This window comes from Leucoraja erinacea, chromosome 2, assembly GCF_028641065.1.
Source record: "Leucoraja erinacea ecotype New England chromosome 2, Leri_hhj_1, whole genome shotgun sequence".
Lineage (NCBI taxonomy): Eukaryota > Metazoa > Chordata > Chondrichthyes > Rajiformes > Rajidae > Leucoraja > Leucoraja erinaceus.
In genome coordinates, this window is record NC_073378.1 from 87,441,046 (window position 1) to 87,729,403 (window position 288,358).

General features: G+C 43.1%; 3 protein-coding genes and 1 long non-coding RNA gene across 5 annotated transcripts; 2 read left to right on the forward strand and 2 right to left on the reverse strand.

Moving 5' to 3' along the window:
* Positions 1 to 4,651: 4,651 nt before the first annotated feature.
* Positions 4,652 to 80,311, reverse strand: LOC129712134 (zinc finger CW-type PWWP domain protein 2-like). The gene is made up of 8 exons (XM_055660352.1): positions 79,894 to 80,311; positions 74,758 to 75,078; positions 58,184 to 58,346; positions 56,362 to 56,476; positions 38,420 to 38,496; positions 36,950 to 37,011; positions 26,726 to 26,799; positions 4,652 to 5,148 (listed from the first exon to the last, which is right to left on the reverse strand). Exons 2-8 carry the CDS (start codon positions 75,039 to 75,041, stop codon positions 4,991 to 4,993), a joined length of 933 nt encoding a protein of 310 aa, XP_055516327.1. The 5' UTR covers positions 75,042 to 75,078; positions 79,894 to 80,311; the 3' UTR covers positions 4,652 to 4,990.
* Positions 80,312 to 81,007: 696 nt separating this feature from the next.
* On the forward strand, positions 81,008 to 140,295 carry azi2 (5-azacytidine induced 2). The gene is made up of 8 exons (XM_055660373.1): positions 81,008 to 81,165; positions 87,854 to 88,153; positions 97,305 to 97,430; positions 97,908 to 98,007; positions 102,323 to 102,471; positions 113,540 to 113,601; positions 131,530 to 131,654; positions 137,583 to 140,295. Exons 2-8 carry the CDS (start codon positions 87,926 to 87,928, stop codon positions 137,984 to 137,986), a joined length of 1,194 nt encoding a protein of 397 aa, XP_055516348.1. The 5' UTR covers positions 81,008 to 81,165; positions 87,854 to 87,925; the 3' UTR covers positions 137,987 to 140,295.
* A 41,552-nt stretch (positions 140,296 to 181,847) lies between these two features.
* cmc1 (C-x(9)-C motif containing 1) lies at positions 181,848 to 241,233 on the reverse strand. Of its 2 annotated transcripts, none has more exons than XM_055660396.1 (4): positions 241,084 to 241,217; positions 219,514 to 219,603; positions 194,609 to 194,699; positions 181,848 to 182,420 (listed from the first exon to the last, which is right to left on the reverse strand). In XM_055660396.1, the coding sequence occupies exons 1-4, from the start codon at positions 241,100 to 241,102 to the stop codon at positions 182,300 to 182,302; spliced, it is 321 nt and encodes a 106-aa protein (XP_055516371.1). In that variant the 5' UTR covers positions 241,103 to 241,217; the 3' UTR covers positions 181,848 to 182,299. The 2 variants fall into 2 exon arrangements, with proteins under 2 accessions (XP_055516371.1, XP_055516362.1); XM_055660387.1 differs by lacking the exon at positions 181,848 to 182,420 and adding an exon at positions 193,454 to 193,711 and having other exon boundaries at positions 241,084 to 241,233.
* Positions 241,234 to 241,347: 114 nt separating this feature from the next.
* Positions 241,348 to 261,870, forward strand: LOC129712164 (uncharacterized). The gene is made up of 3 exons (XR_008725998.1): positions 241,348 to 241,531; positions 255,736 to 255,805; positions 261,078 to 261,870. It is a non-coding gene; the product is annotated as an uncharacterized LOC129712164 (long non-coding RNA).
* The last annotated feature ends 26,488 nt before the right edge of the window (positions 261,871 to 288,358 follow it).

The window sequence follows — 288,358 nt, forward strand, 5'->3', positions numbered from 1 at the left end:
GAGGGAGTTTTCTGATCTATAGCGACTCCTGACTGAAGCAACCGGTCACATCTGGAAAATCCGAGTTTAACCCCCCCCCCCCCCCCACCCCCCTCTCATCTCTATGGACGTCTATTTCGCTCCGTAAGGGCACCCCCCCCCCCACCCCCCCCAAACCCCCCCACAAACCCCCCCCCCCCGTAAAGATGACAACCTCTCTCCTAGAAACGTCTATGGAATATTCAGATTGTACTTACAACACATTTGTAGACTCGTCGTGTCCGAGGAGTCCATTTTGGAAACTAACAAGCCAAGTCCGCGCCCTTATTCCAACCTTCTGTATGCGACATATCTCCAATCCCAGTGAAAAAATTTAAAAAAAACTTAAAACACTTTGTAGAAAAAAAAAAAAAAAAAAAAAAAAAAAAAAAAGAAACTAAAAAAAAAACCGTCCGCGCTTAAAAAAAAAAATTAAAAAAAAAGATCTCCAAAAAAAATCACAATACTAGCTGTCACTAACCCTGCCCAGAAAGGGTAAAACTGCTAACTAAATTCATTACCTCGATTCCCACACTTAGTCGAGCCACACGTTGTAAACATCTGAATGGAAAAACTGCAGGAAAAAATCAGTTGGATTCTACGCAGGTTAAACCTGGCTGTCCTTTCCGCTTTATTAAAATAAACGAATACATGAGCATTAAAAAAACATCCATTAGTCTAAACACGATATCAAGGTTCCGAAAATGCTTCCAGGCAGACGAAGGTTGAATGGGACCGGATTTAATGGCTTCTACCCGGGGAGGGTGGTGGTTGATTAGGCCCTGGCGGCTCGGCAGCGCTTGCAGAGTCGGGCAGGGTGGCAGGACTCCGTCGGGGGCTGGATGCCCAGAGGTGTTGGTCCAGGGGGGGAGATGCCTCTTGCCCCGAGCCAGTGTGCCGCGGGCCGCTAATGGCGCGGGGGGCTTGCATGGGCCAACCACGCAGAATAACAGCCGACAGCTGCTGGCAAATCAGGGTCATCGGCGGGTGTGCTCAATCTAGGGTCTGTCGTAACTGCTTCGACGGGACAAAATTAACGTTGAGCACATGCAGATCAGGATTGTTCATATGGATGCTGTACACAGGAGGACAAAGGCGCCCGCGACAGGGCATCAGCAACATGCATTTCCGTGCCCTTCTTGTACACTATGTCAAATTCAAAGCGTTGCAGCTGTAACATCATCCGCTGCAAACGGGCCGGGGCAGCATGAATGGGCTTATTAAGTATAGTAACCAGCGGCTGGTGGTCCGTTTCAACTGTGAACCGCACACCGTAAAGAAAATCTCTAAACTTCGAACAGGCAAACACCACAGCCAGGAGCTGCTTCTCGATTTGAGCATACACCTGAGCCGTGTCAGTCATTATGCGAGCAGAAAACGAGACAGGCAGCAGAGAATCACCCTCGCAGAGCTGCATGCAGGCAGCACCGAGGCCAAAACGGGAAGCATCACAGGTCACGACAATCGGCAACTTGAGGTCAAAGAATCGCAGTACAGGAGTGTCAATCAGCTGCTTTTTTAAAGCGTCAAAAGACAGTTGGTGTTGTGGGCTCCAAGACCAGGCAACTTCCTTCTTGGTCAGAAGGCGCAGCGGCGCACTTAGCTCACTGAGGCGCGGGATAAACTTGCCCAAATAATTCACCATCCCGAGAAACCTTTGCAGACCTGCAACATCAACAGGTGCAGGAAACTCTGAAATAGCAGTGGTCTTGGCAGGGTCGGGCTTCAGACCCCGAGAGGTGAAAATGTGTCCGACGTAGGAGACCTCAGACAGCCGGAACCGGCACTTGGAGGGATTCAGCTTGAGGTTTATCTGACGAGCACGGTCGAGTACCCGGCGGAGATTACGGTCATGCTCCTCGACATCCCGGCCGTACACAAGGATGTCATCTACAATGATGGCACATGGGAGCCCGGCAAACAACTGCTCCATGGAGCGCTGGAAGACCTCGCTGGCGGAGCTGATCCCGAAAGGCATTCTGAGGAACTTGTACCTCCCAAAAGGCGTGGCGAAAGTGGTGAGGTCGGACGACTTGCTGTGCAGAGGAATCTGCCAGAAGGAGCTTCTGGCGTCAAGAACAGAAAACACGGTGGCTTGGCCCACCTGGGCAGCTACATCCTCGACAGTCCGCATAGGGTAGTGTGGTCTCTTGATGGCAGTATTCAGATCCTTCGGGTTGATGCAGACTCGAATCTCATTCTTGCCCCTCTTCATGGTTGCGACCATGGTGGACACCCAGCTGGTGGGCTCGCTGACAGCTTCCAGGACCCCCAGGTTCACCATCTTGTCGAGCATAGCTTTAACCTTGTCCTTCATTGCAAATGAGACCCTATGAGACGGACGGCACACTGGGGTGACAGATGAGTCAATGGCAATTTTGTATACGAGAGGCAGCTTCCCCAACTTGTCATCGAAAAGATCAGGGTATTCAGACACGGGGTCTAACTGCACCCTCACCTCATGAACAGTACTGTCAAACGCAACCAGGCCCAGATCCTGGCAGGCCTGATTACTTAGCAGAGGCACACAATCACAGTCCAAAACAAAAAACGATAAATCACGAGATGTCTTCTGCAGCTTGCAGTGGAAAGTTACCCTCCCCACAGGAGTCAGCTCCTCCCCACCATAAGCTCTCAGCACCGATCGATCAGCAGACAGTTGCTCATTATTCCTTATCTTGTGGAAGAGCTTTGTTGAGATAACAGAAACTTTCGCTCCAGTGTCCAATTTCGCCGTGAAGGTCTTGTTATTGACAGTGACTAGCACCGATGGATCGGGGAGGCGAGTCTGGTTGTGCAGCAGAGAGTAAACACTAGCACACCCCATCGAAATGCTGGAGTCAGACTCGAGGGCGGAATCCTCCTCAGACTGAGAATCAAGGACATTGTCGATCCTTTGGAGATTATTGAGCACCTGGCGAGGTGGCCGAGCCACGTTCCCACGGGAACGGCACATGGACGAGAAATGGTTAAGCTTTCTGCAGTAGTTACAGGCTTTTCCGATAGCTGGACAAGCAGCCTGTGGCAAGTGACCATATCCACAATTAGAGCACTTTCTGGCACCCTGGGGGCGGGGGGCAAACTGGGGGCGAAACTGAGGTCTGGAATTACCGGGTGCCCTTCGTGGCACGGACACAGTGGCCACAGCGACGGTGCTGTTCCCAGAGCCTCTCTCTCCACTGCCCGGACCACCGACCTCAGCTAGCCTGCAGGCATGCACAGCTTCATTTAACGTGAGATCAGGTTTCCGCATTAAATCAGTTCGCAGCTTTTTGATCAAGCATTCCATAACTAGTATGTCCCGCGTGAGCTCGTCACGTAACTCACCAAAACGACATCGCTGCGACAGGTGGCGGAGGTCTGCAATGAAACACTCCACAGGCTCCCCAGGCTGCTGCCTGCGGGAGAACAAACGTGTTCGCTCCAAGATACGATTTGAAGGCAGGTCACAGATTTCAGTAAATTTACTCAGTAGACAGGCAGGGTCGTCAGGAGATTCTGCTGGCTCGACAACCTGGCCAGCCGCGTCCAGGACTGCTGGACGGTAGTCAAAGTGCCGAGCCCTCCTCATGGCATCCGGACCAGCGAGATTCAGCAGCAAAGATGCTCTGAGAGCAGGAGAGTCATTGTGGTGTGCAATGTTCACATAATGATTGTAGTCCATTACAAACGTCTCCCATCGCTCCGCGATGTCAGCATCGAAAACTAACGGGGAAGGCTTGCGACACGACGAAGCCATCCTTGCACACACTTACACGACAAAAGAATTTAAAAAAACCCGATAAACAGAGGCGCAGATTTACACTGGCTGACACCATGTAAAGGAAGCTAGACGTTGTCCATAGTCCTTTAGCTAGATCTTTATTTAAACACCAATAACACACGTTCCAGTACTAACCACATCTGGTCTACACACGTACTGGAACCTAACAGGGAGGGAACATGCAGAGACTACAGTTATACTATAGAATGTGGGAGGGACAATATGCTAATGAGGTAGTTACATATATGGTTGCATGCATAACCATCTACAGTTAACTTTTTAATATTGTTGCAGATAATGAAACACCAGATGAAACATATGTGCAAAGGCGGGGAAAACCATTGAAAATCAGAGTGTGGCACACAAAGAGAATCAAGGAAGAAAATAAATTGGTTCAATCATGGTCAAAATATTTTAACACAAATTTTTGTTATGTTCTGTCACATTGGTTTGTTAAATTACACAGCTTGGCTTTACACATTATAATTTGCAATTCTTTGTAGGTTAATTGGCTTGGTATAAATGTAAAAATTGTCCCTACTATAGGATAGCGTTAGTGTGCAGGGATCGCTGGTCGATCTGAATTCTTCAGACCTATTATAGTTGGGTGGAGAAAACTGGATGAGAGAGATGAGGATGGAACAAAGTCAGGTAAGTGATAGGTAGATACAAGCGAGGGGGGGTTTTGATCGGTAGATGGGTGGACAAAGACCATTGATGAGAAGAAGACAAAAGGCAATTAAATAGGTAGAGAAGATGTGGAAAATGTGAAGCCAGAGGAAAACAAATAGCTTGAAGGGGATAGGGGACTGGGGAAGGGGATAGAAAGCAGAATTGTTGGGGAAGTGGAAGCACATCCAGTTGGCACAGAAAAGAGAAGGGAAAAAGGGCAATGTGGATTAGTTACTTAATATGGCCGAATATGAGATGCTGTTCCTGCAGTTTGGGTGTGGCCTCACTGTCAATGGTGGAGGCTCAGGATAGAAAGGTCAGTATGGGAATGGGATAGGGAGTAAAAATAATTAGCAACCATTTGAAACATTAACAATCTTTATGATTTATTTAAGGAATACCAATTATAAATTGCAAATACCCACCAGGAACTAATCTCAGAGGTTTAAATTTATTTAACCAATAATAAAATAACATAACCGGTTGAGAATTATTCTATTTATCCCCAGTAATCAAAGCCAAGTATCAGTCCTATGTTTAATATCTCATTGTTATCCCTACCTTGTTTTTCTGACCATATTTATTGCTATTCACTTGTTTTTCTGACATAACTGAACTAGCAAGTTTCTCCATTTTGTTAATTTGCTGCAGCATTTTTTCCAAATCCTGCAATAAATCTTCTGCTTGCAAAACATCTGCAAAAATATTTGTTGATTTAATCGCAAATGATAATAGTGTATCTATATGTTTGTAATTATTAAAACTTGATATTTACATTTAATTTTGAACTATCATATTTGATTAAGGTGCACATATGGAGATGAAGCATGAGTATTAATAAAAATGTGAATACTTAACATTGTTAACTGTATTACATTTTTAAGATATTTCTATAAATAATTGCATTTCATTGTAAAAACATACCTTTTACTGGCCCATCACCTCTGCATCAGGAGATGATGGGCCTGTAAAAGGTCCTGTATTTCCGGACACATACTAGATATTTATGGAACTTCCTATGGGTGTATTTAAGGAACTATATATATAGAAAGCTCACATTTGACACAATCCTGGTAATCACCAAAGACAGAATAAACCATATGTCTCAGAAGCCTTGTCGTAATATGTCCTAAGATTTATTTAATCTGTCCAAAATGTGTAATCATTTCTATACATTTCTCACCTTTCCTTAAAATGATATAAAAGGAAGAAGTTTCAGAAAAAAAAAGATAGCAAGTCACGATAAAGGCAGAAAATAATGTTTTTGTTACAGAGCACCTCCGCGTTCTGGTTTATTACTAACAAAATAGAATTAAGGCTCTTCAAGCACTGCAGAAAGAGTTGCACGAGTTGATAAAGCACATCACCAGTATGTCTCATGTTCTCACACTCACACAATCATACATAGTATCTTGAAAGATATTTGTGTTTCCAAACTGACAACCATTATTTTCTATTTACAGTGCATTCAGAAAGTATTCAGACCCCTTCACCTTTTCCACATTTTGTTACATGCCTTATTTTTAAAATGGATTAAATTCATTTTATAATCATCAATCTACACACAATACCCCATAATAACAAAGCGAAAACACGTGTATAGACATTTTTGAAAATTAATTTAATTTTAGAAAAATTAAAAATAAATAACTGAAATATCACATTTACATAAGTATTCAGACCCTTTAGTACTTTGTTGAGGCACCTTTGGCAGCGATTGCTGCCACGTCTTCTTGGGTATGACGCTACAAGCTTGGCTTGTATTTGGGTAATTTCTCCCATTCTTCTCTGCAGATCCTCTCAAGCTCTCTCAGGTTGGATGGGGAGCGTCGATACACAGCTATGTTCTGGTCCCTCCAGAGATCATCGATCGGGTTCAAGGACATTCACAGATTTGTCACAAAGCCACTCCTGTGTTGTATGGGCTGTGTCCATAGGGTCATTGTCCTGTTGGGAGGTGAACCTCCGTCCCAGTCTGAGGTCCAGAACGCTCTGAAGCAGGTTTTCATCAAGGATCTCGCTGTACTTTGCTCCGTTCATCTTTCCCTCGATCCTGACTAGTCTCCCAGTTCCTGCTGCTGAAAAACATCCCCACTGCATGATACTGCCACCACCATGCTTCACCAGGTATTGGCCAGGTGATGAGTGGTGCCTGGTTTCCTCCAGATGTGATGCTTGGCATTCAGGCCAAAGAGATCAATCTTGGTTTCATCAAACCAGAGCACCAGAAAAACAACCCTTTTGGCAAACACCAAGTGGGCTGTCATGTGCCTTTCACTGAGGACTGGCTTCCGTCCGGCCACTCTACCATAAAGGCCTGATTAGTGGAGTGCCGCAGATATAGTTCTCCTTCTGGAGGGTTCTCCCATCTCCGTAGAGGAATTCTGGAGCTCTGTCAGAGTGACCATCGGGTTCTTGGTCACTTCCCTGACCAAGGCCATTCTCCCCCGATTGCTCAGTTTGGCCAGGTGGCCAGCTCTATGAAGAGTCCTGGTGGTTCCAAAGTTCTTCCATTTAAGAATGACGGAGGCCACTGTGCTCTTCGGGACCTGCAATGCTGCAGAAATTGTTTTATACCCTTCCCCAGATCAGTGTCTCGACACAATCCTGTCTCGGAGGTCAACGGACAATTCCTTCATCTTCATGGCTTGGTTTTTGCTCTGACATGCATTGTCAACTGTGGGACCTTATATAGACAGGTGTGTGCCTTTCCAAATCATGTCCAATCAAATTAATTCACTACTGGTGGTCTCCAATCAAGTTGTAGAAATATCTCAAAGATAATAAATGGAAACAGGATGAACCTAAGCTCAATTTTGAGTATCATAGCAAAGGGTCTGAATACTTATGGAAATGTGATATTTCAGTTATTACTTTTTAATTACTTTGCAAACATTTCTAAACTCCTGTTTTTGCTTCTTCATTCTGGGGTATTGTGTGTAGATTGATGATAAAAAATGAATGTATTTCCATTTTAAAATAAGGCTGTAACATAACAAAATGTGGAAAAAGTGAAGGGGTCTGAATAATTTCTGAATGCACTGTATAATAGCAGTTTGTCAGGAAAAGACAATGGGTCGGAATAAGTAATCTCAGTGCATCATCTTTTATTTGCTATCAATGTTTGCGAGTACTGAGGGTTCAGGCGATATATTCAGGAATGTCATTGCATAATTTTTTGGGAGATGAACAAGTTCTGTTGGCAAAGAGGAGTGGTGCTAAACGGATGCATCTACTGTACTCCTCTTGTCATAATTGACCCTTCCAACTTTAAGCATGCATCAACATGATGACTCTATAAAATGGTACTGTGCTCCAATTATTATTCACTGTGAAAGGAAATTAGAAATCCTAACAAATTGAAATATTTTAGAGTTATACAGCATGAGAATAGGCCTTTCAGTCCTACTTATCATCCATGCTAACCAAGATGCCAAACTGAGTTTGTCTTATTTTCCTGCATTTGTCCCAGATGCCTCTGAACCTTTCTCTATATGGTAACCCCTGAGCTTCCTATGCTACAGGCGGAAAAAAGCCCCAGTCTTCCGGGTCTCTCTTTGTAACTCAAGCCCTCCAATCCCAGTGACATCTTTGTGAAGCTTTTCTATACCCTTTCCAACTCAATTACATCCCATTCTACTAGGTGACCAGAATTGCACACAATATCAATCAGTGATGCGGTGAATGTGAACTGTACTGTGTAATGGTCGACTATTCAGCCAATCCATATACTAATTTGGAAGCAGACAGAAGCAGCCAATTTTAACAAGAATGATGTTGATTGCAAGCGGCTGTCCTATCCCTATTTCACTGATTAACTGAAAATGAGTTGTGACGACATGGCCCTTCAGGTGAGTTCACTTTACTGTGTGTGCCAGTGCACGCATTGCTGATCTGGCGTCATAACCAATGTCACACTGGTGGAGAACGCGGACATGAGTGCACTGTCTCCTCACACAATGGAAGGACTGATACAGCATTTATTTGAGACCGGCATCAAACAACAGCGAGTTGCCCGGGAACTATAGGAGGCAACCCAAGAGTTGACCCATAGGTTTGCCCTGGTAACAGCTTCATGCCAGTGAAGGCACACAGCCCAGGGATGCATAGAGAAGCATGCCCACAGCTCTGGGCTTCTCACTAAATAGTCTGAGCAGAATGACTTAGAAGCATTTTTTAAAAACATATTTGGGCTAACTGCTGGGAGAGATGGGAGCATCAGAGTTGGGTGCATATCCTGGCTCCATATCCTAGCTTTGACGCCCAGCCGTCTTATTCTTCACTGTGCCAGGCAGTGGTTGCAGGCTACAAAATTATCAAGAAGGAGGTCGTGCCCCACCTTGGCCACTCCCCTGTGGTTGCAGCACAGCAATTCCATGTCCGGACGTATCACCCCAATAAACCTCCCCGAGCTGAACTTGCCCAACTAAGGAGGCTTGCCACATGCTGGCTCCAGCCCCACCGGCATACCTCGGAGGAAGTTGTGGATCGTGTAGCAATGGAACATTATCCAAGGAGACTGCCAGCTGAGGACCAGCGTGCAGTGGCACAGCTACCCACCCCCGCCCACCCAAACTTATGAGGAAATTATTGACTGTGCCGTACATGCCCAGGCCATTGCTCAGGGTCCCCGCATGGGCAAAATCCACACTCAACACTGAGGGACGTGGGGCCCTGACTGTCCCAGCCAGCAGATAGGAAGGAATAGCATAAGCACCCCTCATGACCAGTATTCGAGGACAAACTCATGTTGATGGACCCAGGGTTCCCCTTGACCCTTTCCAAACCATTACATAGAAACATAGCAATAGGTGCAGGAGGAGGCCATTCGGCCCTTCAAGCGAACCACCATTCATTGCAATCGAGGCTGATCATCCCCAATCAATAACCCGTGCCAGCATTCTCCCCGTAACTCCACTAGCCCCTAGAGCTCTATCTAACTCTCTCTTAAAAGCATCCAATGATTTGGCCTCCACTGCGCTCTGTGGCAGGGAATTCCACAAATTCACAACTCTCTGGGTGAAAACGTTCTTTCTCACCTCAGTCTTAAATGGCCTCCCCTTTATTCTAAGACTGTGGCCCCTGATTCTGGATTCGCCCAACATTGCTTGTCCAGTCCTTTTATAATTTTATATGTTTCAATAACATTCATTCTGACAGGCTGCACTATCCAAGGGGGCCAGAAAAAAGGACAGCCACCCCGAACATATACCCACTATATTAACAGCCAGCTTTATTAGACTCAGGCAGCTACATTACTCTGGTCCGCCCAGAACTGTTACACACAAGCTAGCAAATATCTGAGACTCTACCACTGGCACGTTGATATACACAAGTTCCAGCTACCCAGAAATATATTGCCATGAAGCAGCACAGACTGTCACTCACAGTAGAGGTGGTTAAAGGACTCCTGGCTCCACTCCTCATTGAACATGACTGTGCAGGGTTTGAAGATCTATTCGCCACCCACCAGAAGGTCCAAATTCCACATTCCCGGAGAAGATTCAAGGAACCCCAGGAGCCTTGTTCGCACCCAGTACACCTGGCTGAAGATGAACTGCAGGCCATGAGCAGAATGAAGGGAAGAGAATGTTGGTTAAGCAGATTTGTGAGCTTGAAGCAGAGTTGGAGAATGAATGGAATCAGCATGCACAGGCAGTCACCACAAGGGAGAAGTTGGAGATGGAACTCAAAGGCCTGGAAGCAAATAAAAGTTGTGACGAGGCAATTAAACAACTCCGTAGACTTCAGGCACATTTGAGATAGAAGATGTTCGTGTTTCCAGAGATTAGATTTTAACTCAGTCAAAGGAGAATGAAAAGAAGCTGAAGAATCATGAGGCAGAAATCTTGCAGCTTTATAAGGAATAGGCTGCTTCTGAGAAAAAAAACATAGCTGTGCAGAACAGAAACGTGACAGGTTGGCAGACAAAATTACAAATAGTACACCTGTAAAGTCCGCTCCCTTGGAAGTGAACTGTTATGTAGGGGCTCGTATTGTTCAGTTGGAGAAAGGGCTTAATCAAGAACAGAGCAGCATGGAGCTGCTCAGTGATGGATTCTGAAGGACCACAGTGCAGGTTGAAACTCTGAAGTCGGAGCTTGCTAGTGAGTACAGTGCTGGACAGAAGAGTGAAAATGCACAGGAACATCTGAAGTGCAATTTAAGAATGCAGAACCTCTCCCACCCTTTGGTTGGACATGTTAGAAATCCCGGGATCATCACTAAAGTGGGGAGCAGGTTGAGATGTAACGACACGTCCTCTTTAAGGTCTGCTCCGATGGCGGCCACAAGTAATCAAACCAAAGCCAGGTTCGATAAATGGTCCGTGGACCAATTAATCTGATTCAAGCCCTTATAAACCCAGGAGTCCAACAAGAGGGGAAGAGAGAGGAAGCTGTTGGGATGATTCTAAATGTGCTTGTTTGTTATTGGAAATAAACCCCATTGGGTGTGTTCATTGCTAATCTGGCATCATGACTGATGCCACAGTGCTTACAAACAGTTTCTGTAATTGGTTCTGTGCTGAACTGGAATCTGCAGAGCCAGTTCTCCTTCAGCAGATCAAAATTTGAACAGACAACATATTGTTGGGGATGAAGAATCCGGTATGGGTACATGAAGACTAACGTGGCAGGTATTCTTTCATTTTCAGGTATCACAACAAATGATCAACCTTCAATAAAATAATTTCATATATTCATAAACCATACAATAGTACAGCACTATGCAGTCTCTGCTGATCATGATGCAATTCTAAATCAATCCCATCTGCTGTCCCTTTGGTCTGCGATGTTCATGTGTCTGCCTAAATGCCAATTAAATAATACTATTGTATCTGCTTGTACCAACTCCATGGTACCAGTGTAAAAAAAAACTTGTATTGTAAATCTCCTTTTAACTTTCCCCTTCACCATAAAACTATGCCCTCTTTACTTTTGGCATTTCCAACCTGGGAAAAAGACTCTTACTACAACCGTATCTGTTATTCTCACGATTGTCTATACTTCTATCAATTCCATTAAGTAATTTATTGGAAGCAACTTTTTCTTACCTGTTCTGTCTACAGGTAGGAATAAAAGAGTTTCACGGAACATTTTTACCACGTACTTCAAAAACAGTCCCATTAATTATAAATCAATTTGCAAAACTCTACAACCTTTGTGTTACCATCTGAGCTTCTATGAAACATTGTAAGTGCTTTTTCTATCATTTTATATTTAATTGAGCATTCCTGTGAGTTTAAATATTCTAAATGGTTTAATTGAAAATGTGCTTTATTATTCTGGATGTAAGACAGTATTTTACATCCATATAACATTAAAATATAAACAAATTCAACATAGATGTTTAAAATACTTTTTTTAAGACATAAATTACAAATTCAGATGTCTGGCAATATCAAAGACATAACTAGGTCTTTTCTGCTGGATAAGATACAACTAAGTACTTTCCCGGAACTGCAGGATAGGTCCCTACATCTCCTTACTCACCTACATCCAGGGACCCCAGTAGCCTTTCCAGGTGAGTCAGAGATTCACATGTATCTTTTAGTGTAGTTTTGTTTGGAGATACAGCATGGAAACAGGCAGGCATTCACGCTAGGCTAACAGCCAACCCCACCCGACCTGCAGTGCCCTCGCTTCTCCTCTCTAATGTCCGCTCCCTGGACAACAAACTCGACGAACTGCATCTTCTCAGGACAACATACAAGGATATACGAGACTGCTGTGTGTTTGTTTTCACGGAATCATGGCTCCACGGCAATATCCCGGACACGGCAATACAGCTGGAGGGAATGACATCATTCCGTGCGGACAGAGAGGCAGCTAGCTCTGGTAAGAGCCGAGGTGGAGGCCTGTGCTTGTACATAAACAAGGACTGGTGTGTGAACGCTACGATAGCCGGGAAACACTGCTCTCCGCTGATAGAATTCCTCATCGTGAAATGTCGGCCTTTCTATCTGCCGAGGGAATTCTCCGTTGTTTTTGTTGTGGCTGTATATGTTGCACCAAGTGCAAATGTAAATTCTAAGGCCAACGAAGCACTGGGAGCCCTGCATGACGCCGTCAGTGAGTTCCAGACCAAACATCCTGATAGCTTCATTGTGGTGGCCGGGGATTTTAATCACACCAGCCTTAAGACTGTGCTCCCAAAATTCAAGCAATATGTGGATTTTGAGACCAGGGGAGAGAACATCTTGGACTTGGTTTACACCAACACCCCAGAGGCTTACAAGGCAGCCCCACGCCCTCACCTGGGCCACTCGGACCACATTTCAGTGTTTTTAACACCAGCCTACAGACCTCTGCAAAAACAAGTCAGAGCGGAGAGAAAACACACCAGGGTCTGGCCAGAGGGAGCAGCCTCAGCACTGCAGGATTGCTTCCTGCACACTGATTGGGATGTGTTCAGGACAGCAGCATCCTATGATGACCTCATCAACATCGAGGAATACGCAGAGACTGTAACCAGCTACATTGCCAAGTGCACTGAGGATGTCACCATCATGAAAACTTTCACTGCACGTGGAAACGAAAAGCCATGGATGACAGCAGAGGTGCGCTCGCTGCTGAGGGCTCGTGATGCAGCCTACCGAGCCGGTAACACAGCCGCTCTCCGATCCACCAGGACTGCACTGGAAAAAGGAATCAGGGCAGCGAAACGTGCCTTCGCGGGGAAAATCCAGGGACACCTCTGCGACACAGGAGACACCAGGAGGATGTGGAAGGGAATCGAAACACTGACGGGGTACAAGGCAAGGCAGCAGGTAACCGACACGGACACTTCTCTCCCAGATAAACTGAACAACTTCTTTGCACGTTTTGATGCAGCAAACACCACACCCAAGAGGAGAGCCAGCCCCTGCCTACAAACCGACCAGCCAGTCCTGACCATAGACACAATGGACACACGGAGAATCCTGTCTAAGGTCAACCCGTGGAAAGCAGTCGGACCCGACAACATCCCAGGACGTGTGCTCAAGGAATGTGCTGAGGAGTTAGCAGATGTGCTAACAGACATCTTTAACATCTCCCTTAGTCAGGCCATTGTCCCCACATGCCTCAAAACTTCCACGATAATCCCCATAGCGAAGAAACCAGTGGTTGCCTGCCTAAATGACTACCGCCCTGTCGCCCTGACCCCAATAATAATGAAGTGTTTTGAACGCCTGGTGAAACCCCACATTACTGCCAGCCTCCCCTCATCGTTAGACCCCCTACAGTTTGCCTATCGCCCCAACCGCTCTACAGAGGATGCCATCTCTACCACGCTGCACACAGTAATCGCGCATCTGGAAAACAAGAACACATACGCCAGAATCCTGTACATTGACTTCAGCTCAGCGTTTAATACCATCATCCCACAGAGACTTGTGGAGAAACTAACCCTGCTGGGCCTCAACACCACCCTGTGTCACTGGATCTTGGACTTTCTGACAGAGAGACCGCAGTCAGTCCGTGTTGGCAAGAACACTTCAGGCTCGATCACGCTGAGCACCGGCTCCCCTCAAGGCTGTGTGCTCAGCCCGCTGTTGTTCACACTGCTCACACATGACTGTGCTGCCAGATTCAGGGAAAATAAAATCATAAAATTCGCGGACGACACTACAGTGGTGGGACTCATCAGTAGAGATGACGAAACAATGTACAGGGAGGAAGTAGAACAACTGGTGGACTGGTGTGGCAAAAATAACCTAGAATTGAATGTCGACAAAACTAAGGAGATGGTTGTCGACTTCAGGAGGGCGCAGCCAAAGCATACACCCCTCAACATCAGTGGCACTGCAGTGGAGAGAGTGGAGAGCATAAAGTTCCTCGTTGTGCAAATTACAGACAGCCTCACCTGGTCCAGGAACACCACTGGGACCGTCAAACGGGCCCATCAGCGACTGCACTTCCTGAGGAAACTAAAACAGGCCTCACTCCCCACCAACATCCTCAGGACTTTCTACAGGGGCACGGTGGAGTCTGTACTCACGTACTGCATAAATACGTGGTACTGCACCTGCAACTGCTCGGACAGGAAGGCTCTGCAGAGGGTAGTGAGGGGAGCAGAGAGGATCATTGGCGTCTCCCTACCCTCGGGACAAGAACTGTTCCAGAGCCGCTGTCTGAAGAAAGCACAGAGAATTGCCAAGGACAAACTGCACCCCCTCCACACACACCTGGATTTCCTGCCATCAGGCAAGAGATATCGAAGCATCAAAGCCCGGACTACGAGGCTGCTAAACAGCTTCCTACCACAGGCTGTGAGGCTGCTAAACAGTCACTCTGCACCCACAGTCACTTGACATGACTTTGCGGCTGGCACGGACACTTTAATACTGGCACTGGCCACTCAAATCAGCGGCCCCGGACATTTTTTATGATTGGTTTATTGTATTTTAACATTGTGTTTTTTTTACCTGCTTTTAACTATTTATACTGTTCCATCAGGGACTGGATTGTTTTTTAGTGTTATTATGTGTGAAGTGTTTTATATTTCATGTGCGATGCTCCGCTATTCACTGAGAAACGTCTTTTCATTTTGCACTGTAACAACTGTTGCTTGCAAGATGACAATAAAGGTTGATTGATTGATTGATTGATAAAGGATGAGGTTAGGAGTGCTTAGAGGTTCACAATAAAATAGATTGAAGTCAGCATGGCTTTGTGAAGGGGAGGTCTTGCTTGTCAGATTTTCTTGAATTTTTGAAGAGTAAAGTAGTGGGACAGACAAAGGAGAGTTAGTAGATGTTGTTTACTTAGAATTTCAGAAAGCCTTTGATAAGGTGACACACGTTGGGCTGCTTAGAAAGATGAGAGTCCATGGTATCAAAGGGCAGACGCTAGCATGGATAGCAGGTTGGCTGGACAGCAAAAGACAAAGAGTGGCAATAAAGGGGGCTTTATCTAGTTCACTGCCAGTGACTAGTGGAGTTTTGCAAGGGTTGATGCTGGGACCACTACACTTCACGTTATATATTAACGATTTGGACGAGTGGATTGAAGGCTTTATGGGAAAGCTTGCTGATGAAACAAAAATATGTGGAGGGGCAGGTAGTGTTGAGAAAGCAGAGACTCTGCAGCAGGACAGTGGGCAGAGATGTGGCAGATGGAATATAGTGTAGCAAAGTGTGGAGACATGCATCTTGGTAAAGGCGTAGACTATTTTCTGAATGGGGTGAAAATCCAGAAATCATAGGTGCAAAGGAACTGGCGAGTGCTGGTGCAGGGCTCATCTCGGTGGGGGACGAGCCAGCATAGTCAAGAGTCAAGAGTCAAGAGTCAATTTAATTGTCAGGGACGAAGGGACGAATATACAGGGACGAAGTACAGCGACTGTCAGAGTGGTGTTCAGTAAATAACCCGACACTGAACACAACCAAGACAAAGGAGCTAATACTGGACTTCAGGAGGAAACGGGACGCGGACCCGGCCCCGCTCTGCATCAATGGGGCATGTGTGGAAACGGTGCAGACTTTCAAATTCCTAGGAGCCCTCATATCCGAGGACCTCTCCTGGTCGGCCAACACCACTGCAACTGTCAAGAGAGCACAACAGAGACTCCACTTCCTGAGACTGCTCAGGAGGCACAACACCAAGAAGAAGCTGCTGGTGACCTTCTACCGGGCGACCACTGAGAGTCTACTGACATATTGCATGTCAGTGTGGTATGCTGGCTGCTCAGCTGCAGATAAGAAAGCGCTCCAGAGAGTGATAAAAACAGCAGAGACAATCACCGGCTGCCCACTGCCATCTCTGGAAGATATTGCCACCTCACGCTACCTCAGCAGAGCCACTAAAATCATCAAAGACTCCACACACCCCAGTCACCACCTTTTTGAACTGTTGCCCTCTGGCAGGCATTACAGGTCAGCCAAAACACGCACCTCCAGACTCAGCGACAGTTTCTTCCCCAAAGCAATCTTCACACTCAACATGAAAAAACACTGAGTATTATTCATGCTGCACTCATCCATGCTGCTACCCACCATGTACAGTACTGATTACTTACTTATTTTAATACCTAGTTTTTAACATTGTTTTTAAATTGTGTCCTGTGTTTTTATGTTTGTATATTATGCACCAATGGAGTGGCAACAACAATGTTGTTGTATGCAGTGCTTACAATGACAAATAAAGGTATTTCATTTCATTTCATCAGGATTTCCAAATTGTTAATCTGCAAGTCAAATCGGTAGCAAAGAAAGCAAACTCAATGCTAGCATTTATTTCAAGAGGGTTTGTATACAAAATTAGGGATGTAATGTTACGGCTCTATAAAGCGCTGGTAAGGCCGCATTTGGAATATTGTGTGCAGTTTTAGACATCATATCTGAGAAAGGATGTGCTGGCTCTTTAGAGAGTCCAGAGGAGGTTTACAAGAATGATCTCAGGAATTAGTAAGTTAACCTATGAAGAGCATTTGTCGGCACTGGGCCTGTACTCTCTGGAGTTTAGAAGAATGAGGGAGATTTAATTGAAACATAAAAAATAGTGAAAGGCTTGGATAGAGTGGATGTGGAGAGGATGTTTCCACTAGTGGGAGAGTCTAGGACTAGAGGTCAAAGCCTCAGAATTAAAGGACGTTCTTTTAGGAAGGAGATGAGGAGAATTTTCCCAGTCAGGGAGTGGTGAATCTGTGGAATTCTTTGCCACAGAAGGCTGTGGAGGCCGTCTGTGGATATTTTTCAGGCAGAGATAGATAGATTCTTGATTAGTACAGGTGTCAGAGGTTATGGGGAGAAGGCAGGAGAATGGGGTTAGGACGGATAGATAGTTGGGCTGGAGTTGGCGCTTCTTCACACAAAGCGTTGCAGCAACTTAGCTGCGTCTCCACCCCGGCTGCAAGCCCGGCCCGACACCTCTGGCCGCCCCCGGACAGGGACGGAACATCTGGGAGGGAACAAGGACGGCCCGGCAGCAACACAATAGATCCGGGCCTGACACCGACCATGGACGAGCACGATCTTGCTCACTCACCAAAGCATAAAGCATTAAAAAAGACAAATTAATCAGCTTTTTATAAAGGAACATTAAATACAACTATTTCATAGTTTGAAAGCAATATTTTCTTACCGAGAAGAATCAATGTTGGAAAAAACTGAAGAAATGAAGGTCCACTGCACTGCTTTCCAGGGCTGTTTATGCATAGTGACCTTTGACCTGGGCATGCGCAGGCGGAATACCGAACTCGTTTATTCATTTGAATAATTTGAATAATGATACCAAAGTTATAAATTTGCTGGGGAAACAAAGATAAGTCAGAAAGTAGACAGTAAGGAGGCTACAATGGGGCCTGATATCAAATAATGATGAGACGTAGTATAGGAAGGAGATTGAGAACCTCATAACTTGGTGCCAAGACAACAACCTTTCCCTAAATGTCAGCAGGGCAAATGAGATTGTGATCAACTTCAGGAAATGAAGCACTACACATACCCTGGTATACATTGATGGCACCAAAGTAGAGATGGTTTAAAGCTTCAAGTTCTTAGGAGTAAATATCAGCAGCAACTTGTCCTGGACCAGCCATATCGAAGCAAAGATCAATAAAGCACACTAACGCATCTACTTCCATAGAACACTTGGGAAGTTCAACATGTCCCCAACAACACTCATGAAATTCTACAGGAGCACCATAGTATTTTATCGGGATACATATGGTTATGGAAACAGCTCCATCCAAGATTGCATGATTGTAGAGATTTGGACGTGGCCCAGACCATAACACAAACCATCCCTTGCATTGACTTCACCTCCATGTCATGCTGCCACCGCAAGCCCACCAGCATAATCAAGAATGAGTCGCACCGTGGTCACGCCCTCTTCTCCCCTCTGCCATCAGGCAAGATGTATCGATGTATGAAAATACATACCAGCAGATTCAAGGACAGTTTCTTCCCAGCTGTTATCAGGCAATTGAACCAGACAACTTTAGAGAGGACAAAGTGGTTACTTTTTTCTGTTTATATCGAAGTCTCATGATGAGACTGCGTGAAGAACCCGCCCTCCCGCATGCGCGTCAATACGTCGTCGCATGGCATGGGACTCGGAGGCATTCAAAAATGCTCCGGCAGGTAAGCTGTTTTTGTTTTCAGGAATGGCCCACTGGCTCTGAAAATAGATGCAGCAGACTCGGAGAGGCTGACAGGCGCGACCTGTACAGCTACCGCCGTTGAGGCTCCGGAAGGGAGCAGGCGGTTGGCCTTGGAGTAACTTCCACCAAGGCTCCGAAGGAGCAGCCTGTCGCACCCGCTCGGAGTAGCTGGCAGGCGCGACCTGCACAGTAAGCTCCACCAAGGCTCCGAAGGAGCAGCCTGTCTCACTGGGATCGGAGACGCTGGCAGACGCGACCTGCACAGCAACCTCCGTTTAAAGCTCCGAAAGGGAGCAGTTTGGCAAGCGTGGGGCCGAAGATGTGAACAGGCACAGCGTGCAAAAGGAACCACCCTGAAGCTCTGATAAGGAGATCGACCCGGGCTCGGAGACGCTGGCAGGTAAGGTCCGCTTACTAACCTCTGTGAAAGCTTTGAAATGGAGCAGCCTGGCGACCTGGGCTCAGAAACACTGGCAGCATAGTCTGTATAGTACCTTTCACTGGCTCTGAAAAAGAGCACGTTGGCGACCCGGGCTCAGAGGCGCTGGCCGGTTGGGCTACACAGCAACCTCTGAAAGTTCCGAAATGGAGCAGCTTGTTGGAACCAGGCTCAGAGATGCTGGCAGGGTGGCCTGCACAGCAACCTCTGTGAAAGCTTCCAGAAGGAGCAGCTTGTCTACCCTGGTTCAGGGTAGACCAACTTGAAACGGTCTGTCCAAATGGATCATATTGGCCAGGGAAGCACTGCCTCAACATCTATGATTGAGGTTATCAGGCTGCCCACAAGAGTGAGGAAGGTGCATTTCAGTGATCAGAGGCAGTAAAATTCAGATATTTGAGGAAATCTCATGTTCATTGATGTTCGTTCGAGGCAGAGAGTTTGAGGATTCCCTCAACACATGCTAAATTCATTCATCTCGGCTAAAAAGAGTTTCCAGCACGCTGGAACATCATTTGCCATCCTCTCAGGCATAGGTAAACCAGTAAAGGCCAAACTGGCATGTAGCATTTTTACCTGACTTGCAGGTTCGTGTAGTAAAAAGTAAATAAATCTATATTACTGAAAGTAAGATCTTGACCACTTCCTGTTTTTCTGTTTCATGATTTTTGAAAAAACGCTGCCACTTACGGCTGTGATTTTTGACCATCTTACTAAGAGTCCCCCTCCACTGCGCAGGACAAGGGGATTTTTCCCATCGATGAAACATAAAAGAGTTGTGCCTCAGTCAGTCTCTCCAAGATGGGGAAAGTGAGAGGATCATGTCTCTCAGTTTGAGCTGTGAATAACACTGAAAACATGTCTACTAAACTGTGAGTATGGTTTTACTGACCTTGAGTGCCCTTAATGTGGTTTGAAAATGAAAATGTGGTTGGTTTGAATTAAAAAGCACTGCAAATGGTCGGTTTGGGGTTTTGGGTTGAAGTAAAAAGCACTGCAAATGGTCGGTACGGGGTTTTGGGTTGAAGTAAAAAGCACTGCAAATGGTTGGTTTAGGGTTTTGGGTTGAAGTAAAAAGCACTGCAAATGGTTGCTTTGGGGTTTTGGGTTAAAGTAAAAAGCACTGCAAATGGTTGGTTTAGGGTTTTGGGTTGAAGTAAAAAGCACTGCAAATGGTTGGTTTGAGGTTTTGGGTTGAAGTAAAAAGAATGCAAATGGTTGGTTTGAGGTTTCGGGTTGAAGTAAAAAGCACTGCAAATGGTTGGTTTGGGTTGAAACCGCAGAGCTCCAGAGGGGAATGAGGAGGGGGTGGGAGTTGGGGATGGAAAGAGGCCAACTGGAAAGAACAACGGGAGAAGCAGGCGGGATCGATTGAGCGTTGAGCGGACAAGGCCACCACTGATAGCAAGAAACAGCAGCCGGTTAGAGGGGAGAAAGTCCCATGGTAAGTCCCACGGTATTTGAGAAATATAAAAGTGGATAAGTCTCCAGGTCCGGACAGGATATTCCCTAGGACATTGAGGGAAGTTAGTGTATAAATAGCAGGGGCTATGACAGAAATATTTCAAATGTCATTAGAAATGGGAATAGTACCGGAGGATTGGCGTACTGCGCATGTTGTTCCATTGTTTAAAAAGGGGTCTAAGAGTAAACCTAGCAATTATAGACCTGTTAGTTTGACGTCAGTGGTGGGCAAATTAATGGAAAGGATACTTAGAGATAATATATATAAGCATCTGGATAAACAGGGTCTCATTAGGAACAGTCAACGTGGATTTGTGCCTGGAAGGTCATGTTTGACTAATCTTCTTGAATTTTTTGAAGAGGTTACTCGGGAAATTGATGAGGGTAAAGCAGTGGATGTTGTATATATGGACTTCAGTAAGGCCTTTGACAAGGTTCCTCATGGAAGGTTGGTTAAGAAGGTTCAATGGTTGGGTATTAATGGTGGAGTAGCAAGATGGATTCAACAGTGGCTGAATGGGAGATGCCAGAGAGTAATGGTGGATGGTTGTTTGTCAGGTTAGAGGCCAGTGACTAGTGGGGTGCCACAGGGATCTGTGTTGGGTCCACTGTTGTTTGTCATGTTGTGGATAATGAAGTAGATTTTGAAAGTCTACAGAGAGATTTATGCCAGTTGGAAGAGTGGGCTGAAAGATAGCAGATGGAGTTTAATGCTGATAAGTGTGAGGTGCTACATCTTGGCAGGAAAATCAAAATAGGACGTACATGGTAAATGGTAGTGAATTGAAGAATGCAGGTGAACAAGGGGATCTGGGAATAACTGTGCACAGTTCCCTGAAAGTGGAATCTCATGTAGTTAGGGTGGTAAAGAAAGCTTTTGGTGTGCTGGCCTTTATAAATCAGAGCATTGAGTATAGAAGTTGGGATGTAATGTTAAAATTGTACAAGGCATTGGTGAGGCCAATTCTGGAGTATGGTGTACAATTTTGGTTGCCTAATTATAGGAAGGATGTCAACAAAATATAGAGAGAGTACAGAGGAGATTTACTAGAATGTTGCCTGGGTTTCAGCAACTAAGTTACAGAGAAAGGTTGAACAAGTTAAGGCTTTATTCTTTGGAGCGCAGAAGGTTAAGGGGGGACTTGATAGAGGTCTTTAAAATGATGCGAGGGATAGACAGAGTTGACGTGGATAAGCTTTTCCCACTGAGAGTAGGGAAGATTCAAACAAGGGGACATGACTTGAGAATTAAGGGACAGAAGTTTAGGGGTAACGTGAGGGGGGACTTCTTTACTCAGAGAGTCGTGGCTGTGTGGAATGAGCTTCCGGTGAAGGTGGTGGAGGCAGGTTAGTTTTTATCATTTAAAAATAAATTGGATAGTTATATGGACGGGAAAGGAATGGAGGGTTATGGTCTGAGCACAGGTATATGGGACTAGGGGAGAATACGTGTTCAGCACGGACTAGAAGGGTCGAGATGGCCTGTTTCTGTGCTGTAATTGTTATATGGTTATATAAGAGAGCGCTACAACGCGAGGGGCTACAACGTGAGCTACAACAACAGCCGTGTCACCAGACCATGCAGTGGGTGCACCATGAAAGTCGAGAGTGGGTTCGGAAGTCAGGGCTCTAAAAGGCCGGGAGTGGGTCAGCAGGTCATTGCATTTACATTCAGTTTACATTTTATATTTGTTTTATTTACGTTTCTGGCACTCCATGGTGCATTAGAGAATGCCAGGCGTTTTTTTAGCAGGCCAGGGGTTTGATTGTTGTTTCATTATCATGTCACCTCTGTTGGTCCAGATACACAGATAATCCAGAAATACTCTGGAACCGAGGGTGCCGGCAAATTTGTTCAACCTGTACTGTTATTAAATGTCCCATAAGATAATTATGGGATTTTCAAAACAACAGTCAGGTTTCCCTGCATTGCATTGCATACCATTGCATTGATCCATTGATCCAAGATTTCATATATTAGCCTCACAGTTCCAACATCTGCAGCTAATCCCGAGAAGGACATATACACATAACAATGAACCCTCTTCCAGCTAACAATGCTGTTACTCCAAGAATGAAAACTGCAAAGATAGAAAATAGGAGAGTCAGAAGAACAATGCCTACCAGAGGCCTTTATTTTAAAAGATGGTCAAGGATATCATCCAAGACTACAGCAGATTTCCTGCCAGATGTCAAGGTCTGGAAATTTGCCTGATTTTGCACTAATTAACATTAAGCCTATGTTCAACAGCACAGCACTATTTTTGAGGAGAGGATTTCTAGACCGAGATCTACTGAAAGACCAAGAGTCAGGTAATAAAAAATCTCATAGAGCATGGTCAAACTATTTAATTCCAATACAAAGGTTTATTGGTCCTATTGTTCAGTCTTAGAAACATAGATGTTCATGGCTGATCATCTAAAATCAGTTCCTACCTTTCCCCCATATTGCTTGATTCCTTTAGCCTTAAGCTAAATCGAACTCTCTTGAAAACATCCAGTGAATTGGGCTCCAATGCCTTCTGTGGCACAGAATTCCAGATTCACAACTCTCTGGGTGAAGAAGTCTTTCCTCATCTCAGTCCTAAATGGCATACACCTTATTCTTAAACTGCGTGTGATCCCTGGTTCTGGAATCCCCCAACATCAGCAACATTTTTCCTGCACCTAACCTGTCCAATCCTTTAAGTATTTTATATGTTTCTATAAGATCCCCTCATTCTTTTAAATTCCCGTGAATACAAGTCCAGTCGACCCATTTTCTTTCATCATATGTCAGTCCCACCATCCCGGGATTTAACTTGGTTAACCTACACTGCACTCCCTCAATAGTACTAATGCTCTTCCTCAAATTAGGAGACCAAATTGCACACAATACTCCAGGTGCGGTCTCACCAGGGCCCTGTACAATTACAGTAGGACCTCCTTAGCTTTCTTTACTGCCTACTGTACCTGTATGCTTACTTTCAGTGACTGATGTACAAGCAAACCCAGGTCTCGCTGCACCTCCCCTTTTCCTAATCTGACAACATTCAGATAATAATCTGCCTTCCTGTTCTTGCCACCCAAGTGGATAACTTCATATTTATCTACATTATATTGCATCTGCTATGCATGTGCCCATTCATCCAAACTTTCCAAGTCACCCTGCTGCCTCATAGCATTCTCATTACAGCTGACACTGTCACCCAGCTTTGTGTCATCCGCAAACTTGGAGATGTCACATTTAATTCCCTCATCTAAATCGTTAATATATATTGTAAATAACTGGGGTCCCAGCACCGAGCCTTGTGGCACCCCACTAGTCGCTGCCTGGCATTCTGAAAAGGACCCATTAATTCCTATTCTGTTTATTGTCTGCCAACCAGTTCTCTATCCGTCAATCTCCCACCCCCAACACCATGCACTCTAATTTTCCACACTAATCTCTTGTGTGGGACCTTTTTTGTCTTGTTTTGGTTAAGTTTTAGTTTGTTGGGTTGTGTTAGAGGGGGGTGAAACATGTTCTCTGTCTCTTCCTTCGGGGGAATGCGACTTTTTCGTGTCGTATCCCCCTTCTCTGCCTCCATCTGCGCTGAGGCCTAATGGCGGAGCTGGCGGCCTCCAACCTGTGACCGACCCCGAGGCTCCGGAGGCAGAGCCAGCCCGGCTTGCTGGTGCGGCGTTCTGGCTTTCGGCAGCGGCCTGGAGCTGATGCAGTGGGGCTCGGAGCTGAGACTGCGAGACCCGGAGCTGGGGCGGCTGGCCTGGAGCTGGGGCGGCTGCCCGGAGCTGGGGCGGCGGCCCGGAGCGGAGAATGCGGGACCCAGAGCTGGGGCAGCGGGACCCGGAGTGGAGACTGCGGGGCCCGGAGCTGGGGCGGCGGCCCGGAGCGGTGGTGGCGGCCCAGAGCTTGGGGCGGCGGCCTGGAGCTGGGGCGGCGGCCCGGAGCGGAGACTGTGGGCCCCGGCGCTGGGACAACGGCCCGGAGCGGAGACTGTGGGACCCGGAGCTGGGGCGGCGGCCCAGAGCGGAGACTGTGGGACCCGGAGCTGGGGCGGCAGCCTGGAGCTGGGGCGGCGGCCTGGAGCGGAGACTGCGAGACCTGGAGCTGGGGCGGCAGCCCGGAGCAGGGGCGGCGGCCCGGAGCTGTGGCGGCGGCCTGGAGCTGGGGCGGCGGCCCGGAGCGGAGACTGCGGGACCCGGAGCTGGGGCGGCAGCCTGGAGCTGGGGCGGCGGCCTGGAGCGGAGACTGCGAGACCTGGAGCTGGGGCGGCAGCCCGGAGCTGATGCTGTGGTGGGCCGTCTCGGAGCGGAGATGGTGTTCCGGCTTTCGGCGGCAGCGACATCACCACGGAGGTCCGCTGGACTGGAAAGCGGCATCTTCGGCCTGGATCGATCGCCTCAGCGCAGAGGGAGAACAAGGAGGGAAGAGACGGAGACCAAGACTTTGCCTCCATCCAAGTGAGGATGTGCTTGGTGAACTCACTGTGGTGGATGTTTAATTTGTGTTTATTGTATGTTTTGTTATTATTGATTCTGTATATGACTGCAGGCAACATAATTTTGTTCAGACCGTAAGGTCTGAATGACAATAAAGGATCTATCTATCTATCTATCTATCTATCTATCTATCTATCTATCTATCTATCTACAAAGGCTTTTTGAAAGTCGAGATACACCACATCCACTGGCTCTCCCTTATCCATTCTACTTATTACATCCTCAAAAAATTCCAGAAGATTAACCAAGCATGATTTCCCCTTCACAAATCCATGTTGACTTTGACCAATCCTGTCACTACTTTCCAAAGGCACTACTAAAACATCTTTAACAATCGATTCAAGCATTTTCCCCACTACCGATGTTAGGCTAACTGGTTTGTAAGTCCCTGTTTTCTCTCTCCCTCCTTTCTTAAAAAGTGGGGTTACATTGGCTACCCTCTAGTCCACAGGAACTAATCCATAGTTGAAAGATCATTGGAAAAATGATCACCAATGCATCCACGATTTCTTGTGCCACCTCTTTGAGTACTCTGGGATGCAGACGATCAGGCCTGGGTATTTATCTGCCTTCAGTCCCAACAGTTTACCCAACACCATTTCCTGACTAATGTGGATTCACTTCAGTTCCTCCCTCCCACTAGATCTTTGGTCCCCTGGTACTTCTGGTTGATTGTTTGTGTCTTCCTTAGTGAAGACAAAACCAAAGTAATTGTTTAACTGATCTGCCATTTCCTTGTTTTCCATTATAAATTCACCTGTCTAATAATTGTAAAGGACCTATATTTCGCTTCACTAATCTTTTCCTTTTTACACATACAAAGTAGCTTTTAGAGTTAGTTTTTATATTCCCCACAAGCTTTCTTTCATGCTCTTTATTCCCCCTCTTAATTAACCCCTTTGTCCTCCTCTGTTGAGTTCTAAATTTCTCCCAGTCCTGCGGTTTGCTGTTTCCTCTAACCAATTTATATGCATTCTCCTTGGATTTAACACTATCCATGATTTCCCTCATCAGCCATGGTTGAGCCGTCTTCCCAGTTTTATTTTTTCGCCATACGCCAACAATTTTTGGAGTTCATCCACATGGTCTTTAAATCTTTGCCATTGAATCTCCACTGCAACAGTCCCAATCCCATCTCATACCTTCAAAGTCTCCTTTCTTTAAGTTCAGGACTCTAGTCTCTGAATTAACCGTGTCACTTTCCATCCCAATGCAGAATTCTACCATATTATGGTCACTATTGCCAAACGGGCTTTGCATAACAAGATCGCTAACTAATTCTTCCTCATTACACAATACCTAGTGTAGGATGGCCTGTCATCTAGCTGGTTCTTCTACATATTGGTTTAAAAAAACATCCTGTATACATTCCAGGAAATCCCCCTCCTCAGCGCTCCTACCAATTTGGTTAGCCCAACCTATATGTAGATTAAACTCACCCATGTATGTCTTGTATGGGTTAAACATATAAGCCACTTGATTTGCTTTCAGGCATGAAAACCAGGAGCAAAACAGTTGTTCGATCAAACTTGCTCACTCTGCACTGCTTGCTTAACAGACTTGTTGCTTTTCCCGTGCTATTTAATTTATGTGATTCTCATCACCCTACCCTCATTTTTTAGAATATGGTTCATCATATTTTGAGAAGGATTTCTATGTTTCTCTGATTCCTCTTTAATAATATTTAGTCATTCATAGACATGTCTCTCAAAGAGAGGCTGACAGATGGAAGACCCAATAATAACCACAGTAAATTTCACAAACTTTTCTGTCATTTGCTACTACTCAAAAACAATACATACCCTTTGTTTTACTTGCCAATGTGTCATTTTGATGAATTATTGGTGAAGAATCCTGTGTGGCTTTTTGAAGTTTCCTAAACATACAAATAACATCGTATCTATGCAATATATACTTTGAATATCATAAAGTATAAACCTAAAATGTGATATTCAAAATCTGATCCAAACTTTTATTTTAAAGCAGATAACAAGCCTCTTCAGAAAATATTTCAAAGTCAACAATCGTTTTTGATCAATAATGCAAACACTGGAATATTTTAAATGTTTCTAACTTTGGATTTTAACTTTAAAATTGCCGTCTTGTAACATGTTATGTCAGAGATGGCACAATAAATTCCAAGTTACCTAATCTAGATATCATTAAAATGAGACGCAGCCTTTAAAAAAGTACTGTTATGTGCCTGTCCCACTTAAGCGATTTTTCAGGCGACTGTCGTCGACTGTCAAATCGGCGGCAGTCGCCTTAAAAACCGGCGACTGGAACGGCGGCTGTCAGAGTGGAACACACGCACATACATTGCTTCCTTCACCAGCGCGTTATGCAGGTGGGGGACTGGGCCAGCGTGCGGAGCGCTGTCTGAGTGAAATTCACACGGAGCAAAGCCAAATACAAACCCACACTACGTTGAACAGGAAGGTTGGCGCTGTAATTAAGACGTTGAAAGCACTGTGCACGGAAGGGGTCACAGAAGTCCTTTAAAAGAGGAGGGAAAGGGGGGAGAAGGGGAGAGAAGGGGTAAGAAGTGGGAGAAGGAGTGGAGAAAACTTTTAAGAAGCCAGAGATGCACGGCTGTGAAGCTCGGCGGATATTAACATTACCGGTCGGTTATCCTTGGTTCTGAAAACTACTGCTTATATATTTTTCTCCTACGAGTCAATGAAATTCACCGGTCAGTACCGGCTACAACCTACGAGAACCTTCAACCTCCTGGCAACCCACTAGGACCTCCTGACGACCCAACTATGGCAGGTAAATTCTCGCTAATCTCCATGGCGGCTTCATTCTGGTCGCCGCTAATTTTTCAACATGTTGAAAGATTTGCGGCGAACATAATGAAGTCGTGACAAGTTCCCAGAATGCGGGCACTCTTCATGACCACGAAGGCGACTACTTGGCAACCACCCGTGAGCATGTGACGACCATGTGGCGACCGCAGAGTCTCCTGCAGTCGCTTAAAAAGTTGCCTAAGTGGGACAGGCCCATTAGGTAGGATTCCAAATATTTAATTTTGTTCCCAACTCTGATGCACACAATTGGTTGTTAAAAGAAAACCATTAAATACCGGGTTGTTATCACATCCACGTTACCAATAACTCTTGAAATCGCAAGTGATGTCGTAATACACTAGGGGTGGATTAAAACGAGTCTGCAAGATGTGTTGTATTTACTTCCAGGATTCCCAAATGTTAATTGAACTAGTCCCATCAAGAGATTAAAAATCCAGCCTCAGAAGGCTGTTAAAGCGTTCAGGCATGAAGAAAATTAACTCTATAGATAGTCACACAGATTCAGTAATACTGGAAACACCTGCTTAAGAAACTTTTTTTTTCCACCCCTTTCCTCCAGCTACCCACATCAGTACATATTCAAATTTGTTTATCCAACTTATCCCAGAACCCTCACTCAGTCTTTGACCTGAAACATTAACTGTCTCTCCACAGCCTGATTCATTTAATATTCCCAACACCTTGATTTATTTCACTACTCGATACTCAAGTGATAGATTATTCTGTTTTATTAGCTGGGATTCCATTTGGACTGCTGTTATAAATGTTTTGCTGATTATGAAATAAATCACTTTTTGTATTTGGACTTTTCTTGTAATGGATTTAACGCTGACACTCAACTGAAGAATGGTCTCGATCTGAAACATCACTGATCCATGTTCTCCAAAGATGCTGCCTGACCTGCTGAGTTAATTCTATAGATAGTCGTAATACACTAGGGGTGTATTCAGCACTTCAGGTTACTTCAGAACTTTGTGTCCTTTTGTGTATTAACCAGCATCTGAAGTTTTTTATTTCTACTGAAATAATAGTTCGGCATCTTCGACAATTAAACAGGGAAGGTGCAATGATGACATACGCATGCCAATTTCAAGGCACATAGCATGGATTATAACCAATAAACTTTGGAACTTTTTACACAGCAAAGGAAAGAAAAGATGGCTAAAGAAAAAGTGCTAGAGTCTCTTGAGATGATAGTATCCTGAAATGCTAGGATATTACTATTCTGTCAGCATATGTGTGGACAGGAAATGGCTTCCAAGGAACTGTACCTGTTTCATGAGCCTTCCCTTTGTATATAACTGTCAATGGGTTAAGAACAAGCTAATCAATATATCTGGGAGATAATGGGGGGAAGAGATTGAGGTTGGATCGATTACATACAGGTTATAATGAAAAACTGGAAACCGGCACAGGTCAATAGATTTATAGTCATGGCAACAGCCCTTCAGTCCAACTTCTCCATGCCAATTAATTCTCTATTTAACCTAGTCCTGTTTGCCAAATTTGACCCATATCCCTCTAAACCTATCTTATCCATGACCTGTTCAAATGTCACTGAAATGTTGTTACATGTGAGATTCTGTTTGCTACAAATGTTAGAAAGTGTTTGTTTTCTTTGTTGAAGTATTTAAACACTGTAGTACTATCAATCCAGAAGATAGATTTCCCCAGCTCAAGCTGCAGTTCTTTTTGCTGCATTATGACAATTTTAACAGCTAAGACTGCAGCTGTAAGTTCCATTTTGGGAATCGTCATTTGCTTCAATGGTGCCAATCTGTTTTTTTCCATTAAGAATGCAACATGTACTTTGTTATTATCTTTTTCCAGTCTTCAATATGAAACAGTAAGTAAGTAAGTAAGTAAGTAAGTAAGTAAGTAAGTAAGTAAGTAAGTAAGTAAGTAAGTAAGTAAGTAAGTAAGTAAGTAAGTAAGTTAGTTAGTTAATTAATTGGACAAGTATTCACATAGAAGGAAATACAAGGCTTATGTACCGTAGCCACTTTCACTTGCATCTGAAAAGTGATGCAGCTGTGCATATCTGATTTGACCAAAGTTTGTAGGCATCATGCATCGGTCCACAACGAATTCCGAGATCTTGTTGAGTTCCGCTAAGCATTCTGTCCGTCGTTGAGAGAACGTTTACGTTATACTCTCAGCCTATCCAAGTTTTTCCTTACAGAGAATCTGCAAAATCAACTTGGCTGGCAGTGTAAATGCTGCAAGAAATCCTAAAGGGTCGTAAACTGAACCAATCACCGATAGAATACCCCTTCTTGTACGTGGTTGCTTTTGAATCGAGATTCTGAACGTAAACACATCTATTTCAACACATCAGTGCAGTCCCAGTGCTCTTTCCATTGGTAGATTGTCTTTATCCAAATCCCTGGTCTCCTTGGCTCTGTGTTCTTGTGGAATGGATGTCAATACAGCACAACTGTTGCTGATCCACTTTGATAGCATGAATCCTCCCTTATTGCAGAGGGAAGTCAGATGTTTTACCATTTGAATTGCATCCTGTTCCGAAGACATGGATTTTAAACAATTATCCATATAAAAGTTGTTCTTTACTGTGTTTGACACTTCTTCTGAAAAGTGAGCTTTATTGTCCTCGGCGGTCTTCCTTAATGCAAAGTTGGCACAACTTGGTGATGACACTGCTCCAAAGAGATGTCCCTTCATCCGGTATTCAACAAGATTTTATTGTACAACACCATCAGGCCACCAAAGGAATCGCAAATAGTCAATATGCTTTTCTGATACTTTGACTTGATGAAACTTTGCTTTAATATTAGCCATCAAAGCAACTGGTTCTTGTCTGAATTTAATGAGAACTCCAATGAGTTGGTAAGTTCCAGACCCTGTAGGAGTTGACAGTTAAGTGATGTTCCTTTGAAGATGCTTCCAGTCAATGACCACCCTCAAAATTCAACAACAAAAAAAAATCCTGAAATAGAATCCCAAATTTCCTGGAATTTGATGGTATTTCCTAAAATTTTCAGAAATGCTTCCTGCGTGCTATTTGTTGCTCTTTTTTTTTCGCGGGCACACGTTAACAACACAAAGAAGAACAAGGCAAAACAGATCTATGTAACTACACCATAGCTGCTTGTTTCTGTTACTCACTTGTACAGTGTTATGCAATGCATATATGTGCAAATATATGATGTAGCCTAGTCTGCATGGTATGCATATTGTGTGTTCAGTGCAGTGTGTGCCTGGAATACAGTGTCACAAATAATTCAATACAACAATCAATTAATCAAATTATTTATTTTTCACATGCACCAATCAAGGTACAGTGAAATGTAAGTTACCATACAGCCTCTAATTAGCCTCAAACTATACTGGGTTGTGACGGCTCCTTCCCTCTCCCCTTTCCCTCTCCCCCTTTCCCTCTTGCCCTTTCCCTCTCCCCCTTTCCCTCTCCCCTTCCTCCTTACCCCTCCCTCCACCCTCCCTCTCCCTCCACATCTCTCCCTCCCCCATCTCTCTCTCCCTCCCTCCCTGCGCTGGAGGTCCCGTGGCGGGTGGGGGGGGGAGGGATGGGGCTCAGCTGGAGCGGCGCCTGGTGTTGGGTCACAGCCGCTGCCAGGACTGAGTTCAGAATCCGTCGTTCACGCTCCCGCCCGGTGACGGGAGAATGGTCTCCCTGGACCACCCGCCGGCAGCAGACCCACTCCCTGGGCGCCTGGCTGACTGGTAGCGAGGTTCCGATCCCATGGATGGAGGCGATGGACCGGGCGGGCAGACCCTGGGTCCCGGACAAGCGGACACTCATTTTTTTCCCCAAATCATCCCGCGGGCTGGATTGCACCCCTTTGTGGGTAGTTAGACACCTCTGATAAAATACAAGCAGACTCCCCCTCCCACTATATTCCACCACTCACCCTGCCCAGGCACGCGGCGTTGAGGCAATGTATGTAGTGCAAATGGTCCCGCCCGGGCCCACTGCACACGCGCGGGGAGACGGCATCATTTTGCATCCCTCCACTTTTCTCTAAGCCTATAGGGCAGTTTTAGAATGATAATCTTCATATTACTAACAACATTCATTTCTTCCATGTTGTTGAGATTTCTCATCGAGCTACAACAACCTCTAAGAAATATCAAAAATTTCATATCTTCTGGCTCGATAACTAACCAAGCAAAGGCCTTCTTCATGTATGCATTAGCAATTTTAGCTAATGTTATTTCAGCAATTCTCTCGCCATTTGATAGCCCTCATCTGCAGGCAAATGCTGACAACTTTCAACAAGCTGCCGTGAATATCTGCTTGTGTATTGCTCCAGAAATCGTAAGCGATCTCTTTCATTAATAGTTTTCATTTCCACTCCTTCGTCAAACGCTATTATGAAAGTTTCATATTGCAAAGGATCACAGTCATACTTATTTCCATTGGAGGTAAGGTGGAAGAAAGGTTCTGCTGAGCTAGGAGCTTACTGATTTTAGTTTGATTCCTCACCAATTCATAGAATTCATGTTGAAATCCCTGGTTGGATACAGATGTATGGTGAACAGGCCTGTGCCAATCTTGGCTCATTTGATCCTGTACATTAGATCTCTGAGAAGAGTGCCGAGTTGCTGGCTCATAAGATGTTTGCTTCGGTCTGGCACCCTGTTGCTGGAATGAAATTTTGCCGACCCTCCATCCACTCAGTGCTAGCTCTGAGTCACGAGACCAGACTGGCTCTGGCCGTGGATTCAATTTAGCTGCTGCTTCCAGCTTAGATGCTTCCTTTTCTATTAAGGATCATTTCTTCTAAGATGCCTTCAAACCGCATCTTATACCATGACTTTCCAGTACCTCTTTCTGGCTCTTGACAACTGCCAATTTTGTGGCTAGTTCCAGCTTTTTTTTCTCTCTACTCAATTGCCTTCTTCGTTCCTCAAGTGCCTCAGCCTCTCTCCTCATCTGTTCCACATGTGCCTCAGCCTCTCCCCTCATTTGTTCTTCTAGTGCCTCAACCTCATGCTTCATTTCCAATGCGGCAGCTTGTAGTGCAGCCATAACTGCCTCAGCTTCCATATGGGCAGAGACCCTTGTGGTTGAACTGGCTACAGAACCAGATTTATATCTTGCGTGTTGCGACATTTGAAATAATATCTTGGGGTCTAATTTCTTCTTCCATTTCAGCACCTTGTTGCATAGCTTTTCCCTCTGTAGAGCGTAATGTTCGTGCCATGATTTCTGACAACCACTTCTCCGCCTCTTCCATGAAACCAAGGAAAAAAAAATTGCTCTCTTTCGATACCACTGTATTTGCCATTCACGTATTAAGTGTTTTTCTCCAACCTCACGGCAGAGGTCAAGTAATTGTTCCAGGTTGGCTTGTACTTTCCTTGCATTCTCTTCTGATCCCATTAGTTCCCTCTGGTATCCAATTGACTTGCTAACTTGCTTCCACAGCTTGTCTCTGCCCTTCCAGCATTTTTCCAGGTAACCTGCTTGTCCTTTTTCAGCTTGGTAATTCTCCTTTCTTATCTTCTCGCTTCTGGCTCCACATCTCCCTCCTGTGGCGATTCTACTTCATACTTACTTGCTAGCTGATCCATAATGATGAATTATACCCTTATCGCAATGTACCTTCAAGATCGTTTTTCAAACATGCTTGATTGTTGAAAAACAAAACAGGTTTTTCTTGAAAACACATCATTGATTCCAAGGTTACGGTCTTCTTAGCCACTATCTATGGTAAACAATCTTCGGCTGATCACACCTTGTAGAAGTTCATAACATCATTATTTCCATGGTCATATAGTCAGCGCTAATAGCTATCTTCACGTTTACCATAAACTATCTTCTCATGGCTGTTTTTCAATACTTCTTCTAGCGTATGGCGTGCACAGCCTAAAGTTGTAGGACAACTTGGTCTATTTGATCTTATTTGATTGTGCACGCCAGGTTGATTGCATTCGTCGAAACAGGGTGGACCACATGAAGGTTGCAATCTCCCACCGCTTTTCAATCCTGCATTCAGTACTATATCTGCAGGCTATCACTGCAGACTTTAGCTTTAAAAATTCTGTCTTTAAAGTTGACTTTCAAATATGCCCAACCCGTCTTACTCACGGTCCCAGGAATGAAGTCTTCAATCTTTGTTCTTCTGATGACCCAGGTTATACCCGGGTCAATTTGCTTACAACCAGCAGATTCTTTCCAAAATTCAAGCTCTAATCTCACCCGTAGAGATTCAGCTTTCTTCTTTCGTTCACTCCATTCGTAGAGCCACAGTTTTTTACTTCACTCATAAGAACAGTTTTTACTTCTTTAATGGCAATTTCTATACCTTCTCAGTCCAACTTCGATAGCCATTACTTCTCGGGAATGTGATGTAGCTGTAGTTTACGTACCCACCGTACTCTTATGATAGCAAAAACGAATCTTCCATACGTTGCTTGTTGATTAATTGGTCTTTATTGAAGTAATATATAACAAAGAAATAACTCATAACTTTCTGTTCTCAATAGCTGTTCCATTTGTGGCATATAAATCATATAAGAGTGTCTTCTTATGAGTGTGGCATCTCGTGTCTCGTGTGATCATGAGATTGTGGTAAAAACTGTTAAGGGCCTGTCCCACTAGGGGATTTTTTCGGCGACTGCCGACATCATTGGCTGACGTATCAGGTCACTGAAAAATGCGCGGCATGATGACATATGACGTGGCAGTTATGCGGCGTGATGATGTATGACCCGTGGTGTTTGTTCAAGTATTGCAACATTTTTTTTGTCGCTACTGGATTTTGAAATGTTCAAAATCTTTTGGGGACACTGATATGACGCTGGCAAAATCGTCAAGTGGGACAGGCCCTTTAGCCTTCACATCCCTCGGATCAAACTAAAAGTAAAATCTATGAGTCTGCGCTAGTCTCCTCCAAGGTAGACACACCCCTCTATGTATGAAATCCCACCTACAAAAGTACAGATAGATAAAAACTAAAAATATTAGACATGGCTATAATATGCTGACTTAAGCTTAATGGATCCTACACTCCACATAAGGCCTTAACAAAGTCTTGTACGATGACAACATAACATCCCAGCTTCTATACTTGATGTCCAGCATGCCAAAAGCCTTCTTTGCCACCCTGTCCACCTGTGACGCCACTTTCAGGAAACAATGTACGTGTATACCTCGGTCGCTCTATTCGGCAACACTCTCCAGGACCCTACTGTTCATTTGAATGTTCTAACCTGCTTTGAGGTTCCGAAATTCAACACATTGCACTTATCTAAATTAAATTTTAATTTGCCATTCATGGAGATATTTTGAAGGCTGAGAGGGAAAAGTAAAGGTCAGAGGGAAATGTTGGATGTAATGTATCTAGACTTTCAGAAAGCCTTTGTTAAGGTCCCGCACGGGAGACTGGTGACTAAAATTAGAGCACATGGTATTGGGGGTAGGGTGTTGACATGGATAGAAAATTGGTTGGCAGACCGGAAGCAAAGAGTAGGAGTGAACGGGTCATTTTCAGAATGGCAGGCAGTGGCGAGTGGAGTGCCGCAAGGCCCGGTGTTGGGGCCGCAACTGTTTACCATATATATTAATGATTTGGAAGAGGGAATTAGGAGCAACACTAGCAAGTTTGCTGGATGAAACAAAGCTGGGTGGCAGTGTGAACAGTGAAGAGAATGTTAGGAGGTTGCAGTGTGACCTGGACAGGTTGAGTGAGTGGCAGATGCGTGGCAGATGCAGTATAATATAGATAAATGTGAGGTTATCCACTTTGGCGGCAAAAACAAGGGGGCAGATTATTATCTCAATGGGGTTAGGTTAGGTAAGGGGAATGTGCAGCGAGACCTGGGCGTCCTTGTACACCAGTCACTGAAAGTTAGCTTACAGGTACAGCAGGCAGTGAAGAAAGCTAATGGCCTTCATAATAAGAGGATCAGTATAGGAGTAAAGAGGTTCTTCTGCAGTTGTATAGGGCTCTGGTGAGACCACATCTGGAGTATTGCGTACAGTTTTGGTCTCCTAATTTGAGGAAGGACATCCTTGTGATTGAGGCAGTACAGCGTAGGTTCACGAGATTGATCCCCGGGATGGCGGGACTGTCATATGAGGAAAGATTGAAAAGACTAGGCTTGTATTCACTGGAGTTTAGAAGGATGAGGGGGATCTTATAGAAACATAAAATTATAAAAAGACTGGACAAGCTAGATGCAGGAAAAATGTTCCCAATGTTTGGTGAGTCCAGAACCAGGGGCCACAATCTTAGAATAAAGGAGAAATCATTTAAGACTGAGGTGAGAAAAAAAAAATTTCACCCAGAGAGTTGTGAATTTATTGAATTCCCTGCCACAGAGGGGAGTAGAGGCCAAATCACTGGATGGATTTAAGAGAGAGTTAGATAGAGCTCTAGGGGCTAGTGGAGTCAAGGGATATGGGGGGAAGGCAGGCACGGGTTATTGATAGGGAGCGATCTGCCATGATCACAATAAATGGTGGCGCTGGCTTGAAGGGCCGAATGGCCTCCTCCTGCACCTATTTTCTATGTTTCTATGTCTATGTTTCTATGTTGGGAGAACTGTGAAGGTCAGGTAAAACTGTAGGGAAGATGGGGATTTGCCAGTTGATCGTGGACGTGGAGGAGTATGTTTATTGAACCTGGTGTTCACACACCTGATGAACTTGTTTGCAAGTGGCTCTTTTCACCTCTTACTTGATATAATTCACTTTTTTTAATTTTAATAACGTGTTTCTCATGTACTACGTAAATTGAATGGCATGAGGTGAAAAGAAAATTCTGAGATCCAAGCTCTTTTTAGTGCCTCCTAATTTACTCTTTCCTCGTTAGCAATGTCATTGCCAGATAAACATTCCATCTATCTCACCTCCACTTTGAACAGTGGGAATAGATCTCTCTCCTCCTACATTGCCCTTGGAACAGGGCCTCAAAAAAAGAATAATGGATCTCAAAATCTATCTTGCGTGTATTGCAGCTGTTCATCGTATCATAAATATTCTCTCTGATTGGTAGCCACAGGAAATATTTCCCTTAAGTGGAGCTGGATGTCTTAGAAAGACACAAATACTGCCCAATGTCCTCATCCATGCGGCCCAAACAAACATAGCATGTACCCAGGAAGTACAGGCATGTGTGGCATGTTTACTCTCATTTCTCACTTATTTTGAATGCAAACACATTTTCGAAGTGATTAGCTTTATTATTATGTAATTAAATTAATCTAATGTTATGTACTTTTCCTTACCTCTTACATTTTCCTGATGTAGACTGTCTTATCCATTTATTAGACTGCTGGTGGTCCCTCATCTACATTTTTTCACAATAATAGAAACATTAATTAATGTTTTCAATTTTTAGAGATTATTGACCTTGAAATTCATGTTCATAAGTTTTCCAAACAGAATTGAATTAGTTAATTCGCCCCCTCAAATCTACTCTACCATTCAATCATGGCTGATCTATCTTTCCCTCTCAACCCCAATCTCCTGCTTTCTCCCCATATCATCTGACACCCTTACTAATCAAGAATCTTTCAATCTCCGCCTTAAAAATATCCATTGACATGGCCTCCACAGCTGTCTGTAGCAATGAATTCCACAGATTCACCACCCTCTGACAAAATAAATTCTTCCTCATGGCCTTTCTAAGGGTACGTTCTTATATTCTGAGGCTATGGTCTCTGGCCCTGGACTCTCCAGATTTGCTCTATCCAGGCCTTTCGCTATTCGGTATGTTTCAATGAGATATCCCCTCATCCTTCTAAACTCCAGCGAGTACAAGCCCCAGTGCCTTCAAACGCTCATTATGTGTAAAGCCAATCATTCCTGAGATCATTCTCATAAACCTCCTCTGGACCCTCTCCTACGCCAGTAATTCCTTCCTCAGTTCTGCTCACAATTCTCCAACTGCAGTCTGACCAATGCCTATAAAGCCTCAGCATTACATCCCTTTTTTTCTAATTCTAGCCCTCTCTAAATAAATGTTAGCATTGCTTTTTCCTCCCTTACTAACAATTTGATTTGTTGGGAAATCTGCACCAGCATCCCCATGTCCCTTTGCACCTCCGATTTCTGAATTCTCTCCCCATTTAGAAAGTAGGCTATGCTTTTATTCCTACTACCAAATGCATGACTCCACACTTTGCTACACTGTATGTCATCTGCCACTCTCAACCCACTCTCCTAACCTGTCCAAGTCCCTCTACAGAATCCCCAAACTTCAAATAAAAATAAAGGTAGACACAAAATGCTGGAGTCACTCAGCGGGACAGACAGCATCTATCAAATAAAACTGATACATTGAGCCCCAATGACATAACCAACAAATATTTAAAAACAACATTAATAAGCATTAATCACATGCATAGTAATCGCAAAAACAACATTAACATTAATTAAATAGCAATCAATTGACAGCCCTGCTCAAAAACCCATCTAGGCAATGCTGTACCAAAATCACTTTCTAACCAGCATCACTTTCAGTGCAAATTTTCACAGAAAGCTTACGGATAAGTTCCAGAGATTATAAATAACCAGGACTGGCAATTTACCATTGCCCATAAAATATAACCCATTATTTAAATTGCAGTCAATTTAATGTTTCCCAAAAATTGAATGTGATATATATGTTTCACAACAATACTGATAATTTAAACTGTTAATTGTGAAGTTTTAACCGATTTCTAGCAAGAAGTTCCAAGTCACGTAGAACTCACCAAATTCTCTTTTGTCCTTGCCATTGATCTGTCTTGCATAAAATTTCTGCTCTTTCTGTTGTATGATCTATTCAATGCTAGAAAAAAAACACTGCATCAGACAAATGGTTAATCCAATATAGATGAATAAATGTTTGCTGCTCCAGATGTGACAGGATAGGCTGGTCAAATATAATTTATATTACTAAAAGTCTGAACTTGACCACTTCCTGTGTTCTGTATATTGATTTTACAAAAAAACGCTGCCACATACGGCTGTGATTTTTGGCCATCTTAATCAGAGTCCCCCTCCGCTGCGCAGGATGAGGATTTTTCCCATCGATTAAAAATAAAAGAGTTATTACAGTTTTAAAAATGTTGAGATTTTCTCTCCTGAAGGCCACGCCCCTTCCGGAGGGACTATGTAACCCAGAAGTGTTAAATGCCTCCTCAGTCAGTCTCTGCAAGATGGGGGAGCGAGAGGGTCACGTCTCTCAGTCTGAGCTGTGAATAACACTGAACACATGTTTACTAAGGTGTGAGTGGTTTTACTGATCTGTCAGTGCCTTTAATGTGGTTTGAAAATATAGTTTGCTAAAGCTGTTGTCTTTGGTTTGGAAATGCTGAAACTGTGTTGCCTTTGGTTTGGAAATGCTAAAGTTGTGTTGCCTTTGGTTTGGAAATGCTAAAGCTGTGTTGATTTTGGTTTGGAAATGCTAAAGCTGTGCTGCCTTTGGTTTGGAAATTGCCTTGCCTAATTAAAGTTGCCTTGCCTAATTAAAGTTGCCTTTCCTAATTAAAGTTGCCTTTCCTAATTAAAGTTGCCTTTCCTAATTAAAGTTGCCTTGCCTTCTATATAATTAAAAGTCTAATCTTGACCACTTCCTGTTTGCACTTTATATTGATTATAGAATAAACGCTACCACGTATGGCTGTGATTTTTGGCCATCTTACTCAGAGTCCCCCTCCGCTCATCAGGTGCCAAGGATTTTTCCCATCGATGAAAAATAAAAGAGTTATGTGTTTTAAAAATGTTGAGATTCTCTCTCCTGTCAATCACGCCATGAAGACCACACCCCTTCTGGTGGGAGGGGGAAATGACTATAAAACCCAGAAGTGTGGGCGTGGCTCTGTCTCTGCAGGATGGAGGAGGGAGAGGTCACGACTCACTGTCTTTAGTGGCCTTGCACCCTGCTTGAAATGGTATGAAACTGCACTTGAATTTGGTGGCTTTGCACCCTGCTTGAAATGGAATTTCAAGGAATAGTCGTGAGTCAACTGCCAGCCCACCATCCGTGAGTGAGTGAGCTGCCAGCACAACAGGCTTGAGTGACTGAGCTGCCAGCCCAAGAATCCATTTGGCCCACAATGTCCATACTAGCCCTCTGGGAACCAGTCCCTTCAGCCCACAACACCCATACTAGTGCTCCAGAAAGCCCCCCCACCCCCACCCACACTGGCCACCAATATTGGAATTGGTGGAGGTGGAATATTGCGTTGGGGGACCAGCCCTCCCGTGTGATGCTGGGATCCAACGGGTCCCACTTAATCTAGTACCTAATACAGTTTCCCACTTAATGATTGAAATCCTCATTGCAACTCTAACACGGATCCTTGCAATGATTTTCCCTGTGGCGAATAACAAGATGACCCTTTTGTAATTACTACAAGTGAACTAACTCTTTCTTGAGAATAATCATGGTTTTTTAGCATGCTCTCCTTTTCTCCAATGAAGGAGATAATGTTACAAAGATCGAGATGTGGTCTGCACATCAGAATCTTCCTACGTTGGAGTAGTAGCAAGAATTTATTTGCGCTGGTAAAATTGAATCCAGGACATCAAGACTGTGGTTGTAGAGTACTTCAAAGTTCTCTAGCAATCTCTCTGTACTTGATACTTTCCATACGCATCCACTTGTATCCTGGTAAGGTACATTATTGGGCCATAGATGGTCTAAGCAGCACTGAAGAACATAAGTGACGCAATGAAATACCACTGACATGGCCTCTTCAGCAATCATAGACCCCAAAGAACTAGAGTGGGAGCAAGTCAGGCATGAGTCCAAGGAACCGTCTCAGAAGAGATAGATGACATAGAGCCAGATGCCAGCAATTCCCTTCTTTTCTGGCCAGAAGGTGGCCAGAGGAATCACTTGCCAACATGGTGAGTCTATGACAATTTAATTTTTGTCACTTCACAGCATTGCTGGAGCTGCAACCTCTTGGCTTTGACATCAGCAAGGAACTTCCAATGGCAGTAATCCAGCTCCCTGAGATCTTACAGCACACCTGGATAAACAGGTGGTCGAAAACCTCTAGCTGAGTAACAAACTGGATAGGAAAATACTGGCTCACACTTGGTTTCAGAAAACTGAGAATATACACTGAACATCTCAGAGAAAGTACAAATTGCAAAATAGCATACTTAATATTTTCAAGCTGTCAATATAGATTGTTATTAATTTATTCATCTGGGTCTAGTTATGAACATCATTGGCAAGTCAAGCATTTATTTCATACTGTGTAAATGCCATTGAGAAGGTGTGGTGAGCTGCTTTCTCGAACTACTTCAGTCGCTCATCCCACATTGCCATTTTGTCCTTTGCAACAGAGATTGCTAGATTGGGAGACACTGATGAAGTCACCTATTTCTTCGTTCCATTGATGCTGCCTCACCCACTGAGTTTCTCCAGCATTTTTATCTACCTTTGTTTTTTCCAGCATCTGCAGTTTCTTCTTAAACCAATTGTTTTAGCAAGTAACTGCAGAGTATATTGCAAATTATACACACTGTAGCCATCGTGCACTGATGGTGAAGGAAGAAAATGTTTAGAGTAATTGATTGGATGCCTATCAAGTGGTTTTCTTTGTCCTGGAGAGTGATAATTGAACCCTCTGAACTGCTGTTAGAGCTGCATTCATTTAGGCAATGGTACTGGTTTAGTTTATTATTGTCATGTGTTCAATGAAAATATTTGTTTTGCATGCTATCCAATCAATCAGATAATACTGGACATAAATACAATTAAGCCAAACTCAAGTACAGTAGGTAGATCAAAAGGACAGATACAGAGTGCAGAATATAGAAGTATAGTTCCAGAAATAAGTCCAATGTCTGTAATGAGGTAGTGGAGTAGTGTACTGTAGCCTAGTTTATGGAAGGATCATTTAGAAGACTAACAACAGAGGAAAGAAGCTGTTTCCTGGTCTGGTGATGCATGCTTTCAAGCTTCTGTATTTTCTGCTGAACAATAGCAGGGAGAAGAAGGAATGACTGGATTAATAAAGGTCTTTGAATATGTTGGCTGCTTTCCCGGGCGAACATTAAGATTAGAATCAATAAGGTGGAGTCTTGTCTGTGTGAGGGACAGGGTCACATCTACAATTCTCTGCAATCTCTTGCAGTCTTATGCCGAGCTGTTCCTGAAAAAAGATGTGATACAAACCAACAATATGCGTTCAATGCTGCATCTGTAGAAGTTTGTAGGAGTCAGTGGAGACATGCTGAATTTCCTGTCTCCTGAGGAAGTAGTGATGTTGGAGTGCTTTTTTGGCTGTCACGTCAATGCGGCTGGTCCACAACAAGTCGTTGGTAATATTTACAACATGGAACTTTAAGCACTCAACCATTTCAGAAACTCACTCAAAAGCACTGACAATGAAAACACACTGACATAGTTCCAATTCATGTTGGTGTGCAATTTGGAAATGATCTTGCAGTGGTGATGTTTACAAGCTCTTGCTGTGTTTGTCCTTTGCAACAGAGATTGCTACATTGGGAGACACTGATGAAGTCACCTATTTCTTCGCTCCATTGATGCTGCCTCACCCACTGAGTTTCTCCAGCATTTTTATCTACCTTTGTTTTTTCCAGCATCTGCAGTTTCTTCTTAAACAAATTGTTTTAGCAAGTAACTGCAGAGTATATTGCAAATTATACACACTGTAGCCATCGTGCACTGATGGTGAAGGAAGAAAATGTTTAGAGTAATTGATTGGATGCCTATCAAGTGGTTTTCTTTGTCCTGGAGAGTGATAATTGAACCCTCTGAAGTGCTGTTAGAGCTGCATTCATTTAGGCAATGGTAGAACACTGAACATGCCTAACTTGGTTCATGCAAAGGTGGAAAGGTTGTTGGGTGTCAAGGGATGAGTCAGTCAGAGCAAGACACCAAGTCTCTAATGTGATCCTGCCACCATATTACTTTTGTGATTGGCCCAGTTGAGTTTCTGATCTACTGTGACCTCCATGAAGTAGATAGTAATGTACTTGGTTATGGTATTACAATTGAATATAAAATAACATTCTCTTTTAGCTTGGCACGTTTGTACAATGTATGTTACTTATTGTCATAGAATCATAAAGCCGGGAAACAGGCCTTCATCGCAACTCGTTCCATGCTGACCAAGATGTTTATTGAAGCTACTCCTATTGCTTCCATTGGCACCATTTCCCTTTAAACCTGTTTTAAACCATGTATCGTCCAAATAACTTTTAAACATTGCACCTCTACTACTTCCTCGAGCATCTTGTTCCATATACCAACCACGCTTGGTGCAAAAATGTTGCTCCTCACATCCCTTTTAGATATTTCCCTCGTGCTGTGTTTGCCAGTTTTAATTCCTTTTCCCTGGAAATGGATTGGCCTTCTATGTTATCGATGCCCCTCTCGATTTTATATACCTTACTAGACTAAGTGGGACCCATTGGGTCCCAGCATCACACAGGAGGGCTGGTCATCCAACGCAATATGCCACCTCTCCACCAATTCTAATATTGGTGGCCAGTGGGGTGGGGGGGGGCTTTCTGGAGCGCTAGTATGGGTGTTATGGGCTGAAGGGACTGTTTTCCAGAGGGCTAGTATGAAAATTGTGCGCAAAATGGATTCTTGGGCTGGCGTCTCAGTCAATCAAGCCTGTTGTGCTGGCAACTCACTCACTCATGGCTGGTGGGCTGGTAGTTCACTCACGGCTAATCCTTGAAATTCTATTTCAAGCAGGCCAACAAATTCAAGTGCAGTTTCATACCATTTGAAGTAGGGTGCAAAGCCACTAAAGACAGCGAGTCATGACCTCTCCCTCCTCCATTTTGCAGAGACTGAGCCACACCCCCCCACCGGAAAAGGTGTGGCTTTCATGGAGTGATTGACAGGAAATAGATTCTCAACATTTTTTTTAAAACTAATAACACTTTTATTTTTCATTGATGGGAAGAATTCTCTGCACCTGCTCAGCGGAGGGGGGCCGAGTAAGATGGCCAAAAATCACAGCCGTAAGTGGTTGCGTTTTATCTAAAATCAATATACAGTGCAAACAGGAAGTAAGTGCATTTACAGTAGTGCCTTTTAACTGCAAGCCAATGCACCCAAGCCACCATTTGCAGTAAGTAGTGCCTTTCAACTTCATGCCACCATTTGCAGTAAGTGGTGTCTTTCAACTTCAAGCCACACCCAAGCCATCATTAGCAGGAAGTAGTGCTTTTCAACTTCAAAGCTCCCAAGCCACCTTGCAGTAAGTAGTGCCTTTCAACTTCAAAGCTCCCAAGCCACCATTTGCAGTAAGTAGTGCCTTTCAACTTCATGCCACCATTTGCAGTAAGTAGTGTCTTTCAACTTCAAGCCACAATTTGCAGTAATAGTGCCTTTTCTACTTCAAGCCAAAGCTCCCAAGCCTCCATTTGCAGTAAGTAGTGCCTTTCAACTTCAAGCCAAAGCAACCAAGCCACCATTTGCAGTAATAGTGACTTTCAACTTCAAGCCAAAGCAACCAAGGCACCATTTGCAGTAATAGTGCCTTTCAACTTCAAACCAAAGCTCCCAAGCCTCCATTTGCAGTAAGTAGTGCTTTCAACTTCAAGCCAAAGCAACCAATCCACCATTTGCAGTTGGTGCCTTTCAACCTCAAGCCACACCCAAGCCACCATTTGCAGTAATAATGCCTTTCAACTTCAAGCCAAAGCTCCCAAGCTACCATATGCAATAAGTAGTGCCTTTCAACTTAATGCCACCATTTGAAGTTAGTGCCTTTCAACTTCAAAGCTCCCAAGCCACCATTTGCAGTAAGTAATGCCTTTCAACTTCAAGCCATTGCATCGAAGCCACCATTTGCAGTAAGTAGTACATTTCAACCTCATGCCACCATTAGCAGTAAATAGTGCCTTTCAACTTCACGCCAATGCACCAAAGCCACCATTTGCAGTAAGCAGTGCCTGTCAACCTCAAGCCACCATTTTCAGTAAGTAGTGCCTTTCAACATTAAGCCAAAGCACCCAAGCAATCATTTTGAATTAAGTAGTGTCTTTCAACTTCAAGCCACAATTTGCAGTAATAGTGCCTTTTCTACTTCAAGCCATAGTACTTCAAGCCAAGCAATAGACATATTTTTTGCAAGCTTAGAACCAATAGAGCCATTTTTTTGTAAGCTTTAGAACCAGTAGAGACACTTTTTGCAAACTTTAGAACCAATAGAGACACTTTTTGCAAGCTTTAGAACCAGTAGACATATTTTTGCCAGCTTTAGAACCAATAGACTCTGCACAATGGCAGTCAGTGGGGTTCAGTACACACTAACTATCTCCCCCGCACTCACGCTAATTGCCCCCCTTGATATTACATTAATATTATTAATTTGCTCCTTTTACCCCATAACCACACTATCTACTGATGCATACCTCCCAACTTGCAGTCACATCTAGAGAGGGGGGGGGGGGGGGGTGGAGAGTGAGTGAGGGCAGAGAGAGAAGGGGCAGAGACAGAGAGAGAGAGAGGGAGAGAAGCACAGAGAGGGAGGGGAGAGGGAGGGGGAGAGGAGGAGAAGATGAAGGGTGGGTGACGGGGGAAAGGTGTGGGAGGAGGGGAGGAGAGAGGGTGAGAGTGAGGGGGTGCTGAGAGGGGGGGAGAGGTGGGGAGCAGGGAGGGGAAGGGGTGGAGAGAAGAGGGTAGGGGATGTGGAGGGGAGGGGATTTAGGGGAGGGAGGGAGGGTGGGGGATAGGATGGAGGGGAGGAGGGGATAGGGGGGAGGGGGGAGGATAGAGGGGGAGGAGAGAGGGGGAGGGTGGGAGAGAGGGGGGAGGGAGAGAGGGGGAGGGTGGGAGAGAGGGGGGGGGGGAAGGTGGAGAGCAGGAAGGGAGAGGGAAGGGGGGTGGGAGGGAGAGAGGGTAGGCGGGTGGGGAGGGGGTTTAGGGGGGGGGAGGGGGGAGGGGGGTATGGAGGGGGGAGGGGGGGGGAGGAGGAGGGAGAGGGGATGGAGGGGGAGAGGAGAGGGGGGGGGGGGGAGAGGGGGGGAGGGGGGGGGGGGGGGGAGAAGGGGGGTGGGGGGGGGAGAGGGGGGGAGAGGGGGGGGGGGGGGGGGGGGGGGAGGGAGAGAGGGGGGGAGAGAGGGTGTGCTGAGAGGGGGGTGATGTGAGGGGAGGGGAGAGGGGGGGGGATGGGGGGAGGATGGAGGGGAGAGGGAGGGGGGGAGATGAGAGGCGGGGGGGAGAGGAGAGGAGACGGGGGAGGGGGAGAGAGAGGAGGGGGGGGAGAGAGGGGGGGAGAAGGGGGGGGGGGGGGGGAGAAGAGAGGGGGGGGGGAGAGGAGAGGGGGGGGGAGGAGAGGAGAGGAGAGGAGAGGGGGGGGAGAGGAGAGAAGGGGAGAGAGCCTTTTTACTTCAACTCAAAACCCCCCAAAAACAACCATTTGCAGGCAGTGCTTTTTTATTTCAAATTAACCATAACCATATTTTCATTTTCAAACCACATTAAGGGTACTTACTCACAAGTGTGAAGAAATTTGTTCAGTGTCATTCAGAGCTCAGAGTGACAGAGACTAATTGACAGAGCTCCATCTTGATGAGGGACTGATTGAGGCACACCACTTACTGGTTTTATAGTCCACCCCCTCCCTCCAGCAGGGGCACCAGAGAGAATGGGGAATTTTGTAAATACATTAATATCTCCATCATTTTTCATCGACGGGAAAAACCCTCGGCAGACATGCGGCGGAGGGGGACTCTGAGCAAGGTGGCTAAAAATTACGGCCGTAGGTAGCGGCGTTCTCTCGGAAATCGCAGCACAGAAGGCCAAAAGCGGTCAAGAACAGAGATTTAGTAATATAGATATATTGGTATAATAATATATAGTTTAAATGGACTGCAACACGGAAATAGGCTGCCCATCGTGTAATACGGACATTGGCCACTAGATGACGCTTATTTTCCCATCTCATTTTCTAATTAGTTTAATTAATTGATGTGCAACGTTTGGCAATGACGAGTTATGAGTTCCTTCTCAATTATATGTCATCTAAATCTGTGGAAAATGTCATGTAGTTTTGTGACTTGGGTCACGAAAACCTATTTCTAGACACATTTTTGATGCTTGGCCCACAGCCTATATGTACCTACACCCTCACATCTCCCTGTTCCACATCACTCTCCATGGCTCTGTCATTTACTGTGTAAATCCTGCTCTAATTTAACCTACCAACTCGCAATTGTCCAGGTTAAATTCCATCTCCTATTTCTTGCACCGCTTTCCTGGTGTATCTAGATCCTGCTGTAATCCTTGTTGACCTAGTTCACTGTCCACTACACCACCAATTTTGGAATCATCCATGAACCAACTAATTATGTGAACAACATTGTCATCCAAATTCACCATATAGATGACTAACAACAGAGTACAGGTTACATACAACAGGTCAATGTCCTTCAAACTGAACAACAACCCTCCACTATCAATAAGTATATTTTGTATTCACTTCGCTGTCCTACCCTGGACCCGATGAGATCTAGCCATCCCTCTAGCCTGTCATGCAGGATCTTATCAAAGGGCTTGCTAAAGTCCATGCCCTCGTCAATCTTCTTCATCACCTCATCAATAAACTATCAAATTTGTGAGTCACAGTTTCCCACGCCCAAAGCCAAGCTGACTATCCCAAGTTAGAGGCCCGGGGAACCGTTGGTGCGAGGAGGGGTTGCCTGGAGCTGTGAGTATAAAAAGCGCGGGGCTTGCTTCTGCAGAGGCCTGGGGAGCCGTTGGTGCGAGGAGGAGTTACCCAAATCTGCAACGTTCCATCTCACTTCCAGAGAAGGAGTCTGGTGGAAGCCTCTGATTGGTGGAAGAGGACTAGAGGAAGCTGCTGATTGGCTTGTATCCCGGGTAAGGCTTTATTGTATTCGAATAAGGGGGAGAATGAGGGCCAGGACAGTTTACTGTTCTGGATGTCAGATGTGGGAGGTCATGGAGTCTGAGTGCTCTCCAGACGTCCACATCTGCGCCAGGTGCGTCGAGATGGGGCTCCTAAGGGACCGTGTTAGGAACCTGGAGCAGCAACTCGATGACCTCTGTCTGCTCAGGGAGAGCGAGGAGGTCATAGAAAGGAGTTACAGGGAGGTGGTCACTCCAAGACCACGGGAGACAGAAAACTGAGTCACAGTTAGGAAGGGAAATGGGCAGAGGCCGGGCCTGGTGAGTACCCCGGTGGCTGTACATCTTGAAAATAAGTACTCATGTTTGAGTAAGGGTGGGGGAGACAGCCTACCTGGGGGTAGTGACAGCGGCCGGGCCTCTGGCACAAAGACCGGTCCTGTTGCTCAGAAGGGTAAGGAAAAGAAGAGGAGAGCAATTGTAATAGGGGACTCTATAGTCAGGGGGTCGGATAGGCGATTCTGTGGACGTAGACAGGAGACCCGGATGGTAGTTTGCCTCCCTGGTGCCAGGGTCAGGGATGTGTCCGAACGTGTCCAAGAAATCCTGAAATGGGAGGGAGAGGAGCCTGAGGTTGTGGTACATATAGGTACCAACGACATAGGTAAAAAAAGAGAAGAGGTCCTGAAAGAAGAACTTAGGGAGTTAGGTAGAGAGTTAAGGAGAAGGACTGCAAAGGTAACAATCTCAGGATTACTGCCTGTGCCACATGACAGTGAGAGTAGGAATGGAGCGAGGTGGAGGACAAATGAGTGGATGAGGGACTGGTGCAGTGGGTATGGATTCAAGTTTCTGGATCATTGGGACCTCTTTTGGGGAAGGAGCGACTTGTACAGAAAGGACGGGTTGCACTTGAACTCGAGGGGGACCAATATCCTGATGGGGAGATTTGCAAAGGCTACTGGGGAGACTTTAAACTAGTATGGTTGGGGGAAGGGACTCGAATTGGGAAAGCTAGCAGTCAGTGTGTAAGGCAGGAGGCAGAGAATGGTAGCACTCTGACCCAAAATGTAGGGGAGAGAGAAGAAAAAGAAAATAAACAGAGAATAAGAGATGGTGGGTTTCTTAAATGTGTATATTTTAATGCTAGGAGCATTGTAAGAAAGGTGGATGAACTTAGAGCCTGGATTGACACCTGGAAGTATGATGTTGTGGCGATCAGTGAAACATGGTTGCAGGAGGGCTGTGATTGGAAACTAAATATTCCAGGATTTCGTTGCTTCAGGTGTGATAGAATTGGAGGGGCAAGAGGTGGAGGTGTTGCATTGCTTATCAGGGAAGATATTACAGAATTGCTTTGGCAGGATAGATTAGAGGGCTCGTCTAGGGAGGCTATTTGGGTGGAACTGAGAAATGGGAAAGTGGTAGCAACACATATAGGGGTGTATTATAGACCGCCAAATGGGGAGCGAAAATTGGAAGAGCAAATATGTAAGGAGATTGCAGATATTAGTAGTAAGCACAAGGTAGTGGTTGTGGGAGATTTCAATTTTCCACACATAGACTGGGAAACACATTTTGTAAATGGGCTGGATGGGTTGGAGTTTGTAAAATGTGTGCAGGATAGTTTTTTGCAGCAATACATAGAAGTACCTACCAGAGAAGAGGCGGTGCTGGACCTCCTGTTACGAAATGAGACGGCTCAGGTGGCAGAGGTATGCGTTGGGGAACAGTTCGGGTCCAGTGATCACAATACCATTAGTTTCAATATAATTATGGAGAGGGTCAGAACTGGACCTAGGGTTGAGATTTTTGATCGGAGAAAGGCTAACTTTGAGGAGATGCGAAAGCATTTAAAAGGAGTAAAGTGGGACAGTTTGTTTTATGGGAAAGATGTGGAAGAGAAATGGGGGACATTTAAAGGTGAAATTTTAAGAGTACAGAATCTTTATGTCCCTGTTCGGTTGAAAGGAAATAGTAAAAATTGGAAAGAGCCATGGTTTTCATGGGAAATTGGACACTTGGTTCGGAAAAAGAGAGAGATCTACAATAATTATAGGCAACATGGAGTAAGTGAGGTGCTTGAGGAATGGAAAGAATGTAAAAAGAATCTTAAGAAAGAAATTAGAAAAGCTAAAAGAAGATATGAGGTTGCTTTGGCAAGTAAGGTGAAAGTAAATCCATAGGGTTTCTACAGCTATATTAATAGCAAAAGGATAACGAGGGATAAAGTTGGCCCATTAGAGAATCAGAGTGCACAGCTATCTGCAGAGCCAAAAGAGATGGGGGAGATATTGAACAATTTCTTTTCTTCGGTATTCACCAAGGAGAAGGATATTGAATTATGTGAGGTAAGGGAAACAAGTAGAGTAGCTATGGAAACTATGAGGATCAAAGAAGAGGAAGTACTGACACGTTTGAGAAATATAAAAGTTGATAAGTCTCCAGGTCCAGACAGGATATTCACTAGGACATTGAGGGAAGTTAGTGTAGAAATAGCAGGGGCTATGACAGAAATATTTCAAATGTCATTAGAAACGGGAATAGTGCCGGAGGATTGGCGTACTGTGCATGTTGTTCCATTGTTTAAAAAGGGTAAACCTAGCAATTATAGACCTGTTAATTTGACGTCAGTGGTGGGCAAATTAATGGAAAGGATACTTAGAGATAATATATATAAGCATCTGGATAAACAGGGTCTGATTAGGAACAGTCAACATGGATTTGTGCCTGGAAGGTCACGTTTGACTAATCTTCTTGAATTTTTTGAAGCGGTTACTCGGGAAATTGATGAGGGTAAAGCAGTGGATGTTGTATATATGGACTTCAGTAAGGCCTTTGACAAGGTTCCTCACGGAAGGTTGGTTAAGAAGGTTCAATGGTTGGGTATTAATGGTGAAGTAGCAAGATGGATTCAACAGTGGCTGAATGGGAGATGCCAGAGAGTAATGGTGGATGGTTGTTTGTCAGGTTGGAGGCCAGTGACTAGTGGGGTGCCACAGGGATTTGTGTTGGGTCCACTGTTGTTTGTCATGTACATCAATGATCTGGATGATGGTGTGGTAAATTGGATTAGTAAGTATGCAGATGATATTAAGATAGGTGGGGTTGTGGATAATGAAGTAGATTTTCAAAGTCTACAGAGAGATTTATGCCAGTTGGAAGAGTGGGCTGAAAGATGGCAGATGGAGTTTAATGCTGATAAGTGTGAGGTGCTACATCTTGGCAGGACAAATCAAAATAGGACGTACATGGTAAATGGTAGTGAATTGAAGAATGCAGGTGAACAGAGGGATGTGGGAATAACTGTGCACAGTTCCCTGAAAGTGGAATCTCATGTAGATAGGGTGGTAAAGAAAGCTTTTGGTGTGCTGGCCTTTATAAATCAGAGCATTGAGTATAGAAGTTGGGATGTAATGTTAAAATTGTACAAGGCATTGGTGAGGCCAATTCTGGAGTATGGTGTACAATTTTGGTCGCCTAATTATAGGAAGGATGTCAACAAAATAGAGAGAGTACAGAGGAGATTTACTAGAATGTTGCCTGGATTTTAGCAACTAAGTTACAGAGAAAGGTTGAACAAGTTAGGGCTTTATTCTTTAGAGCGCAGAGGTTAAGGGATGACTTGATAGAGGTCTTTAAAATGATGAGAGGGATAGACAGAGTTGACGTGGATAAGCTTTTCCCACTGAGAGTAGGGAAGATTCAAACAAGGGGACATGACTTGAGAATTAAGGGACAGAAGTTTAGGGGTAACATGAGGGGGAATTTCTTTACTCAGAGAGTGGTGGCTGTGTGGGATGAGCTTCCAGTGAAGGTGGTGGAGGCAGGGTTCATTTTTATCATTTAAAAATAAATTGGATAGTTATATGGACGGGAAAGGAATGGAGGGTTATGGTCTGAACGTAGGTGTATGGGACTAGGGGAGAATACGTGTTCTGCACAGACTAGAAGGGTCGAGATGCCTGTTACCGTGCTGTAATTGTTATATGGTTATGCTTAGCCTTTCTAGGCTGGTAGATCCTGTCCCGCAGAATCCTCTCCAGGAGCCTTTTCGCCATTGATGTTAGACAAACTAGCTTGTCGTTCCCTAGCCTGTCTTTGCAGCTCTTTTTTAATTAAAGGCACATGAGCTATCAATCAATCTTCTGGTTCTTGACCTGTGGATAAAGATGATGCAAATTTCTCCACCAGAGGTCCCTGCAATTGTTACCCTCACTTCCAACAATCTGCAAGGATACACTCAATCAGACCCCGGGAAATTATCTTACATACCTCAATGTAAATATCTTACATATGCCTCAACATACTTGGAACCTTTCAGCCCACCTCTGAGCATTGTCTGAGCACTTACTCCATGCACATGTGGACTATTGCATTTGCTGAGCTGTAATAGGAATTGAATGCTATACAATCAGTAGTGAATATTTCCACTTTATTGACTGAGTTATGACTAATCAGGTAATGGATTTCCTCCTGCCATTGGTCAAATACTGATTGATGTCAAGAGTAATCACTTTCGCACGTTGATCCATATTTGAACCAAATCTGTAACTAGGCTTAGAGCTAAGTGGTTCTGGCAAAACCAAAACTAGCATTGGTGAGCAGATTATTGTTTAGTTTTGCTTGATAGCTTTATGAATGGCACCTTCTGTCACTTTGTTGATTATTGAGACAAGTATAAATTAGCTGGATTAGATTTGTCTTGCTTTTTGTGACAAACATAGATAACTTTAAATGATATGTGGTTCTCATTGAAACATACAATTCTTAAGGGGATGATAAGTCCCCAGGATGTCTGGAACTGAGGTTCTCAGTCACAGTCTCAAGAACAAAGATTAAACGTTTTTTTATGCACAGGATAGTGAATCGTTAGAATTCTCTCAGTGAAAAGGCTCAGTCTCTGAGTATATTCAAGAAAGAAATTGTTAGATATGATGCAGAAAATTATACTGAAATCAAAGATCAGGCATAATATTGAATGATGGAAGAGACATAAATGAGCTACAATTGCTTCTCTCTTATTTCATAAGATTTTAACATACATACTTGAATTAGTTGGATATATGATTTATTTAATTATTGGATTTTACATTGCTATTCAAAGCTATGAGCTAATCAGTACTATTGATAACTCCCCCTGTAATATACTGGCAGGTTTATCCCCATGGCTAACTGTTACTGGTTTTCCAATAAATCTGAAACATTTATATCACATTCATCAATAATCAATATTACTGTCAACAGTTTCTTTGTGAAATGGCAGACTGAGTGTTGACAGTTGTGACTTATTGAGGTTAATCTTTCAGTTTTCATTTTCCTTTATGAAAAAAAATGAGTGCACTGATTATCATGATATACATATCTGCAAGTTACTCTTCACTGTTATATAAAGGTTTTGCATTTACTAATTGCAATTTCAAGATAAACAATTGCTGTTCCTTAAAAATAATTGAATGTATTTAGCATGCTTAGAGTCAACTAATCACTAAACAAACGGAAATGGTCTATTGAGACAAAATTCACAAGATAAAATAGGTATCTTGCACTTTGAAATGTTTCTATACTATCCTGTTTGCAAACTTGTTCATTGGAGTCAGAGAAGATTGCAGATGCTGGAATCTGGAGCAAAAAGCAACCAACAGGGGAAGCTCAGATTCTGATACAGTGTCACTACTTGAATCATTGATCATCCATTTGCTCCACAGATGCTGCTTGACCTGCTGAATTCCTCAGACAATTTGATTTTTGCACTATGTTCAAAGGTATTGATGATGGATTCCACATAGTTTTGTTTACATATAGTTTACATAATATGTGGGAAATATTTATCTACTTTTAACAAATATTTAAGAGATTGATAGTCAAATGGGTGTACTGGGGTTTAGAAGCATTTCCCACTGATGTTATTTAGGAAGCCTATTTTTTTTTCAAATATGTAATCCATAATCCTCAGCAGAGCACTATTCTGGGAAAGTAAGACAAAAATCACTATACAACCAATCGAAACAGCAAACTTTAGTAGCCTCATTAATCCACTTTCTAAGTTGTCATTTTATCTAGAACATTGCAGTCACATTATGTGTTTGAATCTACTTTCATTTCCAAGGACAATCAGTTTGGAAGAGTTTACTGAAAATCTTCAAAAGGATATGTGAATTTTATCTATTAAATATTACCTATTGGAGTACTGAATGCTTCTTCATGGAGATTAACTGAAGCCAGTCATTTTAAGGAAGAAGTGGGTAAATGTATGACAAGAATGATGAGAAAGGGCTAACTATTTTTGTTATTTTCTAATTATTTTAGCAAACCTTTTTCATCATGGCCAACATGAGTGATTTGCTTGTCGATGGTACTAATCTCAATTATTTTTTCTTCTGCTTTTAGTTTATTTTTATTTAAATACATTTCAAAATATATATTTTTTGAATAAAGGAAACATGACGGTACAGCTTAAAAACACTTCAAAATGTAACCAGTTTTTTGTGCAGTGTCCGTTTCCATTTATTCCTAAAGATTTCAAAGGTGCTTTGTTCATGCAAGTTATAGATCAGCTGAAAGAACAGCTGGAAAAGGATGAGATACTGTCGACAAGATGGAGTAGGTCACGATAGAGAACATATAGGCTTATATAAAGTCTAAGAATATCATAATCAATGCCTTTCTGGTTACATGATATATCAATGTTTCATATTTCAATATTTCGAGGAATAATACAGAAGGTGCAGGATCAGTTCATTCCTAGGAGGAAGAAAGATTCCAACGGGAGTAAGGGGCGACCGTGGATGACAAGGGACGTCAGGGACAGTATAAAAATAAAAGAGAAGAGGTACAACGTAGCAAAGATGAGCGGGAGGTAAGAGGAATGGGTAATATGTAAAGAGCAACAGAAGATAAGTAAAAAGACAATACCGAGAGAAAAGATAAGGTACGAAGGTAAGCTAGCGAAGAATATAAAGGAGGATAGTAAAAGCTTCTTTAGGTATGTGAAGAGGAAAAAATTAGTTAAGACCAAAGTTGGACCCTTGAACACCGAAAAAGGTGAATTTATCATGGGGAACAAGGACATGGCAGATGAGTTGAACAGGTACTTTGGATCTGTCTTCACTAAGGGGGACACAAACAATCTTCCTGATATAGTAGTGGATCTGGGGTGACGGAAATCCACATTAGGCAGGAAATGGTTTTGGGTAAACTGATGGGACTGAAGGCTGATAAATCCCCAGGGTCTGATGGTCTGCATCCCAGGATACTAAGGAAGTGACTCTAGAAATCGTGGATGCATTGGTGATAATTTTCCAATGTTCTATAGACTCAGGATCAGTTCCTGTGGATTGGAGTGTAGCTAATGTTATTCCACTTTTTAAGAAAGGCGGGAGAGAGAAAACAAGATATTATAGACCAGTTAGCCTGACATCGATTGTGGGGAAGATTTATAAAGGATGAAATAGCCGCACATTTAGATAGCAGTAACAGGATCGATCCGAGTCAGCATTGATTTGCGAAGGGGAAATCATGCTTGACTAATCTTCTGGAATTTTTTGAGGATGTAACTTGGAAAATGGACATGGGAGAGCCAGTGGATGTTGTGTCCCTGGACTTTCAGAAAGCATTTGATAAGGTCCCACATAGGAGATTAGTGGCCAAAATTATGGCACATGGTATTGGGGGTAGAGTGCTGACATGGATAGAAAATTAGTTGGCAGACAGGAAACAAAGAGTAGGGATTAACAGGCCCCTTTCAGAATGGCAGGCAGTGACTAGTGGTGTACCGCAAGGCTCATACTGGGACCGCAGCTATTTCGAATATACATCAATGATTAGGATGAAGGGATTAAAAGTAACTTTAGCAAATTTGCAGATAACACAAAGCTGGGTGGCGGTGTGAACTGTGAGGAGGATGCTATGAGAATGCAGGGTGACTTGGACAGGTTGGGGATGTGGGCAGATACATGGCAAATGAAGTTTAATGTGGATAAATGTGAGGTTATCCACTTTGGTATAAAAAACGGGAAGGCAGATTACTATCTAAATGGCGTCAAATTAGGAAAAGTGGAAGTACAATGCGATCTGCGGATCCTTTTTCATCAGTCTATGAAAGTAAGCATGCAGGTACAGCAGGCAGTGAAGAAAGCGAATGGCATGTTGGCCTTTATAACAAGATGAGTCGAGTATAGGAGCAAAGAGGTCCTTCTGCATTTGATCAGATCCCTAGTGGGACCACACCTGAAGTATTGTGTGCAGTTTTGGTCCCCTGATTTGAGGAAGGACATTCTTGCTATTGAGGGAGTGCAGCATAGGTTTACAAGGTTACTTCCCGGGCTGGTGGGACTGTCATATGCTGAGAGAATGGAGCAGCTGGGCTTGTACACTCTGCAGTTTAGAAGGATGAGAGGGGATCTTATATACGATTGTTAAGGGTTTGGACACGCTAGAGGCAGGAAACTTGTTCCCGATGTTGGGGGAGTCCAGAACCAGGGGCCACAGTTTAAGAATAAGGGGTAAGCCATTTAGTACGGAGACGAGGAACACAGAGAGTTGGGAGTCTGTGGGATTCTCTGCCTCAGAGGGCGGAGGAGGCCGGTTCTCTGGATACTTTCAAGAGAGAGCTAGATATGGCTCTTAAAGATAGCATAGTCAGGGAATATGGGGAGAAGGCAGGAACGGGGTACTGATTGAGGATGATCAGCCATGATCACATTGAATGGCGGTGCTGGCTTGAAGGGTCGAATGGCCTACTCCTGCACCTATTGTCTATCAGACAATGTTAAATAATTAATCCTGAAACAGGTCCCTAATTTTAACCATTAATGAAAATGAAATATCTTGTACCTTCCTTGTTGAGCTTGCACATTTTGAGTCTTTCTTCAGAAGTAAACTCTTTCAACATTTTTGCTTCTTCTACTGCACTTTTATACCACTGTCTGCTTCTTTTATAGTCAATTGCCTATAGATATAGATTTATTACAACAATAGTAACTTATTACAATAATAGATTATTGATATTTTTTTAATGATGAAGACACACATGCAAGACATGGATTCAGGAAACTACTCCCTTAGCAATTCCTTCATTCACTTATCCCTTCCCATCCAAACTACCCACCCCAGGTATTTTCCCCAGTAACCACAGGAGATGTAACACCTGTTGCTATACCCCCTCCCTCACCAACATCCAAAGACCCAAGTAATCCTTCCAGGTGAGACAGAGGTTCACGTGGACCTCCTCTAACCTCATCTACCGCATCCAGTTTTTTCCCGATGGGGCCTCCTATATATCGGTGAGGCCAAGTTTAGACTCGCCCTACCAGATCTCCCAGTTGCTAACCATTTTAACCCTTTCCCATCTCATAATTGCCTTTCAGTCCTGGGCCTCCTCCATAGCAAGAGTGAGGCCACACACAAACTGGAGGAATAGCGCCTCATAGTTTAGAACCCAATGAAATAAACACTGAAGGTCCCAATTTTAGGTAAACGCTAACAACCCCAACCCCCCATTTCTTTACCCTCTCCCTCTCCTGTGCCCCACCTAGACTCGCATATATTACTCCCCTCCCCTCCACCTACATTCCTTCCTCTGGCTGCCCAATTTTCAATTCTTCAATCCTTTCGTCTCGTGCATTTTTCTTCATTTGCCTATCAAGAAAAAAAAACTTTGCGTGGTTTCACCTATTCCCTGCTACACTTTGGCCTGCTCCTCATCTCGTCCAGATTCAAACCCCCCCCCTTACATTCAGTCTGAAAGGTCTAGACCCAAAACTTCACTTATTCATATTCTCCATGGATGCTGCTTGTGTTATTACAGCACTTGGTGTCTAGTTTTTTTTAATTACTTTTAAATGAGCTAACATTGTGGCAGGAGCATTTATCTGTTCTGTGTGGGATTGGTCATTTTGTTTAGCCTTTAACAGTACTGAACTGCTTTGGAAATTATTCTCTGCATCTTTCCTTTCAAATTTGCTCTCAGAATATTAACAATGCTTCACCAAGAGTGACTTTGGTTGGCAATGAGTGTATATGGATATTCCTAAGCACTAATGATGTTCAGGCTTTCTTTAGTTTCTTCTTTCTGATCTGATATTTTCATTTTCATATAAATGAACATGAAAGCGTTTGTTTATCCTGCGGGCATTGTTATTCACCATATATTGTTAAAGTTTTAACATTACACTTATGTTTCTAATTAATGTTTACTGAACTGCTTGCACATTTGCCTCAAATCTGTGTACAAAATAGCAAATTGGTAACTAAAAATAGTACCTTGACATTAAAGTATGCATTTTAACATGATTACAACAAATTCTAATAATCATTGCTTAAACTTTCTATATATTTGAGATGCATTCCCTTAAATCTGTAATGATTTTTAGCATGAAATAAAGCAACAGAAAATAATGGAAATACTCAGCTAATGTTCAACAGATGCTGCCTGACATTCCCAGCATTTCTAGAATTTTTTGTTTTATTTCAACTTTCCAACTTCCATTCTATACAATCTGAAGGAACTTACTTCAAAGTTTTAATTAGTGTAAATCCTGGATATTAAAATTAACACAACAGTACAACTGATATTTATATTTGGTAAGACAAATGTTCAAACAAACTAAGTATTTTGGGCTTCCACAATGTTAATTTATTTCAAAAATTAGCATACCAATTTGCCTCTTGTGTAATAAGGCTCAATGTATCCCATCAAAATCCATGACCTGGTATGTGGCTTTCCCAAGAATTCCGTATGATATTGTTCCACAAAGCCATCTTTGTCATAAATTACATACTCTCCAGTAAAACAATCTGGACAGAGGATGGAAGGCCAACTAAAGAAGTAAAATCAATTATTTAACATTATCAAATTACTCAAGTTCCATTACATGCTAATGTGGTATATAGAATAAAATGCCTGAAGACCAAAAACATTTGCTGAATATTTTCATTAATGGATCAATGGTCATAGGCATAGGCATCAGCATGGAAATATAAGCATGGAAATAACCCGAAACCTTATAGGCACAAATTGTTGTTACTCGTAAGAATTCCAACATAACTCATTGATTAATGATAATTGCAATACAAATGTTTACCTTATTTAATAAATATTTTATTTTTTTACATATAGTTAAACCACGTACCACTGTACTACTCCTCTTCCTTTACATAATGAAATTTGTTCCTCCATGTATAAATAGCCTACCATCTGAAAAGGAGAAATTACCACCGTCCCACCACATCCCCTGATTCCGTATGTACATCACTTTTTAATGGGATTTTCTTCTCTGCAAAAGTGAATTGTTTTAAAGAGATAGTTAGATTTAGCTCTTAGGTCTAAGGGAATCAAGTGATATGGGGAGAGAGCCGGAACGGGGTCCTGATTTTGGATGATCAGCCATGATCATATTGAATGGCGGTGCTCGCTTGAAGGGCCGAATGGCCCACTCCTGCACCTATTTTCTATGTTTCTATGTATCTCCATTTTTAAACACAGATCAGTTCTTTCAAAGAAAACTAATTATAAGTTGATCAAGTAGAGTTTCGGAGCCACTGTGCCACCTTTTAATGTTAGCCCCTCTCCCCTTAAACTTATGCCCTGTCATATTAGATGTTTCCATACTGGGAAAAAAGGTTCTGATTGTCTATCCTATCTATGCATCACATTATTTTCTACACTTTGATCAAGTCTCCCCTTGACCTCCAGCAATCCAGAAAAAATAGTCTGTCTAACCAATCTGTCTGGCGCTAATACCTCCTAAACTAGGCATCATTCTGGTAAACCTGCAACCAGAACTATTTGCAATACTTCTATGTGGCCAAACAAAAGACCTAGAAAGTTGCATTATGACCTCTGATCAATGAAGGCAAGCACACCATATGCTTTCTATACTTTACTACTCTATCTACTTGTGTTGCGACATCAAGGAGTTATGGCCCTGGATCCGATTACCTCTCCGTATATCAATGCTGTTCAGGTCTCCCATTAATTGTATATTTTCTCCCTACATTCAACCTCACAATCTGACACTTACTCTGTTAATATTGGCTAAATTAAAGACACCATAAAATGGAGGATTCCTGCACTTGTCAGAATTGCTTAACCCTTGTCAGCTGAACATTACAGGCTTTGATTGGCGCCAGCCAGTCTAGGCTCAGACTAATATGCAGGATGGTAAGGGGTCCAGGTGTTCTCCCTGTTTCTCTTAAATTGATAACATGTACAGCGGTTTTGCTAACTAACCTTAAATGCATAATTTCTATTGGATCGCTGCAAAAGCATCGTAAATAGTATACATCATGTTGCAAGACGGTCATCCTGTTAATTGATGATTGGTCGAATTGTTGAGTCTTGGAGAAATTGTTTGAATCTCAGGGCACATGTTTCAATGTTTGTTCTTGTTAGCTTCCATCGAGAGCTTTCTTTCTTATATAACGTATAAGCTGCTGTATTATTAGGATAGGGAAATGTCTGTTATGTATGGGATTATGGGGTTAATCGATATCTGTTATTGGATTATTAAGAGACCATCCCTATATGGTTCGGCCCCTCGAGGTCCCGGGACATATAAAAGTTCACTACCACGAGGTCCAGCGTCAATCTTCTGGGAGAGCGCTTCGGATTGCGTGACTTTCTGGAGTGTCTCTGTTCGAGCGAGGCCTCGAGGGCTTGATCAGGCAGATACGAGGATCAAACCCACGGTGGGATAGGTATAGTAGTTGAACTGTAATTGCGCTTTTGTTAAAAGTTGTTTGTGCTTGATTCACTGTTTTTACTGAAACTGGGGGGAAGCTTAGAAATGGGCAAATTACATTAGGGGCTCATCCAAGATCTCAAAAGACCCCCAAACACAAGTTTGCGATCAAGGGTGTTGAGCTGTTTCGATCGTGAGTGCAGAAATTGGGCCCATGGTGTGGTTTTCGCATTGATTTTCGGCACTTTGTTACTCTGAGTGGATCGATCAATCGCAGGCTTGGGAAAGGGTCTAATCGAGTTCATTGGAACAGAGTCTAGCAAGGACGGAGGGGTGATTAACACTCCTTTGGGTTAGGAGCCCATAAAACCAGGGTGGGGTTAGAGGCTCTGCTGGGGTTGGGTTAGATTTCCTTTCCTGGGTTAGAGGCCCAAAAATGTGGTCATAGTTGGGAGACTGCAGCTGATTTAACGAGAGCCAAAAGCGCTTCATTGGGTGAGGAGTGGCCCAGGGTTAGACTTGGTATCCAATTGGTGGGGTATTAAAACACAGGTCTGGCCTTCGATCTGATCTTTGCCGGGAGCGCGAATTGAAAAGGTGCACTCTGAAAATTGGCATCGATAACTCACAGCGCAAAGCGGCTAGGCGCTGAATCCTCAGTGCCCAGCAGAAGGGAGTGTCTGTGTGAAGGTATCTGAGTCTCTCCCTGAAGTGACGGATGAAGAACCTTGTAGAAGTATTGGGCTTGGACGGACAGAGTATAGATTGGCCGGAATACTCCAGTCCGTTCAAGAATTCAACTGGCCAATTTTAGTTTGATTCGAGAACCCGCGTAGTAGAGCGATACACACTAAAATTAGGAATTCGAGTTTGAGTGTATATTTGCAAATACTGAATTTCATATTGAGGTTCTGCCAGTAAAGTGGAATTCAAATTCCTGTATATAGAACTTCGAAGTTGGTGCATGTCCGTGATTGATTCCGAATAGCGGCTGATCAACAGTGAAGAGTAACCGTCTGGTCGATTGTTGACTAGTACCTGATAGGGAAGAGTACCTGAGAGACGGGAACCCGTTTACTTGATGAAAATTATCCGAATAGTGAAGGATACTTCTAATTCTGTCAAACTTAGAAAAGGTGGGATAGAGGTCCCCCTATGGAAGTACAGTCTTAGCAGAGGGATAGTAACATTCAGGAGGAAAATAGTCAATTAAGGAGTAGTACCCCTCAGCAAAGAGTAAACTAGGAAGGGGGAAATCTTCAGTATCAGAGGGAGAGGTTCACTGCATGATAACAGCATGACGTGGTATCGAGATTGAGTGTTCGTGAACTGTGCGCTAGTGCTTTAAATCATTTTGTACATTGTAAAAATCTAGCTTTTTGTATTCGGATCCGGATTTTGTAAATATTCTGTTAAGATTTAGATCGTGTCAAGTCCGCGGACCGTCATTTGTGTTGCTGCTTGTGCGAGTGTTTACGAATTTAGAAACTTGAAGTAAGAGTGTGTTTGAGTTAAATATTTGTAATTATTGTAGAGCATGGTGTTGTAAGAAGCTGAATCGGGGTGGTTTGATCAGGGGTTGTACTCTTTCGATCACTGCGATCATCCTGCTGATCGATCGCGCCACAAGGGGGATTTCTTGGAGTGCGTGATTTGTAATGTGAATGTTTTTGATTTATGCAGGAGTGTGGTTAGGTATACTTAAGTGGACTAATCAGAAATAAGTTTACTTTTTTCAATTTGGTCACATGTCTAGAGTTCATTTGCATGTGTTCAGATTAAGATCGGGGTTAGGAGACAGCTTCGAGAACGTGTGTGAGTGTGATTGGTTGTTCATAGAGAAACATAGAAATTAGGTGCAGGAGTAGGCCATTCGAGCCTTGCTGCACCGCCGCCATTCATATGATCATGGCTGATCATCCAACTCAGTATCCCGTACCTGCAGCCTACCATACCCTCTGATACCCCGACAAGAAAAGGGCCACATCTAACTCCCAGGAGAAATATAGCCAATTGGCCTCGACTACCCTCCTGCGGCAGACACAGTTCCAGAGATTCACAAACTCTACTAGTGTAGACAACAAAGTTTCTAAAAATCGCGGCTTGTTTTTAAAAACTGTTCCCCCTTATCCTTATGTTGCTGTGACCCCTTGTCCAGGACTTCCCCAACATCGAGAACAATCTTCCTGCATCTAGCCTGTCCAACCCCTTAAGAATTTTGTAAGTTTCTATAAGATCACCTCTCAATCTTCTAAATTCTAGAGAATATAGACCAAGTCTATCCAGTCTTTCTTCATAAGACAGTCCTGACATCCCAGGAATCAGTCTGGTGAGCCGTCTCTGCACTCCCTGTATGGCAATAATGTCCTTCCTCAGATTTGGGACCAAAATGTACGCAATACTCCAGGGTGTGGGTCAAGGTCTCAAACAAGACCTACTGTACCAGGTGCTGTAGAACCTCCCTGCTACTATACTAAAATCCTTTTGCTATGAAAGCAACATACCATTCGCTTTCTTCGGCTGCCTGATTGCACCTGCATGCCTACTTTCAATGACTGGTGTACCATGACACCCAGTCTCGCTGCATCTCCCCCTTTTCCTAGTCGGCCACCATTTAGATAATAGTCTGCTTTCCTGGTTTTCGGCCACCAAAATGGATAACCTCACATTTATCCACATTATACTGCATCTGCCAAACATTTGCCCACTCACCCAGCCTATCCAAGTCACCTTGCAGTCTCCTAGCATCCTCCTCACAGCTAACACTGCCCCCCAGCTTAGTGTCATCCAAATTGTTACTCAGATAAGGACTATTTTGGTAAACTTGGAGATATTGCCTTCAATTCCCTCATCCAGATCATTAATATATATTGTAAATAGCTGGGGTCCCAGCACTGAGCCCTTGCGGTACCCCACTAGTCACTGCCTGCCATTGTGAAAAGGACCCGTTTACTCCTACTCTTTTGCTTTCTGTTTGCCAGCCAGTTCTCTATCCACATCAATACTGAACCCCCAATGCCGTGTACTTTAAGTTTATATACTAATCTCTTATGTGGGACCTTGTCGAAAGCCTTCTGGAAGTCCAGATACACCACATCCACTGGTTCTCCCCTATCCACGCTACTAGTTACATCCTCGAAAAATTCTATAAGATTCGTCAGACAGGATTTACCTTTCGTAAATCCATGCTGACTTTGTCCAATGATATCACCACTTTCCAAATGTGCTGCTATCCCATCTTTAATAACTGACTCTAGCAGTTTCCCCACTACCAATGTTAGACTAACTGGTCTGTAATTCCCCATTTTCTCTCTCCCTCCCTTCTTAAAAAGTGGGGTTGCGTTTGCTCCCCGCCAATCTTCAGGAACTACTCCAGAATCTAAAGAGTTTTGAAAGATTATTACTAATGCATCCACTATTTCTGGAGCTACTTCCTTAAGTACTCTGGGATGCAGCCTATCTGGCCCTGGGGATTTATCGGCCTTTAATCCATTCAATTTACCCAACACCACTTCCCGGCTAACCTGGATTTCACTCAATTCCTCCAACTCCTTTGACCCGCGGTCCCCTGCTATTTCCGGCAAATTATTTATGTCTTCCTTAGTGAAGACAGAACCAAAGTAGTTATTCAATTGATCCGCCATATCCTTGTTCCCCACGATCAACTCACCTGTTTCTAACTGCAAGGGACCTACATTTGTTTTAACTAATCTCTTTCTTTTCACATATCTATAAAAACTTTTGCAGTCAGTTTTTATGTTCCCTGCCAGTTTTCTTTCATAATCTATTTTTCCTTTCCTAATTAAGCCTTTGTCCTCCTCTGCTGGTCTTTGAATTTCTCCCAGTCCTCCGGTACGCTGCTTTTTTTTCTGGCTAATTTGTACGCATCATCCTTCGCCTTGATGCTATCCCTGATTTCCCTTGTTATCCATGGATGTCTGTACCTTCCCTGGATTTTTCTTTTGCCTTTTCCTAAGTTGACTTTGGAAAATGTAATTTCGAATTCGAATTGCTAAAGAGAAATTGTTAAGAGGTGGGGTAGAATTGCTTCCTAGAATGACGGGAATGAGAAACTATGCAAATAAATATATGACCGCTGACTCGCAAAGTCCTCTGCAAGAAATATGCAGTGAATTTCCACAAAAAGGAATTAATTGAATTCTAAATTATTCTGAGGAACAGAAAGCAAATAGAGCGGAGGAAAGAATGGCAAGTTGAAAGGAAGCAACTCTAAAACGGGGGATAGTATTAGAAGATACTGAAGCATTTGAACCTAAGGTAGCCTAAGGGAAGAGCCTGACAGTATTAAAGATAAAGGGAGAAGAAAATCTTTTACAGAAAGACTATCATCCATAAGTCTTAAGCGCACTGGTTACGAGGGGGATGACGATGATTATTTAGAAGACTGGGAGAGTGTTCAAACTATAAATTCAGGTCCACCACCTTATTGGACCCACACCATCCTGGAAGGCACACTCATCTCCTGCTACCTTCAGGTAGAAGGTACAGGAGCCTGATGCACAAATGCAACAACCCGGTTCAGGAATAGCTAAGGAGGGGAAAACTCACCAGGCTATTGGGCTCAGACAAAACTTTTACCATTGAGGCTATATTTATTGCAGGAATATTTATATCATGGTATATGTGGTCTATTTTGTAGTAAATGCCTACTATTTTCTGTGTGCTTAAGCAAAGCAAGAATTTAATTGTCCTATACAGGGACACATGACAATAAACTCACTTGAACTTGAACTTGAACATTCACCTTACAATCCCAATACCTCAAATGCACATCGCAGAGTTCGTAATAGGAGTAGACAATCAAACGAGCAGTTAAGGAAGGAAGGAAATCCTTTAGAAAGTACCGCGAACCCCCCTGGTGAAGGGGAAGATACATCTGGGTGTGAGACCATAATTGAAGAGGCCGAGGTAGATCCTGAAGCTAAACAAACAACCCTTAGACAGTCCCCTGTAAGGGAAATGCTTAATCCTTCTTTTGATCCAGCCAATACAGTGAATGGAAATAATTCCCGTACAATTAAAGTCTATTACCCATGGAAGCGTAACGAGACGATGGCTATTTTATCCTTCGCTTTGATGCTATCCCTGATTTCCCTTGTTATCCACGGATGTACTACCTTCCCTGATTTATTCTTTTGCCAAACTGGGATGAACAATTTTTGTAGTTCATCCATGCAGTCTTTAAATGTCTTCCATTGCATATCCACCGTCAACCCTTTTAGAACTAATTGCCAGTCAATCTTGGCCAGTTCACGTCTCATACCCTCAAAGTTACCTTTCTTTAAGTTCAGAACCATTGTTTCTGAATTAACAATGTCACTCTCCATCCTAATGAAGAACTCAACCATATTATGGTCACTCTTGCCCAAGGGGGCACGTACAACAAGATTGCTAACTAACCCTTCCTCATTACTCAATACTCAGTCTAAAATAGCCTGCTCTCTCGTTGGTTCCTCTACATGTTGATTTAGATAACTATCCCGCATACATTCCAAGAAATCCTCTTCCTCAGCACCCCTGCCAATTTGATTCACCGAATCTATATGTAGATTGAAGTCACCCATTATAACTGTTTTGACTTTGTCGCACGGATTTCTAATTTTCTGTTTGATACCATCTCCAACTTCACTACTACTGTTAGGTGGCCTGTACACAACACCCACCAGCGTTTTCTGCCCCTTAGTGTTTCGCAGCTCTACCCATACCGCTCTACACATCCTCCAAACTAATGTCCTTCCTTTCCATTGCATTAATTTCCTCTCTAATCAGTAACGCTACCCCACCTCATTTTCCTTTCTCTCTATCCCTCCTGAATATTGAGTATCCCTGGATGTTCAGCTCCCAGCCTTGGTCACCCTGGAGCCATGTCTCCGTGATCCCAACTATATCATAGTCATTAATAGCTATCTGCACATTCAACTCATCCACCTTATTACGAATGATCCTTGCATTGAGACACAAAGCCTTCAGGATTCAAGATTCAATTTAATTGTCATTTGGACCCCTTGAGGTCCAAACGAAATGCCGTTTCTGCAGCCATACATTACAAACAAATAGACCCAGAGACTCACAACATAATTTACATACAACATCCATCACAAATCGCTGTGATGGAAGGTAAAAAAAAACTTATCGATTCTCCACTGCACTCTCTCTCCCCCCCCCCCCCCCCCCCCCCCCCCCCGATTGTCAAGTCAAAAGTCAAAGCCCCTGGCTGGCGATGGCGATTGTCCCGCGTCCATTTCATTCCTGAAAAGCGGTCTCCCTCCAGGGACCCGCGGGCTCCCGGTGCCGCCGTCCGCCAGACCCGCAGTTGCAGCCTCCGAATCGCCGGAGGTCGGGCCGCAGCAGCAGCAGCGCTCCACCACCGCTCCACCCGCTCTGGACTCGGCAAGCTCCGCGACGGTGAGGTGAGTCGTCGGCACCAGAGACCCCGGTCTTCTCCTGTTGGAGGCCGCTCCTCGTTGCAGCCCCAACGACAGCGGAGACCCGACAAGAAAAGGTTGGGTCTCCCGTGCAGGGAGAGATTTAAAAGTTACCCCACTGCACCCCCACCCCCCCACACACACACCCCAACAAAAAATAACAAAAACTACATAGAAACATAGACAAAAAATTATAAAAACGCGGCTTGTTTTTACAACACTCTTACCCCTTATACAATTATGTTGAAAAGTGGCCCTTTTTGATTTTTGCCTGGGTTTTGTCTGCCTGCCACTTTCACTTTTCACCTTGCTACCTATTACTTCTACCCTCATTTTACACCCCTCAGTCTCTACGCTCAACAAATCAATTCTGTTGTAGAACCAGTTCATGTCCTAGTGCCAAATACTGCCCATATCCTAGCCCAAATACCAGGTGAAGCCAAAGTCTTTTCGCTAGTCTACTTCCAACATGCATTCATTTCTCTTCCTCTTCATGAAGACAGCCAACAATTGTTTGCCTTCACCTATAAGGGGCAACAATATACCTGGACCAGGTTGCCTCAAGGATTTGTCAACTCACCTACTTTATTTTCCAGGTGTCTGCAGGATCAGCTGAGTACTTTAAAGTTTAAAATTAATTCAACATTAGTGCAGTATGTTGATGACTTATTGGCGGCTAGTAATGATAAATCCAGTAATCGGGAAGACACTGCATAATTACTAAATCATCTAGCCTATCTAGGATATGTGGTTTCCCCATCAAAAGTACTGGTAGCTCAGGAGAAAGTAAAATTTCTAGGGATTATAATTTCGGCCACCGAAAGAAGTCTTGAGAAGAGCAGACTCGAACCTTTCTGCGAATTTCCAGTCTCAAAAGAAGCCAAACAATTCTGCCGTACTTTGACAAAAGGAAGCAACTGACAGAAAGGAGTTGTAAATGAGGAAAACGTGTTTTTCTTTCAGCTCTCTGGGATGGAATTTCTTACTTCTCTGGTATAAATATTTTCAAATTGTACTCAGAGAAGGACTTATTTTGTTCACCATTGTGTACAGCATATCTTAAATACCCTAAAACAAGCAATAGCTTAATTTTGACAAAATTGTCAGTTGCTTCCTTTTGTCAAAGTAGGGCAGAAATGAGGCAATGGCTGGGCATGGTTAATTATTGCAGACCCTGGATTCCAAATATAGCTTTAGAAACAAAGGAGCTAACACCCTATACCAGCAAGGAGGGTAAATTCAAAATCACAAAGGAGGCACAGGAAGCATTTAAGAACTTGAAAAGATATTTGATGCGAGCCCCGTCATAGGGAAGCCCATTATACGATCGTCCTTTCCAGCTGTATTGTACAATTCTATCCAATTGTGCCACTTTGGTATCAACGTAAAAGCATGGTGATAGACATAGACCAGTTGTATTTTATTCCTCCAAATTAGATCCAGTAGCTAGGGGACATCCTCTTTTATTTTATTACAGAATGCATTTCATTGTCTCTGTACTGTACACTGACAATGACAATTAAAATTGAATCTGAATCTGAATCTTTGCACTCTAATCTTAAATGCTATCTACAATAGTTTACAATCGGCTACTAATTTGACACTCCAGCAGGAAATTGTAGTGTACAGTTGACATTCGGTATCGGCATTGTTGGGGCAGCTCCAAACCCAGCATTTGACAATGGCCCACCAAAATAAGTATGAGATCTATCTGTTGAACAATCTGAAATTGCAGTTTAAACACTGTACATTAATTAACCCAGCCTCTTTTCTTATTCACCCCCAGAAGAGCGAGCAGAAGCAGGACACAACTGTTTATTTGTTATGGAGGAGGAAACATCAGTGAGAGAGGACTTGAGGGATGTACCCATGGAAGACCCTGACATCACATTATATGTGGGTGGCAGTGCATCCATTGGACTGCGGGGAGAGAGGTTGTCTGGGTATGCAATTATTAATCAAAAGACGGAGATTGTAGAAGCAGCTGCTTTTGAATTGCCCTATCAGCATGACAAGCTGAATTAATCACTTTAATTAGGGCTTGTACTATTGGGGAAGATCTAAAAGTAAACATTTACACTGATTCTTGGTATTCATTTGTGGTGGTGCATGATTTTGGACAATTATGGAAAAATAGGGGATTTCTAACCTGCAGAAACCCAAATATCACACTAACAATTGGTGACAATTTATTGAAGACCTTAATGCTACCCAGACAAATTTCTGTAATAAAATGTAGTGCCCTTACTAAAGGACAGACCCCAGTAGACATTGGAAATTGTAATGCCGATTTAGTTGCTAAAGGAGTATCATGGGAAAGTAAGGTGGTGGTTCCCTAGAATGACGAGGCAGACTAAAAGTGTAACTAACAAGTTCCCCTTGGAGAAACTGATGCCGACCATCCAAGATATTGTTCGATTACAAGAAGAGGCTACTGAAGGAGATAAGGAGAGATGGAGACAACTGGGATGTGTACTGGATTGTATGACTGGGCTATGGGCCACTCCAGCAGGGCAAACTTGCATGATAGACTCGTTGGCCGTATGGGATATCGAGTGTATGCACTATGCAACCCATTGTGGTGCAAAAGCAATAGGGGACACTCTTTAGCTACTTGGTGGCATCCAAAATTACAATATTTTGCTCAAAAGGTAAGCAGTAATTGACTGGTGTGCCAGCAATACAATCCAGGGAAAGGAATAGGATGTGAAGGAGGGAATACAATCTTTTGCGCAAAAGGTAAGCAGCAATTGACTGGTCTGCCAGCAATACAATCCAGGGTAAGGAATAGGGTGTGAAGGAGGGAAAACACCATTGCCTATGGGTCCTTTTGAGGCATTGCAGATGGACTATATTGAATTAGAAAGATGCCACAAATACAAATACGTTCTTGTCATAGTTGATGTTTTCAGCCAGTGGATCGAGGCACACCCAACCCTTGACAATAAAGCGGCTACTGTTGTCAAGGTGCTAATGAGAGAAATTGTCCCTATATTCAGCATTCCCCTTCGACTTAGCTCAGATAACAGTCCACACTTTATTGGACAAATAAATAAAGAATTTCGTGAACAGCTGGGGAACAAGCAGCAATTACACTGTGCTTATCGACCACAGGCTGCCGGACTAGTAGAAAGGGCAAACCAGACCCTAAAAACCAAATTAGTCAATTTAAAGGCAGAAACTGGACTTGGATGGATTAAATTTCTCCCAGTACCCCTATTTCACATGAGAGTCACGCCTGCAGGAAAATCTAGATTAAGCCCAGCTGAAATTATTTACGGAAGACCCCTGAAAACCCCTTGGAACCAGAATGCAATGAAAAGATTTAATTTCCACCATATGACTGCAGAGATGACCGACTATATCTTAGCCTTGACAAGAGCCTTATGGGATTTACATTGTAGAGTGAGAGCAGCCTATGAGGATATGCTTTCATTAGTAACTCCCATTAAAGTAAAACCTGGAGACTATGTCTTAGTGAAGAATTTGTGTAAGGAAAGGATCGAACGTTCGTTGGGAAGGACCATACCAAGTTCTTTTAATGACTCCGACCGTAGTAAAGGTAGCAATGTTACAAAATTTTGAGATTTAAAAAATCAAGTCTGCAATTTATCCCATCAGATAAAGCATAACAATAAGTTTAATTTGACACCTAATTCACTTTCATATCTCAAGTAATAAAAAAGTTATGGCCATTTTCATACTCGGAAATTAGCATCTTGTACCCTATTGATTTTCTATGGACATAACAAAAAAGCTGTGATCATGGACAGTCAAAACCTTCTTAAAAATTAAGAGAACTGAATTAAATTTTCAGTTATCATAGATTGAACCATTCTGAAACAAATATAAAATAATCTTACTTGGATGACCTGAAATTAAAGCATATAATTAGTTAGTTACCCAATTGTAGCTAATTTCAAACTTCAATTACTAGATCTAAACATCTATCCATTTCTTAATAAATGATTAACATTTTTAAATAGCCTAAGTGTCCAAATAATATTCACAAATAATTCACAATAAAACATGATTTTAAATCTCAATTTATAGGTCAAATGGAAGGAATTTAGTGTTCAATTGCTGTAAATTAAAGTCTATTTTAAATCGGCTTTCTAGTGGGTTCCTGTGGAACGCGCTGGTTTAGAACGTTCACATTGCACTGGATTTGTGCCCTCAAATGCTCAGAAAAATACTGCGGGATATAAAGAGCCCAAAATGAGCTACTCACTATAGACAACTTTATATACAGGGTTCTTAAGAAGCCCCTTTTAATGTAAAAATAAGGTACATACCTTTAATTGTTTGCTTTATAAAACCCTGGGGCTGCGAGAGGTCGCGGGTTTAGAGAGTGATTTTTAAAACTGCTATAACTATTATACAAGGCCATAAAAACTAATAATACCTTTTGCGACGGGGTCTTTCAGCGATTTTCCGTTAATGATTTACTAGGCTGAACATTTTCGATTGCAACAGCTAGTAAAAATTGCGTTTTAAACCCGCCCCCTCCAAACAGCGCCAAAATCGCGCACACGGCCTGGGGGCAGATTCTCATCGATGATTCAGGTAGGTTTTGTAACATACCTAGTAAAGGTAGAAGGAAGAAATGCCTGGGTGCATTTTCATCATTATAAAAGTATTAGTGGAGTTATCAGTAGTTAACTTGTTTTCTCCAAGGTTTTCTTAGGAATTCTAATCAAGGACCAGTGGACTACCAAGATTGATGGATGGGAATTCACCCCCACGAAAACTCGGTCCCAGTACTGAGCCTTGGGTTAAGACTCATCAGAAGGAAATCATGGAGCTACACCCACGAAAACACGGGAAGCTCGAAGAAATTCTGAGAAGCTACATCAACATCTTCTTGTTAGAACATTGTTAAAGTATAGCAGTCATCATTGTATTCTGGAGTTGTCATTTACTATGAGGGTTATCTTCGACATCCAAACTGTCCAAACCTGGTCTTTGGTGGAATTTGCCATTGCCTTTGTCCCCCCCCCCCCCCCCCCCAATTGTCCCCCCCCCCCCCCCCCCCCCCCCGCGTTCCAGAGTCGCTGCCAGGCATTTAAGCACTTGATTATGTCTCCAGGTGTACCGTCCTTGGGAGAGGCTTACTTTACACCCAGTGAGGGTGTGCCTCAGTGTGGCTGGTGTTGAACACAGGGGGCATGATGGATCTTCACCCAGCCATTGGTTGAGATTTTTTGGGCTAGGAAGGACGTCATAGGTTGCCCGAATGAGGAAACTTATCCTGCTCGCCTCCATCTCCCACATGTCCTTCCAGCTGATCATTCTCTTTTCCACACTCTCCTATCTCATCCACTGGCCCTGTTTAGCTTGCGACACAGCCTTGGCATACGTACTCAACTCCTCCTGTCGGCGGACTTCGGCCGCAACCAACTTCCGGTGCTCCAGTGATGATGCCTTGTTCCAGCAAGGTCGCTTTCCGCCAAGCCCCAAGCCACTTCTTCCATGTTGGATTTTCCCTACAATGTCGCCTTGGTGGAGAGCAGATTTTGCCTGCGGTGTCGCATTCTTAGCCATCCATTTCTTTCCTGTTGCCAGGGTTGGAGCTCGGATGACAGTGTCCCTTGATTCTGCCAGGGTCATCTCTAGTCTGACTTTAGTGCACTTGAACTCCTCTGTGAGACTAGAGAGGGGCAGCTGGAGTACCCCCTGACCATACAGGCCTACGCTGCTCAGGCACCGAGGAACACCTAACCACTTTCTCACGAAAGAGCTGATTGTTCTTTCTATCTTCTCGACTCTTGTGAGGGTGATGTCACACATGGTTAGTGGCCACATAAGGCAAGGTAGTAACCCAAACTGCAGGCACCAGATTTTCAGCTTTCCAGGCAGCATGGATCGGTCGATGTTCGCCAGACCTTTGATGACTTCTTGTCTAAACTCGTTAGCCCGATCAGTGTCCTTCAGTTTAGAGTTATACCATCTTCCAAGACTTTTGATTGGCTTCTCTGACACAGTTGGAATAGGTTCTTGATCAATGAAGAACTTTTGATCTGTGAGTTTGCCTTTGATTATGGAAATGCTTCTTGATTTGAATGACTTGAATTTCATTCTGACCCTAGTGATGTTCTCTTGAAGCTTCCCTAAAAGGCGCCTGGTGCAAGGTGCTGTTGGTGTTATGATTGTCATGTCATCCATGTAGACCCTGATGGGTGGTGGACGGACTCCAGACTTCAGCCACTCGTCACCTACGCCACCTTATGATGATTTTCATAGCCATTGTAAAAATCAATGGGGAGATGGTACACCCCGCCATAATGCCAATCTCCATGCAGTGCCATGTGGTCGTGAAGTCAGGCATGGTGAAACAGCTGCAGAGATCTTGCGATAGTCTCTGGTATCCTGAAGAAATCAAAGGATGCCCAGAGGAAACTGAGGAACAGTTCTGAACACGTTGGCAAGGTCAAGGAAAATGACATACAGATCTCTCTTTTCTTTTCTTGCAGTCTGGATTTGGTGCAAAATCATGCTTGTAAGTTCGAGACATCCAGAGAACCCTGGGATGCCTGCTTTTTGGACTGTTGTATCCACAAGGTTATTTCTCTCTAAATAGCTGGTCATCCTCTGAGCTATGATGCTGAAGAAAATCTTACCCTCTACATTGAGGAGACTGATAGGGTGGAATTGACTGATATCTATGGATTCCTTCTCTTTCGGAATCAGGATTCCTTGTGCCCTGCGCCATGTTTTGGGTTTGACTCTCTTCTCCCAAGCCACTCTCGTTAGCCTCCACAGGAAGCAAAGAACATCAGGAGCACCCTTGTAGAGTCGATACGGAACCCCGTTTGGCCCTGAGGCTGAAGATGCTCTTGCCTGCTTTACTGTCTGTTCCACCTCCCTCCACTTTGGAGGACTAATGTCCATCTTAAGCTCTGGTTGTTCAATTGGTGGAATGTCCGATGGAATAGCTGTCTTCTGGTGTCTGAAAACGTACTAGCCAACACATTTATGTTTACGTACAAGTCATTTATAGAGATCACAAACAACAGAGGTTCCAGCACAAATCCTTGCCAAACTCCACTGGTCACCTACCTCCAGCCAAATATTGTCCTTCCACAACAATCATCTACCTTCTTCAGCAAAACAATTATGAATCTATATGATTAAATTAGTTAATCCCATGCATCTTAATCTTTTGGCTCAGCCTACCAAGGGGGACTATCAAATCCCTTACTAATGTTGTATACAATATTCCACATGTAGTCTCATCAATGCCCTTTATAACTGAGGATAACCTTGCCAGTTTTGTCTTTAATTTCCCTGGAAATTACTTGTACCTTTATACCACCCATTGGTCAATCATGCACTGAGGAACTCAAATCCCTCTGCGCCTCAGAACTCTGTAGTCTCCACCATTGAAGCAATATGTTCGTTTTTTATAACAAATCTAGAATTTAACTGATTTTGCATGTTATATTCCATTTACAAAATCTTTGTCCACTTACTTAACCACTTATATCACTTTAGAGCTTCCTTATGCCCTATGCACAAGTTACTTCCCTACAAAGGTACACAGAAATGCTGGAGAAACTCAGCGGGTGTAGCAGCATCTATGGAGTGAAGAAGATAGGCAACATTTCAGGCCGAAACCCCAAGAAGGGTTTTGGCCTGAAATGTTGCCTATCTTCTTCGCTGCATAGATGCTGCTGCACCCGCAGAGTTTCTCCAGCATTTTTGTGTACCTTCGATTTTCCAGCATCTGCAGTTCCTTCGTAAATAAATTATTTCCCTACAATCATTTTGTCAGCAACAAATTTAGCAACGAGATTCAGTGTCTTCATATAAGTCAATTGTGTAACATAGCTAAGGCCTCAGCACAAATCGCTCCATCGCAGCTTGCCAGCCAGAAAAAGTTAATGTTTTAAGATTGCTCTTTAATAACTGTTAATATTTCCTTAATTACATATGTTAAGCTAACTGGCCTGTAGGGAACAGATGATCGAGAATTTGGGGGCTGAAGGACCTGTTTCAGTGCTGTAAGACTCTATCGCTTTTTTTCCTCCCGTAAAGTACAGTATCATTTTGAATAAATTACAGTTTGAAAAATTCCTCCTTACTCTAAGGGTAAGCCTCACCTCGGCCATCCAGACATCTTGGCTAAAACTAGAGTTCCCACAGGAAGTTGTGAGTAGACAAGTTTCAATCCACATTGGTGGAATACAGATTCCTCAGGGTAACTCTCTTCAGGCACAGAACAGCAGTTAAACCACGTATCATTGTTCATGTGACAGTACCAGGGTTTACTTGAATCCACAGATGCAGCATCCTCAATTGTCAAAAGCCTCCATTTCAAGCAATCTTCATTTTCACATTGAATCCACATCGTGTCTGCATAAAATCCATTATCAATGAGTTCCATTTTGTTTTGCAGTTTATTGTTCAGGGCCCTGAAAAACCTTAAAATCAAAAATGAAGAGGACAATAGTAAATATAAATTACTAATCCATTTAGAGTTGAATTTAGATAGAAAAAAAAGAAAGTAGGTATTTATTTTAAATATATTTTTGTCAAAATCACTTTCTAGAGCATAGTAACTTGTCCATGTCCATTGACCCGTCAGAAAGGTAAAAATGTGGATCAAAGCTTGAGGAAAAGATAGATACAAATTTATTACATCAAAATGAAATGATGAAGACATTTATAATAGAACATAAAGGAGGTATTATTGAGGGTGCAAGGGACTGCGAATGTGGAATCTGATGCAAAGAAAACTGCAGTCTCAATTTAACAGATCAAGCAGCATTGTCGTGACAAACAGTAGTTGATCTTTCAGGTTGAGAACCTGCATCAGAATTGAGAGTGTAGTAGGGAAATAGCCAATGCAAAAAAGTTGAGGGACAGAGAGGTGTGACAGATGTGTAGGTGGAATCAGGGAAGGAGATGATGGGCAAATGAAGTGAAGTGAGGAAGGGGGACAATAGAAATTACAGGATCCCCTTGCAGAGATATTTGTAATATTTGTATTTAATTAGACAAATTAGATTTTTAGACAATTAGACAAGATAGATTTTACAGAGCATCATAAAGGAGGAAGGAAAGTATAGAACCGGAAGGATTTACATAGTTATCCAGAGTTTGCGGCTTTAAGACCTTAAGTCACAGTAGAATAATTCAAAGATTGTAAGGATTTGAAATTAAGAATGAGAATATTAACATGCAAATGTTGCTTACTGGAATCCAATAAGGCCAGCAAATTTTGGATTGAATTAGGACAGCCATTGCAGTTTTGGATCATAGAGTGTACAGTAAAGAAGGTCAGTCAAGAGAGCATTGGAAAAGTGGAAAACCGGGAGATAATAAAGTTGTGTATGAGGATTTCATGAACAGAAGAACTTGGGTGAAACCTGGTAACCCAATTGAAGTGAAGTAGATGGTGTAATGGGAAAAGGTGCAGTTTAAAATAATTATACCTGGATTAGGGGATATTAGCTGCAGGGAAAGGTTGGACAGACGTGGATTGTTTTCTCTGGAATGCCGGAGTTTGCAGGGGGACCCGACAGAAGCATATCAAGGAAAAGTGGAGGTCACAATAGTCTGTAACATCCTCTCTCATTGCATCCCCTCTGTGATTCCTCCTGCTCTCCGGCTCTACGCACTATTCGTATCCCCTCATTATCACCGTTTACACAGCGGACAATGGACTATTGTGGGCTCCACCTTTCCTTGATCATCAGTGCTGACTTTGGTGTGTTTTTTTCATAATTTTTTTTTCATTTGCTCTTTGTACCATTTCATACTTTTTAGTTTCCCTCTGCCCTGACTCCAGTCTAAAAGGTCTTGACCCAAAACGTCATCTAGCCCGTTTTTCCAGAGATGCTGCCTGACCAGCTAAGTTACTCCAGCATCGTGTGTCTATCTTGAGCATCATTAAGTGTTGCTTGAAATTATCTTCCAACATTTTATGAATAATTGGGAATATTGATGAGGTAACACTGCCTGGATTATTTTTGTCCTGATTTTGTGTATATCGGTCAATATGTTTGCACTGTTTGGTAGTTGCTGGTGTTGTAACCGTATGGGAACAGATTGGCTAAAGGTCCAATTGTTAACAGCAAATCCTCAGCAGTTGGAGGCAGGTCAAGATGACATATAAGTTATATTTTCTCATCTCATCTAAATATAGTCACGAGTCCTGATCGTTGGTTCAAGTCTACAGTATTAGTGGTGCCTGTCACGTTTGTAGCATACTGCAGTTAATAAGCGAGTTCGGTATTCTGACTGTGCATGCCCAGGCAAAGGCCACTCAGCATAAACATTGCTGGAAGCAGTGGAGCTGTGTACTTATAGACCTTCATTTCATCTGTTTTTTCCAGCTTTGATTCTTCTTGGTAAGAAAATACTGCTTTCAAACTATTAATTAGTTGTATTTATTGTTCCTTTGTTAAAAGCTAAGATTATTTTGTTGTATTTATTGCTTTATGCTTTGGTGAGTGAGCAAGATCGCGCTCGTCCATGGTCGGGGTCGGGCCCGGTTCTCTAGCGTTGCGGGCGCTGTTGAGTTGCTGCTGGGCCGTCCCCGTCCCCTTCCAGATGTCCCGTCCCCATCCGGGGGCAACTGGAGATGGCCGGAGATGTCAGGCCAGGCTTGCAGCAGGTGCGGGGAGGAGGCGCTGTCTCCGGCTCCTGGGCGGCCGTTCCCCGGCTGGCCAAGGACCTCCTGCTGCGCCTCTCTTCTTGTCCAGTGGCTGTCAGTTGGCCCGCTCTGTGCTGGCGGGAGCTGGAGTTGGCTCTTGGACTAGAGTTGGCGCTTCTTCTCCGCGCTGGCTGTGGGCCAGGGGCCACTGAGGTCGTCGGTCCGTGGTCGCCCTGGTCGTCTCCGGCCAGGGACCTTCAGCTGCGCCTCTCTCCTTGTCCAGTGGCTGTCGGTTGGCCCTCTCGGTACTGGCAGGGGCTGGAGATTGGGCTGGAGTTGGTGCTTCTTCCCTGCGCTGGCTGTGGGCCTGTGTGGGCTTTCGCTTGGCCCGGCGGGACAGGCATAGTTGAGCTGGCGTTGGCACTTCTCTGCGATGGCGGTGGGCCTGGGGCCGCTGGTGTTCCATCATTCCGGGGCTTTCAGTTGGCCCGGCAGGACAGGCGTGGTTGAGCTGGGGTTGGCGCTTCTTCTCCGGCTGGCTGTGGGCCTGGGGCCGATGGTGTCCTGTCGTTCCGGGGCTGTCAGTTGGCCTGGTGGCACAGGCATAGTTGAGTTGGGGCTAGTGCTTCTACTACGTGCTGGCTGCGGTCCTGAGGCTGCTGGGGTCGCTGGTCCGTGGTCGCCCCGGATGTCTCCGGCCACCCCCCAGGCGGGGATGGGCCACTCGGGGGGGGTCCAGTGTCCAGCATTTGCGGTGCCGTGGACCCGGGTTCTACCCTGGCTGCAGAGGCGCTGGTCTGTGTGTGCGCTCTCCCCTGTCTCCCACTCGCATTTGCCCCCTCTCTCTCGCTGTGAAACCCCACTCTCCTGCTACCTGTTCCTTTGTAATGAGAGTTTTACACATAAATTATGAATAAAGATAAGAATTTATACACAGTTTCTTCAGCCAGCGCTTCGTTCGCTTTTTCTTTATGGTGAATGGTCTTTGCCAAAATCCCATGATTCCTTGCGTTTTTCAGAATACCGAACTCGCTTCTTACAGCTCAGAGACACTGGCTCAGTGGCATCCCAAAGTAAAAAACTGAGATCTGACGCAAGCTTAGAAAGCACCTCAACAGGTGCCAAGTGCTCTGATGATTCTCCCATCTTACATTGAAAAGGTGCCAAAGTGCACTAAAATGAGACTGACTCACAATGTGAGAACATCGACTCTGGCCATAGCAGAAAATTTCATTTGCCTGTATATAGGTATGTTACACAACTTACCTTCAGCGGCGCTGCAGTTCTGTCGCTGCACGTGTGCGCGACTTTGGCGCCTTTGAGAGGGGGGCGGGTTTAAAATGCGATTTTTCTGCAGCCTATTCAAATCGATCTCTGTCCGGCTGTTTAGTTGCTAAGAAAAATCGCTTCCACTGCCGTTTTATTAAGTTTATTAAAATTAGCGCTGGATCATTTAATTGTTGGAGTAAAATTAAAATCATCTTCAAATGGCGTCAATGCCGACAACGGGACGGATCTCACGTAGGGGACAAAGCAAGGTATGCCGTTTATATTTTCATATAAACTTGCTTCTAAGGATGCCTTTAATCAAAATTTCAAGTTGCGAAAATGTCATTGTAAATATACGAACCAGCAGTATTTTTCCTGCCGATATGGGGTTTAAATTCACTGCCACCGCAACGTTCCAAACCAGTGCATTCCACAAAATCCCATTTGCAAGATGATTTAAATGCCCATTAATTTACAGGAATTAAACACTAAATTCCTTTGGCCTATAATTTGATGACAATGAGATTTAAAAATCATGTTATATTGTGAATTCTTGTGTGAATGTTATTTGGATACTTAGGCTTTTTAAAAATGTTAACCCTTTCTTAAGAGATGGATAGATGTTTAGATCTAGTAATTGAATTTTGTAATTAGCTACAATTGGGTAACTAACTAATTATATGCTTTAATTTCAGGTCATCCAAGTAAGATTGTTTCATATTTGTTTCAGAATGCTTCAATCTATAATAACTGAAAATGTCATTCTGTTCTCTTAATTTTTAAGAAAGTTTTGGGCTTTTGACTGTCCTTGATCACAGCTTTGGTGTTAAGTCAATGGAAAAGCAATTTTGCAAGATGCTAATTTCCGAATATGAAAATGGCCATAACTTTTTTAATACTGAAGATATGAAAGTGAATTAGGTGTCAAATTAAACCTCTTTTTATGCTTTATCTGATGGGGTAAATTTCAGACTTGATTTTTAAAATCTCAAAATTTTCTAACATTGCTACTGTAGATGTTTCATTGCACCTGCCTGCACCTCACCCTACTCGTGTATTTGATAAGTCGCACTAGCTTCTCATTTTCACCCTACAGCTTACAATGGCCTGTTTCCTTTATCGTCGTTACATTTTTGCATATCTTTCAATCATTATTCTTTATCTCCACATATCGCCGTCTATATCTCTCGTATCCCTTATCCCTAACCAGTCTGAAGAAGGGTCTCGACCCGAAATGTCACCCATTCCTTCTCTCCAGAGATGGTGCCTGTCCCGCTGAGTTACTCCAGCTTTTTGTGTCTATGTGATAATAAACGCGTTGAACGGTGGGCATTCCCTCTACTTGCGGAGCTCGTGTAGGAAGCTTTACCGAAATTCCCGCACGAACTATCAAAAGCCAGTCCGTGTGCAGATCACCACCAACTTTCTCCTGCCGCTTCCTGCCTTCGCCAGCGCCGGGCTGGTTGAGACTCCCGCACCTGGGAAGCTGGGAACTGCTCTCCCTCCCCGAGTGAGCCCGGCACCCGCGCGGCCCCGAGCTTGGCCGTTGGTGTGTCCGTTGCACGAGCTGCAGGGGCCATCCCGCCAGAAGCGCAGCGCGAGAGTCCTCGCGCCTCATCCTTGCACCGCAGCCGCAGCTGAACCCGAGCTACAAAACTATGTTTCAAGCTGATTCTTTCCAAAGATTGATTCTTTCTGCCAATCCATGAAATGAAGTGGGACTTGCGGGTGGAAACTGCGCCGGTAAAGTATTCTAACCTGGACCTCGTCAATAACAATACCGTAACCGGAAGAGGATTGAAGAATTTACTGTTTAGAATTTATCATTTCAAGAGTTCAAGAGAGTTCAAGAGTCAATTTAATTGTCATTATTCTTTATCTCCACATTTATTGCACCTGCAGCAGTGATGAATCCTATCGCATAACCTATGAGTTAGAAAATAAATAGGTTTCTTGCTCATGATTAATGGCACACCTTAACAATCAGCACTTCAGGTTTCTTACAACTGAATATTACAAAAAAACAACGAAATTTCTAATTGTTAACATCCTTCACAATGTAATAGTGGTATAATTTAGACCAATATGATGGTTGAAGAACAACTGGTCTCTTAAAAATAGCGGAGTCAGGGGATGGGGAGAAGGCAGGAACGGGGTACAGATTGGGGATGATTGGGGTTGAATGGCCTCCTCCTGCACCTATTGTCTATTGTGTATTGTCTATAAACCAAAAATAGACACAGAATGCTGGAGTAACTCAGCGGGTCAGGTAACATCTCTGGAGAGAAGAAATGGGTGACGTTTCGGGTCGAGACCCTTCTTCAGACGTGTCACCTATTCCTTCTGTCCAGAGATGCTGCATGACCCGCTGAGATACTGCAGCATTTTCTCTCCCCTCCCCCTCTCTCCGTCACGGGAACGAAGCGCGGCCCCAAACTCCGCGTCACTCGCCAGCGTCATGACGTCACTGTTCCAGCGTGGCGGCGGTCGGCAAATGGTCACGTGGTGCGAGCTGGGAGGTGAAAGGGGAACGCGGGGCTGATTCGCAAATGGAGGACAGTGGGCTGTACCCAGTGTCGGCATTGGAAAGCAAGCGCTGAGAACCGGGCTGCCGGCGGCGGAAAGTAATCGAATTTAACCGGTAAGTGAGAGTGACATCGGCGAAACCTGGGCCAGAGATCTGAGGAAGGGTCACCCATTCCTTCTCTCCAGAGATGTTGCCTGTCCCGCTGTCCAGCATTTTGTGTCTGTCTTCTGCGCCCCATCAACACTCTGGACCCAATGGGTGTCTTGCAGCCTGTGCCTGGCTCTTGGGCACCAGAACGTATACGTGGGGTTGATCAGAGGTTTGTTCATTTGCAAATTGTACATGTCAACTTTGTCAACAACTCGGGCGGCCTGGGTGATAAAAAAATCAGATTGTTCATGAAATCGTAGATTAGAAAATAGATTGGTTTCGGATGGCGTCATTCAATCAACTCATCGTATCATTGCTTTGGAAGAGTTGACTTGTGCATCCCTGCATTGTGTCAGTAACTCATATCTTCCTTGTTTTTAATTAATTATCGAACTTCCGTTTCGAATTACGGAGGGAAACAGTTTGGCCCACCCATTCATGCTGACCAAACCAGTCTAATTTGCCAGTATTTGGGCCATATCCCTCTGGACCTTTCCTATCCACGTACCTGTCCAAGAGGATCGAACCTGCGGTGGTTAGGTACAGTAGTGGGAACTGTAATTGTGTTTTGTCAAAATAAAGTTTAGATGCGCAAGTGCTTGACTCAGTGATTTTTGACTGAAACTAGACTGGGGGAAGCTTAGAACAAGCAATTTACAAAAGTATCCAGAGAACTGGCCTCCACCGCCCTCTGAGGCAGTGAATTCTATCGACTCACAACTCTCTGTGTGGAAAAACTTTCCTCATCTCTGTTCTGGAATGGCTTACCCTTATTCTTAAACTGTGGCCCCTGGTTTTGGACTCCCCCAACATCGGGAACATGTTTCCTGTCTCTAGTGTGTCCAAACCCTTAATAATCTTATATGTTTCAATAAGATTCCCTCTCATCCTTCTAGACTCCAAGAGTATACAAGCCCAACCATTCCATTTTCTCTCAGCATATGACAGTCCCGCCATCCCGGGAATTTACCTTGTAAACATACGCTGCACTCCCTCAATAGCAAGAATATCCTTCCTCAAATTAGGGGACCAAAACTGCACACAATACTCCAGGTGTGTTCTCACTAAGGCCCTATACAACTGCAGAAGGACCTCATTGCTCCTATACTCAACTCCTCTCGTTATGAGGACCAACATTTGCTTTCTTCACTGCCTGCTGAACCTGCATGCTTACTTTCATTGACTGATGAACAAGGACCCCCAGATCCCGGTGTACTTCCCCTTTTCCCAACTTGTCACCATTTAGATAGTAATCTGCCTTCCTGTGTTTGCTACCAAAGTGGATAACCTCACATTTATCCACATTAAATTGCATCTGCCCACTCACCCAACCTGTCCAAGTCACCCTGCATTCTCATAGCATCCTATGCTACCTGCGCTACCTGCCCCCTCCACCTGTCTTCGTATCATCCACAAACCTGGGCACAATGTCATCCTGGGGGTAAGTCCACCTTGTCCAGGTGACTTATCCACCTTCAGACCTTTCAGCTTCCCAAATGCCTTCTCCTTAGTAATAGTGAGAGTCCCCTGACTCTCTGGAATTTCTGGCGTTTTACACTGCCTCCACTTTGATAGACTAACACAAAAACATGACAGTTCATGAGCCATTTCTTTGTTCCCCATTCCCTATTACTAATGTTGCAGTGTCATTTTCCAGCGGTTTAATGTCCACTCTTGCCTCTCTTTTATTCACTGTATATCTGAAAAAAAATTTGGTGTCTTCTTTATTTTTGGCTTGCCTACCTTCATATTTAATCTTTTCTCCCATTATTGCATTTTGAGTTGCCTTTGTTTTTTAAAAGCTTCCCAACACTCTGGCTTTTCACTAATCTTTGCTAGGTTATATGCCTTCTTGTTTGCTTTTATGCTGTCTTTGTCTTCCTTTGGAAGTCACGGTTATCTCATTCCCCCCTTAGTAAGTTTATTTCTCTTTGTCATAGTCATACAGCATGGAAACAAGCTCTTCGGCCCAACTTGCCCACACAGACCAACATGCCCCATCTACACTTGTCTCACTTGCCTGTGCGTGGCTCATATTCCTTCAAACCTATCCTCTCCATGTACCTGTTCAAATATATTTTAAATATGCTTGTACCTGTGACAACTACCTCCTCTGGCAGCTTGTTCTGTATACCCATCACCCTTTTGTGTAAAATAGTTGTCCCACAGGTTCCTATTAAATCTTTCTTGCCTCTCATTAAACCTGTGTCCTCTGGTTCTTGACCCCCCCCTATCTATTTATACACCTTTATAAGATCATCATCTTCCTGTGCTCCAAGGAATTAAGTCCTAGCCTGCTCAACCTCTCCCTATAGCTCAAGCCCTTAAGTCTTAGCAACACCCCCGTAAATCTTCTATGGATCCTTTCCTATAACAGGGTAACCAAAACTGAACGCAATACTATAAATGTAGCCTCACCTATGTCATATACAGCTGTAAAATTACCTCCCGACTTCTATACTCAATACTCTGACTGATGACGGCCAATGTGCCGAAAGCCTTATGGACCGCCTCTTTCTACCTGACATCACTTTCAATGAACTATGTACCTGCACTCCCAGATCCCTCTGGTCGACAACACTCCCCAGAGCCCTGTCGCTCACAGGTGTAGGACCTAGCCTGGTTAGACTTCCCAGAATGGAACACCTCACTCTTTGTTGTATTAAACTCCATCAACAATATTTCACCCGACCTGCCCAACCGATCAAGATCCTGTTGCAATTTTTGCCAACCATCTACACTATCTACAATAACACCCACTGTAATGTCATGGAGGATCTATTTATACACCTATTTATACACCTCAAGGAGGAGGAGCCATCCTGGGGAACGGCTGCTAACCAGCAGCTGTCCGTTCAATTCACTTTTTTTTATTAGTTTTTAGTGAATTGTGTCCTATGTTTGTTGGAGAATTTGACTTTTTTATGTGGGGGGGAAGGGGGAAACTATTTTCTAGGTCCCTACCTGGTCGATGAGGCAGCCTTTTCCCCAGGCTGCACCGTCGACCCGTCCTTGCGGCCTACCAGCGGGAGTGGAGCGGCATTTTCCAGGCAGGAACCGCCCAGCACCTTCAGCTTCGGTGGCGGCACAGTGCTGGAGCGCTATCGCGGAGCGGGCGATGCCTTGCCTGGGTCGTCGCGCCGTATGCTGAGACCGTGATCAACACCGTCGAGCTGCGGGGCTGTGGAGCGGCCAGCCGTGGGCGGCGACGCCGATTTTAACATCGGGAGCCTCGGAGCACCAACCGACGTGGCCCTGTCGCCCTTGGAATGCCACGGACTCCGGTAGGGAATCGGCCGTTCGAGCCGTCCCAGCCGCTGTGAGGACTCTCCCGACGCCGGATCAACACCACCCGGCGAGAACGGCCAGGAACATCGGGCCTCCATAGAGGCAACTGTGGAGGCCTCAATAGGCCTGACTATCGGAGAACTGGGGATGGGGACTGGACACTGTGCCAATGGTTACCACTGTGGGGGGATGGGTTTTTTTGTGTGTAAATTATTATTTTATTCTGTGTCCAAGATGGCTGCCGGAAGGGAGAGTGTACGCTGGTGCGCTTTAGCTGCCGCTGGTCTCTTCATATTGTGTTTTTGACTTTTTGTCTTTGGATTGAATTCTGTCTTTAATTTGCGTACTGGTGATGTCTTTACTATTTATTTCATTCCGCTTACATGTTTTTACTCTATTTGCTAAATTTTGTAAGGTGTCCTTGAGACTCTTGAAAGGCGCCCATAAATAAAATTTATTATTATTATTATTATGGGATGAAAAGATCCTGTGTCTTTAAATTACTCCCAGAAACTCCTGCCGCTGCTGCTCCATTGTCAATTCTGCTAGGGTCCCCTTCCAATTAAACTTTAGCCAACTACTCGTGCTTGTGTAGTTACTTTTACTCAACGTTAATACCGGAAAATGGAAAACTGTTGTCAAGGTGTGTAGCCTGACTTTGACCCTGAAGAACTGCAATAAATAGACACACCCTAAAGTTAATTGCGATGGAAATTCGTATAGTTTGCGTATCTGCTTTCAGATCGGAAGAAATTAACATAATCTTCTTTCTATGTTGATAGTTTAATTACTTGAGGTATTTTTTTTTCTGAGAGTTGAAGGGGGGGGAGGGGGAAGGGGAGGGGAAGGGGGGAAGGGGGGGGAAGAAGTGTAGTCCAGATATGCATGGGAGTCAGTGGGTTTATAGTAGATGTCGGTCAGTAGTCTGTTACCTGCGATGGAGATAGTGTGGTCTAGAAACGGTAGAGAGATGTCTGAAATGGTCCAGGTGAATTTGAGTGCCGGATGGAAGTTAGTGGTGAAAGTCGGAGGTAGAATTGTACGTGGCAGTAAATCTGGATTTCATAAGAAAACTAAAGCGGAGTTAGACCTCTTAACACTTCAACCATACCCACCATTCAATATGATCATGATTCATTTGATGCGGGTTGCATTTCCACTTTGCCAGTTCACTGTTGCCCTCAGCTCAGAGTAGAGAGAAATAGGGTATGTAGAGAGAAAATTGCGTATGTAGGCAGCAAGAATCAAGTGTATGTTCATGGGCCTAATAATGCCTGCATGTTCCTTTAATGCTATTATGCTTTAGCAGAAACTTGATGTGCTTTTGGCATGTGGTACAGTCAAATTCAGTAACAAGTTGATTGTGCTTGTGAAAATGAAAGAAAACAGAAAGGCGATTAAGGTCAACAACATGGATGAATAGTGTCAAAGAAGTCCATGCTGCATCACTGCAGGAACTTAACCATGTAGTTGATGACAAGTTGTCCATCAGTTCATTACAAGTTGACACCAATCTCATGGCACTTGAGCTAAATGTGAAGGGGAAGAACGCATGAACATTGGATTGGAAAAATTCAGTCTGTATCAAGGGCTGACTAGATGTGTTGAATGGAATGAACTGCAGATGCTGATTTACACTGAAGATAGGGCAGACTTTTCAGGTGAGTCAGAGGACCCTGACAATCTTTTCAGCTGTGGCAAAGGTTCACTTGCACCACCTCCAACCTCATCTACTGTATCTGCTGTTCCAGGTGTAGACTCCTAAATATCGGTGAGACCAAGCCCAGGCTTGGTGATCGTTTCGCTGAACACCTCTGCTCAGTCTGCCTAAACCTACCTGATCTCTCGGTTGCAAAATACTTTAACTCCCCCTCCCATTCCCACATTGACCTTTCTGTCCTGGGCTTCCTCCATTGACAGAGTGAGGCCAAGGCAAATTCACCTCATATTTCGCTTGGGCAGTTTACACCCCAGCGATATGAATATTGACTTCTCTAACTTCAAGTAATACCCTTGCTTTCCATCCCTCCCCCTTTCCGGATCTCTGACCAGCCTGATTGACCCCAATTACATTTTAACAGTTTGCTTTGTTGTCATATTCTCCTAGCTAACAATGATCTATTCTACATTTTCCTTGATCTCTATCCCCTCTCGTGTCTTGTTCTCACACCTTACACTTCCTTATCTCTGTGTCTCCCTCTCCCCTGACTGTCAGTCTGAAAATGGGTCTCGACCTGAAACGTCACCCATTCCTTCTATCCAGAGATGCTGCCTGGCCCGGTGAGTTACTCCAGCATTTTGTGTCTAACTAAGTACTGACTAGACTACTGTGCTTATGTTTCCAATTTTCTTTGCTACATCCTAAATGGTGGAGCTACTCAAAGCTCCATACTAGTTTAAACATATAGAATAGGTAGTAAAATGTATAATTGAATGTGGATTTGTGTTAAGAATAACAACTCTGTGCACCAGAGCAAATATTTTGCATCAAATTATAAAGGAGATGAAAATGATCTAAATGCTTACCTTTTTAACTGTGTACTAGTCGAAGTGGGACCCATTCATTGGGAGGCCTGGTTCCCCCAACACAACCCATTCCGCAACGCAATATTCCACCACTCACACAACCTGTTCCCCCAAATCAATGTTCCACTACTCAGGGGAGTGGGGGGGGGGGGGGGGGGGGGGGGGGGGGGGTGGGTGGTGGGATGAAGGGGAGTGGGGATGGGAGGGGGGCGGTCGCATCAGACGCAGGTCCCACTCTGCTCACCCAACACCTTCAGCTTTCCGCCTCACGGATCAACATCAGCAGATCCCGGTCCCACTACAGATTCACTCAGGGGCTTCCAGTTCAACTCAGCAGCTTCCGGCTCGTCATGCTGGTCGCCGCAGAAGCAGCCCGCTTGCTGCTCACTCTCTGCAAGCTGCTCACTCTTTGCAAGCTGCACACTCTCCACAAGCTGATCAACACACTCCGCCCCTTCAGCTTTTTATTTCTTCGCCTCCGTTATTGACAGCAGTTGCCGGAGGGGCGTTTTTTTTACGATTTTTAGTCCTTCATAACTTTTGTACTATTTCACAAATAGATCTGAACAAAACGTATTTGACGTAGCAGAGGCGAGTGAGTAACGTGGCGAAAAATCGTAGCGCTATGGGGGATTGTTTTTGTGCAAATTTAAAAACAACGCAAAGCGGAAGAGGACAAGATGAGAATTTCAGTATTAGTATAAATAGATGTGACTGAGAATTGGGGTTTATTTTGGTTACTTTTGATCACCTTTAAATAATATTTATTAACATACAAAGCTGTTTTTATTGTGTGGACGTACCATCTTCAACAAATTTGTTTTGTTTTGATTGACAGTGAGCCTGTACTGGTCAGCGGAAGAGAGCTGTGGCTTCTGTCATCATTGGTGAGCTGTGTGAAGACGTGAGCATGGACGCAGCATATGCAGAAGATGATATTTCTATTTTGAATCATGAAGAAGCAAGCCCTGAAGCAACAGCTTTCAGGTTTAGTCCTGTTGCAGGTTCTTCAGGTGATGAATCTGTCGGTTCCCACTTTGCACTTGTCACAGCCTACGAAGATATCAAAAAACGATTGAAGCAAACGGAGAGTGAAAATTCTTTGTTGAAGAAAAAAGCTCGGATTCTGGAGGAAAGGGTAAATTATTTTGTGTTGAATTGTAGAATTTATTAGTTTTGAAATTAGCAAAATATTAATATGCAATGATATTGACAATTTGCCTCTTTGTTCCAACCTTGTCTCCTAGCTCTGTCTCCCAGCCACCTTTCTTTTCCTCTCATAGAAACATAGAAATTAGGTACAGGAGTAGTAGCAAATGGCAGAATAGTTTGTGAAATTTACCGTGGTTATTATTGGGTCTTTCATCTGTCAGCCTCTCTTTGAGAGACATGTCTATGAACGACTAAATATTATTAAAGAGGAATCATAGAAACATAAAAAATAGGTGCAGGAGTAGGCCCTTCGAGCCTGCACCGCCATTCAATATGATCATGGCTGATCATCCAACTCAGTATCCCGTACCTGCCTTCTCTCCATACCCCCTGATCCCTTTAGCCACAAGGGCTACATCTAACTCTTAAATATAGCTAATGAACTGGCCTCAACTACCTTCTGTGGCAGAGAATTCCAGAGATTCACCACTCTCTGTGAAAAATGTTTTTCTCATCTCGGTTCCCCCTTATCCTTAACTTAAATCCTTAAGATTTCCACCTTATCCTTAAACTGTGACCCCCTTGTTCTGGATCGTTCAACCACTTGATCTCCCCTGAAAAAACTTGCAGTCCCTCACCTTAACCTCTACTCTTGTTTCTCCATCCCCATCTGGAACTTTGCTGTCTCTGACCTCCACCTTCTTTCAAACCCCACTGTCTCCACCTCTATTTAGGATCTTTAGGCAAAATATAGCTTAATAATACCTTGAAACTACAGGTAGAAAATTAATTCCCTATTATTCTTTATAAAATAAAGAAGCATTTTAGGGTCGAGTCAATTCTCTGATGTAGAGATTGAGAAATGTCCAATTTCACGCTTGTCTAGAAGAGAAATGAATACTTGGAGACACAATAAATGCAGTAAATGTTTTTGCATCTGATTTTTCCGAGGACATTGTGGGAAACTGGAGAGGAAAATTCGGGAGCCCTTGGTTGAAATTTATGAGTCGTCCTTAAATACAGGATAGGTGCCAGAAGACTGGAGGGTGGCAAATGTTGTGCCTCTTTTCAAGAAGGGCTGCAGGGAAAATGCTGGGAACTATAGGCCGGTGAGCTTAACATCTGTAGTTGGTAAGTTACTAGAGAGTATTCTGAGGGATGGGTTATACAGGCATTTGGATGAGCAAAGGCTGATTAGGGATAGTCAACATAGTTTTGTACGTGGGAGGTCATGTCTCCCCCAAATCTGATTTTTTTTTTAAGACTGGCCAAAAAGGTCGATGAGGGCAGAGCTGTAGATGTTGTATACATGGATTTCAGTAAGGCATTCGACAAGGTTCTACATGGTCTGCTGCTCTGAAAGGTTAGATCGCGTGGGATCCAAGGAGAGATAGCTGAATGGATAGCAAATTGGCTCCATGGAAGGATGCAGAGGCTGATGGTGGAAGTTTAAAGGCCTGTGACTAGTGGTGTGCCTCAGGGTTCAGTGCTGGGCCTGTACTGTTTGTCATCTACATCAACGATTTGGATGAGAACATATAGGGCAAGATTAGCAAGTTTGCTGATGATACAAAAGTGGATGGTTTTGCAGATAGCGAAGGTGGTTGTGAAAGATTGCAGCACGATCTGGATGGATTGGCCAGGTGGGCTGAGGAATGGTTGATGGAATTTAATACAGAGATGTGTGAGGTGTTGCATTTTAGAACGTCTAACAAGGGCAGGACCTACACAGTAAATGGTAGACCTCTGGGTAGATTTGTCAAGCAGAGGGATCTAGGAGTACAGGTGCATTGTTCCTTGAAGGTCAAGTAGCAGGTAGATAAAGTGGTCAAAATGGCTTTGGCACATTGGCCTTCATTAGTCAGAGTATTGAGTATAGACGTTGGGAGGTTATGTTACAGTTGTATAAGAGGTTGGTGAGACCGCATTTAAAATATTGTGTTCAATTCTGGGCACCATGTTACAGGAAAGATATTGTCATGGTTGAAAGGGTTCAGAGAAGATTTACAAGGATGTTGCCAGGACTGGAGGGTCTGAGCTATCGGGAGAAGTTGAGGAAGCTGGGTCTCCTTGGAGCGCAGGAGGATGAGGGGTGATCTTATAGAGGTATGAAATCCTAAGAGGATGGGACTAGTGTATCTGAGACATGTTGGCCAGTGTGGGCAAGTTGGGCCGAAGGGCCTGTTTCCACACTGTATCACTCTATGTATTGTGAGTACTGCTGGCGAGATCGTTATTTATCATCCACTCATAATTACCCAAACTAAAACGTTTGAGCAAAAAACAAGGCTGGAGGATCTCTGTCGGGCAGCATCTATCGAGGGAAATAGATAGACAATGTTTTGGGACAGGATTCTTCTTCAAGACTGGATTGAAGGCAAGATAGGTGGTAGAAAGAGGTAAGGGAAAGAACTGGCAACGATAGGTGGATGAGGGGTTGATTGGCAGATGAGTCAGGTAGTGGAGGGAAGGCTGGAGATTGTTGCAAATACTGGAGTGATATGTGGGGAAGAGAAAGGGTTGCAGATAATAGAATCTGATAAGAAAGAAAGGTGAGGAGTGAAATGCAGAACCAGAGGGAACGATAGTAGATAGTTTGAAACGGGGGAGACGAAAGAGGGACACCAACAGTCTTGGAGTGGGTGATTACCAAAAGGATAAGGAGAAAGTAACTGAGATAGAGGGGTGTGAGGAAGAGTAGAAAGAAAGGTATGTGTGTGTGAGGACCTAGTTAGATCAGTAGAAGTGAGAGTGGATGGGGGGGGGAGAATTGGTTACCTGGAGTTGGAGAATTTAATGTTCATTCAGTTGTAGGCTACCCAATCAAAATATGATTTTCTATTCTTAAAGTTTGCACCTGCAGGGGAGCAGAACGGAGACAGACAGGTCAGTATGGGAATGAGAAAGTGGGAAATCCATCTAGTCATGGCAGACACAGTGCAAGTGTTTCGCACTATGGCATGCTTGGTATTGCCGATGTCGAGGTGGCCACATTGAGAACAGCACATGCAATAGACAAGGTTGGAGGAAGTGCATGAGGGTGAGAACAAGGTTTGCCAGGCAGAAGATAGTTAGACTCAGTGGGTCAGAAAGCATCTCTGGAAAAAAAAAAAGAATAGGTGACGTTTAAGGTCAAGACCCTTCATCAGACTGTTGAAGGGTCTCAACCCGAAATATCACCTATTCCTTTTTTCCAGAGATGCTGCCTTGCCCACTGAGTTACTCCAGCATTTTGTGTTTATCTTCGATGTAAACCAGCATCTGCAGTTCCCTCTTGCATAAAAGATAATCTTAGTCGAGGCAAACTGGTTAAATCTTTATTCTTGGAAGAAATTGAAGTCCTTGATGTCTTCCTGTTTGGGAATTGAAGTGTAAAGCAACTGGATGTCCATGGTGAAGAAAAGGTGGAGGCGGCCAAAGTCTTGTGAGAGTGTGTGAGGTGTTTTGGATTTAGGTGGGAATGGACTAGTCAAAGGAAGGACAAGATAGAGTTGAGGTACTTGAATACGTAGGAAAGAAACCCTTCTTCAAACCAAGATGCTGGTTTGAAGAAGGGTTTCGACCCAAAACATCACCCATTCCTACTCTCCAGAGATGCTACCATTGAGTTACTCCAGCATTTTGTGTCTATCTTTGAGGTACTTGAAGATGTGTTCAGTGGAACAAGAGCAGCAGAAATGATTGGCCTACCATGACAGCCCTATTGATGGATCTTGGGTAAGAGGCAAAAACATGCCTTGCGGAGCAGGAGTTCTCTCAGGTTGGAAGCCGTGGAGAGGTGATTGCCAGAACTGATGAGAACTGTGATGGTTAGGGAGACGGTGGCCTGGTATTTGTTGGTGGGATCAGGATCAAGGGGTAGGTACAAGGTGGTGCCCCGAGAGCTGTCGCCTAGCCTCAACAAGATAGAGGTCAGTACACCAGACTATAATAGTGCTGCCCTTGTCATCGAGTCTTAGAGACATGCAGGACAGACACTTCGGCCCAATTTGCCCCAGTGGACCAAGTTGCCACATCTATGCTAATCGCACTGCAATGACCCATATTCCTCTCAACCTTTCCTATCCTTATACTTGTCCAAATGTCTTTCAAATGTTGTGATTGTATCTGTCTCGAGTACCTCCTTTGGCAGCTTGTTCCATTATTCCAGCACCTTCCGTGTGGATATAGTTATTCCTCGGGTTCCTATTAAATATTTCCCTCCACCTTAAACCTATGTCCTCTGGTTCTTGATTCCCCAACTCTGGATAAAACTGGATTTACCATACCTATTTCCCTCATAATTTTATACTGTTCAATAAGATAACCCCTCAGCTTCTTGTTCTCCAAGGAACAAAGTTCTAGCTTGCCTAACCTCTCCCTATACCCTAGGCCCTCAGTTTCTGGCAACATCCTTGTAAATTTTCTCAGCATTCCAGTTTGCAAATAATTGGAAAATTGGTTGTGTAGAACAGCAAATAGATTTGTCTAAAGCAACAGCATATTATAGACTCAGCGGATGAGGCAGCATCTATAGAGCGAAGGAATAGGTGACGTTTTTGGGTTGAGACCCTTCTTTCAGACTGATGTGGGGGGGGGGGGGGGGGGGGGAAAGAAAGGATGAGGCAGAGACAGTGGCCTGGCCCAAAGCCTACTGTCTCCGCCAGTGATGGAAATCGCTATCAAAATATGGAGGGGATGGGGGACGCAATTTATTGGCGGCCGCGTGCGCATGCGCACATTCACACACACGCGAGGCTTCGAAGGCTTCTGTTGTGGGCCCTGTGAATGGTAATTACAGTTCAATCTCATGCTAAATGCAGCTCAACCCTGCCTGTCTCGCCGGGTTAACCTACAGCCCTGCCTGGACTGATGGAATACCAGCCCAGAGCTGTGGAGCTAGCACTGCTTCTCCGCACTGGCTGTAAGCCTGGGCTAAATTTTCCTTAATTCCAGGCAGGGCTGTAGGTTAACCCGGCAGGAGAGACAAAGTTGAGCTGGGTGTAGTGCTGCTTCTCTGTGCTGGCTGTGGGCACCACGCCCGTCTGACTCCCGACGTCTCTGGCCACCCCCAGGCGTGGGGGGCACTCGGGTGGGGACGGGGATGGTCCAGTGGCAGTTCGACAGCGATGGCAGCGCCGGAGAGCCGGCCGGGATCAATCCTGGCTGCGGATGAGGCGCTAGTCTGTGTCCAGGGCTGCCATTGTGACCCTATGACCTGGACACATCTCCATCCTGCAATCACCGCAGTCTATCCTCAGTCCCACCCCCCTACTTCCGCCTCTGACCAACACCTCCCCCCTCCGATCATCGTGCTGAATCATCATGTCCCGCCCCCATTGCCTGCTGACCAACGTCTCTCCAATCGGTGCCCTCGATCATCAGTCCCACCCCCACTGTCTTGCGGAAAGAGGAGATTTCACCGAGTTTTAAAATCCGGATTACAAAAGATAGGGGGATCGTCCCCCACCTCTCAAAACAGACGGGGGGGTGGGCATGTGTCCCCTGCCTCCCTCGCTCTCCTCCCCTCCCCCCCCCCCCCCCCCCCCCCCCCCCGGGTTTTCCACCACCGGCCTTCGCCGCTTCCTTTCTTCTTTCCGCCCTCCACCCCCCTATTCCTTTGCTCCATTGATGCTGCCTCACCCGCTGAGTTTCTCCAGCATTTTTGTCTACCTTTGATTTTTTTCCAGCATCTGCAGTTCTTTCTTAAACAATACAGCATATTATAGATAGCTGGGAATTTTGGCAGAGCAATCACAAATTAAATTTAATCCTGGCAAGTGTGAGGTGATGCATTTTCAGAGTGCAAACAATGGTAGGATGTACACAGTGAATGATAGGTCTCAAGGGAGTAATAAAAGCAAGGAACTTGGTGTATACTCATCCCTGAATGTGGCGGCACCATTAGATATTGCGGCGATTAAGGTATATGGGTGCTTGCTTTCATTAGCCAGAGTATAATCTATTTTATATTACTAAATCTCTGTTCTTGACCGCTTTTTGCCGTCTGTGCTGCAATTTGTGAGAGAACGCCGCCACCTACGGCCATCATTTTTGGTCACCTTGCTCGGAGCCCCCCTCCGCCGCATGTGTACCGAGGATTTTTCCCGTGGATGAAAAATGACAGAGATATTCATGTTTTTACAAAATTGCCCATTCTCTCTGCTGCCCCCGCTGGCGGCAGCGGGGAGGGACTATAAAACCAGGAAGTGGTGTGCCTCACTTGCTCTTCAAGATGGAGGAAGGCAGAGGGTCACGTTTCTCTGAGCTGTGAATAACACTAAACACATGTCTGCTCAAAATTGAGTGCCCTTAGTGGTTCTAAAATGCTTGCAAAAAGTGTCTATTGGTTCTAAAATGTTTGCAAAAAGTGTATATCTTCTATATTACTAAATCTCTGTTCTTGACCGCTTTTGGCCGTCTGTGCTGCGATTTCCGAGAGAACGCCGCCACCTACGGCTGTCATTTTTGGCCACCTTGCTCAGAGCCCCCCTCCGCCGTATGTGTGCCGAGGATTTTTCCCGTCGGTGAAAAATGACAGAGATCCAGCATCATACGGGAGGGCTGGCCCCTAACGCAATATTCCACCTCTCCACCAATTCCAATATTGCTGGCCAGTGGGGGGGGGGTTTCTGGAGCGCTAGTATGTGTGTTGTGGGTCAAAGGGACTGGCTTCCAGACATTGTGGGCTGAATGGATTCTTGGGCTGGCAGCTCAGTCACTCTGGCCGGGCAGCTCAGTCACTCGGGCTGTTGTGCACTGAAGGAACTGGTTTCCAGAGGGCTAGTATGGACATTGTGGACTGAATGGATTTTTGGACTTGCAGTTCACTAAGTCATGGGTGGTGGGCTGGCACTTCAGTCACTTACAGCTGGTGGGCTGGCATTTCACTTACTCATGGCTGGTGGGCTGACAGCCCAGTCACTCACAGCTGGTGGTGGCAGTTCACTCAGTCACCCCTCTTCCCGTCTCCCCCCCACTCTGCTCCATGCCATTCCCCTCCCCCACACGCATTCAGTCCATCTCCCCCCATGCACTCTTAGTGGCTCTCCACACACACACACACACATTCACACAGACACACACACAAAGATACTCAGACACTTAAGCAGACACACACTCAGACACACACACACAGAGACACTCATACACAGAGACAGTCAAACACTCACATACACATACACTCACATGTACACACACTCATACATAGACTCATCCACATGCACAGACACTCACACACTCATCGGCAGGCACTCACACATACGCACGCACAGACAGACGATGCGCACACACACTTTAGAAGCAAGAGATACTATCTGCAAGCATTTTAGAACCAATAGACATTTTTTGCAGGCTTTAGAACCAATAGACATTTTTTGCATGCTTTAGAACCAATAGACATTTTTTTTGCAAGCTTTAGAACCAATAGACATTTTTTTGCATGCTTTAGAACCAATAGACATTTTTTGCAAGCTTTAGAACCAATAGACATTTTTTGCAAGCTTTAGAACCAATAGACACTTTTTTTTGCAAGCTTTAGAACCAATAGACATTTTTTGCAAGCTTTAGAACCAATAGACATTTTTTGCAAGCTTTAGAACCAATAGACATTTTTGCAAGATTTAGAACCAATAGACATTTTTTTGCAAGCTTTAGAACCAATAGACATTTTTTTGCAAGCTTTAGAACCAATAGACATTTTTTTGCAAGCTTTAGAACCAATAGACATTTTTTGCAAGCATTAGAACCAATAGACATTTTTTTGCAAGCTTTAGAACCAATAGACATTTTTTGCAAGCTTTAGAACCAATAGACATTTTTGCAAGCTTTAGAACCAATAGACATTTTTTTGCAAGCTTTAGAACCAATAGACATTTTTTGCAAGCTTTAGAACCAATAGACATTGTTGCAAGTATTTTAGAACCAATAGAGGCATTTTTTCCTAGGTTTAGAACCAATGACATTTTTGCAAACATTTTAGAGCCAACAGACACTTTTTGCAAGCATTTTAGAACCACTAAGGGCACTCTCATTTGAGTAGACATGTGTTCAGTGTTATTCACAGCTCAGAGAAACGGGACCCTCTGCCTTCCTCCATCTTGAAGAGTGAGTGAGGCACACCACTTACTGGTTTTATAGTCCCTCCCCCATGCCGCCATCGGGGGCAGCAGAAAGAATGGGAAATTTTGTAAAAACATTAATATCTCTGTCATTTTTCATCGACGGGAAAAATCCTCGGCACACATGCGGCGGAGGGGGGCTCTGAGCAAGGTGGCCAAAAATGACAGCCATATGTGGCGGCGTTCTCTCAGAAATCGCAGCAAGAGATGGCCAAAAGCGGTCAAGAACAGAGATTTAGTAATATAGATATACACTTTTTGCAAACATTTTAGAACCAATAGACACTTTTTGCAAGCATTTTAGAACCACTAAGGGCACTCACATTTGAGTAGACATGTGTTCAGTGTTATTCACAGCTCAGAGAAACGTGACCCTCTGCCTTCCTCCATCTTGAAGAGTGAGTGAGGCACACCACTTCCTGGTTTTATAGTCCCTCCCCGCTGCCGCCAGCGGGGGCATCAGAGAGAATGGGCAATTTTGTAAAAACATTAATATCTGTCATTTTTCATCGATGGGAAAAATCCTCGGCACATGCAGCGGAGGGGGGTTCTGAGCAAGGTGGCCAAAAATGACAGCCGTAGGTGGCGGCGTTCTCTCAGAAATCGCAGCACAGACGGCCAAAAGCGGTCAAGAACAGAGATTTAGTAATATAAGAAGATAGATAGATATGGGAGCTAGATAGGGTAGATGGTTAAAATCCTTTTCCCCAAGCCGGGGCAAAGCATAAAGGTGAGAAGGGGGAGGTTTAGAGGGAATCTGGGGTGGGGGAGGAAGATCCCCTCACAACATTTAAAAAGCACCAGGACAAGAACTTGAATTGCCATGGCAAGGAATACTCTGGAAGCACTGCAGCTAAATTGAACCAATGTAGGTGTACTTTGTTTGAAAGATGCAACCAGCACTTTTTCAGTTTAGCACTTTGTTTTGTTATGGTAATTTAAGACCTAATTTCTGACTTGTCGGAATATGAACAGATGATGGATGATTTATGTGAACTGCTGCTTAAAAAAAAAACTTTTTTTGTTCCATGCATCCAGCTTCTTAATGCATCTATGGACAAAGAGAAAGGTTTTTTCGGACAGGAGGAGGTGAATAAAGCTTACCAGGTTTATCGGGAAGTCTGCATTGAAAGAGACAAGATGAGACAGAAACTGGAAAGAATGGTAGTATCCAATAATGTGTCTTGGTATTGTGTTCCAGTTACAATAAGTAGAAAGGCGTGTTTAAATGAAATATCAAGAGAATGTTTTGTGGTGTATGATTAATTTAATGTAAATTTTAAATTTGATTTAAATGTACAAATACAGCTGGTAATTTTGAATTTATTGTTGTGTTCGTGACCTTTTATCATGTCCTATGAGTTGTCAGGAAAATGGTAACTTGGGGTATTTGCAGGCTCTCCTATGATGACAAATGGAGGGAGATTTTTATGAAATTGTGTTGATATTTTTTATGTTCTCTTCTGATTCTATTGTATCCTGTTTGTGATAAGTTTATTTTCCCAACTAGCCATGCGATCATCAAACATTGACTGTACATTTTGTGTTTTTTTTTTTTTAGTGTGATATACAATTTAATGAAGTGAAAATCTTGCAGATGTACTTATTTTCAATGTAAAAAAATAAATTTGTTTTATAAAGGTCAAGGATCAGATGGATTCTGTCCGAATTCTGAATGAAACGCTACAGGCTAAAGAAGTAGAAATTCTTCAGCTACGAAGTGAAGTTGAAACCAATCAAGGTGAATTTTTCTAGGATATAACATTTAAAAACATCATTGCGTTTGTTGCAAAAAATGCAGTCTAACCAGTCTAGGAGAATATGATTATAAAGTAGCAATGAATATTTTACATTTTGTTTACCCTAACTGTCATTAATGTCTCAGATTCAATCTTTGAGTTATGGCTTGTATTATTTGACCTTGGCTCAGTAATTGTGAAGGCTCATGTCATACAACATGAAAATAAGCCCCTCAACCCAACTTGCCCATGTGCTCACCAAGATGCCCCATCTACACTAGTCCTGCCTGCATTTGGCCCATATCCCTCTAAACCTTTCCTATCAATTAACCTGTCCAAATAAATGAATGTTGTTATAGTATCTGCCTCAGCTACCTCCTCTGGCAGCTTGTTCCATGTACCCACCAATCTGTGTGTGAAAAGGTTTCCCCTTGGGTCTCTATTAAGACCTTTCCCCTCTCACCTATCCCCTGGGTCTTCATTCCCCAATTCTGGGTTAAAGACTGGATTTTACCTGTTCCCCTTATAAATTTACACACATTCTCCTCATGATCTTATACATTGTATTGTATTTTAATGACCACACAGCCAGGCTGGTGGAATTTGTTATCAGTACAGCTCGGTACAGGTTCCAACATTTCATCAACATTAAACATATAACATAGATATACATACAGACAGACACATTACATAATACATAAGGGCCATGCTTATTCTTATTCCTCACCGTACAGAATTTAACATGTTAATTGCAGTGGGAATGAAACTGTTTTTGAAGCGGTTTGTTTTGGAGGCAATTGTCCTGTAATGCCTCCCAGGACAAGGGCAGTAGCTGAAAGGCATAGTGTGCAGGATGAGTAGGATCAGAGATGATCTTGCGGGCTCTGTATAGTGTCCGTTTGTGATAAAGTGATTCAAGGGATGGTAGGGGTAAGCCAATAATTTTTGATGCTCTGTTGATGATGCGCTGTAATTTCTTCCGGGAGAGTGAGTCGAGACTGCCGAACCAGACTGTGATGGATGAAGTGAGGATGCTTTCGATGATGGCTGTATAGAAGCGGAGCATGAGATGAGACCTTACTCTGAACTTCCTGAGCTGTTGGAGATGGAAAAGTCTTTGCTGGGCTTTTCCATAGATGTGGTCTGCGTTTGTCCTCCATTTGAGGTTGTTGCTGATGTGGGTTCCAAGGAGTTTGAATGTGTCAGTGATGCAGATGGGTTCACCTTTAATGAGCACAGGAGTTTTGGGGGATGGCTGGCGTCTTGGGTCGATGATGAATTCTTTTGTTTTTGATGAATTGAGTAAGAGATCATGGTCTGTGCACCAGGTCACTGCTTGGTTGACCTGTGCACAGTATTCAGTTTCTTGGTTGTTGGTGATGAATCCTATGATGGTTGAGTCGTCCGCGTACTTGTATAGGTTGACGGAGCTGTGGTGGGATGTGAGCTGGTTTGTGTAAAGGGAGAATAGCCAGGGTGAGAGAACACAGCCTTGGGGTGTGCCTGTACTGAGGAACAGAGGGGAGGATGTGTTATTGTTGATCCTCACCCTCTGTTGCCTGTTCCAGAGAAAGCTGTGAATCCAGTGACAGATGCATGGGTCAATGTTCATGTCCAGTAATTTATTGAACAGTTTGGCCGGGTTTATTGTATTGAATGCAGAGCTGAAATCCATGAACAGGATGCGGGCATATGTGTTTGCGGACTCCAGGTGGTTCAGAATGTGATGAGTTGCTAAGTTGACGGTGTCCTCAACTGACCTGTTGGCTCTGTATGCAAATTGGTATGGGTCCATGAGTGGGGTGGTGACAGTTTTCAGGTGATTGAGTATGATGCGCTCAAATGATTTCATGACTGCCGATGTCAAGGCAATGGGTCTGTAGTCATTGAGGCAGGAGATGATCTTGGTCTTGGGAACCGGGATGATAATGGATTCTTTGAAGCAATTGGGTACTGAGCTTTGACAGAGGGAGGTGTTGAAGATGTTGGTAAAAACCCCAGCCAGTTCCGCAGCACAGTGGTGGAGAACGGAGGGGCTGATGTTATCTGGGCCGGTGGCTTTATTCCTCTTAAGTCCCCTGAAGATGCTCCTCACCTCCTCCTCGTAGATGGTGAAAGGGGGGGGGGAAGGGAGGGAGTCAGGGGGAGATGGTGGTGGAGCCAGTGCCAGCTCAAACCTCCCATAGAAAGAGTTGAGTGTATGAGGAAGCTGATTGTCACTGTTAGGTGTGGGGGTGGGTTTCTTTTTGTAGTTCGTCATGTTTTGGAGTTTTTTCCAGATGAAACGTATGTCACTAGTAGTGATTTGTTCTTCTAGTTTAGTGGCATAGTTAGATTTGGCTCTTCTTATAGCAGATCTCAGTTTGTATTTGGCAGCCATATATTGTTCTTTGTTTCTAATTGGAATTGCAGAGTTGGGGAATAAAAATAACAAACCAAGCGTCTTTCACTCGGTGAGATAACTCGTTTACAAAGTATAGATATGATGCCTTCATAATTGAACTGTTCTACCATCAATGTGGTGTCTAGAGCTTGAATTTCAAGTTATTGAAGAGTTATCTGTGCATTTGGAAATCTCACTAGAAAGCAAAAACAGCTGTGTGGTGTAAAATTTGAGCAAGTTTGGGCCCCATATCCAAGGAAGGATGTGCTGACTGGAACGTGTCCAGAGGAGGTTTACAAGAATGATTCCAGGAATGAGTGGGTTAGCATATGATGAGCGTTTGACAGCACTGGGCCTCTACTCGCTGGAGTTTAGAAGATTGAGGGGGGATCTCATTGAAACTTACAGAATAATGAAAGGCATGAATAGAGTAGATGTGGAAAGGATGTTTCCACTGGTGGTAGTGTCTAGGACCAGAGGTCGTGGGCTCAGAATTAAAGGGCGCTCATTTGGAAAGGAGGTGAGGGGGAACTTCTTTAGTCAGAGTGTAGTTAATCTGTGAAACTCTTTGTGACAGAGGGCTGTGGAGGCCAAGTCAGTTGATATTTTTAAGGCAGAGATAGACAAATTCTTGATTAGGACGGGTGTCAGGGGTTATGCGGAGAAGGCAGGAAAATGGGATTAGGATCCCCTAGATCAGCCATGATTGAAGGCATGACTCGATGGGCCGAATGGGACTCCTATAACGTGAACATGAAAAAATAAAATTCACAATTAAAATTCAAAACTTATAGACCTCACTAAAACTTAGCGGCAACCCCAGCTCAACTCCCACCGGGCCAACCGACAGCCTCGGACCAACGACACCAGCAGCCCCAGGCCCACAGTTAGTGTGGAAAAGAAACGACAACCACAGCTCAACTCCCTCCAGACCAAACGACAGGCCCGGACCGATGACGCTAGCGGACCCAGACCCACAACTAGTGCGAAGAAGAAGTGGCACCCCCAGCTCAACTGCCGCCGGGCCAACCGAATGGCCTGGACCCCACCACCCTCGCGAGGCCCCACCGTCGCGATGCCTCACCACAGCCGGGAGGCCTCACTGCTGCGGTCTTGATGTCTCCTTCACCGCCGCTGTCTCGATGCCTCCTTGATGGCCACGTAAAACCCCAGCCGGGGCCATCGCGGATAGAAGCCCGGGTCGGAAAAAGCGGAACGTTAATTTAAATGCGGCCCTCCCCTCACGTCACTTGAAGCTCGTGGAATATTCTGTGTGTGAAACGGGCACCGAGTGACCCGAGCCATCGTGGCCACCCACCTCATTGTGACGTCATCAGTCGAAGCCTAAAAGTCAGTTTTGTCATTTTTTAAACTTTAATCAACAATAAGTCGTGAAAGATCGAATCTTGTGAAGCTGATCACTGCTTAGAGGGGGAAATGCGAGTCAGAATATGTAAACATTTTATCGTTACTGCGTAGCGATTTGGCGAAAATATAAAGATATATATACACACACACACACAATGAGAGTTTTAAAGTCATAGAGATATGAGTTGCATATTTCCTTCGCTCCATAGATTCTGCTGCACCCGCTGAGTTTCTCCAGCTTTTTTGTGTACCTTTGATTTTCCAGTATCTGCAGTTCCTTCTTGAACATAGAGATATGAGTGTTATTCTAGCTTCCCTCCAACCTGACACAAGAGATCACTATTGATTTTTTTGCAATAATACATATTTAAATTGGTAAAGGAGATAATGAATGGGTTTTTTTTTATACTGTGATTAATATATGCTTTTAATCAAACTTAATCATGTGCACAGAAGTTAATTTTTTTTAAACAAAATAAAAAATTTATTAAGAGGCAATACCTACATCTTTGATAAATGCTTTGTTGAAAAGTCATTGTTTTTAGATATTCTTCTTTACTTTGTAGTGATGGATCATCTGAACAGAACCTATAATTCCTGGGATTTAGAAAAATCAAGTAATGAACTGAAAGTGCAAACCTTAAAACAAGAACTGGAGATTCTTAACCAAGAATGTAATTTCCTTAGAGAAGAGCTACAAAATTATAAACTGAAGGTAAATTGAAGGTCTTATTTGTTTTTTTAAGTTTCATTCTTGGATAGTTTTTGAGAAACGCAATTTGAAATGGTATGGTACCAAACAGTTTACTGTAGAGAGAAAATCTTTAATTTGATGACGTTTGTTCCACTATGTATGACAGTATAGAAAATCATCAATGATTCTGGCAATTGTACAGTATATGACAGGAGAAACATTAAGATGTGTATTTTCTTCAGAACAGTGGAAAAGGGGGATGTTTTGCAATCTTAAGGAGGACAGAGCAAGTACATTTACCAAAATATGTAACATGATTATATTGAATAAAGGAAATAAGGATAAAGCAGATCAGAAAAATTTAATTACTCAACATGGAAACAGCTTCACCATTCTCTGTAAAAAAATATGGAGAAGTTGAGGGGATGCAAGAGTATACTTAAGAAGGAAGTCAGGAGGATAAAAGGGGACGTGGATAGTTATGGTGGATAAGATTAGGGAGAATCTAAGTAAAGTTTGAGTATATTATGGGGGAAAAGAATAACTAGGGAGAGAATAGGGTCTTTCAAAGACCAACGTCGATATCCATGTTTGCAGCCGCAGGAGATGGGCAAGGTTTTTCCTCTGGTTGTACTTTGGAGAAAGATATAAAGTTGAGGGATCTTGGAATGACATCTGTAGTAGGTGAGATAATGGATGGGTTCTGCAGGGATTCTGAGGGATAAGATTACATGCATTTGGAAAGACGGGTTGTTTAGGTATAGGCTCCACAATTTATAATCCCACTTTGCTTAGTTTTGTTGCAGATATTACATTTGATTCTATTATCCAAATCATTGAGTAACTGGATCCAACATTGATACCTGTGGTATCCCACTCATACTGCCTATCACCAGCAAATAAACACATATTGCAATTCTCTATTTTCTTGATGTTCACTTTTTTTTTTGTTTTTGTTCATGCTAATGCATTTCCGCCAAAACCAACTCTTTAATTTTTGCACAATAACCTTTTTGGAAAGAGTTTCTTAAAATCCAAGTATATTACATCAACTGGTACTTCTTTAGATGTTATTGGGACAATTTGATGCAGCTATTCCGATGGCATTATGACGAGAATTGTGGGAGAGTAGACATCTGGCTAAGAAGAGAGAGCGTACAAGTGTACCATTGTTGCCATTTGTTTCTGCCATATCAGTTCTCAAGATAATTCCTTCTGAACCTCCTCCTTCCAGAATGGGGGGGGGGGGGGGGGGGTCCATTCGGCCATAGTTGATGCAGTTCCTCCATTCATCGCGTGTCTGCTCTTTTGTTTATGCCCTCCTCTCTATAGATATTGCTTAACCCGCTTGAGTAATTTGTCAAAAAAAAGGCCCCTTCTTGGCTTTCATGACTATCAATAGGTAAGTAATATTTGCACCAATTAAGATCTAGTGCAATTTTCTGGTAAGTTCGTATCATTCTGATATGAACTTAGGTTTCTGCACCCACATTGAACTCCCAGGTGTATCCAAACTTGCTCATGTATGCTCAATTGTATGCAAGTAAATCCTCAATTTCCTAAATTGAACCTGGGGCACAGAAATTACCAAGATTGCTGTCAATATTATAGTATTAACATGTCAGAAATCGTTGGACATTTTGTGATCTTTGCTGTGCAGGGTCCAGTCTTAATTGATTTCAAGATTTTTTTGTTTTATACTTCAGATTTTTGGACGAATGCAAGATGTTATTATATATCTTTCCACTAGATGGTGATCTAATCCTTTGTGAAATAATAGCGCACAAATTCTTTAAGTATCTTAAACTGTTGATCACTTCTTGAGATCCTTTTTGTGATGGTTTTCATTGCCAACAATAAATTTAAAATTCATCTTCTAAATATTTGAATACCAGTGATCAAAAACCACATGTCAGTTCCTCACAAGCAAGGAGCTAAAAACACCAAGCAGATCAGGCAGTATTTGTGGAGAGAGAAACGGTTAATATACCTGATCAGTTTCGGTGGCATTTTTTTAATCCTCTAGGATTAACTAGATTTTTCACACATTATCTCTGAAAAGCTAGGATTTTCTGGAGTAATTTGTGCTTTATTGGATTTGTTCTTGCACAATCTCACCATCTGGAGTGTGAATTAAAAAATAGTCAAAAATAATTTAAAATATCACTGACCCTCTAATTTGCAGTAAAATATTTGAAGTGGTTAGTTTGTGTAAATTGATGCAACTCTGGATCAGGATTAGTACAAATTATGCTCTTCGTTACGTAATGATTGAATTTTGTCATCACTTGAGCTTTGAAAACGATGCAGTATTTAACAAAAAAAGGGTTTATTGGAGGTTTTAAATCTTCCTTAAAACTCTCTCCAACTTTTATGGGCTGATTTCCTCTTAAATTCTTCATGCTCTGGTGATGAGAAAGGATTATGTTGCATGTCACTAAACAATTAACAAATACTATCACAGTAACTGTTAACATTTGAAGACAATGTGGCTGCCCAGATTGCCGCAACATGATGCACCAGCTTATTGTAATAAGCGAGTTCAGTATTCTGAAAAAAGCAAGGAATCATAGGATTTGTCAATGGTTATTTGCGATAAAGAAAAAAACGAACAAATTACTGGCTGCATAAACTGTGTATAAATTCTTATCTATATTCATAATTTATGTGTAAAAATATATTTAATCTGAGGAACGGGTGTGCCAGGTAGCAGGAGAGCGGGGTGTAACAGTGTGAGAGAGGGAGCAGATGCGAGTGGGAGACAGGAGAGACTGGACCGGTGGAGAGACATTCTCGGCAGCTGCGCTGCTGCATCCACACAGACCCGTGCCTCGTCTGCAGCCAGGATCGAACCCGGGGTGCTGCTGGACTGTCCGTCTCCACCCACCCCGAGTGTCCCATCCCCACAAGGGGGGCTGCAGGAGAGGTCGGGGGCAACCCCGGACCGACGAGACTCCATGCTAACGCGGAGAAGAAGCGTCAACCCCAGCTCAACCCCGCGGGGCCAACTGACAGCCCCGGACCGACTGTACATCGTCCCAGAGCATTGGCGGCCCCAGGCCCACAGCCAGTGCGGAGAAGAAGTGCAACTCCAGCCCAACCCCAGAGGAACCCTCTCTCTGATGGACCGGTAGCCACACCCCCCGCCCCACACAGCGGCCGCCGACTAATCCTCCTGGCGCCGGCGAAAGCCGAGAACCAGCCATCAACGGGGACACACACACAACGCTGCAGCAATCCGGCGGGACAGGCAGCATCCCCGGATTCAAGAATAAGGGGTAAGCCATTTAGATTGGAGATGAGGAAACACTTTTTCACACGGTGTTATGAAACTGTGGAATTCTCTGCCCCAGAGGGCGGTGGAGGCCGCTTCTCTAGAAACCTTCAAGAGAGCTGGATAGGGCTCTTGAAGATTGCGGAGTCAGGAGATATGGGGAGAAGGCAGGAACGGAGTACTGTTTGTGGATGATCACATTGAATGGCGGTGCTGGCTTGAAGGGGTGTATGGCCTACTCCTGCACCTATTGTCTATTGTCTGTGGAATGGGTGACATTTCAGTTTGAGGCCCTTCTCCAGAGATGTTGCCTGACCCGCCGATGCACCCTGTGTGCATCCCTGCCGATGACCGATGCTCGGCTCCGACCGGCACTGAGGGGGCCAACCGAGAGCCACTGGACAAGGTGAGAGGCCCAGCTGGCGGTCCCTCCGGTAGCCAGAGCCAAGCCGGAGCCAGCGCATGCCCTCCGCGCCGGCTGCAAGCCTGGGGCAGCCACCACCCGGGGCTGCTGGCCAACCCGAGCTAGAGCCAACACCTCCCCCCCTCCCCGCGTCGGCTGCAAGCCTGGGGCTGCCTGCGCCGGCGCCCCGCTAGCCCAGGGCCGCCCCCGAACAGGGACGGGGATGGCCCAGCAGCAACTCAACAACGCCCGCAGCGTCTGAGACCCGACCCCGACCAAGGATGAAACGTAGGCCTACACACGCAGCAGCATAGCTGCCGAGAATGTTTATCACGGGTGACCTATGACCTGGGCATGCGCAGTCGGAATACCGAACTCGCTTATTGAACAGGGGTTTGAGAAGTATAGGAATTACTGTGTAATTTGTTTTGCAGTATAGTTAACCATGAAAGGACTGCCTTAATATCAAGGAAAAGTAATTGAATTTTTAAGAGTACATATTAAGAGTTAAAACATTTCCGGTCGGAAAAGAATCATTGCAGGATTTTGCAATAGTTAATAAATCAGAATTGAAACTAGTGTGAGCAGCTGAGTCGCTTGGTAGCATTAGTAACAGTGGTCAGGCTCAAGATCATTATCTAGAATGACGCGAGTAGTACAAAAGCCAAAGTCCATGCCAACTGGTTATGCTTTATTACAATAGTTCATTTACTGTGAGATGGCAACAATCTTGGATTACAAACTGTTTCTCCCTTGTCGATCTCAATGTAAATACTTGTTTCCATTGTACAGTTTTTTTCCTTGCTTTCAGTTGGGTTTTGGATGTGCCTGCAGTACTCCTATGTGGCTGAAATCTCATTCCTATTTGACATTGACATTTTTATTTTCTTTAAAACCTGCCCTGATAATTATATTGCCCTGCCTTGCAGGATGGGAATTTGTGAGCTTCAGATGCCCCCCCTCATGCTCCCATATGATCATTCTGTTTGGCCATTTCTCTCTCGATCAGAATCACTGTTGATGCATTTTTCTGTTTAAAAGTAAAAAGCTGTTCAAAAGCCTATTCCTGTGATCATTGGTTTGCAATTGGACTTCGGCCTTTAAATGTCTGTAGAACTGTTTATCCATTGAAGCATTGTGGAGTTTCCAATCTGGGATACTTTGCCAATGTACACCAACCACTACACAGAGCCGGAGACCAGGCTTTGCTGCATTGACATTAATGCTCAAATGTGTGGGTGTGTTTCTCAAGTTGTGTGAGCTTACATGGGTGGGAAAGAGAGCACAGATCCCCTTGCCAATCACTGACTGCTCACCTCCCTCGTGCTCAGTGCTCTCTGAATATCTCCTCTGTTGGGAAGATCGTGTCGTTCATATTCCCGATACCAGGCACTCGAAACAGCCCTGTCGCAGCAACGGATTACCAGTTGGACAGAAGAAAAGTTTCAGACTGCCTTTAAAATATGCAACAACCCTACCAGGTCTGGATAGTCCATGGCCCCTGATCACTAAAATTGGAGAGGGAGCATTCAGAATGTCCCTGGAAAAGACTCAAGAAATCTCATGTAAATAGCAAAAGGAGCACATCACTTCTCAAACTACCCTTTCTAAACACTTTCTAGTCCAACTGTGACAAAAGCTGGAGGTCTTACATTATCCAAGAGCAAACAACTGGAATGGAAGACTTCGCTAGAAAGGTTATACTGAAATGTCAGTGGCTGAAAGGAAAATGAAATGCAGAAACTGGCAAATAAGAAAAGTATAAAATAGGCTGAAGATTAAGCAAATTGTGAATTTACCATAAGCATCTCCTATTGTAAACGTTGCATTCTATTTAAATATTACACTTACATTAGATTACAACAGATAATTGAATACTATGTTAGATGCAGTTATTTATTTTTATAGTCTTAGCTTGGATTCCCTCAAGTAATTTAGTTTGGAATCATCTATAATTTTAATTTTATGATTACCAAATGTGAGCTTTAAAGGTAGATGATATAAAACCACACATTTGTGAAAGGTGAAATTCAAGTGGGAGATGTATATTAATAATTATGTACTTTGTTTGATAAATGATTGTGTAGGTGTAAATACTTGTGGGCTGCAATGTAGATGAAGTGTGCTTGATTAGATAAATATATTTTTTATTACATTGTCTGGGAGGGGTATAACTTTTTGAGGAACCAGTTTTTAGAATCTTGCTAATGAATTTATACTTTATCATTTCTATCTTTATCAAATGTGTTCATGATATTGTGCATAAATCAGTAATTGCACACTTTTTATAATCCCTATTTCTCCAAAGTCATATAAATTGAACTTTTTTAGGTTACAGCACACATAACTAAGTGGTGATTAGTTTAGAGATTACTTACTTGATTTTTAGGAAACGGCGGAGAGTGAGAGAATTTTTTTTTTAATCATAGTTCTATAATTTATACTGGAGGACGTTGTAAATTTGTATTCATGACCTTGGGATCCCGTCCCTCAAACTCATTGTCTTTGATATTTTAAAAAATTGGTCACAGATCTAATATCCTCTAGAAATCCTCCCTTTAACACCTCTAGCTTCATAGTCCCTCAACCCCGCGCAACTCACTTCCACCTCTTCCTAAAGATCTATGAACAAGATCACCTAGCAAAATCTACTTATTTCAGCCTGCTCTTGTCTCACTATCTTTATTTCTTCCTACATCATCCTTTCACCCCTTCTATGATCCTTTCCCACTTAAAAACATCACCTGCATGCCACTTTGACAGTTTCTAATTCCCTTGACCCAACTAGGCATTTTTTACCATCGACATATAGTCTGTCCACTCTTCTATCTTCAACCAGCGTGGTGCGGAGGTCCTCAGTTTGTTCTGTGAACAAACAATTAACTGGTCCCCTTCCACTTGGCTGGACTTCTCCTCACATTAAACAGCCTCTCTTTCAATCTCTTACTTTCTGCAGAGCAATGCCGTAGCAATGGGTATTTGCATGGGCCCCAACATTTCATGGCTAGGAGAATGGCTTTTTCAGGCATTGTTATAATGAGGCCCAATGCAAGTTTGAGACACCCCATTCATCCTCTGGTTGGGCATATCTCAGTCTTTTGAATTCTATCAAATTCTATAACTTAATTTTCTCTGTATCAGAAATGGCAGGTTCTGTGTTGGATCCTCCATTCCTAACATTGGCTGTGTCTCGCTCCCCATTAGCAGATTGATATGTGGGCCTTTCTTTCAGCTCTGCATTTAATTTGCCACACCAATTCAGAGATGTTCCATTTGCCCTTTGCATCTCTCCACACCCAAAACAAATTAAAAATAGCTTTAGTTTAGAGATACAACGCTGAAATGGGCCCATCAGCCCACCGAGTCTGTACTAGCCTGCACACTAACACTATCCTACGTACTAGGGACAATTTACATTTATACCAAGTCAATTAACCTACAAACCTGTACGTTTTTGGAGTGTGGGACGAAACCAAAGATCTCAGAAACATAGAAATTAGGTGCAGGAGTAGGCCATTCGGCCCTTCGAGCCTGCACCGCCATTCAATATGATAATGGCTGAAAACCCACGCGGTCACGGGAAGAACGTACAAACAGTCAGCACCCGTAGTCAGGATCGAACCTGTGTCTCTGGCATTGTAAGGCAGCAACTATACTGCTGCGCCACAGCGCAGAAACTTGTTTTCTCTCTTCCCCTGATGAAGGACCTTTCAGTTCAAATGTCCCATAAGATCAATCAGAAGCAGAACCGGACATTTCAGGCAAAACATTGTAACCCTTCATTCCCACTTTCACTTTAATATCACTTTCGCAAGATCATTCTTTTCACACAATATGACAGTATTTATCCTAACATTTAGTTATCAGATGCAACCTTACAATGGAGTGGTGTTTATCATTTGCTATATGATAGCTGCAAGAAGATTAGAATGAAAGCAATTAGGAAGGGAAATGTCATGTTGCAATTATTATAAATGTTTGAGGTGTTGAAACTGCAGACATTTTGTAGGTGCAAATAGTTGTGACTAAATTAGATTAATTCCTGGAATGAGGGATTATCATATGAATAATTATTAGCGCATTTGATCTGTATTCCTGGAATTTAGAAGAATGAAAAGTGTTCCCACTGAGACTAGTATTCCAAGAGGGATCAAGTTTTCTTCCTCTCAAGAGAAATTCATGATTTGGGCGAATAATATTTGTGTAAATATTTGGCTATGAAGGATATGGATGAGGATACTTTATCCCATTTGATCGAATAGTACAGTAAGCATTTAATTTTATATCCATTAATATGCACTGGACATCTGGAATACTGTTTTAGACAATGTATTTTGCAGCTATTTTCACAGCAGATGCACAAGTGATCAGCATCGCAGATGCCTTAAGAGAGGTTTATAGTATGTACAAATCTATTACAGACAAATATTAAGCATGGAATCAATCATTGTGGCCATATATGTCTTGTAACTTGCTTACATGCACTTGATGCTTGCTTGCTTGTGGGTGAATACAATGTTTGATCAATGGCAATTTCAGAATATCAATGAGAGTTGGAAATAACTGGCATGAAGGAAACCAGCTGTGTATGTATTGTTACCTGATCAGGAGGCTTAATTTGTCAACTCTGCAATGCGGGTCATCACAGGGACGCTCAAGTCAAGTCGTCACTTTTATTTTAATTTAAAAAACAACTCTCGTTGACCAAAGTGCTTTACATTGGTGGAGGTACTAACGTTATACACCAGTGGTTCATAGATTAAATACATACATAAATACATATAGCCCTCCCTCAGAGGACGTCAAGAAGGGCTTGAGAGTAAAGATGAGTTTTAAGTATCTACTTAAAAGAGTCGATGGAGGGGGCAGTTGTGATGGTAAGAAGGATGCTGTTCCACAGTCTAGGAGTTGAAACCGCAGAGGCGCGGTCGCCCCTGAGCTTATGCCGAGACCGCGGGATGTTGAGTAACCCCAAGTCGGCCGATCTGAGGGACCTGGAGGTGGTGTGGTGGGTAAGCAGACTTTTGATGTAGGTGGGGGCAAGCCCGTTAAGGGCTTTGTAAACATAAAGAAGGAGCTTGAAATTTATTCGGAACCACACAGGGAGCCAGTGGAGAGAGGCCAGAATTGGGGTGATGTGGTCCTTTTTCGGGTGCCCGTCAGGAGTCTCGCTGCGGCGTTTTGGATCAGCTGCAGGCGGGACAAGGGAGATCGGCTGATGCCCGTGTAAAGGGAGTTGAAGTAATCGAGGTGGGAGGAGATAAATGTGTGGATGATCTTTTTGAGGTTGTCAAACTGGAGGAATTGTTTTATTTTAGCTATCGTCCGAAGCTGGAAGAAGCTAGCTTTTACCACGGCATTGACTTGTTTGTCAAATTTCAATGCTGAGTCAAATATCACGCCAAGGTTTTTGACATGAGGTTTGAGTAATGGGGTAAGGCTTCCCAGGCTGCCTGCTATCGTTTTGATTGAGTCTGAGGGGCCGAGAAGGATGACCTCAGACTTACTCTCGTTTAGTTGGAGGAAGTTCTGGGCCATCCAACACTTTATATCCTCGAGGCAGTGGATAAGGTTAAGTAGATTTGATCGGTTTTTGGGCTTCAGGGGGAGATAGAGTTGTGTATCGTCTGCATAGCAATGGAAGGAAATGCCGTGCCTTTGAATGACTTGGCCTAAGGGGAGCATATACAGGGAGAAGAGAATGGGGCCAAGGATGGAACCTTGTGGAACCCCACAGCAGAGGCTAGCTGGGGAGGAGAGAGATTTGCCTATGTTAGTAGAGAAACTCCCACCTTTGAGGTAGAAGATGAACCAGCTCAGGGCAGTGCCATCAATACCAACCCCGTATCAGAGACGGTCAATTAGGATGGTGTGGTCGACCGTATCAAATGCTGCGCTGAGGTCGAGAAGGAGCAGGATTGCACAGTCGCCGAAGTCAATGGTGAGAAGTAGGTGAGCTTAAGTCAACACCTTTGCAGTGGCTCCTTGTCCTCTCTCATATCGCCCCTCTCCCAGCATATGCAGAAGGGAGAGGGTTGAAAGATTGGTGCACCATCAAGGCTAACCCTGACCTTCCCATCCATGCTGACTTGATCAATCTGCCCAATATACACCTGAAGACCTACAAAACCTTCTGGTCTTCCGTTAAATCCCTGGAAGACTTTGACTCTAAGACTGAGTGGCGCAGAGCCTGGAAAGATTCCAACACCAACAACGGAGAGGTCATCACAGATCCCACAGTGAAACCACCGGGTTTTGACCTCCATCGCAAGCAATGGCTAACCCTGAACAGAATCTGCACCCTCCATGCAAGAACAACCCATCGCCTGCATAAGTGGGGGATGACAGACAGCCCTGCTTGCAACTGCGTACGACCAGACCAACCCACACATCGTGAATGACTGCCCACTGATGCTTTTCCATGGGGGCATCAAAGCCATCCACCCAGTAACTGATGCTGTCCTGGCCTGGATGTCTACTCTTGATCTACAACTTAGGCTGTGCACGCCATATGCAAGAAGGAGGCCTAATGGCTTTCTCGATCAGGACCTTTTGTGTGCTGATAGTGGGATAGAGTATTTAAGCCCCTGTCCCACTTTCACAACCTAATTGGCGACCTCTGCCGAGTTTGCCCTTGACTCGTACTTGCAGCTTGACCGCCATGAGGTCGTAGGAGGTCTTCGTAACTCTACCTCATGCTCGTGAGTGATCTCCGCGTACTCGTGGCCTCAAGTAGGTCGCGCCATTTTTTCCAGCCTGATAAAAAATGTCCACGGGTAAAAAAAAAAGGTCGGCGTGGAAAAAATTTATACTTTTTGCTCGTAGGTAGGTCGTAGGTAATTCGTAGTAGGTCGAGATGGTAGTCGTAGGTAGTTGTAGATCGGTAACTGGCCCGAGAAAAAAAATGCAATTTTATCATGTGATCATTTTCCACTCGTAGCTAGTTGTAGTTGGTCTTGGGTGTGGAAGACTGAGGTCGAGGGGGGGTCGTAGGAGGTCGTAGACATAGTCGTAGGAGGTCTTTTCATTCGGCGAGTCAACACGACCTTGACATTTTTTTCCAACTCGTCTAGGTTCTTCTAAACTCGTGGATTAGGTCGTCCAAGTGGGACAGGCCCTTTATATGGCCTGTATTTCTCTTTAAACTACTGAAGTACAGCATTCAGTCATTTGGTGCAAGTGTTTGAACCAGTACTCCAGAAGTAATCAAAAAAATGTGTTTGTGAGAAGGGTATTTCAAGTCATTGCACAACAAATGATATGTTCAAAAGATTAAATAAAGATATTAAATGATAGGATCACATGCCTTTTGTTATCCTGGGTGTTTGTCCAAGGAGTAAAATGTGTATTTACTTTATTTTAGTTGTGACCTTGTAAAATAGCACAGTGAATCCTTGTGTTTTTAATTGCAGGTCTCCAGACTAGAATCATGCATGCCCAAAAGAGAGATCCTGAAAGATGAAGAAACAGAGAGGTATGCTCAAGCACTGGTTAGTGTGCGTGCGTGGGTCCTTGTGCGCGCTCACTGACAAAAACAGTAATGTACCCAATGAAGAATTTCCTTATGTAGAACCAAATTTTGTCCCTTTTAATAGTTCGCACCAAGATTGTCAACCCCACACTGTGACTGTTAACATGATTACAAGCTCTGTCCCCAACCATGGAAAAATAATTTCCCATCCACACTGACTAGCATCGGTAGAACCAGCAAGCAAGTCAGGCATACATTTACATCTATTTTGCTGGAAGTGTGTGGGAATGTGCAAGAGACATGTATTAGAGGGGAACATATAATAGTATCCAGCAGAGTCCATAACACCTCCCACTGTTGAGGACAAATTGTAACCATTGAGATTCAGGTTTATTTAGATGACTGCTCCTAGTCCGAGGATTGTAAGAAATGCTAATTGTTGTTTAAAAAAAAATAATGGTGAAGATTGGGTTTTATGGAAGGTGATAATATGCTCTCATCGGTGTGATATTCAGTCTTACTGATTAATTTTATCAGTTTCAGTAGTAGTGTTGTTGGGACATCAAGTAGTGCTTCAAATAACACATCCATTTAATTTGCTTTCACATTCTCTGTGAGATTATATCTAATTTGTGTTTTGTATTCTATTTTAGATGGGAGTAATCTTGTTAAAAGTAAAGTTGCAGTATTGATGCATGCCATGTGTGGTTCAGTAGCACAGAAATGTAGGCTTCCCCTCAGTATTTTCATGAGTAAATTCACTCCTTGAGGTAAAGAGCTCTAACATTGGATTAGACTATTTCAGATGCCCAACTTTAGTGGTGCGCATTTGAGAGTTGGATATAGCATGCAGCTAAAGACACGATCCATCATGACGAATGTCTTCTCTGCTGTTTGGCATTTTTACATCTCCCACTCCAGTCTTTTCTAGCAGTTAGTATTTGGTGAGGAGTTTTTTTCATCACTTCTCGGCTAATATGTCATTGGTATTTCATCACAACTTTTTACCTCGTATTGATATTGATATTGACTACTCCCCGATTTAGCACCTCTACAATTTTTTTAACTTTCCTCCCTCAAGTCCATTAGTCATGCCTTTCATTCATTTTGCTTCTAACGGTTTGGTTAACTGAGAGCTGTTGATGTTACAGTTGCTCTAAATTAATTAATAAAATGTTTTTTATTCATTGATAGATAAGAACATCTGATTTGGCATGTTGTCTATCATTTTGTGATGCATAATCTGTTATAGTATACGCTTGAGGACAGAAAGATTTACCCAAATGATCTGCTAATGAGATGCATCAATTATGTGCGGAAGAAATTGAGATGATTGATTGATACTTTATTACCACATGTGACATGTCACAGTGAAATTCTTTATTTTGCCTACCATACACAAAGTAACCAAAGAGCCACCAAGTTTAGGACGCCAACAAAGTTACAAAAGTATTCAGGATAGTCCCCAACGGTCCCTCTGTTCTTGGTGGTTCCCCCCAGGCCGGGTCCCACTTTGTCCTCAACTGACCTCTGGCACCCATCCAACCTCCGGCACTCATGGCCCATCCTCGAATGCCCGCTGTCAGGTCCTCTCTTGAGCGGCTCCGCTGCGGTCGCCGGAAGCTTCCTACGGCCCACCTCGCTCCTCGACGGTTGCTCGCGGGTCCCTCCTCGCTCTTGCGGCGCAGGTCCCATCTACATCCACGGCGTGTGAGCCAGGCCTACCGGGCGGGTCCGACATCCGCGGCGGGTGAGCCGGGCCTATTAGAAGGCTTGACCCTGTTCGCCGAGAACACTCCTGGCCATGCTGCTCACCAGGAACATGAACAAAGATACTTTAAGGGAAGATTTAATATAGTACTCAAAATAATTAGGGATTTGCTTAAAATAATCTGTTATTGGAGGTGGAAGGGTGGACAGTAAGAAAATCTGAATTTCAGCTAATTGACCAAAGAACCAGAGACGAAATAGAAATTATTTTCTATGCACTGTTGTGCCTACTCCTAATTACTATTAAAAGACATGGAAATAAATCAGCAATGGCTGGGTATTTAAAGTGATTAATACACAGTATACCACAAATATACATAAGAAAAGTGGTTCAGCCATGGCTAACCAGATAAATTAAAGATAATATGAGATCAAAGGAAAACTTAATAGGCCTTGCTTTCCCTCTCTCCATCTCCTCCCCCTTCCCAATTCTCCCACCTTACTGTCTCCTTCTTACTACAATCTATCTCTGTCCCGCCCACTCCCCTGACATCAGTCTAATGAAGGGTCTCGACCCGAAACATCACCCATTCTTTCGCTCCAGAGATGCTGCATGTCCCACTGAGTTACTCCAGCATTTTGTGTCTTTCTTCAAAATTTGTTAAAATATTGCTGAATTGATGAAATTCAAATTAGACTATGGGAGAAATCTGGTAAATTACATAAAGCTGATCTAGAAGTATGACTGTATGGCAAATCAAATTCCTCGTATGTAAAACATACTTGGCTAAAAAAATATGATTATGATTATTATTATTTTATTAGAAATGTAAAGAAAATCTTAATTAAAATTAATATGGGTTCCTGATAGAATGACGTAGTGCAAGCTATATTAGGAAGTAAGGATCTGACAAATATTTTGTGCCCATCTTAACTGAAAATCTCCCAGAAAGAGTAGCCAACAATGGGTGTAAAATAAAGAGCTGAAAGAAAACATTAATAACAAATATACAATGCCCTCCATAATGTTTGGGACAAAGACCCATCATTTATTTATTTGCCTCTTTACAATTAGAGATTTGTCATATAAAAAAATCACATGTGGTTGAAGTGCACGTTGTTAGATTTTATTAAAGGCCATTTTGATACATTTTGGTTTCACCATGTAGAAATTACAGCTGTGTTTATACATAGTCCCCCCATTTCAGGGTACCATAATGTCTGGGACACATAGCTTCAAGGGTGCTCAGGTGTGTTTAATTGCCTCGTTAATGTAGGTATAAAAGAGCTCTCAGCACCTCGTCTTTCCTCCGGTCTTTCCATCACCTTTGGAAACGTTTATTGCTGTTTATCAACATGAAGACCAAACTTTTGCCAATGAAAGTCAAAGAAGCCATTGTGAGACTGAGAAACAAGAATAAAACTGCTGGAGACATCAGACACATCTCAGGCTTACCAAAATCGACTGTTTGGAACATCATTAAAAAGAAAGAGAGCACTGGTGAGCTTACTAATAGCAAAGAGACTGGCAGGTCAAGGAAGACCTCCACAGCTGATGACAGAAGAATGATCTCTATAATAAAGAAAAATCCCCAAACACCTGTCCGACAGATCAGAAACACTCTTCTGGAGTCAGGTGTGGATTTGTCAATGACCACTGTCCGCAAAAGACTTCATGAACAGAAATGCAGATGCTACACTGCACGATGCAAACTACTGGTTAGCTGCAAAAATAGGATGGCCAGGTTACAGTTTGCCAAGAAGTACTTAAAAGAGCAACCACAGTTCTGGAAAAAACCTCTTGTTGTCAGATGAGACAAAGATTAACATATCAGGGTGATGGCAAGAGCAAAGTATGGAGGAGAGAAGGAACTGCCCAAGATCCAAAGTTGGTTCCAGAGTTTTTTTGGATTATCCGTTTGGCCGGACAAACATGGGTCATGGCCTCCGAGAGGAGTCCCGACGGTACCGGTACAGTCCACCAAGGCCCCTCGGGGGCCGAGATACCGTCCCATAAAGTCGGCCTCTGAAGTCGGCTATGGGAATGGATCCGCCTGCTCTAGCCGGGCCTGCGTTCCAGTGCCTCGGTCGGAGGAGGCAAATTCAACTCGCCGATCGGCTGCGGAAATCAGCAATGGTAAAGGATCTGCCGGTTTTGGCCGAGCGGAGATTCAGAGCCCCAGCCATGGGGCAAATTAGACCCACCAATTTACTGGAGGGCAGCTATGAGAATGGATCTGCAGACTCCGGCTGGGCCGAGGTTCTAGGGCCTTTGCCACAGGGGACAGATTTGACCCGCTGATAGGTGTGGAAGTCCCAATGAGGTTGAGATTGTCCGTCTTACCCGGCCTAGGCACCACATTTTCGGGGGGAATTTCAAGTGTGCTCTTGTTATTTTGTCTGGATTAAAGGAGGTGCCAGACCATAAGTTGCCGGAAAATCGGTGGTGGACCTGTACATGCTGAGCGGGTGTTGGGATTCATGGTGGTCTACTGGATGTTGTGGCACCATTACTTTGAAGGCATAGTCTTTTGCACTAGCTCAGTAGGAGCATCAAGCTGAGCACAAGGTGACAACTAGTGCAATTCCTATCTAGCTGGGTACTCCATGACTAATTTATTCAAACCACTGCCCCTAAATTCTCCATTAATCAACGGTCCCAACTGACAGTCAAAAAAAAAAAATCAGGTGGCTGAAAATCTGAAATAGTAAATAAGTACTGGGAATATTCATTGGTTTAGGACTCTCCACTCTGTGGCGAGAGAAAGGGAGTTTATGCTTAAGGTCAATAAACCTTCGTCAAAATCCACATTTATTTTTACCTATTACATAATTTGTAAATATTACATAATTTGTTTATTTTAGTTCTGTATTAAGTATTCCAGAAGCAAATAGCTAGTGTGGCTGCTGATGTTCTGTGGAGGAGACTGCAGATGATCATGATGAATGCCCATGGAAGCTCTGTGCTCGATGGCCAAGCTTTGGGTTGCTTTGGCTTGATCTGATTAATGGTCCTCTGGACTGTCTGGATAAAATGCAATGGCCGAGAGATAGTTTGAGAAAATGCTGGAGCAGCATTGAAGGAAACCTAATCAATTGCTGTCAGTTAGGATGATTGCCGCGACACTCCAAGCCCGTTAGAACAGCAGACTCGTGATCAACGTAGTCTGAAGTTGTGCAGGTGCACTCTGGGCATAGACATTGCGCATGCCCAATAGAAACTTGACTTGTTCCTGTTGCACTCAGACATTTGATGACATTTCCATCTGCTGAAATGGGAGCTGAGATATCACCCCCAGCTACTATCTACTTGGGTAGCCTTATAATGTTGGCCAGTAATCTTAATTTGGAATGAATATGCTCAGTTTTAAAAGGCATTTTGAAGGTGTAAATGATTCCTTGATCCTGTATTTTGCAAGAGGATTTCCCTCCACAAATGCTGCCTGACCCACTGAGTTCCTCCAATTTTTTTTTTCTACTCGAGACAATCTGGCAAGCCTGCCAATGTGCCAAAAAGTCAAGAGTGTTTTATTGTCAAAAATGTCCCACAATGGAACAATGAAATTCAAACTCGCAGCCTTGTTTGGAAATTGTAGCATTCAGTAGTGTGATTGGTGTCCTGAACCTGGACGTTACAATTTTCAGGCTTCTCTACCTTCTTCCCAATGGCAGGAGTGAAATGCGTGTGGCCAAGGTGGTGTTGCATTAACAATCTATCATTGTTAATGCCAATAGCGAATAACCCTTTATTTAAACCATCTCTTATAGATAAGACATATAACCAATGGGAAAGTCTCGGAATTAGAAGGATCGGGGATATGTACGAAATGGGAAACCTACTATCATTCCAACAATTACAATTAAAATTTAAATTGAAAAACAACCAATATTTTAAATATCTTCAGATTTGCGATTTCATGAAAAAATATACACAAGGATATCAAAAAAATAACCTCTGAAGTATTGGAAGAAGCAATGAATATTGAAGCTGACTAACAAAAATTAATATCATATTTATATAATAGTATTCTAAATATAGACCCACCATCGACAGAGGTACTTAGAGAAGAGTGGGAACGGGAACTAATGATAAAAATCACGAAGGTTACATGGGAAAAATACTTGATATATATTCACAAATGTTCAATTAATGTAAGACATAATCTAATTAAATCTAATTTAAAATTGTACATAGATTATATTATTCAAAAACAAGATTGAACAAATGTTATCCAAATATATCCGCCACTTGTGATAAATGTCCAGCCCAAAATGCAACTATAACACACTCCTTAGTTTCCTGCATAAACTTTATAGATTTTGGAATGATATTTTTGAAATATTTACAAAATTATTCAAGACAAGAATGGAACCTAATACTGAAATGATTATATTTGGCGTAATGGAAGATGGGAATAAATTGAACACATCTCAAAATCTATTCTTTAACTATGGTTTAATAATAGCAAAGAAATTAATACTTAAATTTTGGAAGGGTACCTCAATACCAACGCTTAAAATGTGGATTGCAAGTATGTTGGACACCGCTCATCTTGAGGAAATGCGATTCCTCCTAATGGATAAATCAGACCAATTCATAACCAGTTGGTCTCCATTCGTCGTTTTTTTGGAATCATATGGTGCAACACAATTGTAAAAAATAACTGTTTCAGGACTGGACGAAGGTTGGTCAAGATTATAAATAATGATCTCCTTTTTTTTTTATTTTATTTTTTCTATTTTCTCTTTCTCAACTTTCTTCATTTGCTCGTTTTCTTTCTTCACACACTATATATTTCACATCTTTCTATCCTTTACTATCTAACTTATTTTTCTTATTCTAATCTTTTTTTCAATGTAACAAAAAAAAAGTTGTACATAAAATAACCATATAAATCATATAACAATTACAGCACGGAAACAGGCCATCTCGGCCCTACAAGTCCGTGCCGAACAAAATGTATTATGAAAATATATATTAGGCACTTTGGTGCCATATGATTGTACATACTTCTAATAAAATAAAACATTTTTTTTTTAAAAAGAAGAAAAAAAAAGGTGGTGTTGCTGGCTGATGATGCTGGCTGCCTTTTTGACACAGTGACTCCTATAGATCATGCGCCAAGTATTCATTGCATGTATAGATCTGCTTTCTATCATCTGCATCATCTTGGTCATATCGGTCACTGGAGCAGAACTCGTGAGCAACCTTATTCTCTGGGAAACAGACAGTAAGTAGTGCTGCTCCTGTCCTGGCTGCAACTTATTTGTGGCTCACCACTACAGATCTCACCGTTAAGTTGACCTTTAAATTACATATGTTACCTGTATCTGACCTGGTGGGGTGTTAAATTAAATGACTGACCGCGTTGCTTCATCATTACTTTTCTTGCTCTTCTGTTGTTTGACTGGGTTGGAGATCCTTGCTATCTAAAAGAGTAAACCACAAAAATGGTGTAAGAAGGAAGTGGTGGAGGGGGAATTAAGAGGGTATTAAGAGGTGTTTGCTTGCACCATCTGCATCTTGTAGGTTGGGAGTTTGCGGTTGAGGGGGAGGTGGGATGTGAGAAGAAGGATTAGGCATAAAGCTATTGTTTTGTCCCTGTTTTCTAGCCAATAGATCAGTGGTGGCTGCTCTATTACTGGGAGCAATATCTCCTCCATATAAACAAAATATGTAGCCATGTCTATCCCTCACTGATTCTACCTCTGATTATGTTCCACATCGACCTCTGAGAAAGAGGTGTGTGTCGGTGATATTGTGCAACCTGTGTGGGAGAATGTGTCTGCCCTGAGAGTTTGTGCAATGTGGGTGTGAGGCTTGCAAAACTGTTAAGTGTGGGTGCGGGCGAATCCAAAAGTGCTGGTTGATAAAGATTATTGGTAGGTGATTGATGGGAATGTGGTGAATTAATCAATTAGTGGGATATGGCATTTGAGGATGGATTCGCATATTTTTATAATGTGCTGAAGTCATTAAATTTCTTGTCGAACTGAAGCCAGATGCCAAGGATTAAAATCACAATTGTGTCTGTAACATAGCAAAGATGAGAGGGAAGCCAGAGGATTGTGTTGTGTTCTATAACACAGCAAAGATGAGCGGGAAGCCAGAGGATTGGGAAACCTTTAAAGAGCAACAAAGGCAATACGGGGAGAAAAGATGAGGTATGGAGGTAAGCTAGCCAAGAATATCAAGGAGGATAGTAAAATGTTGGTATGTGAAGAGGAAAAAATTAGTTAAGACAAATGTGGGTCCCTTGAAGACAAAAACAGGTGAATTTATTATGGGGAACAAGGAAATGGGGGACGAGTTGAACAGGAACTTTGGATCTGTCTTCACTAAGGAAGACACAAACAATCTCCCAGATATACTCGTGGCCAGAGGACCTAGGGTGACGGAGGAACCTAAGGAAATTCACGTTAGGCAGGAAATGGTATTGGGTAGACTGATGCGACTGAAGGCTGATAAATCTCCAGTGCCTGATGGCCTGCATCCCAGTGTACTTAAGGAAGTGGCTGTAGAAATCATGGACGCATTGCTGATCATTTTCCAATGTTCTATAGATTCAGGATCAGTTCCTGTGGATTGGGTAGCTAATGTTATCCCACTTTTTAAGAAAGGAGGGAGAGAGAAAACAGGGAATTATAGACCAGTTAGCCTGACATCTGTGGTTGGGAAGATGCTGGAGATAATTATAAAAGATGAAATAGCGGCACACTTGGATAGCAGTAACAGAATCTGTCTGAGTCAGCATTGATTTACGAAGGGAAAGTCATGCTTGACTAATGTGTGGTGTGGCGGCACCTATCGGCAGCAGCTCGACTACAGTCCGTCCGTCTTTTTAAAAAGTAGGAAAAGGGGGACGGTCTTGTGGCAGTTCGGCGGCGCTTGCGGTGCCAGGGATCCCGGTTTCATCCTGGCTGCGGATGAGTCGCGGGTCTGTGTGCATGCAGCTGCTGAGAATGTCTCTCCACCGATCCAGTCTACGTCTCCCATTCGCATCTTCCTCTTGGCTACCTGGCACCCCCATTCCTCAGATTAAATATATTTTTACACATATCGCTTTTTCTTTATAGCGAGTGACCTTTAACAAATCCTATGATTCCTTGCGTTTTTCGGAATACCAAACTCGCTTATTGGGGGTAGGGTACTGACATGGATAGAAAATTGGTTGGCAGACAGGAAACAGAGTTGGGATTAACGGGTTTCTTTCAGAAGGGCAGGCAGTGACTAGCGGGGTACCGCAAGGCTCGGTGCTTTTTACAATCTACAATCGCAGCTATTTACAATCTACATTAATGATTTAGATGATGGGATTAAAAGTAACATTAGCAAATTTGCAGATGACACAAAGCTGGGTGGCAGTGTGAACTGTGAGGAGGATGCTATGAGGATGCAGGATAACTTCGACAGGTTGGGTGAGTGGGCAGGTGCAATTTAATGTTGATAAATGTGAGGTTATCCACTTTGGTGGCAAGAACAGGAAGGCAGATTATTATCTGAATGGTGTCAAGTTAGGAAGAGGGGAAGTACAACGAGATCTGGGTGTCCTTGTTCATCAGTCACTGAAAGTAAGCATACAGGTACAGCAGGCAGTGAAGAAAGTGAATGGCATGTTGGCCTTCATAACAAGAGGAGTTGAGTAAAGGAGCAAAGAGTTCTGTAGTTGTAAATAGCCCTAGTGAGACCACACCTGGAGTATTTTGTGCAGTTTTGGTTTCCAAATTTGAGGAAGGACATTCTTGCTATTGAGGGAGTGAAGCGTCAGTTCACGAGGTTAATTCCCGGGATGGTGGGACTGTCATATGTTGAAAGAATGGAGCGACTGGGCTTGTATACATTGGAATTTAGAAGGATGAGAGGGTATCTTATTGAAACATATAAGTTTATTAAGGGATTGGACACGTTAGAGGCAGGAAACATGTTCCTGATGTTGGAGTCCAAAACCAGCGGCCACAGTTTAAGAATAATGGGCCTGTCCCACATATGCAACTTTTCTGGCGACTGCCGGCACCCGTCATAGGTCGTGGAAAGTCGGCGAAAAATTTCAACACGTTGAAAATTCAGCGGTGACCAGAAAGACACTACGACACTTTGGGCGACTGAGGAGACTACTCACGACCATACAGGCAACACCCTGGCATCATGTCGCAGGGTGAAGCCTGTATGATCATGAGTAGTCGCCCAAAGAGTCGTACCTTGTTCTGCTCGCCGGTGGATTTTCAACATGTTGAAATTTTTCGGCGACCTGCAACAGCCTATAACGGGTGCCGGAAAGTCGCATGTGGGGTTGGCCATTTAGAATGGAGATGAGAAACTTTTTCACCCAGAGAGTTGTGAATCTGTGGAATTCTCTGCCACAGAAGGCAGTGGAGGCCAATTCTCTGGATGCTTTCAAGAGGGAGTTAGATAGAACTCTTGAAGATATAGGGAGAAGGCGGGAACGGGGTACTGATTGTGGATGATCAGCCATGATAGTGAATGGCGGTGCTGGCTCGAAGGGCTGAATGGTCTACTCCTGCACCTATTGTCTATTGTTTTGCTGTTTTTGCAGATTTCATCCAGAGATGTTCTTAGGTCCGTATAGGTAGACCACATCTCTGGTCCTCTCCACCTCTTATGCCATAGTTTTCAATGCATTATTGCACAACATTGGCGACTGTTTGCTTCCATGTTGTACTACCTCAGAAGTAATCAGTTTAGTTTACTTTTTGATTAAATTCTCATCACATTTTCTTTTAGCAACAATGCACTCCCCTTTGAAGCTTAGGGTGACAAAATAGTCCAGGCAAGATTTTCTGGTTCTAGTTACTCATTGCATTGACTCTCTGAAGAGCACATTGCCAATTAATACTTCTCTATATTGGGACAAATTGCAGCAATTTTGCAAACCAGCATAAGTTTTGCATTGTGCTTCCATCAAAAGCAATGAGCACGGGTTAATGGTGTATCTAGCTTATTGATTGAGTACAGGCACTGTAACAATTATTTATAATGATTATTGGCAATTTGAAAGAAGAAAGATCAAAAAGTTAAAATGCAGACATGGGCTGTTAAGTAGAAGTGTCACCCATGACATGAATGTACCAGGTGATGACCATCTGCAACATGAGGGAATTTAACTATCTACCCTTAACATTTGAGGTTCTCTTGACCATCCATATTCTGGCCAGAAACTCAATTGGACCAATCACATGAATAGCATTACTACAACAGTATGTCAGAAATTGGGTAGAGTCAAAGAGTGAAACAGTGTGGAAACAGGTCCTTCGTCCCAACTTCCCAACCAGCCAACCATGTCCCAGCTACACTAGTCCCACCTGCCTGCGCTTGGTCCATATCCCTCCAAACCTGCTCTATCCATGTACCTGTCTAACTGTTTCTTAAACATTGGGATATTTCCAGCATCAACTACCTCTTCTGGCAGCTTGTTCCATACACCCACCACCCTTTATGTGGACAAAGTTACATAGAAAATAGGTGCAGGAGTAGGCCAATCGGCCCTTCGAGCCTGCACCGCCATTCAATATGATCATGGCTGATCATCCAACTCGGTATCCTGTACCCGCCTTCTCTCCATACCCCCTGATCCCTTTAGCCACAAGGGCCACATCTAACTCCCTCTTAAATATAGCCAATGAACTGGCCTCAACTACCTTCTGTGGGAGAGAATTCCAGAGATTCACCACTCTCTGTGTGAAAAAGTTTTCCTCAACTCGGTCCTAAAAGATTTCCCCTTTATCCTTAAACTGTGACCCCTTGTTCTGGACTTCCCCAACATCGGGAACAATCTTCCTGCATCCAGCCTGTCCAACCCCTTAAGAATTTTGTAAGTTTCTATAAGATCCCCCCTCAATCTTCTAAATTCCAGCGAGTACAAACCGAGTCTATCCAGTCTTTCTTCATATGAAAGTCCTGACATCCCAGGAATCAGTCTGGTGAACCTTCTCTGTACTCCCTCTATGGCAAGAATGTATTTCCTCAGATTAAGAGACCAAAACTGTACGCAATACTCCAGGTGTGGTTTCACCAAGACCCTGTACATCTGCAGTAGAACCTCCCTGCTCCTATACTCAAATTATTTTGCGATGAATGCTAACATACCATTCGCCTTCTTCACTGCCTGCTGCACCTGCATGCCTACTTTTAATGACTGGTGTACAATGACATCCAGGTCTCGTTGCATCTCCCCCTTTCCTAATCGGCCACCATTCAGATAATAATCTACTTTAGATACCCCTTAGATTCCTATTAAATTCTCCAACTCCAAATTATCTGTGGCGAGAGGCTCATCTCGCGGTATTCTATAGCCTTTCCACACTATCAAAGGCACAAGTCAAGAACTCTCCACGTGCCTAGATGAATGCAGATCCAATCTGTAGCTTGAAATCATCTGAGACTAAATGTCCTACTTGATTGTTATTTCATCAACCAATTTAACTATTCATTCCCACCACAACCTGCACACAGTGGCTGCATGGTGTACCATCTACAAAATGTGTTGTAGTTACTTTCCCGTTTACTCCAGAAGCACTTCACACATGCTTGATGTCTACCACTAGGTAGGATAAGGGCAGCAGGTGAAGAGGAACACTCTACGATCTGTAAGTTTCACGTCCTCTTGACTTGGAAATACCTTGCTGGTCTTTTATTGTTACTGAGTGCAAATTCTGAAATCGCCCCCCCCCCCCCCCCCAACAATACTGGATGTACCTTCACCAGATTAACGCAATAGTTCAAGAACCTTGCTTCAGACCACCTTCCCAAGGAGGATTGGATGGTTGGTAAGTCCTTGTCAGGCACACACATCTTGAAAACAAAATGGAATTAATCATTGCTTTTACATTTTGAAGATGCACTTCTTACATTCTGGAAAGTCTTATCATTAATACTCTGTCAGTGACGTTCAGACCTCATTTTTATATATGTACTAGACCAAGTGGGATCCGTTGGGTCCCTGTCTGATGGGAGGCCTGGTCCCCCAATGCAACCCGTTCCCCTATGTAATATTCCCCACTCGCCCATAGCCCCCCATGAGAGGCCTGGTCCCCCAATGCAACCTGTTCCCCAACATAAGATTCCACCACTCCCCTGCCTCCCCCAGCACTGGACTTTAAAAAAAAAAAAATTACAATTGCACTTCCCCTGCCTCCCCCAGCTCTTCCAATGTTACAAATACCTATGAGAGAGAGAACAAGTGTTACCAAACTTCTGAATTCACTGGGGTGGAACCCTCTCCAAGACAGACGTAAAGCTCACCATTTGACCTGTCTTTACAAAATGTTAAATGGTCAGCTCGACATAGATTACCAAACCTACACCAAACCCAAACCTTTTAGGAGCAGGAGGCATTTGATCCAATTTGAGATACCAGCTACCAAGATAGATGTGTACAGCAATTAATTCTTTCCCCGCACAATTAAAGCATGGAATAGTCTTCACCCTACCATAGTTATCCAACCAGACGTAACTAAATTTAAGGTAGCTCTTTTTCTCTAAGAACCATTTTTTGCTTGAGTTCTCCCTCCGCCATCTCCAGTTTAAATTCCATTTGGAATATTTTGGAGGACCAAGAACCAAGAAGAATTCCAATTCCACTTCCCCTGGCCCCTCTCCTCCTGTGTTGCCAGGAACACAAATAAGTGTTCTATGATGGCAACATTGTTGCAAATGTTGGGTGGAGGACTGTGAGATTCCATTCAGGTGAAAACTTGGTGGAAGCTCAGAGTGTTCCTGGATTGCAACTTCCAAGTTTGTTGGAAGCTGGGGCAGCAAGGATTTAACAGTGAAAATCTTTTTAAAGTTGGCTTTTTTAAACCTTAAATATCAATAACGTGAAATACAACATAAAATCTGAAGGAAACTTGACAAGGGCGACGAGGGAAAAAGCTAAGTAACGTTGTGCAAACATTTTAGCGCTACCGTGTACCGTTTTGGCGTAGATACGATCTCACACACGCGCACACACAAACAAGACTTTTAATAGTATACTAGACCAACTGGAGCCCTGTCACACAGGAGGCCTGGTACCCCAACGCAATATTCCACCACTAACCCGTAGCCCGCATGGGAGGCATGGTCCCCCAACTCGACCCATTCCCAATGTAAGATTCCACCACTCCGCTGCCTCGCCCAGCACTGGACTTTCAAAGAAATTTCAATTGCACTTTCCCTGCCTGCTGCAGCACTTCCAATTGCAACACCAATTGACCCTCCCCCTAGATAGATGTAGATACATTTAATATTATTAAATATGGTAGCTGTGTAATGTTTACATTATTGGTCTGGTATCTCTGAAATCCGAGTTCAAGTCCTGATTTCAAGTTGACATCATTGGAATTGAATTGCACTCAATAACCTATAATTTTTTTTGAATAAGCAAATCTTTGTAAAACAATAACTTGGTCATTAATATCCAAGTTTCAAAAAATAGGATGGATTTCTGATTGGATTCTGGTAAACTTATTTGCAGCAATAATTGTTGATTAATAACATTAACTGTCAAATAAAAATTGACTGCCAATTCTGAATTTGTGTGAAAAAAACATCATTAGTGATATATGCTCCCTCTTCTGAAGAGGACTTTAAAATGAAACCCTTGTGCGCTCTCATTCGGCTGTGAAAGATCCCATTGCACTATTTTGATGGAGCTGGGCAATTAATGGTGATGTTTTATTGAATGCCATTTAATATTAAAACAGATTACCCATTCATTATCATATTGCTATTCTTAGGAATGAGCAGCGTTCAAATTGGATGCTATATATTTTTTACAGTAATGAATATACTTCTGAAGTATTCTATTTTCTATTTTGTTTTGCACTGTGGGATTTTTGAAATGCAATTAGGTGAATTAACTTTTTTTTAATCATAGGTAATTATAGGTGTTACCTCTAGAAGGAGCTCAAACATTGAAAATATCTAATTTTATTACTTTTCCATTTAGTGTAATATTATTTGTAAAGATTTAAAGAGTAAAGATAGATCAAATTGTGTCAGCATATTGCATTCAGTACACCTTTGGTAAAGCTATTTGCCTCTTGCAGCTTTTTAGACTTTTATAGAGCAGTGTCTAATATTTGCAGTGCGGATATCTCCTTTCAATCAAACAAATTTACTTCAACTTCTAGCTGTGCCGTTTGAATTCCAAGAGTTAAATGTTTGATAATTTTGAGTTCATCAGCCTTGTTTTATTTTTTAGCAGCATTGCTCAGCGTATGTAAACAATAGAATTTGCATCATCAGCATTGTCTTGTATCCTACATTGTCATTAAAAACGTTTGCATGCTTCTCTTCAGTTACTGTTTCTACCATTATATTTCTCATTTAAATATCTTGGAGAAGTTGAAACATTTTAATTGACCCTCATTTTAGATTTGTAATTTCTCTTCCATTGATATTTTTTTAGTTTAAAAAATGTAATAATATGTCCATTTCATCAAATTATTTCCTATTTTTATAAATATTTAACTATAATCCTTTAACTGGGTTATGAATAGAATTGTACTTGTAATCCCAAGTCTGCATGTTGCTGAACTGAGCTGTGGTCGACTGGAGGCATGCATGCAAAGGTTTTGTGTCGCAGTTGAAAATTGGAAAACTACAGCATTAGCAGTGCAATTCGCAATTCGCCAAATGGCTTCTGTGCTATAATTTCCATGATATTTGTATATCACATTGATTAACAGAGGCTGGAAATACTCTGCTATGTTCTTTAATTGATGATAGTTTTGAATAAGTTACAAAAAGGAAAGTGTTTTCAGCTTTGACCTTCCAACTATGATCACAATTAATATATCACGTTAAGAAGATGCATTTTTGCTGTCACATGATTGAAAGTGTGTGTGTGTGTACACGTCACTATGATCTGTAGACTATAGGCAGGAATGTTCTTCCAATTACTCTGCGGAATAGTGGTGGTACCAGACCAATTAGCCTACAAACCTGTACGTCTGGAGTAGTAGGAGGAAACCCACGATTCTGGAGAAACCCCGTGCAGGTCACAGGGAGAATGTACAAACTCCGTCCAGACAAGCACCCGTAATCGGGATTGAACCCGCGTCTCTGGTGCTGTAAGGCAGCAACTCTACCCCTCTCCCACCATGCCACCATGCTATTGTTTTTTGAAAATTTCCAGACCCTCCTACATGACTTGCTGTCAAAGGGAAGATCTAAGAATTAGTTTGGAGTTTCTTGCACTCTTAACAATTCTAAAGGTTAGAACAGTGCAGAACAGTGCATCTTGCATAATGCACCCACTGTACTACCGCTTTGGCAGCTTTGAAATAACCTTGGTAAACCGTATCAGCAGTAAGAGGCAGTCAATTTTCTGACTTTTAATGTTATCTCATTTGTGAAAACCTTATTTGTAAACCTGGCAAAAGGAAAACTGCTCTTAAAACAAGACACAAAAAGTCAGCCACTTGCCATTTATTTACCTATACACACTTTGTGGAAGTGGGAACACAGCAATCCAGGCACCAACTGTGGAAAAAGAAATAGAGTTGACATTTCAGATTTTTTTTTGCCTGATTATTGAGGAGTTCACAAAATAATTTGGATCGGATCACAACTCTGGTTTGTTTCCAAGAGTATGACAGAGGCTTTTGGACAAACTCTTTAACTTTATTTACCGTTCCATGGATGAAGCCTGCTTCACTCAGAATTGCGAGCATTTTCAATTTTTATTTCCGATTTCTGGATCTTTTTAAAATAATATTTACTATAGTTTCTGTAGTTGCAGTAGTGAATCTTGAATCGCCTGTTAGTTTCTTGCTGGTTCTACTGAGGCATGGAATAATGGAGTGGTTTACAACATTATGGCACATTAGAGAAAAAATTGTGATTTAAGGAGCTAATTTGTCTTGAGTGCCATGATCAATTCATGCAACAGGCTATCCCCATCTTACGAAACGGTTCCGTTGCAGGGAACTATTCGTAACCTTTTTTTTCATAAATTGGAAATTAATTAAAAGAAACTATGGGAGAGGATCACAACAAATAGCTGTGACCGTGAGTGAACCAGTGCAGGAAGCAAGTCTGGTCGGCTTGACCTAGCCCCCAGATGCTATGGATGTCCATAGATTGGACTTTCCTAATCCAGGGAGGATCTAGATTTAAGGTATTGGAAAAATGCAAAAGGACCCCCAATGTAATTTAGGAATTTTTTGAGTCTGCATAGTTATATGATGATAAACAATGAGAGGTTAGTGACTATTGGTCATATTATATCTTTCTAATATGTTTTAGTTGTGAGAAAGGGAGGAAGCAAATTCAATATGCTTGCAGGTAGAAAATAGCTTTGGTTCTTTGATAGTGAACTAAAAATGGATTTTCTAAATATGGATGGAACTTTGTTGATGTAGCAATGCTAGTTTGTAGAACTTGATCACCTCTTTCCAGTAAACTGGGTGCAGACTGAAGAAGAAACTGAAATGCAATGTTTAGATTTGTTCTTAAATTTGTAGACAGATTTTAGTTGGCTGAGTGATTTTTATTATGTAATTAGCATTTCTGTTGTGGTTCTTGTGATTCTGGTCTTTTACTCCCTAAGGATCTACAGTTTCTATTCTTCAATTTCTATTTACTTTCCCTTCAAAGTATATGAGTATGTGCTGAGACCAGCGACTCGTTCTCTGTAGTAAATGTGTAATGTAGGAATTAAACTTGTAAAACAGGCACAATATAAATGTAGAATTATCCACAACATTAAAAACTGGGTTCCAAACTAATCTCAATATTGTATCTAATTACTGCTATGATTTGATTCAGTAACTGACTACATTTAATTTTCTATCTGTACTTTACATATTTATTCATGTTTAAAATTGATTCCAAGGTAACAGAAAATGAATGGTCACTGCAAATCATTGCTAAATATTGTGTTTTCTTGCCTTGGGCAAAGAAAACTAGTTGCAGAAATTAAATATGTATCCACTGTTTCTCTATTGTTGAGTGTATTATGATGTAAACATTTGAGCCGTGAAGAGCATATCTGAAAATTATTTTATTTTATAAGAATAAAAAAATAGACTATACTTTTGACAACCAATAATCTCCTCAAAAATTATTCTAGTTCGGGTATTTCTCAAAAAAATCATGAAGTACTGTTCCTGAGACTTTTTTCCAAATGTTTATCATGACAACAATTTCATTTTATAGCTATGATGTATTGTTTTGTAGTTTAGTTTTAACAATATTTTTTTTTTTTTACATTTTAGAGAAGTTGGTCTGCAAAAGCCATACCAGGATCTGAAGAGAGAAATGTCTAATTTACATTTGGTGACAAAAACGCAAACTGAGCTTCTGCAAAAACTGTTAGCCACACACAGCTCAACAAAGAATGGTAAGTAGTGTGTGTGGAGGGGAAATGGTCTACCTTTAACCACTGACTTCATCCATGCCAATAAAAGAGCTGCTATCAAATACTACCACATCAACATCTCATAAGCTGTTAAGTCTGAATATATAAATTACTGTCTGTCCTTCATATAGATTAGGTCTGGCTTTCTTTTGCTGATAAGCTTCACACATAAAGGTGTTGCTCATGCACAACAAAATGTTTTCTACTTTGTTTTGTTCCCCTTTTGCCTTATTCTCCAAAGCTACAAACTACTCGTGTCAAACAAAGCTGATGTGCAACCTAAACCATTTTGTAGCATCTTTGATGTTCAATCTTTCAATTTACAGGAAAATAAAATATACCCACAAATTGAAAGTCGTTGCAAAACTAATTGCTTTTATGTTTAAAAATTATCCTAAAGAAAGCCCGAAATTGCTCTACATTGGAGCTAAATCATAATTTTAATTTTATTCCAGCAATTTTACTAACATAGGTTTCTTGCCACAGCAGAATTGGTCATATGAGCATTAATGCATTTTATCTATAGTCATGAAATAGGTGAGAACCATTGTGCTTTTATTTAAATTAGTTAATTTTTTAGAAAATACATTTTCCTGGATTAATTTGTCAATTTTTTACAATTTACTTCAAAATTATATTGTCTTCACAAAGGAACAATTCATTTAATTAAAATGTTTATTGTTATACTTTTTCTTGCATGAGAGAAATAATTAAAAATGTAAAATATTTGAACAATATTACTTAAGATATCAAGATAGATTCAATATTTATGATGTATTTGTTCAAGGCTCTGCTTTTTAGTTTTGTGTTATCTTGGAACAAATGTATGGAAATTCAGTCTTGCAAGATTTCTTTATTCTATTAGGTTATGGCTGTTAATATCTCATTCCAGCTTGCTTGCATGTGCTTCATATTCCTAGATGCTCTTGACAAGCGAGGAACTTGATTTCAAAATGTTTAATTTGCTGAACATCCATAGCCTTGTACAAAAGAGAATTCCAGATTTCCTCTGCAGTTTTTGTGCAAAATGTGCTGCTTTCATTCCAAAATGAACAGGTTCTAATTTTAAGGAAATATTGCCTTGTTTTTAGTTTAATTTATTTTTGTTTAGAGACACAGTGTGGAAACTGGCTTAATAGCCCACCGAGTGTGCCAAACCTGCAGTCACCCACACACTAGTTCTATCCTACACAATAGGAACAATTTACAGAAGCCTATGAACCTGCACTTCTTTGGAATGTGGGATCAACCAGAAAATCCAGAGAAACCACACATGGTCACAGGGAGAACGTACAAATCCGGAACACGCACAGTTAGGGTTGAGCCCAGGTCTCTGGTGCTGTAAGGCAGCAACTCTACTACTGTGCCACCCACTAGAGAAACCAATTTCTCTGTATTATATTCAATTGAATCCTGAAATCATTTAAAGATCGCTTCTCCAGTTCCTGCTGCACTCTAATCCTTAATAGAGATTGGGCTATCTCTTCAGCACCTCCCAAGCAAGACAGCTACATGTAGAAAAGCAGCAAATAAATGTTTGCAATTAAGTTATCCGTATTGTTCTCTGTATATAAATATATTACTATTCCTACACATTGATTGGTCAGAATAATGGAAGTCCCTTTTGCATCATGTAAACTGTAGTGGTTTACCATCATCTTTATAGACAATAGGTGCAGGAGTAGGCCATTCGGCCCTTCGTCCAGCACCGCCATTCGTGATCATGGCTGATCATCCTTAATCAGTACCCCGTTCCTGCCTTCTCCCCATATCCCCTGACTCTGCTATTTTTAAGAGCCCTATCTAGCTCTCTCTTGAAAACATCCAGAGAACCTGCCTCCACTGCCCTATGAGGCAGAGAATTCCACACTCACCACTCTCTGTGAGAAAAAGTGTTTCCTCGTCTCCCTTCTAAATGGCTTACTCTTTATTCTTAAACTGTGGCCCCTGGTTCTGGACTCCCCCAACATCGGGAACACGTTTCCTGCCTCTAGCGTGTCCAAACCCTTAACAATCTTATATGTTTCAATGAGATTCCCTCTCATCCTTCTAAACTCCAGAGTGCACAAGCCCAGCTGCTCCATTCTCTCTTACATTAGAGATGGTCAATAAATGCTGTCCTTGGAATCGCGACCTACAACTGAAAGGAAAACAAGCCATGCTTATATATTTACTACCAGTTTATTAACCTTATAAACTTTAATCTAATTCTGATGAATCTGTGTAGAATGATCATTCTTGATCAAATGCAAAATGTTCTAGTGGAAAACAACAAATCGCACTGCTTACAACGGACATGTTGCTCTATTGCGATTTGCTCATTATGAGAAGGTGAAACTACTACTTATTTTAACATCATCATTCTTGTATGTGGAGGAGGCAGAGGCCCTAAATGCAGTGTGAATGTTTTGGAAATGGGAAGGATGCAAACAACAAGGTTAAATAGGTTAAATAGCATCTCCTCTTGATTGGCCAGTGCATTGATGCCAATACAGAGGTCTACATTCACAGCCTATCCTTAATAGTGCTTCTCATAAAGTTACTCCCACTATAATGTTGGGAAAGAAGTTCAAGTATATACAAATATTAGAGGTCAGGATGGTGTATGATTTTTGAGGTGGACCTACAGCTCTCGTCCTTTGTAAAAGTGAGGTCAGGATTAGAAGATGCTGTCAATGTAGCCATTGATTAACAGGAGGCTTTGAGAGGCTAGTTATGCAACTCATTAAGTCCATTCTACCAAACAATTTAACCGCTGCAGTTCACCTTGCGCCACAACAGTTCTATGGGTGATGCCTAGCTCTACACTCTCCCCTTGGATAGCTGGATAAGAAAGACACCTACGTCAGACTCCTATTCATAGACTACAGCTCTGCCTTTAACACCATTATCCCATCCAAGCTCATTAATATATTCGCGGGACTGGGAGTCCGTGCTCTTCTCTCCAACTGGATTCTCGACTTCCTGAACAACAGATCTGAATTAGTGAGGATAGCGGGCAAATCGAGACCCTCATGACCTGGTGTCAAGACAGCATCCTTTCTCTCAATGTCAGCAAGACAAAGAGCTGGTGATCAACTTCAGAAAGCGAATCGGTGCACATTTACCCCGGTTTGCATTGACTGTGCTGAAATAGAGATCGGAGCACTTTTTCCCGGTAAGTTTTCGCAGGCAGCTCCGAGATTAGCTGTGAAAGACTTATTACTCTACTACAGGCTGGAATTAGTGACAATGTTTAATTGACAGTGTTATAGTTTAGGCCCTCAATTTCATGAATGAATGAATGAATGGATGAGTAAGTGAGTGAGTGAGTGAATGAATGAATGAAATGATTTAATGATTGATTGAATGAATGAATGGATGAATGATTGAAGGAATGAATGGATGAATGATTGAATGAATTAATGGATGAATGATTGAATGAATTAATTAATTAAATTATTTATTTATTTATTCACATTATAAAATGGTGCAATTAAATTAATTAAAGTCCATACAGATAGATTTTCATCAATTCAGACTTTAGTCTTACCTTTTAGTTAGAGTTGATTCATGGGGGCCTTCTTTGTGTTCCAGCACATCAGCAGGGACTTTGAAGGCTTTCTTGCACTTTAATCCACCGCAGCACTTTCTTCAGCCTTTTTAATGCTTTTCCCACTAAATACAATTAACCTGCTGCAAATTTCCACGACATTTATTCCACAGAACAACACATTGGAATCTCCAGTAAAACAGGCATCTGTGAAGCCCCCTCAGCCATTTTGTGTGCTAGCCTGAAACAAAGCGCGTGATTGGCCAACTGGCAGACAACTCAATGTTAAACATGCTTTGATTGGACTAAAAAATTCCCGACATTTTTCCGTTTTTTCTCTAATTTAATACAAAAATGTGCAAGTCTTCTTCATATCGAGTTTCAGGGGTGATTTATATTAAAAAAATTACACAATATGTGAAAATTTCATGTAGTTTGGTGACTTGGGTCACAAAACTGCAGAATAAAGCTCCTCGGCCCACAGCCTAATTGTTAAGCTGGAAAGGATGCAGAGAAGATTTACAAGGATGTTACCAGGACTCCAGGCCTGAGCTACAGTGAGAGGTTGAGCAGGCTAGGACTTTATTTCTTGGAGCGCATGAGGATGAGGGGTGATTTTAAAGAAGTGTACAAGGTCAAAAGTGGAATAGTTAAGGTAAACGCATACTTACCCAGAGTACGGGGATCAAGAACCAGAGGACACAGGTTTAAGGTCAGGACGGTAAGATTTAATATGAGCCCGAGGGATAACTTTTTTAACACAAAGGGTGGTAGGTATATGGAATGAGTTACTGGAGGAGGTAGTTGAGGCAGGTACTATCACAACAGGTACATGGATAGGATAGGTTTAGAGGATATGCTATCGAATTCGACAGGGATGCTATCGAGTTCGGCAGTGAAACCACACCAACACGTGCAGTGGGGTGAACACACGTGATAAGTTTTATTTACAGTGACAAAGTTCAGGACTGCAGGAGAGTGCTATCCCCCATCATCATGGCACATGATCTCACTGCAAATTTTATTTGCATTTCATTGATTCAGTTTCAGCTTTGCTGCTTTTTGAAAGTGAGAGGAGATGGACTTAAAATTCCAGTCCCTCAAGGCACCCTGCTCTTTTGGATCATCTTCTTCACTGCACAACACGAGTCCCTTTTGACCTGGACTGGTGGTAAAGATGTAAAGATCCTCTTGGCACCTTGTGGCTCCATGATAAAGGATGCAAAATCCTAGGCGAAGATGTGATCCAGAGCTGCTTTGTACAACTTACGATGAATAAGTGCCATGAATTTTAAAGTGCTTGTTAGAGCAGTGTGCTGTTTGTCTTTCACATACTGCTTCATTCAATGGAAGGTTTTATCCTGTTTTTACAGTCCCCTATCCTAGGATTGTGAAACCCCATTATTTCAGTTAGAATTAAACCATTAAAAAGGGAACACTAAATATTCATCAGGTCAGGGAGGGTCTATGGACAGAGAAGCAGATTTAATATTTTGGCTGGATAACCTTTCAGCAAAACCCATCAAACCTTTCATCAGGCACCTTGTCTATTGCTACTGCATATACGACTCATTCTGAGCAATATAACCATTACCTTTATTCTGTTAATCCTGACTTCCATCTATAGGCCTGGTTAACAAAAATAAATCTTCTTGCTTGGTAGTTTGGACATCTGTACTTTTCATTTTGTTTTGGTAAAATATCATTATTGCCTATCCATTGCACCATCTGCTTCCACCTCTATAATAAGACCCCTGCCTCCGTGTAAGGCTTTGTACTTAAGCTTTTAACATTCTAAAAATTCTACTGGTCAGTTCTCCAGCTTCTATCCAACATAAGTTTCGGTTTATCTAAAAATCTACGATCCTTTCCCAAATAACTTTCTTTTTGCCCTCTAGCACCTCTCAATGTCACTGTTTTTTAAATCCTATAACCCTCTGAGAACCTTGCTTTCATAGTCACACAGCACGGAAACTGGCTTTTTAGCCCAACTCATCTATGCTGATGAAGATGAGCACAGCAAGGGTCAGCAAGGGCCCTTTTTTGATTTAGGTTTTTTCACCATCAAACTCTCAAAAAAAGTCTTGCCAATATTTAACTTGTTTTAATATTTTTGTCAGTTATGTATGGAATTTGATTTAAAGGGACCTTACTCTATCCCATTAAACAAAGTTTATTTCAATTATACATTGTATATGTCTGATATGTATATGTCTGATATTTAAAAATGTTTTCTTTCATACAGCTGCAAGCAGAACATTTGCTTATCTCTTCTGTCAAATTGAAAATTTCTAAAGGCTTGTGGGTGGGAATGAAATCAAAATTGACTGATTAAAATTGCTTTGTAATTCATGTTTTTCTGTTTTCTACCTACTCAGTTCAAAACCTAGATGACCTGTCACTTGACTGTGGAAAACTGGAGCTGAATTCTTCGGGGGCAATGTATCAGGCACGGCATCCGTCATCAAAGGAGGCCGATGAGAAAAATTCAAAATTTGCCACAACTCACAATTTTCATCAGGATACAGCACCTTTTTGTGACCAAGAAGAGTTCCATGTACCATGGGCAAACTCAAGGCCCACTCCCGTTGGCAGTGCTGCATTGGAAGAAAAGGTTTCTTGTAGAAAGGGCTCAATTGATGATAACTCGTGGGTTTTTCCTAACCCACCATTGGGCAATCCTAGTAATGCAGCATTCTGGAAAACTGGAAATACACCTGGCTCTTCTGCTATGAAAATACCTGTTGTGAATATTCGTGATCCATTTTTGTTCCGAAGCTGAGCTATATAATTTGTGAATAATAGGAAATTCTATTTGTAAAGTATTTTTAAAATGCTGATTTAAAATAAGTGGATTAGTTGGTGATAGCATTTGCTGATGCTTTTTAAATTTTATTTCTGAATTCAGAAAGTAAACAATTTGACAGTAGCTGATAATCTTATAGAATGCACCAAGCTTCAGAAATACTATAGTGAATTTTCTTTCTTCAACTAATAATCCATCTGTATATCGAACAAAAATGGTATGGAAATAAGTGTTTATATTCTGAACCTTAGTTAAGGCACATCTGTGAGTATGGGAAATGCTGCTGAAATTCTCCAACGGCTTTAATAAAGTTCAAAGGAAAATGTATATTATGTGATAAATTCAAATCTGCAGATCTTATTTGCTAAATGTTTGATAGTATGTAAATGAAACATGCATACTCTTTAGAAGTAGACTTTATTCCATGAAGAAATGCATTTTACTTGACATTTTTGCACTAATTTCACTACTGGTTATTTTTGAATTCTTCTTAAAGTGCCTCCATATTTTTTGTAAATACTATTTTTAGAATAAGAAGCTCCTAACCTCTGTGCCAATCTCACCAAAAACATTACAAATAGTTGCTTTGGAAATAAAATTAAACATTTAGTTTTTTGTGGAGGTTGTATATTAGTCTATTTTTGTTTTGTGCATAACCATTTAAAAACTGTTGTGTAATCTGTTAGCTTGGCCAGAACAATTCCTTCTCTCTGAATGAGATCCCTTGAGAAGATAATGATATATTCCCATGGCATTTCTTTGGATTCTGAGACACTGAAGAGTCCCAATGTTGGAGTGGAAGTGCGTGGGTGGGGGGGTAATAATGTATAGGTGGGTGGATTGGGAGATGGTACATTTCTTCCATGATCTACGCCTGGCTTCTTTGTGCTATTAATACATCAATGTAGTGTAACAGTACCTCCAAGTTTTCTTCTCCATCTAAATGTTCATGGATTCTCAAGACTCACTTGGAATTTTGCAATTTTTCTCAATACATTTCGAGAATATCCTTGAATCTTTTCATCTGTCACCTTGTAATTTCCTCCTGTAGTTTTATGTTGTTTGATCTGCAGAGCCTGATGAAAGGCATAAATTGAATTGCTTCACAACCATCTTAAAACTGCAATTTGTCTTTGTTTCCTGCTGATTTTCTTTGTGTACAAGAAAGCCCCAAAATAAGTTGATTGATGGGTTTTTTTGTTTCGTTTTACCTGTTAGTTCTTTGTTTAGTGGAGTGGGAATGAAAGAGCATTGTAGTATTAGTTGATTATGATACCTCAAACTTTCTCTGAATTAACTAGCCTGTCTAAGCTACCAGACAAATCAAAGTGAGGATAAATACCCATTTGGAAAAGGGATAATTAGCCATGAATTTGTCTGCAGTTGCATGTAGTATCTCATCGAAGAGAAAACATTGCAGATGCCAACCTGAATCTAATTGAATTCCATGGAAGGTTAACAAGGTAGACCAATTGAAATACAATTAACTAAAATTAAAGCATATATAGATCGTTCTGTTTCTGTAGTTGTGAAAATCCCTATTTAAGGAAACAGAGCAATGGACTTGCAATCAAATTGTAGACATCTCTGACCAGGCTGAATTTCCACATACCAATAATTAAAGTATGATTGTAAACTATCAATGAAAAGTGTTCTAAGTTTAATATTAAAATGCTCTTTGTTGAGAATTTGTACGGTAACTTGGCATATTTTGCTGAAACTATTTTTCCTTATTTAAGTTGTTGTATTGCTATAATTTGCAGTGCAAAGCATCAACTTGCTATTATTAAATAATAATTATTTCCATTTTCAATCATCAGTAGAATATAAAATGAAACTGAAATAAAATTAAATTTCAATTATGATCCAAATTATTTATTTACCTGTCCGATGCAATGATCCCCTTCAGATCACTTGTAGAACATAACCTGGCACTTGTGTTTCATTATGAGACACAGTTGTATATGTATTGTTATATATTGGTTAAATAAATGACTAAATATTTTTAAAGCCATGATGTTATTTACTGGGGAGGGATTACTATTATTTTGCTTCCTTATATATCTTGTGTAGGTGACATTGGTGTTACCTGTAAATATAGTTATCTGTTTAAATCTTTCCTTGTTGAGCCATTATTTTATTTTTAAATGAATTTGACAATGTAGAAAAGAGGAATTGGCTGTATTTACTAGTACCAGCAAAGTTTCAATGTTTGTTCTTTTGGTTTCTTGCCGTTTATTTATGCTTCTTAAAACTGTTGATAATAAAACACCCCAGATTCCCCAGCCAGTTGTGAGATCATTATTCATGCATTCCACCTTTCATTTTTTTCCATATAATTACAATCATATATGTTTTTGGAGAGAGAAAAAGAAATCCAAGTGTACACCATTCATAATAGTTTTTATTTTGGTTCAAGTCAATTTTGTATGGGAGTTGCATTGAATTGGATCGTAAACCATGCAATGTAGATGTTCAGCTGCTATTTCAGGCATGATGACTGGAGCCTTTTGCAAATTAGAAACAAAAACCATATATTTCATTATGAATGAATACGTTTATTGGCCAAGTAGAAACATAGACATAGAAAGTAGGTGCGAGAGCAGACCACCAGGTCCATCGAGCCCGCACCGCCATTCGCTCATGGCTGAACACTAAACAGACACACTTACCCACAAACAGTAGACACAAGACACAGAACACAAGACACTACCCTCCCCTTTATACCGCTATCACCCCTCTCCACCCCAAGAACCTCGTGATCTCCTGGGGGAGGCAAAAAACCGGATAAAAACCCAGGTCCAATTCGGGAAAAAAATCCGGGAAATTCCTCTCCGACCCCAATCTAGGCGATCGACACTTGTCCAGGAGATCACTCAGGTCTTACTATACTAACCATACCTAGGTCCATATCCCTGCCCTCTCCCGTAGCCCCTTATCCCCTTGGCAGCTAAAAAACCATCTATTTTAGTCTTAAATATATTTAAAGTTTCTGCTTCCACTGCTCCCTGGGGCAGTGAATTCCATAAATTAACCACCCTCTGGGTGAAGAAGTTCTTCCTCATCTCAGTTTTAAAAGAGCCCCCCCCTTATTCTGCAACTATGTCCCCTAGTTCTTGTTTCCCCGATCATTGGGAACATCCTCGGGGCATCCACCCGATCAAGGCCCCTCACGATCTTATACGTTTCAATGAGATCGCCTCTCATTCTTCTAAACTCCAAAGAGTAGAGTTCCAGCCTACTTAACCTTTCCTCATATGTCAATCCCCTCATTGCAGGAATTAATCTTGTAAACCTTCGCTGCACTGCCTCCAGGGCTAGTACATCCTTTCTTAAGTATGGACCTCAGAACTGTACACAGTATTCCAAATGTGGTCTCACTAATACTGTGTACAGCTGCAGCAAGACCTCCGTGTTTTTATACTCAATCCCCCTAGCAATAAAGGCCAAAACTCCATTGGCCTTCCTGATTGCTTGCTGCACCTGCATACTAACTTTCAGTGATTCATGTACTCACATACAAGGAATTTGCCTTGATGCTCTGCCTGCAAGTGCCAACATGACATACAGTGACAGTTAGGAACATCATGTGAATTATTGATAAAACATGTGAATTAAATAAAATACCAGAGCAAAAGGAGGCTGCACATTTTTTGTTATTGAGTAGAGCTACTACTCGTGGGGAAAAAAACGTTTTATGTCGGTGTGGCAGCTTTGGCAGTCTGGAGTAACCTTCCAGAGGGAAGTGATTCAAAGAGTTTGTGGCCAGGGTGAGAGGGGTCAGAGATATAGACTAGATTGGTTTATGCATGTGAACCAATCATAATAGAATAGCATCACTAACCCCACCTTACTGTATGATTCATACTAACGCCCACTTCCTACACTAGTCAGTCTTGGAAGTGGTCATGAACTAACAGCTAACGACCTGCTGTACCGTTATAATATGGGTACTGATTGAAGATGATCTTGAACTTCAGATTGTGGAAATTACTTATTTACATGGTGTCAGAAGTGGGATGCGAACCCACGCCTCCAGTTGGAGACTTTGTTCCCACAAAACAATTGCGCCGTCTAGCCGAACACGCAGCCGCTGACGCCACCCTCCAGCTCCTCTCATCCATAATCAAGAGAGGCTGGCCAGACAAACAAACCAGCACACACCGGAGGTGCAGCCGTTTTTCTTAGTCCGTGATGAACTGGTAAAACAGGACGGTGTCATAGTTAAGGGCCACAAAGTCGTGAGCCCTTCATCATTACGTGACGAACACTATAAAGAGGCACACAGCAGGCACCGATGCCAAGCTGGCCCACGCACAAAATATGTTTTATTGGCCCGGCATAACCAAGTACATACGGGACAAGACGGCCTCTTGCCCCATCTGCAACAGCCTGGCGCCGCACCAACAGAGACAGCCCCTGCTGCAACAACCTCCACCAGCACTGCCCTGGACGTCGCTGGCGGCAGACATTTTCGAGTGGCACGGTAAACATTATCTAGTCCTAGTTGACTCCTATTCTAACTGGTTCGAGCTTGACTTTACTGCCTTCTATCACATCAGAGATGGTCATTCAAAAGCTACAGAAACACTTCTCCACATTCGGCTCCCCTATCTGCTTGCAGACCGACAACGGAAGACAATTTACCAGTCACGCCTTCAAACACTTTGCCAACCGATGGAATTTCCACCACGTCACGAGCAGCCCCGAATACCCACAAAGTAACGGGCTCGCTGAACGAGCCGTCAGAAGCGCTAAACAGTTAAAGGAACACGCCCACCTAGCCAAGTCAGATGTGTGCCTCGACCTCTTAAACCTCAGGAACATTGCTAGAGACGGGATCCTGGGCTCGCCAGCCCAGTGACTGAAGTCCAGGATGACAAGACCTCCGATAACGATCGCCCAGCAGAAGCTGGTGCCACAGATGCTGAAGCCAGCTACGACCCAGAAGCGCATTCAGGAGAAACACGGCATACAGAAACAATCTCATGACAAGTCCAGCAGATCACTTACGCCACTACTTCCGGGCCAATTCGTTTGTTTGCAAAGTACTGTGGGACATTCCCGTCTAGGTTGCGTTGTCGGCCCATCTGAAGAACCCCGATCCTACCTTGTTGACATCGATGGCGCCTTGTACCGGTGGAGCTGCCAACACTTGCTGGCTGTGAAGGAGCCACGTCCACCACCAGCTGATCCTTTTGCTCCACCTCTACTGTTCCAGCCGTCTGCTGCCGTGGCCACCACCAGTTCCAGCATGTCCCTTACCCCACCACCACCGGCAGCTATGACTAACAACAAAACTATCTCTCCCGCATGCTCCCCCTGTCGGTCACCACGGGTGTCCCCTGCTGCTTTCTCACTTCCGGGTTCTCCGCCTCCTAATTGTTCTGGCAAAGGGGGAGAGGGCTTGTTCCGTACGCGTTCGGGCCGTGTTAGTAGACCGCCTGACAGATATGGCGAGTATGCTTGAATTCTTGCGGCATGTGTGATTCTATATTCATTCTTTAGGGGAAAGGATGTAGATTGGTTTATGCAAGTGAACCAATCATAGTAGTATAGCATCACTAATACCACCTTACTGTATGATTCAGTACACTAGTCAGTCTTGGAAGTGGTCATGATGAACTAACAACTAACGACCTGCTGTACCGTTATAATATGGGTACTGATTAAAGATGATCTTGAACTTCAGATTGTGAAAATTACTTATTTACATAGACAATAGGTGCAGGAGTAGGCCATTCGGCCTTTCAAGCCAGCACCGCCATTCAATGTGATCATGTCTGATCATTCCCAATCAGTACCCCGTTCCTGCCTTTTTCCCCATATCCCCTGACTCCGCTCTCTTTAAGAGCCCTATCCAGCTCTCTCTTGAAAGCATTCAGAGAACCTGCCTCCACCGTCCTCTGAGGCAGAGAATTCCAGACACTCACAACTCTCTGTGAGAAAAAGTGTTTCATCGTCTCTGTTCTAAATGGCTTGCCCCTTATTCGTAAACTGTGGCCCCTGGTTCTGGACTCCCCCAACATCGGGAACATGTTTCCTGCCTCAAGCGTGTCCAAACCCTTAACAATCTTATATGTTTCAATAAGTTCACCTCTCATCCTTCTAAACTCCAGAGTGTACAAGCCCAGCTGCTTCATTCTCTCAGCATATGACAGTCCCGCTATCCCAGGAATTAACCTTGTAAACCTACGCTGCACTCCCTCAATAGCAAAAATGTCCTTCCTCAAATTAGGGGACCAAAACTGCACACAATACTCCAGGTGTGGTCTCACTCGGGCTCTGTACAACTGCAGAAGGACCTCTTTGCTCTTATACTCGACTCCTCTTGTTATAAAGGCCAACATGCCATTCGCTTTCTTCACTGCCTGCTGTACCTGCCTGCTAATCTGTCAGAGACTGATGAACAAGGACCCCCAGATCCCGCTGTACTTCCCCTTTTCCCAACCTGATGCCATTTAGATAGTAATCTTCCTTCCTGTTATTGCTACCAAAGTGGATAACCTCACATTTAACCATATAACCATATAACAATTACAGCACGGAAACAGGCCATCTGGGCCCTACAAGTCCGTGCCGAACAATTATTTTCCCTTAGTCCCACCTGCCTGCACTCATACCATAACCCTCCATTCCCTTCTCATCCATATGCCTATCCAATTTATTTTCAAATGGTACCAACGAACCTGCCTCCACCACTTCCACTGGAAGCTCATTCCACACTGCTACCACTCTCTGAGTAAAGAAGTTCCCCCTCATGTTACCCCTAAACTTCTGTCCCATAATTCTGAAGTCATGTCCTCTTGTTTGAATCTTCCCTATTCTCAAAGGGAAAAGCTTGTCCACGTCAACTCTGTCTATCCCTCTCATTATTTTAAAGACCTCTATCAAGTCCCCCCTTAACCTTCAGCGTTCCAGAGAATAAAGACCTAACTTATTCAACCTTTCTCTGTAACTTAGTTGTTGAAACCCAGGCAACATTCTAGTAAATCTCCTCTGTACTCTCTCTATTTTGTTGGCATCCTTCCTATAATTGGGCGACCAAAATTGTACACCATACTCCAGATTTGGTCTCACCAATGCCTTGTACAATTTTAACATTACATCCCAGCTTCTATACTCAATGCTCTGATTTATAAAGGCTAGCATACCAAAAGCTTTCTTTACCACCCTATCTATATGAGATTCCACCTTCAAGGAACTATGCACGGTTATTCCCAGATCCCTCTGTTCAACTGCATTCTTCAATTCCCTACCATTTACCATGTACGTCCTATTTTGATTTGTCCTGCCAAGGTGTAGCACCTCACATTTATCAGCATTCTTCCAAATGGCCTAAATCACTCTGTAGACTTTGGAAATCCTCTTCATTATCCACAACACCCCCTATCTTGGTATCATCTGCATACTTACTAATCCAATTTACCACACCTTCATCCAGATCATTGATGTACATGACAAACAACAAAGGACCCAACACAGATCCCTGAGGCACCCCACTAGCCACCTGCCTCCAACCCGACAAACAGCCATCCACCATTACCCTCTGGCATCTCCCATTCAGCCACTGTTGAATCCATCTTGCTACTCCTGCATTTATACCCAACAGTTGAACCTTCTTAACCAACCTTCCATGAGGAACCTTGTCAAAGGCCTTACCAAAGTCCATATAGACAACATCCACTGCTTTACCCTCGTCAATTTCCCTAGTAACCTCTTCAAAAGTTTAGTCAAACACGACCTTCCAGGCACAAATCCATGTTGACTGTTCCTAATCAGACCCTGTATATCCAGATGCTTATATATATTATCTCTAAGTATCTTTTCCATTAATTTGCCCACCACTGAAGTCAAACTAACAGGTCTATAATTGCTAGGTTTACTCTTAGAACTCTTTTTAAACAATGGAACAACATGCGCAGTACGCCAATCCTCGGGGACTATTCCCGTTTCTAATGACATTTGAAATATTTCTGTCATAGCCCCTGCTATTTCTACACTAACTTCCCTCAATGTCCTAGGGAATATCCTGTCAGGGCCTGGAGACTTATCCACTTTTATATTTTTCAAAAGTGTCAGTACTTCTTTTACTTTGAAACTCATAGTATCCATAGCTACTCTATTAGTTTCCCTTACCTCACATAATTCAATATCCTTCTCCTTGGTGAATACCGAAGAAAAGAAATTGTTCTATATCTCCCCCATCTCTTTTGGCTCTGCAGATAGCTGTCCACTCTGTCTCTCCAATGGACCAATTTTATCCCTCGTTATCCTTTTGCTATTAATATCGCTGTAGAAACCCTTTGGATTTACTTTCACCATACTTGCCAAAGCAACCTCATATCTTCTTTTAGCTTTTCTAATTTCTTTCTAAAGATTATTTTTACATTCCTTATACTCCTCAAGCACTTCATTTACTTCATGCTGCCTATAATTATTGTATATCTCCCTCTTTTTCCGAACAAGATGTCCAATTTCCCTTGAAAACCAGCGTTCTTTCCAATTTTTACTGTTTCCTTTCAACCGAACAGGAACATAAAGATTCTGTACTCTTAAAATTTCCCCTTTAAATGTCCTCCATTTCTCGTCTACATCCTTCCCATAAAACAAAATGTCCCAGTTCACTCCTTTTAAATCATTTCGCATCTCATCAAAGTTAGCCTTTCTCCAATCAAAAATCTCAACCCTAGGTCCAGTTCTGACCCTCTCCATAATTATATTGAAACTAATGGTATTGTGATCACTGGACCCGAAGTGCTCCAAAACGCATACCTCCGCCACCTGTCCCGTCTCATTTCCTAACAGAAGGTCCAGCACTGCCCCTCCTCCAGTAGGCACCTCTATGTATTGCTGCAAAAAACTATCCTGCACACATTTTACAAACTCCAAACCATCCAGCCCAATTACAGACATTAAACGTCATCTGCCATGCATCTGCCCACTCCCCCAACCTGTCCAAGTCACCCTGCATCCTCATAGCATCCCTCTTACAGTTCACACTGCCACCCAGCTTGCGTCTGCAAATTTGCTAATGTTACTTTGAATCCCTTCATCCAAATCATTGATATATATTGTAAATAGCTGCGGTCCCAGCACCGAACCTTGCGATACCCCACTAATCACTGCCTGCCATTCTGAAAGGTACCCGTTAATGCCCACTCTTTGTTTCCTGTCTGCCAACCAATTTTCTTTCCATGTCAGCACTCCACCCCCAATACCATGTGCCCTAATTTTGCCCAGTAATCTCCTATGTGGGACCTTATCAAATGCTTTCTGAAATTCCAGGAACACTACATCCACTGGCTCTCCCTTGTTCATTTTCCTAGTTACATCTTCAAAAAATTCCAGAAGATTAGTCAAGCATGATTTCCCCTTCGTAAATCCATGTTGATTCGGACCGATCCTGTTACTGCTAACCAAATGTGCGGCTATTTCATCTTTTATAATTGACTCCAGCATCTTCCCCACCACCGATGTCAGGCTAACTAGTCTATAATTCCCTGTTTTCTCTCTCCTGCCTTTCTTAAAAAGATCTTACCCGCTTGCTTCCTGGCCCTTGCAGTGTACAGTTTGTCAATAGAGGGAAGGTTACACCTTCTCAGCTGATCGAATCTTTTTCCAGCCTTGACCATGATGTTGTTCAATACTCACCTTCCCTGGGTTATGAGCACAAATTATGTAGATCCGTAAATGTACTAACAAGCATATGGAAGGTCAAAGGGTTAGATTTCCCGGCTATTACAGGGTTGCAAGCATCTTCTGCCTTGTGGGAACTTGGTTCACAGCAATATTTGAATGGATGAATTAAGTGCCCTGGTTTGACTGCACATTGCACTTGTTTGATCAATGGGTTTTATTTAAATATTAGACTAAGTGGGACCCGTTGGGTCCCATGTTCACATGGGAGGGCTGGTCACTCAATGCAATATTCCACCTCTCCACCAATTCCAACATTGGTGGCCAGTGGTGTGGGAGGGGGGGCTTTCTGGAGCGCCAGTATGGGTGTTGTGGGCCGAAGGGATGGTTTCCAGAGGGCTAGTATTGACATTTTGGGCCAAATGGATTTTTGGGCTGGCAGCTCAGTCACTCAGGCCTGGTGGGCTGGCAGCTCAGTCACTCAGGCCTGGTGGGCTGGCAGCTCAGTCACTCAGGCCTGGTGGGCTGGCAGCTCAGTCACTCAGGTCTGGTGGGCTGGCAGCTCAGTCACTCAGGCCTGGTGGTGGGCTGGCAGCTCAGTCACTCAGGCCTGGTGGGCTGGCAGCTCAGTCACTCAGGCCTGGTGGGCTGGCAGCTCAGTCACTCAGGCCTGGTGGGCTGGCAGCTCAGTCGCTCAGGCCTGGTGGGCTGGCAGCTCAGTCGCTCAGGCCTGGTGGGCTGGCAGCTCAGTCACTCAGGTCTGGTGAGCTGGCAGCTCAGTCGCTCAGGCCTGGTGGGCTGGCAGCTCAGTCACTCAGGTCTGGTGGGCTGGCAGCTCAGAAACTGCCAGAAATTCTGCCCAAAACAGGTGAGAGACAGAGAGAGAGAAGGGGGAGAGGGTGGAGAATTTTAGACATATTTCATCTTTTTCTGCAGAACACAGCAATGAAGAAGAAAAGTCTATCTTGGCATGGATTTCACAGGGAGCCAATGAAGGTAGGGAGAAAAATACTGGGGTGAAGTTTAATACTTGCAGGGGGAATACTTGCTGATGGGCCAAAGGGGCTCCTGGGTTAGTACATGCCTGATAGGCCGAAGGGGCTCTTTAAAAAAACAAATCTGAGTGAAATCTCAGTGAAAGGCATTTTTTCTGGACTTTTCCAAGCCTGGCACGGGCTGTTTGGGCCAAAATGCTCCTGGGCTAATAGGGGCATTTGGGGCAAAAGGGACTGGTTTCTCGGCTAATAGGGGCCTTGTGGGCCGAAATTAGTGGTTTCAGCCAGGCCAAACAACTCCATTTCCATTTCCATTTCAATTTCAATGTGAAGTACAGGGCAGGCCTAACAACTCATTTCATTTCCATTTCATTTCCATTGCAGTTTCAAGCACAGGGCAGGCCAAACAGCTCATTGCATTTCCATTTCATTTCCATTTCCATTACAGTTTCGAGCACATGGCAGGCCAAACAGCTCATTGCATTTTCATTTCATTTGCATTTCCATCGCAGTTTCAAGCACAGGGCAGGCCAAACAGCTCATTGCATTTTTATTTCCATTTCCATTGCAGTTTCAAGCACAGGGCAGGCCAAACAGCCCATTGCAGTTTCAAGCACAGGGCAGGCAAAACAGCTCATTGCATTTTCATTTCATTTCATTTCCATTTCCATTGCAGTTTCAAGCACAGGGCAGGCCAAACAGCTCATTGCATTTTCTTTTCATTTCATTTCCATTTCCATTTCCATTGCTGTTTCAAGCACATGGCAGGCCAAACAACTCATTTCATTTTCATTAAGGGCTAACAAATCATTTATTGCAAGTACATTGTAGACTCACAGTTCAGTTGATTCACAGCTTAGAATCACAATTGTGGCCTCTCCCTCGCGATCTTCCAGAGTGACTGATTCACGTCCAGGCCTCCGTGATTTTATAGTCTTGCCACCCCAGAAGGGGCGTTACCTTCATCATGGTGATTGACAGGCTAGATGACCAATCAGCTGATCTCAAGATTTTTTAAACGCATAACTTTTTTATTTTTCATCGATCGGAAAAATCCTCAGGGCTGCCTCAGCGGAGGAGGACTGTGAGTACAATGGCCAAAAATCATAGCGATATAGGCTAGCGTTTTTTTCTAAAATCAATATAGAGTGCAGACAGGAAATGGTCAAGATGAGACTTTTTGTTATATAGATGGTGACTAAATGGCATTTCTGAGTTTCAAACTGCGTGGGTTGCAAGCAGTTCTCAGGACTGGAACTCTGTTGTAACCTGGGAGGGGTCCAAACTGGGCTGTAGTTTCTAGTGAGATTTAATGACCAAGATTTTCTAACTGCTTGACAAAAGTCAAGCTCTTCGTGCATTTTGTTGTCTCTGTACTGTACACTGACAATGACAATAAATTGAATCATTTCATTTCATTTCATTTTTATTTCATTTCAAAAGTCACTTTCATCAATACTATTGTACATAAACTGTGTATAAATATTTATTGGTAAACACACTTCAAATGAAGTTTGAGCTGCAAAGAGGAAGTTTATTTATTCCAAAGTTAGCATGGGATTTATTGTCTGAGGTCAACCATAATGTCAGGGTCAAGCTGAGTGAAGACCAAAGACTTCCATAGAAGCAGGGGATAGCGATAGATTCAGGCCTGGGGTGAGATCAAGTGTGGGGTCTCAGTATCACGCTGTTTTTAAATCATGGTTTCCTTAGGACTGTTCAATAAAGGTTGGTTCTGAGACAATGGGGTCTGTATAATGGCTTAATTCAAAAGGAGCATTACACAGGTAATAATGGAATTGTATGTAGTGTCCAGATCACACATGTGTTTTACACTTTCCACCACCACCACATATACTTGACCTCAATTAGACAGAACCACCCCCAGCATCTGGGAAGGATCCCAAGGATTAACCATGACATCAGCATTAGTTAAAAGGAAAAGCTTATTTAGCCCAGTGCTGGCAGGTCTGCACTTAGTGTGTTCCATCACCTCTATTACTTTTGGATCCCAGCTTGCTAGTCCATTGAAATCTTGGAAACCTCAGAGTTTGCCCAAGATCCTGTTTCCATTTACAAATATTCCTCCCATCATTAACGCATAATTCATTCCATACCATGACTGCAGGCCCAAACCATTTTCCTTTCCCACTGCTTCTGGATCCTCTGGTTTCTTCAGCTAACTGTGCAATGAGTTAGTCTGCAAAGAAAGAAAGAAAGGCCTATGATTGTTATAACTTATGTAAAACCAATGCTATTACATTGCACTTGGGTGTCATGTATTGTAACATTTGGATCTTGTGACCTGGAACGGTTTTGAGGTCCTTACATTTTTATTGTAAGTTTGTGGAAATACGCGACTATAGCAAACTTGGTGTGTATTTGGAGAGAAACCACACTCGCACAGTGCCTGCAGTGTAACAGCCGTTTCCAGCAACACCTGCTGGGGAAACCATCTAGTTCTAAACATACTGCATTGGTTCTGAAAGGGTAAGCACTAAAATATACAAATATTATCAGCCAACATCAGTGACACTGAATACTCACTCAAATAGGAAGTTATTGTATTAGTGCATATTTATACAGTTAATAGCTGATCTGCTAGATGAGGAGCAGAAAGTATTTTAAATGAGTCAAATGAATTAGCAGTTGTGCAAGCATTCTGCTAATTTCTTGCTGCAATTCAGTAGAAATTAAGGAAACCAGGAAAATTAAGGATTAAAATTCATGAATATCCTAATCAAGATAACTAGAAGAAAAAAGCTGGAGTAACTCAGTGGATCCGACAGCATCTCTTGGGAAAAGGAATAGGTGACGTTTTGCGCCGAGACCCTTCTTCAGACTAGGACTAGAAGGAAACTTTGGGAACTCTGGATCATGTCCTGAGTTATGTTGAGGGAAAGAAGTAATATTCTACAGCATTCACCTTTGAAGATTTTATTCCCATTTCATCCATTCCTGCCTTTGTGGGGATGAGTATATCAAACATTCTGTAAGGAATTAGCCACATATGAGTTTTGCTGATCGTCCAAATTCAATGCCACTGAAACAAGTTAGTAGAACAATTGTTGTTATCTTGTTTTCACCACGAGGATCTATCATGTTGATGAAACAGCTGTTCCAACGTACTGCTATGGTTTAATTATTTTATTTGAAATAAAGTGATTCCTTAAAAGTATTTTAGACCAGAGTTAAGGGCATGTCCCACTTTCACGACCTAATTCACGATCTTTTTTACTCGTGGACATTTTTCATCAGGCTAGAAAAACGCCCCGACCTACTTGATGCCACGAGTACCTACGACTAGCATCACGACCTACCTACGATTTCCTACGACCTCGTGACGACCATGCTGCGAGTATGAGTCAAGGGCAAACTCGGCAGAGATCGTGAATTAGGTCATGAAAGTGGGACAGGCCCTTAAGAGGGATATTACTTGCGTTTATCCAGTCACCAGGTGTAGTTGTTGTCATGTCATCAAGTACTTGTTTTATGGTCCTTGCCATTGAATACAGAAGTAAATATAACATTCAACAAAGTCAAATTTTATTCCATTCTATTGGTGTGAACAAGTACAAGTCATGAAGTTGTTTCAATATAATGTTGCATGGTTGTCTGAAATGCATTTCTTTGACTTTATGTTATTGGTATGTTCTGTGATATACTAACAATAAATAATAATCTCAAATGGAATTTTGCTCCTCATTGAACACATTTTTGACAGGCTTTGTGATAGGTTCCAGGGCACAACACAAAATAACTCACACCATTTAGAGTCACAGAGACATCCAGTGTGGAAATAGGCCCTTTGGCCCAACTTGCCCACACCGACCAACAGGCCTCATTAACACGAGTCCTACCTGCATGGCCTATCTTATCCATGTGCCTGACCAAATATCTTAGTTGTGATGGTACATGCTTCAACTACCTCCTCTGGCAACTTGTTCCACACACCCATCACCCTTTGTGTAAAAAAGTTGTCCCTCATGTTATAGACAATAGACAATAGGTGCAGGAGTAGGCCATTCGGTCCTTCAAGCCAGCACCGCCATTCAATGTGATCATGGCTGATCATCCCCAATCAGTACCCCATTCCTGCCTTCGCCCAATATCCCCTGACTCCGCTATCTTTAAGAGCCCTTTTTAGCTCTTTCTTGTAAGTATCCAGAGAACCGGCCTCCAATGCCCTCTGAGGCAGAGAATTCCACAGACTCACAACTCTCTGTGTGAAAAAGTGTTTCCTCGTCTTCGTTCTAAATGGCTTACCCCTTATTTTTAAGCTGTGGCCCCTGGTTCCTATTAAATCTTCCTGTTCTCACTTACACCAATGTCTTTAGGTTTTCGATTACCCTACTCAGGGTAAATGTAGTATTTTACCCAATCTAATCCCCTCATAATTTTCTACACCTCTATAAGATGACCCGTCATCCTCCTGTACTCCAAGGAATAAAGTCCTAGCCTGCTAAACTGAAAAAGTTACTTTTGTAGTCAAACAGGTTCGCTTCTTAATAAACAGACAACCCACACACGTTTTGGTAGACCAGTTCAAAACGTTACTTTAGATAGAAGTGGTAAGGTACTCCAGTCAAGTGAGCAATACAGACACTTCACTGTCCTCAGTCCACTTCCTCGAACAGCAGAATTACATTGTATTATATAGTGTTTTTTTGTCACCTTAGCACATTCCACAAACATTAGTCATGGTCAGCGGTACAGGAAATAATGGTTTCTACAGAATGCATCACATCAAAGGCATTTTGTCATATGGTACAATATATCTTACATATTAAAGGCATTGGCCATTTGTCAATACCCCTTAGATCAATCTAGTTTTCTCTCTCGTCACTTCCCCCCTCACAGACATCAGACATTTGGTGCAAGTTACATATCAAAGACATCAGCCATTTGTTAATATCCCTTAGTGAGATCAATCTAGCTTCTTCTCTGCTTCCTCTCTCGTCACTTGGTAGAAAAATGTTATAGTTATTCATTATCTCAATACACAGCAACCTGAGGCAAACCTAAACTTGCCTTTCTGTACTAATCTGCTGGAGAAAAGACTAATTTGAGACCACGTCTGGAGTATTGGTCTCCTAATTTGAGGAAGGACATCCTTGTGATTGAGGCAGTGCAGCGTAGGTTCACGAGATTGATCCCTGGGATGGCAGGACTGTCATATGAGGAAAGATTGAAAAGACTAGGCTTGTATTCAACGTTAGAGTTTAGAAAGATGAGGGGGATCTTATAGAAACATATAAAATTATAAAAGGACTGGACAAGCTAGATGCAGGAAACATTTTCCCAATGTTGGGCGAGTCCAGAACCAGGGGCCACAATCTTAGAATAAAGGGAAAGCCATTTAAGACTGAGGTGAGAAGAAACTTTTTTAACCTGAGAGTTGTGAATTTGTGGAATTCCCTGCCACAGAGGGCAGTGGAGGCCAAATCACTGGATGGATTTAAGCCTAATCCAGCCTTAAGAGAGAGTTAGATAGAGCTCTTGGGGCTAATGGAGTCAAGGGATATGGGGAGAAGGCAGGCACGGGTTATTGATTGGGGACGATCAGCCATGATCACAATGAATGGCCCCCTCCTGCACCTATTTTCTATGTTTCTAAGAATGGGAGAAATTACCCAAATACAGGTGTGCCAATCTTGTAGCATCATACCCAAGAATTCTTGAGACTAATCCCTGCCAAAGGTACCTCAACAAAGTACTGAGTAAAGGGTCTGAATACAATGTAAATGTGATATTTCAGTTATTTCTTTATATTACTTTGCAAACATTTCTAAACACCTGTTTTCGCCTTTTTTATTATGGGGTATTGCGTGTAAATTGATGATAATAAAAAAAGAATTTAATCCATTTTAGAATAAGGGTGTAACGTAACAAAATGTTGAAAAAGTGAAGGGGTCTGAATACTCTCTGAATGCACTTGTATGGTGTTGTAGCCAGTAATTCATATGATTGGTCCTGTTAAGTTTCTGGTTCAGGATGTTTTTATGATGGAGGGGGACTAGGGTGGGAGAGTTGTGGTGGGGGGGGGGGGGGGGGGTGGGCAGTAGTGGTGTGGGGAGGGGGGGTGGGGGGAGGGGGGGGGGGGGGGTGGGGGGGGGGGGTGTGGTGTAGCGGGGGGGGGGGTGGGGAGGGGGTGGGGGGGGGGGGGGGTGTGTGGTGGGAGGAGAGGTGGTGTGTGGCAGGGTGAGTGAGGGTGGGGGGGTTGTGGGGGGAGGGGTGCGTATGGGAGGGAGAGGGTGCGTGTGTGTGGGAGGGAGGAGGGGTGCGTATGGGAGGGGGGAGGAGGATGTGTGTGGGAAGGGGGTGGGAGAGAGGGGTGTGGGGGAGGTGTGTGGGGGAGGGGTGTGTGTGGTGGAGGGGTGGTGGGGGGGGAGGGGAGGGGAGTATAGGGGAGGGGAATGTGTAGCGGGGGGGGTGTATGTGGGAGGGTGTGAGTGTGTGGGCACGGTGTGGGGGGGAGGAAGAAGTGGGGAGGGGGGTATGGGGGAGGGGGGTGTGTGGGTGGGGGGGGGGTGCAGAGGGGATTGTATGAGGGAGGGGGATGTGTGTCGGCAGTGTGTGTGTGGGGGAAAGGGAGGTGGGGGTCAGCAAGCATTGTGGAGCCGGAGAGGGGGGGTTGTGGACGGGGGGTTTGTGGACGGGGGGTTTGGGGAGGGATGTGTGGGCTGGGGGTGGGTGTGTGTGGGGGGGGGGGGGGGGGGGGGTTGTGGGGGCAAGAGCGGTATCACGGGGGAGGGAGGCAGGAGCCAGCGAGGGGGACCAGAGGGGAAGAGGTTGGAGCTGACGGTGCGATGGGAATTCACAGCGGGCGTTGGCCGCTGGACGTTCTCCTCCGCCGGGATCAGATTCCCCGCTTACCATTTGGTGACATCTCCTGCGCCGCGCCGGGATTCCGTCCCTCCAAAAATGTTGTCTGGTTGGAAACCTCCGCCGGCCATCCTCAGCTCCAGTAAAGACGCTATAGCGCAGGAAGGGGCGGAGCGCCCCACGGAGTGACAGGAGAAAAGACCAATCAACGCGGCGCTGAACAGCAGGAGAGCAGATCGATCTGCGCACGCACGATTTTTATACCTCGCTAACTTTTACATTAGACCACCGATCGGAACGAAACTTGGTGCAATCGCAGCACAGGAGAACGGTGAGTCAGCTGGTGAAAAATGGTAGCGCTATCGCGTACAGTTGTTGCACAAATAGAATGACCGCGCAAGCCGGATGATAACAAGATCAGAGCTTTAGATATGTATAGATGAAGACAAAACTGAAAAGAGATTCTCAAGAGATTCAGTAGCTTTTACCAAAAACTGAAATGGCCATTGATAGTAAGTTGTTCAGTACAAAAGCATGTTAAACACACAATGGGTGGTACTTCAGCTTCTAAGTTGCTGGAAAGTGAACAAGAAACACTCTGATAGGAAAGTAAATTAAAAGTCTTAGGTGCATTAATCATGAAAATTATAGACATTAATGAATAGGATCAAGTGACTCTACTATTGAGCACCAGACCACTACTAATAATGGGGCTGAAATGAAAAGACATCCAGGCTAATTTGGAGAGGAAAGTAAGAGTGACCTACCTGACAGACAAGTTTCAGAAAGGCTCAGGATAGCTACTCATTGGAGTTATTCAATGAGCCTTGCTTTAAAAGAGACAGGCACTTTGAAATACACAGCAAAAGGTTAATGATTAAACTCCAGAAGTGGACAATTAAAAGGGACGTGAACAAAGGAAAAAATAACAAAATCTGGTTTGTTGCTGCAAATGGTGTTCAAGTTCTGCATTATACCAGAATGAGACTGTACTGAGCACTGTTTTGAGAGACCTATCAATGGGAACTATGATAAGCAGCACAGGGAAAAGCTACTGGAAAATGCAGGAATCAAAAAAGGATGTGATAAACTAATGTGATCCATAAGACCCGAGGAAATAGATGAAAGGAGAAAGGGAGAGGGATTTAGTAGCAGAATGCCAGAAATCCGAGACGATATAAGATCTAACTGACAGTTTTCTACAAAGCCTGGGTAGTTCATGTTCGTGAATATATGCTTCAAATATCACTGAAGGCCATTGATTCACTAAAATAATCTTGGACCAAAGTAGGTTAAAATAAAGCCTGGCATTCAGACACAAGGAACTTCAGAAAAGGACACAATGTTCTGGAGTAACAGCAGATCAGGCAGTATCTCTGGAGAACATGGATAGGTGACATTTTGGTTCATCGCCCTGTAGACTCTGGAATTAGGAGTTGTGATGAGAGTCCAATAGGAGTCGGGTGGAGATTGTGGAGGATTCAGAGGCCAGTGACAAAAAGCTTATGTTTTAATGAATGGTTTAGATCTCAGGGCTGCCAACTCTCACGCTTTGAGCATGAGAATCACGCATTTGGACAAATTCTCACGCTCTCACACTGATCACATATTTCTCAAGCTCTGTCGTGAGAAATTCTGTGATCAACAAAAATTTCAAAACTGATATAAACTGCATGGGCCATGGGTGTTGGAGACCCGGGGCTGAAGCAGCGGCTGGCAAGTGTTTGCCGGGCTGGCGAGACTCTCGCTGCAGCTCCGACCATGGAGCAGCCTCAGTGCAAGAGTCCCGGGCCGTCGGAGGCGTCGGCGTCGGAAGCGTTGTGCTGCTGCCGGGAGAGTCTCTGTGCCGAAGGGGTAGAGACTCTCAAAAGGAGGGGGAGAGAGAGAGAGGGAAGGAGACAGAGAGACGGGGGGGGGGGGGGGGGGTCAGAAAGGGGAGAGTGAGGTGAGAGGGAGAGAGAGAGGGGGAGAGACAGAGGGTGTGAGAATGGGGAGAGAGTGAGGTGAGAGGAGAGGAGGGTAAAGGAGAGGGGAGAGAGGTAGGGGTGAGAGAGGGAGAGAGGGGGAGAGAGAGAGAGGGGAGAGAGGTGAGAGGGAAGTGGAGAGGGGGAGAGGGGGGAGAGGAGAGAGAAAGGGGAGGGGGGGGGGGAGGGGAGGGGAGAGAGGGGGAAGAGGGAGAGAGGGGGGAAAGAGAACCAGGTGAAAGAGAGGGGGGCAAAGAGAAAAAGGAAATAGAGACAGAGGAGAAATAGAGAGGGGGGAGAGAGAGAGCAAGGGGGAGAGTGAGGGGGGAGGGAGAAATGGGGTGGATGAGGGGGGAGAGATAGCGGGGAGGAGGGGGGGAGGGAGGAGAGTGGGAGAGAGAGGGGGTGGAGAGAGGAGAGGAGAGAGAGAGAGGGGACATACGGAGGTGAGAGAGAGAGGGGAGAGAGAGTAGTATAGAGGGCGCGAGAGAGAGGGGAGAGTGTGTGAGGAGAGAGAGAGAGAGGGGGGAGAGAGGAGGAGGGAGGAGAAGAGAGAGAGGGAAGAGAGGGTAAGAGAGGGGGGGAAGGAGGAGGGGGGGAGGGGGGGAAGTGAGGTGGCAGGGGGGAGAGGGAGGAGGGAGGGAGGGAGAGGGAGAGAGGGGCAGAGAGGAGGCAAACAGAGAAGGGGAGAGAGAGAGGGGGGAGAGCGAGAGAGAGAGGGGGAGAGGGGAGGAGAGAGAGAGAGGGGAGAGAGGAGGAGGGAGAGAGAGAGACAGAGGGAGAGAGAGAGAGAGAGAGAGGAGAGGGAGAGAGAGGGAGAGGGAGAGAGGAGAGGGAGAGAGAGGGGGAGGGGGAAGAGAGAGAGGAGAGGAGTGGGGGGGGAGAGAGAGGAGAGAGGAGAGAGAGAGGAAGAGAGATTGGGGAAAGAGACGGAGGAGAGAGAGGTGGGAGAGAGAGAGAGGGGAGAGAAACAGAGAGAGGGAGAGAGAGGGGAGGGAGAGAGGGGAGAGAGAGAGAGGGGGAGGGAGAGAGAGAGGGGGGGAGAGAGGGGGATAGAGAGGCAGGGCTGCCAACTCTCATGCATTGAGCGTGAGAATCACGCATTTTGCCAAATTCTCACGCTGATCACAAATTTCTCACCCTCTGTCATGAGAAATTCTGTGATCAATGAAAATTTCAAAACTCATTTCAACACTCATTGCATGGGCCATGGGTGTTGGAAGCAGAAGCAGCTGCGGGGACAGATGCGAAAGGGGAGCCGGGGCTGGAGAGTGTTTGCCGGGCTGGCGAGTCGCTCACTGCAGCTCCGGCCATGGAGCAGCCTCAGTGCAAGAGTCCCGGCCTGTCGGAGGCGTCGGAAGCGTTGCGCCGCTGCCGTGAGAGTCTCTGTGCCAAATTTGCCCAGGTGACCGGCATGGATCAGGCTGTGGCTCTGTGCATCCTGGAGGACAACCCGTAGCTGCCGGGTGTAACTACCAAGCACTGGGTAGAAACGGTAGAAGGTAGTGGATTTCAAATGGGAGTGTTTGGATAAAGCATCCTGCTTGCCTGCCAGATTTTCACTTACTGTAACGGCAGGAAAAATGTTCCCGATGTTGGGGGAGTTCAGAACCAGGGGTCATAGTTTAAGAATAAAGGGTAGGCCAGTTAGGGCTTTCTTCACAAACTTTCATCATACAGAGAGTTGTGAATCTGTGGAATTCTCTGCCACAGAAGACAGTGCAGGCCAATTCGCTGGATGTTTTCAAGAGAGAGTTACATTTAGTTCTTGGGGCTAACAAAATCAAGGGATATAGGGGAAAAAACCAGGAAAGAGGTACTGATTTTAGATGAACAGCCATGACCATATTGAATGGCAGTGCTGGCTCGAAGGGCCAAATGGCCTATTCCAGCACCTATTTTCTATGTTTCTATGCCTGAGTATATGGCAATAAAACTCAATCCTATCCATGTATCAATCTAACTGTTTCTTAAATGTGACTCTGGCAGCTTGTTCCATACACCCACGACCCTGTGTGTGGAAAATGTTACCCCTTAAAAAGCTATCTCTTAAAAATACTTCATACAAGAAACATTAAAATTATACTTCTACAATGCACTAAAACATGATTTCAAAAAGTCCGTACCCTGGGAGGGAAGACACCCCCCTTCCACACACTCTCCCCATTCGGTTGCTCCACTCCCTCGCAGGGTACCCTCAAGGCCAGTGATCAGTGATCGCTCAGTTCCCCCCACTGTCAAAAATGCTCCACGGACCCTGGTTCAGACAGAGAACACTGCCAAATGTGAGCGGGGAACTGAGTCCAGTTGTCCGTGATGAATGGATCCCAATGCTCAGCGCTTCATGTTTTGGAGTTGGCTAATGTTATTGATTTGTAATTAGCCTGATTTGTAATTAGTTGACAAAACCTTAATTTATTAATTCAGAATATCCAGGGGGATGGGATAAGTGTAATATGAAAATGACATGCAAGGTATCAGGCTGTCTGTCACAACATACAATACCGATAACCCATTATTTCCTTCAGTTAAATATTGGGAAGGTAGCACTATTGTCATTTGCCACTCAACTATTATGTTTGTTTACCGCACTGACTATTTCTACCCCAAATTCCGTTGACAGGTTGAATAGAAATGTCCCCAATCTCATTGTTTTATTAATTCAACATGTAGATGAACATCCTCAATGAGTGTAATCAGATGGAAACTGATTCAGATGTGATGTTTAAGAGCTTGTTTAAAGAAGGGGCATATTTTAAAGGAGTGACAGAGATACCTACAGGGGAATGTGTGAGGAGGTTATTATTTGTCTTTAGTTTTAGCTTGAACCAGGACATCTGAAGATTCAAAGTTTAATATAGTAATTGTGCTGATACTGACTCCAAACAACCATGTAATGAATATCATCCATTCCGGAGTTTTTATTTTTCTGATGCCATTTAAACTTCACTTGGATTTCAATCACTTCAATGTAAAAGTAATTGGGAAATGGGAGCATTGGAGCAAAAAATTGCACTTGATACATATTAACTGTAATATAATAATGTATGCATGTTGATAGGTGCAATCGAAACAAAGATCTTTTTTATCATTGTTGTGTTATGAATACCACAGAAAATATTATGTACTCTCAAGATCACATTAATTAGAATATTATTGCTTAAATATATAGTTATTGGAATTTGCATTTCAGAAAAGTCCCAGCTGAGAGGAAGACAGCAAAATACTGAAAATATTGGGGGTGAAAATGACTTCAGGACAGTTTGTTAGGAAAATGAAAGAAATGGTAACATAATACTTATAGAGGTGAGTGAGTATAATTCTATGGATGAGAAATTGTGTTCAACCAATTGATGACTTCTTTGACAAAGTAACTAGCATGTTAGATAACAAGGAAGCCATTGGGTGTAGCAAATTTTGTTATACATAATTTGGTCTGTGAAGTGCCCCATAAAAGATCACCACATTAGATAAGCACCTGAGGACTTGAACGTAATGGGTTAAGTCCAGGGGGTCAGATATGGGGCTTTATGTTTGGGCAGATATATTGTCAGTGCAGAGGGGCTAGGAGCAAGACCAAGTGGGCATCCAGAGTCAAGGTCTGGAATAGTACTAGGTGTGCAGTCAAAGCTGGGACAATGGGAGTGTTCAGCACTGGGAACCTAAGCAGGTAAGCAGCTATGATCAGGTTAGAATATGGGCCCAGGTGAAAGGCTGGACTCAGGGTGAGGAATGAGAGAAGGTATGCAACTGGAATCAGGGTCAGGAGTAGTACCAGGTGTGCAGTGAGACCCAGGTTAGTCAACATGGGCCAAGTGTTTGATTATAATCTGATTTCCATACATGAATACACTAAGATCATTCATGTGCTGCACGTGTTGATCAGAGCCTGGACTCTACTGTAGAATGTAATTTAGTCTAACCTTATTCATAGTTAATCCAATTTAAAGCATAAATATTGCATTCAAGTGTAAGTTAAAAGATTCGCTACAGTATGCACCATATTGCACAATTTCAAGCTGGAAAATGCAAAAGTTCCGTACCAATGGGAGGACGGACACCCTCCTCTCACACCCTCTCCCCGGTCACTACGCTCCCTCGGGCTTGGTCTCTCGCAATTTCTCACTCCCAACTCTCACCCAATGTTGGCGCCCCTGAGATCGCGACCCTATGGGGTGGGCGGCGCGACTCACGTCGCAGCAGCCTCTGCAGTCCGTCTGTCATTTTTTAATTTTTTTGTCTCGTTTGAATGTAGTTTAAAGTGTTTTTTTTTCAACTGGGTATGTGTGTGGGGGCGGGGAAACTTAAAAAATCTTTCCCCTGCACGGAGAACCCGACCTTTTCTCTGTCGGGTCTCCGTTGTCGTTGGGGCCTAGCACCGTGGAGCGGCCTCCAACTTACCATCATGGAGCTGGCTGAGTTCAGAGCGGGAGGAACTGCTGGCGAGCTGCTGCAGCCCGACCCCAGAGATTCAGAGGCTCCAACCGCAGGTCTGGTGGACAGTAACCGTGGGTCTCCGGGAGCCCGTAGGTCTCTGCTGGGATACCGCCCGAGTTGCGGGGTTGAAAAGTAGCTGGAGCGGGGCCTTACATCATCGCCCGGCGCGGCTTTAACGGCCGTGGGACTTGCTAGCGCCAGCTGGGGGCTCCAACACCAAGACCTGGAGCGCGGCCTTGCATCACCCGGCACGGTTTTAATGGCCGCGGAACACTTACCATCGCCCGCCGGGAGCCTTGACTCTGACATCGGGAGGAGAATGAGGAGTGCAGGGGAGAGATAAGACTTTGCCTTCCATCACAGTGAGGAGGAGATTCACTGTGATGGATGTTTGTGTAAATTGTATTGTGTCTTGGTTCTTTTTCTTGTGTGTATGACTGCAGAAACCAAATTTTGTTTGAACCTCAATGAGGTTGAAATGACAACAAATAAATTGTATCGTTGTATCATCTGGAACCCTGTCACATTCTACTTGGTGAGAACTGCGAGAAATATGGGGGCCATTTTTCACTCTCCTGATGAAATCTCTTAAACTATTTTGCCCAAGCTACACCTTTCTTTCACCATTCTCTGGTGTGCACAAACAGAGAGTGTGCTGCTGAGCACATTTATCCTCAAAACATGCTCATGGCCAAAAAAGTTACAATGTGCTAATTTATTTTATAAAACTGATTTTCATATTTATAGGTTTATGTGTTCTCTTATATTTGCTTAACACATAATAATTAATTAGATACTGATCTGATCTGCAGATCAGCATTTAGTAAAACTCTGGTACTGATTATTTAAATTATATTCGTTGCCAATATTGGTCTTAGATAAAGGAAAGGAGACATAGGAGGTATCAACAAGTAAATATTTAGTGATTGTGATTACAAAATCTGTCAGGGTGTTTACTTGAAATACTTTCAACTTTAAAGATTTAAAGCATGTAACCATGTTTCTGCTAATTTTTAGCCAACACCAAATATTGTTGTTCATCGTTTGGTTCCTGTTGTGAGGCAAATGAAACTTTACACTACCCGTAATTTACTTAACTTTATTTAAGCTTTAAGCAACTTATTTCTTTAATACATAAACTCAGAAACGTCTGGAAACATGGTTGATTCCGCAGGCCTTTCCCGCCCGAAATACTTTGCACATGCGCACACTCTAGAAGAGCCCCGCACATGCACACATGCGCACACTTCAGTTCCTGAGTAAGATCATGAAGTTTTGTCTAGAGTTGTGATGTAACGGAGGAGGCTGATTGGACCAATCTGGCCTCCAAAGCTCCTTTCACACGTGAAAGGTGTAGGATTGCAATAGCATCTGCGTTCTCTTTTTTTGTGATTTTTTTTTTCTCTTTGCATTCCCCATACCTCGTGTGAACATGCGCCACTTTTTATGTGGGCACAGGACAAACCTGTGCTTGTGTTCCCAATAGTTTGTGTCAAAGTTGAACCTCTTCAGAGATGTTCTGAGAGATCTGTAAATCCTGTTTTACGTCCCCTGTGTGCTTGTTTGCTCTCAGTCAGGTCTCCATGAAGTAGCAGCTTTGACATCCTGTCATCAGACATTCTTTTGATATGTTCTTCTGCCTTGTGATCTACAATTCCTACAACAATGTTTAAATGCTGGGAATTTTATTTGGAACAGAATCTGTGTGTCTAGAATCCTGTCTTTTCACTTAATGTGAAGTTTTTCCCCCACAAACATGTCACATGGAAGCAGTTAAGCTGCCTTGCAATGTTCTACATTGTCCATGTCTCGAGAGTAAGTGGGTATAACAACAGTGTGACACACCTTCAACTTGGTCTTTAGGCTGATTCCACTTTGTTCCCACCAGTCTTCCAAAAGCAGAGCTGGCTTTTGCTTTGCTGGTCTGAGAAAATGTTGCCAAGGTATGAGAACTTCTCCACGACTGAAATCCACTGACCATTCACGAGGATGTTTGGTTCTGTGTACCAAACGGCACAGTGATTACTATATATCACAATATGGATGTAATTGTGTATTGGCTGTTTGATTGATGTCAGTATATTTACTAGCAGCAAAAACAAGCCAAACTGGAAATATCACAGAAGTGACCTCACACACGTCGGGAAATGAATTCTATGGAATTCCTTAGCAAATGCAAAGCAGAGCTTATTGTTGGTCTCAGTTCAACTGGTAAACTATTAGAATGCACAAATAGTGTTCTAAATTAGCCAATGAGATCTTTCATAACCACAGTTTCTTATCTATTGTTCTTTTTCTAATGAGGATATGTGATAAGCCTAGTTTTAGAATGTTATAGATCAGATGATTAAATAAAATATGTTAATCGCCATATTGGGCTAACTTCTGCATGGTATTCACGTGCTGAACATTTAGTCATTGGAATTTAGGTAGCTTGTGGCTTCCATCACATACAGATTGTTATTCATCTCAGTACAGTATATCAACATCCTACACCAAAACGGGTAATTTCATCTAATGAAACGTCTCAAGGTACTTTACAAGCAAATGAATGAGAAGGGGGAAAATCAGGGGAATTGTCTAATTTCTAGTCCTTCAAGAATTTTCAATTCTTAAAACTTCAACTGATTATTTTGATTAAAGAATGTATTGGTGTGAAACAAAAACCCACCCACGGAGCAAAAAAACATATAATCTGACAATCTAACTCATTTTGAAACTACATGTATTATTCATCAATCTTTATATTCAATGTATGGGTTCTGAAATATGAAGTGTTAATTTATGGCATTTCTGAAAAATTGAAGGAATGAGTAAGTGTATTTTCCATACAAACAACAATGACAAAGAAGCTGCATGAATAATAAATGTTTCCATTTTAAATCAACATTTCTTTACTCTGATAACGAACAAAACGACATACATTTAGAATGGAGATGAAAAGGAATTTCTTTAGCCAGAGGGTGGTGAACGTGTGGAATTCATTGCCACATTGTCGAGGTCATCATTGGGTATTTTTAAAACAGACATTGATAGGTTCTTGATTAGTAAGAGGAACAAAGGTAATGGGGAGAAGGTAGAAGACTGGGGTTGAGAGGGAAAAATAAACCATCATGATCGAATGTCGGAACAGACTCGATGGGTCAAATGGCTTAATTCTGCTCCTGTGTCTACGGTCAGATTGTATTATTGGTATTAACCTGAGCCACCAATTAAATTCCAGGTAGGTGAAGTCTTGGATGATATCAGCCAAAACAGAAAGAACATATAAGGAGTAAGAGAGAAGCAACAGCAGACATTGCACTGCTGGAAAATGACACTGGAAGTGATAATGAGGAATAAAGAAATGGCAGAAGAATCGAATACGTTTTTGTGTCGGTTTTCATAGCGGACGACATCAGCAACGTGTCTGAAATTCAAGAGAGTCAGGGGGCAGAAGTTAATAGAGTTGCTATTACTAAGGAGAAGGTGCTTGGGAAGCTGAAAGGTTTGTAGGTGGATAAGTCACCTAGACCAGAACCCAGGGTTCTGAAAGAAGTGGATTTAGTGATTGTGGAGGCATTAGTGGTGATTTTCAAGAATGATTGAAGATTACTCATTGAGGACCAGGTCCTGTGCTTCTATACTGAGTTGACTGCTTTGATTTGTATGGGATCCTATTTTCTCCCTGGTTACCCTTTTTACTTTAATGTATTTATAAAATCTCAGGGATTTATCCTTAATGCCAGAATTATCTCCTATCCCCTTTTCGCCATCCTGATTTCCTTCTTTAGCTTGCTGCTTAGTTGCCTCCAGGGATACACTTGATCCCACCTGCCTATACCTGCTCCATGCCTCATTTTACTCTTTTTCCCCAGTCATCCAAGCTTCCTTACGCTCATCTGCCTTGCCCTTCACACGAACAGGAACATGTATGTCCTGGACTCTTAGAGAGACATAAAAAGTTGGAGTAACTCAATGGGTCAATCAACCTGAGCGAGTCCCTGTCTTATAACTTCAAATTTGGCCTTGCCCCAATTAAAATTTTAACTCGTGGGCCTGCACCTAATCCATAACTATCTTAAACCTAATAGAACAATACTCGCTGGTACATCCACGAACACTTCATCCACTTGCCCCTTCCAATTTCTCAAGACTTGAGAAAGGGCAGGTGGATGGGAACCAATGCAAGGAGACAGAGAGCCACAATAGGAGGACAGAAGCAAAAGGTAGAAGGGAGAAAAGAAAAAAAACAAACCTGAAAGCTTTGTGCCTGAATGCGAGGAGCATTTGTAATAAGGTGGATGAATTGAATGCGCAGTTAGTAGTTAAGGGAAGATAGAGACAAAAAGCTGGAGTAACTCAGCGGGAAAGACAACATCACTGGAGAGAAGGAATGGGTGACATTTCGCGTCAAGACTCTTCTTCAGTAGTTAAGGGATATGATATAGTTGGAATTACGGAGACATGGCTCCAGGGTGACCAAGGCTGGAAGCTGAACATGCAGGGGTATCCAATGTTCAGGACGGATAGACAGAAAGGAAGAGGATGTGGGGGGGCATTGTTGGTTAAAGAGGAGATTAATGCAATAGTAAGGAGAGACATTAGCTTGGATGCTGTAGAATCGGTATGGGTAGAACTGCGAAATAGCCAAGGGCAGAAAACACTTGTTGGATTTGTATACAGACCACCACAGCAGTAGGGAGGTTGGGGATAGCATCAAGCAGGAAATTAGGGATGTGTGTAGGAAAGGTATTTAATGGGTGACTTAACCTACATATAGATTGGGCCAACCAAATTGGTAACAGCACTGAGGAGGATTTCCTGGAATGTATACAGGATGGTTTTTTAAGCCTATATGTAGATGATCTGACGGGCAGGCAGGCCATCCTAGACTGGGTATTGTGTAATGAGGGAGGATTAGTTAGCGAACTTGTTGTGCAAGGCCATTTGGGCAAAGTGACAATAATATGGTGGAATTCTGCATTAGGATGGAGAGTGACACATTTAATTCAGAGACTAGGGTCCTGAACTTAAAGAAAAGAGACTTTGAAGGTTTGAGATGGGAATTGGCTCGGATAGATTGGCAAATTATACTTAAAGGGTTGACGGTGGAGATGCAATGGCAAGGATTGAAAGATCACATGGATGAACTCCAAAAATTGTTCATCCCTGTCTGGCAAAAAAATAAACGGGAAGGTGGCTCAATCGTGGCTAAGGAGGGAAGTCAAGGATAGTGATAAATCCAAGGAAGAGGCATATACATTGGCCAGAGGAGGCAGCAAACTGGAGGACTGGGAAATTTAGTATTCAACAGAGGAGGACAAAGGGGTTAATTCAGGGGGGGGGGGGGGGGGGGGGGGGGGGGGGGGGGGGGGGGGGGGGGGGGGGGGGGGGGGGGGGGAAGAAGAACTTGAAAGAAAGCCTGAGGGGAATGTAAAAACTGACAGATTCTGGCTTCTTTAGATATATAAAAAGGAAAAGATTAGTGGACAAATGTAGGTTCCTTACAATCAGAGACAGGTGAATCTATAATGGGAAACAGGGAAATGGCAGAATAGTTAAATAAGTACTTTGGTTCTGTCTTCACTAAGGAAGACACAAACAATCTCCCAGAAATACTAAGGGGCTGAGGATCTAGTGGGAGGGAGTAACAGAAGGAAATCCACATTAGTCAGGAAATGATATGAGGTAAACTATTGGGACTGAAGGCAGATAAATCCCCTGGGCCTGATGGTCTGCATCCCAGAGTACTCAAGGAGGTGGCCCTAGAAATTGTGCATACATTGGTGTTTAAGAAGGAACTGCAGATGCTGGAAAAATTGAAAGTAGACAAAAAATGCTGGAGAAACTCAGCGGGTGAGGCAGCATCTATGGAGAAAAGGAGTATGCGGCATTTCGGATCGAGACCCTTCTTCAGACTGATGTCGGGGGGGCGGGAAAAAGAAAGGAGGAGGCGGAGACAGTAGGCTATGTGTGAGAGCTGGGAAGGGGGAGGGGAACTATTGTATTCACTGGAATTTAGAAGGATGAGATGGGATCTTATAGAAACATATAAAATTCTTAAGGCCATTTAGGACTGACATGAGGAAAAAAGCATTTCACCCAGAGTTGTGAATCTGTGGAATTCTCTGCCACAGAAGGCAGTGAGGCCAATTCACTGGATGTTTTCAAGAGAGAGTTAGATTCAGCTCTTAGGTCTAAAGGAATCAAGGGATGTTGGGAATAAGCAGGAATTAGGTAGATTTTAGATGATCAGCCATGATCATATTGAATGGTGGTGCTCGCTCGAAGGGCCTACTCCTGCACCTATTTTTCTGTTTCTAGTTGCCCACTCCTGTGTGGGGCCCAGTCCTTCACATAGTGTCTGTGGTTGGCATGGGATTGCAGAATTAAATTTCAAATTATTTGTACTGAGGTATTACTTTTACCCAAAATGTTAACTGATTTTAAATCTGTCCATTTGACTTGATTGTCTATGTGTGGAAAATACTGTACTGCTTTTCTTTCAACTGACCAATTCTGACTGCACAATGTCATTCATCTTCATCGTCCAAAGTAAAGTTAACAACTCTGCAGAAAACAGCAAAATTAAAAGCATTATTTTGACTGAATTGTAACTGAAATGAAATTAATCCATATTAGGCCAAATACATGGTGTTGGTCTCTTGGTCAAGCCTGTCCAATAAGTATTTTAATGTGGTGGGTGAAGCAGTTCAACACCAAGACAGATTACTGTTTTCAAGGTAATAATCTGACAGATAAAATAGTTTGGAAGAAAAAATGACACATGCTACAAATCTGTAATTAAAGCAGAAAATGGTGGAAATACTCAGGTCAGGCAGAACCTGCAGAAAGAGAGGCAGATATATATTGTTTCAGATCTGAGGCCGCTCATCAGAACAAAGATAGCTTACTTGTTTTTCATCCTTGCAATTGAATGCAGTGAAAATTAGGCACTCCTAAATCAGACAGTTAACATGCTCGACTGCATTGTTACACACAGTGGAGAGGAAAGTCTTTCCCAAAATTTTGCATGAAGCAGTCTTCCATTAATAATATTGCTCATCACATTTTCAGACGGCTCAGAGATTTGCATAAAATGAATTACTGAAGTGCAGTGACTCAGTATGCAAAAGTAAGCAAACTGAATTGAATCATTTTCTGCCAAGATCTAATTAAAACATATAGAATTCTGCATGTTTATATTCTGTAAGTAAAATAGTGGGCATTTCTAAAACATTTATCGTGTCATTGCTTACCCCTTGTACATTTTGCAGAAAGCTGCTGCATGTTAAAAGGTTGTTTTGCAGATCTGATTTTTTACAGTTTTAATGTGCAATTTGCCAGGACAGCGCAAGCCATACTGTTGCTTTCTCACACTTAGTATGCAGTGGCATAGCTGTACATATTAAAGTTAGAAGCCTAACTTGAGAAAACAAAATTAAGCAGCTTGCATGTCAATTAATCATCAAATTGTCAGTATTAATGACCAGAGCAAATGCAAAATAATTCACTATTTTTAGAATATTTGTGCGACTGAGTCAACCTGGAGCTTAAATTATTAAAAATAAAATTTGCATTAAAAAAAACATCAAATTTCACCTGTGATTACTTTTGGAAATGTTATCACGAGTGTTAGTGTGAAAGCTTAGATTTCACACGGAGGTGTTACTTAAGTGTAAATTTATCACTCAGAACAGACTGAACACTCCATGCATCTGCCATAGATTGCAAGATTAATGTTGGGTTTCTATGTCACCCCCAAGCACTTTCACATAAGTAGACAAATGCAGATGAGTGACTTGCACCTACTGGACATGTAGGGTTTAGTTTGAGGCAAGTTCACTTGATTAAACTTTGTTTTGAATACCATGACTTTAGCAATAAAATGAATTGTCTTGTAATTTGACCAGCTCCAACACACACACTGTTCAACACTGGATGTTCGGAAACCTTTGCCATGCTCAACCCCTTCTACGTTCTCATAAAGGAGAAAGTTCTGCAACAAGGGGTGCGGGCCAGGAGAATCAGGCAGTGCAGAATCAGGTACAAGACTCCCAATTTGCACATAGGTCATGATGGTTGGAGCACTTTTCCATCGCTGTCTGTGCCCGCCAAGAATGCCCTTGGGTACCTCTGACAGCTTCTTTATGAAGGTTAAAGATGTTTCACATCTCCAGTGGCTTTGTGACAGGCAAAATGCCAAATGTTTTAGCTCCAACGGTATTACGTTCTTCAGGGTGCTGCAGCATCTGTGTAATATTATCCAGTGAGTTGCCAACTGTGCACCTATTCGCTTACCAGAATATTATTGTGCATCTGATTTGCTCAACAGGGCTTTGTCATATCACACTACCACTGTCAAAGGAGATCACAACAAATAAGTGCTCACTTCATGAAAGATTTCCATTATTTCAGTAACAAAGCACAAAATACTGGAGTGTGCCATGCATTAAATTGTGGTAGAGTCATAGAATGATATAGTACGGAAATAAGTCCTTCAGCCCACGTCCATGCTGACCAAGATGCCCCATTTACACTAGTCTCATTTGCCCGCATTTGGCCCATATCCCTCTAAACCTTTTCTATGTATGTACCTGTCAAAGTGACTTTTAAATGTTGTTATTGTGCCTGCCTTAACTACCTCGTCTGGCAGCTCATTCCGTGTACCTCCTCTAACCTCATCTAGTGGACCCTGTGTTCCCGATGTAGGCTCCTGTACATCGGCAAGACCAGATGTAGACTCGGCGGCCACAGTATGCTTGGTCCATCTAGGCCTATAGGTTTGCCAGAGTGTGGCCACATGCAAATTGGAGGAACAGCACCTGATATTTTGCTTGGGTAGCTTACAACCCAACTACGGATGTCGAACCGGATGGCATCACCCTGCTGCAGACTACTGCTGCATCAAACGCAAGAAGAAGAAGAAAGGATAGATTTTAAGGAATATTTTAAAGGAGCAAAGGGAGATAGAACATCAGCAAAGTTTAGTGAAGTTTAGTGAAGAAGTACCGTAGTCTATGCCTTGGTGACTGAAAGCTCTGCTATCCATGATGAACAGACTGGAACAAATTACCAGACCGGGGAGGAGGAGATGTTTCACAGGACTGTTCAAAGATTTGTTCATTTTTCTGATCAGAGTGTTGCTGGCAGGCCCAGTGTTTATTGCCAATCGCTCAAGTGATGCTGCCTTCATCTGTTTCAACCCTTATGGCGACAGGATTTCCACAATGCTGTTGGGTCGGGAGTTCCAGGATTAAGACCCAGCAATGATGAAGGACTGGTAATTTATATCCATTTCAGGATGGTGTGCAACTAGCAGTCAAGAGTGGTGATTTGTCATATGCACTGTCAAGAGAACAGTGACATTTTTACTTGCTGCAGATTTACAACCCCATGAAGGCACTAATACACAAATAAATATATCATGCCATACAATTAATAATCAGTAATACCAAGTAACCAGATCATAATAGTACAAAACCAATGTCTGTGGTGCAAACAAAAAACAAAGTCCATAGTAGATCATAGTTGCTGAGGTAGAGTTGTGGTTCATGTTGGGTTGGGTTGGGTACCACCTTGGGCACGCACTCATTTTGCTCCTGCCTTTGAGAAGATGTAGGAGCCTCAACGAAACGAAACGTCCAGGTGCAGGAAATGCTTCTTCCCTACGGCCATCAGCCTATTAAACACTACAACCTCCAAATAAGCTCTGAACTACCAGACATTGGGGCATATATACATATATATATATATATATATATATATATACACACACACATATATATTATACAACTATACATATGCACACATATTATGTATGTATATTATACACATATATTACACATATATTAAATTTATATACACTGAACTTTGGCCGCCACACCGGGGCTTACTCACCATGCAGCAGCACCGGACCTGTCGAACCTCGCCGCCCCACCGACCATCCGCCCACCGGGACCTCTCACACTTCGCCCGTTGACGCGGACTCCCACCATCGATTTTACCGACCATCGCCACTCCACCGCCCTCCAGCAGCCCGCAGCCATCGCCTTACCTGCAGCCTGGACTCAGCACTGGGCCTGAAGCTTCCACGCTGCAGATTCCCACTCCCCTGGATTTGTCGCGCCGGGTCCTAATGCTAGTCCCCCTAACCCTGGTAACATCAGTGGCTGTTCCACTGGGTCTTCCCCATCCCCCTCAAACCATGTGACCCCAACTCTTCCCCACCCACACTACAGTCTTCATGCCTCAACTTCTCTACTCCCCTGTCTCACACTAACCTCTCCCCCCCTGAACGTACAGCCATCGACTCACTCCGCAACAACCCAGACTGGGTTATCAAACCCGCCGACAAGGGAGGTACCATGGTAGTCTGGCGTGCTGATCTCTACAAAGCTGAGGCCACGCGCCAACTCTTGGACACCTCCTCTTACTTACCCCAGGACCATGACCCCACTGACAAGCACCAGGCCACTATCTCTAGGACCATCACTGACTTCATCAACTCCGGCTCCCTGCACTCCTAAGCCTCCAACCTCATCGTTCCCCACCCCCTGGTTAAATCCCTCCCGACCTATATTCAAGACAACTCAGACACTCTCCGTCATCTCCAGGCATTCCATTCTCTAGGCCCCCATCCCCTCATCTTCACCATGGACGTCCAGTCACTCTACACCTCCATCGCCCACCAAGAGGGTCTCAAAGCCCTCTGGTTCTTCCTCGACCGGAGAACCATCTAATCCACGTCTACAGATACTCTCCTCCGCCAAGCGGAGCTGGTCCTTACCCTTAATACTTTTCGTTTGACTCCTCCCATTTCCTACAAATACAAGGCTTAGCTATGGGCACAAGCATGGGCCCTAGCTATGCCTGCCTCTTTGTAGGGTACGTTGAACAATCCTTGTCCGAAACGTACCAGGGCCCCATCCCCGACCATTACCTCCGCTACATTGACGATTGCATTGGCGCTACCTCCTGCGCCCACACACAACTCACTGACTTCATCAACTTCACCACTAACTTCCACCCGGCACTCAAATACACCTGGACCATTTCCGACACTTCCCTACCATTTCTCGACCTCATTATCTCCATCGCAGGTGACAGACTTCTGACCGACATCCACTATAAACCCACTGACTCCCATGGCTATCTAGACTACACTTCTTCGCACCCTGCTTCCTGTAAGGACTCCATCCCCTACTCCCAATTCCTCCTTCTACACCGCATCTGCTCCCAGGATGAGGTGTTCCACACCAGGGCATCAGAAATGTCCTCATTCTTCAGGTTCCCCTCCCCTACTATAGATGAGGCCCTCACCAGGGTCTCTTCAATACCCCATAACACTGCTCTCTCTCCCCAACCCCCCACTTGGAACAAGGGCAGAGTCCCCCTAGTCCTCACCTTCCACCCCACTAGCCGTCACATACAACAAATAGTCCACCATCATTTTCTCCACCTCCAACATGACCCCACAACTCGCCACATCTTCCCATCTCCCCCGCTGTCTGCTTTCTGCAAAGACCGCTCCCTCCGTAACTCCCTGGTCAATTCTTCCCTTCCCACCCAATCCACCCCCTCCCTGGGCACTTTCCCTTGCAACCGCAGGAGATGCTACACTTGTGCTTTACCTCCCCCCTCGACTCCATTCAAGGACCCAAGCAGTCATTCCAGGTGCGACAGAGGTTTACCTGCATCTCTTCCAACCTCATCTATTGCATCCGCTGCTCTAGATGTCAGCTGATCTACATCGGCGAGACCAAGCGTAGGCTTGGCAATCGTTTCACCGAACACCTCCGCTCGGTCCGCATTAACCAACCTGATCTCCCTGTGGCTCAGCACTTCAACTCTCCCTCCCATTCCAAATCCGACCTTTCTGTCCTGGGCCTCCACCATGGCCAGAGTGAGCACCACCGGAAATTGGAGGAGCAGCACCTCATATTCCGCTTGGGCAGTCTGCACCACAGCGGCTTGAAAATTGACTTCACCAATTTCCGATAGCCCTTGCTGTCTCCTCCCCTTCTCAGCTCTCCCTCAGCCCTCTGGCTCCTCCTCTTCCTTTCTTCTTCCAGCCCCCCTCCCCGCCCGCATCAGTCTGAAGAAGGGTTTTGGGCTGAAACGTTGCCTATTTCCTTCGCTGCATAGATGCTGCCGCACCCACTGAGTTTCTCCAGCACTTCCGTCTACCTTTGATTTTCCAGCATCTGCAGTTCCTTCTTGAAGTACTATGTTTACATATTCTGTTGTGCTGCTGCAAGTAAGAATTTCATTTGTTCTGTCTGTGACATATGACAATAAAATACGCTTGACTCTTAACTCTCAAGCCTGGTTGTTGGGAAGAAGTTGTTCTTGAACCTGAAGGTCACGGTTCTCAAGTTCCCGTGAGATGAGAGTGAGACTAGGGTGGTGTGGGACTCTGATGATATTAGCTGTCTTTTAGAGCAGCACCTCCTGTAGGCCCCTTCAATGGTGGGGGGTTAGCACTCATGATGGGCTGGGCTACGTTTACCACTTTCTGCAGCCTCCTTTGTTCCCCGATGTTTGAATTACCAGACTACGCTGTGATGCAATCAGTGAGTATACTCTCTGCTGTACATCTTGTGATAGTGCCCTCTCCCTCGGATGCCACTCTGATCCCTATCACTGACAGGCCAGGTGAGGCCAATCCCCAGTATCACAGCAAGTCCAATTAGCTGATACTGGTTTGACCACCTCATCCTTGTCAGTCTAATCCCTACAAAACCTAGACATTCTAGCTGGAGGGGTGGGGGGGGGGGGAGGTGAATCAGAAGAGACGAAGAAGGCAGAAAGAAGAAAGAGACAAAGAAGGAAGAAGAAAGAGAGAGAGCAAGGGAGAAAATGTAGGGCGCCTCCGTGTTAGCTGAGTTCCCCTATTGCAGGTTTAAAGAAGACTGAACTGCTTAGAAGAAACTATCGACATCTGGTACCTCTGTTGAGGCTAAAACTGAGTGGCCGGGGCAAGTCTGAGATGCTAGTGTCTCTTCCTGCCCACAGACAAGGGACTTCTTCCACACAGAGACAAAGACAGAGCTACCAGGATAACCCAGAGACTGCCAGTGCTGCCCAAAGGTGAGCTGACAGAATAAACCTGAGATCGGCAGCATAAACCCGAGTCAACCAGCGCCTCTCGAGACCTGAGATCACCACGCCTCCTATTTAGAAGACCAGGTCTGAGCTGCTGGGATAAGCTGAGATGGCCAGTGTCATTGCACATGCACTCTGATGGTGAGGGTCAACGGCCCTATGTGATCCTGGACTTTCTTCCCACTGTAAATAAAATAAATCATGTAAGTTCACCCCACTGCAAGTATCGGTGTGGTCCCTACCGAACCCGGCGTCATTCCCGATGCCACAACCTGTAGAGGTTTGATAGAGTATTCATCGACAGGTATCAGGGGTTATGGGGAGAAGGCAGGAGAATGGGGTTAGGAGGGAGAGATAGATCAATCATGATTGAATGGTAGAGTAGACTTGATTGGCTGAATGGCCTAATTATGACCTTAAGACGTACTGAACATCCTCAATTTTCTTTTGAGGTAGAGGTATTGGTGAGCTTCCTCTGTGATTGCATCAATGTGCTGGGCCCAGGACAGATCTTCAGATATATCAACACCTAGGAATTTGAAACTGTTAGCTCTCTCTACCACAGTCCTGTCAATGAAGACTGGTTCAAGGATCCCTGGCATTCCCTTCCTGAAGTTAATAATCAGCTCCTTGGTCTTGCTAACTTTGAGAACAAGGTGGTTGTTCTGGCACCATTCAATCAGATTGTAAATCTCCCTCCTGTACACTGACTCATTATTACTCACCAAAGGTGATATCACCCGTGAATTTAAAGGTAGCATTGGAGCCGTGTCTTTCTACAGTTTTGGGATAGAGGGGGTAGAGCATGCAGCTTTGAGGCAGGGGCCTTGGAGCGTTTTTGAAAGCGGGGGGCTGAGCGATCACTGATCACTGGCCTTGGGGGTGCCCGGCGAGGAAGTGGAGTGACCGAGTCGGGACATTTACAAATTTGACGTATTAAAATCATAATAATACCGGCCAACCCCCCACCTCAAAAAGTGGGGGGGGATATATCCCCCCATCTCCCCCAACCCCCCCCCCCCCCCCCCCCCCCTCCCCGGATCGATGTCAGTGCCTTCCACGGTACACAAAATTTGACAAAATTTTTTTTTAATGTGTTATAATTTCAAGTGCTATTGTTTTTGGGAAAAGGGACAATAAATAATCATAACATTTCTGATTTTGCAAAGTCATACAAATTATGTATTGCTCGGGGAAAAAAATCAGAGTATTTTGAATATGCTTTCTCCTTTTGACGTATATTGCATTTTGATTTGAATTTAGAATCATCAAACCATGACATTAATAAAGGCGGTATATGCTTGTGGAAACGTCACTTTTTTAAAAAGTAAGACTTTCGAGAAATCTAAAATGCATTAGAGTTGGGCCGAAGGGCCTGTTTTCACACTGTATCACTCTATGACTACATTATACCTCCACCATGCATGAATGCTTCAAAATAAAGTGGTTGAATTTTATTGCCATATACTCAAGCATAGAAACATAGAAAATAGGTGCAGGAATAGGCCATTCGGCCCTTCGAGCCAGCACTGCCATTCAATATGATCATGGCTGTTCATCTAAAATCAGTATCCCTTTCCTGTTTTTTCCCCTTTCCCTTGATTTCGCTAGCCCCGAAAGCTAAATGTAACTCTCTCTTGAAAACATCCAGTCAATTGGCCTCCACTGCCTTCTGTGGGAAAGAATTCCACAGATTTACAACTCTCTGGGTGAAGAAAATTTGTCCTCATCTCAGTCCTAAATGGCCTACCACTTATTCTTAAACTGTGATCCCTGGTTCTGGACTCCCCCAACATCGGGTACATTTTTCCTGCAGTTACAGTAAGTGAAAATCTAGCAGGCAGGCAGGATGCTTTCTCCAACCACCCCCATTTGAAGGCCACTATCTTCCACTGCTTCTACCCATTGCTTGGTACATACTTCCAGCAGCCACTGGTTGTCCTCCAGGATGCACCGAGCTGCAGCCTGGTCCATGCCGGTCACCAGGGCAAATTCGGCGCAGAGACTCTCACGGCAACGGCGCAACGCTGCCGACGTCTCCGACAGCCTGGGACTCTTGCACTGAGGCTGCTCCATGGCCGGCGCTGCAGCGAGCAACTTGCCAGCCCCAGCAAACACTCGCCAGCCCCGGCCGCTGCTTCTGCTTCCATCCCTCCCTCCACCCCGGCTCTCCAACACCCACGACCAGGTTGGTCAAAGCACAGCAGCGCCTCGTCCAAAGCTGGACACATTGAAACATGTCTAGCCAAAAATGTGTGGGGGGGGGGGGGGGGGGGGGAGGCTGCAGCCCCCCCCCCCCCCCCAGTTCCGTGACCCATGTGAGGTGCAGATGATTATTGAGGAGGTGCTAAATCATACAGATTGGGATCTGCTGTTGATGATGTTGATGACCCATGCGGCGAGCAGTGAGCCCATTTTTTGGGGTTTGATAATAAGTTTAAAGAGGATGATGGTGTTGAAAGCCAAGTTGTAGTTGATGAACACCAGCCTGACGTTTTCATTTTATCCAAACAGGTTCACTGCAGAGAGTAGATTGCTCCCTCTATTGATCTGTTGTGGTGAAAAGCGAATTGTAGAGGGTTCAGGTTCTTTCAAAGGCAGGAGTTAATATGCGTTGTAATCAACTTCTCAAAGCACTTTATTACCACAGATGATAGTGCCACCACATGGTAGCCATTGAGGCATATCACCTTGGTCTTCTTGGACACAGGTATAATGGATATCTTTAAAGCAGGTGGGAACCTTGGGCCTTCGTACTGAGGGGGTTGAAGTTGTCTGCAAAAAACTCCTGCCAGTTGGTAAGTATAGGTTTAAGAATGCGACCAGGTATGCCATCACGGACGCACACTTTTCGGAAGTGGTGATAGTCCCCATGTACCTCACACCCTTGCCTTCTTGGTGGGAAGAGATTGATAGACAATAGGTGCAGGAGTAGGCCATTTGGCCTTTCGAGCCAGCACCACCATTCAATGTGATCATGGCTGATCATCCCCAATCAGCACCCCGTTCCTGCCTTCTCCCCATATCCCCTGACTCCGCTATTTTTAAGAGCCCTACCTATCTCTCTCTTGAAAGCATCCAGATACCCGCCTCCACCGCCCTCTGAGGCAGAGAATTCCAGACTCACCACTCTCTGTGAGAAAAAGTGTTCGCTCGTCTCCGTTCTAAATGACTTACTCCTTATTCTTAAACTGTGGCCCCTGGTTCTGGATGGTTTAGGATAAATAAAATAATTTGGAGCAACTCACCGCAACAGACAGCATTTCTGGAGAGAAGGAATGAGTGACATTTTGGGTTGAGACCCTTCTTCAGATTGAAGGGTCTCATCACGAAACATCATCCATTCTTTCTCTCCAGAGATGCTGCGTGTCCCGCGGAGTTACTCCAGCTTTGTGTGTCTATCTTCGGTTTAAACCAGCATCTACAGTTCCTTCCTACATTTGATGGTTTAGCATGCAGTTGCTGGGGGGAAAATGGTGCCTATTGAATGTAGGACACTCTGCAGCCACTGTGTTTCAATTGTTGTGGGAATAAATGTTTAGTGTGGTAAATGGGTCTGAAGAAGGGTTTCGGCCCGAAACGTTGCCTATTTCCTTCGCTCCATAGATGCTGCTGCACCCGCTTAGTTTCTCCAGCATTTTTGTGTACCTTCGATTTTCCAGCATCTGCAGTTCCTTCTTACACTATTCAAGAAGGCTGCTTTCTCATGGATGGTACTGAACTCAAATGGAGAGTATTCCATCATGATCCTGACTTGTCAATGAAGGAAAGGCTTTGAGCCATCAGTGCGCGACTCACTCACCACAACAAGCCTAACTGTGGGGTTGCTCTTTGTTGCTACTATATTCATGTGGCTTCTCCTCTTGAATTTCTGGCTAATAATTATTGTGTGTTGATTGTGGGGGCTTTGGTGATGGCCTATTTGATGACACGTAGGCTTTTTATTGTGGGAGAGAGCCATTGTAGCATGAATATTATCTAGGCCTTGTAGGGCAAACAGCGTCACTAGCTCAGAAGTTGTGAATGTATTTTTAATACTGTCCCATCAATGCCACATTCAATTTCAGACTTTATGATGGAAGGTGGCCATTTAATTCAGCATGGGATTTAGTACCACCAGATGGCAAAATATGTGCACGCTGAGTCATTTATTTTGAGAAGACTAGAATATAAAACTGCAAATATAATGCTGAAGCTTTATAAGGCTCTGGTCCGGCCACATTTGGAATATTGTAAGCAGTTTTGGGCCCCATATCCGAGGAAGGATGTGCTGGCATTGGAGAACATCCTGACGAGATTTACGAGAATGATCCCAAGGATGATTGGGTTAACATAAGAGGAGCATTTGACAGCTCTGGTCCTGTACTCACTGGAGTTTAGTAGGATTTGAGGGAATCCCATTGCAACTTACCGAATAATGAAAGGCCTGTATAAAGTGGATGAAGAGAGGATATTTCGAGAAGTGGGTGAGAATAGGATCAGAGGTTACAACCTCCGAATAAAATGATAGAATGGAGACAGAGTTGACGTGGAAAAGCTTTTCCCACTGAGAGTAGGGAAGATTCAAACAAGGGGGCATGACATGAGAATTAAGGGACTGAAGTTTAGGGGTAACATGAGGGGGAACTTCTTTACTCAGAGAGTGGTAGCTGTGTGGAATGAGCTTCCAGTGAAGGTGGTGGAGGCAGGTTCATTTTTATCATTTAAAAATAAATTTGATAGTTATATGGATGGGAAGGGAATGGAGGGTTATGGTCTGAGCGCAGGTATATGGGACTAGGGGAGATTATGTGTTCGGCACGGACTAGAAAGGTCGAGATGGCCTGTTTCCGTGCTGTAATTGTTATATGGTTATATGGAGATGAGGAGGAATTTTTTTAGCTAAAGGATGGTGAATCTGTGGAATTCATTGTCACAGCCAACAGTGGAGGTCAAGTCATTGGGTATTTTAGTGATGGTGGCAAAGGTTATAATCAGTTGTCTGGTCCTACAATCTATGCTGTATACAGTGCTCTTGGCTGTTTCTTGTGGAGTGAATTGAACTAGTTGAAGACTGGCTTTTGTGATGTAGGGATCTCGGGAGGAAAGTGAAATGGATCAACCCATTTAGCATTTTGGCTGGATATAGACGTAAATGCTTCAGCCTCATTTGTAGCACACACCTGCTGGGCCCTGCTATCATTGAGGATGAAAATGTTTATAGAATCTTCTGGAGATTGTGAAGTACATGGGCAGAATGGAAAGAAATGTTGTAAATGAGTAGAAGCACCTGTCATTTTGAAATGCTTTTGATGCATGAAATTATGTTGATAAATGATGTATTAGAACTACTTATTGTACCTGGCAGACACCTGGTCCTGTGCACCCAGGAAAACCAACGACAGGCATGCAGCCGAGAAGGACACATTTGATGTTATGATGATTGACCAGTTACCCCATCGGGGTTGGGTAAGTTGATTGCCCACGCGGCTGAATATAACCTGCCAGCAGTTGATGGAGTGTTGCTGAGAACATACTCCCTCCGAGAGCAGCTCATTAAAAACAGATATCCCATTTCTGACACCATATATGAATGTGTAATAACACAATCCGTACATAAGTATACGTTGTTTATTATAGTAAACACACAGAACTCAAATACATAGGTGTTGTAAGCTCAAGCTCAACAACAAATCTAACTAGAGACTGGGCTAACAGACTATGAGACACTCAACCAGATGACTGTATGAGTACTCAGCGGTATGCAGTATAACATGACATGGATCAGGTCAACTAATACTGACTGATCTACACTTATGCACCATGGTTCATGACAGCTTATGTGCAGATGGCATGACTGGAGATCAGAATAATGAAAGGAGTTTGCGTTATCTTTCTGATGGTGCTCATATAGTTGGGATCTAACCAAGCATGATATCAATATGGACACAAATAAAACTAAACCTGTTGTAAACTGAGGAAAGAAAATGCTGTGAAAGCAAAAAAGGAGCAACCAGCAACAAAACGAGTAAGGTGCACTGGGTGTGATCCTTCAATCAATTCAGAGTTGGCTACTTTACATCCTACCAAATGGTTTATTTCACCCTCTTAGATGCTACATTTACAGCAGTATTGAATCTTTTGTAAAAACTGAGTAGCTCTAATATACAGGGTAAGAACAGGATGTTCTGGAGATATGGTAGTTAAATGATTAATATGGTTAACTTGCTGGACTGATTTAAAAATCTGGAGGTTTGAGTTCAGTCCGGCAATATATATGGAATTTTAATTCAGTTAACTAAATAATATGGAATTTAAAATTAACTGCTGGAGTATTCCAGGAGCCCATTTAGTTCACAAATGAATGCACAGTGGCGCACCTGGTACAGTTGCTGCCTCACAGTGCCAAAGACCTGGGTTTGATCCTCACCTTGGGTGCTGTCTATGTGAAGTTTGCATGTTCGCCCTTGACTATGTGGGTTTCCACCAGGTGCCCCGGTTTCCTCTCAGGTCCCAATGGCGTAAAGGTTTGTAGATGTCTACCTTCGATTTAAACCAGCATCTGCAGTTCTTTCCTACACATAAGGTTTGTAGGTTAATTGGCCTCTGAAAATTACTCCCAGCATGTAGGAAGAGAATGCAAAAGTAGGATAACATAGAACTAGTGTGAATGGATGATCGATAATCAGTGTGGACATGGTAGGCCGAAGAGCCTGTTTCCCTACTGCATCTCCAAACTAAACTAAAATCAGTTGCCCTCTACTCTCTGTTCATTGAGCCACCATTGCAAAATTGCAACACATCTTTTTGGACACAGAGAAGCGTAATGTCATCACGTCTGTGCATCAGGAGCACACAGAAGACCTAAAGTTAGACTGAAATCAAAATCAAACCATTCTGGAAAAACTCACAAGCAAAAGCCAGTTTATTCATAAACTTTCCTCTATACTCATAATTGCCTCAAGTAACAATTTACAATGCAAATAGAACCAATAACATTTATCAGATACATCAAAAACCAGAATTTAAAAATCACTAATAACTGGTTAAATTAAGTAAGCTAATATCTCTGCAGAATATTGGATCATCGAAGGATTAATATGTTTGGATTTCCAGAATTACACTCTTATTTCTGTTATCCGGGGACGGATGCAAATATCATAGAGAATGTGAAAGATTTCCATAATGCATGCAATAAAATCTGAAAAGTCCCATATCACGATTTAGAAAAGTGGGCATTTCAAACATGATAAACGACGAATCAATGCAGCACACAATTTGTGGATCTCATGAATGTTTTCCCTCTGTCTGTTCTTGAGTTCGTGCCATGGCATCAGAAGTGGCATGGGTTTAAGACTCATCTACATGCTACTCGGCACTTTCTGTTGTCTTTTCTTAGAAGGAATGCCAGTTCTTCGAAATTCTTCTCTTTCTTTCAAATATTCTTGCTTGCATTCTTCATATAAAGTTGAATCTCTATAACTTATGATTAAAAGGATAAGAAAAAACATTTTAGTGTAAAGTTGATTTATAGTAAAATGCAATTGGGAAAAAAATATTTGGTGCACTTTTCTATGCAAAAGAATTAACTTTATTTTATAAGTAAAGGGATAAAGATGTGTGGCAACATTTGCATGCTGATTCCGGAAGAGGATTCGCTATTATCCACTACAATCATTATTCCAATTGGAAATCTATCAGGATTTCCAACAATATTCTCTTTAATCTTCTTTCAAGTCTGGTGATCTCGCGACTTTGCTGCACGAAAGATACCATTAAATTGGAAAAGATGTAGTGAAGATTAACGAAAATATTGCCATGACATGAGGGCCTAAGCTATAGGGAGCAATTGGGCAGGCAAGGACTTCATTAGTTGGTGTGTGGAGGAAGCATGACAAAAAAGACAAGTGTTCCCCAACCAGAAACTATGGAAGAAAGAGGGCCACTGCAAAGTGAAGTTCAAAGCTACAATGTTCGTCAAATGATCCTGAGCGGTACAATAAATCTACTTATAACCTTCACATAACCATGAATGATGTCAAGGGAAAAATTCAATCCAAGCTAGAGTCCCAAGATAACCTCAGACACCGATGAATGATGGCAATGCTTGACTGCTGTAACAAGCTACAAAATGAAGGCAGGCAGTATCGATGCCAACAACAGATACCTCCCTGATGAGCTCAATGCCATCTTTACTTGCTTTGAACAGAATGTTGGTCTGCCCAATGGCCATGGGTGCATCTGTATCCATGGTCATGGTAGCAAATACAAAAATGGCGACCTTGAAAGTGAAAGCAACTGGCAGTGAGGATAGGTAACAATACATCCTCCATAACTCTCAGCACTGCACCCTGCACAGATACATTCTCAGGACCTACCATACTCCCATACCTACCATACTCCCTGTTCACTCATGACTATGTGGTGAAATTCTGCTCTAACTCCATTTATAAGTTTGCAGATAACACCACTGTGGTGGGCTGGAATTCAAATAATGATGAGACAAAGTACAGCAGCTGGTTATTGACTTCCGGACGCATGGTGGAATAAATGCCCTAATCAGCATCAATGTTGCCAAAGTAGAAATGGGCAAGAGCTTCAGTTTCATAGGTAAATATCACCAACAATTTGTCCTGGACCATTCACATTGAAACTATAGCCAAAAATGCACCAATGTCTCTATTTCCGCAGGAGACTAAGTAAGTTTGGCATGTCTCCAACAAGTCTTACCAACCTGTACAGATGTACTGTAGAAAGCATACCATCGGGTTGTATCACAGCTTGGTTTGGGAACAGATCTGCCCAAGATCACAAAAAACTGCAGAGTAGCGGATGCAGCCCAGTCCATCACACCTATCAGACTCCCTACCATCGACTCCAATCTATACTTCACCTGCCTTGGGAGTGCAGCAAATATAATCAAGGGCTTTTTTACCCTGGTCATTCCCTCTTCTTCCCTCTTCTGTTGGGTGGAAGATACAAAAGCTTGAAAGCAAGTGCCACCAGATTCATGAATGGCTTCATCCCCTTTCCTCTCAGATTATTGCCAGGTCCTCCCATAAACTAGGGTGTAGCCCCAATCTTCCAACTATCCCAAATCAATCCTTGCCTTTCCAAATGCATGTAAATCCTAACAATCAGAAACCCCTCCCATAATTTACTCATAACTGACATAAGGCTCAAGCCGGTCGGAACGGCTGTTGAATGTTATTGAATGTTATTAGAGGGTTAAATTGTTCATGACTGTATTTTAATTTTAATTGTTATTTATTTTGTAACGAAAACTGAACGGACACTAGTTGAGAAACGTTTTTTTGTTTCCTCTGAGTATGCGAATACTCAGGAAATGACAATAAAGATTTACAATTACAATTACAATGGTCGGTATTGCGTATGTTGGAATTTCTCTCTGTAACTGTAATGCCACAATGCTGTAAAACTATAATCGGAACTCTGGAATTTTTCTCTTTGAACTACCTGGTGTACTTGTTTATGGCATGATTATACTTGATTTGATTTGACTGAATAGCATGTGAACAAGCGTTTTTACTGTATCTCAGTACGTGTAACAATAATATAAAGTATATCAAAGGACATTGTGGGAAGCTAGGGAAGAAATTGCAGGATCCCTGGCAGTTATTAACATAATTTATAGCCAAGGGAGGGGTGTGGAAGACTGGAGAGTGGCTAATATGTCCACTTAAGAAAGGCTTCAAGAGGCTTGTCATGTTACAACTGTTCAAGAGGCTGTAAAGGCCATGTTTGGATTACCGTGTACAGTTCTGTCGTGTACATTTTTGTTTTTTTTCACCCCAGTTTAATGACCTCCTTCCTTTAGCAGGGAATGGGAAGGAGGCCATTGAACTGGAAAGGGTGTAAAAAAGATTAATGAGGATGTTACCAGGTCTGGTGGGTTTGAGTATTACGGAGATGTTGGATACGTTGGGTCTTTTTTCCCTGGAACCTACGAGGTGAGAGATGACCAGAAAAAGGTGTATACAATCATGGGGGGGGGGGCATACATACAGTGAACAGCCACAGTCTCTTGCCCAGGGTAGGGGAGACACAAACAGGAGGACATGTTTAAGATCAAACATTTTAAATGAGAATCGAGTTGCAACTTTTTCGCACCGAGGGCAGTGAGTGTGTTGAACAAGCTGCCAGATGAAGTGGTGGAGACAGTGACAATTACAACACTGTACTATTTTGGCACTAATTTAACCCACTGCAATCTGGGACTTTTTTACTTGGCTCTTGAATTGTATATTTTGTATTACATGAGTCTGATTAGTTAAGGGACGCATAGTCACTTTTCTAATTCACGCAGGTCACGTGCATTCCTTGCTGAGATATGATTGTCTCGTGCTTGCAGCAATCTGCCGCACTGAACATTGAAGATTCTGTCAAAATCTGGACTGTTCAAGGGACTTCAAAGTTATGTTGCTAGTGCAACAATTAAATTACAATAATCCAGAGATCACAGTTCAAATTCTACCGTGGTAACTGGGTTAAATTCAGATGAATAACCTAGATCACCATAAAATTAGCAGATTGTCATAAAATACCATCTGTTTCAATAACATTGCCAATATTACCCCGTTGCACAAGAAGGGAGCAAAGCAGAATAGTGGAAACTATAGGTCAGTTAGTCAGACTTCAGTGGTTGGTAAGAATTTAGAGTCCATTACAAAGGATGAGGTTAAACAGAACTTCGAAGTTCATGATAAAATAGGCTGAAGTCAGCGTGGTTTTGTGAAGGGGAGATCTTGCCTGACTAATCTACTGGAATTCTTTGAAGAAGTAAATAGCAGGACAGTCAATGGATGTTGTTTATCTATATTTTCTGAAAGCCTTTGATAAAGTGCCAAATGTGAGGCTGCTAAGGAAGATGAGAGCCCATGGTATCAGGTTGGCTGGATGGCAAAAGGCAAAGAGTGGCAATAAAGGGGTTTTTTTTGGTTGGCTGCCAGTGACAAGCAGAGTTCTGCAGGCATTGGTGCTGAGGCCTCTACTCTTCACGTTGTATATTAATGATTTGGATGAGGGGATTGAAGGCTTTGTGGCCAAGTTTTCAGATGCTACAAAAATAGGTGGAGAGAAAGCAAAGATGCTGCAGAATGACTTGGACAGGCTGGGAGAGTGGGCTGAGAAGTACCAACATCCGAGGACGTTCACTCCATTGAGGATAAATGGGGATCCTGTAGATAGGGTGAACTGTTTTAAATATCTGGAGGTCCACATCTCCGAGGATATGACATGGGCATCACACGCCTCAGCACTCGTGAGTAAGGCAAGGCATCGCCTTTACCACCTTAGGCAATTGAGGAAATTCAGAGTGTCTCCGAGGGTCCTCCAGTGCTTCTACGCAGCGGCGGTGGAAAGCATCTTGTCCGGGAACATTACCATCTGGTTTGGGAATTGCTCTGCCAAGGACAAGAAGGCTCTGCAGGGAGTAGTGCGTTCGGCCAAACGCACTATGGGAACTTCACTCGCCCCCCTGCAGGAACTATACAACAGGAGGTGCAACTCCAGAGCAAATAAAATCATGGGAGACCCCTTCCACCCCTGCAACGGACTGTTCCAGCTGCTACGGTCAGGCAAACGCCTCCGTTGCCATGCGGTGAGAACGGAGAGGTTGAGAAGGAGTTTCTTCCCAGAGGCAATTCGGACTGTAAACACCTATCTCACCAGGGACTAACTCTACTGAACGTTTTTCCTTCCATTATTTATTATGTAAAAGAATATGTGTGTTATGATTGTGTTTATAATTTGTTTGGTTGTTTTGTTGTTTGTCTTTTGCACAAAAGTCCGCGAGCATTGCCACTTTCATTTCACTGCACATCTCGTATGTGTATGTGACAAATAAACTTGACTTGACTTGGAATGTAGTAGCAGAGTGTGGAGTTGTGCATTTTGATAGTAGAAATAAAGGGTTAGGAGGTGCAAAAGAACTTGGGAGTGCTGGTGCAGGATTCCCAATAAGTTAATTTGCATGTCGAATCAGTAGTAAGGAAGGCAAACGCAATGCTAGCATTTATTTCAAGAGGGCTAGAATATAAAAACAGGGCCGCATTTAGAGTATTGTTCGCAATTTTGGGCACTATATCTGAAGAAGGATGTGCTGGCTCTGGAGAGGGTCCAGAGAAGGTTTACATACAGTGAACAGCCACAGTCTCTTCCCCAGGGTAGGGGAAACACAAACAGGAGGACATGTTTAAGTTTCAAGGATCAAAAATGTTAAATGAGAATTGGGTTGCAACTTTTTCACACAGAGGGCAGTGAGTGTGGGGAACAAGATGCCAGATGAAGTGGTGGAGGTAGTGACAATTACAACACTGTACTATTTTGGCACTAATTTAACCTGAATGATCCCAGGAATGAGCGGGTTAACATATGATGAGCGTTTGACGGCACAGGGCCTGTAATCGGAGGGTGTTGAGTCTGTGGACCTTTTTGCCACAGAAGGCTGACAATGGATATTTTTAAGGCAGAGATAGATAGATTCTTGATTAGTATGGGTGTCAAGTGTTATGGGGAGAGGTTATTAAATCAGAGTACAGTGTAAAAAGCTTGTACCTCATCCAACTAAGCTGAATATATTTTACAGCAAGAGTATTTCATTAACTACTTGAGGTTCTTGGTGATTACTATTTTCATTGGATTGGAGGATGTTGTAATTTAACATTCTGCGAGCAAAGTGAACCACTACGAGCAATTCCATCTGCATTTAAATATGTATTTAAATTCTGCAGTTTCTGGCAATTTCATGGTATAATACTAGCCAATGGTAAAAGCTCTACTTTTATTGCAATCACAAAATCCAGACCAAAAGATAATCCTTCCAAAACAGATGTAACTTAATGCAAGCCTATGCACTGTTCATACTTGGGAGAAGGGAAATTGCTCTGGAGCACAAAGTACAGAAGCTGGTGAGTAAAACTGAGGATATTATGTCTTTAAAATTCAAATGCCATGAGGTGAAATAGGATTATTATCCTTTTACTACCTATATTGTTGGATTGAATTAACTGAAGTCGAATTGAAAAATAAAATATGGAAACAGGCCCTTCGGCTCATCAAGTCCTACCAACCAGTTATATGTTCTACATTATCCCACTTTCGTATCCACGCTCCACATTAGTGGCAATTTACAGATTGCCAAATAACCTACAAACCTGGAGGTCTTTGGGACGTGAAAGGAAATTAGAGCACACGGAGGAAATCTACAAGGTCACATGGAGCACTTACCAACTCCACACACAGCACCAGAGGTTCGGATCGAACCTGAATCTCTGGCCTCTGAGGCAGCAGTTCTACCACTGTGCCACTTGGATTCACATGAGGTCCTACAGTGCAAAGTGTTTTAATCTGAACAATATCTCTCATTTTTAAAAACCCAACCAAGGGTTGAGGGTGGACGAGACAAATACACCCAACAAAACGGAATGCAAGAACCAGGAGCAGAAGCGCACACACACACAGACCTTTAAATCAGAGGTTGATTGTCATTTGAGAGGTTTCACTCAAAATAAAGATTAGATCACAATGATAAACTAAAAACACCTTCAACAGTATTCAGTCTTTCATCATAGAGTAATTTAAAAAAATTTCACACCACTATCAAAGTTGCAACACATTCTGCAGCTTTTTGACATTAGCACTGTTCATTTGTTGGGTTTTGTTTGCAAAGTGAGACATTATTTTTTTGACTGTTTGCAGACAATAAAATATTTCATGCATTTTTATTTTGCGTCTCACACCTGGTTAACTCTTCAATGAGCCTTTACTGCTCATGTAATTGAAAGTGGTTTACATTCATTAAATCTATTTTTTTCTTTTAGAATCTTCACATCATATTTCTAATCAACCCAGGATTCGTTGCAAGCTCAATATTAAAAAAAAATGTAATCTGCAGAATTTAATGCATTGAAATGTAATAAGCAGGTTAATCATTAATTGTGCAATCTCATCAGTAAAATATAGAGATCAACCATAGAAATTAAACATGCAAAAATGTATTAAAAAAAGCTTGGGTGCTGGTGCAAAAATGTTAATTTAAAAGGTTAATGCAGAGTGAAGTACTTAAGACTAGAGGTTTATGCGAAATCCTGACCATTCCTCCCCTTCCCCCCAACCCCACTGCTAGTCTGCACAACTACATCAGATCTCACAGCCAAAGCAACAGCGTGAACAGCGGCAATTCAGAAAGCCTTTCCCTACATCACGGTTTGTTCCAACGGTGTAAATTCCAGCAGCGTGCAGTCAAGACTTCTTTCTCTGACAGACAATATCTTTCATCTGGCTTTACAGTCTTAGTGGATTCACATCCAGATATGAGGAGTGAAGAGATGGGTCCAGGGAGCAGATTTAATAAATATCATGGATGCTCATGTTTGGATTTAGACTTCTGCAAATTTAATCAGAACCTGCTGAAACTACCCGACTATAATTCCATAGTAACCAACATAAATATAATCTCCATTGAACTAATGCTAAACAGGTTATGAAATATGCAGCATTTCAATGGCAATTGCTTTTAAAAAAAAGTTAGGTTTGCAGAACATAAGGGAGAGGCTTTGATTATTTCGTAGGACCCCTCTATTGCTTGATGTATTTGAGGCTCAGAGAATAAGAGTAAACACATTTCCCCATTGTTCCTTCCTAACTATTTATTTTCTATTCACTTTTCAAAACAATACTTTTGATTAACTTACAGCATTTCCGTTGTGCTTTTCTGCTACAATTTTGATTTGAATGGCCAAGGTTTATTGTGTAAATGTGAAGGAATCAATAAGTTCCTTGTTAGGCCTAAGTGACAATAAAACAGTGGCTAAACTGAGGGAGAGCAAGTCTGAGGCATATGTAGAACATATCAAAAAAATTACATTTTCTCCATCTTGAAATGGGGATTAGCATACTGTTTATTTAATGTATAATTAATGAACCTTGTTTTCATTTTGATTACTTTATGATTATTATGGGAATACATTGATGCATGAAGATTTCTTAGGTTGGCTGTTCTTACATAGGGAACAATGAAGAAATGTGATGGCTCGTCCTCTGAGGGTTAAATACATCAATAACAAACAGGTCCTCATCATATCCTCACCCTTGAAATGAGCTGCTCTCTAAGACTTGGAACGTTCATGAATTGGTGCCAATCTCCAGACAGAGGACGAATTTAATTATTTTTATATGTCCCACATTTGCTTCAGCTTTAAAGCTACTCTCCATCATAGATTAGTAATCGTGTAGGAAGGAACTGCAGATGCTGATTTACACCGAAGATAGACACAGAATGGAGTAACTCAGCAGGACAGGCAGCATCTCTGGAGAGAAGGAATGGGTGATGTTTCGGGTTGAGACCCTTCTCCAGACTTCAGATTATTAACTGTTCTGCAGTCACTTGCTCCTACCAAGCAATTTGTTGGATCCATCAGATTTGCAAGATTTGTCTTGGACATTTTGTGGATATCTACCAAAAATATCTGAATACTTACACATGGGCAGATTATGAATATACGGTTGCAGCTAGCATTTTCGATGTCTGGTATGAACAGATGTGAAATACTTTACATGTGCTAATGCAGGTATTACATACTACTTTCTGATGTATTTAAACTCTTGCCATCTACTGCAAGTAGAGGTGCTGAGGGGTCTCATTTTCATATCTCTTCCATAACTCCTCAAATAACTAACCATCCACATTTGATTCCTAAATTCCCTATAAGCTTGCAGGGGGCTAACCCATCTTCTGGAGTTTGTTGATGAAGAAAGGTGCTAGTCTATGAAGGTTAGCTAATGGCAAAGTCTGAAATTTATTGGTGGGGACCAGACAAACAAACAAGCTGATAAAAGACAAACTTAGCATTTGTGAAAGTTGATGTAATTTGATCTCTTTTCATGTTAGTCCAATGCAATTGAGCACTTTAGAGAATTTTTAATTAAGAGTGCATATTTGGCTTAAAGGTATTCTCAGAAGCATAGGCAACACTGCAACTTTCCCACATCCAAGATAGGTTCTACTCAAAAGCACCTGTGACTAGCAGAACAGTCAAAATGACAGAGGGTGGTGAGAGATATTGTTTGACCTGCTGAGTTCTTCAAGCTGCTTGTTTTGTTGCTCCTGATTCCAGTACAGGTGCACAAACTTTTATCCGACAGCCTTGGGACCAGACACTTTTCGTAATTCAGAATTTGTCGGTCTTCGGAATGGAAATTTTTTTGTGTAGACTTTAATGGCTGGCTCAGTGGTAGAGGGCTCGGCTCATATCCGCAAGGTCGCGAGTTTGCACCTTGATCCCGGCAGTTACTCGGTCGCGAGCTTGAATCTTCAATGTGGTTTTTTTTTGCAGAATAAATGTTTGTATGAAATGCAGTGTAGGAGAGGTGTACTGACTGTGTGGGCAGAACTTTGGAAGTGATTGCCCACCAGTCTAAAAAGCCGCTGTCTCTCCCTGTCCCTGGGATAGCAGGGGGCGATCAAACAGCACAATGCCCCCCTCCCCCTCCAACTCCAGAGGAATCCGCTCCCCGATGGGCCGCTACGGCGACAAGTGGCAGTTTGCCCACAGCCCGAGCTGCGCCACCCCAAGAACACGTACCTTGCACACCATCAGCTTCTGCCCCTACGTGTTCCTCTGGAGTTGGAGCGGGGCTGGGCTGGAGTTGCTGCTGGCTGTGGGTCTCTGGGATCTCCGTGCTTGCAGTGGGCCTGGGGGTCGCTGTCCCGTTGGTCCTGACGTCTCCGGCCACCCCCCTGGACTGGAGCTGAGACTGGGAACTGTACCGCCCTTGACCCCTCCCTCTGCAACTGCAAACAACCCCACTCTCCTGCAAGGGCGGTACAGTTCCCGGAGGATAGCAGGTGGCCGGAGACGTCAGGACCAACAGGAACCCGCTCCCCGATGGGCCCCTACGACGCCCCGAGCTGCGCTCCGTCATCCGCAACCCATGTTCCCCTGTGGTTGGAGCGGGGCTGGGCTGGGCTGCTGCAGGCTGTGGGTCTCTGGGTTCTCCGTGCTTGTGGTGGGCCGGGTGGTCGACGTCCAATTGATCCTGACGTCTCCGGTGACTGCACTGACCTGCAGCCATCGCCGACTTGAAGACAGTGCAAAGCCCCCGCGCCGGTGCAATGAGCGGGGAGCTGGAGAGGGGAGGGAAGGGGTCACACACATGGCCAGGGAGCAGAGGGGTGTAGATGGGGTGAAACTGAAGGGAGCGACAATCTGCTGCTGCCTACACTGTGTATCGTGTCTACCGTGGGAACTTTTAACTCAGCGGGCAGACAGCAGCATATTGTCAATTATTAACCCTCCCGCGCAATATACCCTCACCTCTTTTATGGATGGGGATTTAGTTCCCCTTTCTTCGAGGACCGACCGGAGGTTCCGCTGTCACCTCTGCGGGCCGCCCTCGGTGAACGTCCTGTCTCCCTGTCCCTGGAATAGTAGGGGGCGATCAAACAGCACAATACCCCCCTCCAACTCCAGAGGAATCCGCTCCCCGATGGGCCGCTATGGCGACAAGTGGCAATTCGCCCATAGCCCGAGCTGCGCGACCCAAGAACAAGACGTTATTCTTGCACACCATCAGCTTCTGCCCATACGGGGAGCGTGTTCTTCTGGAGTTTGAACGGGGCTGGGCTGGAGTTGCTGATCTGGGATCTCCGTGCTTGCAGTGGGCCTGGGGGTCGGTGTTCCGTTGGTCCTGACGTCTCCGGTGACTGCACTGTGCTGCTAGCATCGCGACGTGAAGACAGTACAAAGCCCCCGCGCCGGTGCAATGAGCGGGGAGCTGGAGAGGGGAGGGAAGGGGTCACACACATGGCCGGGAAGCAGAGAGGTGTAGGTGGGGTGAAACTGAAGGGAGCGACAATCTACTGCTGTCTGCACGCTGAGTTAAAAAGTTACCACGCAAGACTCACGATACACTGTGTATCGTGAGTCTCCCGTGGGAACTTTTTAACGCAGCTGGCAGGTAGCAGCATATTGCCAATTATTAACCCTCCTGCGCAATATACCCTCATCTTCTCTTTTATGAATGGGGTTTAGTTCCCCTTTCTTCGAGGACCGACCGGAGGTTCCGCTGTCACCTCTGCGGGCCGCCCTCGGTGAACGTTTTCAAGGACCTTTCTTCAAGGACCGAAAAAATGTCGCTATTCGGAGGTTTTCGTTATTTGGATCGTCGGATAAAAGGTTGTGCACCTGTATCTGTAGTCGTGTGCCTCCAGGTTCTCTGAAGAAAGCTGCACTAGAGAGTTAGGAAAACTTGAATATTGTTGATTGGGAGTGCCCAGTGGTGTCTGATGTTTAGTAGGCTGAGTAACTATCCTTACTTTGGAACCAGGAAATGCTTCCAGATCACACACATATTCCAAAAAAACTTAGAAATCCAACTAACCATAATTTAAGAACTCCTACTTACATTCTGGAAATCAAATTACTTTTACAGTTCTATCTGATTAACAAACAATAATTTCTAACAATGGTTCTATTGTGCACTATTGTTTTGATGTAGAAGCACTTTTATTGAAAATTGTTTCACAATAGCATTGCTACAGATGCCAGTTAATTAATGACACAATTCTGAGGAAAACAGTGTTGTTATTACAAAAAAACGCAGCAAGTTAAAAATGTAAAAACTGCAGATGCAAGAAATCTGAAATTAAACAGAAAATGCAGGAAACAACCAGCAGGTCAGGCAGCAACTGGGAAAAGACAAACTGACAGATAGAAATCTTGTTGGAGCAGAGAACTTCAAGGTTGGCTGACCTGGAAGAAAAGTGGTAATTATTTTTATTTTTTTTAATCAATGCGAAATATTAAATAAAAACAGCAAATGCCTGAAATATTCTGTGGTTTAAGCAACATCTGTGGAGAGAGAAACAGAGCAAATTTTTCAAAGACATGGTTAGAACTCAGAATTTCCACCATTTTCTGATTATGACTGGAAAAAAAAACAGAATTGCTTCTCATTCAAAGGTTATGGGGAGATAGCAGGAGAATTGGGTTGAGAGGAAAAGATAGATCAGTCACGAATGAATTGCGGAGCACTCGATGGTCGAATGGCCTAATTCTGCTCCTATATCTTATGAACTTACAAATCCTGGCAATGGTTTTGTATAAATCCAATTAGTGAAATAATAATCTCTACACAAATCGCACCAAAACATTAGGTTATTTGGACTAATCCTGGCAGTAGGAACAGGAGAAAGTTTTCTGATTGAAGTAACCGTCCACACATCGATGGCATAAAATTAGATTTCTATTGCAAAAGTTTTGTTTCTACCTGTATTGCTGCTTCCAAATACATCTCCAAGCCTTCATTTAACAACAACTTTATATATCAAGTTAATTAGACAATAATTGATACTTAAAAGGTACACTTTTCCTCCAACTCAGTACAAAGAGGATAAATTAAATATAGTTAAGGTAAACACACTTAATGAATTTCAATATTTAAGCCTAGTTTTGTTTTAATATTGTACTAATGTTATGCCTTTTGTAGGTTTGTCCTCCCTAGAACATAGTACAGAATTACAAAGTGTTGTACAGACTTAGAAATAACAGTTAAAAATACATGATCGATGCGTATTAAGATGATTATTAATTTGAAACAGACTGCTAAAAATGATATCATCAATATTTATCAAATAGCTCAATACTCACTGGCCAGTTAGACATTCTTTTAGTGCAGTGTTTTCTGCTCGGCATTTTACAACCATAAAAAATCCATTTTCCTGGCAGCATTTGGTAAAATCTGTAACGAGTGTAAGTAGGTCAAAAGTTAAAAGTGTATTGGTTACCATGAATTTCGCAAACATTATCAAATACATGCATAAAAATGAGGGCACCTCCGTCTAAATTAAACCAGGAATTTAGGACAAAATTAATTTAAAGAAGTTAGGTTAACTATTTGATTATATAATTTGTTGCTTTAAAAAACTGATTCTTCAGCCAACAGCAGCCAATAATGCCACATTATCTGACAATTGTGATATTAAAAAAAAAAAAAAAATCAGTGAATCCATATGATCATGTGGTCTTAGTGGAAACATGAGGAAGAAAAAGGTAAAGAATAAGAAATAATCAAAATGAGGTAATTCAGAAACAGGAAAGAAACGACAACCAGGCAGTACCTATCTGGCTTAATTCTGGTTAAATACTAATAATTATCTCTATTTAAAATGAACTTTACGTCTTCATTTTAAAATAAAAATGTTGTAAACGAAGAACCAACAATAAAATCACGGGGTGACAATGCAACATTCCCAATGAAACAAGACATTTTATTAAATTCACAGTTCTTGAAAATAACCGAAACAATCTTAAAACGCAGATTAGTATATTTTTAAACTTGGAAGAACTCAGGTATTTTGACATACTTTAAATTAATTTTTAAATGCCTTTTTTGTACCCCTAAACACAAAACTCAAACATCCCTAGGTTTTGAAAGGATAATTGATTTAAAAGACAAAATGTCTTCCCAAGACGCTTTTTAACCACAAACCTGAAATAAAGTAAAATTGGCTCAGATATCCAAAATTAATTAAATCAAATTTACAATTTCCATAGACTGCCAGAATATTGCTTGAATTACTTATTGAAAATGGTAAAAGCCATTAACTAACAATTTGAAAAAATGTAAATGTTTAACATGTCACAAATTCTATTTAGCACAAGGCTGAAAGAGTTTTAGAATGTGGCAAGAGGGAAAGTGACACTGAGAGTCATGTAATCTCTTCTGTACGTGGATCACACATTTTTAATAAGTGACAGTAATAAATGGTTTGCCCAGTAACTGAAGCAACAGTAAACACTGAGTAATTTGCTAGCACATTCAAATGGAATCATCAGTGCTTTCTTTGTACACAAAAAGGTGCCAGTACGCACAATTAGTAAGCATGTGTCAGGTGGCCAGAAAGCAAAATACTGACGTTTGACTTATTTGAGGTGCTGGTATGCTGTAACAGTGCATACCATCACAATAAAAGCATTGTCAATAATTATTTTGTATCCTTCATTGACCTGTGAATGCGAGTTTTGATTTTTTTTTAGAAATACAATGAGTCATTTGAAAGTACGTCAGATGCAACTAGGACAATCACTCTATCATTCAAAATACATACTAGAATTTAACCATCTTTCTTGAGTGATATACATCCAGAAGGGTAAAAGCAAAAAAAAAAACATTCAGCAGCTAATCAAGGTGCATAAAAGTTAGAACTTCATGCCAGAATTGTTACAATTTAGCTAGATGCAAGACTAATTTAGTTTCACAGTACATATTGAGGACTATTCAATTCTTGAACTTCAAAGTAAATTAAATCACCTAAATTTGTGATTTACTCAAATAATGCCACATATAAAACTGGCATGATGCTTTACGTTTCAGAATATTTTGTTGCCATCTTGTTGGGGAATTCCATTGTCAATTTATAAAGTCAGTTATCAAGCAATCATCAACAAGTCAAATATAGAAATTATGTAATTTGAATCATCAATACATAATTTGGAGTCGCACAAAAACTGTCTCCTGTGCTATTTGACAAAACTTCACATAGCTTGATTTGAATTGAACGGATGAATAATTGAAATTACTTTTGGAAAAATATCAGTCTGAATCATCTGGATTAGGTTACATCATACACCTCTGTTATCATTCTTTGGAATATTTGAGTACATCTGTGCAGCACTCATATGAGCCCAATATTGATTTACCAATCTGATTCAATTTGGTCCTCAAACGACAATATGGCAAAACTTTTTAATGACCTATTTAATACTTTACATATGCCATGGTAAATTTTAAGCCTTAAATTAGCTATTAACAATGTTTTGTCACTTATTTAACAACCACATTTTAATTAGTTTTTTTCTCAGTAATCTGATAATTTGTTTGCTGGAAGATGCAGCAAGACTGCAAACCAATTACCGAGATCGCACACTGCATGCTAATCCAATTTAACGTCAGCAAATTAATTGCTGTCAAACCTGAATAATAAAGGATCTTTAAAAATACTCTTGCTTCATGTCAATTCCTAATTTATTTTCCTTCTTCCTTTTGCTTTATATATTTCCTACCCATATTCAAATTTACCTGAACAAGAAGATATGCAACCTCTTCTCACCACGTGCCACTGAAATTGCCAGAATGAGGAATAACAAACAACATCAGCCAATTTAAAATAAAAAAACAGGAATTGCTGGAAAGCTGGTCAGACCATAACTATGGGAAGAGTAATGTTTCAGTCTGTTTCCTTTGAAGCCCTTGTTCCAACTGGGAAGGAGACAAAAGAAAAGGATTGAGACGGTAAAATAGATCAATCTTGATTGAATGCCAGAATGGACAATATGCCGAATGGCCTAATTCTGCTCCTGTGTCTTCTGGTCATATGGCATGAACATAAGTAGCAAAGTTTGTATAAACAAGTTCATTAGGAGAGGATCACTGTGAAAGCACTTTAGCACTAAAATATGGAGATAACAAAAGTACAGCTGAGGGTTACTGCAGCTGAGTAGAGGCAGAGGTAACGTTGGTTGATGTCGTAGAAGGTGAAGTGCATGGCCTTTAAGGGCCTGTCCCACTTAGGTGACTTTTTAGGCGAGTGCAGGAGACTGCGCTTGCCACATGACAATAGACAATAGATGCAGGATTAGGTCATTCTGCCCTTCAAGCCAGCACCGCCATTCAATGTGATCATGGCTGATCATCCCCAATCAGTACCCCGTTCCTGCCTTCTCCCCATATCCCATGACTCAGCTAATTTTAAGAGCCTGATCTAGCTCTCTCTAGGAAGCATCCAGAGAATCCGCCTCCACTGACCTCTGAGGCAGAGAATTCCTGACTCACCACTCTCTGTGAGAAAAAGTATTTCCTCGTCTCCGTTCTAAATGGCTTACTCCTTATTCTTAAACTGTGGCCCCTGGTTCTCGACTCCCCCAACATCGGGAACATGTTTCCTGCCTCTAGCGTGTCCAAACCCTTACCAATCTTATATGTTTCAATGAGATTCCCTCTCATCCTTCTAAACTCCAGAGTGTACAAGCCCAGCTGCTCCATTCTCTCAGCATATGACAGTCCCTCCATCCCGGGAATTAACCTTGTAAACCTACGCTGCACTCCCTCAATAGCAAGAATGTCCTTCCTCAAATTAGGAGACCAAACTGCACATAATACTCCAGGTGTGGTCTCATTAGGGCTCTGTACAACTGCAGTAGGACGTCTTTGCTCCTATATTCGATTCCTCTTGTTATAAAGGCCAACATGCCATTCGCTTTCTTCACTGCCTGCTGTACCCGCATGCTTACTTTCATAGACTGATGTACAAGGACCCCCAGATCCTGTTGTACTTCCCCATTTCCCAACTTGATGCCATATAGATAGGTCATGGTCGCCACATGTTCACTGGTGGTCTCTGGCGAGTCTCCTTCATGGTCACGAGGAGTTCCCGCATTCTGGGAACTAGTCGTGGCCTCAATATGGTCAAAGCTAAATTTTTTTTAAATGTTGCGACCAAATAATGTTGCGCCATGGAGAAAATCAATACTTTTGTAGTCATAGGTGCAGTGCTAGTGGGGTCTCCATGTAGTTGTAGGTAGTCGAGGTAACCGTAGGTAGTCTCCTTTGCTGACCGGGCATTTTCATTGGATCATTGGTGGAAAAAAAAATGTAAGCACGAGTTTTCAGAACCAAGGAAAACCGACCAGTAATGTTAAATGCCCACCAAACTTCACAGCTGTGTATCTCTCGCTTACTAAAAGTGTCTCCACTCCTTCTCCCATCCCCCCTCTTTTAAAGGACTTACCGTACACTGTGCTAGCCGTCTTAACCTTCCTGTTCATCGTGGTGTGTGTCTGTATCACCTTGGCTTTGCAATGTGTGAATTTCAGACAGCGCTCCCCCGCTTTCCCTGGCCCCCGCCTTTGCGGGTGCGTAAGCGTGTGCGCGTGTGTTCCACTCTTGACACTCGCCGTTCCACTTCCCTGTTTTTCAGCGAGTGCCACGAGCTTGACACTCGCCGGCAGTCCGCTGAAAAATCGCCTAAGTGGGGCAGGCCCTTAACAATCGCATGGACCGGTGGCATGAAACACAACCCAAGGTCAAGTATGACAACAATGTTGTGGCAGGATCGCTGCAGGAACTTGTTGGAAAGAACAGTCAGTAGATAGTAATAACATTGGTACCTGAAAGAATGGTTTCAGTCTTCCAAATATTTAATTGGGAGGAAATGTACATACAAAAGATATTCAGCAATGACGCTGGAAGTCTAATGAAGTGGCATAGAAATTGCACCACCAGTTTTTTCTTGTATTAAAACAGTTGCGAGTTACCCTGATGCTGTTTGTGAAAAAAATCACATAATAAGTGAGAACTTCAATTGCAGTCCAAAGAATGGAATTGCTGAATCTCCATGTATTTCCCAGATGACGCAAAGATTGGTGGAGGTGTTGATAGTGTGGAAGGCAGATTTAGGCTGCAGGGCGACATCTATGTTTTTGGGAAATGGGGTGAAATGTGGCAAATGTCAATTAATCCAGACAACTGTGAGGACATGCATTTTGGGAGTACTAATGAGGCAGTGTGCTTACCATGAATGGCAGTGTCTTAGGGACAATGTGATTATGAAAGCACATAGGATACTGACCAAGATAGAGAGGATGTGGGGAGGATGTTTCCAGTAGTGGCAGAGTCTGGGACCAGAGGGTAGAGCCTCAGAATAAAAGGACGTACCTTTAGAATGGAGATGAGGAGAAATTACTTTATACGGAGTCAAGAGTGTTTTATTGTCATATGTCCCGGATGAGACAATGAAATTCTTACTTGCTGCAGCACAACAGAATATGTGAACATGTAAACATAGTACATAACGGGGAAGAGAAAAAAAAGAAAAACTTCAATAAATAACAAATATAGTGCAATAATAATAGTCTTATGCAGTCCAGAGCTCAGAGCTTCTTCGTTGTTGTGTGATGGCTGTAGGGAAGAAGCTGTTCCTGAACCTGGACTGATGGCTGTAGGGTAGAAGCTGTTCCTGATCCTGGACTTTACAGTTTCCAGGCTCATGTACCTTATTCCTGATGGCAATGGTGAAATGAGTGTGTGGCCAGACAGACAGGGAGTCGTGAATCTGTGGAATTCATTGCCACAAATGACTGTCAAGGCCAAGTCATTGGGTATTTTTAAAGTGGACATTGATAGGTTGATTAGTAAGGGAGTCAAAGGTTACGGAGAGAAGGCAGGAGAAATAGCTCAGTCACGATCACATGGCACAGAGAGACTTGATGGGCTGATTGGCCTCATTTTGCTCCTATTTCCTATGGGCCTTTACTGACCGGGCCACAGACTACAGATTTTGAGTGGTTGCGCTGTGTATGCTGTGAGTAGGTCTGGTCACCAAGGTGTAGTAAGGATGTGATAATGCTAGGGTGGATGCAGAGGAGATTCACCAGGATGTAACAGTTCAGCTCTGAAAATAGATGTTTTCTCCTTGGAGCAGAGGGGGTTGAGGGGGAACATTAAGGTATATAAAATTAAGACGGATATTGATAGGGGATATTGGAGAGACCGTTTCCACACGCCAGCATCTGCAGTCTCTCGTGTCCCCATTAAATTTAACCACACTTAGATAGCAGGGTATTCCACATGGGATATCGTGAATCACTAATTTGATTTGAATTTTTTGTAGAAATAATCAGGAAGCATGACGAGGGCAGGACTGTAGACGTAGTACAAGACATAAACTGCTGGAGTAACTCAGTCAGCATCTCTGGACAACATGATTGGTGACATTTTGGGATAGACCACTTCTTGAGTCAGCTGGTTTTACCCATCATCTTCCAGCCTCTGTCTCATCCCTCCCTCTGACTTCAATGCACTTTTGCTGGTGAAATTCAACCCTGGATTGGTACAGGAGAGCAGGAGGATCAGCAATGGGTTAAAAGAAGGATTTTTGGTAAGGAATTAAAAAATGAGTGCATTACTGTTAAAAGTGCATACATAGTAGCAAAAATGTGTTGAAAGGTAGGATTTCAAATGCAGTCACCTATACCATGATAATGCATGACAAGGGGATTGTTCGTAGGTGAGATGACATGTTGACTAAATACCTGTCTGGTTTCGCAAGTGGATACAGGGTGCAGGAAACCTCCCTGACATCCTGGTCAATATTTATTTGTCAATCTCTTGTTATGAAATCATTTAATTTTACTCTTCATAGGATTGGGAAAATAAAATCAGATTTTTGAGGCTGGATACAAATCTAAAGGGCCTGTCCCACTAGGCGAATTTTTAGGTGACGGCCGGCGACTGTCAAAGTCGTAGCAGGTCGCTGAAGAACCGGCGACTGGACTTATGGGCCTGTCCCACTTAGGCGATTTTTTAGGCGACTACGACAATGGAATTCACCAAAGGCAGCACCGGCGACAACCTACGTCATCCTGGCGACAACCTGCGACAACACCTACGTCAGGAGAAGACAAGCTATGACAAGCCCACGGTTGCCGACTATCGCCGAAAAGTTTTGAACATTTCAAAATTCAACAGCGATCAGATAAACGCTATGACTCTTTGGGCAACTGAGGAGACTACTCACGTCCATACAGGCGACACCCCGGCGGCCATGTCAGTCGCTGGCAGTCACCTGAAAACACGCCTAACTGGGACAGGCCCTTGAAGGACTAATCAGTGAAATAAAAAAATCAGGATTGAAGTTGTCAATCAAATAATTCAAGATTAAAACAGCTGATGTCTGGGATGTATGAACTTCTCTGGTTAAAACAATCCATGTATAAAGACTATTTCACATTTCTCCATTACAATACTTTTACCTCAACTGGTAGTGCAACACTCTTAGGAGACTGACATTATGCCCATATAATGGGGAAAAGTTTAGACCTGGATGAAGTTTAAAAAAAAAGGTTTGTGCTGCCACTACCAATCTCACACAAAGGAGGGAGAGGATATAGTTGGCATGCATTAGCCTGCCTGTTGCAGGGCTGCCAACATTGGGTGAGAGTTGGGAGTGAGAAATTGCGAGAGACCAAGCCAGGGGGTGGGGGTATGGTACTTTTGCATTTTTCAGCTTGAAATTGTGCAATATGGTGCATACAGTAGCTAGTATTTTAGCTTACACTTGAATGCAATATATATGCTTTAAATTGGATTAGCTATGAATAAGGTTAGAGTAAATTACATTCCTAATTACATTCCACAGTAGAGCCCAGGCTCTGATCAACACGTGCAGCACATGAATGATCCTAGTGTATTCATGTATGGAAATCAGGTTATAATCAAGCACTTGGCCCATGTTGACCAACCTGGGTCTCACTGCACACCTGCTACTATTCCTGACCCTGACTCCAGTTGCATACCTCTCTCATTCCTGTCCCTGAATCCAGCCTTACACCTGGCCCCCTATTCTACCCTGATCATAGCTGCTTACCTGCTTAGGTTCCCAGTGTTGAACACACCCCTGATCCCAGCTTTGACTGCACACCTAGTACTATTCCAGACCTTGACTCTGGATGCAAACTTGGCCTTGCTCCTAGCCCCTTTGCACTGACAATATATCTGGCCCACACATTAAGCCCCATATCTGACCCCCTGGACTTAACCTATTACGTTCAAGTCCACAGGTGCTTATCTAATGCAGTAATCCTTTATGGGGCACTTCACAGACCAAATTATGGATAACAAAATTTGCTACATTCATTGGCTTCCTTGTTATCTAACACGCTAGTTACTTTGTCAAAGAAGTCATCAATTGGTTGAACACAATTATACTCACTGAGCTGTATAAGTATTCTGATACTATTTCTTTCATTTTCGTAAGAAACTGCCCTGAAGTCATTTTCAGCCCCAATATTTTCAGTATTTTGCCGTCTTCCTCTCAGCTGGGACTTTTCCGAAATGCAAAGTCCAATAACTATATATTTAAGCAATATTACTCTATTAAATGTGATCTTGAGAGTACATAATATTTTCTGTGGTATTCATAACACAACAATGATAAAAAGAAGGTACACAAAAATGCTGGAGAAACTCAGCGGGTGCAGCAGCATCTCTGGAGCAAAGGAGATAGGTAACGTTAAAAAGATCTTTGTTTTGATTGTACCTACCAACGTGCATACAATATTACATTATAGTTAATATATACATTGAAGTGATTGTAATCCAAGTGAAGTTTAAATGGCATCATAAAAGTAAAACCTCCAGAATGGGTGATATTCGTTACGTGGTTGGTTGGGGTCAGTATCAGCACAATTACTATATTAAACTTTGAATCTGCAGATGTGCTGGATCAATCTAAAACTAAAGACAAATAATAATCTCCTCACACATTCCCCTGCAAGTATCTCTGTCACTCCTTTAAAATATGTCCTTCTTTGAACAAGCTCTTAAATATCGCATCTGAATCAGTTTCCGTTGCGATATTATGCGATGCGATAACCATATTATGTATACAGATGATCTTGTCGTCTTTAGTCCATCTAGCACTGGTCTCCAGCAGCTCCTTACTATATGTTCTGTGTATAGTATGGAACATGTCATTAAATATAATCCTAGTAAGAGTGCTAATATGATCTGTGGAACCAAAGAGGATAAATGTCTAAAATTTCCTGATTTTAAATTGTCAGACAATAATCTTAGTAAGGTAAAATATCTAGGGCATATTATTACAGAACAAATGACAGATGATGAGGATATTTATAGGCAACGACGCATGCTGTATGTACAGGCGAATATTTTCTTGTGTAAATTTGGTGCTTGTGCAGATGTGGTGAAGGTGTCGCTATTTAGAGCATACTGCACACCACTCTACACTGCGCACCTGTGGTCGAACTATGGAAAGACAAGTTTGCAGAGACTAAAGGTGGCGTATAACAATGCCATGAGAACACTGCTAAGGAAACCTAGATGGTGTAGTGCCAGTAATATGTTTGTGGCTGCAGGAGTCAGTACTTTAGAAGCTATCCTAAGAAATCACATGTATAAATTCATTTGCAGGATAAATGAATCTAAAAATGTAATTATTGTGGCCTTGTCAAACATAAGGGTTAGCACTACACGCTACAAATCCCAGCTGTGGAGACACTGGTATCGTTGTCTCGTTGTAGGACATTGATCATTCTTTTAATCTGGATTTTTAACTTATGCATTGTGTTTTTAAAAATATATAATTTATGATGCTTTTATAAGTGATATACTAAGATTTTATATGTACTTTAGATTTTTTTAATGTAATGTTGCCCCTTGTCTAGACCTCGAGTCCGTAATAAAGTTTATTATTATTATTATTATTATTATTATTATTATTATTATTATTTCCATCTGATTACACTCCTTGAGGATGTTCATCTACGTGTTCAATTAATAAAACAACGAGATTGGGGACATTTCTATTCAACCTGTCAGAGGAATTGGGGTTGGGGGGGTTAGAAATAGCCAGTGAGGTAAACAAACATAATAATTGAGTGGCTAATGACAATAAATTCACAATATGGCTAAGGATAATAATAATAATAATGCTAGCCTTTTCACAAAATAGTATTTTAATTGAAGGCTTTAAATAATGGGTTGAACAGATCAGGGCTGTATACAAAATCAAAAAAGAGTGACAGACAGCCTGACAAACTTGCATGTCAACATGAAACGTTATCCAGTTCTCCCCTCATAGGGGTTATTACACATATCCATCAGGGACAGACCTGACCCTTGGATATTCCGGATTAATAAATTAAGGATATTCCGGATTGTAAATTAAGGTTTTGTCAACTAATTACAAATCAGGCTAATTACAAATCAATAATATTAGCCAACTCCGAAACATGAAGCGCTGAGCATTGTGATCTAGACATCACGGACAACTGGCCTCAGTTCCCCTCTCACATCTGGCAGTGTTCTCCGTCTGAACCAGGGGCCGTGGAGCGTTTTTGAAAGTGGGGATGCTGAGCGATCACTGATCACTGGCCTTGGGGGTACCCAGAGAGAGAGTGCAGCAACCGAGTGGGGAGGGGGTGTGGAAGAAGGGTGTCCCCCCTCCCAGGGTAGGAACTTTTTTGAAATTTTATGTATTAAAATCATGTTTTAGTGCATTGTAGAAGTATGATTTCAATGTTTTTTGTATGACGTATTTTTAAGAGGTAACTTTTTAAGGGGATACTTTATCCACAAAAAGGGTGGTGGGTGTATGGAACAAGCTGCCATAGGAGGTAGTAGAGGCAGGGACCATCCCAACATTTAAGAACCAGTTAGACTGATACATGGATAGGACAGGTTTGGAGGTATGGACCAAAAGCAGGTAGAGTAGCTCGGACATGTTGGCGGGTGTGGGCAAGTTGCGCCGAAGGGCCTGTTTTCACACTGTATCACTCTATGACTACATTATACCTCCACCATGCATGAATGCTTCAAAATCAAGTGATCGAGTTTTATTGCCATATACTCAAGCATAGAAACATAGAAAATAGGTGCAGGAATAGGCCATCGGCCCTTCGAGCCAGCACTGCCATTCAATATGATCATGGCTATTCATCTAAAATCAGTGCCTCTTTCCTGTTTTTTCCCCCATATCCCTTGATTTCGTTAGCCCCAAGAACTAAATGTAACTCTCTCTTGAAAACATCCAGTGAATTGGCCTGCACTGTCTTCTGTGGCAGAGAATTCCACAGATTCACAACTCTTTACGTGAAGAATGTTTGACCTCATCTCAGTCCTAACTGGCCCCCTCTTTATTCTTAAACTGTAACCCCTGGTTCTGAACTCCCCCAACATCGGGAACATTTTTCCTGCAATTACAGTAAGTGAAAATCTAGCAGGCAAGCAGGATGCTTTCTCCAACCACCCCCATTTGAAGGCCACTATCTTCCACCGTTTCTACCCAGTGCTTGGTACTTACTTCCAGCAGTCACTGGTTGTCCTCCAGGATGCACAGAGCCACAGCCTGATCCATGCTGGTCACCTGGGCGATTTTGGCACAGAGACTCACTGCAGCGGCGCAACGCTTCCGACGCTTTGCACTGAGGCTGCTCCATGGCCGGAGCTGCAGTGAGTGACTCGCCAGCCTGGCAAACACTCGCCAGCCCCGCTCCCCATCCGCATCTGTCCCCTTCGCTGCTTCTGCTTCCAACACCCGTGGCCCATGCAATTGATATGAGTTTTGAAATTTTTGTTGATCACAGAATTTCTCACGACAGAGCGTGAGAAATTTGTGATCAGCGTGAGAATTTGGTGAAATGCGTGATTCTCACACTCAATGCACGGGAGTTGGCAGCCCTGCCTCTCTCTCTCCCCTCACTCTCCCACCTCTCTTGTCCCCTCCCTCCTCTCTCTCTCTCCCCCTAACTCTCTCCTCTCTCCCCTAACTCTCCTCTCCCTCTTTCCCCCCCTTTCTTCTCTCTCCCCCTCTCTCTCCCCCTCGCTTCCACCCTCTCCCCCTCTCTCTCTCTTCCACTCGCTCCCTCTCCACACACTCTCCCCCCCTCTCTCTCCCCTCCTCTCTCTCCCCATTTCTCCCTCCCAACTCTCCCCCTCTCTTTCTCCTGTCTCTATCTCCTCTTTCTCTTTGCCCCCCCATCTCTCTCTCGCTCTCTTCCCCCACTCTCCCATTCTCTCCCTCTTCCCTCTCCACCCCCTCTCGCTTCCCTCTCACCCCCTCTCTTCCCCCCCTCCCACCTCATTCTCCACCCTCTCCTCTCCTCCATTCTTCTCCCCCCCCCGTCTCTCCCCTCTCCCCCTCTCTCCCCCCCCCCCCCCCCCTCTCCTTCCCCCCCTCTGTCCCCCCCCCCTTTGAGAGTCTCTGTCCCTTCGGCACAGAGACTCTCACGGTAGCGGCGCAATGCTTCCGACGCCTCCAATGGTCGGGATTCTTGCACTGCTCCATGGCCGGAGCTGCAGCGAGTGACTCGCCAGCCCCGCAAACACTCGCCAGCGCGGCAAACACTCGCCAGCCCCAGATCCCCGCATCTGTCCCGCCACGGGTTCTTCTTTCACCCCTCCCTCAGCACCGGCTCTCCAACACCCATGGACCATGCAGCTTATCTGAGTTTTGAAATTTTTGTTGATCACAGAATTTCTCATCACAGAGCGTAAAAAATTTCTGATCAGCGTGAGAATTTGTTCAAATGCGTGATTCTCATGCTCAAAGCGTGAGTTGGCAGCCCTGCTGTTGCCTCAGTGAAAATTGGAGATCTAAATGTCTTTGTTCGTGTACCAAGCAGATCACATTTTTATACCGCAATGCCTGCTCTTCAAATCTTTCACAATAAATACCAATGCTTTTATCAGGAAAAAAAAGACACCCCAAACACAGATACTTTTGAAGAAGCCTTGGTTCTTGGTTCAATATTTGATTTTATATTTTATACGTCATTAAAATGGCATACAACTTTGAAATGGATTTTTAAGTTAAATCCCAAATTGAACTGCAGTTTTTCGAAAATACTGTTTATTCTTGAATTTAATTCTCATTCTGATCAGTGACAACCAATTGTTGTGAAACCCTACAGTAATGAACATGTCTTTTGAAACCTCCACTTCCTTTTGCTTGTTAGGTGGAGCCGGACCACCTCCCTGGTTTTGATTGGTGAGGAAGCGTGGTTCTTAAAAACAAGCCGCAAGACACAATACATTCTGTCTTTACAGAATGCTCTCTGTTGGTACATAAGCAAAATTGTTTAGAAGCTGATCTCCCAATAAGCTTTAGTTCATTAAGGCATGGTAAAACAGCTCTAAGCAATGAAAGTAAATAAGAATCAATGTCTCCCAAAAAAAAGAGGGATGCATGAAGCAGCATAAAGAACACTGCTAATGTGCGTTTGCTTAATCCATCAGATAATAGAAACATAGAAATTAGGTGCAGGAGTAGACCATTCGGCCCTTCGAGCCTGCACCGCCATTCAATATGATCATGGCTGATCATCCAACTCAGTATCCCGTACCTGCCTTCTCTCCATACCCTCTGATCCCCCTAGCCACAAGGGCCACATCTAACTCCCTCTTAAATATAGCCAATGAACTGGCCTCGACTACCCTCTGTGGCAGAGAGTTCCAGAGATTCACCACTCTCTGTGTGAAAAAAGTTCTTCTCATCTCGGTTTTAAAGGATTTCCCCCTTATCCTTAAGCTGTGACCCCTTGTCCTGGACTTCCCCAACATCGGGAACAATCTTCCTGCATCTAGCCTCTCCAACCCCTTAAGAATTTTGTAAGTTTCTATAAGATCCCCTCTCAATCTCCTAAATTCTAGAGAGTATAAACCAAGTCTATCCAGTCTTTCTTCATAAGACAGTCCTGGCATCCCAGGAATCAGGCTGGTGAACCTTCTCTGCACTCCCTCTATGGCAATAATGTCCTTCCTCAGATTTGGAGACCAAAACTGTACGCAATACTCCAGGTGTGGTCTCACCAAGACCCTGTACAACTGCAGTAGAACCTCGCTGCTCCTATACTCAAATCCTTTTGCTATGATTTAGGAATAATCATTGTAAAACAAGCTCATTAACAAATGGTAATCAGCAGACAAAAAGGCATTTCGCCAAAATATCGTATGGTAGTAGAGTATTAGTTTATAGTATTCTTATTTTAAATTCATAAAATATTTAACTAGCCCAATTTAAAGTACCAAATGTTTTTAATTTCAAATGATTCACACCCGTGTGTGAATTTTAACGACGCAAAAGGAAAAAGATAAACTTTATATGAAGTACCAAAACACAATGATTCAGAATATTGAATGCACATTATTTTGCACCAAATATTCCCATACAAATAGTGGCATTCCAATGTATGAAAAATGACAAATGACCAACATTTGTGTGCATTCTTTCATTGTTATTTATTTTTCACTTTCCTTTACTGAGAATTTATAATGCTACTTGATTGTAATTTAATAGCAATAGGACAATATTGGCATTATATCACGGCATGGTGGTCACTTAATGAAGAAACAAGGAATGAATAAATAGCACTTCAGATGCTAATACTGAAAGAAATTAATTTACAAAGCAAACAATTTGGTAACTACCACTGTAAATATTTAAGACTAAATATCTTATGATGACAATTTAAGCTATTGAATTCATAAATCTTAATATATAAGATGTATTGTTGAAACAGAAAGCTGTAATCTTTAACGTAAGAAAATTTAAAAAAAGTTTACCTACTTATATACTGTAAAACAAATTCTATATTTACTCAAAAAGAATGACTGCATGCTGGTACGGTACTAATATATGGAAGATTATTATATATTACACAGAACAAGCTATTTGACATTTACAATGCCACTACAATCATAGCTTCTAGATTGATCAAGGTTCACTTAACATTACTGAATATATAATACTCGGAGTCTATTAATTCTTACCTGATGATGAAGAAGATATTCAAACTAAATCAGCACTCCAGTGAAGTAGAAAAGGATATTTCTTATCTTGCTTTTAAATTAGAAAATAAAATATCTCCATGTTTGGTATGGCTTGAGTGGTGTTTTCCATTCTAACTTATCATAGCATGCACAAAGCTTATTATTACAGGACTCGAGATTAATTTGAAAAAGAATGAAAGACCAGAAGAACAGATTAATTTGATAGAATACAAGCACAGAATTAAGTTATACAAAAAGCCAATGCAGAAAATTAATAATGAATTCAACATGAATTCAAATGAATGTAAATAAAGCAACTTAGCAGTTGGCAAGCACTCTATTTTCATGTTGTACTTCTGTTGTATTACCTAATCAGCATTCAATGGATAATGGTCGAAAGAGCATTGATTTATTTGCTGTAACACCTTTCCTCAACCAAATTAAAATCTCAAGGTGAATCGTTAGTGGCAGCAATGATGAAAAGCCAAAATAAAAGCCATGTTTTTTTCAACTTTTTCGGGCTTAATCAATTGAGGGGAATGATACACGCAACTATTTTTTTCAATAAAGTTGCTCGCTGACCAAGTTGTAGTTTCAACCCCAGTATTTAAGTCTCTTCCAGTTGTAACCACATTAAGGATAGTTTAGGGCTTGGTAAGAAAGGGAAAATAAATAACACCTTCTAAGTTGAGATCAAGCAGTTATACCACATGAAATCAAAATAATTTTTTTTGAAAGTTATCACACCTTTACAGCTTGGAATAAAATTAGCATTTATGATCTTCCTATAAATGCTCGTCTGGATTAGTTTGTCAGTTTTAGTTCGAATTTATGATTTACAGCAATTATTTTACATCTTCCTAAGTATTTATAAACTAGATTTTTATACAAGGTATTTGGGCAGCATAGTGCTACAGCCATTAAAGCTGCTGTCATGCAGTTCTAGCAAGCCCAGTAACTGTGCGACAAATAGCTAGGATACAACATTAGAAATACATAAAGGGTTCATTACAAACCTCGTGCTGTCTTTGTGGATTTTGCATGTTCTCCAACTTAATCTGTGAGCAGTTCTCCCAATTTTGACACATCGCCAATAAGATGAAACAGAGAAACATAGAAAATAGGTGCAGGAGGAGGCAATTTGGCCCTTCGAGCCAGCACCGCCATTCATTGTCATCATGGCTGATCGTTCCCTATCAATAACCCGTGCCTGCCTTCTGCCCATATCCCTTGACTCCACTAGCCCCTAGAGCTCTATCTAACTCCCTCTTAAATCCTTCCAGTGACTTGGCCTCCACTGCCCTCTGAGGCAGGGAATTCCATAAATTCACAACTCTCTGGGTGAAAATGTTTTTTCTCACTTCAGTCTTAAATGACCTCCCCTTTATTCTAAAGCCCCTGTCTCACGGTGCGAGTCCACCAACGAGTGATCCTGAGTGAAAGAAAACATCAAACTCGTGGTTGTCTACGAGATTCAATTTTACAAGTTTATGTTCACGAATTTAAACGAGTTCCCACGTGTATGTCTAAGTTTGCCGTTTACTTCTTATTTCTGCGATGTACCAAGTTCCTCTCACGAGTTACTCTTCAGCCAACATCGACTACTGACGTGTGGAAAAATCATCACATGGATAAAAATGTCATGCATTTTGTTTTACTATAAAAAGCCTCCCATGACCATAGACAGAACTGCCCCAGTGATCAGCTTCTCCGTGTCTCTTATGTAGCTGCATGCTTCTCTTGTCATGTAATTAACCGTTTTTATCAAATCGTTGCCTATCATTGCTACAATGCAATAAATGACATTTAAAATTCCTGGCAGTCAAAAAAAGCGCAAAACGTAAAGGTGTTTAAGAAGCAGACTGCAGGTAGAACTTCAAAGCTTTTGCAAATCGATTAAATTCAGGTAGCAGTTGAACTCAAGATTTAAATCCCCTGAAAGTTAGATTTCTTAACACAGGATAGATGTTCTGCCAGAACGGAGTTGCTGAATAAAATCCTTTCTCGTTTTCCTCCGTTTCTTGCATGACCTTGGCTTGCCAGCTATAGTTCACACTCCGTGATCTGTGTAATGTATATAAGTGTAAAATAATAAACTGACCAAGAAGGTCCAATGTTCTCCCCTGTTAGTTTAGTTTAGAGATACAGAGAGGAAACAGGCCCTTCGGACCACCGGGTCCGCGCCGACCAGTGATCCCCGCACACTAACACCATCCTACACCCACTATGGACATTTTTACATTCACCAAGCCAATTAACCTACAAACCTGTACGTCTTTGGAGTGTGGGGGGATCTTGGAGAAAACCCACGCAGGTCACGGGGAGAACTTACAAACTCAGTACAGACAGCACCCGTAGTCGGGATCGAACCCGGATATCCGACGCTGCATTCGCTGTCAGGCAGCTGCACCACCTGTGAATGAAGGCCTGTTTAAGTATCAAATAGAGGAGCAAGATGGTGATCAAGGCAGAGAAAGCGTAGAGGCCAATGCCCAGGTAGTACAACTTGCAGGAATGCAGGTCCACCATGACGACGCCGTGGCCGCGGTGGGCTTTGGGGGAGGTGCATGTGACATCGGTGACCAGGCGAGGGATGTAGACCGTGGTCTGATTGATCCACCACACGAACCACCTGGCGTTGCAGGTGCAGAGAAAATGGTTGCCGCTTAGCCGCAGCTCCCGAAGGTGTTTGATGGCGCTGTCCGAGAAACTGGTGGTCTGGATGGTCTTCAGGTTGTTGTAGCTGAGATCCAGGTACTGCAGGGAGGTCACGTCCCGCAGGAAGTCCTTGGAGATCTGGTTGCGGGTGAGGTTGAAGATGCAGGGTCTGGGTGCAGTTGGACAGCATGCGAGGCACCGTGGTCAACAGGTTGCTACTGAGATCCAGCAGCTCCAACCAGCCTAGCAGGTAAAGCCTGCCCCAGTTCAAGGTCCACAGCTGGTTACCGTTCAGCACAAGCTCCTTGAGTAGCGGGGGCAGGTGGTCAAACACGTCGTGCGGCATGAACGCGAGTTTCTTCCTCTAATAATCCGCTGCTATCTGTGTTCGAGAGCGAAAACTTGCAAAGGGCACGCACGGTTCCTCGCCTGTGAAGATGGACACAGAATGCTGGAGTAACTCAGCGGGACAGGCAGCATCTCTGGAGAGAAGGAATGGGTGATGTTTCGGGTCGAGACCCATTACTTCTCTTCAGAGATACAGCAACAGCACAGCACAAAACCAGTCTGAAGAAGGGTCTCGACCCGAAACGTCATCAATTCCTTTTCTCCAGAGAGGCTGTCTGCCCCGCTGAGTTACTCCAGCAATTTGTGTCTTTATCCCATGGCTTATAATGTCACCGCACATTGTAAAATCATATATGAAGAAATGTCTCCTCGCTGGCTCAAACATAATCTATGTAGAACTCACGTTTCTCTCTGCTTCATATACGTGGGAATTCCCTCAGTATGGTCACTTTTCACGTGTCCCCTTCCCATCAATACTTGAGCCCCCATCTTCGCTCTGTACCTTCAGCTTCATCGGCGGCTCTCTCCCATCAAAAGTATCCAAGTTAATTTCAGACCCCCATCCATCCATTCATTAATTTTCCATTAAGATCTGACTAATCTTCAACATTTCACTTCTGGCACTCAGGCCAAACCCACGGTAGACTCAAGAGTCACTACGGTAAACTCACGGGCCACTACTTTCTTACGTGTTTAAATGTTTCAAATTTTAACTTCAAGAGTAAATTTGACTCGTGGAAATCTTTAAACATGTTTCAAATTTTTCAAGAGTTAACAAGTTTCCCGGGTACCTGCCATTAGTGCCACGAGTCACTAAGTTGCGTCCACGAGTTCCGACGTTCCCATTACGTCAATTGTACGGGATTACCACGAGTTTAATTTGTTTTAAACTGGGGGTCACTCGTGGGTCGTCTCACACCGTGAGACAGGGGTTTTAGACTGTGGTCCCTGGTTCTGGACTCGCCCAACATTGGGAACATTTTTCCTGCATCTAGCTTGTCCAATCCTTTTATAATTTTATATGTTTCTATAAGATCCCCCGTCATCCTTCTAAACTCTGGTGAATACAAGCCTAGTCTTTTCAATCTTTCCTCATATGACAGTCCCGCCATCCCAGGGATAAATCTCGTGAACCTACGCTGCACTGCCTCAATCACAAGGATGTCCTTCCTCAAATTAGGAGACCAAAACTGTACACAGTACTCCAGATGTGGTCTCACCAGAGCCCTATACAACTGCAGAAGAACCTGTTTACTCCTATACTGAAATCCTCTTGTTATGAAGGCCAACATTCCATTAGCTTTCTTCATTGCCTTCTGTACCTGTAAGCCAACTTTCAGTGACCAGTGTACAGAGTGCAGTGGAGAGATAAGTTTATTTGGCCTTCCATCACAGCAATGTGATGGATGTTTATGTAAATTATGTTGTGTCTTGGGTCTTTTTGTTTGTAATGTATGGCTGCAGAAACGGCATTTCGTTTGGACCTCAAGGGGTCCAAATGACAATGCCACTTGTATCTTGTCTCGCTGCATCTCCCACTCACTCAACCTGTAACCCCAGGTCTGCCCCCTTTTGCCTCCTAGTGGATAACCTCCTCTTCACTAGTTCACGTATCTGCCCACCAGCTTTGTCCAGGTCATCCGCAAACTTGCTAGTGTTGCTCCTAATTCCCCTGCTTCCAATTAATTAATATATATGGTAAACAGTTGCGGCCCCAACACCGAGCCTTGTGGCACTCCACTCGCCACTGCCTGCCATTCTGAAAAGGACCCGTTCACTCCTACTCTTTGCTTCCGGTCTGCCAACCAATTTTCTATCCATGTGAACACCCTACCCCCAATACCATGTGCTCTAATTTTAGTCACTGGGGATACAAATGAAGTAAATGCATTTTCATAACAATCTAGATGGTTTATACTAGTCAGCTACTAGCTTTTTAATTATGAATAGCATCACAAACTTCAATTGTCCTACTGTCATGATGGAATTTGAATTTGTGCCTCTCGATTACTAGTGCAGATAGCTGGATTACCAGACATTAAACAAATAACAAGTATGTTGTAATTGTATAAAATGGTTATGTATCAAGAGAATAATGAAGGGTCAGCAATTTTTCTAACAAATTAAAAGTTTACAATAATCACGAACCATGAAGTGGCCTTGCATGTACCTTGAAAGGAAACAGGGTAATACATTATTAATTGATAAGATTAAAGTTTTTTCACACAGAGAGTGGTGAGTCTCTGGAAATCTCTGCCGCAGAGGGTAGTCGAGGCCAGTTCATTGGCTATATTTAAGAGGGAGTTAGATGTGGCCCTTGTGGCTAAGGGGATCAGAGGGTACGGAGAGAAGGCAGGTACGGGATACTGAGTTGGATGATCAGCCATGATCATATTGAATGGCGGTGCAGGCTCGAAGGGCCGAATGGCCTACTCCTGCACCTAATTTCTATGTTTCTATATCTTCCAGAGCAAACATTACATTTGTAAAATTCTGTGTAAGCACAGCAGTAGATGGTTAGGATTTTGACTGCATTGCCAGGTAAGGTAATGGAGGTAAATTAAATTGTGACATTTTAAATAAATACAAACTCATGCCTAAGAAAAGAACAGAAAGTGGGACTAGTTTTATATAGTTTTAATGGACAACATGAATCTCTAATTGTTATTATATTTAATTTAAAAAAACTCAACCCAAAGATGCTCATTTTTAAACGGCAATGTATTCACTGAGAATTCACCTAATGATATTCTACCAAAATATTTTCTTTTGAAGGGTGAACATTGCTTGTATATTAGAAAGTTTATGTCATTGCACATTCATGCAACATCCCAAGCTCAGTTTCTTTTCATTTCAAAGCCACTTTTCCAATTTTCCATCACACAATAATATTTCCATCACCATCTGCAGACCTACACTAAGTACAGAAAAAAACAACAGAGCATGAATTCATTTTCACCTTTTAGATTCACCCGATGTAATGACAATAATCCAATCAAGAATTCGGCAGTCATCCAATCCATTCTCTTTCAAAACATTTTTTCTGGGCTAAGTTGTCAGGAGTTTAACTTGGGCTTGACCTAATGTCATAGCGTAGTATAACATGGAAACAGGATTTTTATAATAATGAGTCCATGCTGACCATCGAGCATCTAATGACACTAAAACTAATCCCATTTTATTCCATCTATATCTGGAAAAACATGTGGTGTTCTGTCATATCTCCCTACATTTTCTCCCTCACAATACCAGGTCCAAAGTCTAATTTTTCTCTGCAAATTTAAGAAAGAATTGCTGGATAAAATTCATATTGAAACAACCAGTAAATATAAATAGCAAATGATAATCATCACATTAGAACTCTTAATTAGCACTATTTAAAAGCAACCGTTTCAGCCAATTTTAAAAAATGTTTAAAATAAACAAATAATTTAATGCTAATCAGTAATTTGAAACATATCTGCAGCCACAGCTCGGAAATGTTTTGCCATTTATTCGCCTCTAGGGGGCAACTAAGCTTCAGCTGTTTGCATTCTTTAATTTCCTTAAGTTTAAATTCAGGACTGTGCCATAAATTGCGTGGATCATTGAAATCAACAACAATCGTATATTGTACAAGTTCTGTAAATTAACAAATGAAATGTATTATCACACTATATGTCATAAAATTATATCAGATTGGTATTTTGGAAGCTGAAGGAGAAGATGTGGGAAGGCAGCAAACTCCCTTGCCACTACACAAAACACACCTCTATATGAGACTAGCAACAGTATGATAACACATTTACAAGTTATTTTGTTATTCACATATTTGTTGTATGCAAGAATTAATATTGGAACAGTAGAGGGACAATGAAAGAATCGGGAATTGAATTTCAGAGCATTCCACATGCACAGGCAAAAGAAAGGAAGACACCGTCTTCAAGTATACAACACTTTTCATGTATTTCAGGAATATCGTTGCTGTTGCAATAGACATGATACCCAATTTTCACATAGGAGGTTCCTACAACTAGCAACATGACCAGATAATTGTGGACAGGCTACACTGCATGTTAGTCACAAGCAATTATCTAAAAATCTTCTCCCAACAATGATCTGCTTCTTTGGAGTGAACACACAAGATTCATATTGTCATTGTCAGTGTACAGTTGCAAAATGCATTTAGCATTTCAAACGAAAATATCAAATTTATTGGCAGTCAGATACTAGACTGTTTAGTAGAGTGACAGCCGCCGGAAGGTCTCGACCTGCTGGTTCGGCAACGGAGAGACCTGTAGCGCCTCCCACAGTCCATGGTTGGGGTGAGAGCAGTCCTTGGCGATGCTGAGCGTATCCGCAGACAGCGCTTGCTTTGGACAGACATGGAGGGGAGCGTTCGGTGATGCGTTCAATTTTCACCACCTCTGCAGTGCCTTCCGGTCGGAGACAGAGCAGTTGCCATACCATACTGTGATGCAGTTGGTAAGGATGCTCTCGATGGTGCAGCGGTAGAAGTTCACCAGGATCTGAGGGGACAGATGGACCTTCTTCAGTCTCCTCAGGAAGAAGAGACGGCTGATGAGCCTTCTTGATCAGAGTAGAGGTATTGTGGGTCCAAGAGAGGTCATCGGAGATGTTGACTCCCAGGAACCTGAAGCTAGAAACACGTTCTACCTCCGTCCCGTTAATGTGGATGGGGGTGTGCGTGCCACCTCTGGACTTCCTGAAGTCTACACAATGCATAGTGTTGCATAGATTTCAAAGAAAATATCTGAATTTATTTAGATTACTAGACTAAGTGGGACCTGTTGGGTCCCAGCACCACATGGGAGGGTTGGTCCCCCAACGCAATATTCCACCTCTCCACCAATTCCAATATTGGTGGCCAGTGGGGAGGGGGGGCTTTCTGGAGCGCTAGTATGGGTGTTGTGGGCTGAAGGGACTGGTTTCCAGAGGGCTAGTATGGACATTATGGGCCGAATGGATTATTGGGCTGGCAGCTCAGTCACTCAAGCCTGTTGTGCTGGCAGCTCACTCACTCACGGCTGGTGGGCTAGCAGTTGACTCACGGCTTTTCCATGAAATTCCATCTCAAGTAGGGTGCAATGCCACCAAATTCAAGTGCAGTTTCATACCATTTCATGCAGGGTGCAAGGCCACTAAAGACAGCGAGTTGTGACCTCTCCCTCCTCCATCTTGCAGAGACTGAGCCACGCCCACACTTCTGGGTTTTATAGTTCCTCACTCCTCCCACCAGAAGGGCGCGTGGCCTTCATGGTGTGATTGAATGGAGAGAGAATCTCAACATTTTTTAAACACTAATAACCCTTTTATTTTTCATCGATGGGAAAAATCCTCGGCACCTGATGAGCGGAGGGGGACTCCGAGTAAGATGGCCAAAAATCACAACCGTCCATGGTAGCGTTTTTTCTAAAATCAATATAAAGCGCAAACAGGAAGTGGTCTTTTAATTATATAAGGCAAGGCAACTATAATTAGGCAAGGCAACTTTAGCATTTCCAAACCAAAGGCAACACAGCTTTAGCATTTCCAAACCAAAGGCAACACAGCTTTAGCATTTCCAAGCAAAAGGCAACACAGCTTTAGCATTTCCAAGCCAAAGGCAACACACTTTAGCATTTCCAAGCCAAAGGCAACACAGCTTTAGCATTTCGAAACCAAAGGCAACACAGCTTTAGCATATCCAAACCAAAGGCAACACAGCTTTGGAATTTCCAACTATATTTTAAAACCACATTAAGGGCACTGACTGGTCAGTAAACCACTCACAGTTTAGTAGACATGTGTTCAGTGTTATTCACAGCTCAGACTGAGAGGCATGACCCTCTCGCTTCCCCCATCTTGCAGAGACTGACTGAGGAACTCAACACTTACAGGTTGTATAGTCCGTCCGGAAGGGGCGTGGCCTTCAGGAGAGAGAATCTCAACATTTAAAAAACACTAATAACTCTTTTATTTTTCATCGATGGGAAAAATCCTCTTGTCCTCTGAGTACGATGGCCAAAAATCACAGCCATAAGTGGCAGCGTTTTTTCTAAAATCAATGTACAGAACAACAGGAAGTGATCAAGATCAGACTTTTAGTAATATAGATAAGCTGTGACCTCTGCTGAGAACTGAACTTTCCAGAACGACAGACAATTTTCTTTTTGGGTTGATCAATCCGGGCTGAATACTGTGGGGTTCCTCAGTGCTTAGTTGGAGGTTATTTGCTTTACCTGATACATATTCATGATATATATGAGGTATAGGATTGAAACATAAGGACCACCATCCATAATTTTGTGAATGAGACCAAGACTGGCATTGTGGTTGACAGTGAAGAAGGTGGTTCAAGGATGCAAATCTGTTGCGGTTACAAGTATGGTAGTGGAGAATGGGGTAGGTTTAACTGAGAAGTATACAATTGTGAAAGGTCTTTTGTATGCTTGCTGATCCCCTAAAAATGGTTTAATGGATTGCAGTAGTACCATTCCCACATTTAGCCACAAATGGTGATGAACAATTCAACAGTTAATGTGATGGCAAATCTCCTAAAGCAGCTCCTTGAATAGAATCCTCTTGTCCTGCGCAGCGGAGGGGGACTCTGAGTAAGATGGCCAAAAATCACGGCCGTAAGTGGCAGCGTCTTTTCTAAAATCAATATACAGAACAACAGGAAGTGGTCAAGATCAGACTTTTAGTAATATAGATAAGCTGTGACCTCTGCTTGTGATTACTAAAGGAAAACTGAAGCATTTTCAATCATTTTCAGTCGGGACACCCAACTGAGCTGTCGTTCAATCATCTAGAGGGTGATGGAAAACGACCATTCAGTTGTGTAAAACTGTGACCCTCACCAAGCTGTCTCATATCTGCAGAATTGTACTGCTATGTCAAATTTAAGCCTGCGTTATTAATTAACATTAATTAAAATTCTGGCTATTTTTGTTTTGTTCCTCACTAGCCTAATTGAACTATACAATATCAACCTTGTTGACACTAGCTACCAACACAACCCAAGGAGAGAATCTGAAACAATTTAACCTGTATTTATAAACTTGGTTATTCAACTTTTTAATGTTGCTGCTTAATAACAAGTTGTTGTTGAAACAATAATATAATGAGTATTACACCTTTTACACAACTACTATTTAAATGTACTGCATTCATCTAACACTGTCTGATAAAATGCACCACCCAAAGAAGAAGTCATTACCTTCTACTTTATCTGAACAAAGTTCCCTGGCTTTCTCTCGCACCATTTTCGGGATAAGAACATCCTTCTCCACATGCCGCAGTTGTGCCTCTAAGAAATAAAAGTAGAAATTTTAATGGCTGCTGTGGAGAAAGCAAGCAGATGATGAATGGTGAGCCTTTCCCCTGAACAATCAAATTTGCTGAATAAGTTACCGCGTGACTCAGTAAATTATAAAGTGTTCATTTACATATCTTGTCATTGCCACTTTGGAAATGAATCAGCCGCCACATTGTCAATGATATTCATCCAAACATTAACAGTGCCAACACTTCCTTTGTAAATTGGATTCCCAACCCACCATCGCTGCATCCAACTAACATTCAACAACCAACAAGGAGTGCTAATAGCCCCAAACTTCAAATAATATATTAATGGAATGATTCATTTGAACTGTAAATTAGTTTTTTTGAAATATAATCCATAGAGAACAGGACAAAAATTGGATTTCAAAACACATTAGGTAAAACTGCGCAAATAAGCTTATCTGTTAGGCAAATTCAATGATTAACGCAGACTCTGCAGTCTTGCCTCCCATCATTTTATATACTTCTATCAAGTCCGCCCCTCAACCTCTGACGTTTCAGAGAAAACAATCCGTCTATCCAACCTCTCCCTGTAGCTGAAACCCTCCAATCCATGAGGCATTCTGGTAAGCTTTCTCTGCACCCTCTCCAAAGCTGCCACATCTTTCCTGTAATGGGGAGACCAGAATGGTATGCAATACTCCAAATGCTGCCGAACCAAAGACTGAAAGAACTGCATCACGATTCCCCTATTATTCAATGCCCCTAGCAAGCATATTATACGCCTTGTTTACCACTCTATCTACTTCTACTGCCACCTTCAGTGAGTTATGAATTTGTACCAAAAGAACCCTCTGTACATCAATGCTGTTAAGGATCTTGTCATTAACTGTATACTCTCTTCTAACATTCAATATACCAAAGAGCAACACTTCACACTTGCTTGGGTTAAACTCCATCTGCAGAGCTGCCAAGTTTTGTCAGAGCATTTCAGTATTCTAGTAGAGTCCCTTTCAGAACGGCAGGCAGTGACTAGTGAAGTACCGCAAGGCTCGGTGCTGGGACCGCAGCTATTTACAATATACATCAATGATTTGGATGAGGGGATTCAAAGTAACATTAGCAAATTTGCAGATGACACAAAGCTGGGTGGCAGTGTGAACTGTGAGGAGGATGCTATGAGAATGCAGGGTGACTTGGACAGGTTGGGGGAGTGGGCAGATGTATGGCAGATGAAGTTTAATGTGGATAAATGTGAGGTTATCCACTTTGGTATCAAAAACAGAAAGGCAGATTACTATCTAAATGGCTTCAAGTTGGGAAATGGGGAAGTATAACGAGATCTGGGGGTCCTTGAAAGTAATGCTGTGAAAGTCAGTCTATGAAAGCTGATGGCATGTTGGCCTTTATAAGAAGAGGAGTCGAGTTTAGGAGCAAAGAGGTCCTTCTGCAGTTGTACAGGGCCCTAGTGAGACCACACCTGGAGTATTGTTTGCAGTTTTGGTCCCCTAATTTGAGGAAGGACATTCTTGCTATTGAGTGAGTGCAGCGTAGGTTTACAAGGTTAATTCCCGGTATGGTGGGACTGTCATATGCTGAGTGAATGGAACGGCTGGGCTTGTACACTCTGGAGTTTAGAAGGATGAGAGGCAATCTTATGGAAACATATAAGATTGTTAAGGGTTTGGACACGCTAGATGCAGGAAACATGTTCCCGATGTTGGGGGAGTCCAGAACCAGGGGCCACAGTTTAAGTATAAGGGGTAAACCATTTAGAACGGAGACGAGGAAACACTTTTTCTCACAGAGAGTTGTGAGTCTGTGGGATTCTCTGCTTCAGAGAGTGGTGGAGGCAGAATTCTCTGGATACTTTCAAGAGAGAGCTAGATAGGGCTCTTAAAGATAGCGGAGTCAGGGGAAATGGGGAGAAAGCAGGAACGGTGTACTGATTGGGGATGATGATCAGCCAGGTAAATCATGTCTGACGAATCTTATAGAATTTTTCGAGGATGTAACTAGTAGCGTGGATAGGGGAGAACCAGTGGATGTGGTGTATCTGGACTTCCAGAAGGCTTTCGACAAGGTCCCACATAAGAGATTAGTATACAAACTTAAAGCACATGGCATTGGGGGTTCAGTATTGATGTGGATAGAGAACTGGCTGGCAAACAGGAAGCAAAGAGTAGGAGTAAACGGGTCCTTTTCACAATGGCAGGCAGTGACTAGTGGGGTACCGCAAGGCTCAGTACTGGGACCCCAGCTATTTACAATATATATTAATGATCTGGATGAGGGAATTGAAGGCAATATCTCCAAGTTTGCGGATGACACTAAGCTGGGGGGCAGTGTTAGGTGTGAGGAGGATGCTAGGAGACTGCAAGGTGACTTGGATAGGCTGGGTGAGTGGGCAAATGTTTGGCAGATGCAGTTTAATGTGGATAAATGTGAGGTTATCCATTTTGGTGGCAAAAACGGGAAAGCAGATTATTATCTAAACGGTGGCCGATTGGGAAAGGGGGAGATGCAGCGAGACCTGGGTGTCATGGTACACCAGTCATTGAAGGTAGGCATGCAGGTGCAGCAGGCAGTAAAGAAAGCGAATGGCATGTTGGCTTTCATAGCAAGAGGATTTGAGTATAGGAGCAGGGAGGTTCTACTGCAGTTGTATAGGGTCTTGGTGAGACCACACCTGGAGTATTGCGTGCAGTTTTGGTCTCCAAATCTGAGGAAGGACATTATTGCCATAGAGGGAGTGCAGAGAAGGTTCACCAGACTGATTCCTGGGATGTCAGGACTGTCTTATGAAGAAAGACTGGATAGACTTGGTTTATACTCTCTAGAGTTTAGGAGATTGAGAGGGGATCTTATAGAAACTTACAAAATTCTTAAGGGGTTGGACAGGCTAGATGCAGGAAGATTGTTTCTGATGTTGGGGAAGTCCAGGACAAGGGGTCACAGCTTAAGGATAAGGGGGAAATCCTTTAAAACCGAGATGAGGAGAACTTTTTTCACACAGAGAGTGGTGAATCTCTGGAACTCTCTGCCACAGAGGGTAGTTGAGGCCAGTTCATTGGCTATATTTAAGAGGGAGTTAGATGTGGCCCTTGTGGCCAAGGGGATCAGAGGGTATGGAGAAAAGGCAGGTACGGGATACTGAGTTGGATGATCAGCCATGATCATATTAAATGGCGGTGCAGGCTCGAAGGGCCGAATGGCCTACTCCTGCACCTAATTTCTATGTTTCTATGTCATTACCATTCTTTACATTTGGCAAAAGCTGTGGTTTTCAGAGGGATCCACTTTTGTTTGTGTTAATACTGCACACAGCTCGATTATTATTATTTTTAGTAAGAGTGGTGGTACTTTTAATTTAGACTGCTAATATTGAAAAAGAATGCTCCTAGTCCAGTAAGGATGAAAGACAAATTCTACTTTGTTTCATTTAGCAGTTTGAGGAATATGTTAAGTGTTGGGACATGTGAGATCCAAAACTGAACACATCCTCCAACATAAAAGTAACCTGACAGATTAGATACAACCACAGCAGTGTAATTTTGCAAACAGGAGTAATTTAGTGCATGGTTGCTCAATCAAATTAGACTGAAGATGTCAGTGATAAGAATGAAGGAATACATACCTATCTTTTAAATTAACTCACCAGAAAAAAAAAATCAGAAGAAAGAAAGAGTAACATAATAAATGGAGTTCTTAAAAATAGCAGAAAATGCTTAAATTGTGCAGGAAGCTGGTAAGCATCTGAAAGAAAAATATATGTTTCAACTTAATAATACTGTCAGACCTATTAAATATATGCCTTTTTGTTTCATACTGCAATACAGATGCAATTCTTCCCTACAATTCCTAGTGGAACATTTCATAGAATTTCAAGAATATCACCACCTAATCGTCATTCTAATCAAATGTTCACCCTTCTTAGTACTGAACTTATTGCACATTTTGTTCTGAAGATCTGTAATCTGGTTAAAATAGATTCTGACTATACTCAACCTAAATAAATGTACAGCTTCTGTGAAAAAAATGTTTATGGAGAGGTAACATTCAACTAACAGTGAAACTAATTTGTTAGAAATATTTATTCACAGTTGTAACTGACCTGGAATCCTCAACAGAATGTTTTAGTAGCCAAAATTAAAATATAGTGGGCATAAAATTGAATTTTCTACTGTAGGCTATAGATTGATACAGATAAATTTCAAGAAAGTGGGCAAGTCTAACTGTGGTAATTACAGAGATGTCCCCCTGTTATCTTTCACAAGGAACGCCATTGCAAGAATCCACAACTCTCTTCTCCGTGACAGAAACTCTCCTCGCAAGAGATTTGAAGAAACTTAATTTTCAGCACAAGAAAAATGTTGTGTGTAGCACCAGCTATATTTCCAGGACTTTTCTGACCCCACAAAAGTCTTCTATTTTGTCAACCAATGGAGGTTCGGACATTTCGATGCCCTCAGAAATGTAACTGTGAGATGATTTTCCCAAGTTAAGTCCACTACTGACCCATTCCCAGTAAAAAGAATCATGTTAAGCAAAGCGGTGTCATTGCTCCAGCTCTTTTCATAATTGTGTTTGCTTCAATATTGCATCTTATCTTCAGCAAGCTTCAAGGAGACTGGGAAAATTGTTTAATACTCATCATCTCCCCTTTAGAATCAACATCCTATTCAGTGTATGTGAACACTCAGAAGCTATGTACTAAATCATTGCTTGTTCCATCACTCAAATGTACAAAAGGATCTCACACTAAGCATCTAGAAGACAATAGTCCTCAATGAACCTGCCTCTGCTGTATAGCACTGCCCCCAGCAATGAAGTTAAGCCAAGTTGTGTTTATTGTCATATGCACAACTAGTGTGAGGTACAGGTACAATGAAAATCTTGTATGCGGTAGCATCACCGACACATAACCAGATAAACAATCAAAAAAATAGATTATACACAAATTTTACACATAGAATTAAAAAAAGATTGTGTAAAACACAAGACAACTTTACACAATTTTTAAAAATCGAAACATGGTAATGCAAGAGGTGTTCCATACCTTTCTGTTTTGAGATAGTAATTTAAGTTTCACTGTACCTTAAGTGGTACAGCTGACAATAAACTGATATTTGAACCTTTGATTAGGATTGTGTGGGTGGGTTCAAGAACCTGATTGTTGCAGGAAAGTAACTTGTTCCAGAACCTGGTGGTGTGGGACTTCATGCTTCTGCCCGATGGTTGCAATGAGAAGAAGACATGGGCTGGATGGTGAGGATCCTTGATGAGGCAGAGTTTCATGTAGATGTTTTTAACGGAGGGTAGGCCTAGCATGTGATGGACCAGTTAAATTCACTACTTTGTACAGCCTCTTAGCCCAGAAGGCATAGGAGTAGAAATAGGCCATTTGGCCCATCAAGTCTATTCTGCTCTTGTACTCCTGTGCATTGTAATTGCCGTATGAAGCCAAATTGCAACCAATCAGGTTACTTTCTGCAGTAAATACACACAAAATGTTGGAGTAACTCAACGGTACAGGCAGTATCTCTGGAGAGAAGGAATGGGTGATGTTTGGGTTGAGACCCTTGTTCAGAAGAAGGGTTTCGACCCGAAACGTCACCCATTCCTCTCCAGAGATGCTGCCTGTCCCGCTGAGTTACTCCAGCATTTTGTGTCCATCTTCGGTTTAAAACAGCATCTGCAGTTCCTTCCTATATATTCTACAGTATATCTGGACGTTTATTAGAATATTTCATTAAACTTTTAAGAACGTACAGGAGGCAAGATCCATGGAGCAAGACTTAAAAAATGTGATAACATTTTCATTACTTCAATTTTTCAATGACAGCAGACATTGATGGCAAAATTTAGAACCACAGTGCACCAGCTCAGGTTTCAGTTAACTGAGATAAAGTAGATTCAAAGGTCTAGACCCCAAACACATCACAAAGCCCACTGTGCTGCAGTGATCCGTCCTCCCATACACTTTGCTCCAATTTCATGTTCTGTAAAAGGCAACTAGGCCAGAACTATCACAAACATGGTTTTGCCAAGTCCCACAAATCAATTGGCAAGAAAATGTTCCTGTGGCTATCAAACTGCACAACTCCTCCTCCCCTTCTGTCGTGGGGTAGACTGATCCCTCCCTTCCCCGATCTTTGCACATCCCCAATCCTTTCCACTCGTCACTTTAATTTTATGCATCATGTGTCTTGTGTTTTATGACTGTTGGCAGATTAATTTCCGTCCTAGGATAAATAAAGTTATATTATATCATATCGTATAAAGAACCAATTTTCAGCATCTTCTCTCAGTGAAATATTCTAAATAGCCATGCTCCTCTAATGCTCAAGAACTAACATAAAATTATGGAAACACTTAACTGATCAGCATTAATCAACTCCGATAGATGGGTTGCATTGTCTGCTCACCTGACATCAGTGCACTACTCAGAGCTCTGTCAGGGAATTAGTTTACCAAGAGAGAAAAAAATTATTCACGGGTGTTTGAAAAAATATATCATCCACACCAACTAATGGAAAATGCTAGACCAAGGGCACTCAAAATAGAGAAGCGGCATCCAGGAGAGCACAGAGTACATGCTGCCAAGGTTGCCTGGCTAGCAACAGAGATAAAAAGTTAAGTGAGAGCCCTGCTCACTCAGGCAAAGCCTCGGTCCAGGGCAGAAAGGTCAGGATGGGATGGGAAAGTGGTTAGATCAGGAGATCCAGCAAGCCGAATGCAAGTCTTCTGCAAAACAGTTGCCTAGCATACGCTAGTCTCATCGATATAAAGGAGACCACGTTGAGAACATAAATGCAGTAGATGAAGTTAGAGGAGGTGCATGTGAACCTATATTTAGTTTAGTTTTAGTTTAGTTTAGAGATACAGCGCGGAAACAGGCCCTTCAGTTGACCAAGTCTGCACCGGCCAATGATCCCAGCACATTAACAGTATCCTACACACACTAGGGATAATTTACATTTTTATATACCAAGCCAATTAACGTACAAACCTGTACGCCTCTGGAGCGTGGGAGGAAATGGAAGATCTCAGAAAAAATCCATGCAGTCATGGGGAGAATGTAAAATCTCCATGCAGACAGCACCTGTAGTCGGGATCAAACCCGGCTCTCAGACGTTGGAAGTGCTGTAAGGCACCGTGCCACCCTCTGTCTCACCTGGAAGGCCTGTTGGAGTCCCTGGATGGATGTGAGGGAGGAGGTATAGGGACACATGTTACATCTCCTGCGGTTGCAGGGGAAAGTACCTTGAACGTACAGTGACCCAACCAGCTTCCCTCTACTAACACTCTCCTCCACTTGGGTGGAACTTGTCCTCACGCTCAACAACTTCTCGTTTGACCATTCTCACTTTCTCCCAGTTAAACGTGTAGTCATGGGCAATGGTATGGGCCCCAGCTATCCCTCTCTTTTTGGTGGTTACGTCAAAACAGACCTTGTTCCAAATGTACACTGGCACCATCCTCCAACTCCTTCTCTGCTACATAGACAACTACACCAGGGCTGCCTCCTACTTCCATACAAAACGTTGATTTTTATTAACTTTGTCACTAACCTCCATCCCAGCCCTCAAATTCCATCCATATTCCTTCCTCTGGCTTCAGAATTTGCACTTCTTCTTTCATTATCTCACACCTTTTGTCTTCTCATCATTGGCCTTTGTCCAACCATCTGCCAATGGTTGGACAAATGCCGGTCAAAAACCCTTCTCCTGTGTATCCACCTATCACTTGCCAGACTTTGTTCTGTCCTTATCTTTCTTCCAACGTTCTCCTCCTCCCACCACCATAAACAGTTAGAAGGGTCCCAACCCAAAAACGACACATATCCATGTTCTCCAGAGATGCTCCCTGCTGCCTGACCTGCTGAATTCTCCCACACTTTTCTTCATAGGTCTAGGAGTCAATGCAACCCACTCCCCTCCTCTCCGGTACTGGATCCTTGATATTTTTAGCATAGACCACAATCAGTGAGGATAGGCAACAAGACCCCGAGATGTGTTCTCATCTCCTTACGACAATTCCTATGCATTTGTGACTGTGCAACCAAATTCTGCCCTAATTCTATTTACAAGTTTGCAGATGACACCGCTGCAGTGGGCCGAATCTCGATCAATGACGACACAGAGTATAAGAAGGAGATAGAGAGATTAGACAACAACCTCTCCCTCAATGTCAGTAAGACGAAAGAGTTAATTCGTTATTGACTTCAGGAGGTGGAGCAAGACAATAATGTCAGAACCTCCAGCAAATCATATGCAGGTGCACAACCTTTTATCCGAAAGCCTTGGGACCAGACACTTCTCGGATTTCGGAATTTTTCGGATTTCCGAATGGAAGATTTTTAGCGTAGATTAGGTAGGTAGCGCGGGCGGCTTGAAAAGTCTGGAGCGGCTGCCTCCTCCCCGGAAAATCATTGTAAATCATTGTTAGTCAGTTAGTTTGGAGGGATTTTATGTGGTGGGTGGGGGGGGGGGGGGTGAAGCCTGCGGGCAATGCCTTACCGGGTCGCTGTGCAGTAAGCTCCGGAGCGCTATGGCCGCCGACTCCCAACATTGTGGAGCTGGGGGCTGCAGGCATCCTGCCACAGGCGGCGCCGGTTGGAATTTGCGCTCCAAATCCAGCACCGCTTTCGCCCGTAGCCCCAGCTCCGCCCCATCTATACTTCATGCTGTGGGATACCAGCGGGGAGCGGTGAAACCGGGTCGCAACTGACGGCTAGGGCTGCAGGCGTCCGGCCGCGGGCCGCGATGGATTTGGAGCGCCGCGCAGCCAGGGGTAGAGTTGCCGGGGTCGGAGCTACAACCGGCGCCGCCCGTTGCCGGACGCCCGCAGCCCCAGCTGGGAGTTGGCGGCCACAGCGCTGCGGAGCTTACTGCATGGCGACGGTAAGGCATTTCCCCACCTTTGTAGGGGACTAAGAATTTTTCCCACTTCACCCACCCCCCCCCCCCCCCCCCCCCTTTCCAAACTTGACTAACATTTAAGTGATTTTGTTTTTTTTCGATTTGTCAGTAGTAGACCTGGGTTAAGTTTTTGGTTTTGGCGCCAAACGCGAGCATTGGTGTGACATCCTGGAAAAAATGGTGTTTTCGGAGTTTTTCGGTTTCCGGAACACCGGATAAAAGGTTGTGCACCTGTAATAGAAGGCCTCACATATGCCAATCAGCATCAATAGTACTGAAGTGGTGTCGAGAGTACAAGATGTGTCCTGTCATGCTGTGGGTGTGTGGCGGTGTGAACGGCTGCGGCTCACCTGCAGTCCGTTTGTTTTTACTTTTTTGTGTTGTTTTTTTCGTTTTTTCTAGTTAAGTTTTTGGTTTTTAGGTTGTGTTTATGTGGGGGTGGGTGGGGTGGGGAGTTGAAACGGGGCTTGCTCTCTCCCCCTTCGGGGGAATGCAACTTTTTTGTCGTATCCTCCTTCTCTGCCTCCGTCTGCGCTGAGGCCTAATGGCGGAGCTGGCGACATCGAGGCGCCAGTCAAGACTTGCCCTGGGCTCGCTCCCGTGAGGGCGGCCCAGCTCGGGGCTGGAAAGGTGCTCCCTTGAGGGGCTGTGACGCTCCTGCGAGGGCGGCCTGGCAAGGGGCTGAGACTCTCCCGTGAGGGGCTGTGGCGCTCCCGTCGGGGCGGCCCAGCCCAGGGGTGGAACGGCACTCCCGTCGGAGCAGCCCAGCTCAAGGGAGGTACGGCGCTCCCGTCGGAGCGGCCCAGCTCACTCGAGGGAGGAACGGCACTCACGTGAGGGCAATCCGGCTCGGGGCTGGAACGGTGCTCCGGTGGCTGGGACGGCGTTCTGGCGGCGGTGACCTGAGACCGGGGCTCAGCCCGGGCCGGCGGCTGCGTTCGCTGGACTGGAGGGCGGCAGCTTCGACCACCCCGGCCGCGGTGTTTGAGCCGGCCCATTTGCGGGGTTCGGTGAGCTGCGGGACTGTTTGTACCATCGCCCGGTGGGGTATCGCCTCAGCGCAGAGGGAGAAGAGGAGGGAAAAGACTGCAGCCCTAAGATTTTTGCCTCCACCAGTGATTGGAGGATACACTGTGGTGGTTGTTAATTTGTGTTTATTGTTGTTTATTATTGTATAATTGTATGTATGACTGCAGGCACGAAATTTCGATCAGACCGTAAGGTCTGAATGACAATAAAGGTATTCTATTCTATTCTATTCTATTCTATTCTATTCTATTCTACATGAACAAATACATTTTTCAACCCAGTCATTCCCTCTTTCCCACTCTCCTGTAAGGCAGAAGATACAAACGTTTGAAAGCATATACCAGCTGATTAGGGACAGCATCTTCCCCACTGATATCAGAATGCTGAACGGTCCTCCCATAAGCCAGGGTGTAGTCCTGATCTATCAACCTACCTTATTGCGGTCGTTGAATTTTTTCTCTGTGATGCTACAATGCTGTTAACACTACATTCTGTACTGGTATTTTTCTCTTTGCACCCGTTGTTATACGTATGTATGATTTGATTGTACTCGTTTTGAATGATTTGATTTGACTGGATAACACTGCATAAACGCTTTTCACTGTATCTCAGTACACATGACAATAACAAACCAATACCAATGATAACTATTGATACTGAAACAGAGGAATCACCACTCAAATTCAGCAACAATTAATGTCAGAGCTTTCAGAAAATCAAATGTCTCACAAATGTGCTAAATACTACCAAGCACAGTAATAACTTGGGAACACAACAGTTTAGTCATTTAACCACATTGTAAAGCTGCACCCAAGAAAATATATATTTAAATATAGGCAGCTTCCTGTGGCTTTTCTTGACATTTAATTATCTGGCTTTGCATCAACCTCATCCTCCCAGCAGCAACAGATTTCAGAAGGATGTCTATCCTTTCTCTTGCATTAAGTTAATCATACAATAGTTTTCTATGAATCTTTTCAGCACTCTTCCTTGGAAAAGAAAGTGCACAAAAAATAAAATTATTTAGAATTCATTCAAATATTTCTCATATTATAAATTTACAAAGAAATTATAATGCCTAACTTGATGGAACGACTGCTTTTAAAAATAGAAAAACCCGCTGTTGAAAGATGAGGAAAACAAAGACAATTTTTTACTTAATTTTATATTTTCTAAATGTTTCAAAATGTTACAAATTTTCATGGAACATGGAAAAAATGTAAATCAAAGGATAGATTTGGAGTTGACAGCAATAGTCACCTCTTCCTACCTCCATTAAAATATACTTTAGTGTTTATTATTGATGAGGATAAAGAATGAAGCTTAAAGTTAAGAACAACATTTCTGTTGTCAAGAAATCTCAATTTGAACTTTAGGTTGAAAGGATGCCCAACACCAATTTCTGTAATTATATATTGATATTGATACTACATATGATTGAAGGAAAAATCTTATAATTAATCGAATTGATCATCAAATGCATAATCAACAGAGAATGAACAAGTCTTATAACATTTAAACATTCAGTCTGAAGAATGGTATTGACAAAGATCATTGGGAAGTCAAACCAGGGGAGGACTTTATGAATGGCTGGGTCCTGGGGAGTGTTATCAAGCAGAAGGATCTAAGTGTGTAGGTACATAGATCCTTGAAACTGATGTCCTATGTAAATAGGGTGGTCAAGTAGACTTCGGGTACAATGGCCTTCATCAGCCTGGGTATTGAGTGTAGCAGTTGGGAAGTTGTTTTAGTTGCACAAGATGTTGATGAGGCTGCATTTGGAGTATTGACCAGTTTTGTTCACCGTGCTTCAGGAAGTATGTCATTAAGCTAGAAAGAGTGCAGAGGGGGGTGAGAGGAGGGTGTGTCCCCTCCCATTGGTACGGAACTTCTGCATTTTGCAGCTTGAAATTGGGCAATATGGTGCATACTGTAGAGAGTCTTTTAACTTACACTTTAATGCAATATATATGCTTTAAATTGGATTAGCTATGAATAAGGTTAGACTAAATTACATTCCACAGTAGAGTCCAGGCTCTGATCAACACGTGCAGCACATGAATGATCCTAGTATATTCATGTATGGAAATCAGATTATAATCAAACACTTGGCCCATGTTGACCAACCTGGGTCTCACTGCACACCTGGTACTACTCCTGACCCTGACTCCAGTTGCATACCTTCTCTCATTCCTCACCCTGAGGCCAGCCTTACACCTGGCACCCTATTCTACCCTGATCATAGCTGATTACCTGCTTAGGTTCCCAGTGCTCAACACTCCCATTGTCCCAGGTTTGACAGCATACCTAGTACTATTCCAGACCTTGACTCTGGCCTTGCTCCTAGCCCCTCTGCACTGACAATATATCTGTCCCACACATAAAGCCCCATATCTGACTCCCTGGACTTAACCCATTACGTTGATGTCCACAGGTGCTTATCTAATGCGGTAATCTTTTATGGGGCACTTCACAGACCAAATTATGTATAACAAAATTTGCTACACCCATTGGCTTCCTTGCTATCAAACATGCTAGTTACTTTGTCAAAGAAGTCATCAATTGGTTGAACACAATTTCTCATCCATAAAATTATACTCACTCAGCTGTATAAGTATTCTGTTACCATTTCTTTCATTTTCCTAACAAACTGTCCTGAAGTCATTTTCACCCCCAATATTTTCAGTATTTTGCTGTCTTCCTCTCAGCTGGGACTTTTCCGAAATGCAAAGTCCAATAACTATATATTTAAGCAAGAATATTCTATTTAATGTGATCTTGAGAGTACATAATATTTTCTGTGGTATTCATAACACAACAATGATAAAAAGTTATTTGTTTCAATTGCACCTATCAACATGCATACATTATTATATTACAGTTAATATCTATCAAGGGCAATTTTTTGTTCCAATGCTCCCCTTTCCCAATTACTTTTACATTGAAGTGATTGAAATCCAAGTGAAGTTTAAATGGCATCAGAAAAATAAAACCTCCAGAATGGATGATATTCATTATGTGGTTGGTTGGAGTCAGTATCAGCACAATTACTGTATTAAACTTTGAATCTTCAGATGTCCTGGTTCAAGCTAAAACTAAAGACAAATAATAACCTCCTCACACATTCCCCTGCAAATATCTCTCTCACTCCATTAAAATATGCCCCTTCTTTGAACAACCTCGTAAACATCGCATCTGAATCAGTTTCCATCTGATTACACTCCTTGAGGATGTTCAACTACGTGTTCAATTAATAAAACAACGAGATTGGGGACATTTCTATTCAACCTGTCAAAGGAATTTTGTGGGGGGAGGTTAGAAATAGTCAGTGAGGTAAACAAACATAATAGTTGAGTGGCAAATGACAATAGTGCTACCTTCCCAATATTTAACTGAAAGAAACAATGGGTTACCGGGGCTATATGTTGTGACAGACAGCCTGACACCTTGCATGTCATTTTAATATTACACTGATCCCATCCCCCTGGGTAGTCCAAATGAATAAATTAAGGTTTTGTCAACTAATTACGAATCAGGCTAATTACAAATCAATAACATTAGCCAACTCCGTAACACGAAGCGCTGATCATTGGGATCCAGGCATCATGGACAACTGGCCTCAGTTCCCCGCTCACATCTGGCAGTGCTCTCCGTCTGAGTCAGGGGCCGCGGAGCATTTTTGAAAGTGGGAGGGCTGAGCGATCACTGATCACTGGCCTTGGGGGGTACCTGACGAGGCAGTGGAGCGACCGAGGGTGTGGGAGGGGGATTACGAAACAGTTAGACTGATATATGGATAGGACAGGTTTGAAGGGATATGGACCAAAAGCGGGTAGTGTAGCTGGGACATGTTGGTAGGTGTGGGCAACTTGCACCAAAGGGCCTGTTTTCACACTGTATCACTCTATGACTACATTATACCTCCATCATGCATGAATGCTTCAAAATCAAGTGGTCGAGTTTTATTGCCATATACTCAAGCATAGAAACATAGAAAATAGGTGCAAGAATAGGCCATTCGGCCCTTCGAGCCAGCACTGCCATCGGAAACATTTTTCCTGCAGTTACAGCAAGTGAAACATAGCAAGCAAGCAGTTTTTCTGCCGCTACACATGGGTCCTGGCCCCTATGCAAGAAAGGTTGCTGACCCCTGATGTAGAGGAACCGACTACAGGGCAGGCCATCCTAGACTGGGTATCGTGTAACGAGGGAGGATTAGTTAGCGTTCTTGTTGTGCAAGGCCCTTTGGACAACAGTGATCATAATATGGTGGAATTCTGCATTAGGATGGAGAGTGACACCGACTACAGTCCTGAATTTGAATAAAGGAGACTTTGAAGGCATGAGAGGGGAAGTGGCTGGGATAGGCAAATTATACCTAAAGGGTTGACAGTGGAGATGCAATGACGAAGATTTCAAGACCGCATGGATGAACAGAAATAGTTCATCCCTGACTGGCGAAAAGATAAAATTGGGAAGGCGGCTCAACCGTGGCTGATAAAGGAAGTCAAGGATAGTGTCAAGGAAGAGGCATATACATTGGCCAGAAGAAGCGGCAAACCAGTGGATTGGGAAAAATGTAAAACAAAGGGGTTAATTAAGGGGGGGGGGGGGGGGAGAGAAAGAGCATGAAAGAAAGCTTGCAGGAAATATAAAAACTGACTGTAAAAGTTTCTAAAGGTATGTAAAAAGGAAAGGATTTGTGAAGACAAATGTAGGTCCCTTACAGTCAGAGACAGGTGAATTTATAATGGGAAACAAGGAAATGGCAGAACAGTTAAAAGCGTACTTTGGTTCTGTCTTCACTAGGGCAGGCACAAACAATCTCCCAGAAATATTAGGGGACCGAGGATATAGTGGGAGGGAATCCACATTAGTCAGAAAATTGTGTTAGGTAAACTGTTGGGACTGAAGGCAGATTAATCCCCAGGGCCAGCTGGTCTGCATCCCAGAGTACTCAAGAAGGTGGTCCTAGAAATCATGGATACATTGGTAATCATTTTCCAATGCTCTCTAGACTCTGGATCAGTTCATGTGGACTGGAGGGTAGCCAATGTAGCTCCAATTTTTAAGAAAGGAGGAAGAGAGAAGGGGAATTATAGACTAGTAGTGGGAAAGATGCTGGAGTCGATTATTAAAGATGTTATAGTAACGCATTTGGAAAGCAGTGACGGGATCGGTCAGAGTCAGCATGGATTTATGAAGCGGAAATCATGCTTGACGAGGGAATTAATTGGAACATCTCTAAGTTTGCGATGACACAAAGCTGGGTGGCAGTGTGAGCTGCGAGGAGGATGCTATGAGGCTGCAGGGTGACTTGGATAGGTTGGGTGAGTGGACAGAAACAACGCAGATGCAGTATCATGTGGTAAATGAGAGGTTATCCTCTTTGGTGGCAAGAACAGGAAGGAAGATCAATATCTGAATGGTGTCAGATTGAATGGCGCATTCAATATGATCATGGTTGATCATCCAAAATCAGTACCCCGTTCCGGATTTTTCCCCATATCCCTTCATTCCCTCAGCCCTAAGAGCCAAATCTAACTCTCTCTTGAATTGGCCTCCACTGCCTTCTGTGGCAGAGAATTACTCAGATTCGCAACTCTCTGGGTGAAAACGTTTTTCTTCATCTCAGTCCTAAATGGCCTACCCATTATTCTTAAACTGTGACCCTTGGTTCAGGACTTCCCCAGTATCAGGAACATTTTTCCTGCATCTAGCCTGTCCAATCCCTTAAGAATTTTATGTTTCTATAAGATTCCCTCTCATCCTTCTAAATTCCAGCGAATACACGCCCAGTCGACTTCATATGTCAGTCCCACCGTCCCAGGTATTAATCTGGTGAACCTACGCTGCACATCTTCAATAGCAAGAATAACTTCTGCTTTCCAAGCACCATTCCCTCATCTTTACTATGGATGTTCAATCACTCTACACCTCCATTCCCCACCAGGAAGACCTAAAAGCCCCCCGTTTCTTCTTCGAACGCAGAACGATCCAATATCCCTCTACTAACACTCTACTCCGCCTGGCGGAGATGGTTCTCACCCGTAACAATTTCTTATTTGCCTCTTCCCACTTAATCCACCACCAAGGCATAGCTATGGGCACCCGCATGGGCACCAGCTATGCCTGCCTCTTTGTAGGGTACGTTGAACAATCCCTGTTCCAGGCGTACACTGGCCCTATCCCCGAACTCCATCTCCGTTACGACTGCATCGGTGCTACTTCCTGCACACATGCAGAACTCATGGAATTCATCAGGGGATGCATCAACTTCACCATGTATTTCCATCTTGCACTTAAATTTCATTGGACCATCTCCAACACCTCCCTCCCCTTTCTTGATCTCAGTCTCCATCACAGGAAATAGACGATCAACTGCCATCTATTACAAACCCAGACTCCCACAACTATCTCGACTACACTTCTTCTCACCCTGCTTCCTGCAAAGTCTCTATCTCCCACTCCCAATTCCACCATCTACGCCGCATTTGCGCCCAAGATGAGGTGTTCCATACCAGAACATCCAAGATGTCCTCATTCTTTAGAGAATGGCGGTTCCCCTCTCCCATCATAGATGATGCCCTCACTCGCGTCTCTTCTCAGTACCCCGCAGCTTCGCCCTTGCTCCCCCTCCCCCTAGTCGCAACAGAGTCCCCCTAGTCCTTACCTTTCACCCATCAGCCATTGCATACAACACATAACCCTACAAATTTTTTGCCACCTTCAACTGGTTCTTAACACTAGTCACATCTTCCCATCACCATCCCTTTCCGCTTTCCTCAGAGACCATTCCCTCCGCAACTCCCTGGTTAACTTATCCCTTCCCACCCAAACCACCCTCTCCCCAAGCACCTTCGCCTGCAACCGCGGAAGATGCAACACCTGTCATACCTCCTCCCTCGATTGTGTCCAGGGACCCCGACAGTCCTTTCAGGTTAGGCAGAGGTTCACTTACACCTTCTCCAACCTCATCTACTGTATCCGTTGTTCAAGATGTGGACTTTTATACATCGGCAAGGCTAAAAGTAGACTGGGCGATCGTTTAGCTGAACACCTTCGCTCAGTCCGCCTGAACCTACCAGATCTCCCGGTTGCTAAACACATTAATTCTCCTTCCTATTTCGACATAGACCTTTCTGCCCTAGGTCTCCTACATTGTCATAGTGAGGCTAAATGCAAATTGGAGGAACATCATCTCATATTTCACTTGAGCAGCTTACAGTCCAGTGGTATGAATATTGATTTCTCTAACTTCAAGTAACCCCAGCATTCGCTCTGTCTATCCCTCCCCCTTCCAAGTCACACCAGCTTCATGTTTTCACCCGACAAACAGCTAACAATCTCCTATTTCCTTATCATCGTTACATTTTTGCATATCTTCCATTGATTGTTTGCATATCTTTCTACATTATCGTCTCTATCTCTCGTTTTCCTTATCCATTACGTGTCTGAAAAGGGGTCTAGACCCGAAACGTCACCCATTCCTTCTGTCCAGAGATGCTGCCTGTCCCACTACTTTTTTTCATCTATCTTCGGTTTAAACCAGCATCTGCAGTTCCTTCCTAACCATTGGATTGTGATGGATATAACTCCATCCCACCCAATTCTCAATTGCAAACTTATTCTGACTGCACAATGTCACACTTGGTCAAATGTTGCACGTCAAGGTCAGTTACTCTCACATCATCTCTTGAATTCACTTAGTTGGTACACAGCAGAATACAGAGCATCAACAAACAAGATTATTGTAGATTGCTGCTCCATAGCCCTGTTGACAACCACGACCGCCACTTTGTTGTTGCCAGAGAAGACTACAGAGCAGAAGTTGGCCAAATCGAATTTGTAAATGTTATTCAAATTCAGAGTGAGAACATTTCAGTTTGCTTATCAATGATTTCAAATACATGTAATGTAACACAGATTTAAATAGTGCGTCCATAATGTTTGGGACAAAGACCCATCATTTATTTATTTGCCTCTGTACTCCACAATTTGTGATATGGAATAGAAAGAAAATCGCATGTGGTTAAAGAGAACATTGTCAGATTTTAACAAAGGCCATTTTAATACATTGTGGTTTCACCGTGTAGAAATTACAGCAGTGTTTATACATAGTCCCCCCATTTCAAGGCACCATAACATTTGGAACACAGCAATGTCATGTAAATTAAAGTAGTCATGTTTAGTATTTTGTTGCATATGTCTTTTTTACAATACTGCACATAAAAATGTGACAAATGGGGTCAAATTTCAAATTCTTTCAAAAAAATTGCCAAGCACTTTATTGGGTTCATGACTAATAGTATCAAAAACAAAAATAAGAAAAGATCGTTTCTGAAAATGCCATCAGAATACGCATACATTTTGTGTAACGGTTGTTGCATGGTGTCTACCAGTGACCTGGTTGGCACAGTAAGTGCACATATTTCTTATTCCTTCCTATGTTTATGAATACCACATGGAACAATAAAATTGCAAACACTGTTTCCACTTCATTCACCTGATGTCATAGAATACTGCACACTGAATACCGAGTGGACACCGCAACGCGCATTACACATCATACACACAAACGCACGTTGCGGTGGACACTAAAAAAAACGTTTGTTTTGGTGTCGCAGCGAAAACCAAGCATTTTCACCGATGCGATCTAATCAGTACATTACCTTATGGATCTGAGCGACATCGATGGCCGATGATTCGTCAGATCGTTTGATTTGGGTTGATGTTTTTGTAAATAAAATGTCTCCGTAACGAATGTTGCGGTGCTTAACGAAGGTGACAAAGGAATGAAGTTAGCAACTTGATCCGTCCGTATGTAAGGTAAACAAGAGACAGTGTGTTGCCAAATTGAAGATTGGCTCAGTTTCTTAGTTTTGATGACCATGGTCGTTGCGTTTTTTTTGACACCATGATGTTTTTGATATATTAAATTGCAAAATAAGAAAAAATAATTAACTCACCCAAAGGTCGCTACTACCATAGGATACCTCGTTAGGTGTTTGAAAAACATTAGAGGTTTGGAGCCTCTGTGGTTTAACTTACGGGAGTACCGACCCCGATAACGGACTTTGTGACAATGGACACCAAGCACGACTGTTACGGGATCTTTACTGTACTGTATTACCTTTATGTTACTGTATATTTCTCCGGGTATATTTCCCTAGACCATTATCAAAATGTATATGTATGAGGGGCCATATAAAGTATATTCATGAATTAAATATTCATGACCAAATGTGGCAAAGTTTATAATGTCACACTTTTGGTGTCCAAATTGGTGGGAAAACGATGAAAATTTGTGTTATGAAAAAAGTTTTTAACTTTGTCTTGAAGTTATCCAATATATCTGCTATTTATAAGGTTTCACATGATGGTTAGATTTTTGTTAAGAATAGTGTATTAGTGTAAAAAAGTGAATACTAATCTTCTTCGTCAAAAACTCTCCAGTATTGTAAAAATATACATATCCTTTGCATGCTATGACTGCTTGAAGTATGCGATTCATGGACATCACCAGTTGCTGGGTGTCTTTTCTGGTGATGCTCTGCTAGGTCTGTATTGCAGCCATTTTTAGCTTATGCCTGTTTTGCGGGCTAGTCCCCTTCAGTTTTCTCTTCAGCATATAAAAGGCATGCTCAATTGGGTTTCGATCGGGTGATTGACTTGGCCTCGCATGAATTGACCATTTTTTTTAGCTTTGAAAAACCCCTTTGCTGCTTTAGCAGTTTGTTTCGGATCATTGTCTTGCTGTAGAATGAACCGCCGGCCAATGAGTTTTGAGGTATTTGTTTGAACTTGAGCAGATATAATGTGTCTATACACTTCAGAATTCATTATGCTACTACCATCAGCAGTTGTATCATCAATGAAGATAAGTGAGCCAGTACCTTCAGCAGCCATCCATGCCCAGGCCATAACAACCCCACCACCATGTTTCACAGATGAGGTTGTATGCTATGGATCTTGAGCAGTTCCTTCTCTCCTCCATACTTTGCTCTTGCCATCACTCTGATATAAGTTAATCTTCATCTCATCTGTCCATAATAACTTTTTTCCAGAACTTAAGTACTTCTTGACAAACTGTAACCCGGTCATCCTATTTTTGCAGCAAACTAGTGGTTTGCATCTTGCAGTGTAGACCCTGCATTTCTGTTCATGATGTCCTCTGCGGACAGTGGTCATTGACAAATCCACATCCCACTCCTGACGGACAGGTGTTTGGGTTTTTTTCTTTATTATAGAGAGAATTATTCTGTCATCAGCTGTGGAGGCCTTCTTTGGCCTGCCAGTCCCTTTGCAATTAGTCAGCTCACCAGTGCTCTCTTTCTTCTTAATGGTGCTCCAAACAGTTGATTTTGGTAAGACTAAGATGGTAAGACTTTGGCTGATGTCTCTAACAGTTGTATTCGTGTTTCTCAGTCTCATAGGTGCTGAGAGCTCTGTTGTATCTGGCAATTAAACACACCTGACATTATGGTGCCCTGAAATTGGGGGACTATGTATAAACACAGCTGTAATTTCTATATGGTGAAACCCAAATGTATAAAAATAAAAATACCCTTTAATAAAATCTGACAGTGTGCACTTTAACCACATGTGATTGTTTTCTATTACAAATCTCAAATTGTGGAGTACAGAGGCAAATAAATAAATGATGGGTCTGTGCCAAACATTATGGAGGGCACTGTCAGTCGCAAATCAGTGACGCACAGGTACAATGAAAATCTTGCTTGCAACGGCATCACACATACGTTATACATAAATTATGCAAGTGAAAAGAGTGTGCATAAACAAGACAGTGCAAAATATAATTTGAAAACAAATAAGTACTGTTCATTCCTGTTGCATGAACAGCACTTACGTCATTATGTTTAAGAAGGAACTGCAGATGCTGGAAAATCGAAGGAAGACAAAAGTGCCGGAGAAACTCAGGGGATGCGGCAGCATCTATCGAGCGAAGGAAATGGGCAACGTTTCGCGCCGAAACCCTTCTTCAAATTGATGTAGGGTGGTTATGCCTTTATTATCGCTGGCACATAATCCTGGCATTAATGATCAGAGTATAAAAAGGTAGACAAGAATGCTGGAGAAACTCAGCGGCTTCACCCATGATAATTTGCACTCTGGGTTAGGATCAGTCAAGTCATAAGTCTTCCACGCTGGCTTTCCTTTTGCGTAGAAGAGTGGAAAGTGTTTTGGATATTTTAAGAAACAAATTAAGAATGAACATGAGCAACAGGGGACCTATGTATGATATCTCCGGGTGAATTAACTTCATGACCAGTCCTGGCCTCGTCATGTTTCAACAATTTCTGTGAACAACAGTGAAAACCAGAGCGGGACAGTGTGCAAACTACTTGAAAAATCCCACTTGTGCAGCGCCGGCAACATCAAAGATCTTATAGCGAAGCTTGTAGCGAAGCTATAAGATCTTTGGGTAGCATGTTTCAGCGCCTCGTCCCCAGCGTGGTTACTGTTGCGGTGACCCAGCTCCCACCCACCCAGCGGCAGCGACAGCCGGGCCCGACCTGACCTGACGTTACCTTGACTGGCGGCTTCCATTGCTGCTCCGCATGCGCCGTCATTACCCGCGACCTTTCACCCTAGCAACCAACCAACGGGCGGGCCGCCGCCGCCGCCGCATCCGGTGCGCTGCGCTACGTGGTTTCCGGCCGAGCTGCGGGCGCGGCCTCGCTCTGCTCATCAGACTTTAAACCTTTGATTCAAACCAAAGATCTTATATATGGCGGGTCTAAGATCTTTGATTAAAACTGTCAGAGGTCATTTCCAACCTGTGACTCGGCTTCGGTGCACACGGCCGGGTCCGTCACAACACACAACACGACTACAAACGGGGATATATATGGCACAGGACCGGCTCACCATGTCCATGTCCACCGTCAAGCACCAGCTACACCCATCAAGTCAAGTCAAGTTTGGGGGCTTCAGTGCCTTGGCGTTTCAGGTGCTTGTCGAGATACGTCTTCAATGGTAGGAGAAGCTCTGCGTCCATCACGCCAGGGTTTTCAGATTCCAACTATCCCCTGGGTGGAAAAAAAACCCTCCCAAATCCCCAATAAATCTCTTTTAATCTCCATTGTCCGATTAAAGATCGGTACAACGAGAAACATAGAAATTACGAGTAAACATTCGGCCCTTCGAGCCTGCACCGCCATTCAATATGATCATGGCTATCCAACTCAGTATCCCGTACCTGCCTTCTCTCCATACCCCCTGTATCCCAAGGGCTAACTCCCTCTTAAATATAGCCATTTGCCTCAACTACCCTCTGTGGCAAAACAAACCACTCCTGTGAAAAAAAGTTCTTCTCATCTCAGTTTTAAAGGATTTCCCCCTTATCCTTAAGCTGTGACCCCTTGTCCTGGACTTCCCCAACATCGGGAACAATCTGCCTGCATCTAGCCTGTCCAACCCCTTAAGAGTTTTGTAAGTTTCTATAAGATCCCCTCTCAATCTTCTAAATTCTAGAGAATATAAACCAAGTCTATCCAGTCTTTCTTCATAAGACAGTCCTGACATCCCAGGAATCAGTCTGGTGAACCTTCTCTGTACTCCCTCTATGGCAATAATGTCCGTCCTCAGATTTGGAGACCAAAACTGTACGCAATACTCCAGGTGTGGTCTCACCAAGACCCTGTACAATGCAGTAGAACCTCCCTGCTCCTATACTCAAATCCTTTTGCAATGAAAGCTAACATACCATTCGCTTTCTTTACTGCCTGCTGCTGCACCTGCATGACCTTCAATGTGTGTACCATGCACCCAGGTCTCGCTGCTCTCCCCCTTCCCAATCGGCCACCATTTAGAATAGTCTGCTCCCGTTTTTGCCGCCAAAATGGATAACCTCACATTTATCCACATTATACTGCATCTGCCAAACATTTGCCCACTCACCCTGCCTATCCAAGTCACCTTGCAGTCTCCTAGCATCCTCCTCACAGCTAACACTGCCCCCCAGCGTAGTGTCATCCGCAAACTTGGAGATATTGCCTTCAATTCCCTCATCCATATCATTAATATATATTGTAACAAGCTGGGGCCCCAGTACTGAGCCTTGGGGCACCCCACTAGTCACTGCCTGCCATTGTGAAAAGGACCCGTTTACTCCTACTCTTTGCTTCCTGTTTGCCAGCCAGTTCTCTATCCACATCAATACTGAACCCCCAATGTCTTGTACCTTTAAGTTTGTATACTAACTGTAAACGTTTCCTACTAGTTCGTTGCACTATCAATACTCCTATTTTTGTATCCCTGCATCAGATGCCATTTGCTCCAAGGAAAACAAAAATGCCTGTCCTTTCCTCATTAAAAAACAAACTGCTGCAGGAACTCAGCAGGGCGGGCAACACGTGTTTTGGGAAACAAAACACACATTTCGGGTTGGAAATCTGAAAAGGGGACCTGGCCCGAAATGGCGTCTGGCCATTTCCCCGCACAAATGCTGCCTGATCCAATAAAGTTACTCATGATCGTGTGTGGCTCCAGTCTCTCTTCATAACTGAAATACTCCAGCCCAGGCAATTTTCCCAGTGAATTTCATCTGCTATAACCAGTGCAATTACGTCCTTCCAAATGTGTGGTGACTGGAATTTTATGAAGTACTAGACTAAGTGGAGCCCATTGGGTCCCTGTCACACGGGAGGCCTGGTCACCCAACGCAACCCATTACCCAATGCAATATTCCACCACTCACCCGTTCCCCCAATGCAATATTGCATCACTGACGTATAGCCCCCAACTGCGAAGGCACGGCTCATTTCCCCTCATCCCCCGTCACTCTGTCCCCCTCCACTTCATCCTCCTTTCTTCCCCTCCCCTCACCCCCAATCATCCCTCACCTCTCCCTCCCACCCTTTCCCCTACCCTCAGTCACTCCATCCCTCCCTTCATAATTCCTCTCCCCTCCATACCCCCTGCTATCCCTCACTCCTCACCTACCCCTAGCCCCCCACTATCCCTCCTGACCTCCCCCACTGCCCTCCTCTCCCTCTATTCCCCCATCCTTACCTCACCACCACTCCACCCCTCTATTCCTCTTCCTCCCCCCCTCCTCACCTCCCCCACTTTCTCCTCTCTCCCTCGCTGCCCCTTCCTCAATTACCCTACTTTCCCTCCTCACCTCCCCAGGATCTTTCCTCTCTCCAATCCCTCCCTCCACCCCTTCCAAATCTCTCCCTTACCTCTCCTTTCCCCTGTCCTCAGTCACTCCCTCCCTTCATCCATAAAAAGCAGCATCCTCCACAGGTCATTCATTGGTAGCTGTGGTTTAGATCCCGTTGACTTGACTATTGGACCAGTTTGCATCGTGTGTGTGAGTTACTCAAACTCCATGCAAACTGCTCGGCCACCCTGCAACCCGACCCTCCCTCCCTCTACTCACTCCAGCTCAGCCGCACCTCGGCCCGTCCCCGTCCTGTCCGACAGCCGGCTGCTGCCGCTTGGCCCATCCCCGCCCGGGGTAGGGGCGGAAATCGTTTTCAAAACATGGGGGACACCTTCTTGGCGGCAGTGCCCACGCGCATGTACACGAGGCTTCGGCCGAGGGCCCTGTGGACGGTAACATCGGGAGTTGACCTAGTTGGTGACCGACTCCAAACTCCAGCAACAGCAGCTTCGTCCAACCGTCGGGCTTGAATCGGCCCGTTCGCAGGGCCTTTCATCGCCCGGCGCGGCTTAAAATCGGCCGGCGGGGCTTCAACATCGGGAGCCTCGATCCCCTCGATGCAGCAGTTTCACTGCCTGACCGCTGCGATGGAAGATTCTGCGGCCGATTTAAAAAAGCCGTGCCTGGTGATGAAAGACCCCGCGAATGGGCCAATTCAGCCCTTAGGGAGCGTCTGATACCCGCTTGAATCTGTCAAAAGCTACCATGTGATAAATAATACTTAAACAAGTAAATCTCAAGGAAATAAAGGCAAACAGAAGAACCAACTTTGGAGGGGGGGAGAGAGAGAGAGTGAGATGGGAAAAACATACTAAATAATGTGAGTGACCGTGAATAAGGGACTTACCTGTAAGCCAGCCAGGAAACCCGTTCGACTGGAGCCCTTAGTGACCTGACCCGTTTAAATCCGATACCCATTTAAATCTTTCCCATCCACCAATAGAGCCAATTAGTTCAAATGGTAATTGTACCCGCATCAGACAGCTTTAAGAAATTCTCCATGAAGACCTTCAGTAATACTTGAAGGTCAAAACACAATTGGTGACACATCGTGTTAATACGATGTTAATAGAGACATTTAACAAGCACTTAACAGTGACTGGTGGAAAATGGAGATTTTAATAGATTTTTTTTCACCAAATTTCAAGTTCCGGATTACAAAACATGTGGGGGATTGTCCCCCACCTCTCAAAGCATGGGAGGGACATGTCCAACCCAATAAACCCGGGATTTCTGCCCATGCTACTGCTGCTGCTCGGCCCATCCCCGCTCTGCCCACCTGCCTACCTGCCTGCCTGCTTGCTGGCATCTCAAGGTTGCGGGGGGGGGGGGGAATGGAGTCGGTGTTCGTCATGGTGGACACCACGAGTTTTGAAGAGCTGGTGGAGAAGATCTCTGAGAAGGCCGTGATGGGGTCAGTTACTGCAACGGCGGCGGCGGAGGAAACGGACCCGGGGGTATGGGTAGACGGGACTGCCATTGCTGCAGAGCACAGTCGGGGGAGCGGGGTGAGTGATGTGGGAGGGCTAGATGGGACCAGGGCTTCTACTGGGCCTCCACTGAACCCAACCCCCTCCCCCCGCTGCTGTCGCCGGTGGTGGGGGAGACGATAGACAAGTTTACTGTGAGGAGGAGAGGGAGGAGTTTGTGGACAGAACGCCGCCGGTGGGGCAGGAAGGGGCTTCGCCATCCCAGCCGTGGCATTGACTGACGGGTGAAGAGACCAATCTGTGTGGTGCTGACTGAAGGAATCTGCGCACATGCGGTTTTTAAGATTTTTAAACCTCGATAACCTTTACAATATACCACCGATCTAAACAAACTTGTGCTCACAGCACAGGAGAACGGAGAGTAACCAGGCAGAACATTGTAGCGCTATCTCGTACCGTTTTTGTGCAAATAGAACAACCCCGCAAAGTGGAAGAGCACAAGATCAGAGTTTTAGTTATCTATCTATATTACTAAAACTCTGTTCTGGACCGGTTTTGGCGATCTATGCTGCGATTTCTGAGAGAACGCCGCTACCTACGGCCGTCATTTTTGGCCACCTTGCTCAGAGCCCCCCTCCGCCGCATGTGTGCCGAGGCTTTTTCCCATTGATGAAATATGACAGAGATATTAATGCTTTTACAAAATTCCCCATTCTCTCTGCTGCCCCTGCTGGAGGGAGGGGGAGGGACTAGAAAACCAGGAAGTGGTGTGCCTCAATCAGTCTCTGCAAGTGGTGTGCCTCAATCAGAGCTCTGAATAACACTGAACAAATGTCACCACAGCTGTGAGTACCCATAATGTGGTTTGAAAATGAATATATGGTTAGTTGGAAGTAAAAAAAGCACTGCCTGGAAATGGTTGTTTGGGTTTGGGTTGAAGTAAAAAGGCACTCTCTCTCGCTCTCTCTCTCTCTCTCTCTCTCTCTCTCTCTCTCTCTCTCTCTCTCTCTCTCTCTCTCTCTCTCTCTCTCTCTCTCTCTCTCTCTCTCTCTCTCTCTCTCTCTCTCTCTCTCTCTCTCTCTCTCTCTCTCTCTCTCTCTCTCTCTCCCTATCCCTCTCTCTTTCTCTCCTCTCTCTCTCCCTTTCTCTCTCTCTCTCCCTCTCTCCTCCTCTCTCCCCCCCCCCCCTCCTCTCTCTCTCTCCCCCTCTCCTCTCCTCCCCTCCTCCTCTCTCTTCCCTCTCTCCCCCCCCCTCCTCTCTCTCCCCCCTTCCACCTCTCCCCCCTTCCTCTCTCCCTCCTCTCTTCCCGCCCCTCTCTCCCCCCCCCCTCCCCCCTCCTCCTCCTCTCTCCCCCCTCTCTCTCTCCCCCCCTCCTCTCTCCCCCCTGCCCTCACTCTGTATCCCCCCCCCCCCCCCCCTCTCTCTAGATGTGACTGCAAGTTGGGGGCTATGCGTCAGTAGATACGGTGGTTATGGGGTAAAAGGAGCAAATTAATAATATTATATAATATCAAGGGGGGTATTTAGCGTGAGTGCGGGGGGGGGGGGCGGGTAGAGAGTGAGGGCAGAGAGAGAAGGGGCAGAGACAGGGAGCGAGAGAGACACAAAGGGGTAAGCGGGATGGGGTGGGGAGGAGGAGAAGAGGGAGGTGGGGTGCGGGGGGAAAGGTGGGGGAGGAGAGGAGGAGAGAGAGAGGGTGAGAGTGAAGGAGAGAGAGAGGGCGTCCTCGGTTATTGTGATCATACTTGGGACCCCAAAGACCGAAATTCATCGGTCAACAAAAGCACAGGCTATTGTTTCCGCTGAAATGTTGATGACTGGGATAGCATCTTGTGGACCGGTCTTCACAAGTGAGCAGATATGTGTAGTTTCTTGACGGTGGGAATGGGCCAACCATGTCCAGGTGCATGTGCTCGAAATGGGTGTTTGGTACAGGAAACTCACCGAAAGGGGTCCTAGTGTGCCTGGAGATCTTCGATGGTTGACACGGTAGACAAGTCTTTGCAGATGATCCAACGTCATGCTTGATGAAAGACCAGATCAAATGTTCGGAGTTTAGATGTATCCTTCTTGCCCAGATGTGATAACTAGTGCTGCGCACTGAAAATGTCTCGATGCATCGTCCTAGGCCCAAACGGCCTTGGTTTGCCAGTGGAAGTGTCACATATGATGGTTTTTCTCGTGTCACCGATAGGTACATCTTCCAATTTTAAGGCTGTATCGATGAGTGTGGCCGCATTCAGAGCATCCATCTCCAGTGTTGATAGGGCGTCAGCAACTGGATTTGCTTTTTCTTGAATGTGCCTTATTGTCCTTGGAAAATTGCAGAACGAAGTCCAAGTGGAGGATTTCCCACAGTGAACAGCTCCACACACTTGTACGAGTAGTGTATGGGAGCGGTTGATGATCCGTATAAATAGTGAAGGGACTGCCTTCCAACAGATGGTGGAAATGCTGAACGGCGAGGTACGTGGCCAAAAGTTCTCGCCCAAACATACTGTACCTCATCTGAGTGGGTGATAATTTTGCCAAAAAGAATGCCAATGCTCTCACCTGCCATTGACCCACTGCTCCATGGCGTTGATGGAGGCATGAGTGGTGTGAAAATAAGGCATTGGGTCTCTGACCGACCAGCATAGTTGCGTCGGCGAGAGTTCTCTTAGCACCGTTGAAGGCTTGCATTGCAACTTCGGATAAACACAATGGTTTCTTTGAAGATGATTTGTCCGAATCTTTGAGTAAGTTGGTCAAGGGTAATAGGGAACCTGCGGCGTTCGGTAGAAAGCGGCGATAGAAATTCATCATCACCAAAAATCACCGTAATTGGATTAACAAATTTGGCACTGGGTAGTTTCAGATTTCCTGCACCTTTGATTCGCCGGGCAGGATGCCGTTCTCCATCAAGCGATGCCCGAGGAAAGTGAGTTTGTGAGCGCCAAACATGCATTTGTTCGTGTTAATGACAATACCATATCCGTCGAGATGCTGGAACAGTAATCCGAGGTGCTTCTTATGTTCGTCTTTGCTGGAGCTCGCTACCAACGTATCACTGATGTAGTGTTAATGTGTGAGGATCGCTGGTAGACACGGACCCAGTGGGACGAAGGGCCTGTTTCCATGCTGTATCTCTAATCTAAACTACACAGCACATGAAACAAAAATGCTGAAATGTAGTGAAAAAGCAAAGCCATGGAATTAGTTTGAAATTATTGCTTGAAGAAACAGCCCCGACACCAAGGATGAAAATGATAGTATATCTTTATGTGTTATGAAGTGAAATGTGTGATGTTGACAATTATGAGATGGGTGAATTAAATTCAATCTAAATACGTTAAAGTACATCTGTAATCTTATGGGCAAATTAATTATGTTGTGGTAGTTAAAAATTCTATATTTGTTCATTGTAACACACATAATTCCAGGAATTAGTGGTTAATATTATGAAGACAAGTTGGTCAAGCTAGTCTTGTATCTAGTGGAGACTAGACTGAAGTATATAGGATTCTGGGGGTTCTTGACAGGCTGATTGTGCAGAGAATGTTTCCTTGTATTCAAGAAATATGTATTAGGGTTGTGTTTAAAAACAAAGAGTCACTCATTTAAGGCATAGAATAGGTGATTTTTTTTTCTCTTTGAAGAAGGTCGTGTGTCTTGGCACTCTTCCTAAAAGGCCAGTAGAATCATTGAACATTTGAAGGCAGAGTTAAAATCGTTACATTGCCAACAAGGAGATGAGAAACAACAGGGGGTGTTGTGGCTTTGGAGCTGAGATTACAACCTAATCACTCAATTTCTCATTAACTGGATGAGTTTGCATGAGGCGATGAATAGTTGCTTGTTGTTGTATGTTGGTGTATACCTATGTTCATATATACACGTATTTACATTTTCAATTGGCATTGTGGAGTAGTGAGATTATTTGATGGGAGAGACATATGTGGGAAGTGTCTCAGTCTGTTAGGGAAAGATTGCAAAGAAGCATGCCGGCACCTTCACCACAGCAACAGCTATTCTGCAAGCCAGAACCAGAAAGGGGAATCTGTCTGTCTGTCTGTCTGTCTGTCTGTCTGTCTGTCTGTCTGTCTGTCTGTCTGTTTTTAAAACTCCGTGTGTGTGTGTGTGTGTGTGTCATGTTGCCTTTTTTTGCCTTTGATTTTTGCCTTTGATTCGTTACTCCGCGAAAACCAGACGCAAAAACGCAGAGATTTTTACCATTTTGTTAGCGATTTTACTTTTACATTCGCATATCCACACTCAATAAATTTGGTCATTTTTCTGTACACATTTTCAATAAAATCCTTCACAAAACTGACTGTTTTCTTTAAATCAGCAGCTGCTGATGTCACAATGCCCACATGCCGACCAATCCAGGCCCACCTGCCTCCAGTATGCCTCCAAGTACGCTCGCGCCACACCTTCCGCAGCTGGACCCCCGCCCGCCCGCCTGCCCGCAAACTCAACCCCCCCCACTTCACCTCTCTTCCCCATCCTCCCCTTCCTCTCCCCCTCCTCTCCCCTCCTTGATCCCCACTCGCTCTCTCCCCCCAGACAGAGCAGAACGCCGGCTGTTGCCAGAACCGCAGCCGCAGTTTTCCCGCTGCAATATTTCGTTTTCAGCTTCTGGCAACTGTGCCCGACCGACCTGCTTCAGGGGAGAAGAGATAAGGCGATGGGCGGGCGGGGTAAAAGCGCAATAGTCCTTCCAACAGTGAACCCTGCTGCTGCTCACAGTCTCTGATGGGGCCGCTTTCACAGACTTAACTATGAGAGACCCCTGCGTTTAACCAGGGCTCTGAGAACTCGGCAACTGATGGGGCCGAGGAGGCTTCCAGAGGGAAGGCAGGAACAACTTAGAATCCAGCAGCAGAGTGGCTCCTTAAATGGATTCATTCCACAGTTAGTTCAGTTCGGTAACAACCCCCCCCTCTACTCCCCCCCCCTCTCTCCACTCCTCCCCCCCCTTCGCCGCTCCTTCTCCCTCCCCTTCCCCCTCCCCCCCCTTCTCCACCCCCCCTTCTCCACCCCCTGTCTCCACCCCCCCCCTTCTCCCCTCCTTCTCCTCCTCCTCTCTCCCCCCCTCTCTCCCCCTTCACCCTTCGCTCCTCCCATCCATACCCCCTCTCACTCTCATCCCTCCCCCCCCCCTCGTTCCCTCCCCCTCCCTTCCCCCCACCTCTCCCCCTCCCTTCCCCCCACCTCCCCCCTCCATTCCCACCCTCCCTCTCCTCCCCTCCAACCCCCTCTACCTCTGTTGTTTGCCCCTCTCTCTGTCTCTGCCCCTCTCTCTCTGTCTCTGCCCGTTCTCTTTCTGCCCTCACTCTCTACCCCCCCCCCCCCCCCCCCCCCCCTCTCTAGAAGCACCTGCGAGTTGGGGGCTATGTGTCAGTAGATAGGGCCGTTATGGGGTAAAAGGAGCAAATCTATATTACTAAAAGTCTGATCTTGACCGCTTTTGGCTCGCTGTGCTGCGATTTCCAAGAGAACGCCGCTACCTGCGGCCGCCATTTGTAGCCACCTCTCTCAGAGCCCCCATCCCCCTTCTGGGACTGGAGGATTTTTCCCATCGATGACAAATCAGAGAGATATTAATGTTTTTTTTTTAAATCACCATTCTCTCTGCTGCCCCTGCTGGAGGGAGGAGGAGGGACTATAAAACCAGGAAGTGATGTGCCTCACTCAGTCTGGATGGATGGATGATGATGATGGATGAAGCCAAAGGGTCACGTCTCTCTGAGCTCTGAATAACACTATAACACTGAACAAATGTCTACTCAACTGTGAGTCCCCTTAATGTGGTTTGAAAATGAAAATATGGTTTGTTTGAAGTAAAAAGGCACTGCCTGAAAATGGTTCTTTGGGTGCTTTGGCTTGAAGTTCAAAGGCACTACTTACTGCAAATGGTGGCTTGGCTTTGGGAAGTTGAAAGGCACTACTTACTGTAAATGGTGGCTTGGATGATTTGGCTTGAAGTTGAAAGGCACTACTTACTGCAAATGGTGGCTTGGGTGCTTTGGCTTGAAGTTGAAAGGCACTACTTACTGCCAGAAGTGGCGGCTCTGCCTTGCAGCTGCGGCTCGTCTGCAGTCCGTTTGTCTTTTCTGTTTTTTGTTTTCTCTTGTCCCATTTTACAGTTTATTTCGGTTTATTTAGTTGTGTATGTGTGGGGGGGTGGGTGTAACATGTTTTTTGACTCTTCCTTCGGGGGGGGGGATGCGCCCTTTCCTGCCGTGTACCCCGTCTCCGTGTCCGTCTGCGCTGAGGCCTATCGCGGAGCTGGCAGCCTCCAACTGCGACCGACCTCAAGGCTGCGGAGGCAGAGCCAGGACTTACCAACGCGAGGCTGGCCGACTTCGGGGCTGTGGTTGCGGTGCGACCCAACTTCCGACCCGACTTTGGAGCCTTGGAGGCTCGGCCGTGGGCCAGTGGATGACATCATCGGGAGCTCGAGTTCTGTTTTCCGGAGCTCCCGCAACTACAGCTGCGTCCGTTGGACAGGAGGGCGGCAGCTTCGGCAGCTTTGACCGCCCCGGGCGGCGGAGTTTTAACCGGCCCGTTTGTGGAGCACAGATTCAGCCGCAGGACATCACCCGGCGGGGTCACAACATCGGAGGCTTGGATTGCCTCAGCGCAGAGGGAGAGCAAGGAGGGAAGAGACAATGACATTGGGACTTAAACTGAGTTGAATGATTGTTATTTATTCTATGTTATGACTGCAAGCTAAACCATTTTGTTGCACTGAAAAGTGTAATGACAATAAAATTGAATCAAATCAAATCAAATCAAATCAAATCAAATGGTGGCTTGGGTGCTTTGGCTTGAAATTGAAAGGCACTACACTGCAGATGGCGGCTTGGGTGCTTTGGCTTGAAGTTAAAAGGCACTACTGCAAATGCACTTACTTCCTGGTTGCACTGTATATTGATTTTAGATAAAACGCTACCACTTACGGCTGTGATTTTTGGCCATCTTACTCAGTCCCCCACCACTGAGCAGATGCAGAATATTCTTCCCATCAATGAAAAATAAAAGTGTTATTAGTGTTTCAAAAATGTTGAGAATCTCTTTCCTGTCAATCACACCAATCACACCTTTTCTGGTGGGAGGGGGAGGGGTTATAAAACCTGGAAGTGTGGGTGTGGCTCAGTCTCTGCATGATGGGGGAGGCGGCCTTGCATCTTGCTTGAAGTGGTATGAAATTGCACTGAATTTGGTGGCCTTGCACCCTGCTGAAAGTGGTATCAAATTGCACTTGCATTTGGTGGCCTTGGATCCAGCTTGAAGTGGTATGAAACTGCACTTGAATTTGGTGGCCTTGCACCCTGCTTGAAGTAGTATGAAACTGCACGAATTCGGTGGCGTTGCACCCAGTTTGAAGTGGTTGGAAACCGCACTTGAATTGGTGGCCTTGCACCCTGCTTGAAGTGGTAGGAAACTGCACTTAAATTTGGTAGCTTTGCACCCTGCTCAAAGTGGTAAGAAACTGCACTTGAATTTTGTGGCCTTGCACCCTGCTTGAAATGGAATTTCAAGGAATAGCCATTAGTCAACTGCCAACCCACCAGCTGTGAGTGAGATGCCAGCAGATCAGGCTTGAGGGACTGAGCTGCCACCCCAAGAACCCATAGCAGCGCTCCAGAAAGCCCCCCCCCCTCCCCCCCACTGGCCACCAATATTGGAATTGGTGGAGAGGTGGAATATTGCGTCGGGGGACCAGCCCTCCCGTGTGAACATGAGACCCAACGGGTCCCACTTAGTCTAGTTAATAATATTAATATAATATCAAGGGGGTAGATAGCGTGTGTGCAGGGAGGAGGGGGTAGTTAGTGTATGTGACGCCGCATGCTGCCCCTCCCTCCCCGCAACCGCACTTGGGGGGAACAGACCCAACGGGTCTGCACTTGGTCTAGTATTATACTAAAACTCTATTTGTGGCTGTGTGTGTGTGTGTGTCAATCTGGTTAGTTTTCCTTTTTTCTTCCAAACGCTAGGCCACAGCCTTCCCAATTTCACACATTCTACTCAAATTTTTCCTGTTGAGGCGATAATCATCTTCCCGTCGCATTCCCACCTATATTTCCCAAGTTTTTAATAATTTAAAGTTTTAAAAACTGCCCTAAAAACTCACCCATTTCCGACCGAGTGACGTCACCATGCACTCTCCAGAACTCCAACGGCACTTTCCAGATTTTCAAAAAACTCCGTGAGGGAGGGGCACGAGAGAAGTGGTGGCGGCTGCCAGCGCCCGAGGTCTGACGTCCGAGGCCCGACGGGGAGGGTGGTGCTGGGGCTGGAGTGAGCGCCGAGCCCGGGGCTTGGGATGGGGCCGTGACCAGGGTCTACAGCCAGGGCCGGGTCGAATACGAGAACCAGGCCGAGTTGCAAGCCTTGGCACTGCTCTACGACCTGAGTAGGTCCTGGGACAGGGAATGGGAGTGAGGGGATGAGGATGAGGGAAAAGAAGAGGAGGGAGGACTTCCGGTGGCGCCATGCTGGACTAGCAGTCGCAACTTTTAGCTCCGCTGCTGTAAAATCGCGATTTTTCGCGCTAAAATCGGGTCTGGAGGTCGGGACCAATTAAAAAAACTCACCGGAGCCCTGGGACGTCACGCTGATGACGTCATCAGTAAGCGCTGTGATTTAAATGGAGGATAAAGGATTTAAAATGAAAAAACCGTCTTCAGCTCAGAGCCCTCAGAGAACAATCTCAAAACTGCTGAAAACCCAGAAAACTGAAGAACAGACCTCTGAAGTGGATTCTGGAATGACTACAAGGGCCAAGACTGAGATGGCTACTAAGGAGAAAAATGAAATGGAGGAGATAAAGAACTCGGTAAGAGAACTGAGAAAGGATATTGAGGCTGGAAACTCAAAAATGATGGAAAATATTAATGTTAAATTGATGGAAAATATGTCGAACATCAATGCTGGTAATCAAAAAGTTATTGACTGCATTGGCATTATACAAAAAAACGAATTGAGGATGTGCATGAAGAGCTAACGGGAAGAATTAATAAAGGGGAAGAAGAATCTACGAAGAAGTTTGAGGCTGTGCATGTAATTGTTCCTTCACATGTAACTGAAATGAAAGACATGGAAACAATTGTTGATCAAATGGCTGAAGATATGCAGGGAATGAAGCTAGAACTAGACAGCCTCGAGAGTCAACTGGCGAAAGCCTCAGATAAATGTCTTGATCTCGAAGCTCACTCACGATGCCAAAATTTACGAATACTGGGAGTAACAGAAGGGGCAGAGGGAAACAACGCCCGTGAGTTCACTGCCAACTTAATCAAACATGTACTCAATTTACCTGTGGAACCGGAAATTGAAGTGGCACATCGAATACCTAGATATAAGCCAAGCTCACAAGCAGATCCAGCCCACCCACGACAGATCATAGTCAAACTTCGGGACATTTCAGCATTTGAAGAGCTGATAAAAAAAATCAAATACGGAGTGAAGATGACGTTTGGAAACGATTCTATCAAACTCCTCCGGGATTATCCCTATGAGATTGTGCAAAAGAGAAGAAAGTTCTCACAGACAAGACAGATTCTCCATGGAGTTAAAGATGTCAGATGTGGCGTTTTTTATCCGGCCAGGATGCACATTACTTTCAAGGGAAAAGAGAAAACTTTCACTAATTCAGACGCATCTTATAAATATGCCCAAGAGATTGTGGCAGAAACAGAAGATTAATCAAGGCAGCGGGACGATATAGACATTTTCTTTCCTTTTATTACTTCACAGAGAACACCTGAAGATAAGGGAAGAAACACCATTCTCTAAAAGTTTAAAATGGAAGAGCATTTCCACGTGCGCTGGTCTAGACACCTTATCTCCTTTGGACCCTTTGGAATTCAACTCAAGGACATTCTTTGTTCAAAATGAAGGAAAGACTGATAAGCAACGCAGAGACGAACAGCAGAGCCGAATGTGGAAAACATCACAAGGACAAATGGTGGTTTAAGATCTTAAAACAGCTTTACAAAATATAGAGAATTAACAATAATTAACAATACTAATATAGAAATATAAATGGAAACTAACCTGAACTATATAATGGGCAAAATGTAATAATGTGCTAAAAAGACTGACTAGCTCGTATATAGAGATAACAAATTTTAGAATTAAGGTAGATAATACTGAATGTTTAGTGTGGGGAAGGGAGGAGACTCCGGCACCTGGCATAATTCCAGGAGCCTGTTTCTGGTTAACCCTTACAGTAATAGCTTACTATTATCAAAGGTATAACTAATTATAAATAATTAGTAGATGAAAGTGTTAGATAAATAAATTTCACAGTAGCTGAACACAGATCTGATAAGTCTGAATGAAATATATATATATAGTGTAATTGGGTGAAATATAATTGATTTTGAAATGGTACCGCCCTCCTAGATTTAGAGTAAGGGAGCGGAGCTAATTGTACAACATCAACTTCGGAAGTCGAATAGATGTCGAATCCCACAGTCGCGTGGGACACGCACTACAGTGTTGAATACTTCAGACACTGTAATTTTACTTGTTCAATTTTTTTTTAATCACAATATGTCACTACTATGTGTTTTTTTTTCAAGGAAAATCGCAAAAGAGATCTACCAAGGAAGTTAGTAATATAAACGCCCCCCAAATATCCAGAGTCCTGAGGTATGGATGCACCGTAATAAATAAGGGTATTAAAATCAGAGAAAATGCAAGATGATAAACAAAAGAAAATGGGAGGAATCACACTGGTGTAGCTGGAATATAAGGGGTATTAATGAACCAATTAAAAGGGGCAAAATACTAGTTCAGTTGAAATCATATAACACGGACATTACTTTTCTACAAGAAACGCACCTTAAACATCAAGATCAGATGAGATTGAGGGTGAATTGGATAGGCCAAACATTTCACTCCTCATATACTTCGAAATCCAGAGGCACTGCAATTATTATAGGCACCGCAATTATAGGAAGGATGTCAACAAAATAGAGAGAGTACAGAGGAGATTTACTAGAATGTTGCCTGGGTTTCAACAACTAAGTTACAGAGATAGGTTGAATAAGTGAGGTCTTTATTCTCTGGAGCGCAGAAGGTTAAGGGGGGACTTGATAGAGGTCTTTAAAATGATGAGAGGGATAGAGTTGATGTGGACAGGCTTTTCCCTTTGAGAATAGGGAAGATTCAAACAAGAGGACATGACTTCAGAATTAAGGGACAGAAGTTTAGGGGTAACATGAGGGGGAACTTCTTTACTCAGAGAGTGGTAGCGGTGTGGAATGAGCTTCCAGTGGAAGTGGTGGCGGCAGGTTCATTGGTATCATTTAAAAATAAATTGGATAGGCATATGGATGAGAAGGGAATGGAGGGTTATGGTATGAGTGCAGGCAGGTGGGACTAAGGGGAAAAAAGTTGTTTAGCACGGACTTGTAGGGCCGAGATGGCCTGTTTCCGTGCTGTAATTGTTATATGGTTATATGGTTATTATTCGCAAAGGAATACCATTCAAATCAAAGAACATTATATCAGATAAGGAAGGGAAATATCTTACAGGAGAGATCCATGCTACGCCAATCACTTTGGTTAACATATATGCGCCCAATTTTGATAATCCTCAATTTTTTAATAAAATCCTGAATACAATCGCAGAATTTAACTACCAAAATGTTATAATTGGAGGAGACTTCAACTGTGTTTTAGATCCGTACTTAGATAAATCGATGCAAAAACAAAGAGGTAATATGAAATCTAAAACTAGTGAACTCTTAAATACATATATAAAAAATACAAATATAGCAGACGTCTGGAGGATCGTGAATCCAACTGGAAGGGAATACTCGTTTTATTCAATGGTACACAAACCATACTCATGTATAGACTACTTCCTAGTGGATACAAAACTAATCCCTTATATGATGAACCCTAAATATCACACCAATACGATTTATTTCAGATCACTCCCTGCTAACATTTGTTTTAAAATTAGAAGGAATGTCTACGAACAAATCGTTCTGGAGGTTTAACTCGCAAATTCTGAAAGACCCACAAGGGAGTATATATCTAAAAAAACAGATGGACCTATTTTTTGAGACAAACGATACACCAGATATATTGCCCACTTTATTATGGGAATCCTTCAAAGCATTTATTAGAGGAGTCATTATCTCGTATCAAGCTTTTCAAAACAAAAAGAATAAGAATGAACAAAGACAATTAGAAGAACAAATCAGACAACTAGATATAGATAATGCTAAAGATCCAACCATGGATAAACATAATAAAATTTTAATACTGAAATTTAAGCTAAATAAATTATTATCAGAGAAGGTTATAAGATTATTCCAAATTACAAAACAAGTACATTTCAAATTTGGGGATAAACCCCATAAACTTTTGGCATGCCAACTGAAAAACGGGAAAAAGATCATGCAATTTTAAAAATTAAATCAGATAGAGGGGAATTATTAACATTACCTAATGATATCAAGAAACGATTTGCTCAATTTTACAATAATTTATACACATCGAAAACGCTAATAGACAATAATAAAGTTTCAGAATTTTTGCACAATTGTAACCTTCCAAAGCTAGAATTGAAGGAACAAGAGGAACTGGGAGCACAAATTACAGATAAGGAAATAGAAGACACAATAAACACACTTAAGAATGGAAAAACACCAGGACCAGACGGATTCAGTAATGAATTTTATAAATGTTTTTATGACATAGTTACACCACGTCAACAGAAAATGTATACATACGCTTTTAAAGAACAAATCTTACCTGAAACACTAGCAGAATCAACGATCACATTAATACTTAAAAAAGATAAAGATATAGAAGACGGATCAAAAAATATTAGCGAAAACACTAGCTAGAAGACTAAGTCAATATGTTAGTAAATGAATAAATGAGGATCAAACGGGATTTATACCTAAGAGACATTCATTTAATAACCTGAGACGTCTGCTTAACATAATGCACTCTCACAAACCTCAAGAACAAGAGTGATCTATCATTTCATTGGACGCAGAAAAAGCGTTTGATCAAGTAGAATGGGATTATATGATTAAAGTATTGCAAAAATTTCAAATGGGAGAGAACTTCATCGCATGGATAAAATTATTATATAACAAACCCACGGCTAGAATATTAAATAATAATATACTATCTACGAAATTCCAATTAACAAGGGGCAATAGACAAGGATATTCATTATCACCGCTGTTATTTGCTCTGGTAATTGAACCTTTAGCTGAAAAAATTAGAACACACCCGGATATTTACGGTTATAATACAAAATATTCAAATAACAAAATATCCTTATACGCAGACGATGTATTACTGTATATCACAAAACCCCAAATCAGTATACCAAACATATTAAATCTAATTGAGGACTTTGGATCTTTCTCAGGATACAGAACAAACTGGAACAAAAGTGAAATTATGTCGATAAAACTGAAAGACTCAGCACATCTCTTGAAATTCCCCTTTAAAATAGCCGTAGAAAAATTTAAATATTTAGGAATTGAAATCACTAGAAACTATCACGCTATGTTTAACGCCAATTATAGCCCCTTATTTAAGAAACTAAATAATCTAATCAAATTCTGGAAAACGCTCCCGATGCCTTTAATAGGTCGAATAAATGCTATAAAAATAATCTTTTTACCACAAATCCTATATTTATTTCAATCAATTCCAAATATCTTCCAAAAAAGTTTTTCAAAAAACTAGACTCAGACATTACAAATTTTATATGGGATTATAAATCCCACAGAATACAAAGAGCACACCATAGTAAACCAAAAGAGATTGGTGGTCCAACGCTCTCTAACTTTATGTACTATAATTTGGCAGTAAATATTAAAAATATGATTCACCTGCTGGACAACTCTGCCCAGCAGGTGGACTGGATTGTAATGGAGAGAGAGGACTGCTCTCCGTGTAATACAGGAGCGACTCTCCTCTCACCAATGAATCTGAATAACAAAAATTATAATAAAAATGCAATGATACATAGCACAATTAGAACTTGGAAACAAATAAAACAGAATCTAAAATTAAGAAATTATCTCTTTTAATGCCAATGGTCAATAACCCGTCATTTAAACCAATTATAGATAAATCATTTATACAATGGGAAAGAATGGGAATCAAAACGCTCGGAGACTTGTATGAATTAGGAAAATTATTATAATTTCAACAAGTACAACTGAAATATAATTTGAAAAATAATCAATATTTTAAATATCTTCAAATCCGTGACTATCTGAAAAAATACACAAAGGACTATCATAACATGCCCCCAGACTTATTGGATGAAGCCATGAAGACAAAGGCTGAATCAGCAAATGTAATATCATACTTATACAACATTATTTTAAATATAGAAATACCTACAACCGATGGTATTAGAAGAGACTAGGAACAAGAACTAGCTATAAAAATTTCAAAAGAGAGCTGGGATAAACACTTACTATATGTGCATAAATGCTCGATCAACGTATGACATACTCTAATTCAATATAAAACATTACATAGACTATATTATTCAAAAACTAAAATAATTAAATTTTTCCCCAATGTCTCACTCATTTGTGATAAATGTCAGTCACAAGAAGCTACCATAGCACACTCTTTTGTTTTTTGTATAAAAATCCAAAAATTCTGGAACTAAATATTTGCAATCTTCACAAAATTATTTAAAATAAAACTTGTACCAAAAGCAGAATGGATCATTTTTGGAATATCGGAAGGTAACCCCGAATTAAACGTGTTTCAAAAGAACTTACTTAATTACTTAATTAAATAATGGGAAAAAAGCTTATACTCAAATTTTGGAAAAATGTTCCAATACCAACAATAAAAATGTGGGTTTCAAACATGCTCGAAACACTACACTTGGAAAAGATGAGACTCCTCCTAGCAGGCAAAGCAGACCACTTCCAAAAGACGTGGTCTGCATTTATGGAACTATTACAAGCATAAGGTGCAATAGTAATTTAAAATATAAATGGTACCAGGATCTGGTAACGGGGGGGTATAAAATAATATAAAAAAAAATACGGTTGGTATATCTTTTTTTGCGGAATTTTGTGTTACAATAGAGCGATTGTTTTTCCTTTTTTTTCTTTTCTTTCTAGGGTCTTATTTCCTTTCTTTACTTCCTTCTCTAACTTCTTCCCTAAGGGGCTTTCTTTTCCCAACAATTTCCTGCAACTTCACGATTCTTGCTCACTTTCCTTACTTCTTTTATTTCTACCTTTTTTAAAGCTCGAAAAACGAAGTGGTACATCAAATGTAATAAGATATATGTGATGTGTATTACTGTAATTTACTGTACTTCTAATAAAAATAATATTTTTTAAAAAAAATGGGGAAAAAAAAAAGAAGAGGAGGGAGATGGGGTGGGGTGAAGCTCAGTAAATAATAACAAGAGCTCAAACCTTTTCACAAAGGCTGGACATCCAAGTAATTTAAGTGTGGCACAGTGGCGCAGCAGGTGGAGCTTCTGCCTCACAGTGCCAGAGAACCGGGTTTGATCCTGATCTTGGATGCTGTCTGTGGAGTTTTGCACATTTTCCCTGTGATCACGTGGGTTTCCTCCACGTGCTCCGGTTTCTTCACATATCCCAAAGACGTGTGAGTTTGTAGGTTTATTGGGCTTTGTAAATTACGCCAGGTATGTAAGGAATGGATGAGATAATGGGATAACATAGTACTAATGTGAAGGGGTAATCAATGGTTTGCGTCGACTCGGTAGCCAAAGCGCCCGTTTCTCTAAATCTAAACTAAACTAATCTTCAATCCTTTAGCCACATGATTGGCAGCCCCGCCAACAGTCTGTTTTTTCGGCTTTTAAAACATTTTTAGTGCGTTTTAAAAGTCTGTGTAAATGTTATCCAGTTTGTTTTATGTCACTTTTTTTCAGTTTCTCACCTCGGCGGAAAAACGATTTTTTTCTCGATCGTATCTACGGGCACTTCACGGCCTACCATCGATAGAGCTGGAGGCCTCCTCGGACTGACTTTGAGCCCCACCACGGGGCATGGACTTAACATCGGAGTCGATCCCTTGCCTGGGATCGCTCCAACCGTAGTCTGCGGACTTTACATCAAGAGCTCATTGTCTCGGGAGAGGCTAGTTGGGCGTACCAATGACGCAGAAGCTCGACCAATCCCGACATGGGTGAGATCACCCGGCGTAGGGGAGGCTAACATCCCCCCGATGCGGAAGCCGAATGCCCCGATGTGGAGTGCTAAAACACCGCCGGCTACAGGAGTAAGATCGTCCCGTCAACGGAGGGCTCGAGGAGAGCAAAGAAGGAAAGAGATTTGAACTATTTTTTCGCCTTCATCACAGTGAGGAATGTGGAGCAGTCACTGTGGTGGATGTTTATGTTAAAATGTATTTTGTGTGTTCCGTTTCTTTTTATTTGTATGACGGACTTGGCAAATGAAATTCCTCGTATGTTGCAAAACATAATTGGCTAATAAAGCATTATTGTGATTGCGATTGTGATTGTTATCGTGAACTCCTGGAATTGTGTCAATGAAGCAATTTTGACAATGTTTTTTTTAATGCTTATGTGACTGCACAAAGGTGAAATGTGATTATGTAAATATACGAACCGGCAGTATTTTTCCTACTGATATGGGGTTCAAATTCACTGCAACCGCAACGTTCCAAACGATCGCGTTCCACAAAATCCCACTCGCAAGGTGATTTAAATGGCCATTAAGTTACGGGAATTAAACACTAAATTCCTTCCATTTGGCCTATAAATTCATGACAATGAGATTTAAAAATCATGTTATATTGTGAATTCTTGTGTGAATGTTATTTGGACACTTAGGCTATTTTAAAATATTAACCTTTTCTTAAGAAATGGATAGATGTTTAGATCTGGTAATCGATTTTTGTAATTAGCTACAATTAGGTAACTAACTAATTATATGCTTTAATTTCAGGTCATCCAAGTAAGATTGTTTCAAATTTGTTTCAGAATGCTTCAGTCCTAAATAACTGAAAATTTATTTCAGTTCTCTTAATTTCTAAGAAAGTTATGGACTTTTGACAGTCCTTGAGCACAGCTTTTTAGTTAAGTCAATGGAAAAGCAATAGGGAACAAGATGCTAATTTCCGAGTATGAAAATGGCCATAACGTTTTTTAATACTGAAGATATGAAAATGAATTAGGTGTCAAATTAGGTGTCTTTTTATGCTTTATCTGATGGGATAAATTGTAGACTTGATTTTTTAAATCTCAAAATTTTGCAACATTGCTACAATTGGCAGCATTCACGACAAGCACTTGTTGCACTGGAAGACCAACAAGTTTCAGGCCATTTTGATCATCTTCCAACAACAGTGGATATTTGTCTCGGTATGCATCCCTGGAAATAGCCGTAGATCAGAGATTCCTCTAGGGACAAACCTCATTAAGTATCCTTGCATCCTTCTTCAATATGCCTGTGATTCTCAAGTAAATAAGATTCAAAGGTCTTAAAATGTCACGGGTGCCAAACTCCTATACATAGTGATCATTTAAATCCATCACACCTATGCTGTAAAAACGCTTTATTGTACCCTATGTAGCTGACAGACATGGACTAATCAATGCTTGGTAAGTTTGGTACCAAAAACAAATGTGCTGATAATCACAGCCTACATGGCAAAGAACACTAGCATTGCCAACCAAGAACCAGATGGTCATAAGTACAGCCAAGGGCCAGCGATAGCACTTTTCTCAAGCATATTACTGCAGAAGGAAGTTGCATTTTGACAGACACCATATCGAAGGCCATCAGTGATTTATGCTGAGGATATTGTAAAGTATTATTACAATTCACTTTGGAGTGGAAAATTCAGCAGTTAATCAGATGTTTGTTGGACAGGAAGAGGTATTGGAATAACATTTCCAGGCATTGTCAAAATCCTATAAATATGCCCAATCTAGCATTGCCACACCAAGCAAAGTCACACAATATCTAAAAGCTGCAATAGAAGTTGAGACTGGTAACAGATTTTTCATGCAAAAGCTGGTCTATGTCAGCTAGAAAGAGGACAATAACGTAAAGTTTTTATACCATTGCTGCCAGGCAGATCCTTCATCCATTCTCATGGTCACAAATAAAACAACTAATTTGGATTTAGATGAGCACCATAGACAATAGTTTGGCACGCAGGTCACTGTAAAGACCTTTGAGTCTAATTTGATTGATCCATCATATTTAAATTTAAATGTTTAAGGTCTCACAACAATGTAACAATCCATCCAAGTAATGCGATACATTACTTAGTTGCTAATGCATTACCTTGAGGAACTAGCAGCAACTCAAAGAGCCTATGATCCTCTCTCAGGAAGGCTACATTCATCCTTCCATCCCCCTGTCAGTGTTCCTATGTTGCCTATAAGCAGCCACTCCTGCCTACTGCAAATGAGAATGTACCATGTGTAACCAGAGCTTTTAAACTCAAAGCTGCTTGCCCTTCTAAGCTTTCTGCAGTCGTCCGCTGTGCTACTAGTGTTGGAGAAACGCTGCTTAGGGGCAGGCAATAGAGAGAAAGAAATTCACAAGATGATTTGCTTGCATTTGTATCATAATTGATGATGTATTTGGTTTGGAAGGTCCTTTTCATAAGGACCTGTCCCACTTAGGCTATTTTTAGATTACTATTTTTAGGTTGTCATCACATGGTCGCCAGGGTGTCGCCTGTATGGTCGTGAGTAGTCTCTTCAGTCGCCCAAAAGGTTGGAGTGTCTTTCTGGTTGCCACTGGATTTACAACATGTTAAAAAAAATTTGGAGACAGTCGGCGACAGTGGGTTTGACGCCAATGAGCGTAGGTTGACTTCTCCTGACGTAGGTGCTGTCGTAGTTGTCGCCAGGTTAACATAGGTTGTCGCCAGGTTAACGTAGGTTGTCGCAAGGTGACATAGGTTATCCCCGGTGCTGACTTCGGGTTTGTTTTAATTATTCAATTTCAAATTTGAATGTCGAAGGGGGGGGTCCAATAACCAGTTTTTTGGCGACCTGCTACGATTATGATAGTCACCATCAGTCGCCTAAAAATAGCCTGTGGGGCAGGCCCATCATGATGCCTGTGATAGTGATAGATGCAAGTTATAGACCCTTGTGGGACTGGTGGTGAATGGGTAATTGGGTGATGGTCACTGGATTTGTCAAAATAATGCTTCATGGCGAGCAGCGGGCCATCAATGTTGTAATATGTACAGCATCTAAGGCAGAGTGGCAGAGTAAGTTACAGGGGCAATATTAAACATAAAGGTTTTATTTAGGATGATTCTTGAGTAAAGTCATTCTTCCTTAAAAAGGAAGTGTATCAAGAAGAGTAGTAGGCTTAATGAAGACATTCTAAAATGTAAAGCCTTGGCAACTGAAGGCATGACTGCAAGGAGCAGAATTGGTTTGCCGAAGAAGCCAGAATTGGAGTAGTGTAGGTACTCATGTGATTACAGAGCTGGACAACAAAGACTGGGCTGAAAAGGCAGGGAAGAAGTAAGTCTATGAGAGGATTTAAAAGGAAGGGTGATTCTTCTATTCATTGACTATTCAGCATTTAGCTAATCACAAAGGCTACACTGTCATGATAACAAGTTGTGGTACATGTTATAGATTTCCACATATCCTTTTGAAACTTTGGTGGGAGCTGCAGGACCCCTCTAGATTGTTCCTTCTTCCATTAGACCATTCATTACCATAAGATTTAGGTGCAGAATTAGGCCATCCAGCCCATCTGCCATTCAATCACAGCTGATCTATTTTTCCCTCTGAACCTCCTCCCTACTCCCAGTAACCTTCAGTACCCTCCCTAATCAAGAACCTATCAATCTCTGCCTTAAATATACCCAATGTCTTGGCCTCCACAGCCATCTATGGCAATGAATTGCCATGAAAAGCTTTTCACTGTACATCGGTAAATGTGATAATAAACTAAACTGAACTGAATTCCACAGATTCACCACCTTGTTAAAGAAATCCCTCATCTCCATTTTGAAGGTACATCCTTTTATTCAGAGGTTGGGCCCACTAGTCCTAGATATTCCCATTACTTTCCACGTCCTTTCCACGTCCACTTTATCTCGGCCTTGCATGTCTTTCTTTACAAGAATGTTGCCCACATATTTGACAAAGGGCATACATGACTCATATCAGTTAAGTCGCATTCTGCGAATGATAGCCCACTTTGAATATTTGATTTGATTTGATTCAATTTATTGTCATTGCACTTTTCAGTGCAACAAAATGGTTTAGCCTGCAGTCATAACATAGAATAAATAACAAACACTCAACACAGTTTGTCTCTTCCCTCCTTGCTCTCCCTCTGCGTTGAGGCAATCCAAGCCTCCGATGTTGTGACCTCGCCGGGTGATGGTAAGTAAGTCCCGCGGCTGAATCCGTGCTCCACAAACGGGCCGGTTCAAACTCCGCGGCCCGGGGCGGTTGAAGCTGCCAAAGCTGCCGCCCTCCAGTCCAGCAGACGCAGCTGTAGTTGCGGGAGCTTCGGAAACAGAACTCGAGCTCCCGATGATGTCGTCCACTGGCCCGCGGCCGAGCCTCCGAGGCTCCAAAGTCGGGTTGGAAGTTGGGTTGCCCCACAACCACAGCCCCGAAGTCGGCCAGCCTCGCATTGGTAAGTCCTGGCTCTGCCTCCGCAGCCTCGAGGTCGGTCGCAGTTGGAGGCTGTCAGCTCCGCGATAGGCCTCAGCGCAGACGGACACGGAGATGGGGGATACGGCAAGAAAGGTCGCATCCCCCCGAAGGAAGAGTCAAAAAACATGTTACACCCACCCCCCCACACATACACAACTAAATAAACCAAAATAAAGTGTAAAAACGGGACAAGAGAAAACAAAAAAACAGAAAAGACAAACGGACTGCAGGCGAGCCACTTCAGGAATATAAATCTCATTTTAATATTTTAGTCGGAATAAATACAGCATCTATGGGGATTTTGCTTTCCTTCAATGAAAAAATTGTATATTTTAGCAAATTAATATTAATGTTGTAATACTTGCATTTATGAAGTAATGTGGCATCCAAAAAGGACCTTTGGTGTACTGGGTCTAGCCTGGCTATTAAGTAGTTACCTACACTAATCTCATTTTCCATAATTATCTCATGGATTTTTTTGACAAGATGTTTCAAGTACATGTTCAAATACTTTTTGAATATTGTGGGAGTGTCTGCTTGTACTATCCCCTCAGATTTCATCCATCCTCTGATCCTCCTGCTCATTATCTTAACCTTATTTCCTCTGGTTATAAGCACCATCGCAAAGTAGAAATGTGCCTCACCATCTATCTATGTCCATCATAATTTTGTATACCTCCTCTCCAGATTGCTTCAGTCCAAGGTAAACAAACCCAAGCAATTATTAGCGAATCTCCATTGCATCTTCCCCAGGGGTGACACACAGTATTCCAGATGTTGCCTATTAATGTTTTATGTACTTGTATCATGACCTGTATCATTGGAGCGCAGGAGGGTGAGGGGCGATCTTTTGGAGGTGTACAAAATCATGAGAGTAATAGATCGGGTGGTCACACAGAGTCTCTTGCCCAGAGTTGGGGAATCAAGAACCAGAGGACATAGGTTTAAGGTGAGACAGGAGGGAAAGATTTGATAGCAATGTTACAAAATTTTGAGATTTTAAAAATCAAGTCTGCAATTTACCCCATCATATAAAGCATAAAAAGAAGTTTAATTTGACACCTAATTCACTTTCATATCTTCAGTATTAAAAAAGTTATGGCCATTTTCATACTCTGAAATTAGCATCTTGTTCCCTATTGCTTTTCCATTGACTTCTCAAAAGCTGTGATCGAGGACAGTCAAAAGCCCATAACCTTCTTAAAAATTAAGAGAACTGAATGAAATTTTCAGGTATTATAGATGGAAGCATTCTGAAACAAATATGAAACAATCTTACTTGGATGACCTGAAATTAAAGCATATAATTAGTTAGTTACCTAATTGTAGCTAATTACAAAATCCAATTACTAGATCTAAACATCTATCCATTTCTTAAGAAAAGGTTAACATTTTTAAATAGCCTAAGTGTCCAAATAACATTCAGACAAGAATTCACAATATAACATGATTTTTAAATCTCATTGTCATGAATTTATAGGCCAAATGGAAGGAATTTAGTGTTTAATTCCTGTAAATTAATGGGCATTTTAATCATCTTGCGAGTGGGTTTTTGTGGAACGCGATCGATTGGAAAGTTGCATTTGCGGTGAATTTGAACCCCATATCAGCAGGAAAAACACTGCCGGTTTGTATGGGGCCAAAATCACATTTTCGCCAAGGAAATTTTGATTAAATTCATCCTAAGAAGCAAGTTTATATGTAAAACTAGACCAAGTGCAGACCCGTTGGGTCTGTTCCCCCAACGTGCGGTTGTGGGTGGGGAGAGGCGGCATGCAGCGTCACACACTAACTATCCCCCGTAGAGAATGAGGGCAGAGAGAGAAGGGGCAGAGACACAGAGAGAGGGGCAAGAGGGATAGGGGGGTGGAGAGGAGGGTAAGAGGGAGGGTGGGCGTTCTCTCGGAAATCGCAGCACAGAAAGCCAAAACCGGTCAAGAACAGAGTTTTAGTAATATAGATAAACAACTTACATTTTGTTTTGTCCCCTATGTGAGATCCGTTGTAGGCGTTGACGGTGTTAGAAGTAGCTTTTTATTTTACTCCAGTGATTTAATTGTCCCGCATTTTTTTTTTTTTAACTTCCAAAAACGGAAGACGGAACGATTTTTCTGAAGCCTGAAGAGGTTCGCCTCCGACACGCTGGAGAAAATGGCATTTTAATCCTCCTGCCCCCCCCCCCCCCCCCCCCCCCAAACGCGCCAAAGCCGTGCAAACGGCCAGTGGCAGAACTGCAGCGCCGCTGAAGGTAAGTATTGTAACATCGCTACTGAGAGGTAACTTTTTCCACACAAAGGGCACTGAGTGTATGGAAAGAGCTGCCAGTGGAGGTAGTTAAGGCAAATACTATTGTGACGTTTAGGAAACATTTAGATAGATACATGGAGAAGACAGGTTTAGAGGGATGTGGCCAAACGCAGGCAGGTGGGACTAGTGTAGAATGGACGTTGGCCAGTGTGGGCAAGTTGGGCCGAAGGGCCTGCATCCACGCTGTTTGACTCTATGACCTCTTTGTTTTTGCATTCTATGCCCTGGTTAATGAATGCAATTATCCCAAATGCCCTCTTAACTACCTCATCTACCCGTGCTGTTGCCTTCTGGGGACACTTTGACATGTTCACAAAGATATGAGAAACCAAGCCTGGGCGGCACTGTGGCGCAGAAGTACGGTTGCTGCCTTTCCATGCCAGAGACTCAGGTTTGATCCTGACCGCACGTGCTGTCTAAATGGAGTTTGTACGTTCTCCCTGTGACTGTGTGGGTTTCTCTGGGTGCTCCGGTTTCCTCCATTCCAAAAACATGCAGGTTTGTAGGTTAATTGGCTTCTGTAGATTGTCCATCATGCCTAGGATAGAACACAATCTGTATGGTGATTGTTGGCCGGCATGGACTTGGTGGGCCAAACGGTCTGTTTCCACACTGTATCTCTAAAACTAAATAAGACTGCAGATTCTGGAAACTGAAACAAAAACAGAAATCCTGGGGAAAAAAATGAGCTAGTTAAGCCCCATTTGTGGAAAAATAATATATCACATTAAAGACCCAACAAATGTTCATCTGCTCCCTTGTACTTCCTATGGTCTTACCATTCATTGTGAACTCCATGCGTATATGCTAGCCTTATTAGTACTGCATAAATGGATCATAAAACACATATCAGGATACATTTTCTAAAATGTTGCCTTTTCTATTCCCCTAGATATTGCTATATGATGTTATGTCTCCAAGTGTGTCAACAATTATTTTCTTAAGAAATTACATTTACAAGTTTACCCAAAAGGACATAAAACGCTCACAAACCAGAACAGAAAAATTTAGTTTTGATGTATATAATTAACCATATAATTACAAAATTTAACATTTAGCACATATCCATGCTGTCTCATCAGGAAGTGCGCTCAAAGGAATCACACCATACTGCATCGCATCTGCAGGGCCAGAACTTGTGTTGGCTGAAGTAAATCCATCCACTAAGTTACAAAACATCTGATTAATTAAATGTAAATGAATTTAAAAGCCCAATGAATACTGAATCCATGCTTAGAAAATAATTACATTTTCCACCAAATTAATTCTGAACTAGCATTTACCACAAGCCAATGGAAATTCAAATTTCATCACAGTTTTTAACTGCATTTTTCTGACAATCTGTGGTTTGGTACAGAATCAACACTTGCACATTAGATACTTTGCAATTCTAACGCAAAAATTGCTCAGCTTTTTCTCAAACACTTTATATAATTTTGGAAAAAATTCATGAGCTGTTTTTCCTGTGGATATTAAACTTCTACCTAGGCAATGGCATGAAGTAATAAATGTCATTTGACATGTATTTCTGATGTTTGAAGAAAAAGAGGGGGAAGAGTTGGAGAGAGCCTGATAGAGAAGAATCACCTGGTTGCAGTTTCCATCTACAGAACCATAGGGTTCAAAGGGAATGGTGACAGCCAGACTTGCAAATTTGAACAATCAATAGGAGCATGTGGATGACAATATCGAGCACCATCATTGATTTTCCATTGCTCATCACCTGATTTTATTCTGGGAATATTTTAAGCAATTAGATAAATATTCTGAGTTTAAAGGTAAGGCTTTATAAAATGTTTCTGTTTGGCTAAAATACAGTAATATGTGTACTACTGTCCTTGAATACTGAAGCACAGTTCGGCAGTGGGATAAATGCTGGACACCTTGTCCATCAAAAGCTTACGTTCCACAGCATTTCTGACACTCATCTCTCCCTCTTTTCTAGTTCTGTGCACCAAAGATTTGCCTTCTGGAGAAATTTCTCATTTCCGTTCTGAAGAGACTTATTTACTGTATGTGACCCCTGCTCAAGATATCCTCGCCAAGGAAAACATCATCCCTGCATCCCCAAGGACGACACAGTGGCGCAAAGGGCGGCACAGGGGCAGAGCAGAGACCCAGGTTCGATCCTGACTACAAATGCTATCTATACGGAGTTTACACATTTGCCCTGTGGGTTTTCTGGTTTCCTCCCACACGCCAAAGACGTACAAGTTTATAGGTTAATTGGCTTCAATAAAAATTGTAAATTGTCCCTAGTATGTACGCTAATGCTAGTGTATGGGGTAATTACTCGTCGGCGTGGACTTGGTGGGCAATAGGGCCTGTTTCCACGCTGTATTTCTAAGTTCTGAAGTCTAAATCTAATCTTTCTTATTGCCCAATACCAGATCTTAAATAGCCTGTTCCCTCATTGGTTCCTCAACATATTGATACAAAACTATTTCCTGTATGCAACATGTATTGAACCTCAAGATCATTATTGCTCATTTACTTTGCTCAGTCTAAATACAGAATAAAGCCTTCCATGATTGATGAATTCACCTCTAATTTACTGATTCATACTACTACCTGTTTTATGTCCAATTACAGATCCACATCTCATGCCAGTGTGGTACTCCAATGCTGTGCACTAATTGTGTCCAACTGCATATGTTGCACCTTATTGTTGGTCCTTCTGAGCATTCGTAATAAGGTGGATGAGTTGAATATGCAGATAGCTATTCATGAATATGATATAGTTGGGATCACGGAGACATGGCTCCAGGGTGACCAAGGCTGGGAGCTGAACATCCAGGGATATTCAATATTCAGGAGGGATAGAGAGAAAGGAAAAGGAGGTGGGGTAGCGTTGCTGATTAGAGAGGAGATTAACGCAATGGAAAGGAAGGACATTAGTTTGGAGGATGTGGAATCGGTATGGGTAGAGGTGCGAAACACTAAGGGGCAGAAAACGCTGGTGGGTGTTGTGTACAGGCCACCTAACAGTAGTAGTGAAGTTACCATATAACCATATAACCATATAACAATTACAGCACGGAAACAGGCCATCTCGACCCTTCTAGTCCGTGCCGAACACATAATCTCCCCTAGTCCCATATACCTGCGCTCAGACCATACCCTCCATTCCCTTCCCATCCATATAACTATCCAATTTATTTTTAAATGATAAAAACGAACCTGCCTCCACCACCTTCACTGGAAGCTCATTCCACACAGCTACCACTCTCTGAGTAAAGTTGGAGATGGTATCAAACAGGAAATTAGAAATGCGTGCGACAAAGGCAAAACAGTTATAATGGGTGACTTCAATCTACATATAGATTGGGTGAATCAAATTGGCAGGGGTGCTGAGGAAGAGGATTTCTTGGAATGTATGCGGGATAGTTATCTAAATCAAAATGTAGAGGAACCAACGAGAGAGCAGGCTATTTTAGACTGGGTATTGAGTAATGAGGAAGGGTTAGTTAGCAATCTTGTTGTACGTGCCCCCTTGGGCAAGAGTGACCATAATATGGTTGAGTTCTTCATTAGGATGGAGTGTGACATTGTTAATTCAGAAACAATGGTTCTGAACTTAAAGAAAGGTAACTTTGAGGGTATGAGACGTGAATTGACTGGCAATTAATTCTAAAAGGGTTGACGGTGGATATGCAATGGAAGACATTTAAAGACTGCATGGATGAACTACAAAAATAGTTCATCCCAGTTTGGCAAAAGAATAAATCAGGGAAGGTAGTACATCCGTGGATAACAAGAGAAATCAGGGATAGTATCAAAGCGAAGGATGATGCGTACAAATTAGCCAGAAAAAGCAGCATACCGGAGGACTGGGAGAAATTCAGAGACCAGCAGAGGTGGACAAAGGGCTTAATTAGGAAAGGAAAAATAGATTATGAAAGAAAACTGGCAGGGAACATAAAAACTGACTGCAAAAGTTTTTATAGATATGTGAAAAGAAAGAGACTAGTTAAAAAAATGTAGGTCCCTTGTAGTCAGAAACAGGTGAGTTGCTCATGGGGAACAAGGATATGGCGGACCAATTGAATAACTACTTTGGTTCCGTCTTCACTAAGGAAGACATAAATAATTTGCCGGAAATAGCAGGGGACCGTGGGTCAAAGGAGTTGGAGGAATTGAGTGAAATCCAGGTTAGCCGGGAAGTGGTGTTGGGTAAATTGAATGGATTAAAGGCCGATAAATCCCCAGGGCCAGATAGGCTGCATCCCAGAGTACTTAAGGAAGTAGCTCCAGAAATAGTGGATGCATTAGTAATAATCTTTCAAAACTCTTTAGATTCTGGAGTAGTTCTTGAGGATTGGCAGGTAGCAAACGTAACCCCACTTTTTAAGAAGGGAGGGAGAGAGAAAACGGGGAATTACAGACCAGTTAGTCTAACATCGGTAGTGGGGAAACTGCTAGAGTCAGTTATTAAAGATGGGAGAGCAGCACATTTGAAAAGTGGTGAAGTCATTGGACAAAGTCAGCATGGATTTACAAAAGGTAAATCTTGTCTGACGAATCTTATAGAATTTTTCGAGGATGTAACTAGTAGCGTGGATAGGGGAGAACCAGTGGATGTGGTGTATCTGGACTTCCGGAAGGCTTTCGACAAGGTCCCACATAAGAGATTAGTATACAAACTTAAAGCACACGACATTGGGGGTTCAGTATTGATGTGGATAGAGAACTGGCTGGCAAACAGGAAGCAAAGAGTAGGAGTAAACGGGTCCTTTTCACAATGGCAGGCAGTGACTAGTGGGGTACCACAAGGCTCAGTGCTGGGACCCCAGATATTTACAATATATATTAATGATCTGGATGAGGGAATTGAAGGCAATATCTCCAAGTTTGCGGATGACACTAAGTTAGGGGGCAGTGTTAGCTGTGAGGAGGATGCTAGGAGACTGCAAGGTGACTTGGATAGGCTGGGTGAGTGGGCAAATGTTTGGCAGATGCAGTATAATGTGGATAAATGTGAGGTTATCCATTTTGGTGGCAAAAACAGGAAAGCAGACTATTATCTAAATGGTGGCCGACTAGGAAAAGGGGATATGTAGCGAGACCTGGGTGTCATGGTACACCAGTCATTGAAAGTAGGCATGCAGGTGCAGCAGGCAGTGAAGAAAGCGAATGGTATGTTAGCTTTCATATCAAAAGGATTTGAGTATAGGAGCAGGGAGGTTCTGCTGCAGTTGTACAGGGTCTTGGTGACACCACACCTGGAGTATTGCGTACAATTTTGGTCTCCAAATCTGAGGAAGGACATTATTGCCATAGAGGGAGTGCAGAGAAGGTTCACCAGACTGATTTCTGGGATGTCAGGACTGTCTTATGAAGAAAGACTGGATAGACTTGGTTTATACTCTCTAGAATTTAGGAGATTGAGAGGGGATCTTATAGTGGCTTACAAAATTCTTAGGGGGTTGGACTGGCTAGATGCAGGAAGATTGCTCCCGATGTTGGGGAAGTCCAGGACAAGGGGTCACAGCTTAAGGATAAGGGGAAATCCTTTAAAACCGAGATGAGAAGAACTTTTTTCACACAGAGAGTGGTGAATCTCTGGAACTCTCTGCCACAGAGGGTAGTCGAGGCCATTTCATTGGCTATATTTAAGAGGGAGTTAGATGTGGCCCTTGTGGCTAAGGGGATCAGAGGGTATGGAGAGAAGGCAGGTACGGGATACTGTGTTGGATGATCAGCCATGATCATATTGAATGGCGGTGCAGGCTCGAAGGGACGAATGGCCTACTCCTGCACCTAATTTCTATGTTTCTATGTTTCTATGTTTCTATGTTTAAAATGCAAGACATCAATAGTTTCAAACTTCTCTATTTTTTTAGTTACAATGTCAAAAACCTCAACAGATTTGTTGAAAATGATTTCCCTTTCTTAAATCTATGCCTAAAACTATTATAATTTATGAAGAGCCTGGTATGATTTCCTTAATAATCAATCCCAGCATCACCATTGACACATGATGTCAGGCTAATTGGATTATAGCTCCGTTGTCTTCATCTTTGTTTTTATAAATGATGGGGTTATGTTTACAAGCTGCCTTCTGCAGGAACCATTCACCAATCTATGGGATTTTGGAGGATGACTACTATTACGACTATCACCATTGCCATTGAACACAGAACAATACAGCACAAGGATAGGTCCTTTGGCCCCGAATATCTGTGCCGAACAGGATACCAAGACATTCTCTTATTTACCCATGCATAATGCATATCCCTCCATTCCCTTACACATCCATATGCCTCTTGAATTCCACATCATATCTACCTCAACCACCAACCCTGGCAGTGTGTTCCAGGCACTCACCACCCTCTATGTAAAAAAATTGCCCGGAAAATCTCCTTTAAGCCATCCTCTCACAAAACGTCTTTCGTATTTGAATTTTACATCTTCGAAAAAACATTCTGACTGTCTACCCTGTCTATGAACCTCATAATTTTACACTCTTCTATCATGTTTCATTGTTTCCTCTGCCATTCCAGAGAATATAATCAAAATATGTCCAATCTCTTCCTGTACTTAATACCCCCTGATGTCAGCAATATTATGTAAGACCTCTGTGCACTGTTTCCCAAGTCTCTGCATCCCTGTGATGGGGCAAGGAACCAGGAAACACACAATACTCCAACAGTGACCTAACCAGTGTCCTATAAATTTGCATCATGACATCCTGACTCCAATACTCAATGTGCCGACCAATGAATTAAGTATACCACATGCCTTCTTTACCAATCTAATATTCTTCAAACACCCAGGATGCAGACAACCATTTTTTTTCGTTATAATTTATCTAATTTCTCCTGATTGCTCCCCATCCCTAATTACCATTGAGAAGTTGGTGGCATTTCTCTCTCCCGGGACGTATAACTGTACACTTCACTCCTTAAATAATTGCTACAGCCTACCTACCATTTTGCTTTTTGAGGGCACTCTCCAATCTGCTCACTCCGCAAACCTTCACAATTTTCTTTGTTTAGTTTCAGGAACTATATTTCAAATTGAACAACTTAACACCTCGTAATTTTTAATACACATCAATCAAGTCCCTTCTCAACCTCCTCTGTTCCAAGGAGAACAGACCTAGCTTCTCTAATCTCTCCTTGTGACTGAAAGACTCCAACCCAGGCAGCATCCTTGGGTAGCACAGTGGCGCAGAGGTAGAATTGCTGCCTGACAGTGCTTGCAGCACCAGAGACCAGGGTTCGATCCCGACTACGGGTGCTGTCTGTATGGAGTTTATATGTTCTCCCTGTGACCGCAAGAGTTTTCTCAGAGATCTGCAGTTTCTTCCCACACCCGCATGTAGAGGTTTGTAGGTTCATTGGTTTGGTATGTGTAAATTGTCCCTAGTGTGTGTAAGATAGTGTTAATGTGCGAGGATCTTTAGTCAGTGCAGACCCGGTGTGCCGAAGGGCCTGTTTCCATGCATTAGTGATAATTTTTCAAAACTCTTTAGATTCTGGAGTAGTTCCTGAGGATTGGAGGGTAGCTAATGTAACCCACTTTTTAAAAAGGGAGCGAGAGAGAAAACGGGGAATTACAGACCAGTTATAACATCGGTGGTGGGGAAACTGCTAGAATCAGTTATTAAAGATGGGATAGCAGCACATTTGGAAAGTGGTGAAATCATTGGACAAAGTCAGCATGGATTCATGAAAGGTAAATCATGTCTGACAAATCTTATAGAATTTTTCGAGGATGTAACTAGTAGAGTGGATAAGGGAGAACCAGTGGATGTTGTTATATCTGGACTTTCAGAAGGCTTTCGACAAGGTCCCACATAAGAGATTAGTATACAAACTTAAAGCACACGGTATTGGGGGTTCAATATTGATGTGGATAGAGAACTGGCTGGCAGACAGGAAGCAAAGAGTAGGAGTAAACGGGTCTTTTTTCACAATGGCAGGCAGTGACTAGTGGGGTACCGCAAGGCTCAGTGCTGGGACCCCAGCTATTTACGATATATATTAATGATTTGGACGAGGGAATTGAATGCAACATCTCCAAATTTGCGGATGACACGAAGCTGGGGGGCAGTGTTAGCTGTGTGGAGGATGCTAGGAGGCTGCAAGGTGACTTGGATAAGCTGGGTGAGTGGGCAAATGCATGGCAGATGCAGTATAATGTGGATAAATGTGAGGTTATCCACTTTGATGGCAAAAACAGGAAAGTAGACTTTTATCTGAATGGTGGCCGATTAGGAAAGGGGGAGATGCAACGAGACCTGGGTGTCATGGTACACCAGTCATTAAAAGTAGGCATGCAGGTGCAGCAGGCAGTGAAGAAGGTGAATGGTATGTTTACGTTCATAGCAAAAGGATTTCAGTATAGGAGCAGGGAGGTTCTACTGCAGTTGTACAGTGTCTTGGTGAGACCACACCTGGAGTATTGCGTACAGTTTTGGTCTCCTAATCTGAGGAAAGACATTCTTGCCATAGAGGGAGTACAGAGAAGGTTCACCAGACTGATTCCTGGGATGTCAGGACTTTCATATGAAGAAAGACTGGATAGACTCGGTTTGTACTCGCTAGAATTTAGAAGATTGAGGGGGGATCTTATAGAAACTTACAACATTCTAAAGGGGTTGGACAGGCTAGATGCAGGAAGATTGTTCCCGATGTTGGGGAAGTCCAGAACAAGGGGTCACAGTTTAAGGATAAGGGGGAAATCTTTTAGGACCGAGATGAGGAAAACATTTTTCACACAGAGAGTGGTGAATCTCTGGAATTCTCTGCCACAGAAGGTAGTTGAGGCCAGATAATTGGCTATATTTAAGAGGGAGTTAGATGTGGTCCTTGTGGCTAAAGAGATCAGGGAGTATGGGGAGAAGGCAGGTACGGGATACTGAGTTGGATGATCAGCCATGATCATATTGAATGGCGGTGCAGGCTCGAAGGGCCGAATGGCCCACTCCTGCACCTATTTTCTATGTTTCCATGCTGTATCTCTAAACTAAACTAAATCTCTGCCCCTGTCTAGTACTATCAGATTCTTTCCACAGAGCAGCGTTCAGTGTAGCATTCAGAACAGCATGCCAGTCGTGGGCTGAACCCAGATTTTCTAAAAGTGCAACATAACCTCCCTGCTTTTATATGGCCTGATTGGCAGATGGGTGGAATAAGTGGCAAAGACTAGAGATTAAAAGGAGACAAAACAGTGTCAGATAAGGATAGAAGAGGGGTGAAATGTAAAGCCAGAGGGAGGGATATATCTGTAGGTGCATGGGAGCATGGTGGAGGGGAAAGAGGGATGGCATAGTGGGAGAAATAGGTGTGCACTGGGGTGGGTGGGGAACACAGGACAGAGAGAATGTGTACGGTGTATGTAATGTAAGTGTTAAACAATGTATGCCAATGAACATTGAGTTGTCAGCTAAATTAGCAACATCACATTTCAAACCTTGCTTAGGAAAACAATTAGACGTTTTGGAAGAACACTTATGCTAACTTAGAGGGACTATTAAATTATGAGGCAATATGCAAGGAAAAGCTTTTGACATCTGAGATTAGCTTGGCATCCGATAGGACAAATTGGAAATACAAGGATGGAGTTAAAGGGAAAGAGAGTATAGGAACAGTTAAGAAAGACACCAGAATAATACCCCACCTTCTGAGATTTAAAGGTGAGCATGGGAGGACGAGCTGGGTTTACCCATTTCAAAAGATATATGGGAGGAAAGCCTACTATACATAAATTACTGTTCTTTAAATGCCATGCATTACCTGATACAATTCAAAGTATGCATAGGTTATGCTACTCAAAGACCAAATTGAACAAGATCTTCCCAAGAAGCTACCCTAACCCATTCTTTTGTATCCTGTATAAAAATACAACATTTCTGGATGGGAATATTCAATACCATTTCTAAAACACTCAAAATTCAAATGGAGTCAGATTCAAAATTAATAATATTAGGAATGTCAGAGGGCTGCCTTAAGTTAACGATATTCCAAAGACGCTTCCTTGACTATGGTTTAATAACTGCGAAAAAACTTATACTTAAATTCTGGAAAAAGATAACAGTTCCCACAGTGAAGATGTGGATCACAGAAATGACCGAGACACTACATTTAGAAAAAATAAGGCTTGTTTTGTCTGACAAATCAGATCAATTTTCCAAAATATGGTCTCCTTTCATTGAATTTCTTCAACAACAGAATGGTTGAACACAAATTCAAAACCGACGCTAGGGTCGGGTGAACGGGTGTAGGGAAGGGTAGTGGGGTATATCTCCGCTTTTGTTTTCACTTCTTCGTTAGTTCAGGGGTCTTTCTTCTTTCTCTTTCATAACTTTTTCAAAATTCTTTCTTTTCTCTTTCCTTTCTTCTTCCTTTCCCTTCTTTTCTTTTTTCTTTTCCGATTCACTTATTAGTTTACAAAATGTTAAAGCTGAAGCTGTACAAAAATTGTATAATTGTTATGTCGATTACTTTCTCCTAGTACAATTGCTTCTAATAAAACAAATATATTTTAAAAAATTTAAAAAGAAAGACTCCAGAAATAATGGGACAGAAAGCTCACAAAGGGATTGGAGAGTATGGCCAAGTGAAATAAGAATTGATGTGAAAGGTGAGGTGAGTAATAGATTAAAGGTGTTATATATGAATGCGCAAAGTATAAGAAGAAAAGTGGATGAGCTTAAGGCTCAGTTAGAGATTAGTAGATATAATATTGTGGGTATTATAGAGACATGGCTGCAGGAGGATCGGGACTGGGAAATGAATATTCAGGGTTTTACGTCCTATAGAAAGGTGAGGCAGAAGAGGTGGGGTAGCTCTGTTGGTGAGGGATGAAATTCAGTCCCTTGCGAGGGGTGACATAGGGACTGACGATGTAGAGTCACTGTGGATAAAATTGAGTAATCGTAAAGGTAAGAAGACACTAATGGTAGTTAACTACAGGCCCCCAAACAGTAGCCTGGATATAGGATGCAAGTTGCAACAGGAGTTAAAACTGGCATGTAACAAAGGTAATGCCACAATGGTTATGGGAGATTTCAATATGCAGGTAGACTGGGAAAATCAGGTTGGTTCTGGACCCCAAGAAAGGGAGTTTGTAGAGTGCCTCCGCGATGGATTCTTAGAGCAGCTTGTACTGGAGCCTAACAGATAGAAAGCAATTCTGGATTTAGTGTTGTCTATTGAACCAGATTTAATAAAGGAACTCAACGTAAAGGAACCGCTTGGAAGTAGTGACCATAATATGATAAGTTTGAATCTTCAATTTGAGAGGGAGAAGGTTAAATCGGAAGTGTCAGTGATGCAGTTGAACAAAGGGGACTATGAAAGCATGAGAGAGGAGCTGGCCAAGGTCGACTGAAAAAGGATCCTAGCTGGAATGATGGTGAAACAGCAATGGCAGATATTTCTGGGCATAATCCAGAAGTTGCAGGATCATTTCATTCCAAAGAGGAAGAAAGATTCTAAGGGGAGTAAGAGACAACTGTGGCTGACAAGGGAAGTTAGGGATGGAATAAAACTAAAAGAAAAGGTGTATAACATAGCAAAGTAGCAGGAAGCCAGAGGATTGGGAAACTTTCAAAGGACAACAGAAGGTAACAAAAAGGGCAATACGGGGTGCAAAGATTAAGTACGAGGATAAGCTTGCCAAGAATATAAAGAAGGATAGTAAAAGCTCCTTTAGGTATGTTAAGAGAAAAAGATTAGTAAAGACAAATGTTGGTCCCTTGAAGGCAGAAGCAGGTGAAATTATTATTGGGAACAAGGAAATGGCAGAAGGGTTGAACAGGTACTTTGGTTGTGTCTTCACTAAGGAAGACATAAACAATCTCCCAGATGTACTGGAGGACAGAGGATCTAGGGAGACAGAGGAACTGAATGAAATTTGCATTCGGCGAGAAATAGTATTGGGTAGACTGATGGGACTGAAGGCTGATAAATCCCCAGTCCCTGATGGTCTGCATCCCAGGGTACTCAAGGAGGTGGCTCTAGAAATTGCAGACGCATTGGTGATAATTTTCCAATGTTCGATAGATTCAGGATTAGTGGAGTGGATGGTAGCTAATGTTATCCCACTTTTCAAGAAAGGAGCGAGAGAGAAAATGGGGAATCATTGACCAGTTAGCCTGATATCGGTGGTGGGGAAGATGCTGGAGTCAATTATTAAAGAAGTAATAACGGCGCATTTGGGTACCAGTAAAAGGATTGGTCCAAGTCAGCATGGATTTACGAAGGGGAAATCCTGCTTGACTAATCTTTTGGAATTTTTTGAGGATGTGATAAGTAAAATGGATGAAGGAGAGCCAGTGGATGTAGTGTATCTGGACTTTCAGAAAGCCTTTGATAAGGTCCCAGACAGGGGATTAGTGGGCAAAATGACAGCACATGTTATTGGGGTGAGGTATTGACATGGATTGGTTGGCAGACAGGAAGCAAAGAGTAGGAATGAACGGGTCCCTGTCAGAATGGCAGGCATTGGCGAGTGGAGTGCCGCAAGGCTCGGTGCTGGGGTCACAACTATTTACAATATGCATTAATGATTTAGATGATGGAATTAAAAGTAGCAAATTTGCAGATGACACAAAACTGGGTGGCAGTGTGAACTGCGAAGAGGATGATAGGAGGTTGCAGGGAGACCTGGATGTCCTTGTACACCAACCACTGAAAGTAAACATGCAGGTACAGCAGGCAGTGAAGAAAACTAATGGCATGTTGGCCTTCATAACGAGAGGATTTGAGTATAGAAGTAAAGAGGTCCTTCTGCAGTTGTACAGGGCCCCGATGAGACCATATCTGGAGTATTGTGCACAGTTTTGGTCTCCTAATTTGAGGAAGGACATCCTTGCTATTGAGGCAGTGCAGCGTAGGTTCACGAGGTTAATCCCCGGGATGGCGGGACTGTCATATGAGGAAAGATTGGGAAGACTGGGCTTGTATCCACTGGAATTTAGAAGGATGAGAGGGGATCATGTTTATAACATGTAAAATTATAAAAGGACTGCTCAAGCTAGATACAGGAAAAATGTTCCCAATGTTGGAGGAGTCTAAAACCAGGGGCCACAGTCTAAGAATAAAGGGGAGGCCATTTAAAACTGAGATGAGAAAAAATGTTTTCACCCAGAGAGTTGTGAATTTGTGGAATTCTCTGCCACAAAAGGCAGTAGAGGCCAATTCACTGGATTAATTTAAAAGAGAGTTAGATAAAGCTCTGGGGGCTAGCGGAATCAAGGGATATGGGGAGAAGACAGGCACGGGTTGCTGATTGTGGATGATCAGCCATGATCACAATGAATGGTGGTGCTGGCTCAAAGGGCCAAATGGCCTCCTCCTGCACCTATTGTCATATTTCTATGACAAATAACTAACGCTATAATGGCACAGAGGAAGATAGATAGTTTTGACACATAGTCACCTGTTGTTCTTAGAGATAATGTTAATATATATATGTGCTGCTTCGACCATAAGAGAGGTACTTCACCTCTCAAGCTTTCAAGGTCAGCCATTGCAGATAGGAAAATCAGATGTGCCGAGCGGCGCGAGACTCTATTATTCTCATTACTCTCTTCACATTTTTCCTGTATTTAAAAAAAAAGTTGTTTGTACCACAATGTTCTTTCTCCATTCATTGCTCCGAATCCTTGAAACCTGCTTATATTTCATTACAAGGTATTACTTGAAATTGGAAAATTTGATGTTCAAATTTTCAAGGTTTGTCATCCATTCGAGTGGAATATAAGATGTTGTTCTCCAAATTTCTGTGTGAATTCATTCTGGCAAGAGACTTATCAGTGTAGTTAATTGAAAATGGGTTAATAGGTGCCATATTTCAGGAGGAATTATAGGAATCGATAATTAATGCCAGCCATTGCAGTGTTTTATCATCGTGGGACCAAACACTAAAAAAGAGTGTTTGATGAGAAAATAGGAAACATAGGTCCAAGTAATGGGAAATAATGTGTGTCAAGTGCTTAATAGTCATACAGTATGCACTGGGAATGAAACAATAAAATTATTGCTGAATCATTACAGGCACATTAATGCCACAACTCGACTAATAAATATATAATAAACAATACAATATAATAAAATTATTTTATCAGTTATATTAGGTAACTAGGCCAGAAGAGTACAAATCGAAGTACATCTTCGGATCTTATAGAAACATATAAAATTCTTAAGGGATTGGACAGGTTAGATGCAGGAAAAAAGGTTCTCCATGTTGGAGGAGTCCAGAACTAGGTGTCACAGTTTAAGAATAAGGCGTAGGCCATTTAGACCTGATATGAGAAAATACTTTTTCAGCCAGAGAGTTGTGAATCTGTGCCAATTCACTGGATGTATTCAAGAGAGAGTTAGATATAGCACTTAGTGCTCACAGAATCAAGGGATATGGGAGAAAGCAGGAACAGGGTATTGATTTTGGATGATCAGCCATGATCATATTGAATGATGGTGCTGGCTCAAAAGGCCAAATGGCCTACTCCTGCACCAATCTTCTATGTTTCTATGTTACATAATCCAAAGCAGTTTGCTGCTGAGATAGAATTGGGGCTAGGGTTGAGCAACATGGTTGAGGAACCTGATGGTTTCTGAGAAGAAACTGTACTTGATCTAGGAGATCACGGTTCTCAGAATCACGGTAACTTCTTCCTGATAGTAGCAACGAGATGAGAGCTTTGCCAGGATGGTGTGAGTCTTTGCTGATATTAGCTGTTTTCGTGAGACATTCCTGTAGATTCCTGCAATGGTGAGGATGGCAATATCCATGGACCAGGCTATGTGCACAACTTTCTGCAGCCTCCTTCTTTCTTAGATGTCTGGGTTACTGAACCAAACCATGATGTGACCAGTCAGTATGCTCTCCACTATACATCTGTACAGGTTTGATAGAGTATTCAGTGACATACAATACATTACAATACAATACAATACACTACAATACTTTGTTTGCCAAGTATGTTTTGCAACATACGAGGAATTTCATTTGCCAAGTCAGTCATACAAATAAAAAGGAACGGAACACGCAAAATACATTTTAACATAAACATCCACCACAGTGACTCCTCCACATTCCTCACTGTGATGAAAGGTGAAAAAAAAGTTCAATCTCTTCCCTTCTTTGTTCTCCCGCGGTCGGGGCCTCGATCCTTCCGTTGACGGGATGATCTTGACTCCCTTAGCCGGCGGCATTTGGGCCCTCCCCATCGGGACGATCATGCTCCCGCATCGGGGGGATGTCAGCTCCCCCAGTGCCAGGCGATCCGACCCCGGGTCAGGGCTTGTCGAACCTCTGCGTCGTTGGAGCTCCCGACTCGGCCTCTCCGAGACTGCAAGCTCTCGATGTAAAGTCCACAAACCGCGGTTAGAGTGATCCCAGGCAAGGGATCGGCTCCGATGTTAAGTCCACGGCCCACGGTGGGGCTCACAGTCAGCCCAGGGAGGCTTCCAGCTCCACAATGTTAGGCCGCAGAGCGACCGGAGATATGAGCTGGAAAACAATTGCATTTCCAGCAAAGTAAGAGATGCCGAATCTCCTCAAACTTCTGAGGATGTAGAGGCGATGATGAGCTTTAATTGTGATCATATGAATGTGCTGGGCCCAGGATCGATCTTCAGAGGTATGCAGCTTCAGAAACTTGAAACTTTTGACTGTTTCCACCACTGTCACGCCAATGAAGTCAGGTTCATGGACCTATGACTTTCCTGACCTAAAGTCAATAATCAATTCCTTGGTCATGCTAACATTGAAACATAGAAACATAGAAATTAGGTGCAGGAGTAGGCCATTCGGCCCTTCGAGCCTGCACCGCCATTCCATATGATCATGGCTGATCATCCAACTCAGTATCCCGTACCTGCCTTCTCTCCATACCCCCTGATCCCCTTAGCCACACGGGCCACATCTAACTCCCTCTTAAATATAGCCAATGAACTGGCCTCAACTACCCTCTGTGGCAGAGAGTTCCAGAGATTCACCACTCTCTGCGTGAAAAAAGTTCTTCTCATCTCGGTTTTAAAGGATTTCCCCTTTATCCTTAAGCTGTGACCCCTTGTCTTGGACTTCCCTAACATCGGGAACAATCTTCCTGCATCTAGCCTGTCCAACCCCTTAAGAATTTTGTAAGTTTCTATAAGATCCCCTCTCAATCTTCTAAATTCTAGAGAGTATAAATCAAGTCTATCCAGTCTTTCTTCATAAGACAGTCCTGACATCCCAGGAATCAGTCTGGTGAACCGTCTCTGCACTCCCTCTATGGCAATAATGTCCTTCCTCAGATTCGGAGACCAAAACTGTACGCAATACTCCAGGTGTGGTCTCACCAAGACCCTGTACAACTGCAGTAGAACCTCTCTGCTCCTATACTCAAATCCTTTTGCAATGAAAGCTAACATACCATTCGCTTTCTTTACTGCCTGCTGCACCTGCATGCCTACCTTCAATGACTGGTGTACCATGACACCCAGGTCTCGCTGCATCTCCCCCTTTCCCAATCGGCCACCATTTAGATAAGTAGTCTGCTTTCCTGTTTTTGCCACCAAAATGGATAACCTCACATTTATCCACATTATACTGCATCTGCCAAACATTTGCCCACTCACCCAGCCTATCCAAGTCACCCTGCAGTCTCCTAGCATCCTCCTCACAGCTAACACTGCCCCCCAGCTTAGTGTCATCCGCAAACTTGGAGATATTGCCTTCAATTCCCTCATCCAGATCATTAATATATATTGTAAATAGCTGGGGTCCCAGTACTGAGCCTTGGGGTACCCCACTAGTCACTGCCTGCCATTGTGAAAAGGACCCGTTTACTCCTACTCTTTGCTTCCTGTTTGCCAGCCAGTTCTCTATCCACATCAATACTGAACCCCCAATGCCTTGTGCTTTAAGTTTGTATACTAATTTCTTACGTGGGACCTTGTCGAAAGCCTTCTGGAAGTCCAGATACACCACATCCACTGGTTCTCCCCTATCCACGCTACTAGTTACATCCTCGAAAAATTCTATAAGATTCGTCAGACATGATTTACCTTTCGTAAATCCATGCTGACTTTGTCCAATGATTTCACCACTTTCCAAATGTGCTGCTATCCCATCTTTAATAACTGACTCTAGCAGTTTCCCCACTACCGATGTTAGACTAACTGGTCTGTAATTCCCCATTTTCTCTCTCCCTCCCTTCTTAAAAAGTGGGGTTACGTTTGCTACCCGCCAATCTTCAGGAACTACTCCAGAATCTAAAGAGTTTTGAAAGATTATTACTAATGCATCCACTATTTCTGGAGCTACTTCCTTAAGTACTCTGGGATGCAGCCTATCTGGCCCTGGGGATTTATCGGCCTTTAATCCATTCAATTTACCCAACACCACATCCCGGCTAACCTGGATTTCACTCAATTCCTCCAACTCCTTTGACCCGCGGTCCCCTGCTATTTCCGGCATTTATTTATGTCTTCCTTAGTGAAGACGGAACCAAAGTAGTTATTCAATTGGTCCGCCATATCCTTGTTCCCCATGATCAACTCCCCTGTTTCTGACTGCAAGGGACCTACATTTGTTTTAACTAATCTCTTTCTTTTCACATATCTATAAAAACTTTTGCAGTCAGTTTTTATGTTCCCTGCCAGTTTTCTTTCATAATCTATTTTTCCTTTTCTAATTAAGCCCTTTGTCCTCCTCTGCCGGTCTTTGAATTTCTCCCAGTCCTCCGGTATGCTGCTTTTTCTGGCTAATTTGTACGCATCATCCTTCGCTTTGATACTATCCCTGATTTCCCTTGTTATCCATGGATGTACTACCTTCCCTGATTTATTCTTTTGCCAAACTGGGATGAACAATTTTTGTAGTTCATCCATGCAGTCTTTAAATGTCTTCCATTGCATATCCACCGTGAAACCTTTTAGAATTAATTGCCAGTCAATCTTGGCCAATTCACGTCTCACACCCAATCTATATGTAGATTGAAGTCACCCATTATAACCGTTTTGCCTTTGTCGGGATTTTGTGAGCAAGATTGTTGTTCTGGCACTAGTCAGATTATTGATCTTTCTCCTGTGCTCTGTTCATTACCCATCTAACAAGTTAGTATAACATGCAAATTTATAAATGGTGTTAGAGCTATACTTGTCTACATTGTCATGGCTATGGAGAGAGCAGAGCAGGGAACCACTGTAAGTAATATGCAGTTAGAGGAAGAAGAATGGAATAATGGAAGAAACTGTACGATAGAGGAGTGGGCAATGAAAGCAAATAAAAAAAGGGGATGAATTTTACTTTTATGTTATGGATATATGACGTTAGAGTTTGATAACCCTTTTGAAATGTTTTTCCAATTTTAATTTCCATTGTCTTTAACTAGGGCTCGCTCCACAATTATTTCTTAATTTAACAGTAAGTAGTAAATCCTGTGATTATATTTGAAATAATGTGCCCTGTGCCTTCCCCTAATGATCTGAGGCTAGAAGTATCAGAGCAAAATTATTTTTTGCAAACTTAATATTGTCATCGATTGTAATGGAAGTGCATTATGATAATTAACAATTCAGTTGTTTTGGTGAGTTGGTCTTTTTTGTGGATCCTGTGGCAAATTTCCATCAAATGATGCTATGTTGTAATAATTACCCACATACTAACTTTCCTAGTCGTGAAACATCACCTATCCTTTTCATTCCACGATGCTGCTTGTCCTGCTGAGTTCCACCGGCACTTTGCTTTTTATTCCTTAATCTCTTGTATGGTTTGAATAGCTGCCACACCACAGCTACTACTCTTCTAAAGTACTTAATTTGCTGTAAAGCACTTTGGGACACCATGATTTTGTGAACAACACTGACCTAGAAGTTCAATCACTCGTAAATGCAAGCACTGAAATGTCACTGGGCAGAGAAAATCACCAGTTATCCCAGTGCTGTTAACACGTGACCTCTTTATGAATACTATGTGCAGAGGTTTTGTGTGTTTGGAATGTGAGAACTGCTGTGTTTTTTCAGTAAATCACAAGTAACTTCAGGAGTTTCAGGCACCTGTTGAAACTGTCTTCACTTCCATGTCACTTTTGCACTCTTAAAAGGAGATAAGCATTGGAATCCAACTGCTACTAAAGGTCCCTCTGCAACTTGCGTCAATTTGAGATGACGATTGTGGAATAAACCTGGGATTTGGCAATTTACCTCGTTGATACAGGCCTTGATATCTGAGTTGAAGAGATAGATAACTGGAGAGGGATTTTGGACACACAAGGAGTTATTAAGAGCCAAAATGAAATAGAATGGCAGGATCAGAGTATGAATTCCTGAAATGCATACCACAACAGACAGGGCCAGCACATTGGTGCAGCCAGTAGTGCTGCTGCCTCACAGAGAGGGAGGCATAGGCACGATTCAGACGACAGGTGCTGTCTGTGTGGAGTTCGCACGTTCTTCCTGTGACTGCGTGGGTTTCCTCCAGATGCTCCAGTTTATTCGCACATCTCAAAGATATGCGGGTTTGTAGATTACGATATGTCACAAAAAGCTTGTTGCCAGCAGGATTTTATAGAAAGAGAAAATAGGTGCAGGAGGAGGCCAGCCGGCCCTTCGAGCCGGCACCGCCATTCATTGTGATCATGGCTGATCGTCCCCAATCAATAACCTGTGCCTGCCTTCTCCCCATATCCCTTGATTCCATTAGCCCCTAGAGCTCTATCTAACTCTATCTTAAATCCATCCAGTGATTTGGCCTCCAATGCCCTCTGTGGCAGGGAATTCCACAAATTCACAACTCTCTGGGTGAAAACGTTTTTTCACACCTCAGTCTTAAATGGCCTCCCCTTTATTCTAAGACTGTGGACCCTGGTTCATAGAGCTCAGTTTCTTACTTTTTGTTGTATAGACATGATTTATATTTAAATATTAGTAGCAAAATTAAACAAATGCAGTTGATCCAAAAATGATTGTATTTAATAGGAAGGAGGAAGATGTTTGATTACTGGAGGTTATAGACATCTGGACATCTAGATACAAAAGCGGCAAGTGGAATTTAATCCAGAGAAGTGCAAGGTCATTTATTTGGGAAAACATAACAAGACAAAGGAATATACAACAAAATGGGAGAATATTGAGTCGTGTTGAGGAGGAAACAGATTTTGGATGTATGTCTCCAGATCCTTCATCCTACATCCTTCAGATTGAGCTCCTGGCAAGTACTGTGCAACCATGCTGGACCGGTCTCAGCCACCGGTGCGGAGCCGACCAGGGTCGGGCCCGGCCGCC

Coding starts and splice junctions, on each gene's coding strand:
- LOC129712134 (XM_055660352.1), bottom strand. CDS start 75,041: ATGGAACTCATTGATAATGGATTTTATGCAGACACGATGTGGATTCAA. Junction 26,800..36,949: donor ACATCAGGAAAATGTAAGAG/GTAAGGAAAAGT, acceptor TTGTATGTTTAG/GAAACTTCAAAAAGCCACAC. Junction 5,149..26,725: donor ATTGGCAAGTAAAACAAAGG/GTATGTATTGTT, acceptor ATATTTTTGCAG/ATGTTTTGCAAGCAGAAGAT.
- cmc1 (XM_055660387.1), bottom strand. Junction 194,700..219,513: donor TTGTTCAGATAAAGTAGAAG/GTAATGACTTCT, acceptor CACTCGTTACAG/ATTTTACCAAATGCTGCCAG. Junction 193,712..194,608: donor AAAGAATGTCTAACTGGCCA/GTGAGTATTGAG, acceptor CTTTTCTTCCAG/GTCAGCCAACCTTGAAGTTC.
- azi2 (XM_055660373.1), top strand. CDS start 87,926: ATGGACGCAGCATATGCAGAAGATGATATTTCTATTTTGAATCATGAA. Junction 102,472..113,539: donor TACAAAATTATAAACTGAAG/GTAAATTGAAGG, acceptor TTTTAATTGCAG/GTCTCCAGACTAGAATCATG. Junction 131,655..137,582: donor ACACAGCTCAACAAAGAATG/GTAAGTAGTGTG, acceptor CTACCTACTCAG/TTCAAAACCTAGATGACCTG.